This window comes from Trematomus bernacchii, unplaced genomic scaffold (genome assembly GCF_902827165.1).
Source record: "Trematomus bernacchii unplaced genomic scaffold, fTreBer1.1, whole genome shotgun sequence".
In the NCBI taxonomy this organism is placed as follows: Eukaryota; Metazoa; Chordata; class Actinopteri; order Perciformes; family Nototheniidae; genus Trematomus; species Trematomus bernacchii.
The window spans coordinates 1-257,657 of NW_022987699.1; the positions used below are offsets into that span (position 1 = coordinate 1).

Consider the following 257,657-nt stretch of genomic DNA (forward strand, 5'->3'; position numbering starts at 1 on the left):
ACACTGCTGCTTGTTGGCAGCCTGACTCACTTGACTTGTCTCACACACATCCCAGGGGGGGAGAAAGAGGACACATTGACCCAGGAAAGAGTCTTCAAAACACAGGTAAAACTGTGTTAAACAGTGGGGTAACAATGTTTGAAATGACAGCAACACTGCTGCTTGTTGGCAGCCTGACTCACTTGACTTGTCTCACACACACCCAGGGGGGGGAAGAGGACACATTGACCCATGAAAGAGTCTTCAAAAACACAGGTAAAACTGTGTTAAACAGTGGGGGTAACATGTTATGAAATGACAGCACACTGCTGCTGGTTGGCAGGCTGACTCACTTGACTGTCTCACACACACCCAGGGGGGGGAGAAAGAGACACATTGACCCAGGAAAGAGTCTTCAAAACACAGGTAAAACTGTGTTAAACAGTGGGGTAACATGTTTGAAATGACAGGCACACTGCTGCTTGTTGGCAGGTAAACATTGTTTAATTGTTTAAGTGTTTTAAATGTATGGAACAGTGTTTTGTCTCTTTCAAAAACTCTCCCGTCATTGGCCGGATACATGGGGACGATTTTATATTCACTATGACCGTTACTATTCCAGTGAGACGAAGTACGTCCGGTGACGGGAGTGATCCCATGTTAATTTTGTCCAAAAACCAGAGCATTCCCTTATCCATCATAATCTTTGAGTTTGTAAACAGATGGTTGACGAGGTATGCGTTCGGACGCCGTAAATAATTAGTCGGTATAACTCTGTTCATATTTTTTTATCAAAGACCCCTCTCGCCTTGGAAATTCTTACAAGTTCCCCCCTCCTCAAAGTTCATTTCCGTAGCACCTTTCCCCCACTGATGCTAGTGACCCCCCTTTGTATGCTAATTACCCCCTTTGTTCGAGGTGTTATCACATGTAGGTGTGTTCAGTTAAACACTGATATTTTCAACATACTACTCTACAAAATGATTTTTTCATATTCTTTTGACAAACTATACTTGACTTTTTTACGGAAAATCATGACAAACTTTAATGTGACTTATTCTTAATTTTACCATACTAAAGTAAGACTTGAAAATACTATATCGTTGTTTTTTTAATTATATTTCAACATATAAAACAGAACTTTTGTTTGTGTTAACATAACATTGACTGGCTTTTCCTTGATCATTTCAACATGAAATGAGTTTTATTTTATTTTTTAAATGATATTTTAATATAGCATATTGGCGGAGATAATATTTACGGGCCCTTTGAGTAGAATGTTAAAAAGTAAGCTAGTCCCAGACTGTAGGGCCCACTCCTTAGGTTGGCTCCACTTAGGTTAAATTACTTTAGTTAAAATGAGGACATTCTAAATATGGTTAAAGTGGAGTAATTTGAGTTGTCTGATGCACACAAGCCTGTTTTTTTGTTTGTTTGCACTGCTGTGTGCACTTAAATTGATGTTGATGGCTAAATTAGTTATTGGTTCAAATGTACTGAGTTCTGAACATGTCATCTAAATGTAGAAATGCCTTGGGCATATGGTTCTTGTTTCAAAAACAATGCAGCATGTTATTTATTTGTTTGTCCTGCTTTTACAATATACAGTATAAGCACTCCTATGTTGTTGTTGTAGTACTTTAGCGTATCTGTAGCTATTAACATGATTGCTCATATTTCAAGCCATATTATTCCTGACCCCTTATTTTGGATCAGTTTTCATCAACCAGCCACCATTCAAAACCGCATACATACATCTGTTTTTCCCCCTCACAACATGCCTTTTCAGAATTTTAAAAACCCTAAATCTAATTTAGAGAGGACAAATAAAAGTAGTAGGTGACTTTTTTATAGATCAAGGCTAATTAGATTGACAACAAAAGGGTCTGAGAGTCTCACAGTTTTGTCCTCCCAACAGTGTAAAATAAATTTGATGCAGCAGTGAGTCATTGCAGTTCATTATGTGTTTGAATATATCAAAATGTTCAAAGAAATGTTTTAAAGCACCCAGGACTCTCATTTTAGCCAAGACATGACTTAATACACGATGCAAGTTTTAAAGCTTTGCCTGGAAGTAGCAGATTAAGTGATTTAATGGTGGAGCAGGATTGTTAAGAAACCCAATTCCTTACAAAAGTACTTTATATTCTACCAAGAAAACTAATTCCTTACACAGTACTATTCTATCAGTTGTAAAGTGTTGCACACTTCAAAGTGTATCTAAAAGTATCCTAGTAACACAAACAAAAGCAAGGAAGAAAAAAGCAAAAATCAGTAAAGTCATCTAACAAAACATATATTTAAAAAAGTAATGTTAGTCAAGTCAAGTTATCAAAAACGGTATTGTTTCATCGAAACAGTGTTAAAATCACAAACTCTCCATTTAGAGTTTGATTCTTTAAGAATCTCAATTCATTACAAATTAATGAATATTTTACCAAGTTATAAAGTTTTGCATCCATTAAAGTGTAACTATAAGTATCTTTGTAGGAGAAAAAACGAAAATCATTTAAGTTATTTCCAGAAAACTGGATTGTTTTACTAAAATCCCAAAGTGCCTTTAAGAGTCACAGTCTTAAAGAAAATCTGTTCGTCTTAGTGGGGGTCCTTAGTTTTGGATGATTTGCTAATTGGGGTGGGACTTATTGCGTTGAATGTCTGTATATTCAAAAATATAATGGAAAAAAGGAGAGAAAAAACAAATATCACAGTATGTTGAAAAATATGAAAAAAGTAATGTGTTAAAATAACATGAAAGAAATCAAAAGTAAAGCATCTAAAAACATATATTTAAAAAAAGTAATGTTAGTCAAGTCAAGTTATCAAAACTGCATTGTTTCATCGAAACAGTGTTAAAATCACAAACTCTCCATTTAGAGTTTGATTCTTGAAGAAAACTCAATTCATTACAAATGAATGAATATTTTACCAAGTTATAAAGTTTTCCATACTTAAACTTGTATCTTACAGGTCCTTTGTGAGAGAATTACGCACAAATCTGTCATATCAAAACATTCTATTGCAGTATTTTATCTGTTTTATGTGCACTGTTGGAGGAGCCTGTGACCTATGTTTTCCATTGACATATCTACACTGTAGCTAATGGGCATATGCCATAAAGCCTTGAAACTTGAAAACTTAAATGATCAGAAACTGCATTGTCTCACTGAAAACAGCTCTAAAGAAAACCCAATTCCATACAAGGTACTTAACTTTCTACCAGTTGTAAAGTGTTGCTCACTTCAAAAGTGTATCTAAAAAGTATCTTAGTAACAAAAACAAAAGCATTAATGTTAACAACGCCTCAAAGGGCTGACTCCTGAGTTCCGTAATGCCCCCCTACCATGGCACTTGGACTATTTACATCATCCAGGGCTCAACACCAGTAAATACACCTCTCTTTATCCGCTCTCCAAGCCTCCAAGGGCAGACTCCTGAGTTCAGTAATGTCCCCCTAACATGACACTTAGATTATTTTCATCATCCAGGGCTCAACACCAGTAAATGTAGCCTCATGTAACTTCATATAGGGATTCATTAATAGTTGTGTGAAGTAATTAAACATTACAAAATACAATATCAGGGGGTCATTAACATATTTTAAATTATTATTTTCCTCTCAAAGAGACTTTGTTGTAGTTAGTAAAATAATTAAACACTAGTTCACAAGCCCTCCAATTTAAGAGAACATAGTCAATACAAATCATATTAAAACTAATCTAATTTAGAGAGGACATTAAAAGTTCTAGGTGACTTGGTGAGTGAAAATTAACGGCTGATAGCCAAATCAGGAGGTGACAGGCAGGGGGAGGGGAGGCATTCTCACACATCCAGACTCCATTTTTTCTTGACTGGCGCTCCCGACGGATGGCGGTAAGTTGTCACAGGCGTCTCTTTGCCATTTTCGTTTTTGAAAGTTTAGGTGACTTGGTGAGTGGCTTTTTATCTAGTTTGCACGGATTTATTTTTCATCTAACTCCACCCTCCACCTCTATCTTCTGACATCACAGCAAAAGGAAGGGGGGAAGAGGTGAGAGGAGGACGGGGTGGGAGACAGTCTCACACAACTTCAAAGAGACTACCTTGACAATAGTTACAAACACTGATCAAAGGACATACAGTCTAATTAGATTAGACAACAAAGGGTCAGACATCAAAGGCTAATTAGATTATACAACAAAGGATCTACTACTATGGGGAGTTCACACCTACATGTCACAAACACCTCACCCCTCACATCAAAGGATAGACAACAAAGGGTCAGACATCAAAGGCTAATTAGATTACACAACAAAGGATCTACTACAATGGGGAGTTCACACCTACATGTCACAAACACCTCACCCCTCACATCAAAGGATAGACAACAAAGGGTCAGACATCAAAGGCTAATTAGATTACACAACAAAGGATCTACTACAATGGGGAATATCACACCTACATGTGATAACACCTCGAACAAAGGGGCTTATTAGCATATCAAAGGGGCTCATTAGCATAATGTAGGGGGGCGGGACCTGTCACAGCACCTGTCACTTTGTATGCATACTAATGTGATTGAAACAGTATTTGTATAACTACTGTCACAATAGTCCGATATATAAGCATGAAGAACAAACAAACACGGCCGGGGTCAAGTTGTGTTCCCTGGTTGAACTGAGCAGGCAGAGTCCCTGTAGCTTCACGGAGACGGAGCAGCTAGCAGAGAGACAAGAAGCTAACAGCAGCAGTCACTTGACAGAGCTGTCACTCAATGTGACCACGCCCTAATTTATGCAAAAACTTTAAGACCTAATATAAATAAAAGGGTCATGTTAGAAAACAATTCACTCACAGATTCATAATCATGAAGGTGGAATCTAACTATATACATAATAATATTTATTGCATCCAGGGCTAGAAAAGTTTTTTTTCTGCTGTGAAATTGGGCATTTTAACATGGGGGTCTATGGAAATTGCTCCTTTCTGCAGTCATCGCCTATCGGCCAGTTTGCCGCTTGGTTTGTACCAAGCGGCAAACTCTGGGGAAGAGCCGGGACGCCAATACGGAAGTGCCACAAACTGCAGTTCATATATTGGCCGATCGGCGATGACTGCAGAAAGGAGCAATTTCCATAGAGCCCCATGTTAAAATGCCCAATTTCACAGCAGAAAAAAAACGTTTCTAGCCCTGGATGCAATAAATATTATTATGTATATAGTTAGATTCCACCTTCGTGATTATGAATCTGTGAGTGAATTGTTTTCTAACGCGACCCTTTTATTTATATTAGGTCTTAAAGTTTTTGCATAAATTAGGGCGTGGTCACTTTGATGGAGAGGTACGTGCCTCACTGTCAGCTAACAGCAATTTGTCCACTCTGCTAGGCTACAACGTTAGTTAGTTGTAGTTACTGTACTTGACCCTTTAGCCGTGTTCGTGGTGATTGTGCCTTTTAGGGAATATTGTTACAAATACCAGACAATTAAAATGTCGTGCTGTGCGCTTGAATGTACTAACAGAACTTCCAAGAAGTCTACTCTCAGCTTTTTTCGGTGAGTAAAATGATAATATTATACATGTTAATCCCGTTAGCAGGTGTTTGTGTGCTTGTTAGCTTAGCTTGTTATGTAGCTTATTATGTAGGTTATTAGCCAGCTAAGGACGTAACCCTTTATACATGTGTATATATATATATACAGTTTAGTTTATGATTCAGCCTTTTATAGTATATGGCTGTGACGCCCATAATGCTAAACGGGAGCAAATGTTAAAAGGGGACCCAATTATCCCAGTGGTGGCCGCCGGAGTCCACGCCGGCCGAAGCTAACGGAGCCGCAGGGGGCTAGCTCGCTAGCGCATCCCGGCGGCTCCGTTAGCTTCGGCCGGCGGCGGAGTCCGGCATTATAACTGGAGATCAAGGAATGCAGCGAAACGCAGACTTGGTTCGCCTGCAGCCCGCTGTAGTATTAGCTAAATAAATTATGTTGAACAAGGCTTATTAAGCTGAACATCGCCACAATTGTTCTGCTATGTATCGGTACTTATTTTATTTTTATTAACGTGTGAATGACAAGCATTAAAAATAACAACAAATAGCTCATTATCTTGCAGATTGTCTCGTTTGATTATGAATGTAACGTTTATATAGTGGAACTACACTGTTTTATCAAAACCAAAGTGCCACGCAGTAACTTGGTATGCATGTATTTCAGCAGGAAATGTGCAACCTAGATGATATTTACCAACACAGACTATATAGAAATATTTGTAAAAGTTGTTCATGCGTTATTAAGTGAATATGGCATTAACCCTCCTGTTGTCTTCGGGTCAAATCTGACCGATTTACTACTTTCATCAATCATAACTTTTTTTGTTCCGTCTTATATGTTCCCATTCCTGACCTGCACCTTGTCGTGGTGAGTGGGCTTTAAACTAAGACGGGTCATCCTGAATAGTTTGTGCACACATTTTTAACATGTGATCTTTCTTTCATGTAGGACGCTTGAGGGAAGTTGCAACGCCTCGGCCAATGTGATGTCTTCCCCACGTGAAAGAGATTGAAGGCATAATTTATAACTTGAGACAATTTTCCAAAAGTTATGACTTTTATTGGCTTAGGTAGTAATGGATTACATCCAACACGAATCAAGATCGTATAGAAAAAAAGGAAAGTGTAATCCTTAGTTACATAGGAAAAGATGTAATCGGATTAGTTTGACTTTTTTTAATAATAGGGAAACTCAGGATTACAATCTTATTCAAAACCTGAAAAGAGCATATAGTGTTTGTTGTAAAATGATCAGATGTTCTCTCTTCTCTGGAAGCGGTACTGTTCTGTAGGCTAATACTTTAATTGTGAATCTATACACCTACTGCCTGAATCAGCTTTATGTATATTATACATTTAAGTAAAAAAATCATATTAATATTTCTTCTCTCCTGTGTTTATTTGCATTGCATTTGATATTGAGGTAATCCAAAAGAAAAATAAAGTTATCAGGTTACAGTACATTACTTTTATATCTTGATACTCACATTAAGTTACTGGTTGCGTTTTTGGCAAGTAGCCCTCCCAACCCTGTACATAAGTTATATCATTTTAATTACTGATACAGTTGTTGCACATCTTTAATTTATTTTCTAGTGTACTTAAGTCGTACATTTTCAATGTGAAATAGATCGGATTAAATATAGAGTAAAAGCACAATCTTAAATTATACATTTATAATTTTCCTATGCTTATTGTTAATGTAGTGGTGTTATAAACAAAATGTTGTTGTAAAGGAAATGAAGATGTTTTTTATTTGTTGACAAAAGATTTAAAGTTGATGCTCACAACATGTGGGAACATTTATTGAGAAAAATGTTTCTATTGTAAAACAAATAATTATCTGCATACTGAACAATTTAGAAACTCTCTAAAAGGTATTATTTTCTGTGATGTTACGACCCTGTAGGGATTGTGGGTATTGCACTTCATAATTACATTCTATGGTATGCTTATGACATATTTGATGCCAAAATACATGGGATTAGGGGAGACCTTCTTGGTGTTTGCATTGTCACTGATAAATGACAAGGTAGTATTCATTGTCAAGATTTTGTGTTTTTAAACTTGGGACTCTTTTCAGACTGCTACGGCTTGGGAAAATATTTGAGCCTTAATGTGTAATGTTTTCTGTATTGTATGGTTAGCTTATCCTTTCATTTGATAGTCAGATTTGGATGTGATAGCTAACATTTTCAGTAAGCAGTAGACAAAAGAAGTGAAAATATGAATGTCATTTATTTTAAATATTTACAGAATTATTTTAACAAATAAAATAACAAAAAACATAATAACAAATAAAAAAAAAAAGTTTGACAGACAGCCATGCCCAGCATGGGCCTGGAGAGCTACAGAGTCCATTGGGGGGAAGAGGGGGGGGTGAGATGTGGGGAAGAGGAAGAGCAGCCATGTTAACAGTGTTATGGCTACAGATGTAATATCTAACTCAACATTAGCCATGACAGTCTGGGCTTAGCAAGGGCCTTAGAAAACATACTCTAAAGGCCAAATCCAAAAACAGTGATACTGACATTTTAGCAGTTCACAGTCTTTGGAGATGGTCTTTCAGGCAATTGGCTAGTGACTTTAAAAAAATATCATTTCCCCTAGGGGTGAAATGAACTCTATCTCGCAAAAAAGCCCAGGACTGTCATGTCTAATGTTGGAGTGGTCAACAATGGCACCATTTAGGCTATGAACAAAAGTAGCCATAACACTGTTAACAAACTTCCGGGCCTTGTCAATTTTGACAGGATTTGCACCAGCCCTCCATCGGCACCTCTGGTTGATCTGGGAGAGCATGATCTTCATGCCAGGGTGCCGATGGTGAAGCTGGTGCAGGTCCTCCTTCATCTGATTCACCAAGTGAACACTGGGCACATCCCCCAAGTCGTTGCCGCCACAGTGGATGAGGAGGACATCCGGGGCTGCTCTTCCTCGCAGGGAGTTGGAAAAGAAGGGGAGGAGACCTCTCCAGCGCAGTCCACCCCAACCGAACCAGCAGGCGCGAAGGTCGAGGCCAAGGTTGCTGCCGATGGTCTCTGTAGCTCTCTGGGCTCCACGCCGGACATAGCTGTCTCCGATTATCCATACAGTCACTATGGGAGGAAAATAAATGAGAGTAACAAATGCTTCAGATAATGAGGAATATCAAATTAAGTATAAAGGGTTGCTCATTTTGATCCTTTGACAATAACATACAACATAACATATGAAATCACACCTGACGTATATATATATATATATATATATATGTATATATATATAGTATGTTTGTGTGTAATGTCAACCATCTGAAGTCATGTAAAGTAAGCCAGGACCATCAACTTACAGGTTGTGGAGGAGGTTGCCATCTTTTTTTCTTAATGCTGAAAGAAATAAAAATGGTTTAATCAATATAAAAGCGCCTTTCTTTTTCTACAGTCATATTTAATTTATACTCTCACAGCGCTGTTGAAACAGTAACGTTGGATTAAATGTATATACAATTGATGGTCAAAAAGTATAAATATGCAAGTTTTGCATTTGTTAGCCCATGCATATTACACTGTTTATATTTGAATCATGGACAAGCGTTTTTAAACTTGTATAGTGTAATATCAAGAACAGTTAAATCTTAGGGAAAAGCTTTGTTTAATTCACAATACGCTAATTCCTTTACATACTGTATAGGCCACAGTTTATGGCTAATTCCATAGGCTAATTCACGCAACACTGGCCATATCTCTGCTAGTTTACAAAGTTGTTACAAATGACATTTATATTTGAAAAACGGTGAAGCACTTAAAAAACTATTGTATAGTGTAGGTTCAAGAACATTTAAATCAAAAGGACAAGTTTTGTAAAGTTACAGGGGATCTTACCTTCAGAACGCCGGGAACGAGGAGCAGTGACCGCAAGCTGGGTTGTTAGCTTAATACTGGGAGCATGTTAGCTTAGCTTCTTAGCCTGAGCTAGGTCTGGAACTTCACGGCCGTTGGCAGCAGGTCCCGCCCTGTCCCGCCTCGTCTCCGCCACGGCTCCGCCTCTTTGCCCTTATTTGGATCAGGATGTAGCAGGCGGGAGTTAGACTCTGACGTCACTGTCGAGCCGTTAGTGGCCGACTCCGCCTACTAAGGGCTTCTCGGCAACTCTGCAGAATCCTATGGGTGACGTAACGGACACTACGTCCATTTATATATACAGTCTATGGTACAAACACATCGGAGTGACATGAAACCAGCGTAGCCACAAACCTGGAATCTCAAGAAGCTCAGGCTGCTAGGGTGATGTTCTTTTTCCACTTCTTCAAACACGCTTTGGCTTGCAAACACAAACCTGTTAAGCCCGAGAGACCCCGGTACCGGGGCACTGCCGCAACATCTTGCAGGAAACAGTGTCTGAGGGCATGTTCATTTAATAAACTATGAATGTTTTATATCCATGTAACGGGAAGAAACTCATCTAACTGATCATTTTTATTTTTTTTTCAAAAGAAAACCCACAATGCTAACACTGAGCCTCTGAATTAGCAACGAGCGAAAAATGCTAACAGATTACTGCACCGAAAATCACTCACAAAACCTTATTATTTATCTTTTCTCCACATCCATGACATCGTTTCACATCGTGAGGTGACACAGAATCGAAGGGTACCCACATTATCACTGAATTATACAAATTTGCGACGTTATAAACAAAAACAGACATCAAAACAGGTGACGCTAGGTAGCTAAAAATGCTAACAAGGTTACCTTGGCTCTGTAGTCTCTCCAAAGTGGTCTTCAATGGCATTAAAACGATAAAAACGCTGCTGAAGTTAATCCATAGGTTAATCCAATGTGTCTGTGTCCCTTTGAAATGATTTCTGATAATCCATGATTAATAAAAGGGATAATCCATGCTATTCCGTTTCTAGATGTCAGAGCTAGAATGTAGCTTCACTCTAGTGATGTGTCGGTCGCGAACGAGCCGATTCTTTTGAACGGCTCTTTGGTACGAACGAGGGGAACCGAGTCCTACTTGGTGAGAGCCGTTCTTGTTATCGTTCAATCGTTGGTCCGCACTCACTGCCTGCCAAAATCCACTCGCCTTTTAAAAAGCTTGATTTTGTTCCCCAAACGTATTCTGTGAAGACCCGCCCCTACTTTGATTGGTAGGTTTCAGCACGAGGAGTGAGATGGGGTGGGTCTTAACGGAATACACGAGAGAGAGAAGTCATAACAAGTGGTACAGGACAGGTAGACGACGTGTTTTTCGGATGGAAAATGAGCCAAACGCGAAAACGCAGCAGCATTTGGATGCACTTCAACCAAAATCCAGGCAGTGATAAAGCGCACCTTTTGTAAAGGCAAAATATCCTTTAAAGCAGGATCAACAAATAATCTCCATCGCCCCTTCAAAACACACTATCTAATATTAAGAGTTGCATGAATTTCATTCAAGGCAAGGCAACTTTATTTACTTAACACATACAGAGGGTAAATTCAAAGAACATTCACTGACATGATGACATGGGTATGGCGCCACCTTGTGTCATGTTTACAATGCCGATTATTGACATTAGGTCTGGCAATACAGTCAATCATTATCCTGGTGATTATTTTGCAGATAAACCTAGTAACCTTAAAATAACGGCTCTTTTGAACGGCTCTTTGAAAGGAACGGAGCCATAAGATCCGGCTCCCTTCAAAGAGCCATAATTCCCATCACTACTTCACTCTAATGCAAAATTACATGCGCAAAGCCCCCACCTTTTTGTTTCACAATGAGTGTGTGTGGGGGACTCCCCCTTTGATTCTATTGGCTCTAACGGTCAGAAAGAGGTGTCAACCATCAAAATCGACAAATGGGTTCCAGAGATATGAAAAAAAAAACATTTCCACCCAAATCACCTCAGAGGTGGAGTGGTTTTGGCTAAACCTCTCTAAAAAGGTAAAATGTCACTTGTTTTGCATCAATCTTGATACAGGGTACTTATTATATGTTGTACTTTGGATTCCTAAAGCTTTTAGTCTACTAACCCATCATCCAAGGGTAGTTTTCACTATAAGTAAAAAAGAATTTTTGGACGGACACTATCATTTACAGTTTTTTACTATGTAAAATCTGAATTTCTTTAAAATAAAAAACATCTATATTTATTCTGACTTTTCTACATCCAACTCACAGGTTTATCATTACTTTGAGAAAAAATATTATTAATTTAACCCTTTTAGAAGGGAAGATATGGTCATTTGTTCTGGGAATGTCATTTTCGAGCCTGAGACCTGAAAAACAGGCTCAGGGCTTAACAGGTTAATGGCAAATGTACTCCTCTGCCCATGTAAAAACTTTGTATCTTGAAAAACTTGTATATCCATACATGTGTTATGTTTAGGCAACCATACTACTTGCATAGGTTAGGTAACTGCCTAGTTATATTCATCCTCAAATGTGTAATCCCAAACCTAAAAAAACCTGTAACAAATTACATTTTATTCTGTTACAGTACCACAATATTTTTGTATTTCACCCTCATATTATAAAATGGTTTTAGGGGATTTATGGTGGCAGAGATAAATTAACGTATGTGTTTTTAAATCCTTAAATTATGACTTGGTCATTTAAGTCGAACATTTTGAGCAATTTTGTTCTGTATTCAATCTACGTAAGGACATTCCTTTGTTTTGGGACTAATTGAGGAATGCCATTTCGTAACAGACAGCTGTATTTGAACCCTGCTCACTTAATGCCTGCACGTTATATTAGGTGTTGAAAAATAATAGTCCCTCAGTCACGTTGATCAGTTTTTTAAACCTGTTCTGACACTTCCTTCATTTTTCACAGATGACAGGAAATGAAGATTACAATCTAAGTGCTGCACATTCTACTGTTCTGACAACACTAGCTGATGACCTGGATCACCTGAAATCAAACAAAGAGCCAGGACAAGACAATTATTTAATGTTATTTTTGAATATGCAAATGAGGCTTTATGATATTCTAACTTTTGGTGACTTTAGGAACAATCTACAAACACAAAGATAGAAAAGTATAAATAAAAAAAAAAAAGTAAATGTCGGCTTTGGATGTTTTCTTTCCACTTGTCTGAAATAAGAGATCACAATTCGAAGTTATTTAGAACCATCTAGTGGACAGCTATTGGAACTGCATCACCACTAAAGGCCCCTACACACCAGGCCGATATCGGCCGTCTTGCGTTGTTGGGCGAAAACGGGTTCCTTGTCGCCCAAAGTCAATTTGGTGTGTCCCGAACCCTCGGCCGTGACACGCCTTATTTGGCCTTTCACGATCGACACAAGCTATTGGGCCAAGAAACCACTCTGATCAGCTGTTCAGCTTGCAAATGAGAAGCGAAACGGAAGTGAGGGACGTAAACAAACGATTTAAAGCACAGGACAGCAGCTAAACACCAGCAGGTGATACTTAAAGAAATCAAACATAGCCCTTAAATGTCCTCTCTTACCTCCCACACATAGCAGGGACATCTCTGATATCGGCGGGAGCGTCCCCGGCTGTCCTCTGCTGAGAGCTCCGTGATTTGTTTGGTCAAGTCCGGTTTTTCATCTCATCGTAAATTTAGCAAGAAGTGGCCATTATTACATTGCTGACTCAATAAACTACACACCCGCCAGAACACTGCGATCATCAGATGCAGGTCTATTAACTGTGATTTTATAGTATGTCTGCACTTTATGTGCTCATTTCATCATGCATGTATTTTTATATTCTAAAACATGTTTTCGATGGACGAGAGTGAAAATGGAACGGCACCCGCTATTTGTTTGTATATCAGTCTGTTCTTCTTCTCTGTCTTCCGGTTGTTGCCTATTTTGAATGACGAATACACACTACCGCCGCCTGCTGGTAAGGAGAGTTATTGCCACTCACGCATGCGCAGTTCGTACTTGCTCGGCTGTAGTAAAGCGGTGTATTTCAGTGCGACACACGGCCAATACGCAGGAGAACTCGTCGATGGATCTGTCGGTGTCGGATGTCGGCGAGTTCTCTGGTGACTGCCTGGTGTGTCAGGGCCTTAACACTGACTGGGTTTCTGACACCGGTTACACAGGTTTTCACGTCACTCTGTTTGTTTTGATATTCCCAAGTCATTGGTTGAGTACATGTACCCCAGTGATGTTAATTATGCCTGTGATGATAGGTCAAATTAAAGATCCAAATTTCAAACCCTCCAGAGAGAAAAGGGATGCACCGCTGACCTCTTTCGACGACAGAGATTACATGCATGCATAGGCGTTCCTAGGGGAGTGCCAGAGGAGGTTAAAGCTAGAAATCAGATATTGGCGGAGCTCTTATCACTCTTCTTTTGGGTAACTATTAATACAAATATTGATATGATACATTATATTTATTATGTCTGTCACTAAAGCTTCAGCTGAGCTTAGGTCACTCAGAGTTAGCTGAACACTCTGGGTAGAAACTTCACTTGCATGCTGGTTGATGGCTTGTTAAATGGAAAGCGGTGATTATAGCTATTCTCACCTCTCTAATCACTGTCATGGGACTTTTGGCTCTGAGTGGCTGTTGCATTATTCCCTGTGTTAGAGGACTTGTTATGAAAGCTATTGACAAGTCAGTATCAAACCTTTGTTAGCCTATCAACCTCTGTCAGTGGCGAACCGTGTCTATCACAACTGGACCTTCTGTAGACACACACACCCCCCACCATTATAATGTCCGTCTTTTCACTGAATGGTCATCTTGTAAAGGGAACTGACAACAATTCCTCAACAACATCATCTTCACCTGCTGCCATTTCAACGTTAAAAACAATAACATTTCAAATGAATTGCTACGTCGCATTTCTCTAGATCCTCTGTCTCTCTCCAGTGAACTAGCGGGTCTTCTAGAGCACCTGGAACCGAGGGAAACTCTGAGAGAACACGCCCATTGGCAACAAATCAATATATGATTGGTTGATCAACCTGTCAATCAAAGGCTCTCATTCAGTGTGAGGGCCAGGGCCTTCTATCAAGGATATAGAATACCTGGTTGAAGGATATTCTACCCAGAGACCCAGAAACATATCTGATTGGTTGCATTTCTTTTCTAACACAAAACCACTGAAATGCAAAGTGCATGGTCCGAGAAGGACAAACAAATCAACGTAACACTGTAATATTACAGATCAACAACACAGATACCATTCTCATTTATTCATTTTATTGACATTTTATAAAATGTTTATTTATATAATTAAATAAAAACATTTGTTTGTTTTATCTGAGTGTTTCAGGACATTTTCTGAATACCTTGAATGCCCTGACGGTTCACCACTGGTGTAGGCCAGGGACCAGCCACAATGAGCCATTCTGTGCAGTTTGGGATCGGCCTTAATAAGCTATTCCCTTTAAGCAGCGTGGCTTTGAGTGGAATATAGTATCTAGTGATAGTGCTATGTGTAGGCCTGGGACCAGCCACAATGAGACTTCTGTGCAGTTACGGCTTGTTTAGGTTGAGCTTCATGTGGTGTGCAGTCAGCCACTGAGAGATGACAGGAGAACACACACAGGTCTACAAGCAAATGCATCATTCTGAGAGATGATGTTCAGAGACACTTTTAATTGTGGGCCTTCTCAATTTACTGCTATCAAGTCAAGCTGGTTGGCAAACACTGGAAAAGATCTTTATACATCCATTTACCATGCAGTTCATTTACTCTAACTGCCCTGTATCTCAGTGAGCAATCAAGCACTTCTTACAGTTTCTACGTTAGGGAAGACCTTTGTAACAATTTACAACTACATACACTTTTGAAAAAAAGTTGGGTGCAAAAGAAACGTCTTGAGTCATGAGATCATTGACAGATTGTTTTGTCTTCAAACCTTTATTGAACTCAATAAACATTTTACATAGATTATTAGGAGCTATTAAATGCTGCTCTAAAGAAAGCTTTATTAAACTGCATATATGTCACAGCAGTTTGTACACAACAAGTTCAGCCCGAGGAGATCATTTCACCATTTTACAAAGAAGAGAAAGATTTCTGCCAGTAAAAGAAAGTTTATCTATACAGCACATATCAACAAGGCAATTCAAAAGGCTTTACAAAAACATCAAAATACTTACGACAAAGTGCAAAAGAAACATTTAAAAAACACATTTGAATACATTGAAAAACATTTATTAAAAAGTGTGAGACACTTGATTACTGGGAGTTTCTGCAGATATACGGAGCATTATAACTAAATGCTGCTCCTCCACGTAAAGGCACAACCAAAGTGTAGCCGCGTCACTACCAACATTTTAACCACACGACTAGACGATATCTCTTGCTACACTCATGTAATGTCCATGTCCCCCGAGACCAGGGACATTACAACAGGACTGGAAGTGGTCTCCTCCTACAGAGAACACAGAGACACTGAGGAGTTTAATGACCAGAGCCCAAACCCAGCATACAGAGGTTCAGTGAATGTGGTTCTGAAGGTGTGGAGGTGGGTCAGTGTGTCAGAGGAGACTCTGTAGAAGGAGAGAGAGCCAGCAGGATGATCCAGATACACTGCTACTCTACCAGAGGAGGAGGAGGAGGATAAGGAGGAGGAGGAGGAGGAGGAGGGGGAGGAGGGGGAGGAGGGGGAGGAGGGGGAGGAGGGGAGGAGGGGGAGGAGGAGGAGGGGGGGAGGGGGAGGAGGAGATGCGTGTTACTGTCTTATTATGCCAGACAGAGTAACCTTCATCAGAGCAGCTCAGACTCCAGGACTGATCATTCCATCCAAACTGAGAGTCCCCCCTGTTTCCTCTCCTCCTGATTCCTCTGTAAGTCACTGATATAAAAACCCCTCCTCTCCACTTGACCTCCCAGTAACAGCGACCAGTCAGAGCTTCTCTACACATCAGCTGTTCCCAGGAGTCAAACCTCTCTGGATGAGCAGGATATGGCTGATCCTCTCTCACATGTGTCACCGTCCTGTTGTTGACAGACAGTTGGAGTTTCCTGTGTGCTGTGTTTGTGTCCAGTGTGAGTTCACAGGAATCTGATAGAGAGTAAAAGATCCAGCATTAGTTTATCATCAGTTTCATACGAAAGCTTTATGTATTTTGTGTACTGATGTTGTTTACTTGTTTGTCATCATAAGTCAACATGAATCCACACTTACACTTCATCAGACCAGGTTTTAACCTCTGCTCTCCACCATGGTCCAGTCTGGAGAAAGAAACACAGTCAGGATGAGTTTCTAATGCATTATAAAATCTTATAGGTGTAAGAACAGGTGTTCTCGTGTGTTGCGCAAAAGTTCAGATATTTCCCCAAACAACAGAGGTTTGATCCGGTGTCTTCCCATTTCTACCCTTTTTTACTTTAGGCCACATAATAAATGATACTTGTTTTGCTTGGTCGTGTGTCTTAGGGTTAGGGTTAGAGTTTATAGATCTAATGATGCATCCAATGAAGCATTGCATGAAGTCTGTTGACGAATCAGAGGCTGTTGTTGGGGCTGCATGGGACAGGGGTCGAAATGGGAATAAACCGTTTGATCCTACTGGTGGTTCTAGAATGAAAATCAAATGATCACTATTAATGTCCGAGAACAGAATTTTCATTTCAATATATTTAGTAGTTGTTAAGATTTAATAGTCAGGACCAGAGTTGGGTGTAACGCGTTACACCCAACTCTGTAATAATAATGTAATAATATTACTTTTGTCGGTAACGGAGTAGTGTAACGCGTTACTTTTATAATTCAGTAATCACACTACAGTTACTAACATAGACAGGAATGTGACGGTGAGGTGCAAACTGTGTCCAGGCCAGAAGCTGTTATCCACTGCTGCAAACACCACGTCAAACCTCAACAAACACCTGCAAAGAACACATGCTAAGGTGAAGCTAATAGCTAAGGACCCCCGAACCCAGAGTGAGGATGTTGTGAGTGCGCCGCCGCCGACTCTGAAGCGGCACAAATTAGAATTTGGAGGACCGGTAACCAAAGCAGAGATGGACAGGCTTGTAGCATCCTTCATAGTAGAGGTAATGTTGCCCATTTGCACAGTGGAATCACCATCGCATCGTTCAGAGATATACTGCGCAAAATACAGATAGCAGGAGACAGAGGACAGCCATAGTCAGAGCTATCTGGATCAGTCTTATGCGACAATGGAAACTGAACTAAAGAGAACATTTGAAACTTTAGCAGTCTGTGTGATCTGCCTGTAGGGAGGGGCGGGCCGGCCCTGCGAGTAAAGTAACGAGTAAAGTAACGAGTAAAGTAACGAGTTACTTTATGTAGAGAGTAACGAAGTAGTGTAAGATATTACTTTTTTTTAAAGTAATATGTAATATGTAATATATTACTTTTTTTTAGTAACGACCCCATCTCTGGTCAGGACCTAAGTAGAGAACCAACACATCCCTTATAAATAATGAAAATTAGAAAGATTTTACTTCCTCAATTTTAATGGTGGTTTCCATTCAATAAGATTTTAAGGGATCAGTGTGTTTCCTTACTCAGGCTTTAAAACTTATCTGAACAGAATTAAGAGAAACAAGAAGTTATTCATGCTGACTGACTGACTTCATTCTCCATACCTGAGAGTGTACAGTCTGCAGAGTGGATCCTCCTGTAGAGCAGACAGCAGCTTCACTCCTGAGTCTCCTGGATGATTGTAGCTCAGGTCCAGCTCTCTCAGATGAGAGGGGTTGGAGACCAGAGCTGAGGCCAGAGAAACACAGCCTTTGTTTGTGACCAGACAACCTGACAGACTGAACACACACACACACACACACACACACATCACACACACACACACACACACACACTCACACACACACACACACACACACACACACACACACACACACACACACACACACACACACACACACACACACACAACATACACACACACACACACACACACACACACACACACCACACACACACACACACACACACACCACACACACACACACACACACACACACACCACACACACACACACACACACACACACACACACACACACACACACACACACACACACACACACACACACACACACACACACACACACACACACACACACACACACCACACACACACCACACACACACACACACACACACACACACACACACACACACACACACACAACACACACACACACACACACACACACACACACACACACACACACACACCCTATTTCAATATGCTTTTCAGAGTGATATGGAATAAATCGTGTGAAAACTTTATATAGCCCCATTGGTGCTGCATCATTTAAATAAATAGTTAAGAACAGCATTAATAATTACTGTGTAAAAAAGGAATAATCTTCTCATCTAACCTGAAAGTCTCGAGTAGTGAAAACACAAAAACCCTTGAATATTGGTGCCCCTTAGTCCCAAAGAGGCTCTTTGATAAGTCATTTGAATAATTAAATATATTAATCCAATGAAATCTTACGGGGTAAACTTTAAATAAACTGCAGAATACTGACCTGAGAGTTTCCAGCTCACAATGTGGACTCTTTAGTCCATCAGACAGGTTCTTCACTCCTGAATCCTGCAGGTTGTTGTTACTCAGGTCCAGCTCTCTCAGACTAGAGGACTGGGAGCTGAGGACTGAGGACAGAGCTTCACAGCTTCTCTCTGACAGGTTACAGCCACTCAGCCTGAAAGAGGATTTTCATCAGACCAAAAAACAGGTAATACATGAAAAAGAGAGCTCAGAGGACCCTTACTTTAAACTATTTTAGACCTACCTAATAGTTTCCAGAGAACAGGGTGGACTCCCCAGTCCAGCAGACAGGTTCTTCACTCCTGAATCCTTCAGGTCGTTGTTACTCAGGTCCAGCTCTCTCAGACTAGAGGACTGGGAGCTGAGGACTGAGGACAGAGCTTCACAGCTTCTCTCTGACAGCTTACAGCCGCTCAGCCTGAAGGATTTTTTTAAATAAATACAAAAAAGTAAGTATTATTTCTCATCTATGACATACCAACACGTTGGATAATGTTTGTATTCCTTTTATCCATCCACCTACACAGCTTTGTTGGATGCTTTGACCACTGGCAGCAGCCTCAGAAGAGCCTCCTCTGAAGCAGAGTATTTCTTCAGGTCAAACACGTCCAGATCTTCTCCTGATGACATTAAGATGAAGACCAGAGCTGACCACTGAGCAGGAGAGAGACTATCTGTGGAGAGACTTCCTAATCTCAGGTACCATTGGATCTGCTCCACTAGAGAACGATCATTCAGTTCATTCAGACAGTGGAACAGGTTGATGCTTCTCTCTGGAGACAGATCCTCATCCATCTTCTTCTTGATGTACTGGACTGTTTCCTTTTTTATCTCTGAGCTACTTCCTGTCTGTGTCAGCAGGCCTCGTAGGAGAGTCTGATTGGTCTGCAGTGAAAGACCCAGGAGGAAGCGGAGGAACAAGTCCAGGTGTCCGTTTGGACTCTGTAAGGCCTTGTCCACAGCACTCTGGTAGAAACGTATTAATTTGCCCTCATAATCTTTAGACCGTTGGTAGGAGGGTTGTTGTTTCTCTGACAGCAGGTTGACTCCAGAGTTGATGAAGGTCAGATGGACATGAAGAGCAGCCAGAAACTCCTGAACGCTCAGATGGACGAAGCAGAACACCTTGTCCTGGTACAGTCCTCTCTCCTCTCTAAAGACCTGTGTGAACACTCCTGAGTACACTGAGGCTGCTCTGATATTGATGCCACACTCTGTCAGGTCGGACTCATAGAAGATCAGGTTGCCTTTCTGCAGCTGCTCAAAAGCCAGTTTCCCCAGAGACTCCATCATCGTCGTGCTCTCTGGACTCCAGTGTGGATCTGTCTCAGCTCCACCACCATACTTGATGTTCTTCACTTTGGACTGAACCACCAGGAAGTGGATGTACATCTCAGTCAGGGTCTTGGGCAGCTCTCCTCCCTCTCTAGTTTTCAACACCTCCTCCAGAACTGTAGCAGAGATCCAGCAGAAGACTGGGATGTGGCACATGATGTGGAGGCTTCGTGAGGTCTTGATGTGGGAGATGATGGTGCCGGCCTGCTTCTGATCTCTGAATCTCTTCCTGAAGTACTCCTCCTTCTGTGGGTCAGTGAACCCTCGGACCTCTGTCACCATGTCCACACACTCAGGAGGGATCTGATTGGCTGCTGCAGGTCGTGTGGTTATCCAGAGGCGAGCAGAGGGAAGCAGCTTCCCCCTGATGAGGTTTGTCAGCAGCACATCCACTGAGGTGGACTCTGTGACGTCAGTCAGGATCTCAGTGTTGAGGAAGTCCAGAGGAAGTCGACACTCATCCAGACCGTCAAAGATGAACACAACCGAGAACTGATCAAACCTGCAGATTCCTGCGTCTCTGGTTTCAGTGAAGAAGTGATGAACAAGTTCCACCAAGCTGTACTTGTTCTCTCTCACCACATTCAGCTCTCTGAAGGTGAATGGAAATGTGAACTGGATGTCCTGGTTGGCTTTGCCTTCAGCCCAGTCCAGAGTGAACTTCTGTGTTAAGACTGTTTTCCCAATGCCAGCCACGCCCTTTGTCATCACTGCTCTGATTGGTGCATCTCTTCCAGGTGAGGCTTTAAAGAGGTCTTCTTGTCTGATGGTTGTTTCTGGTCTGTCTGGTTTCCTGGAAGCTGTTTCAATCTGTCTGACCTCATGTTCCTCATTGACCTCTGCAGACCCCCCCTCTGTGATGTAGAGCTCTGTGTAGATCTGGTTCAGAAGGGTTGGGTTTCCTGCTTTAGCAATGCCCTCAAACACACACTGGAACTTCTCCTTCAGGGTGGATTTGAGTTTACGTTTGCAGACTGCAGCAGCAGTTCCTGAGTGGACAAACAAGAAATGTGATTAAAAAGTAAATAAGATGTCAGTCAGCGTCTAAAAAATACATCAAATTTGGTAAAGTGATTCATTTGCGCAATTTTTTGTTACAGATTAATCGTGAACATTAACGTTCACGAGTTTCATATCAACATAGTTAACTGTTTAGCTCCATTTATTAGTAATATACCCGTACAAAAAATATTTACAGCACAACGTTTTGATCTCTTTATTGTTACTTCCTTCACTAATGTTTTAGTACCAGTAGTAACCAGTAAGCGTATTCACTGATTAAAGACAACGTTTTATAAAGTGAACCTCCTCCCATCTCTCCTCCATCTCCTCTCCATCGTGTTAAATGTGTTAAATCCTCTTACTGCTCTGCAGACGCTCAGCCAGCTCCTCCTGCTTCATGCTCCTCAGGAAGTGCAGTGAGATGCTCAGAAAGGCCTCTCTGCTCCTCTGCTCTTCATCCTCACCGTCCAACACCTCCTCATCCTCCCTCTGACTCTCTAAGCATTCTGGGTAATCTGAAGTCAGGACTGTCTGGATCTTCTTCAGCTCGTTCTTCACAAAAGTGACGATGTGGTCCTCCAGCAGCTGGAACAGAGTCAAATGTAGCGTGAATCAGACATGGAGACGGCTCTGACCCCTCAGAGTAACGGCTAACTTCACAGTGACACTCTAAATAGGAGATAAATGCCGAATACGTTGTAATGCGAGAAAGGAACTTTAACCATTTGGTATCCAGCACGAGGTGTGACTTGATGCTTCACTGTTTGTAACAAATGAATACAATTAAATGATAGAAAATGCCTTAATATGATTGTAAAATAGGGAGAACAAATTATGTTCAGTCATTTAACAGTTAGATATTGCAATTCTGATTCCATAGATGTGTCTCCCATCACCTAAAACCCCTCACTATTCTCTCAACTCAGTATTTACATTTTTTGATCAAAAGAAAATCAACAATATATTTAAAAACTATAACTCCCATTACATCAGCTTTGTACAGTGATGCAAAACTACACCATATTAGTAGTTTCTTTTTGGTATGCAAAGAGGTGGTGATAAGGGTTTTTAAAAGCCTATCTACCGATTTGATCAAATATAAAAGTCAGCCGAATTAGTATTGATACTGCAAGGAGACGTATTGTGTGAAGAGAACTTGAAGATGTTGTGTAATTGCTGCAGCCTGTCCTCCTACAAAAAACGACCATATAGGCCAATTGTTCATGCCCTTATTACGACCCAGAGACACGTTTTAAAGTGTATGTTGTTTCTTACACGACCACTAGAGGTGCTCTAGTGGTCGTGTAAGAAACAACATGCTCCCGGCCCGTTCATTGCAAACGCTCCGGAGGGACGTTTATTCACAAATAACCCTCACGGGTAAATCCTAAATTGTGGAATAGTTTGGCCATTAAAATGCTTTTTGATTCGATTTCTGGCGAGAAGTGTATATTGTACTCTTAGAATCCACGTCCAGTCGATGTGTAGGATCTATGTAAGGGATAATGAGGGATCTAGATCTGCATGAAGGTGTTCTTTTCCCCATAATGACCAAGTCGCTGCACATTATCCCGCTTATTACATGGCCACATTCTCAAAAAAGTAACGATATGACTCCCAATATTAATTGAAATGCTTTTATGGATTTAGAAAATGATTTTATTGATTTAAAAAATAGTTGTATTGATTTAAATTGACATGCATCCGCTAAGAAAAATAGTCCATTGTTACTGTTTGAACTAACGTAGCAACGGCAGGAACTGCTTCGATAGCGTTTTTGAGGAGCTTTTTGATTACAGATTTGAAAACATCGTTGCTTGCTTTAAAAGTAGCACAATTCATTATGTCAAAGCTTGGAAAGTATCTAGATATCCCTGCCCTAATGCCAAAGGAACTGGCAACTGAATATGTGTCGCCGTTTGATGTCTATGTCTGGACCGCTGCGTAAAAAGGAGGGTTTCTGCCCGTTACTTCTCCGCTGTTTTCTTGTCGCTCTTGTCTTGTCAGTTAGAAAAGCAAACTGCATGCAGTTTGCTTTTCGGCCAAACTGTATACAGTTCAATCGAACGGACTTGTTTGTGCAGATGTGAGCGTCCTTAACAACGGTCAATAAGTCCTTGACAGCGGTCTGTCTGTTCTGGATTAACAACGTGTCACGTGTTCCGAATTGACCAATCAGAATCGAGTATTCAACTAAACCATGTAATAAAGTTTGATAGATATTACGAAGATGATTTGAGGTTTCGCCAGGATAACGTGTATATGGGGCAACTTCCATGTAAAGCTAGCGTGGGTGAAAACAGTTTTTCCGGTCTCGAAGTTTTCATAATAAAACCGGATATATTCCCCTCACTGTCAAATGATTACACAGTGATATCTGCATTACTCATCCACTAAAAAACATCAGTTTATCTTTGTTAATTACACAATATTGATTGGTTTAAATTGTGTACAATGCTTTTGTGTTTTTAACCTTCGATTCAGAGAAACAAATAGTTTTTTCGGAGTGTAGACACTACAGTTTCCGAAGACACTACACTACCCAGAATCCCCAGCTATCGTTTGGGACTACAACATCCGCCTTGCTTTACAAACCCCGTGATTAGTCATCAAGCCCTGTGATTGGATGTTGGAGTGGCAGTGCGACAAGGTTACGCTGAGCGTCAAACAGCTCTATGAAATGGAATGGAACCACGGCAGACTTTCCAAAACTGGAATTGGACGGGTCCAGCCCCCGGGTTTTTTTCTTATTCAAAAGAAGACCTTAACTTAAAGTATTCTTTAATGTTTAAAGTGGACCTATCATGCTATATTTGAATAATATAGTGTAGGACCATACCTATATAAGGCATATTTATACTTTTTTTTTTTCAAAATACCAAACAGATCATGCATTTTAGCCATGCCTCATTTCGCTCAATTTGACAATTTATAGCTCTGTTTTTGCAAGGGTTGATTCTGTGAGCAACAGCACCATCTAGAGGCCTGGCATATGTACTACAGCGTCTCCAGCGCTTTCGAACGGCAATGGCCGTGGCTGTCTCCTCCTGATTGGTGGAGTTGGCCCAATAGCCGTAGCGCCACCGTCCTGACGTCAGGATAGTGTTCAAATCTGGATCAGTTTTTATCAGATCCGTTGCAGCCCCTTTTTTAGAGATTTGGGTATGGAGGAAAATAGAGAGGGTTGTGTTTTCTGACACTTGGTGAGTTCCCTGGAACACCGGGGACACATATTCATGTAGAAAAGACGTACAAAAGTGCATTTTGCATGATAGGTCCCCTTTAAATAAAGCCTTATTAGTTTGTCTGTTTTGAGAAAAGCAAGCACACTCGGAATAAAGTATTATTTTTGTTTTTTTAAATGTTTTCGGATTTCACATCGCATAACCACCATATCCCAACGTGCATTGCGGCTAAACAATCCAATCACCGAGCTGAGGATCTTTCCTACGTCTGTTTCCGGTATTGTTCCTGTAAAAACATTCCCAGTTAAACAGAAACAAATCGCTAAATCAAAAGATAAAACACTGGCATGTAATTTACGTTAGAATAAATAGAATGGTTTTGAATAATAGATGAGAGTAAAATCTACGTCACTTTACAGCCCCGCCCACTTTGGGGAAACCAACGCTGTCATTTGAACGGCGATCAAGCCTGAAGCCACAGAGCTCTTCTTTTACTGTCCTTTCTTCTTAGAGGAAGTACAGAAACACGTAACTCTGGATTTGTTTTAATGTTTGAGGTGCAATAAACGACACAGCAGCTTTTTGGCAGGATAAAACTATTATTTTCTGCCTCGCTCATGAGAGAAACAGCTGGAGAAATTACAGCCTCGCCTACTGATTTTAATTTAACCATATATCGAGCCAGATTCTCGATTTCAAATGTGTGCTCTCAAATGGTATTTATAAATGACTACTATCATTATTATATGGAAGACAATAAATGGCAAAGATATGTAGAAAATAACCGTATTTAAGATACGTTGATAACAAACGTAACGTAACGCTCCTGTGGGTCGCATTATGGGTCGGAACAATCGGCCTATTTGGTCGTATTAGTTGGAGGACTTGTTGAATTGCTGATATATTTATGATCCACGTCACAAATTCAGTTTTCGGCGGCAGTTCTTCCAGTTTGTCCAAAGGTCTTCTAATCAGGGCTCTATAAAAAAGGAACTACGGCAGAAGTAAAACAACATATCCCAACGTGCATTGAGGCTACAACATCCAATCGGGTGTATGCAGCGAGAGCTGCGTCCCTAGCAACCACGCTACTATAGAAACGCAGACACCGGAAATACTGTTTCCGGTGTCGGCGAAAAGTCGAAAGTCGTGATAGAGGCTTGCTTGTCAACATCCGGGTATTTCTCCAATGGTGGGCCATGTTAACAATACCGTGTAACTGTGACGTTTTGAGGGGGTAAGATCGTGAGCACACACTAACCATAAATATGGAGTCCAGGTCAGTTTGATGCTGCTGGGCAGACTGACCCCTGGGACCCTCTGATCTCTGCTGATGAACTCTGTGGAGCAAAGAGCAGGATTTTAAAACAAATACAGAAACTAAGAGTTACATGAACTGTGTTTGAAGATCCTCCTTCAAACTGGACATACAGCTTAAAAAAGATGTCCATGGTTAGGGATGCATATCGTTTACTTTTTTACGATACCGATACCGATACCACTGAACGATACCGATACTCAACCGATACATATCGTGATACTTTCATGTTGCATAAGGGAAACATTTTATCATCCCGCAATTACTCCCATGAAGCGCTTTATTATATAGTTAACATATCAAATGAATATTAAATTCAATTGTGGAACTTGGACCTTTTAGTACTGAACAAACAATGAAAAACACGTTATCTATGAAGAAAACTGATTCTGCAATATCATTTATAACAACCATCAGGCGGGAATAGTACATCTTGTCAAAGGAAAAATAAAATAGTACCAGGATAATCAATATTCAACCTGAGATTCCACTGACCAGAGAACACATAAAGGATCATGAGATCTCGGCATTGCACATAAAACAAATAGCATCCTTAAAATCAACATTTGCCTGATGAAAGAAAACAAATCCCATCACAGTTCAATTTTGTGCATTCATCTTCAAGAAGATGAGCGTATCTGCTCTCTCTGGATCCAAACGGGCCCTTTCACAGCGTAGGGTATCACCTGCTAAACTGAACACTCTCTCGCTTGGCACGCTGCTTCCCTGAACACAAAGGTACTTGGTTGCCATACGAGACAGCATTGGTTGGAGATTGGATGTGTTGCCACCTTTCCCAGAAATAAACTTCTTGCAGTGGTTACAGACCCCTCCATTCAGACTGGCAGTGGTTACAGACCCCACCATTCAGACTGGCAGTGGTTACAGACCCCTCCATTCAGACTGGCAGTGGTTACAGACCCCACCATTCAGACTGACAGTGGTTACAGACCCCACCATTCAGACTGACAGTGGTTACAGACCCCACCATTCAGACTGGCAGCGGTTACAGACCCCACCATTCAGACTGGCAGTGGTTACAGACTCCACCATTCAGACTGGTAGTGGTTACAGACCCCACCATTCAGACTGGCAGTGGTTACAGACTCCACCATTCAGACTGGCAGTGGTTACAGACTCCACCATTCAGACTGGCAGTGGTTACAGACCCCACCATTCAGACTGGCAGTGGTTACAGACCCCACCATTCAGACTGGCAGTCATATGCAGCCACACTTTAGATTTTCAAAAGTGACTTGGTTGCGGAGTTTCACTGCGAAATTGACATCGTAATTCTGACGGTTTGGGCACAAGTTTAAGGATATTATGCCTCACTTTTATAAAAAAATAAATAAAAAAAATAAATAAAAAAAAGGATCGAAAACCGGATCTTATTTTGGTACGGTATACCGTAGCCACCAGCAGTGGCGTCGCCTGGCCTGGGCATCCGGGGCTTTAGCCCCGAATGTTTTTTCTGTAGCCCCGGACAATTCTCCCTCAATAATATAATACATTAACCGTGCTTTACGTGAACCTCATGACACAAGAGAGGACGGCAGCACTGTAATTTCCCGTGTTCAGTGAATGCAACAGAGGCATGACACCAGACCAATCAGAGAGTTGCATGGAAATAAACGTGTGCTTGTGTCATTCAAGCTCGGCTCTGTGTGTGTGTGGCAATAGCGCATTTAGTGTGATATAGAGAGAGAGAGGGAGAGAGGGGGAGGGAGGGACCGGTGCCAGCATGGACCGTGTTGTTAGCATCTGGTTAGCTAGCTGCACTAACGGACATAAGGAGCTGTTTGTTCCACAAGAAGCTGGAGGAGAGTCATCTCCTGTCAGACTGAGAGACTCAGGTGAGCTAAAGGACTCTCTGAGTGTTTAGATAGTTAACTTTAGTCTAAGTTATCTCAGTGGGTCTCAAATGGTTTGGTCACAAATTATTCAAAAGATTATTTCCGCGGCACACCTTCATATGATCATTATAGTTATTAAAAAAATAAGAGAATAAAGGAAAAACAGTTATGAAATACTATATGGCAGTAAAACAAGAATAGAGTTTGAAAGGGTAAAATATCCATAAAGAAAAAGTACATCTGTTCACAGTTCTGCTTCATATGGGTGTTGAGAGAGGTATCCATAGATCTCTTCATTTTGCTCTCAAAGTGCACCAGATTGATGCATTTAACTTCAATATTTAAAAAAAAATCTTCCCGGGGGAGCATCCCCCCGGACCCCCCTAGAGGAGGTGAGGTCTGCCCCCCACTCATAAAAAAATACCACTTTACCCCTGCCTATATTCCGTGAGCTGATTATCGAGCCTTCATTGTAACAGTCGCGGGTGTACTGTGTGTGTGCGTGTGGGGAGTGTTGCAGTGAAAAATGCCACTGTAGTGCCGCCGCCACTGTGGGCTAAGCCCCGAATGTTTTCAGGTCCAGGCGACGCCCCTGGCCACCAGTAACCGGTATTTCGGTAATACCGGGAACCGGTATGCACCCCTATCCATGGTCATGTAAAATACCATTTCAGAATAATGTAGTGTGCAGTGGACTGCTCTCAGATGGTGGATCCTTATAGAAACACAATCACTGATAAAAGTGTAAAAGAGAATTAAACTTGATTGTCTGCACAGTCAGCAGTTATTAGGCCTTGGGGTTTGGGCGCCCTATTGTATGAAGATTTGCTGGCGACTGTTTCCTGAGGCTCTCTTCATCAGCTGGGTTAAGAGATGACCCCTTTCTTACTTCTTAATATGCATGAAGAAAGGTTGTAAACATTCTCTCCTTCAGATACTGATAGGACTCAATATATGCCATGAGTGAGAGAGTAAACATCTGACTAATAAATAATAATAACTGTAACTGTCTGCACTCTGTTGTTTATTTTGTTCCACGTTGTACTTTTGGTTCCTACCTTTTATGTGCAACATTAATTAGAGGCGGAACTAATCTGCTGTGTTTTTGTGTTACACCTGTTTAATCGACGCACTTGATGGTCGCAACTGCAGAGCAACGCAGGACGTTAAAGGAAATCTAAGGAAACCAAGGAAAAAATGCAGATAAAGTTATCAGCCCCTCTAGATGACTAGCAGCCTACGAGGTACGTTTACGTGCTGGTTGTTTGTGTAATTGTGTGCGGTTGAGCTGCAGGTTTGTGTGTGTATGTATGCTATGCGCTAGCTTGTGCTACATGCTATTGTTAGCTTGTGCTACTTGCTGTGTGGGATATGTGTGCCGTTTATTAATTGGCGGCATTAGTGATGACATATGCATATATTACATATTTATTTGTTGTTTACCTTTTATATATTTTTTGTCTTACAACCCAGTTCTCACGGGTTGGAATAGGTCCCACGAAATAAACCCCGTATTGTAAACAAGACCTCAGCCTCGTGTCATTTACTGGAGGGAGCTACATAACAATACATTTTTATATTTCGAGGTGCCTTTCAAGACACCCAAGAACACTTTACAATGCATAAAAGAAACACTCAATAAGGTAAAACACCCAAATATGAAATGCAGGCTGGGCAGACAGAAAAAGAGACATGAATGAAAAGCAGACGGGGACAGGAAGTAGCATTGATAAACAAACCGGAGGACTAAAGTGAGTAGGCTGATCCGAACAGGACAGTTTTGAATGTGGTGATTGTGTCAGACTGTCGGAAGTGCAATAAATCTTCAGTGTCTGACATCAGTTTGAAGCTCTGCTGTGTTCTCCTTGTGGTTCAGTTCTTTGCTTCAAGAACTCCTTTACAATGTGCAGCAAATAAAATGCAGCTGAGAATGATGTAGAAATAATAAAGTTTTAAAAGGGAACAACAAAAATAACTTGAATTCATACCCTGGTCCATCATCATGCTCTCCATCTTTAAACCCAATAGGTTTAGGCATAGACCAGTCACTCTTCATGGACACACAGCTGGGTCCAGGAGGGTCTGGTCTCTCATGGTGGATCCTGATAGAAACACAATCACTGATGAATGTTCAGAAGATAAAACTTTGTTGATAATTATGTTGAATTTCAAGCGTTTTAATAGAGAAAAAGAAAAATAACTTTTGCTTTAAATTCTTACTCTGGACTATCATCATGCTCTCCCTCTTTAAACGTAATAAATCGAGGCGTAGAGTTTCCACTCTTCATGGACACACAGCTGTGTCCAGGTCCAGGAGAGTCTGGTCCCTCATGGTGGATCCTGATAGAATCAAAAACATGATGAATGCAAAGGTGCACTGAAACTCTGCTGAACATGAAGCTGACTTTTGAATATGTTAATACTGATAAGATAAATAGTAACTTTGGATCAGTGGTTTCCATCTTGCAGGTTGGCAGGTTCAAACGTCCTCTGTAGATTCCTGGTGGATCTGTTGTGGTGTCGTACCTAAACACAAACACAACAACATGCTCATTACTGCTCCTTCCTCTCTGTCACACACTGGATCTGGGAATGAACAAGAAGGGAGTCTGTGTGAGCTTATACTAAATCAAACACAATGTATTTATCTATGGAGATTTACAATGAAGTGTGTTTATCAGCAATATCAAGAATGAGAGAAGTCAATGGACGAGCGGCATATCTGCTGTGGAGGTTAGGGTTAGGGTTAGGGTTAGGGTAAGGGTTAGGGTTAGGGTAAGGGTTAGGGTTAGGGTTAGGGTAAGGGTTAGGGTAAGGGTTAGGGTAAGGGTTAGGGTAAGGGTAAGGGTTAGGGTAAGGGTAAGGGTTAGGGTTAGGGTTAAGGGTTAGGGTAGGGTTAGGGTAAGGGTTAGGGTAAGGGTTAGGGTTAGGGTTAGGGTAAGGGTTAGGGTTAGGGTTAGGGTAAGGGTTAGGGTTAGGGTTAGGGTAAGGGTTAGGGTTAGGGTTAGGGTTAGGGTAAGGGTTAGGGTTAGGGTTAGGGTAAGGGTTAGGGTTAGGAAATGATATACTTTGTATTTTTCCTCTTCATAAGTTCTGCCACTGCAGTTACAAAGTTTGTTCTCTTTCATGCAATAGGCATTCAATTGGGACATACTACCTACTTGCTTCTTTATAGCATTGCACCTTCACCCTCTTTTTCATCCACTGCAAAGGATAGTGGGTCAGAATAGACAGGAAGAGAGATGCCTCGTTTATTTCCCCTGTGTTATCAGAAGTTACTGTAAACTGTTGAATCATGTAGTTCATCTACTTTTAGTAGTTTGTTTAAATGTTTTAATTATGATGTTTTTGTTTGTAGAAGTGCATCATTCCTTGATTTATTGTCAAATGAATCTGAACTTTTTGATCTGTTATGATGATAAACTGAAGCCATTTCTAAATTAACCCAATGAACTGAGTTTTAAATCGTCCTACTCAGTTTATAAGGACATTATGAAGAGGAACAAATGAAATGATTTGAAAATGATATCTCTGTAGGTGCTGACGCTGTTGGCGGTTCTAGTGTTAACAGACATTTAAATTAAATATGTGTAATGGCAAATGCCATATATGATTTTCTTACCTGGAATTCTGCCTTTTTGAACAGACTGATTGAGTCCTAGCTGTCTGCAGTTCTAGGGTTAATATTAATCTAATATGATTGTCGTCGGTCTAAATTAGATTTCAAATGATTAACTGTGTATGTAATGAAGATCATAGTGTGGGTTAAATCCATTTTCATAACCACTGTCTTTTAACTGATTTAAATGTGGAAACTGGGCTTATTCATCAGAATTTTGTATGACTTGACTTGACTTGCTTGACTCTCACCACAGTGACTTGGGACTTGCTTGATACTTGTAGGTCAAGACTTGAGACTTGCTCATGACTTGCACATGTAGGACTTACTCCCACCTCTGGTATTTAGCGACTCTATTGTGACATCTTTCCATGCCTTAATGGATTGATGTGACACTCAGACCCTACAGCTAGTGAACAGAATTAAGAGAAAAAGATCAATCTTTCATGATAAAATATCGTCGAAGAAGGACTTAACATGAGAGACACCTGCAGTGTGTGTGGTCGGTCCATACCTGAGAGTGTCCAGTCTCCAGTCTGAATCCTCCTGTAGAGCAGACAGCATATTTTCTCCTGACTCTCCTGGATGATTGTAGCTCAGGTCCAGCTCTCTCAGATGGGAGGGGATGGAGCTCAGAGCTGAACACAGAGACGCTGAGGAGTAATCTGACATGAGCCCAAACCCAGCATACAGAGGTTCAGTGAATGTGGTTCTGAAGGTGTGGAGGTGGATCAGTGTGTCAGAGGAGACTCTGTAGAAGGAGAGAGAGCCAGCAGGATGATCCAGATACACTGCTACTCTACCAGAGGAGGAGGAGGAGGAGAGAGGGAGGACTGTTCTTCTTTTGTCTTCAATGATAAAGTAACCTATATCAGAGCACTCGAGGCACCAGGAATGATTGTTCCATCCAAACACAGAGCCAAAACTGTCTCCTCTCCTGCTGATTCTTCTGTAAGCCACTCCTATATCAACCCCTCCTCTCCACTCAACCTCCCAGTAACAGGGACCAGTCAGAGCTTCTCTACACAGCTGAGGCCAGGATACTTCAAACCTCTCTGGATGATCAGGATATGGCTGCTCCTCTCCTCTCACCCATGTCACCTTCCTGTTGTTGTCAGACAGTTTGAGGCTTCTGTGTGCTACATTTGTGTCCAGTGTGAGTTCACAGGAATCTGATGGAGAGAAGACACAGCAGCAGTTTATCATCAGACAATGAAGGCTTTAATCTGTGTGTGCGTGTAGTGATGTTTTGTATTTCTATAAATTAAATAATACATGTAATGTTGTCAGTGATGTTTTGATGACAGCAAGTCTGACTTTTCATTAGGATTAACCCTTATTGATCACCATGGGGGATTTCAGTTTTCCACTCTGTATATATATTTGTATATACAGACATGCATTGGTGTACAAATATATACTGTAGGTGCAGACATAGAGGTGCCAAAGCAAAGAGGCTACCAGTCTGTCTGGCGTCAGGGAGAAGTTGGGGGTTCTGTGCCTCAAGGGCCCCTCAGCTGGGCCCAGGAGGTGAACTGGCACCTCCCAGACTACCAGTCCACACTCTTTATTTATTTGGTCCAATCGGGACGCGAACCGACAACTCTTCGGTTCCAAGGCCAAGTCCCTGACACTCAAATAATATTCAACTCAAGACAACACTTACATTTCCTCAGACCATGTTTCAACCTCTGCTCTCCACCATGGCCCACCCTGGAGGAAGAAACACAGTCGAATGATCTTCTATCAAACATGAGTCCTAACTGATGTTCACCAGGAAGTGTTGCTTAGTGGGAAGTAAGAGAAGGCCTTTTCCTTGTGTTTTTATTGTTTTTCTGTCTATTGTGTATTAAGTACAGAATTCCATTACAATGTGCAGGAAATAAAATGCAGCTGAGAATGATGTAGAAATTCAAAAGTTTTAAAAGCGAACAACAAAAATAACTTTAATTCATACCTTGGTCCATCGCTATGCTCTCCATCTTTAAACATTATAGGGTGAGGCATAGACCAGTCACTCTTCATGGACACACAGCTGGGTCCAGGTCCAGGAGAGTCTGGTCCCTCATGGTGGATCCTGATAGAATCAAAAACATGATGAATGCAAAGGTGCACTGAAACTCTGCTGAACATGAAGCTGACTTTTGAATATGTTAATACTGATAAGATAAATAATAACTTTGGATCAGTGGTTTCCATCTTGCAGGTTGGCAGGTTCAAACGTCCTCTGTAGATTCCTGGTGGATCTGTTGTGGTGTCGTACCTAAACACAAACACAACAACATGCTCATTACTGCTCCTTCCTCTCTGTCACACACTGGATCTGGGAATGAACAAGAAGGGAGTCTGTGTGAGCTTATACTAAATCAAACACAATGTATTTATCTATGGAGATTTACAATGAAGTGTGTTTATCAGCAATATCAAGAATGAGAGAAGTCAATGGTCGAGTGGCATATCTGCTGTGGCAACACAGTCTCACTCCCTGAACGTCCAGGAGCGACGCTTGGTCAGGGTCCCGTGGCGTCCAGTTGTGACGCGCCGAGGCTCCTTCAGCTTCATAAATGGACGCAAAGAGCTTTCAACTGATTGCAATGTATTCCCATCTGCGGTGGTATTTGACGCTTAGGGAAGCACCGCATCCGTCCATGTCGGTGGAATTTAAAGGCAATGTGAGCGTCCATTCCCATTGGATAACGGAGGATTTTACACCCGGAAGTAAGTATTCTCTTTACTGTCGATTGATTTGACAGTGATATATGCACTACTCATCAACTCAAAAACACCAGATTATCCTTGTTAATTACACAACATTGATTGGTTTAAATTGTGTGCAATGCTTTTGTAATTTTCCCCTTCGATTCGGAGAAACAAATATTTTTTCTGAGTTTAGGATGGCAGAAGACACTACACTACCCAGAATCCTCAGCTATCGTTTGGGACTACACCATGTGCTTTGTTTGACAAACCCCGTGATTAGTTCTCAAGCTCTGTGATTGGTTGACCTCCAACTGCATTCCATATGAAAAAAAACGTTTCGTAAAAGATAAAATCATACTTTATTCAGCAGTGCTTGCTTTACTCTTTGAAAGTCATCACATGAATGCATTGTAATAAATGGTTCGGCTGCATTAAACATTACACATCTGTCGTAGTTCTTTATTTATCTACAGAGATCGGGCCTCAGAATAGACCGGAAACTATTCTTTTACCGTTCTGTTTTAATTTCACAATAAAGTTAGTAGTAATATTTTGTTTTGAAATTATTGTTTTTTATTAACTACTAGACCGCTGGGTCATGTTAAGACCATCTTTTCTGTGTTGCTGTGGGTTTTTTACATCGCTTTTTACAAATATCAAAACAATAACTAAATATATCCGTCGTAATCTAAACCAGAAACAGCAGTATATTTTATTTTGTTAACACTGTAAACTTGACAGCTTTTTAACCCGCACCTCCTACTGGTTAAAGCACGTTATTACACGTTTAGAGTAATTGCAATGCAGGTAGATTGGGTTGCTTTTTAATGACTGTTTAAAATGCCTTTTTCTTAATGTATTTCATTTTTGTAAAGCACTTTTGAATGTGTTATATTTTATGAAAACATTTAAATATTAAGAGTATATACAAAATAGGAGGAAAGTAGAAGGTCAATGATAGAAATAGAGAATAGAAAATATCAAGAAGATACTGTAAATGATATCTAGAATAAAACAGTTTAGTGCCGGATGTACAAAGATATTAATAGGAGGATGTGCAAAACAGACAAACTAATTAGGCTTTATTTAAACATTAAATAATAATTTAGGTTAAGGTCTTCTTTTAAATACATGTAAGCAAAAAGCTTTGGGGGTATCTATATTAAGCCTGACAAAGTACTTAACGTTTAATATATTGCATGGTTTGTTTTGCGACTTGACAATCAACTTTCCTGCAATGTTAACTATGTTGAAGCACTTATTTTAACTGATATTATACATATTTATTATACTCTTATAAGATGTATGTAGATAGAATAAGAAATGTGCAGAATATGACAGTTTAATGGTGGTGGTACACACATATTGATAGATGTCTTGTTGAGGAACCTATGACCCAAGTTTGTCATCATTGCATAACTACACCGTAGTTGTGTATATGATATGTCAATAAACCTTTGAAAATCTTGAAATCTTGAAAGGGATGTGCAAAATAGGACACGTTCGATTCCTGTTTTGGATAGTGTGCCGTCAATGGGATTCATTCCATTTCAAAGACCGATGCGGTGCTTCCCTGAGACTGTGTTGCAGGTTAGGGTTAGGGTTAGGGTTAGGGTTAGGAAATGATATACTTTTATATATAGATAGATATACAACTTCTTCATAACATTGCACCTTTACCCTCTTTTTTATCCACTGCAAAGGATTGTGGGTCAGAATAGCCAGAAAAGCATGCTGGTTTATAAACTACAAAATGCAACCAGCTGCAGTTGAACATCCTGGTATTTTGGAGTCCTAGACAGGATGCAGGGACCCCAACACGTGCTGCACAGCCCCCAGATTCACCCAGAAATAGTATGTTGAACATGTCTGTGTTAGATTGTCACAATGTGTTGAAGTACACCCACAACGAACTGACTTGGATAGGAGAGGATTTCAGATACAAAGCTAACATGAGACTCCACTGGAGCGTCTCTGTATGCAGTATCATTAAACACATAAAGGCCCTCTACACTCAGTGACTGTGGAGAGACCACAAAGGATGTTTTATAACCTGCCTGGTGTGTGTACGCTTCAAAGATAAAGAAATAAAAACACCTCAGTCACGTTGATCCGAGCCGTCAGTCCGGTTCTTACATTTCCTCCCAGCACTAAGGATGCTTACTCAGATTACAATCAAACTGCCGCCAAAAACTGTCACCTTTACAAGGAAGTCTTTCTGGAAAAACATTCTCCACAATACTTTAGAATTGATATTTAGCAGCAAGAAACTTTAGTCCTGTTCAGTTAAACAGTGATACATTACGATGAACGATACAGGGGCGCGGCCAGGAGTTTGGGGCCCCATGAAAAGATATCACATTGGTTACTTAAACATTTTTTTCTTAATGTTCTAAAATTGTTTGGGCCCCTGTCAGTCACGGGCCCTTAGAATCGTCCTAACTTTTCACCCCCTTACGGCGCCCCTGGATCAGAACAAGTGATCCTGATGATCAAACCTCTACAGATTCCTCTATTAGGATTCTCTCCTGATGAACTGAGTTTCAGGAAACAAAGCTGCATGGTAAGGCACGGTAACATCTTCATTATATTTATCCCCAAATGTATAATCACAGATTTCCAAAAAGCATTTAAATCATATTCTTACAGTACCTGTTGAATTCCCTTCAGGTCAATTTAGACACCTGCATGTGTGCAAGAAACTCTGCTCATTTCTTCCTCATCAGTCCTGTGTCTGCCTGCATCTGATCTGAGGACGCCGTCACTCCCTCATAACTTCAGAGCATCAAAACACATGAGTCACAAGAAACCTGTCCAACAAGCACAAGAAACCTGTCAACTTGAGATATGGTGTAGTTCTACTAGCTGTCCACTACATGGTGGTAACTGATCATCCAATTGACAGTTGATGTGATCTCATTAGCATCCTAGTGTAGCTGTGATGAAGAGTTTCCACAGACATACAGTATTGACTGATCTCCGTCCTCTCTGTGGACGCCTGAAGACACAGATATGTTCTTTTATTAGGATTCTTTCCAGGTTAAAGTAAAGAAAATTGTAACTATGGATCCTACACCAATAACAACATTAATCAATGTTATTTATAATCGCACTTTTCATTTTAATAAACAAAACTCAAAGTGCTGCAGAGTAAAAACATTAACACATTAGGTAGACAGGGCAACAAGAGGATGGTTAAAGTTCTAGCAAATGGCTTTGTTAAAACAAAATGTTTTTAAGCCTTATATAAGCTTCAAATAAGATAAACCATTTTGAGTGATTCAAACAAAAATGCTTTTTTTTTTGTTATTTTGATTGGCCAAGTTGGACATTGCAAGTTTAAGTATTTATTTATGGACACATTTTTGGATGAAGTTTTAGTGAACATTTTTGATCAAACGCATTGTTCTACAACGATTTGTGACCTACATCTTCTGATATTCACGCTTAAACACTATCAGTTAAACTGTCAAAAACACAAGACATCAAATGATAATAAACAACAGGACTGATCACCGTGGAATTCCCCTGGAAACCAACGTCAGAAAGAACAACAGAGCCGACTGAGCCGCCTGCAGCGTCTTGGCCACATAGTTGTGTCGCACACACATTTCAGTGACAACAGCAAATGATCAATTACTTTCTGCTATACCGTCAGATGATATAACTGGCCTTTTAGAATGGCCACGTTAAATACTGGAGTCTGATTGGTGGGTCTCTTATTTCTGTTTAGTAGTTAGTTGCTAAGGATGCTCTGATCAAGGGACCCTGTGCTGTCATATCGATCCGGTCAGTTTAACTTAGTTTAAAGACATTTGAACTGTCAGAAAACACCATGGAATACTTTGAGAATAATATATTTTAAAGTAAATAAACAGAGAAGAAGAACACTAGTGTTTAAAGAGAATGGGCTCTGGCTGTATTTAGAGACTGGTTGATGGGAAATACAATTTAAACAGACTTGGACAGGTACTGAAAACCTGGATCAGTGCTGCCGTCATTTTAAGTTACGTTGCTGCAGTTCAGACGCTGATACTAGAACAGAAGACGGACCCCTCCACTAACATATCTCATGCTATCACAAACATCCCATCAGAAAACTCAATGCTCCATCAAACAGTTTCAGATACAAAGTCCAGCTGACATGAGACTCCACTGGAGCGTCTCTGACTGCAGTATCAGTAAAGACATGAAGGCCCTAAACACGCAGTGAATGTGAAGAGACCACAAAGAGGTTTTACATCATTCCTGGTGTGTTTACTCTTCAAAGATTAAAATAAACAAAAGCACCTCAGTCACGTGGATCCGGGTCTGACACTCCCTCACAGCACTGATGATCTCAGATTACAATCAACCTGCTGCCAAAAACTGGCACCATTACAAGGAAGTCTGTTTAAAATCATTCTTTAACTCCGAGGGACATTCTCTACAATACTTTATAGATATATAGAATCAGCATCAAGAAACATCAGTCCTGTCCAGCTAAACAGTGATACAGAACAATGTGATCAAAGTGATCCTGATGATCAAACATTTACAGATTCCTCTGGTAGGATTCTCATCAATGAACTGAGTTTTAGTCAACACAACTCTGTGGTTAGTTTAGGTAACTACTTGGTTGTTTTTATCCCCAAATGTATAATCCCACATTTTGAAAATCATATTCTCACCTGTTGAATGTCCTTCAGGTTAATGTAGACGCCTGCATGTGTGGAGGAAACTCTGCTCATGTCTTCCTCTTCAGTCCTGTGTCTGCGTGCATCTGATCTGAGGACGCAGACACACCCTCATAACTTCAGAGTGTAACAACACATCAGAGTCACGTGATACCTGTCCAACAAGAGCAAGAAACCAGTGAGAGGTGATGTAGTTCTACTAGCTGTCCACTAGATGGGACTAACTGACAATCTAATGAAACACAGTCAGCAGTGACATTGAGATGTGATGAAGCAGCCGTGTTGATCATGTGTGTATCTGTCTGATTAGAAACATATAGGATTCTTTTAAACACACCAGCTAGCAAAAACATTAGCAACAATAAATAGCTCTAACACCATTTACGACTCATTCAGGTTAGGACATGTTACTGCTACCTGTTGGGAGAAATAGCTTGTGAAAGAAGAACAGATGGTGAACTTGAAATGCTCACTCAGCATGATAACATGTTCCATTACACTCCACTCTTCTGATCATATCACATATTGATCACAAATATAGAAGTATAATACATGTTATCATTGGCATTCAAAATTCAAAAGGATTCAATTGAATACATCACAGTGTATGATAGAAGAAGAAAAAACATGTGCCATATTGCAGTCACTGGGATATATGAGCAAGCTAATCTGAAGGAAATAAAACAAAAGATATTTACGCATTTGTTTCATCACCAAATCAGAACTGGAGTCAGAGGATGAGGAGTAGACTTCAACATGTCAGGTTCAGTCTTCAGAGGTTGATAGGCTAACAAAGTGTTTGATACTGATTTGTCAATATCTTTCATAACAAGTCCTCTAACACAGGGAATAATGCAACAGCCACTCAGAGCCAAAAGTCCCATGACAGTGATTAGAGAGGTGATAATAGCTAAAATCACCGCTTTCCATTTACCAAGCCATCAAACCAGCCTGTGAGTGAAGTGTCTACCCAGAGTGTTCAGCTAACTCTGAGTGACTGAAGCCCTGCTAAAGCTTTAGTGACAGATCCATCTAACAGTGTTGTTAGGGATAAATGTACAGCAAGCATCACGAACACCTCCTTTCTCAGTCAGGAGCATGTCTGGTGCCATTCTGTTCTGCGGGAGGTAGCATCGAACTGATCAGCTGATCCTTTAATAGCATCATGAGTGTAATTAACGATTGTTGATTATAATAAATATAATTTATCATATCAACATTTGTATTAATAGTTACCCAAAAGAAGAGTGATTAGAGTCTCGCCAATATCTGATTTCTAGCTTTAAACTCCTCTGACACCCCCAGAGGAAAGCCTATGCATCCATGTAATCTCTGTCGTCGAAAGAGGCCAACGGTGCATCCCTTTTCTCTCTGGAGGGTTTGAAATTTGGATCTTTAATTTGACCTATCATCACAGGCATAATTAACATCACTGGGGTACATGTACTCAACCAATTACTTGGGAATATCAAAACAAAACAGAGTGACGTGAAAACCTGTGTAACCGGTGTCAGAAACCCAGTCAGTAGCCGCTTTCACACCAAGTACTTTGCCGTACTTAGTGCCAGCACGTAGTGCCAGCACTTAGTACCCCCATGGAACTAAGTACAGATCACGTTCACACCGGAATAAGTTCCCTGAGGGAAGATTACGCAAATGAAGCCGCTGACGTCACTTCTTCTTCTGCTGCTTTCGGTTTACTGACAGGCCGCAAACCACTTCACGGCGTATACTGCCGCCCGAAGTCCCCGGCCGGAAGTCCCCGGAGTTGGGGACCCAGCAGCTTCTACTGAAGCCTTCCGAGTAAATCGCCAGAACGCCGACACCTCCTCATCTCCACCGCTCCCATGTTTTATTTTGTGTTGCCATAAGTTAGTCTCTCTCCGTTGGTGCGCGGGGCTAATGCTAATGCTAATAATGCTAATGCCAGCAAATACAATGGCGGCTTCACAAAACCTTTCAGAGTTTTACGGGGCGTGGTTTGCAATTCGCCCAGCCAATCAAAATTGGTACTTTTTTCTCCCCAGGATAGTACCACCTCTCTAGCAGGCACTAAAAATGGGGGTAAAAGTTCTCGGAACTAAGTTCTCTTTTTGGTGTGAACGCAAAATTCCAGGCACTATCGGAACTAAACGGGAAAAGTACGGGTAAAAGTACTCCGGTCTGAACGCGCCTAGTGTTAGTGGTGATGTAGTTCCAATAGCTGTCCACTAGATGGTTCTAAAGGACTTACTACAGGAAAAAACATATTTTTCATGCATTGGTTGAATTGTGATCTCTTAGAGAAGAAGAAGAAAACATCCTAAGTCAATATTCACTTTTTATTTTAATTTATACTTTTCTATCTTTGTGTTTGTAGATTGTTCCTAAAGTCACCAAAAGTTAGAATATCATAAAGCCTCATTTGCATATTCAAAAATAACATTAAATAATTGTCTTGTCCTGGCTCTTGGTTTGATTTCAGGTGATCCAGGTCGTCAGCTAGTGTTGTCAGTGTTTCTCAAGTAGAATGTGCAGCACTTAGATTGTAATCTTCATTTCCTGTCATCTGTGAAAAATGAAGGAAGTGTCAGAACAGGTCTTAAAAACTGATCAATGTGACTGAGGGACTATTATTTGTCAACACCTAATGTAACATGCAGGCATTAAGTGAGCAGGGTTCGAATACATCTGTTACGAAATGGCATTCCTCAATTAGTCTCAAAATAAGGAATCTCCTTACGTAGATTGAAAACAGAACAAAATTGCTCAAAATGTTTGACTTAAATGACCAAGTCTCTCCTTTTAACTTCTGTCATAATTTAAGGATTTAAAAACACACAATTTATCTCTTCCAAAATAAATAACCTAAAACCATTTTTATAATATGTGGGTGAAATACAAAAAAATTGTGGTATTGTAACAGAATAAAATGTAATATTTGTTAACCTCTTAAGCTCTGAGCCTGTTTTTCAGGTCTCAGGCTCGAAAATGACATTCCCAGAACAAATGACCATATCTTCACTTCTAAAAGGGTTAAATTAATAATCTTTATTCTCAAAGTAATGATAAACCTGTGGGTTGGATGTAGAAAAGTCAGAATCAATATAGATGTTTTTTATTTTAAAGAAAATTTAGATTTGACATAGTAAAAAACAGTAAATTATAGTGTCCGTCCAAATATTATTTTTTACTTATAGTGCAAACTACCCTTGGATGATGGGTTAGTAGACTAAAAGCTTTAGGAATCCAAAGTACAACATATAATAAGTACCCTGTATCAAGATTGATGCAAAACAAGTGACATTTGACCTTTTTAGAGAGATTTAGCCAAAAAAACCCACTTCTGGGGTCATTTGGGTGGATTTGACCTATCTCTGGCCAACCCTTGCTCGATTTTGATGAATGAAATCTCTTTATAACCGCTAGAGCCAATGGAATCGAGGGGAAGTTATATACACACCAAAACGTTAACAAATAAGGAGTGAGAGTGACGCGTTACCAAAACCGGAAGCTGCATACACTCTGGTGGCTACCATTAGCAGCTAACTTTTTCCGCTCCGATTTTTACATAAAAAATGGAATTATGGATTATAAATAATTTTTTCAAAGGCACAGGTACATTATCAACCTATGGATCAACAGTTTTTTTTCGTTTTAATGCCATTGAACACGTCTTTTGACCTAATTGACAGCTACGGTGAGACGATCTGCCGTAAAAGCTCCGTAAAGGTACGTGTTGTGATGTCTGTGTTTGCTTCCCCTGTCGCAAGTTCGGATCGCTCAGTGATGATACTATACCTAAATAATCTGTGGAGTCTCAGCTTTAATCGGATATATTGTATGTGCAGCTACGATAAGTAATAAGGGTATCTTTATTTTGAATTGTGTGCCAAAGTCAGTTTGCATTTTTTCGCTCAGGGGTCATTTAGACGCTTCTTATGAGACTTGTGTTTTGTTTTGGTAAAAATGGTTCATATCTTCAGTTAGCTGAGATTCTTCCCGTTAATCTGGTGCTACACATGAATAGTTTCATAAATGTTAAGAAGCCCTGAGACATTGTCTCGAAAAAAAAACGGTGGGAGGGGTCCAATGGGGGCACCGCCGTGCTTAAGAGGTTAAAGGTTTTTTAAAGTTTGGGGTTGCACATTAAATCATTCTTCCTTTATTCTGAGATTCTAAATATTAAACAATATGTCTGCCCTTATGCTAACCTCCACCCTACAAAACCATCAACCACCCAACGCTCCGACCACACACCCCTACCTCAGTGACCTCATCCAACCCACACACCCCTACCTCAGTGACCTCATCCAACCACACACCCCTACCTCAGTGACCTCATCCAACCACACACCCCTACCTCTGTGACCTCATCCAACCACACACCCCTACCTCAGTGACCTCATCCAACCACACACCCCTACCTCAGTGACCTCATCCATCCACACACCCCTACCTCAGTGACCTCATCCACCCACACACCCCTACCCGCCGCCTCAGGTCAGCTGAAGTTAACCTACTATAGCCCATCAGGACAAAGCTACGGACCTGCAGCCCCCTCTCACTCTGGAACTCCCTCCCCAGTCACACCCGAAAGGTCAACACTCTTGAATCCTTCAAATCTCTCAAAACTCACTTATGCACCATGAAAAATGTATTTCCCAACTCATGAGACATAATTCATTCATGACACATTATTATTGTCTTCAAACCTTTATTGAACTTAATTACAATTACTACATAGATTATTAGCTTCTATTACATGCTGCTCCAAACTGAATGTTATTAGGTGCATATAAGTCAGAGGTTTGTACACAACACGTTCAGCCCCAAGGAGATCATATCACCCTTTGTAGGAAACAAGCATGTCTGCCAATTAATAAAGGCAAGTTTATCTATACATTTCAACAACAAGGCAAATCAAACTGCTTCACAAAAATATTAGAAACATTAAGACAATGTGCAAAAAAACCACATTATAAAATCACAATTGAATACATTTAAAAAGATTCATTTACTAGCCAAGTGTGAAACAGTTGATTACTGGGAGATTATTTCATAAAAGTCATGTAAAGTCACAATAAGCTAAACTGAAGTGAGGCCTTCTCTAGAACATTTAATCTTCAAGACAGGAACATGCATTTGTGGGATGAGCAGCAGAGCTGAACATGTGGGTTGCGCCCATGAAAAATGTGACAAATCTCTGTGCACCTCTCGTCTCTTAAAGATGTTCTTGAGGTCGAAGCTGAAGGAGATCAGTCCCCGTCCTCCTTTGGTTCCTGACGGTCTTTCAAGAATCCTGTTCGTGACGCCAAATTGAGGTGGAAATGTACCGAGACAAACTAACAAATAATAATAAAATGGTGAGGAAACCTTTCCGTTATACTGAAATGAAGATTCTTGGAATAAGACGGTCTTTAAGGGAGTTTATTTTTACAAGAAGGTAAATCGTGACAGAGTCAAGCAGACTGCAGCGAAGAACAACATTCAGGAGGTCTACAGAGGGTCTGATATTCACATTTTCACACCAAGAATATAAGAGGGGGGGCTAAAATGGATTAAAAAGATAAACATACTATATATAAGATTCTTTTAAACACACCTGCTAGCAAATAGAGAAACATCATGTCTACACAAAAGGACAAGAGCACTAACCTTTCAACGAACACATGGTGACCTTTGAACGCTCCCTCAGGGTGATAACACTTTCCATTACACTCCACTCTTCTGATCATATTACATATTGATCACAAACATTTTGCATTACATGTGTAATGTTTAACCGTGTTACATCCTAACAGATTCCTTATTGGGCATTACAAAGATAATCCACTTCTGTGTTTTAAAATATTGAAATGTTCTCCATTTATCGTTATATATCTAATGACACAACTTTACATTATCACACACGTTGAATGGAGTAACAACGGATAGTTTGATCTGATCATTCTCAGTGTAGAAGATGGCTGCATTGAGCCCTTCTCACTTCATGCACTTAACTTCAGAGTATTAAGAGTTTAAAATAAAAGCGCCTCAGTTGATTGGAGCTGTCAGACCAGTTCAGCCACTTCCTGCATTTCTCACTGATGATCTCAGATTACAGTCAAACTGATGCCAAAAACTGCCACCATTACAAGGAACTCTTCATAAATCCCTCTCCATTTATCAGACATGTTGTACTTTCTTCATTTCCTCTCACTGACCTGCAATAAGTCATTCCCAAAGTGATGTTGGTGTTCTGCACATGGTGATGCTGAACCCTGAGTTGCTCCTGATGGCCAAGAGTGTATGTGAGAGTGTGTGTGTGAGTGTGTGTGCGTGTGTGTGTGTGTGTGTGTGTGTGTGTGTGTGTGTGTGTGTGTGTGTGTGTGTGTGTGTGTGTGTGTGTGTGTGTGTGTGTGTATGTGAGAGTGTGTGAGAGTATGTACGTGTGTGAGTGTGAGGTGTGAATGGGTGAATGACTCGTAGTTTGTAAAAAGCTCTGAGGGATCGAGAAGACCTGATAAAGAGCTTTAGTACTTAACATGTGTCCTGCTTGATGTTCCAGGTGAACGAGAGGAGTTGGCAAAGACTGGAAAAGAGCTTTATATATTATTTTATCCTGCAGTTCATTGGCTGTAACTTCCCTGCATCTCAGTGAGCAATCAAGTATTTCTAACCGCTTTTACGTTAAGTTAGACCTTTGTAACAATTTAAAACTATATACATGTCTTGAAACATGTTGGATGGAAAAAGCACTACTTGGATTCATGAGATCATTGACACATTGTTTGTCTTCAAACCTTTATTGAACTTAATTACAATGAATACATTGATTATAAGCAGCTATTAGATGCTGCTCCAAACAAAGCGTTATTAAGGTGAATATAAGTCACATTGGTTTGTAAACAACTAGCTCAACGCCAAGGAGATCATTTCACCATGTTTAGGAAGAGATCTAACATTTCTGTCAGCAAAGGAAAGGCAAGTTTAACTTTACATCACATTTCAACAACAAAGCAATTCAAAGTACTTTATACACACATTAAAATATGCAATTACTGGGAGATTGTTTCAGACGGTTAGGATGACCTATGAGTGGACGACCAACAGTAAGGAGGCAGAGGCAGAACATCCAGCCAATTGTCAGCGTTGGCATTTATTTACACAATTCACTATATTTACAACTATTTACAAGAGAATGGCAAACAGCCAGGCCTGCTGAACCCTTCAATTCTGGACAATTCAACTCTGCAATACCACCAACTGTAACCAACCTACACCAACCCAACAATGGCACTAAGAGCGGCCTTTTATAGCCCCACTATTTAGGAGGTACCATTGATATGGGTGCTACAGTCAGACATGTGCTTACAATTAAGATGAAGACAAGTTAAACAATAACATACATTACTGCAAAATAACAAACAAACATTAAATAATCTATATATAATTCATGTATGAAAGGAAAACTAGCATCTCCTATCAAACAAAAATGTAACAGATATCCACCCCCCAGCAGATATAAATGTAGCAGTTATCCATCCTCCCCCTGCATCATCCTGCTCATTAAACCCCACCCGGAACGATCAAAGAGGTTGTTGTTCCCCGGGGACTCTTTTAGTGGCGGACAGGAGAGCAGACGTAAGTGTTGCTATATATATGTAATTAAATTATAACGTTAACAAACTGCATTTGTTACAAGAAACATATGTTTTTAATCTTACTTATTGTATAACTGCCTATATTTTCCTGTGACCCAGGAATGCATATCCAATGTTCAGATGTGATGCAAATCATGTGCTTCACCAATGAGGAAGCCATTTAAAGTGAAACGGAGTCTGAGATCATCTCCGTTACAAAGACACATGGAGCAGAATAACTAAATGCCTCTTCAATTACGCACAATCATTGAGCCAAATGTTAACCAAGGTGAAGCCTTCTCTATGTACAACATTCAAACCACTGGACAGGAAGTGGTCTCCTCCTCCAGAGAACACAGAGACACTGAGGAGTCATGTGACCAGAGCCAAAACCCAGCATCCAGAGGTTCAGTGAATGTGGTTCTGAAGGTGTGGAGGTGGGTCAGTGTGTCAGAGGAGACTCTGTAGAAGGAGAGAGAGCCAGCAGGATGATCCAGATACACTGCTACTCTACCAGAGGAGGAGGAGGGAGAGGAGGGGGAGGAGGGGGAGGAGGAGATGTGTGTTACTGTCTGTTTGTGCCAGACAGAGTGACCACCATCAGAGCAGTTCAGACTCCAGGACTGATCATTCCATCCAAACCCAGAGTCCCACCTGTTTCCTCTCCTCCTGATTCCTCTGTAAGTCACTGCTATACGAACCCCTCCTCTCCACTCGACCTCCCAGTAACAGCGACCAGTCAGAGCTTATCTACACATCAGCTGTTCCAAGGAGTCAAACCTCTCTGGATGATCAGGAAATGGCTGCTTCTCTCTCACACGTGTCACCGTCCTGTTGTTGACAGAGAGTTGGAGTTGTATGTGTGCTGTGTTTGTGTCCAGTGTGAGTTCACAGGAATCTGATAGAGAGTAAAAGAACCAGCATTAGTTTATCATCAGTTTCATACGAAGGCTTTATGTATTTTGTGTACTGATGTTGTTTACTTCTTTGTCATCATAAGTTAACATGAATCCACACTTACACTTCATCAGACCTGGTTTTAACCACTGCTCTCCACCATGGTCCAGTCTGGAGAAAGAAACACAGTCAGGATGATTTTCTAATGCATTATAAAATCTTATGTTGCACACAAGTTCAGATGTTTCCCCAAACAACAGAGGTTTGATCCGGTGTCTTCCCATCTCGCCCCTTTTTTACTTTAGGCCACATAATAAATGATACTTGTTTTGCTTGATCGTGGGTCTTAGGGTTAGGGTTAGAGTTTATAGATCTAATGATGCATCCCATGAAGCATTGCATGAAGTCTGTTGACGAATCAGAGGCTGTTGTTGGGGCTGCATGGGACAGGGGTCAGAATGAGAATAAACCGTTTGATCCTACTGGTGGTTCTAGAATGAAAATCAAATGATCACTATTAATGTCCGAGAATAGAATGTTCATTTCAATATATTTAGTAGTTGTTAAGATTTAATAGTCAGGACCTAAGTAGAGAACCAACACATCCCTTATAAATAATGAGAATGATTTTACTTCCTCGATTTTAATGCTACTTATAAATGTTTCCATTCAATACGATTTTAAGGGATCCGTGTGTTTCCTTACTCAGGCTTTAAAACGTCTCTGAACAGAATGAAGAGAAACAAGAAGTTCTTCATGCTGACGGTCTGTCCATACCTGAGAGTGTACAGTCTCCAGAGTGGAGACTCCTGTAGAACAGACAGCAGCTTCACTGCTGAGTCTCCTGGATGATTGTAGCTCAGGTCCAGCTCTCTCAGTTGGGAGGAGTTGGAGATCAGAGCTGAGGCCAGAGAAGCACAGCCTTTGTTTGTGACCAGACAACCTGAGAGCCTACAGACACACACACACACGCACACGCACACGCACACACACACACACACACACACACACACACACACACACACACACACACACACAGTGATATTTAAGTATTTTAAGTCAAAATAAGCTCTTTAGTGAGTCAATGAAATTAATGAAATTACATTAAGCCAATAAAAGCTTACGGTGTAAACTTTAAAGAAATTGCAGAATACTGACCTGAGAGTTTCCAGCTCACAGTGTGGACTCTGCAGTCCTGAAGACAACTTCTTCACTCCTGAATCCTGCAGGTCGTTGTTACTCAGGTCCAGCTCTCTCAGACTAGAGGACTGGGAGCTGAGGACTGAGGACAGAGCTTCACAGCTTCTCTCTGACAGGTTACAGCTACTCAGCCTGAAGGATTATTTAAAAAGATAAACAAATACAGTACTATTTCTCATCCATGATACATAAACACATTTGATGATGTTTGTATTCCATTCATCCTTCCACCTACATGGCTTTCCTGGAGGCTTTGACCACTGGCAGCAGCCTCAGAAGAGCCTCCTCTGAAGCAGAGTATTTCTTCAGGTCAAACACGTCCAGATCTTCTTCTGATGACAGTAAGATGAAGACCAGAGCTGACCACTGAGCAGGAGACAGATTATCTGTGGAGAGACTTCCTGATCTCAGGGACTGTTGGATCTGCTCCACTAGAGAACGATCATTCAGTTCATTCAGACAGTGGAACAGGTTGATGCTTCTCTCTGGAGACAGATCCTCTTCTATCTTCTTCTTGATGTACTGGACTGTAAGTTGATTGGTGTCTGGACAACCTTTTGTTTGTGTCAGCAGGCCTTGTAGGTATTTCTGATTGGTCTCCAGTGAAAGACCCAGGAGGAAGCGGAGGAACAAGTCCAGGTGTCCGTTTGAACTCTTTAAGGCCTTGTCCACAGCACTCTGGTAGAGATGTGTTAGTTCAGATTCATCTTCAGACTTCTGGGAGGTTGTTGGTTCTTCTGACAGCAGGTTGACTCCAGAGTTGATGAAGGTCAGGTGGACATGAAGAGCAGCCAGAAACTCCTGAACGCTCAGATGGACGAAGCAGAACACCTTGTCCTGGTACAGTCCTCTCTCCTCTCTAAAGACCTGTGTGAACACTCCTGAGTACACTGAGGCTGCTCTGATATCGATGCCACACTCTGTCAGGTCGGACTCATAGAAGATCAGGTTGCCTTTCTGCAGCTGCTCAAAAGCCAGCTTTCCCAGAGACTCCATCATCTTCCTGCTCTCTGGACTCCAGTGTGGATCTGTCTCAGCTCCTCCATCATACTTGATGTTCTTCATTTTGGACTGAACCACCAGGAAGTGGATGTACATCTCAGTCAGGGTCTTGGGCAGCTCTCCTCCCTCTGGTTTTCAACACCTCCTCCAGAACTGAAGCAGAGATCCAGCAGAAGATTGGGATGTGGCACATGATGTGGAGGCTTCGTGAGGTCTTGATGTGGGAGATGATGGTGCCGGCCTGCTCCTGATCTCTGAATCTCTTCCTGAAGTACTCCTCCTTCTGTGGGTCAGTGAACCCTCTGACCTCTGTCACCATGTCCACACACTCAGGAGGGATCTGATTGGCTGCTGCAGGTCGTGTGGTTATCCAGAGGTGAGCAGAGGGAAGCAGCTTCCCCCTGATGAGGTTTGTCAGCAGCACATCCACTGAGGTGGACTCTGTGACGTCAGTCAGGATCTCATTGTGGTGGAAGTCCAGAGGAAGTCGACACTCATCCAGACCGTCAAAGATGAACACAACCGGGAACTGATCAAACCTGCAGATTCCTGCGTCTCTGGTTTCAGAGAAGAAGTGATGAACAAGTTCCACCAAGCTGTACTTGTTCTCTCTCACCACATTCAGCTCTCTGAAGGTGAATGGAAATGTGAACTGGATGTCCTGGTGGGCTTTGCCTTCAGCCCAGTCCAGAGTGAACTTCTGTGTTAAGACTGTTTTCCCAATGCCAGCCACGCCCTTTGTCATCACTGCTCTGATTGGTGCATCTCTTCCAGGTGGGGCTTTAAAGAGGTCTTCTTGTCTGATGGTTGTTTCTGGTCTGTGTGGTTTCCTGGATGCTGTTTCAATCTGTCTGACCTCATGTTCCTCATTGACCTCTGCAGACCCCCCCTCTGTGATGTAGAGCTCTGTGTAGATCTGGTTCAGAAGGGTTGGGTTTCCTGCTTTAGCAATGCCCTCAAACACACACTGGAACTTCTTCTTCAGCGTGGATTTGAGTTTACGTCTGCAGACTGCAGCAGCAGTTCCTGAGTGGACAAACAAGAAATGTGATTAAAAAGTAAGTAAGATGTCAGTCAGCGTCAAAAAAATACATCAAATTTGGTAAAGTGATTCATTTGTGCTATTTTTGGCGCGTTAAGGTTTCCAGATTTATCACGAACATTAATTTTCACAACTTTCATATCAACATAGTTAACTGTTTAGCTCCATTTATTAGTAATATACCCAGAACAAAAATATTTACAGTGCAACGTTTTGATCTCCTTATTGTTACTTCCTTCACTAATGTTTTAGTACCAGTAGTAACCAGTAAGCGTATTCACTGATTAAAGACAACGTTTTATAAAGTGAACCTCCTCCCATCTTTCCTCCATCTCCTCTCCATCGTGTTAAATGTGTTAAATCCTCTTACTGCTCTGCAGACGCTCAGCCAGCTCCTCCTGCTTCATGCTCCTCAGGAAGTGCAGTGAGATGTTCAGAAATGCCTCTCTGCTGCTCCTCTGCTCTTCATCCTCACCATCCAACACCTCCTCATCCTCCCTCTGACTCTCTAAGCATTCTGGGTAATCTGAAGTCAGGACTGTCTGGATCTTCTTCAGCTCGTTCTTCACAAAAGTGACGATGTTCTCCTCCATCAGCTGGAACAGAGTCAAATGTAGCGTGAATCAGACATGGAGACGGCTCTGACCCCTCAGAGTAACGGCTAACTTCACAGTGACACTCTAAATAGGAGATAAATGCCGAATACGTTGTAATGCGAGAAAGGAACTTTAACCATTTGGTATCCAGCACCGAGGTGTGACTTGATGCTTCACTGTTCGTAACAAGTTAATACAATTAAATGATAGAAAATACCTTAAAGGTGGGGTAGGTAATTCACTTCAGAAACACTTTTTGTTATATTCCATGGAATGCTCTTAACATCCAGATAGCAATGAATATATTAAATGCTTTGACAATAAATATATAATAATAATGTCATCTGTGGAAGCCGTAGTACTGTAAAAAGCACGACCAATCATCTGAGCCGGCCCGGCTAAAATAACTGGATGGCCTACCTGCCTGTCAGCCTTCCATCTGTGCACAAACTTATCTTGTGCCCTCATTGGTCATGTGCGCGTTTGTGTGTGTTGGAGGAGGGGCTCTGGAAGGAAGTCTGAAGGAAGGGGCAGATTTTTTTCGGCTGCGTGCTTTCAAATTCTCGCGCACTTGAGCCGGTTTCTCCATTCTTACCTACCCTACCTTTAATATGATTGTAAAATAGGGAGAACAAATTGCAATTCTGATTCCATAGATGTGTCTCCCATCACCTAAAACCCCTGACTATTCTCTCAACTCAGTATTTACATTATTTGATCAAAAGAAAATCAATAATATCTTTAAAAACTATAACTCCCATTACATCAGCTTTGTACAGTGATGCAAAACGACACCATATTTGTAGTTTATTTTTGGTATGCAAAGAGGTGTGGTGATCAGGGTTTTTAAAAGCCTCTCTACGATTTGATCAAATATGAAAGTCAGCCGAATTAGTATTGATACTGCAAGGAGACGTATTGTGTGAAGAGAAATTGAAGATGTTGTTTAATTGCTGATAATGTGTAATATTTAATGCAGCCGAACCGTGTATTACAATGCCGTTATGTGATGACTTCCAAAGAGAAAAGCAACCACACTCGGAATAAAGTATTATTTGATTTATTTTTGCATAAACACCATATCCCAACGTGCATTGCGGCTAAAACATCCAATCACAGAGCTTCAATGATAGCTAAGGATTATGGGTAATTAAATGTTTTCGGCTGTCCAAAACGTTGAAAAAAGGAATGTGTCTCTCAGAATTGAAGGAGAAAAACACAAGAGCATTGTAACCAATTCAAACCAATGAATGTTGTGTAATGGACAAGGACACACTGGTATTTTTTAGTTGATAAGTAATGCAGATATCACTGTGAAATCAATCGACAGTGACGAGATCACTCCTTTCCGGGTGTTTGCAAAGAGAGCTGCGTCCCTAGCAACCACGTTACTATAGAAACGCAGACACCGGAAATACTGTTTTCACGCCGAGAAATGACGATAACTTCACATGGACACTGGCCAATCTAAAACCTCTTTAGTAACATACGTAGTATATATACATTTCCCTGGCGACACCTGTTGTGTCATAGTGAACACAAAGTCGTGACAGAGGCTTGCTCGTCAACATCCGGGTATTTCTCCAATGGTGGGCCATGTTAACAATACCGTGTAACTGTGTGACGTTTTGAGGGGGTGAAACCGTGTTATCCTGACGTTTCCCAGCGTGGACCAGCGTGACATTTTCACGTCTTGCCGTGATACCGGGTTGGGTTAAGCTGTGAAGGGTGTGTGTGTTCGTGTGTTAGCGTACTAATGGTATAAATGTGTCAGCTCTCTCTATTGAACAGCTTTTAGAGTTATAAATAGGTTATTGAAAAACATGCATTTCATTTATTGTTTATTTTTATTTCACTCCTTCTAACCCCAGCTCTCACGGGTTGGTGTGGTATGGATGAAACAGTTCTTTACTCAAGATATTGTTCCTTGTGTTTTTAACTGGAGGGAGCCACACACTCACCATAAATATGGAGTCCAGGTGAGTTTGATGCTGCTGGGCAGACTGACCACCAGGACCCTCTGATCTCTGCTGATGAGCTCTGTGGAGCAAAGAGGAGGATTTTAAAACAAATACAGAAACTAAGAGTTACATGTGCTGTGTTTGAAGATCCTCATTCAAACTGGACATACAGCTTAAAAAAAGATGTCCATGGTCATTTAATTTTACTAAGTAAAATACCATTTCAGAATAATGTAATGTGCAGTGGACTGCTCTCAGATGGTGGATCCTTATAGAAACAATCACTGATAAAAGTGTAATAAAGAATGATTTAACTTGATTGTCTGCACAGACTGTAGTTATTAGGCCTTGGGGTTTGGGCGCCCTATTGTATGAAGATTTGCCGGCGACTGTTTGCAAAAGCTCTCTTCATTCATTCAAACCTTTATTTAACCAGGTGGTCCCATTGAGATCATCGATCTCTTTTTCAAGGGAGACCTGCCCGGCATGGCAGCAAGTAGGTTACAACATGAAACATAAAACAACAGATAACACAAAAGGACATCATATATACAGGGCTACATTTACCTAGAGACATTGACAAGTACTAACAGTATCAAATTGCATTGCACCTATCCGAGCTTTAAAAACATGCAGTGGAACCAATTTGCTCATTTTCAAATATTTTTGAAGACTGTTCCAAGCAAGAGGAGCTGCGCATATAAAAGCTTTCGTACCTAAGTCAGTCCTTGCACTTGGCATATGTAACAAAACCCACATCATGTGATCTCATGATAGCTACTTGCAACTCTGTGTAATCAAAGAGCAGATGTAAGATGGTAGTTTACCCAACATGGCTTTGTAGACGAATATGTACCAATGACTGAGCCTCCATACAGTTAGTGAGGGCAAACCTGCCTTGGCATACAGGGTACAGTGATGAGTAAGTGCTTTACAATTTGTAACAAATCTCAGAGCACTGTGAAGGGGGGCGGCATCTAACTTGATCAGGTAATGGGCAGGTGCATTCATATAGATCAGATCACCATGGTCCAGCACAGGTAAAAAGGTCACAGAGACTAGCCTTTTTCTGGCTTCAAAAGAAAAACAGGACTTGTTTCTGAAAAAGAAACCTAGCTTCAGCCTCACTAAACACACTTCTTCTCCCTGGCCTTTTAGTCAGAGCGGAGCACGACTCCTGACTTTTCCCTGTGTTTTTTATATATCTGTTGTAATTTATTGTCTTTTATTGTGATTGTAGTATTTATTACATGTACAGCACTTTGGCCCGACCAAAAATCGCTTTTAAATGTGCTTTATAAATAAACTTTGATTTGATTTGATTTGAACCTCATAAAATTCATCAGCTGGGTTAAGAGATGACCCCTTTCTTACTTCTTAATATGCATAAAGAAAGGTTGTAAACATTCTCTCCTTCAGATACTGATAGGACTCAATATATGCCATGAGTCAGAGAGTAAACATCTGACTAATAAACAATAATAACTATACATTTTTATATTTCGAGGTGCCTTTCAAGACACCAAAGAACACTTTACACTGCATCAAAGAAACACTCAACATGTAAAAACAGCAACATATAAAATTCAGGCTGAGCAGACAGAAAAAGAGACATGAATGAAAAGCAGACGGGGACAGGAAGTAGCATTGATAAACAAACCGGACTAAAGTGAGTAGGCTGATCCGAACAGGACAGTTTTGAATGTGGTGATTGTGTCAGACTGTCAGAAGTGCAATAAATCTTCAGTGTCTGACATCAGTTTGAAGCTCTGCTGTGTTCTCCTTGTGGTTCAGTTCTTTGCTTCAAGAACTCCTTTACAATGTGAAGGAAATAAAATGCAGCCGAGAATGATGTAGAAATAATAAAGTTTTAAAAGCGAACAACAAAAATAACTTGAATTCATACCCTGGTCCATCACTATGCTCTCCATCTTTAAACCCAATAGGTCGAGGCATAGACCGGTCACTCTTCATGGACACACAGCTGGGTCCAGGAGAGTCTGGTCTCTCATGGTGGATCCTGATAGAAACACAATCACTGATGAATGTTCAGAAGATAAAACTTTGTTGATAATTATGTTGAATTTCAAGCGTTTTAATAGAGAAAAAAAAAAATGACTTTTGCTTTAAATTCTTACTCTGGACTATCATCATGCTCTCCAGCTTTAAACCCAATAGGTCGAGGCATAGCGTTACCACTCTTCATGGAAACACAGCTGGGTCCAGGTCCAGGAGAGTCTGGTCTCTCATGGTGGATCCTGATAGAATCAAAAACATGATGAATGCAAAGGTGCACTGAAACTCTGCTGAACATGAAGCTGACTTTTGAATATGTTAATACTGATAAGATAAATAATAACTTTGGATCAGTGGTTTCCATCTTGCAGGTTGGCAGGTTCAAACGTCCTCTGTAGATTCCTGGTGGATCTGTTGTGGTGTCGTTCCTAAACACAAACACAACAACATGCTCATTACTGCTCCTTCCTCTCTGTCACACACTGGATCTGGGAATGAACAAGAAGGGAGTCTGTGTGAGCTTATACTAAATCAAACACAATGTATTTATCTATGTAGATTTACAATGAAGTGTGTTTATCAGCAATATCAAGAATGAGAGAAGTTAATGGACGAGCGGCATATCTGCTGTGGAGGTAAGGGTTAGGGTTAGGGTTAGGGTTAGGGTTAGGGTTAGGGTTAGGGTTTTGGGGAGCGAGCGTGGTGCACGGGCTCTCGGGTAAGTATTTTTGTTTACAAACCTATTTAAAAACTCCTGTAATAAAACCAATACAAGTTTATAAAAGCCCTGTTTGGTCTGTGTTAATAAAATGAAATAAAGAAAATGCAATTAAAGGGATAGAAGAGAGCAGCTGAAGCACAGAGCTCCTGCCCCCCCGAGGAGGTCTCCCCCGGTGGGGTGTCCGAGGCTGTGTCCAACAACATCTGGTAAAAGACCTGGTAAGTAAGTAAAAACATCTGTCTAAAAGTACAGAGGTTGACGTTGTTAAAAATCGGCATGCAGGTAAAATGACTGTGAAAAAATAATTAATAAATAAAAATAATTGATAAATAAGTATATGAAAGCGCTTAGTAAAGTAAAGTGCTTTTAAAAATAAGTGCTGGTAATAAAAATCACATCAACACAAATGTTAAAATATGTAAAATATAAAACAAATATGTAACATATAAAATACACACGGGTTAGTAGGCACACGGGGAGGGGACATATTACATTATATTGCATTTAGCTGACGCTTTTATCCAAAGCGACTTACAATAAGTGCATTCGACCAGGAAGATACAAACTTGAAGAAAACAGAATCATATAAGTACATCAGGTTTCATAGAGCCAAAATATTTCAAGTGCTACTCAACTGGCTTTAGATAAGCCAGTCCTTTATTAGTATATAAGTGCTTTGTTAGTATGTAAGTGCGTTTTTCTTTTTTTATTGCTCGCAGTGGAGTCGAAAGAAATGAGTTTTCAGACTGCGCCGGAAGATGTGTAAGGCAAGGCAAGGCAAGTTTATTTATATAGCACCTTTCAACACAAGGCAATTCAAAGTGCTTTACAAAAATGGAAGACATTAATTAAGAAAATGGCATTTAAAATCAGTCATTAAAAATAAAAGATAATAAAAGAAACATTAAAAGAAAAAATACATGGATAAAAGTTACAGTGCAGTTTAAGATATGAATAGTTCAATTAAAAGCAGCGGCAAAAAGAAAAGTCTTCTTCGTGTAAGCAGGGTTCGAGTTATGTGGGAGCCAATGGGAGCTGAGCTCCCATAAGGAGGGGTCTGAGCTCCCACGGACGCAGTGAAATCATACATCTGTGGGGGTCGCTAATACATTACCAACACAACCATTAATCACAAATAATGCATGTGCCAATGTAATGAGTATTATTTACGTTAACGAGGTAAATAGGCTAAAAGAAAAACATGTTTTCCAAAATAACTACGCATTCTCTTGAATGACAATATGCCTGCACTGCACCTCCAAGCAAGGTGCGCAATGTGTGTGTGTGTGTTTGAGTGTGTGTGTGTGCGTACGTGTGTGTGCATGCGCGTTAGTTTTAAAGACCCCCATAGAGCTCAGTTTATAACTCGAACCCTATGTTTAGGCTTTCTGCTGTCCTGATGTCAATGGGGAGCTCATTCCACCATTTTGGAGCCAGGTTAGCAAAACGACGGGTTTTTTCTGATGGGAACTTGGTTCCCCCTCGCAGTGCGGGTGCAGCGAGCCGTTTTTTAAAGTAAAGTCAACCAAGTGTCCCTAAAAGTGTTTAAAACCCAGATCGAGGTCTAGAGGGGGGGTGCAGGCGAGACACAGGACACGCCTCGGATGATGTTTAGAAATACTTTATTAAGGGGTTATTTCAGGGTGTTTCCCTGAGGGAGGCTCCATTTAGAATACAATGGAAAGTAATAACTAAAATATAAATAAAATAATATAAACAATGTTTAAATAGGAAACGGGGATTAATAATATATAAAAAAGGATAAAGATATAACCTCCTCATTTAGAACCTAATGAAATAAGAAAACATGCAATACAGTGCAAACATAGAATAAACTGTGACATGTAAAATATAAATAATAATAGATAAAATATAAGAAAAATATATAAAATGGTAGTGATAATAATAATAATAATAATAATAATAAACAATAAAACCCATGCATTTAAAATTCATAAAAGAGTCCAGATGAGGAGGATTTATAAAATAATATATAGGAAATATGTATAAATAATAAATAATACACAGATAAATACTACAATATAAATAAATAATACATTAATAAATAAATAATTAAATATTTAGAGAGTTTCAAACATTTAATGGCGCACAACAAAAATGACATATGCTCTAAATTCTTACTGTAGATCAAATAGCTCTTCATCTCCAAACGTAACAGGGTGAGGCATAGACTGGTCACTCTTCATGGACACACAGCTGGATCCAGGAGAGTCTGGTCTCTCATGGTGGATCCTGATAGAATCAAAAACATGATAAATGCAAAGGTGCACTGAAACTCTGCTGAAAATGATGCTGATTTTTGAATATGTTAATACTGATAAGATAGATAAATCTGCTGTGGCAACACACTCTCACTCCCTAAACGTCCAGGAGCGACGCTTGGTCAGGGTCCATGGCGTCCAGTTGTGACGCGCTGAGGCTCCTTCAGCTTCATAAACGGACGCAAAGAGCTTTCAACTGATTGCAATGTATTCCCATCGGCGGCGGTATTTGACGCTAAGGGAAGCACCGCATCGGTCCATGTCGGTGGAATTTAAAGGCAATGTGAGCGTCCATTCCCATTGGATAACGGAGGATTTTACACCCGGAAGTAAGTATTCTTTTTGTGCTTGCTTTACTCTTTGAAAGTCATCACATGAATGCATTGTAATAAATGGTTTGGCTGCATTAAACATTACACATCTGTCGTAGTTCTTTATTTATCTACAGAGATCGGGCCTCAGAATAGACCGGAAACTATTCTTTTACCGTTCTGTTTTAATTTCACAATAAAGTTAGTAGTAATAATTTGTTTTGATATTATTGTTTTTTATTAACTACTAGACCGCTGGGTCATGTTAAGACCATCTTTTCTGTGTTGCTGTGGGTTTTTTACATCGCTTTTGTGTTACAAATATCAAAACAATAACAAAATATATCCGTCGTAAACTAAACCAGAAACAGCAGTATATTTTATTTTGTTAACACTGTAAACTTGACAGCTTTTTAACCCGCACCTCCTACTGGTTAAAGCACGTTATTACACGTTTAGAGTAATGCAACGCAGGTAGATTGTGTTGCTTTTTAATGACTGTTTTAAAATGCCTTTTTCTTAATGTCTTTCATTTTTGTAAAGCACTTTTGAATGTGTTATATTTGATGAAAACATTTAAATATTAAGAGTATATACAAAATAGGAGGAAAGTAGAAGGTCAATGATAGAAATATAGAATAGAAAATATCAAAAAGATACTGTAAATGGTATCTAGAATAAAACAGTTTAGTGCCGGATGTACAAAGATATTTATAGGAGGATGTGCAAAACAGACAAACTAATTAGGCTTTATTTAAACATTAAAAAATACTTTAGGTTAAGGTCTTCTTTTAAATACATGTAAGCAAAAAGCTTTGGGGGTATCTATATTAAGCCTGACAAAGTACTTAACGTTTAATATATTGCATGGTTTGTTTTGGGACTTGACAATCAACTTTCCTGCAATGTTAACTATGTTGAAACACTTATTTTAACTGATATTATACATGTCTATTATACTCTTATAAGATGTATGTAGATAGAATAAGAAATGTGCAGAATATGACAGTTTAATGGTGGAGGTACACACATATTGATAGATCTCTTGTTGAGGAACCTATGAGCCAAGTTTGTCATCATTGCATAACTACACCGTAGTTGTGTATATGATATGTCAATAAACCTTTGAAAATCTTGAAATCTTGAAAGGGATGTGCAAAATAGGACACGTTCGATTCCTGTTTTGAATAGTGTGCCGTCAATGGGATTCATTCCATTTCAAAGACCGATGCGGTGCTTCCCTGAGACTGTGTTGCAGGTTAGGGTTAGGGTTAGGGTTAGGGTTAGGAAATGATATACTTTTATATATAGATAGATATACAACTTCTTCATAACATTGCACCTTTACCCTCTTTTTTATCCACTGCAAAGGATTGTGGGTCAGAATAGCCAGAAAAGCATGCTGGTTTATAAACTACAAAATGCAACCAGCTGCAGTTGAACATCCTGGTATTTTGGAGTCCTAGACAGGATGCAGGGACCCCAACATGTGCTGCACAGCCCCCAGATTCACCCAGAAATAGTATGTTGAACATGTCTGTGTTAGATTGTCACAATGTGTTGAAGTACACCCACAACGAACTGACTTGGATAGGAGAGGATTTCAGATACAAAGCTAACATGAGACTCCACTGGAGCGTCTCTGTATGCAGTATCATTAAACACATAAAGGCCCTCTACCCACAGTGACTGTGGAGAGACCACAAAGGATGTTTTATAACCTGCCTGGTGTGTGTACGCTTCAGAGATAAAGAAATAAAAACACCTCAGTCCCGTTGATCCGAGCCGTCAGTCCGGTTCTTACATTTCCTCCCAGCACTAAGGATGCTTACTCAGATTACAATCAAACTGCCGCCAAAAACTGTCACCTTTACAAGGAAGTCTTTCTGGAAAAACATTCTCCACAATACTTTAGAATTGATATTTAGCAGCAAGAAACTTTAGTCCTGTTCAGTTAAACAGTGATACATCACGATGAACGATACAGGGGCGCGGCCAGGAGTTTGGGGCCCCATGAAAAGATATCACATTGGTTACTTAAACATTTTTTTCTTAATGTTCTAAAATTGTTTGGGCCCCTGTCAGTCACGGGCCCTTAGAATCGTCCTAACTTTTCACCCCCTTACGGCGCCCCTGGATCAGAACAAGTGATCCTGATGATCAAACCTCTACAGATTCCTCTATTAGGATTCTCTCCTGATGAACTGAGTTTCAGGAAACAAAGCTGCATGGTAAGGCACGGTAACATCTTCATTATATTTATCCCCAAATGTATAATCACAGATTTCCAAAAAGCATTTAAATCATATTCTTACAGTACCTGTTGAATTCCCTTCAGGTCAATTTAGACACCTGCATGTGTGCAAGAAACTCTGCTCATTTCTTCCTCATCAGTCCTGTGTCTGCCTGCATCTGATCTGAGGACGCCGTCACTCCCTCATAACTTCAGAGTATCAAAACACATGAGTCACAAGAAACCTGTCCAACAAGCACAAGAAAACAGTCAACTTGAGATATGGTGTAGTTCTACTAGCTGTCCACTACATGGTGGTAACTGATCATCCAATTGACAGTTGATGTGATCTCATTAGCATCCTAGTGTAGCTGTGATGAAGAGTTTCCACAGACATACAGTATTGACTGATCTCCGTCCTCTCTGTGGACGCCTGAAGACACAGATATGTTCTTTTATTAGGATTCTTTCCAGGTTAAAGTAAAGAAAATTGTAACTATGGATCCTACACCAATAACAACATTAATCAATGTTATTTATAATCGCACTTTTCATTTTAATAAACAAAACTCAAAGTGCTACAGAGTAAAAACATTAACACATTAGGTAGACAGGGCAACAAGAGGATGGTTAAAGTTCTAGCAAATGGCTTTGTTAAAACAAAAATGTTTTTAAGCCTTATATAAGCTTCAAATAAGATAAACCATTTTGAGTGATTCAAACAAAAATGCATTTTTTTTTGTTATTTTGATTGGCCAAGTTGGACATTGCAAGTTTAAGTATTTATTTATGGAAACATTTTTGGATGAAGTTTTAGTGAACCTTTTTGATCAAACGCATTGTTCTACAACGATTTGTGACCTACATCTTCTGATATTCACGCTGAAACATTATCAGTCAAACTGTCAAAAACACAAGACATCAAATGATAATAAACAACAGGACTGATCACCAAGGAATTCCCCTGGAAACCAACATCAGAAAGAACAACAGAGCCGACTGAGCCGCCTGCAGCGTCTTGGCCAAATAGTTGTGTCGCTCACACATTGCAGTGACAACAGCAAGTTATCAAGTACTTTCTGCTCACACCGTCAGATGATATAACTGGCCTTTTTTAACCAACGTCTCTTATTTCTGTTTAGTAGTTAGTTGCTCAGGATGCTCTGATCAAGGGACCCTGTGCTGTCATATCGATCCGGTCAGTTTAACTTAGTTTAAAGACATTTGAACTGTCAGAAAACACCATGGAATACTTTGAGAATATGATATTTTAAAGTAAATAAACAGAGAAGAAGAACACTAGTGTTTAAAGAGAATGGGCTCTGGCTGTATTTAGAGACTGGTTGATGGGAAATACAATTTAAACAGACCTGGACAGTTACTGAAAACCTGGATCAGTGCTGCCGTCATTTGAAGTCACGTTGCTGCAGTTCAGACGCTGATACTAGAACAGAAGACGGACCCCTCCACTAACATATCTCATGCTATCACAAACATCCCATCAGAAAACTCAATGCTCCATCAAACAGTTTCAGATACAAAGTCCAGCTGACATGAGACTCCACTGGAGCGTCTCTGACTGCAGTATCAGTAAAGACATGAAGACCCTAAACACGCAGTGAATGTGAAGAGACCACAAAGAGGTTTTACATCATTCCTGGTGTGTTTACTCTTCAAAGATTAAAATAAAAAAGCACCTCAGTCACGTGGATCCGGGTCTGACACTCCCTCACAGCACTGATGATCTCAGATTACAATCAACCTGCTGCCAAAAACTGGCACCATTACAAGGAAGTCTGTTTAAAATCATTCTTTAACTCCGAGGGAAATTCTCCTCAATACTTTATAGATATATAGAATCAGCATCAAGAAACATCAGTCCTGTCCAGCTAAACAGTGATACAGAACAATGTGATCAAAGTGATCCTGATGATCAAACATTTACAGATTCCTCTGGTAGGATTCTCATCAATGAACTGAGTTTTAGTCAACACAACTCTGTGGTTAGTTTAGGTAACTACTTGGCTGTATTTATCCCCAAATGTATAATCCCACATTTTGAAAATCATATTCTCACCTGTTGAATTCCCTTCAGGTTAATGTAGACGCCTGCATGTGTGGAGGAAACTCTGCTCATGTCATCCTCTGCAGTCCTGTGTCTGCGTGCATCTGATCTGAGGACGCAGACACACCCTCATAACTTCAGAGTGTAACAACACATCAGAGTCACGTGAGAACAGGTCCAACAAGAGCAAGAAACCAGTGAGAGGTGATGTAGTTCTACTAGCTGTCCGCTAGATGGGGCTAACTGACAATCTAATGAAACACAGTCAGCAGTGACATTGAGATGTGATGAAGCAGCCGTGTTGATCATGTGTGTATCTGTCTGATTAGAAACATATAGGATTCTTTTAAACACACCAGCTAGCAAAAACATCAGCAACAATAAATAGCTCTAACACCATTTACGACTCATTTAGGTTAGGACATGTTACTGCTACCTGTTGGGAGAAATAGCTTGTAAAAGAAGAACAGATGGTGAACTTTAAATGCTCACTCAGCATGATAACATGTTCCATTACACTCCACTCTTCTGATCATATTACATATTGATCACAAATATAGAAGTACTATACATGTTATCATTGACATTCAAAATTCACAAGGATTCAATTTACACAGTGTATGATGAAAACATGTGCCATATTGCAGTCACTGGGATATGTGAGCAAGCTAATCTGAAGGAAACAACACAAAAGATATTTACGCATTTGTTTCATCATCAGTCAGAACTGGAGTCAGAGGATGAGGAGTAGACTTCAACATGTCAGCTTCAGTCTTCAGAGGTTGATGGGCTAACATAGGTTTGATACTGATTTGTCAATATCTTTCATAACAAGTCCTCTAACACAGGGAATAATGCAACAGCCACTCAGAGCCAAAAGTCCTATGACAGTGATTAGAGAGGTGAGAATAGCTAAAGTCACCGCTTTCCCAAGCATGCCATCAAACCAGCCTGTAGGTGAAGTTTCTAGCCAGAGTGTTCAGCTAACTCTGAGTGACCTAAGCCCTGCTAACTCTTTAGTGACAGATCCATCTAACAGTGTTGTTGGGGATAAATGTACAGCAAGCATCACGGACAGATCACGAACACCTCCTTCCTCAGCCAGGAGCATGTCTGGTGCCATTCTGTTCTGTGGGAGGGAGCATCGAACTGATCAGCTGATCCTTTAATAGCATCATTAGTGGAATTAACGAAACGTTGCTGATTATAATAAATATAATTTATCATATCAACATTTGTATTAATAGTTACCCAAAAGAAAAGTGATTAGAGCTCCGCCAATATCTGATTTCTAGCTTTAAACTCCTCTGACACCCCCCGAGGAACGCCTATGCATGCATGTAATCTCTGTCGTTGAAAGAGGCCAACGGTGCATCCCTTTTCTCTCGGGAGGGTTTGAAATTCAGATCTTTAATTTGACCTATCATCACAGGCATAATTAACATCACTGGGGTTCATCTACTCAACCAATTACTTGGGAGTATCAAAACAAAACAGAGTGACGTGAAAACCTGTGTAACCGGTGTCAGAAACCCAGTCAGTGTTAGTGGTGATGCAGTTCCAATAGCTGTCCACTAGATGGTTCTAAATGACTTCGAATTGTGATCTCTTATTTCAGACAAGTGGAAAGAAAACATCCTAAATCGACATTTACTTGTTTATTTTATTTATACTTTTCTATCTTTGTGTTTGTAGATTGTTCCTAAAGTCACCAAAAGTTAGAATATCATAAAGCCTCATTTGCATATTCAATAATAACATTAAATAATTGTCTTGTCCTGTCTCTTTGTTTGATTTCAGGTGATCCAGGTCGTCAGCTAGTGTTGTCAGAACAGTAGAATGTGCAGCACTTAGATTGTAATCTTCATTTCCTGTCATCTGTGAAAAATGAAGGAAGTGTCAGAACAGGTCTTAAAAACTGATCAATGTGACTGAGGGACTATTATTTTTCATTACATTACATTACATGTTACTTGTTAGACGCTTTTATCCAAAGCGACTTACATACTCAATACTGTTATACTATTATTTTTCAACACCTAATGTAACGTGCAGGCATTGAGTGAGCAGGGTTCAAATACAGCTATCTGTTACCCAGATGGCATTCCTCAATTAGTCTCAAAACAAAGGAATGTCCTTACATAGAAAACAGAACAAAATTGCTCCAAATGTTCGACTTAAATGACCAAGTCTCTCCTTTTAACTTCAGTCATCATTTAAGGATTTAAAAACACAGATGTTGATTTATCTTTGCCACCATAAATCCCCTAAAACAATTTTTGGAATATGTGGGTGAAATACAAAAATATGGTTGTATTGTAACAGAATATAATGTAATATTTGTTTGGGATTGCACATTTGAGGATGAATATAACTAGGCAGTTACCTAACCTATGCTATATGGTTGCCTAAACATAACACATGTATGGATATTTCACATGAAAAGCTTTTAAAATGAAGATACAACGTTTTACAGGAAGGAGTACATTTGCCATTAAATCAAAATGTGTTTGCAAGCCAAAGCGTGTTTGAAGAAGTGGAGAAAGAACATCACCCTAGCAGCCTGAGCTTCTTGAGATTCCAGGTTTGTGGCTACGCTGGTTTCATGTCACTCCGATGTGTTTGTACCTGCTGATCTGAAAGGTTTTGTCAGTCAGTACCATCTAGTGGAGAGCTAGTAGAACTACATCACCTCCATTACCTCTCACCTTGACTGGTTCTTCTTCCCGTTGGACCTGTTCTCACGTCACTCTGATGTGTTTGTATACTCTGAAGTTATGAGGGAGTGACGGCGTCCTCAGATCAGATGCAGACAGACACAGGACTGAAGAGGAAGAGATGAGCAGAGTTTCCTCCACACACGCAGGCGTCTAAATTAACCTGAAGGGAATTCAGCAGGTGAGAATATCATTTAGATTGTAAATGTGTTAGGTACATTAATATAGATTTGGGGATAGATACAACCAATAAATTACTGGACCTAATTAAACTTAATCTGTAAATGTTTGATCATCAGGATCACTCTGATCACATCGTGCTGTATCACTGTTTAACTGATCAGAATAAATGTGTCTTGGTGCTGATTCTATAAATCTATTCCAAAGTAGTAGAGAATTTGCCTCAGAATGAAAGAAGAATGATTTTAGAAAGACTTCCTTGTAATGGCGACAGTTCTTGGCAGAAGTTTGATTGTAATCTGAGTTCACATCTTCAGTGAAAAAAGCAGGGAGTGTCTGATGCTGTCTAAAAACTCAGATCAACATGACTGACATGTTTTTTTTTTTTAATGTTTGAACATAGAAACATAGCAGACGTGATGTAATACCTGTGTGTAAAGGGTCTTTCTGTCTTTACTGATACTGCAGTCAGAGACGCTCCAGTGGAGTCTCATGTTTGCTGGACTTTGTATTTAAAACTGTTTGATGGAGCATTGACTTTGCTGATGGGATGTTTGTGATAGCATGAGATGTGTATATGTAGGGGTCCGTCGTTCTGTTCTATTATCAGCGTCTGAACTGCAACCGTGACTTAAAATCACGGCAGCACAGATCCAGGTTTTCTGTACCTGTCCAAGTCAGAAATAACAGACCAATCAGAATCCAGTACTTAGTATACAGCAAAGACAGTGTTTTTCCTCTCATGCAGGCACATCATGTAAAATATACCTGTTTGTTTCTGAAGTCACAGTCGGCTGAGTCAAAAGTAGATTTCTGATGTTGGTTTCCTTTGAAATTGAGTCCCATCGACATTAGTCCCAATCTGTATTGCTATTTGATGCGTTGCTCTTTGAGAATTTAACTGATCATTGTTATCAACAAAATTTACATTTATTAACAATGTGCACCTTGGCCAAAACATAAATAAACCTCTCATTCTGTATTTAGTACCTTAAAAAAGTTTGGGATGTTTGAAGTGAACGTACCTGCAGGAGTCTTGCTGTTCTTAGTTTGTATCTTTATAGCTTGTTTGATTTATTGTACATTTTTTAGTCACTTTAGATAAAAGCGTCGGCTAAATGTAATATAATGTGTCCGATCAGGCACACGTGCACGTGATCCACGCTGCTTCATCATGTGTTAGTGCTGAGCTTTATTTCATTAGAGGGTCCGTTAGCACCACCTAGTGGACAGCTGGTAGAACTACATCACCTCTCACACTGACTGGGTTTCTGACTGATGAGGAAGAGTTTCCTCCTCATATGAAGCTGTCTCAAGTGACCTGAAGGGAATTCAGCAGGTGATAATATGATAGAGATGCTTTTTTATTTGAAATTATAATTCCAACCAAGAAGTAACCTAACCTGACAAAGTATTTTTGTTTCTTAAAACTCAGTTCATCAGGTGAGAATCCTACCAGAGGAACCTGTAGGTGTTTTGATCATCAGGATCACTTTAATTAAATTGTTCTGTATCACCGTTTAAATGGACAGGACTAACGTTTCCTGATGCTGATTCTATAAATCTATCCTAAAGTATTGAGGAGAATGTCCCTCGGAGTGAAACAAGAATGATTTTAGAAAGACTTCCTTGTAATGGTGCCAGCAGCTTTTGGCAGCAGTTTGTTGTAATCTGAGATATCATCAGCAGTGAACAATGCAGGCAATGACTGATCCGGTCCAACAGCTCCGATCAACGTGACTGACATGTTTTTAAAGAAAAAGTTCAACATAGAAGAGTAAACATAGCAGATGTGATATAACACCTTTGTGGTCTCCTCACATTCATTGTGTTTAGGGTCTTTGTCTCTTTACTGATACTGCAGTCAGAGACGCTCCAGTGGAGTCTCATGTCAGCTGGATTTTGTATTTGAAACTGTTTGATGGAGCATTGAGTTTTCTGATGGGATGTTTGTGATAACATGAGATATGTTAGTGGAGGGGTCCGTTGTTCTGTTCTATTATCAGCGTCTGAACTGCAACCGTGACTTAAAATGACGGCAGCACAGATCCAGGTTTTCTGTACCTGTCCAAGTCAGAAAGAACAGACCAATCAGAATCCAGTACGTAACTTAGCAATGCAGCAAATACAGTGTTGTTCCTCTCATGCAGGCACATCATGTAAAATATACCTGCTTGTTTCTGAAGTCACAGTCGGCTGAGTCAAAAGTAGATTTTTGATGTTAGTTTCCTATGAAATTGAGTCCCATCGACATTAGTCCCAATCTGTATTGCCATTTGATGCGTTGCTCTTTGAGAATTTAACTGATCATTTTGATCAACAATATTTACATTTATTAACAATGTGCACCTCGGCCTAAATAAACTTCTCATTCTGTATTTAGTACTTTAAATAAGTTTGGGATGTTTGAAGTTAACGTACCTGCAGGAGTCTTGCTGTTCTTAGTTTGTATCTTTATAGCTTGTTTAATTTATTGTACATTTTTTAGTCACTTTAGATAAAAGCGTCGGCTAAATGTAATATAATGTGTCCGATCAGGCACACGTGCACGTGATCCACGCTGCTTCATCATGTGTTAGGGCTGAGCTTTATTTCATTAGAGGGTCCGTTAGCACCACCTAGTGGACAGCTGGTAGAACTACATCACCTCTCACTGACTGGGTTTCTGACTGACGAGGAAGAGTTTCCTCCTCATATGAAGCCGTCTCAATTGACCTGAAGGGAATTCAGCAGGTGATAATAAGATAGAGATGCTTTTTTATTTGAGATTATAATTCCAACCAAGAAGTAACCTAACCTGACAAAGTATTTTTGTTTCTTAAAACTCAGTTCATCAGGTGAGAATCCTACCAGAGGAACCTGTAGGTGTTTTGATCATCAGGATCACTTTGATTAAATTGTTCTGTATCACCGTTTAAATGGACAGGACTAATGTTTCCTGATGCTGATTCTATAAATCTATCCTAAAGTATTGTGGAGAATGTCCCTCGGAGTGAAAGAAGAATGATTTTAGAAAGACTTCCTTGTAATAGTGCCAGCAGCTTTTGCCAGCGGTTTGATTGTAATCTGAGATATCATCAGCAGTGAGACATGCAGGCAGTGACTGATCCGGTCCAACAGCTCCGATCAATGTGACTGACGTGTTTTTTTAAAAAAAAGTTCAGCATTGAAGAGTATAAATAGCAGATGTGATATAACACCTTTTTGGTCTCCTCACATTCACTGTGTGTTTAGGGTCTTCATGTCTTTACTGATACTGCAGTCAGAGACGCTCCAGTGGAGTCTCATGTCAGCTGGACTTTGTATCTGAAACTGTTTGATGGAGCGTTGACTTTTCTGATGGGATGTTTGTGATAGCATGAGATATGTTAGTGGAGGGGTCCGTCTTCTGTTCTAGTATCAGCGTCTGAACTTCAGCAACGTAACTTAAAATGACAGCAGCACTGATCCAGGTTTTCAGTAACTGTCCAAGTCTATTTGAATTGTATTTCCCATCAACCAGTCTCTAAATACAGCCAGAGCCCATTCCCTTTAAACACTAGTGTTCTTCTTCTCTGTTTATTTACATATCTGTAAAATATCATATTCTCAAAGTATTCCATGGTGTTTTCTGACAGTTAAAATGTCTTTAAACTAAGTTAAACTGACCGGATCGATATGACAGCACAGGGTTCCTTGATCAGAGCATCCTGAGCAACTAACTACTATACAGAAATAACAGACCCACCAATCAGTATCCAGGATTTAACGTGGCCATTCAAAAAGTCACAAATCGTTGTAGAACAATGCGTTTTATCAAAAATGTTCACTAAAACTTCATCCAAAAAAAATGTTTACATGAATAAATACTTAACTCGCAATGTCCAACTTGGCCAATCAAATAACAACAACAAAAAAATGCATTTTTATTTGTATCACTCAATATGGTTTATCTTATTTGAAGCTTAAAGGTAGGGTAGGTAAGTTTGAGAAACCAGCTCGAGTGCTCTAGAATTTGAAAATACACAGCCGGAAAAAATCTGCCACTTCCTCACAGAGCCCCTCCTCCAACACACACGAACGCGCACATGACCAATGAGGGCACGAGATAAGTTTGTGCACAGATGGAAGGCTGACAGGCAGGTAGGCCATCCAGTTATTTTAGCCGGGCTATGATTGGTCGTGCTTTTTACAGTATTACGGCTTCCATTTTTTTATGGATTTTTTGTCAAAGCACTTCAGATATTCATTGCTATCGGGATGTTAAGAGCATTCCATGGAATATAACAAAAAGTATATCTCGAGCCGGTTTCTCAAACTTACCTACTGTACCCCACCTTTAAGTACTTGTAAGGCCAAAAACCCTAACCCTAATGTTTTTCTAACAAAGCCTTTTGCTTGAACTTCAACCATCCTCTTGTTGCCCTGTCTACTTAATGTGTAAATGTTTTTATTCAGATTTTTACTCTGCAGCACTTTGAGTTTTGTTTATTAAAATGAAAAGTGCGATTATAAATAACATTGATTTATTGTATTATTGGTGTAGGATCCATAGTTACAATTTTCTTGACTTTAACCTGGAAGAAATCCTAATAAAAGAACATATCTGTGTCTCCAGGCGTCCGCAGAGAGGACGGAGATCAGTCAATACTGTACGTCTGTGGAAACTCTTCATCACAGCTACACTAGGATGCTAATGAGATCACGTCAACTGTCAGAGTTAACATTTGTAAATTAGTGCTGAGCTTTATTTCATTGGATGATCAGTTACCACCATCTAGTGGACAGCTAGTAGAACTACACCATATCTCAAGTTGACTGGTTTCTTGTGCTTGTTGGACAGGTTGCTTGTGACTCATGTGTTTTGATGCTCTGAAGTTATGAGGGAGTGACGGCGTCCTCAGATCAGATGCAGGCAGACACAGGACTGATGAGGATGAGATGAGCAGTGATACATGAAGCATGAAGGTGTTTCAATTGACCTGAAGGACATTCAGAAGGTAAGAATATGATTTAAATGCTTTTTGGAAATTGGATAATTGGATAATTCCATCAAAGAAGTAACCTAACCTGAAAACATGTTTGTGTTTCCTAAAACTCATCAGGTGAGAATCCTACCAGAGGAACCTGTAAATGTTTGATCATCAGTATCACTTGTTCTGTATCACCGTTTAAATGTTTCTCGCTGCTAAATATCTATTCTAAAGTTTTGTGGAGAATGTTTTTCCAGAAAGACTTCCTTGTAAAGGTGACAATTTTTGGCAGCAGTTTGATTGTAATCTGAGTAAGTATCCTTAGTGCTGGGAGGAAATGTAAGAACCGGACTGACGGCTCGGATCAACGTGACTGAGATGTTTTTATTTCTTTATCTCTGAAGCGTACACATACCAGGCAGGTTATAAAACATCCTTTGTGGTCTCTTCACAGTCACTGTGGGTAGAGGGTCTTCATGTCTTTAATTATACTGCATACAGAGATGCTCCTGAAATCCTCTCCTATCCAAGTCAGCTCGTTGTGGGTGTACTTGAACACATTGAGACAACCTAACACCTATATGTTCAACATACAGTTGTTCTGGGTGAATACGGGGGCTGCGCAGCACGTGTTGGGGTCCCCGCATCCTGTCCAGGACTCCAGAATACCAGGATGTTCAACTGCAGCTGGTTGCATTTTGTAGTTTGTAAACCAGCATGCGTTTCTGGCTATTCTGACCCACAATCCTTTGCGGTGGATAAACAAGTGGGTAGTATGTCCCAATTGAATGCCTATTGCATGCAAGAGAACAAACTTTGTAACTGCAGTGGCAGAACTTATGAAGAGGAAAAATAAAAAGTATATCATCTCTTAACCCTACCCCTAACCCTAACCCTAACCCCTAACCCTAACCCTAACCCTAACCCTAACCTCCACAGCAGATATGCCGCTCGTCCATTAACTTCTCTCATTCTTGATATTGCTGATAAACACACTTCATTGTAAATCTCCATAGATAAATACATTGTGTTTGATTTAGTATAAGCTCACACAGACTCCCTTCTTGTTCATTCCCAGATCCAGTGTGTGACAGAGAGGAAGGAGCAGTAATGAGCATGTTGTTGTGTTTGTGTTTAGGTACGACACCACAACAGATCCACCAGGAATCTACAGAGGACGTTTGAACCTGCCAACCTGCAAGATGGAAACCACTGATCCAAAGTTATTATTTATCTTATCAGTATTAATATATTCAAAAGTCAGCTTCATGTTCAGCAGAGTTTCAGTGCACCTTTGCATTCATCATGTTTTTGATTCTATCAGGATCCACCATGAGAGACCAGACTCTCCTGGACCTGGACCCAGCTGTTTGTCCATGAAGAGTGATCGGTCTATGCCTCAACCTATTACGTTTAAAGATAGAGAGCATAGTGATGGACCAAGGTTTGAATTCAAGTTATTTTTGTTGTTCGCTTTTAAAACTTTATTATTTCTCCATCATTCTCAGCTGCATTTTATTTGCTGCACATTGTAAAGGAGTTCTTGAAGCAAAGAACTGAACCACAAGCAGAACACAGCAGAGCTTCAAACTGATGTCAGACACTGAAGATTTATTGCAATGCTTTTAATTCATGTCATATCATTTTTCTTTAGCTAAATAATGAAAACGGGTCCCACAGACCCGAACACCATACAAGGGTTAATGATACTGCATATAGAGACGCTCCAGTGGAGTCTCATGTCAGCTGGACTTTGTATCTGAAATCCTCTCCTATCCAAGTCAGTTCATTGTGGGTGCACTTTAACACATTGTGACAACCTAACACCTATATGTTCAACATAGAGTTTTTCTGGGTGATTACGGGGGCTGTGCAGCACGTGTTGGGGTCCCTGCATCCTGTCCAGGACTCCAGAATACCAGGATGTTCAACTGCAGCTGGTTGCATTGTGTAGTTTGTAAACCAGCATGCTTTTCTGGCTATTCTGACCCACAATCCTTTGCTGTGGATCAACAAGTGGGTAGTATGTCCCAATTGAATGCCTATTGCATGCAAGAGAACACTTTGTAACTGCAGTGGCAGAACTTATGAAAAAATAAAATAAAAAGTATATCATTTCCTAACCCTAATTTATATTGTAGTATTTATCTTTGTATTATTTATTATTTATACATATTTCCTATCTATTATTTTATAAATCCTCCTCATCTGGACTCTTTTATGAATTTTAAATGCATGGGTTTTATTGTTTATTATTATCACTACCTTTTTATATATTTTTCTTATATTTTATCTAATATTATTTATATTTAAATGTCACAGTTTATTCTATGTTTGCACTGTATTGCATGTTTTCTTATTTCATTAGGATCTAAATGAGGAGGTTATATCTTTATCCTTTTTTATATATTATTAATCCCCGTTTCCTATTTAAACATTGTTTATATTATTTTATTTATATTTTAGTTATTACTTTCCATTGTATTGTAAATGGATGCTGGAGCCTCCCTCAGGGAAACACCCTGAAATAACCCCTTAATAAAGTATTTCTAAACAAACTTTTACCAGATGTTGTGGGACACAGCCTCGGACACCCCACCAGGGGAGACCCCCTCAGGGGGGTAGGAGTACAGGTTCTAACCCCGCCACACACGCTCTGTGCTGCAGCCGCTGCTCTCTTTCATCCCTTTTATTGCATTTTCTTTATTTCATTAAAACATTTTTAACACAGATCAAACAGGGCTTTTATAAACTTGTGTTGGTTTTATTACATACATTTTTTTATAGGTTTTTTAAACAAAAAATATTTACCCGAGAGCCCGTGCACCACGCTGCGCTGCCCAAAACCCTAACCCTAACCCTAACCCTAACCCTAACCCTAACCCTAACCCTTACCTTCACAGCAGATATGCCGCTCGTCCATTGACTTCTCTCATTCTTGATATTGCTGATGAACACTCTTCATTGTAAATCTCCAGAGATAAATACATTGTGTTTGATTTAGTATAAGCTCACACAGACTCCCTTCTTGTTCATTCCCAGATCCAGTGTGTGACAGAGAGGAAGGAGCAGTAATGAGCATGTTGTTGTGTTTGTGTTTAGGTTCGACACCACAACAGATCCACCAGGAATCTACAGAGGACGTTTGAACCTGCCAACCTGCAAGATGGAAACCACTGATCCAAAGTTATTATTTATCTTATCAGTATTAACATATTCAAAAGTCAGCTTCATGTTCAGCAGAGTTTCAGTGCACCTTTGCATTCATCATGTTTTTGATTCTATCAGGATCCACCATGAGGGACCAGACTCTCCTGGACCTGGACCCAGCAGTGATTCCATGGAGAGTGAGTCGTCTATTACGTCTGAAGATGAAGAGCAATTTGATCTACAGTAAGAATTTAGAGCATAAGTCATTTTTGTTGAGCGCCATTAAATGTTTTAAACTCTACATAATTCTCAGACGCATTTCAGTCTCTTTCTCTGTCTGCCCAGCCTGCATTTTATATTTTGTTGTTTTACCTTATTGAGTGTTTCTTTGATGCAGTGTAAAGTGTTCTTTGGTGTCTTGAAAGGCACCTCCAAATATAAAAATGTATTGTTATTATTATTTATTAGTCAGATGTTTACTCTCTGACTCATGGCATATATTGAGTCCTATCAGTGTCTGAAGGAGAGAATGTTTACAACCTTTCTTTATGCATATTAAGAAGTAAGAAAGGGGTCATCTCTTAACCCAGCTGATGAAGACAGCCTCAGGAAACAGCCGCCAGCAAATCTTCATACAATAGGGCGCCCAAACCCCAAGGCCTAATAACTGCTGTCTGTACAGACAATTACATTACATGTCACTTGTTAGACGCTTTGAGTGTGTAAGTTGCTTTTATCCAAAGCGACTTACATACTCAACACTGTGGACAATCCCCACAGGAGCAATTTGGGGTGAAGTGTCTCAGGGACACAACGACATGCTGACTGCAGTGGGGTTTGAACCTGTGACCCCCTGATCCAAACACCAAGTCTCTATCCACTGCACCACACGCCTCCACAATCAAGTGTAATCATTCTCTATTACACTTTTATCAGTGATTGTGTTTCTATAAGGATCCACCATCTGAGAGCAGTCCACTGCACATTACATTATTCTGAATATTTTACTTAGAAAAATTAAATGACCATGGAAATAGTTTTTTAAGCTGTATGTCCGGTTTGAAGGAGGATCTTCTAACACAGTTCATGTAACTCTTAGTTTCTGTCTTTGTTTTAAAATCCTCCTCTTTGCTCCACAGAGTTCATCAGCAGAGATCAGAGGGTCCTGGTGGTCCGTCTGCCCAGCAGCATCAAACTCACCTGGACTCCATACTTATGGTGAGTGTGTGGCTCCCTCCAGTTAAAGACTGGATATTATTAAAAATAAACAATGAATGAAATCCATGTTTTTCAATAACCTATTTATAACTCTAAAAGCTGTTCAATAGAGAGAGCTGACACATTTATACCATTAGTACGCTAACACACGAACACACACACTATGACACAACTTTTTGTGGAGAATAGGAAGATTTGTTCAGGGCTCACCGGGGAAATGTATATATACTACGTACTGTATGTTACTAAAGAGGTTTTAGATTGGCAAGTGTCCATGTGAAGTTATCGCCATCTCTCGGTGTGAAAACAGTACTTCCGGTGTCGGCGTTTCTATAGTAACGTGGTTGCTAGGGACGCAGCTCTCGCTGCATACACCCGGAAATGAGTGATCTCGTCACTGTAGATTGATTTCACAGTGATATCTGCTGTACTCATCAACTAAAAAACATCAGTGTGTCCTTGTTCATTACACAACATTCATTGGTTTGAATTGGTTACAATGCTCTTGTGTTTTTCTCCTTCGATTCTGAGAGACACATTTATTTTTTCAGCGTTTTGGACAGCCGGAAACATCTAATTACCCATAATCCTCAGCTATCATTGAAGCTCGGTGATTGGATGTTTTAGCCGCAATGCACATTGGGATATGGTGTTTATGCAATATGAAACTGGACACTGCCACCGAAACTGAATACGTGACGTGGATCATAAATATATCAGCAATTAAACAACATCTTCAATTTCTCTTCACACAATACGTCTCCTTGCAGTATCAATACTAATTCGGCTGACTTTCATATTTGATCAAATCGTAGATAGGCTTTTAAAAAGCCTTATCAGCAAACCTCTTTGCATACCAAAAAGAAACTACAAATATGGTGTAGTTTTGTATCACTGTACGAAGCTGATCTAATGGGAGTTATAGTTTTTAAAGAATGTAAATACTGAGTTGAGAGAATGGTCAGGGGTCTTAGGTGATGGGAGACACATCTATGGAATCAAAATTGCAATATCTAAACGTTAAAAGACCAAAAATAATAACTTTTCGCCCTATTTTACAATCATATTAAGGCATTTTCTATCATTTAATTGTATTAACTTGTTACGAACAGTGAAGCATCAAGTCACAGCTTGGAGCTGGATACCAAATGGTCAAAGTTCCTTTCTCGCATTACAACGTATTCGGCATTTATCTCCTATTTAGAGTGTCACTGTGAAGTTAGCCGTTACTCTGAGGGGTCAGAGCCGTCTCCATGTCTGATTCACGCTACATTTTACTCTGTTCCAGCTGATGGAGGAGAACATCGTCACTTTTGTGAAGAACGAGCTGAAGAAGATCCAGACAGTCCTGACTTCAGATTACCCAGAATGCTTAGAGAGTCAGAGGGAGGATGAGGAGGTGTTGGACGGTGAGGATGAAGAGCAGAGGAGCAGCAGAGAGGCCTTTCTGAGCATCTCACTGCACTTCCTGAGGAGCATGAAGCAGGAGGAGCTGGCTGAGCGTCTGCAGAGCAGTAAGAGGATTTAACACATTTAACATGATGGAGAGGAGATGGAGGAAAGATGGGAGGAGGTTCACTTTATAAAACATAGTCTTTAATCAGTGAATACGCTTATTGGTTACTACTGGTACTAAAACATTAGTGAAGGAAGTAACAATAAAGAGATCAAAACGTTGCGCTGTAAATATTTTTGTTACGGGTACATTACTAATAAACGGAGCAGAACAGTTAACTATGTTGATATAAAACTTGTGAACGTTAACTTTCACCATTAACCTGTTAAGCCCGAGAGCCCCCGGTACCGACGGCCTCGCAGTATTTTTTCTGAGCACCGATGTCTCAGGAATTTTAAGAATTAAAAAAATGTATGAAACTATTAATGTTGCATACTCAAATAACCGGAAGAAACTCAGCTATATAAACCATTTATTTCCGAAATAAAACACAAGTCTCACAAAAATCCCAAATGAGCCTAAATGAGCCCTGAGAGAAAAAATGCTAACACACTTAGCACAACACTCACACGGTAAAATAGCCTTTTTACTTATAATTTCTGCACAAACAAGACATCGATTCGCATCGTGAGAAGACACAGAATCGTTTGGTACATACATTATCACTCTATGATAAGAACTCGAGATAATAACAAGAACAGACATCAAAACATGTGGCGCTAGGTAGCTAAAACCGGCAACATGGCCTACCTTGGTCGTTGTCTGGTCAAAACTGGTCTTCAATGGCATTAAAACGATAAAAACGCTGCTGAAGTTAATCCATAGGTTAATCCAATGTGTATGTGTCACTTTGAAATTATTTCTGATAATCCATAAACAATAAACTGTGGTGCCGAGAGATAGGAGTCGGAGGCGGTGCATCGAAGATGCAAATGGGAACTTTAATGAGCAGCAGAAACGGACATGTTGTCGGGTCGCAGCCCGGGAAGAGAAGAAAGAAGCCAGGAGGGCACACAATAAATACAATCGGCAACACATATGTCCGTGCGGAAACAATACCCCCCCACCTGTATTTCCATGAGTGAATTATGTACATGAGTAAATTAGTGATCACTACACAAGCCCCCCCAGAATTCAACCATGGACACAATCCTCGCGTCCGGGAGGAAGCACCACAGGGGCCGAGGAGGGCGGGGCCGCAGGCGAGGGCCGGGGCATGGAACGGGTCATCGGAAGGGGGCCACAGGAGAGGGTAGGGGCCCTAACGAGGGCATCCCCACGGGGGGTGGGGGGCGGGCCGGAACGGGCTGTCGTCAGGGGGCCGCAGAAAGCAGGGTCGCTGTGTGGCAACGTGGGGACGGGCGTGAATATCCCGGTGGTCCCCAGCAGGGAGGAGCGCTGCCCGGCCGCAGGCAAAGGCACAGCGGCGGCGGGCATGAAGTCCCCGGAAAGATGGAGCAGTATCCCCGGGAGGAAGGAACCGTGGACAGGGGAGAGGCCAGACGGGGCGACGTCCGAAGCCGCCGTCGAGGCAAACCGTGAGCCGCGGTTAGAGGAGAGGCCAGGCAGGGTCCGCGATGAAGGCGCGGGCGACGCCCGAAGCTGCTGCCGAGGGGAAGGAAGAGGCCAGACAGGGTTCCGAAGCGCGCCACCCACGGGCCGATGAAGGCATGGGCGACGTCCAAAACTGTTGAGGCGAGACGGGATCCAGAAGCGCGCCACCCAGGCGCCTAAGAAAGCGTGGGCGACGTCCGAAGCTGCCGTCGAGGTGGTGAAAAAGCGAGAGGGTCCAAACGAGGACGACCAGACATGGACGAACCTCCTCTCAGGCACCAGAAAAAAAACTCAAAAATGGTCGTCCTGTCCACGATTAAAAACAGGTGGGCAAAATTGTGAGAGGATCCACACGAGGCCAACCAGACTTGATCAAACCTCCTCTCCGGCACCACAAAAAAAAAAAGGGGTAACAGTTGGATGCCGACATGGAAGCAGTCAGCCGGTAGCTGCTGGCCGGTAACTGTTAGTCGTCAGCTGTCCGTTAGCTGTTAGCTGTCCGTTAGCCGTGTTAGCGAGCGCAGCAGGACATGCAGCCGCATGTCCCGAATAAACCAGGCATGGTCGTGTATCGTCTCCATGGAAGGCTTGCTGTCCCCCAGTGCCGAAACGCTGTGGAAATGGCGAGTGTCGACCGCGGCCATTCCCGAGGGCGCACTGAGCCTCAGTCCGTGTACACGATGCAGCCACGGACGTCCCCAAAAATCTCCGGCATTTCGAGAAAAACAGTGTTTGTTTTTGCCGTGTTCGGTTCAGTCTCGGATCCTTCGCGAGACTTATGTCGGGGTCACCAATGTAGTGCCGAGAGATAGGAGTCGGAGGCGGTGCATCGAAGGTGCAAATGGGAACTTTAATGAGCAGCAGAAATGGACATGTTGTCGGGTCGCAGCCCGGGAAGAGAAGAAAGAAGCCAGGAGGGCACACAATAAATACAATCGGCAACACATATGTCCGTGCGGAAACAATACCCCCCCCACCTGTAGTTCCATGAGTGAATTATGTACATGAGTAAATTAGTGATCACTACAAAACCCTGCTTTTCCGTTTCCAGATGTCAGAGCGAGAGATAGCTTCACTCTCATGCAAAACTACATGCGCAAAGCCCCCACCTTTTTGTGTTAACGTTGGTGTCTATGTGAAAACTCCCCTTCGATTCTATTGGCTCTAACGGTCAGAAAGAGATGTTAATCACCAAAATGGGTTCCAGAGAAACGGTAACAAAGGCCATATCCACCCAAATCACCTCAGAGGTGGAGTGTGGTCAAATGTCACTTGTTTTGCATCAATCTTGATACAGGGTACTTATCATATGTTGTACTTTGTACTAAAGCTTTTAGTCTACTAACCCATCATCCAAGGGTAGTTTTCACTATAAGTAAAAAAGAATTTTTGGACGGACACAATAATTTAAATTTCTTTACTATGTTCAATCTGCATTTACTTTAAAATAAAAAACATCTATATTGATTCTGACTTTTCTACATCCAACTCACAGGTTTATCATTACTTTGAGAACAAAGATTATTAATTTAACCCTTTTAGAAGGGAAGATATGGTCATTTGTTCTGGGAATGTCCTTTTCGAGCCTGAGACCTGAAAAACAGGCTCAGGGCTTAACAGGTTAATCGGGAAACCTTAACACGCTAAAAATAGCGCAAATGAATCACTTTACCAAATTTGATGTATTTTGTTGACGCTGACTGACATCTTACTTTTTCAACCTGGTCTCACCAGAATGCGTGACTCCACCACGACTCCTTAACACCGCAGTGCGTGGTGGAGTCACGAACTTTGCTACATTTACGTGTCTGCACCACGCAAACAACCCCAATGTAAAGTGAATGAGGCTCCTTTGTCGTGGTGCACACACGCATTTCTACAACGTCCAGCAGTGAGCTTTTATTCTATAAAACGTTTTTAAAATCTACTTTATAGCTTGTAGTAACTCACAGGAGGCTTCTTTTATTTTATTTGTATTCATAATCATTTTTATTTTTCGTCAGAATGTATTATGGTGCATTATTTACCAATGTTTGTTCTCAAAAAACAATGTATTGTAAGTAATACAACTGTGATTTTTATTAAATTAGTTCGTTTTTAAGGAAGGCGAGAGCTTCAGCTGTGTCAAAGAGATTGTTCCCTTTAGTTAACGTTATTTAAAAGATAATTATATTCCTATTTGATCATGTCCCCTTTATTGTATTACGGACCCAAAGAGCTGAGCGTCCATTCCCATTGGATAACAGAGCATTTTACACCCGGAAGTAAGTATTCTCCTTAATGTCGATTGATTTTGGGCATGTCATTTTCGAGCCTGAAACATGAAAAACAGGCTTGGTGCTTAACAGGTTAAATAACGTTAACTAAAGGGAACAATCTATTTGACACAGCTGAAGCTCTGGCCTTCCTTAAAAATTAACTCATTTAATAAAAATCACAGTTGTATTACACACAATGCACTGTTTTTTGAGAACAAACATTGGTGAATAATGCACCATAATACATTCTGACGAAAAATAAAAATGATTATGAATACAAATAAAATAAAAGAAGCCTCCCGTGAGTTACTACAAGCTATAAAGTAGATTTTAAAAACGTTTTATAGAATAAAAGCTCACTGCTGGACGTTGTAGAAATGCGTGTGTGCACCACGACAAAGGAGCCTCATTCACTTTACATTGGGGTTGTTTGCGTGGTGCAGACACGTAAATGTAACAAAGTTCGTGACTCCACCACGCAATGCGGTGTTAAGGAGTCGTGGTGGAGTCACGCATTCTGGTGAGATCAGGTTGTACTTTTTAATTACATTTCTTGTTTGTCCACTCAGGAACTGCTCCTGCAGTCTGCAGACGTAAACTCAAATCCACGCTGAAGGAGAGGTTCCAGTGTGTGTTTGAGGGCATTGCTAAAGCAGGAAACCCAACCCTTCTGAACCAGATCTACACAGAGCTCTACATCACAGAGGGGGGGGTCTGCAGAGGTCAATGAGGAACATGAGGTCAGACAGATTGAAATAGCATCCAGGAAACCACACAGACCAGAAACAACCATCAGACAAGAAGACCTCTTTAAAGCCTCACCTGGAAGAGATGCACCAATCAGAGCAGTGATGACAAAGGGCGTGGCTGGCATTGGGAAAACAGTCTTAACACAGAAGTTCACTCTGGACTGGGCTGAAGGCAAAGCCAACCAGGACATCCAGTTCACATTTCCATTCACCTTCAGAGAGCTGAATGTGGTGAGAGAGAACAAGTACAGCTTGGTGGAACTTGTTCATCACTTCTTCTCTGAAACCAGAGACGCAGGAATCTGCAGGTTTGATCAGTTCCCGGTTGTGTTCATCTTGGACGGTCTGGATGAGTGTCGACTTCCTCTGGACTTCCACAACAATGAGATCCTGACTGACGTCACAGAGTCCACCTCAGTGGATGTGCTGCTGACAAACCTCATTAGGGGGAAGCTGCTTCCCTCTGCTCGCCTCTGGATAACCACACGACCTGCAGCAGCCAATCAGATCCCTCCTGAGTGTGTGGACATGGTGACAGAGGTCCGAGGGTTCACTGACCCACAGAAGGAGGAGTACTTCAGGAAGAGATTCAGAGATCAGGAGCAGGCCGGCACCATCATCTCCCACATCAAGACCTCACGAAGCCTCCACATCATGTGCCACATCCCAGTCTTCTGCTGGATCTCTGCTTCAGTTCTGGAGGGGGTGTTGAAAACCAGAGAGGGAGGAGAGCTGCCCAAGACCCTGACTGAGATGTACATCCACTTCCTGGTGGTTCAGTCCAAAGTGAAGAACATCAAGTATGATGGAGGAGCTGAGACAGATCCACACTGGAGTCCAGAGAGCAAGAAGATGATGGAGTCTCTGGGAAAACTAGCTTTTGAGCAGCTGCTGAAAGGCAACCTGATCTTCTATGAGTCCGACCTGACAGAGTGTGGCCTCGATATCACAGCAGCCTCAGTGTACTCAGGAGTGTTCACACAGGTCTTTAGAGAGGAGAGAGGACTGTACCAGGACAAGGTGTTCTGCTTCGTCCATCTGAGCGTTCAGGAGTTTCTGGCTGCTCTTCATGTCCATCTGACCTTCATCAACTCTGGAGTCAACCTGCTGAAAGAAGAACTAACAACCTCCTGGTGGCCTAAATTCAAACCTACACTAACAAATCTCTACCAGAGTGCTGTGGACAAGGCCTTACAGAGTCCCAACGGACACCTGGACTTGTTCCTCCGCTTCTTGCTGGGTCTTTCTCTGCAGACCAATCAGACTCTCCTACGAGGCCTGCTGACACAGACAGGAAGTGGCTCAGAGATCAAAAAGGAAACAGTCCAGTACATCAAGAAGAAGATGGATGAGGATCTGTCTCCAGAGAGAAGCATCAACCTGTTCCACTGTCTGAATGAACTCAATGATCGTTCTCTAGTGGAGCAGATCCAACAGTCCCTGAGATCAGGAAGTCTCTCCACAGATAATCTGTCTCCTGCTCAGTGGTCAGCTCTGGTCTTCATCTTACTGTCATCAGGAGAAGATCTTGACGTGTTTGACCTGAAGAAATACTCTGCTTCAGAGGAGGCTCTTCTGAGGCTGCTGCCAGTGGTCAAAGCCTCCAACAAAGCTCTGTGAGTGGATGGATGAATAAAAGGATTACGAACATTATCCAACTTATTTATATGTCATAGATGAGAAATAATACATTTTTTTTTGTATTTATTTTAAAAAATCCTTCAGGCTGAGTGGCTGTAACCTGTCAGAGAGAAGCTGTGAAGCTCTGTCCTCAGTCCTCAGCTCCCAGTCCTCTAGTCTGAGAGATCTGGACCTGAGTAACAACGACCTGAAGGATTCAGGAGTGAAGAACCTGTGTGCTGGACTAGAGAGTCTACCCTGTTCTCTGGAAACTATTAGGTAGGTGTAAAATAGTTTAAAGTAAGGGTCCTCTGAGCTCTCTTTTTCATGCATTACTTGTTTTTTGGTCTGATGAAAATCCTCTTTCAGGCTGAGCGTCTGTAACCTGTCAGAGAAAAGCTGTGAAGCTCTGTCCTCAGTCCTCAGCTCCCAGTCCTCTAGTCTGAGAGAGCTGGACCTGAGTAACAACGACCTGAAGGATTCAGGAGTGAAGAACCTGTGTGCTGGACTAGAGAGTCCACACTGTGAACTGGAAACTCTCAGGTCAGTATTCTGCAGTTTATTTTGAGTTTACCCCTTACGATTGCATTGGATTAATATATTTAATTATTCAAATGACTTATTAAAAAGCCTCTTTGGACTAAGGGGCACCAATATTCAAGGGTTTTTGTGTTTTCACTACTCGAGACTTTCAGGTTGGATGAGAAGATTATTCATTTTTACACAGTAATTATTAATGCTGTTCTTAACTATTTATTTAAATGATGCAGCCCCAATGGGACTACATGTGTTGTTTTTTATTTCACACGATTTATCCCATATCACTCTGAAAAGCATATTGAAATAGGGTGTGTTGGACTGGATTGGAAACTCCAAAGTAGGCCATCAGTAAAAGGCAGTGACGAGCCGTGACTTTTATACCTAGGCCCTCTGATCTATCGATTAGATTTATGATTAGAAAATTATAAAAGTAGGGTAGACATGTGGATATTATCCGGCCGAACAAAACGTGCATTTATCTAACAGGTTCGTTCCACAGACCTTATTTCGAGCTATTTTCCAAAATCCTATGGAGAAATCCCATTGCTTTTGTGTCGAGGGAACCAGCAGCTTACTTCCGGGTTTTAGGAGGCGTCACTGCACCACTTGCATAAACTTCACAGCGGGAGGAACTTGTCATAAAGTCCGCGAAAATAAAGCCCACCCATTTAGAGGGAAGATATGATTGGTCAATTGTACTGTCATTTGACATTACTCTCTCATTGAGTTACTATAGCGGGCCCTCTGTGAATTGTACAACAAGCTCTCCCGTCTAACTCGCAGAGACGGCATTTAACCCTTCACATTCCAACAGAAACTGAACAGGCAGATTCGAAGGATTTATTTATTTGGAAATGTTATTTTAAATACAATGAAATCAAGTTATTTTGGTAAAACTAATACAAAATATTAAAAAAAAAATATTAAAAGAAAAATGTTTTTTTTTTAATGTTTTCAAATATTATTTTTTAGAAGATCTTAGGCCGAGGGCCCTGACGGCCCACCACTGGTAAAAGGTGACCATTAGTAAAGTGTGTGTGTGTGTGTGTGTGTGTGTGTGTGTGTGTGTGTGTGTGTGTGTGTGTGTGTGTGTGTGTGTGTGTGTGTGTGTGTGTGTGTGTGTGTGTGTGTGTGTAGGCTCTCAGGTTGTCTGGTCACAAACAAAGGCTTTGCTTCTCTCGCCTCGGCTCTGAGCTCCAACCTCTCCCATCTGAGAGAGCTTGACCTGCGCTACAATCATCAAGGAGACTCAGGAGAGAAGATGCTGTCTGCTCTACAGGAGGATCCAGACTGCAGACTGGAGACTCTCAGGTATGGACAAACCTCACTCTCTGTCTCGGTTTCTTCTTAGGTCCTGATTTGTTAAATCTCAACAATTCCTGAATATTTTGAGATAAATTTAAGCTCAGACATGAATGATTATTAGATTCATCCAGATCTTTTGACTTTAATTATAGCACTACCAGAAGGTTTAAACCTGTGTAGTTTAGGGAAGAACAATGTTTGATAAAATGTGTAACACACATGAGAACACCTGTTCATAAACATAAGATACAATCATGCATATTCAAACTAGAGACCATCTCGCTGGATCCCTCAATTAGAACGTAACAATGGGGGCCAATGGCCCTTTCGACCTCCTTGCTCCGATTCAACCCATCTTCAAATGAATTTAGACTTTTTATTAATAACATTAAACATCTTTTCACCTTTTAGCTTATTGTATTCTCTGATAACTTAAAAATGATGCCTTAATATGACATTTGAAATGTTGACAGTCCTTTAACTGATGTGTGAAATGTCCTTGATCATTCAGACTGTTTCTTCCTCCAGGTTTGACCATTGTGGAGAGGACAGGTTAAAACCTGATGTGAGGAAATGTAAGTGTGGATTTAGGTTGATTATGATGACAAAACAGTCAGTTGTCATATGTATTCATTATCACATTACTGACAAGATTATATATATTATCACATTTATACAAATACATATAATAAACAGCACCTCTACAAAAACAAAGGGAAAAAGCCTTCATATGTGTTTTATGATAAACAGATGCTGTGATTTTCTCTTAACATCAGATTCCTGTGAACTCACACTGGACACAAACACAGCACGCAGAAGACTCAAACTGTCTGACAGCAACAGGGAGGTGACACGTGTGAAAAAGAAGCGGCGATATCCTGATCATCCAGAGAGATTTGTCTCCTGGCCTCAGCTGATGTGTAGAGAAGCTCTGACTGGTCTGTGTTACTGGGAGGTTGAGTGGAAAGGGAAGGTTTATATAGCAGTGACTTACAGAGGAATCAGCAGGAGAGGAGACAGTGAAGACTCTAAGTTTGGAGAGAATGATCAGTCCTGGAGTCTGGAGTGCTCTAATGGAGAGTTTTCTGTCAGACACAATAAAAGTAAAACAGTCCTGCCTCTCCCCTCCTCCCCCTCCTCCTCCTCCTCCTCCCCCTCCTCCCCGTCCTCCTCCTCCCTCCTCCCCCTCCTCCCCCTCCTCCCCCTCCTCTCCCTCCTCCTCCTCTGGTAGAGTAGCAGTGTATCTGGATCATCCTGCTGGCTCTCTCTCCTTCTACAGAGTCTCCTCTGACACACTGATCCACCTCCACACCTTCAGAACCACATTCACTGAACCTCTGTATGCTGGGTTTGGGCTCTGGTCACATGACTCCTCAGTGTCTCTGTGTTCTCTGTAGGAGGAGACCACTTCCTGTCCAGCTGTAATGTCCCTGGTCTCGGGGGACATGGACATAACATGAGTGTAGCAAGAGATATCGTCTAGTCGTGTGGTTAAAATGTTGGTAGTGACGCGGCTACACTTTGGTTGTGCCTTTACGTGGAGGAGCAGCATGTAGTTATAATGCTCCGTATATCTGCAGAAACTCCCAGTAATCAAGTGTCTCACACTTTTTGATAAATGTTTTTCAATGTATTCAAATGTGTTTTTTAAATGTTTCTTTTGCACTTTGTCGTAAGTATTTTAATGTTTTTGTAAAGCCTTTTGAATTGCCTTGTTGATATGTGCTGTATAGATACACTTTCTTTTATTGGCAGAAATCTTTATTTTCTTTGTAAAATGGTGAAATGATCTCCTCGGGGCTGAACTTGTTGTGTACAAACTGCTGTGACATATATGCAGTTTAATAAAGCTTTATTTAGAGCAGCATCTAATAGCTCCTAATACTCTATGTAAAATGTTTATTGAGTTCAATAAAGGTTTGAAGACAAAACAATCTGTCAATGATCTCATGACTGAAGACATTTCTTTTGCACCCAACTTCTTTTCAAAAGTGTATATAGTTATAAATTGTTACAAAGGTCTTCCCTAACGTAGAAACTGTAAGAAGTGCTTGATTGCTCACTGAGATGCAGGGCAGTTAGAGTAAATGAACTGCATGGTAAATGGATATATAAAGATCTTTTCCAGTCTTTGCCAACCAGCTTGACTTGATAGCAGTACATTGAGAAGGCCCACAATGAAAAGTGTCTCTGAACATCATCTCTCAGAATGATGCATTTGCTTGTAGACCTGTGTGTGTTCTCCTGTCATCTCTCAGTGGCTGACTGCACACCACATGAAGCTCAACCTAAACAAGCCTTAACTGCACAGAAGTCTCATTGTGGCTGCTCCCAGGCCTACACATAGCACTATCACTAGATATTATATTCCACTCAAAGCCACGCTGCTTAAAGGGAATGGTTTATTAAGCCCGATCCCAAACTGCACAGAATGGCTCATTGGTGCTGGTCCCTGCCCTACACCAGTGGTGAACAGTCAGGGCATTCAAGGTATTCAGAAAATGTCCTGAAACACTCAGATAAAACAAACAAATGTTTGTATTTAATTATATAAATAAACATTTTATAAAATGTCAATAAAATGAATAAATGAGAATGGTATCTGTGTTGTTGATCTGTAATATTACAGTGTTACGTTGATTTGTTTCTCCTTCTCGGATCATGCACTTTGCATTTCAGTGGTTTTGTGTTAGAAAAGAAATGCAACCAATCAGATATGTTTCTGGGTCTCTGGGTAGAATATCCTTCAACCAGGTATTCTATATCCTTGATAGAAGGCCCTGGCCCTCACACTGAATGAGAGCCTTTGGATTGACAGGTTGATCAACCAATCATATATTGATTTGTAGCCAATGGGCGTGTTCTTTCAGAGTTTCCCTCAGTTCCAGGTGCTCTAGAAGACCCGTTAACTGGAGAGAGACAGAGGATCTAGAGAAATGCGACGTAGCAATTAATTTGAAGTTGTATTGTTTTTAACGTTGAAATGGCAGCAGGTGAAGATGATGTTGTTGCGGAATTGTTGTCAGTACCCTTTACAAGACGACCATTCAGTGAAAAGACGGACATTATAACGGTGGGGGGTGTGTGTGTCTACAGAAGGTCCAGTTGTGATAGACACGGTTCGCCACTGTCAGAGGTTGATAGGCTAACATAGGTTTGATACTGACTTGTCAATAGCTTTCATAACAAGTCCTCTAACACAGGGAATAATTCAACAGCCACACAGAGCCAAAAGTCCTATCACAGTGATTAGAGAGGTGAGAATAGCTAAAATCACCGCTTTCCATTTAACAAGCCATCAAACCAGCCTGTAGGTGAAGTTTCTACCCAGAGTGTTCAGCTAACTCTGAGTGACCTAAGCTCAGCTGAAGCTTTAGTGACAGACATAATAAATATAATTTATCATATCAACATTTGTATTAATAGTTACCCAAAAGAAGAGTGATAAGAGCTCCGCCAATATCTGATTTCTAGCTCTAAACTCCTCTGGCACTCCCCTAGGAACGCCTATGCATGCATGTAATCTCTGTCGTCGAAAGAGGCCAACGGTGCATCCCTTTTCTCTCGGGAGGGTTTGAAATTCAGATCTTTAATTTGACCTATCATCACAGGCATAATTAACATCACTGGGGTTCATCTACTCAACCAATTACTTGGGAGTATCAAAACAAAACAGAGTGACGTGAAAACCTGTGTAACCGGTGTCAGAAACCCAGTCAGTGTTAGTGGTGATGCAGTTCCAATAGCTGTCCACTAGATGGTTCTAAATGACTTCGAATTGTGATCTCTTATTTCAGACAAGTGGAAAGAAAACATCCAAAGTCGACATTTACTTTTTTATTTTTATTTATACTTTTCTATCTTTGTGTTTGTAGATTGTTCCTAAAGTCACCAAAAGTTAGAATATCATAAAGCCTCATTTGCATATTCAAAAATAACATTAAATAATTGTCTTGTCCTGTCTCTTTGTTTGATTTCAGGTGATCCAGGTCGTCAGCTAGTGTTGTCAGAACAGTAGAATGTGCAGCACTTAGATTGTAATCTTCATTTCCTGTCATCTGTGAAAAATGAAGGAAGTGTCAGAACAGGTCTTAAAAACTGATCAATGTGACTGAGGGACTATTATTTTTCAACACCTAATGTAACGTGCAGGCATTGGGTGAGCAGGGTTCAAATACTGCTATCTGTTACGAAATGGCATTCCTCAATTAGTCCCAAAACAAAGGAATGTCCTTACGTAGATTGAAAACAGAACAAAATTGCTCAAAATGTTCGATTTAAATGACCAAGTCTCTCCTTTTAACTTCTGTCATAATTTAAGGATTTAAAAACACAGACATTAATTTATCTCTGCCACCATAAATCCCCTAAAACCATTTTATAATATGAGGGTGAAATACAAAAATATTGTGGTACTGTAACAGAATACAATGTAATTTGTTACAGGTTTTTTTAGGTTTGGGATTACACATTTGAGGATGAATATAACTAGGCAGTTACCTAACCTATGCAAGTAGTATGGTTGCCTAAACATAACACATGTATGGATATTTCACATGAAAAGCTTTTAAAATGAAGATACAAAGTTTTTACAGGGGCAGAGGAGTACATTTGCCATTAACCTGTTAAGCCCTGAGCCTGTCTTTTAGGTCTCAGGCTCGAAAATGACATTCCCAGAACAAATGACCATATCTTCCCTTCTAAAAGGGTTAAAGTAATAATATTTGTTCTCAAAGTAATGATAAACCTGTGAGTTGGATGTAGAAAAGTCAGAATCAATATAGATGTTTTTTATTTTAAAGAAAATTCAGATTTTACATAGTAAAAAACTGTAAATTATAGTGTCCGTCCAAAAATTCTTTTTTACTTATAGTGAAAACACCCTTGGATGATGGAAAGGTAGACTAAAAGCTTTAGGAATCCAAAGTACAACATATAATAAGTACCCTGTGTTAAGGAATAATTCTTCTAGATATCTAACCTTTTACTCTGACATATGTTATCTCCTTTAAGGAAAGGCCTTGGTGCCATATGTGTTGTTGTCACCAGTGTGTGACCGGTCAACTTGACTGGCACGAAGGGTAATTGTTGTGGGAACGCTGAGGCACTTCTTTATCGGTGTTTGTGGACTCTAAGATGTGAAATCCTTGAGGCCATGAGTGTCGGACGCAGATGATTCAGTGTTTAGTCTACTCCTTCAGAGATGTTGATTTCTCTCTGTGAACCTGTTAAAAGGTCTAGCATAGAGAGAGGTTCTTCAAAATTGACGTGGCAACTCTACCGTGTGGTCAGAACCTCTGACTCTTTGATTTGTGATGTGAATCCTCCGGCCGAATACTCTGAATAAACCCATCAGTGTTTGACATCAAAGCTCCAACTCTCACCGTGTCTCCTTCCTGAGTCGGTGACTCCATGCATTACTACACAGAAGTTTCCTCCACAAATTGGCGTTGTCGGCAGGATACCAACAGATCTTCAGAGACTGGTAAGTGTGATTTCAAATCTACATTTGGACATTGCCTTACCAGAATCTGTGATTGACGGTATCCTAAAATTATCTGTGAAGCTGAGCGGCTGTGTTTCATTTTGGTTAATGAACATTTGGGGCTATTAACCCCAGGGGATCATCCAGGGACGCTGACCTGGCTGATTTCCTCTGTGTGTGCTGCTCGGGACGTATGTGCCGTACAGGCAGTAGCAGAGATGTTTTGCTGCCTGGGGCATGTGTGCCGTACAGGCAGTCGCAGAGATGTTTAAAAATACCTTAATGGGGGCATCTGTAAAGTGGAACTTCTGTGTGAAAGCAAAATAGAGATTTGTAGTGAACAAATCGCCGAAATTCTGGGGGTTTCAGCGGCCAATACTAGCAGTTAACATAAGCAGCCAGAGATATTACCCCTATCGCCTCTAAAAAAACACGGCTCCAGCTGCGGCTCCGGGTGTGTGTGTCCTCTGTGTGTGCTGCTCGGGACATGTGTGCCGTACAGGCAGTAGCAGAGATGTTTTGCTGCTCGGGGCATGTGTGCCGCATAGGCAGTAGCAGAGATGTTTTGCTGCTCGGGGCATGTGTGCCGCATAGGCAGTAGCAGGGATGCAAAATACCTCCCCGTATCTGCATGAGCTGGTGAAGTGAACTAAGAGGGAGAAAATCACAGCTTTTGTCTATAGCTTTAACTCACACCTCCGCCGTCTCTATTAAAAAAGAGACGGTTTAAAAGCACTCTCGTGGCTTGTGGCCGTTTACGACGAGCTGGCAGGTGCGAGGTGCGTGCATTACCTGATGCGCCACAGTTCCCTACATTGCTGGAGGAACTGGTGCCGGTCCGGGGTGCATACATAAAATCATAGGCTAATTGATCACGGGTGGGCAGTGGCATGCAAGTGTAGAACAAAACTGTGTTTCATCGTTGGGATGAACACGATAGCCTGTGTATAGGCTGGTCGAGTAGGACTACAGTTAACTGTGTAGTTTTTGGATAGAAAGGGTAGCGAAAAAAAAAGTCTATGTGCTCCAGATCGGGGGGGCATAGCACCACTAGAGCAGTAGTAGTGGGGTCGCAAGAGGATAAGCTAGTTATTGCTCTTGGACAGCTGCCAGGCACCGATCTAAGACTTGTATACAAGGGTGGGAGTGCGAGTCAAGGTACACCACTGAGAGATAATTCCCTACCCCCTCTGAAACCTCTTGAATTCGGACTAAATTGAGCTGGATGAGCTGTTGCTGACGCACTGGTGTTTATTATGAGTTCATGTTTGTTCATCTAATTGCAGTGTGGTTTTTCTTGTACTAACCGCCGTCTTGTGCATGTTTTGTAACAACTAATAATGAATCAGTCCATAGCCAGGGTAAAATAAACTAAGCTTTAGTTAACTCACCAAAAGTAATGACTTGAGAAAGATAAATAATATATAGTGTTTTGCAAAATTCTGGTAGTATAAATGTGCTGCAAAATGAAAATAAATAGTAAAAGAGTGTTTTTATGTCCTGCATCTGAGTGTGCAGAGGAACATGTAAACAAGGAGCACACTGTTCAGGGTGTGCGCTGTAGGTGTAAGAAGAAAATAAGATTATATTACGTTTAAGAATACATTCTTAAATTGTATTGCTGGTATGTTAAGATATGTTTGTGACCTTTTATAAACCCTATGCCCCGTCCTGCACCCTGAGACCCTCAGAGGCATCACTGCTGGTCGTAAAGACCTGCCTGAGGAGGTCAGGGTTGCAAAATCTGTCTGCTGTTTTAGGTCAATATTGTATTATTTGTTTCATTTATTCTTAAATCTATGTATTGTATGGTAACAATGAAAAAAACGTAATGTATTGAACACATTCCGAAACAAAGCTGATAAGACAGAACTAGACTCAGACATAATACAAATTATTGTTGAAACATTTTGCGCTGTTGCTGCAAAATGGAAACTTTGTTGATTATCTGTTCCAACTGGCCACTGGAATCAGATAATTAATATAAGTTGAAGTTTAATTACAGTTTTAAATATAGTTTAACATTCTTTATTAAACTGCTTCAAATGATTTCTCGTATCAACCAATTGGTCTCCATAGACATTACTACAATTATAATAGTTGTTAAACTACTGACAAGTTTTCTGAAACCGAGCTTATGAACAAAAGAGTAAAGGTCGCTGGTTAAACCAGGATCAATATATTTGTTGACGTTTTCATTACAGTGTGCATAATAAATGTGTTAAATGAATTGAGCAATTATTTAAAAAGTATAATGTTGCAATCTCTTTACAATAAGTCATTACAGTTAAAAATAGATGTTGTTTTCCAAGGGCCTCTCCTTCACAGCCCTACACTTTAAATCATGAGACTTTCAAATCATAACAGACAGAGATCGGTATCACTTTGTGTTGCAAGCCAAATCCATGTAAAGGTTCTACTTGAGCCCAATTTAAATACCATAAAGAAAGTATTGAACCCAGCTCAAGCTAAATGTCAAATGTATTTAATTAAGGTGCAAGTGTTTTGATTTATTTCAAATGTTCTAATCTCAGCTTCTTTTGAGTTCAGTCTAAGCAACAAATTGTTTCTCATAACATTCTCACTGCTGTCCCAAATGTTTTAACCTTGGGCAGACAAGCTGTTCACACACCCACACACACACACACCCACACACTTTGGATAAGTAGTCACCTTATCCACATTGTAAATTGTTGCCTTCTTTAAAGTTATTAGTAATTTAAGATTAATTATTAAATTAAATGTGGTACATAAGATAAAATAAATAAAATAACTTGACTTGATCATTTTGTTCACAACATTAGACCTGTCCTCTAATCTCTACTAGAATAAGATAAGTGTGCATGTTTGGATGTTTTAACACTCCTGTAATGTACCTAATCTTTATATCCTTTTCATTACAGAGCTGGGAAAATGGTGTATTGATTAGATTCTGATCCGTGCAAGTCCAATTTTGACTGACTTTAGTTCTAATGTTAATGTTAATTTGACTTCAACCCATAAGTAATTATTTAAATTAACTCTAAATGTCACATGATGATGGATTAGTGTTCCACATTTCTTCCACTAATTTGTTTTACAATTAGGCCAAAGGTAAAGAGAGACATTGATGACCTTGTGTCCCTTTTGTTAGTACGTGGTTCCATTTTGTCTATGGCCATGGACGGCTTCACTAAAAGTCACCCAGTTCTGCCCTGCTGCAGTCCGGCTGAGTGCAGTCACAGAGATGCTATGGCTGCTCTACATGACATTAATGGTCTGGTCTGAATGGACACCATTTCCTGCTCCCAGAGAGAATGACACTCCTCAAACTGAACATTACAGCCGTTGATACTGTCTCACATGGGTCTGCTCCCCCCCACTGAGCCATGAACTGAAAGCATGACATCTGCTATGAACACTTGGAAGCCTCCCTGTCACACCAGCACCAACCCTTGGGTCAGTCAGATGAGACTAACGGCTTCACTTAGGGCATTTGGTTCAGATACATGACTCTCGTTACCGCAGAGTGGGTTGTTTTTAAGGCTATTCATACTGCTATGCAGAGGATGCCTGTAAGTTGGCGTGCTGGTAAAAGCCCCTACTATTGTTTCAAATAGGCCTAATGTCAGGGGTCTCTTAATGTCTAGTTCTACATGTATTCACATTATATAGACAATGTTTCCACCTGGTAAAACTAAAGGCTGCACAAAACTCAGGCTACAATACAACCATTCTGTTCTGCTCTAACGATTCAATATATAGATTCTACATCAAAACAATTAGCTTTTATTGTTTCCAATGATAACGTCACCTTCAGTGGAGGAATGCAAACCTGTTTTCAAATATAAGGTTTTGATTTTGTTTGACATTTCTCAGTAATGACACCCTCAGACACCCAATATCATTCATGCTATGCCTTCAGTAATAACTCAGATGTTAAAGGGATGAAACCTTTCCTCCCAAATCAGATATGCTATGTTTTTCAACAAATGTATCAATTTCCTGCATAATATATGTTTCTCACAATGGTTTTTGTAAGCTGCACACAGGTGATACTGAGTCTTCTCGATTAATAGATTATAAACTATACCATGTTTAAATAGACTCCTAAGTTATTATTTCATATGTACCATATGTAAGAAAAGGAGGGAAGAGTCAATTATATTGAGTAATTTATTTTATATTGGGTAATTTATTTCTCAAACCTATGTTTTATGGAAGAGACTAAATATTTCTGATAAACTAATATTTTATCAAAAGGTAAATGGTGAATTAATATACATTTAGAATCATTGAGAAGGGGTTATATCCACAGGGACAAGCTCACCTTTAACTTACAATAACATTTCTCTGCTATGGACTGATGAGTATATGATTCTTGCATGTTCAATGACTAACACAAACCTTCAAAATGATAATGTGCATGTGTCAGGAAGGCTCCCAAATCATTCTGAGGGGCCTATCCTGTTTTTGTAATTAAATGATAATGTGCTAATCCATTACTTTGAGTTGTCTTCACTCAGAAAAACATCCCTATCAAGTGTTAACCCAATAACTAGGACAGCTCTCAAGGCCAAGGGTCAGAGAGAGAGGGTCACACTCTCCGGGTGCAGAGAGCACCCCCAGCCATGTGCAAAGAAGCACGAGGTCGTTCGAGATGGGATGCTTCTCTTCACCTTTCTGCTGAGAGGGGGTTCTTCTCTTCATCTTTCTGCTCGGTGGGCTCTAGCAGACAACCCTGCAGGACGAGTGAGGGCTTCAGAGGCTTCTATAATACAAGGTTCCATGTTTCTTGGAGGAGTTTGATGTCTTCCTAACCTCTCCCATCACGGGGGGGACACCTGGATGCATCAGGAATACACAGTTGCACTCAAGCAGATAGCAGAAGGAATACAGGCAGATGAGCCTCCGTCTCACTGGGGGGTCAGCTACAGTGCTCACTGAATGAGCCACACAAAAGCAGAGCAATTGGGGGGTTGAAATATGGCGCTCTGATGAAGAAGAGTTTGAGCCAATCAGCACCTCAGTGCTAATCTACAGTATCAGGATGCCTTTACACACCAGACACTCGGTGTCATAAAGGGAGGAAGAGAACGAGTCAGGAAGCCTGACGGACATGTTCTTCCAGCTCTCGTACAAAGATGAACTTTGAATTGAATGACCAGATGTTTAAAGATGTACAATTAATGATTGTTTTTTATATTTCCAATGACCAGACATGTGTTAAATAGTGGTGATAAATATATTTTGTCAGATCAGATTACATTTTCACACTAAACAAAATTAATAAATAAATATTCTCAGATTATAAGGTATTGAATAATAAGGTATTTCTAATATTATAACAGATAATGTTAATATCCTTCATCATCCAGCACTCAGGCTTAACAACACTACTCTGCAATGTATTACCCATGCACAGACAGACCTAACATGATGTTTCAAGTACACTGGATTAATTTCAGTTTTGGCCCAAAACAAATATTTATAATAATTCATATAACAATTATGCAGCATATTTGATCCTCAAATTAGAGAATTATAATTTAAAGAAATTGATATTCTATATTCAACATTAGATAAACACAGAAGAACCCTTTCCAAGTACCATAAGTAGATTTTCAGGTAAGTATGGCTAATAAGGATAAGTGATAGACTTAATTTGGTACAGATCAGTTGTAGCATTTACAAATGTATGAATTAAAGTTTTAAGAATGTTTAATCTTTCCTTTCCAGGTTTTTACAAAAGTCTTTGAATATTTGCCTAACTTTTCCTTTTCAGATTTTGAACAATGTACTTGACTAAAATGAATGTATTGATTTTACTAAGACTAAGTGCCTTACTCTTGGCTAAAGCGTAATGAAGTAAACGTAAAGTAATCCTAAAATTGAGGACACTGCAACTTTGTGGATTACAGATTGATCAAATCACCACTGTGAATTTTATGCCTTAGCTGGATCTCTTATGATCCTAAGTTTTAAATGCTTTTGACTAGTGATTGCCTTAAAGCAAATCTTTAAGCTGTTTCTGGTTTTGATTTTATAGTTTGAGAAATGACATTAACTAATGGTTTAAATGATAAAAGATATTAGTTTAAAACAAATATTTTGCTATTATGTATCTGTGTTTTATGTGTGTTCATTATTATGCTTTTGACAAAAGATGCTCCAAACACTGATGAGAGATAATTGTTCCTATTATGATTGCCTGTATCAATCATTGTGATTGAATGTTTCAATCTTATTCTACTTTGTGATGTAATTGAATGTAAGGTGAGACCACACTCGAATCTGAAGACGCCTATTGATTTAAGTATTGACCAGAATTATTAGACTAATGTTTTAAGGTTATCAAAAATGATAAAAAGAGAGGAACTGTTAAGGAATAATTCTTCTAGATATCTAACCTTTTACTCTGACATGTGTTATCTCCTTTAAGGAAAGGCCTTGGTGCCATATGTGTTGTTGTCACCAGTGTGAGACCGGTCAACTTGACTGGCACGAAGGGTAATTGTTGTGAGAACACTGAAGCACTTCTTTATCGGTGTTTGTGGGCTCTCGGATGTGAAATCCTTGAGGCCATGAGCGTTGGACGCAGATGATTCAGTGTTTAGTCTACTCCTTCAGAGATGTTGATTTCTCTCTGAGAACCTGTTAAAAGGGCTAGCATAGAGAGAGGTTCTTCAGAATTGACGTGGCAACTCTACCGTGTGGTCAGAACCTCTGACTCTTTGATTTGTGATGTGAATCCTCCGGCCGAATACTCTGAATAAACCCATCAGTGTTTGACATCAAAGCTCCAACTCTCACCGTGTCTCCTTCCTGAGTCGGTGACTCCATGCATTACTACACAGAAGTTTCCTCCACAATCGTCACCAGTCAGAAAATGTCCGTTAGCCGTGGGGCTAGTTTTCGCTATGTTAAACTCCATTGACTTATGCTAAAATGTTAGCGATCTAAAGGTCCGCTATTTTTGGCTGTTTTGGGTCGACTTCAGTTGACTGTAACATCAAAAAAATCTTCGAAATTGAATGTTCACAAAGCTGCGGACCGGTTATACACTCATACACGAGGGAACTAACATAGCTAATTTAACTAACGTTAGCTAATGTAGCTGGTGTAGTGCAGAGAGACGGGACATACGGATTAAGCAACTAGACTACTTATAGTGTACATGCAGAATTATTTCAATTTAAAATAGTTTTAAATGCTCACACACATACCTGACTCTGGTGCTGTATTTTCCTCTCGTTTCTTTTTAATTTCCCGTTTCGAAGCACCTGATGAATGCTTTCTCTTTGACACTCAGCGACAGAATCAACAGACAGAGGCGGCAACGCAGATTTGAATCTGCCAATCAGATCAATCTATTGCTGGAGAGGGGGGGGGGGCTCCCCGAAATCAGCCGGAAGTGGCGCATTCGAATACTGTTTGGGCTGTCTGCCGTGGATGGGCTGCGTTCCACTCCAAATAGCCGGTCGGCCGTAATATATGCATAGATATATATGCGTGCATATATTCATATATATATGCGTGCATATATGCATATATATATATTTATATATATATATATATATGAATATATATATGCGTGCATATATGCACGCATATATGAATATATATATGCGTGCATATATGCGTGCATATATGTGTGTGTCTATATATATTTATAAACTGTATATTATTTTTCCATCATTCAATGGACAATTTGTACTTTTTTTATATGTAGGCTACCATCAAACATATGTTCATATATAAAGTGGGTAACTATACAAAACGAAGTGAGATAACTGTTTATGAATATCTGTTCAATTTTATGTAAACTCATGAAAGATAAATGAGTGTTTCAATAAAACTATTACATATAAATGTATAGTGCAGTTTTTGTTTTCATTGCAATATATTTTTTTTATATGTATCAATATATAGCCATACATGGTCCATGCATATATTGCAATATATTTAAAAATATAAGGACTACTTTCCCATATATGGAAATGTATGATCCAATATATTGTATTATATTTACCAATATATTACAATATATTTTTGTTTCATAAGGGAGGTACCAACAGCTTCCGATTCAGTAGCATCTAACCGAGCTTTAAAAACATTTAGTGGCACCAGATTGCTCAGTTTCCATTTTAATTGCAGACTATTCCAGGACAGTGGAGCTGCGCATCTAAATGCTATCTTCCCTAAGACAGTCCTAGCAGTTGGCACATTTAATAAAACCACAGCATGCGATCTCAGGCAGTAGCCACTTACAATTCGCCGTGAGATCAGGGAGCAGATGTAGGATGGAAGTTTCCCTAACATGGCTTTATATATAAAAATGTACCAGTGACTGAGCCTCCGTACAGTTAGTGAAGGCAGACCAGCCCTTGCATACAGGGTACAGTGATGAGTTAATGCTTTACAGTTTGTCACAAATTACCTTAGCCCCCTCTCACTCTGGAACTCCCTCCCCAGTCACACCCGAAAGGTCAACACTCTTGAATCCTTCAAATCTCTCAAAACTCACTTATGCACCATGAAAAATGTATTTCCCAACTCATGAGACATAATTCATTCATGACACATTATTATTGTCTTCAAACCTTTATTGAACTTAATTACAATTACTACATAGATTATTAGCATCTATTACATGCTGCTCCAAACTGAATGTTATTAGGTGCATATAAGTCAGAGGTTTGTACACAACACGTTCAGCCCCAAGGAGATCATATCACCCTTTGTAGGAAACAAGCATGTCTGCCAATTCATAAAGGCAAGTTTATCTATACATTTCAACACCAAGGCAAATCAAACTGCTTCACAAAAATATTAGAAACATTAAGACAATGTGCAAAAAAACCACATTATAAAATCACAATTGAATACATTTAAAAAGATTCATTTACTAGCCAAGTGTGAAACAGTTGATTACTGGGAGATTATTTCATAAAAGTCATGTAAAGTCACAATAAGCTAAACTGAAGTGAAGCCTTCTCTAGAACATTTAATCTTCAAGACAGGAACATGCATTTGTGGGATGAGCAGCAGAGCTGAATATGTGGGTTGCGCCCATGAAAAATGTGACAAATCTCTTTGCACCACATCTCTTCAAGATGTTCTTGAGGTCGAAGCTGAAGGAGATCAGTCCCCGTCCTCTTTTGGTTTCTGACGGTCTTTCAATGATCCTGTTCATGACGCCAAATTGAGGTGGAAATGTACCGAGACAAACTAACAAATAACAATAAAATGGTGAGGAAACCTTTCTGTTATACTGAAATGAAGATTATTGGAATAAGACGGTCTTTTAGGGAGTTTATTCTTAAAGAAGGTGAATGGTCACAGAGTGAAGCAGTCTGCAGTGAAGTACAACATTCAGGAGGTCTGCAGAGGGTCTTTGATTCACATTTTCACACCAAGAATAGAAGAGGAGGGGCTGAGATAGATAAAGAAGATGAACATACCATATATAAGATTCTTTGAAACACACCTGCTAGCAAATAGAGAAACATCATGTCTACACTCCACAAAAGGACAAGAGCACCAACCTTTCAACGAACACATGGTGACCTTTGAACGCTCCCTCAGGGTGATAACACTTTCCATTACACTCCACTCTTCTGATCATATTACATATTGATCACAAACATTTTGCATTACATGTGTAATGTTTAACCGTGTTACATCCTAACAGATTCCTTATTGGGCATTACAAAGATAATCCACTTCTGTGTTTTAAAATATTGAAATGTTCTCCATTTATCTTTATATATCTAATGACACAACTTTACATTATGACACACGTTGAATGGAGTAACAACGGATAGTTTAATCTGATCATTCTCAGTGTAGAAGAGGGTTGCATTGAGCCCTTCTCACTTTATGCACTTAACTTCAGAGTATTAAGAGTTTAAAATAAAAGCGCCTCAGTTGATTGGAGCTGTCAGACCAGTTCAGCCACTTCCTGCATGTGTCACTGATGATCTCAGATTACAATCAAACTGATGCCAAAAACTGCCACCATTACAAGGAACTCTTCATAAATCCCTCTCCATTTATCAGACATGTTGTACTTTCTTCATTTCCTCTCACTGACCTGCAATAAGTCATTCCCAAAGTGATGTTGGTGTTCTGCACATGTTGATGCTGAACCCTGAGTTGCTCCTGATGGCCAACGGTGTGTGAGTGAGCGTGTGTGTGTGTGTGTGTGTGTGTGTGTGTGTGTGTGTGTGTGTGTGTGCGTGTGTGTGTGTGTGTGTGTGTGTGTGTGTGTGTGTGTGTGTGTGTGTGTGTGTGTGTGTGTGTGAGTGTGAGTGTGAGTGTGAGTGTGAGTGTGAGTGTGAGTGTGAGTGTGTGTGTGTGTGTGTGTGTGTGTGTGTGTGTGTGTGTGTGTGAGTGTGTGTGTGTGTGTTAGCTTCCCTAGAGCAAGTGGTGCTGCTCTGCATGAATGAGGTGTGAATGTGTGAATGACTGGTAGTTTGTAAAGAGCTTTGAGGGGTCGAGGAGACCTGATGACAAGCTTTATTACTTAACATGTGTCCTGCTTGATGTTCCAGGTGAACAAGAGGAGTTGGCAAAGACTGGAAAATAGCTTTATATATTATTTTATCAAGCAGTGCATTGGCTGTAACTTCCCTGCATCTCAGTGAGCATCAAGTACTTCTAACAGCTTTTACGTTAGGTTAGACCTTTGTAACAATTTAAAACTATATACATGTTTTGAAACATGTTGGATGGAAAAACCACTACTTGGATTCATGAGATCATTGACACATTTTTTGTCTTCAAACCTTTATTGAACTTAATTAAAATGAATACATCGATTCTAAGCAGCTATTAGATGCTGCTCCAAACAAAGCGTTATTAAGGTGAATATATGTCACATTGGTTTGTACACAACTAGCTCAACACCAAGGAGATCATTGCACCATGTTTAGGAAGAGATCTAACATTTATGCCAGCAAAGGAAAGGCAAGTTTAACTTTACATCACATTTCAACAACAAAGCAATTCAAAGTACTTTATACACACATTAAAATATGCAATTACTGGGAGATTGTTTCAGACGGTTAGGTTGACCTATGAGCGGTCGACCAACAGTAAGGAGGCAGAGGCAGAACATCCAGCCAATCGTCAGCGTTGGCATTTATTTATACTATTCACTATATTTACAACTATTTACAAGAGAACGGCAAACAGCCAGGCCTGCTGAACTCTTCAATTCTGGATAATTCAACTCTGCAATACCACCAACTGTAACCAACCTACACCAACCCAACAATGGCACTAAGAGCGGCCTTTTATAGCCCCACTATTTAGGAGGTACCATTGATAGGGGTGCTACAGTCAGACATGTGCTTACAATTAAGATGAAGACAAGTTAAACAATAACAAACATTACTGCAAATTAACAAACAAACATTAAATAATCTATATATAATTAATGTATGAAAGAAAAACTAGCATCTCCTATCAGATATAAATGTAACAGATATCCACCCCCCAGCAGATATAAATGTAGCAGTTATCCACCCCCCCCCTGCATCATCCTGCTCATTAAACCCCACCCGGAACGATCAAAGAGGTTGTTGTTCCCCGGGGACTCTTTTAGTGCCGGACAGGAGAGCAGACGTAAGTGTTGCTATATATGTGCACTCTATACAAACTGCATTTGTTACAAGAAACTTATGTTTTTAATCTTACTTATTGTATAACTGCCTATATTTTGACCCAGGAATGCTCATCCAATGTTCAGATGTGATGCAAATAATGTGCTTCACCAATGAGGAAGCATATGAAGCGAAACGGAGTCTGAGATATATGTCACCTGAGATCATCTCCGTCACACAGACACATGGAGCAGAATAACTAAATGCCGCTCCTCAATGACGCACAATCATTGAGCCAAATGTTAACCAAAGTGAAGCCTTCTCTATCTTCAACATTCAGACCACTGGAGAGGAAGTTATCTCCTCCTACAGAGAACACAGAGACACTGAGGAGTTTAATGACCAGAGCCGAAACCCAGCATACAGAGGTTCAGTGAATGTGGTTCTGAAGGTGTGGAGGTGGATCAGTGTGTCAGAGGAGACTCTGTAGAAGGAGAGAGAGCCACCAGGACGATCCAGATACACTGCTACTCTACAAGAGGAGGAGGAGGGAGAGGAGGGGGAGGAGGAGGAGGAGGAGGAGGAGGAGGAGGAGGAGGAGGAGGAGGAGGAGGAGGAGGAGGAGGAGGAGGAGGTGTGTGTTACTGTCTTATTGTGCCAGACAGAGTAACCACCATCAGAGCAGCTCAGACTCCAGGACTGATCATTCCATCCAAACCAACAGTCCCCCCTCTCTCCTCTCCTCCTGATTCCTCTGTAAGTCACTGCTATAAAAACCCTTCCTCTCCACTCGACCTCCCAGTAACAGCGACCAGTCAGAGCTTCTCTACACATCAGCTGATTACAGGACTCAAACCTCTCTGGATGATCAGGATATTTCTGCTCCTCTCTCACACGTGTCACCGTCCTGTTGTTGTCAGACAGTTTGAGGTTTCTGTGTGCTGTGTTTGTGTCCAGTGTGAGTTCACAGGAATCTGATAGAGAGTAAAAGAACCAGCATTAGTTTATCATCAGATTCATACAAAGGCTTATGTATTTTGTGTACTGATGTTGTTTATTTCTTTGTCATCATAAGTCAACATGAATCCACACTTACACTTCCTCAGACCTGGTTTTAACCTCTGCTCTCCACCATGGTTCACTCTGGAGAAAGAAACACAGTCAGTCGTATAGGTGTAACAACAGGTGTTCTCGTGTGTTGCACAAAAGTTCAGATGTTTCCCCAAACAACAGAGGTTTGATCCGGTGTCTTCCCATTTCGCCCTTTTTTTACTTTAGGCCACATAAGAAATTATACTTGTTTTGCTTGGTCATGTGTCTTAGGGTTAGGGTTAGAGTTTATAGTTCTAATGATGCATCCCATGAAGCATTGCATGAAGTCTGTTGACGAATCAGAGGCTGTTGTTGGGGTTGCATGGGACAGGGGTCAAAATGGGAATAAACCGTTTGATCCTACTGGTGGTTCTAGAATGAAAATCAAATGATCACTATTAATGTCCGAGAACAGAATTTTCATTTCGATATATTTAGTAGTTGTTAAGATTTAATAGTCAGGACCTAAGTAGAGAACCAACACATCCCTGATAAATAATGAGAATGAGAATGATTTTACTTCCTCGATTTTAATGGTGGTTTCCATTCAATACGATTTTAAGGGATCCGTGTGTTTCCTTACTCAGGCTTTAAAACTTCTCTGAACAGAATTAAGAGAAACAAGAAGTTATTCATGCTGACGGTCTGTCCATACCTGAGAGTGTGCAGTCTCCAGTCTGAATCCTCCACTAGAACAGACAGCAGCTTCACTCCTGAGTCTCCTGGATGGTTGTAGCTCAGGTCCAGCTCTCTCAGATGAGAGGGGTGGGAGCTCAGAGCTGAGGCCAGAGAAACACAGCCTTTGTTGGAGACCATACAACCTGAGAGACTGAACACACACACACACACACACACACACACACACACACACACACACACACACACACACACACACACACACACACACACACAGTGATATTTAAGTCTTTTAAGTCAAAATAAGCTCTTTAGTGAGTCAATTAAACTAATTCAATTACATGAAGCTAATAAAAGCTTACGGTGTCAACTTTAAAACAAAAGTTGAATCCTGACCTGAGAGTTTCCAGCTCACAGTGTGAACTCTGCAGTCCAGAAGACAGCTGCTTCACTCCTGAATCCTGCAGGTCATTGTTACTCAGGTCCAGCTCTCTCAGACTAGAGGACTGGGAGCTGAGGACTGAGGACAGAGCTTCACAGCTTTTCTCTGACAGCTTACAGCCGCTCAGCCTGAAGGATTATTTAAAAAGATAAACAAATAAAGTAATATTTCTCATCCATGACACATAAACACATTTGATGATGTTTGTATTCCATTCATCCTTCCACCTACAGAGCTTTCCTGGAGGCTTTGACCACTGGCAGCAGCCTCAGGAGAGCCTCCTCTGAAGCAGAGTATTTCTTCAGGTCAAACACGTCCAGATCTTCTTCTGATGACAGTAAGATGAAGACCAGAGCTGACCACTGAGCAGGAGACAGATTATCTGTGGAGAGACTTCCTGATCTCAGGGACTGTTGGATCTGCTCCACTAGAGAACGATCATTCAGTTCATTCAGACAGTGGAACAGGTTGATGCTTCTCTCTGGAGACAGATCCTCATCCATCTTCTTCTTGATGTACTGGACTGTTTCCTTTTTGATCTCTGAGCCACTTCCTGTCTGTGTCAGCAGACCTCGTAGGAGTTTCTGATTAGTCTGCAGTGAAAGACCCAGGAGGAACCGGAGGAACAAGTCCAGGTGTCCGTTTGGACTCTGTAAGGCCTGGTCCACAGCACTCTGGTAGAGATGTGTTAGTTCAGATTCATCTTCACACTTCTGGGAGGTTGTTGGTTCTTCTGCCAGCAGGTTGACTCCAGAGTTGATGAAGGTCAGATGGACATGAAGAGCAGCCAGAAACTCCTGAACGCTCAGATGGACGAAGCAGAACACCTTGTCCTGGTACAGTCCTCTCTCCTCTCTAAAGACCTGTGTGAACACTCCTGAGTACACTGAGGCTGCTGTGATATCGATGCCACACTCTGTCAGGTCGGACTCATAGAAGATCAGGTTGCCTTTCTGCAGCTGCTCAAAAGCCAGCTTTCCCAGAGACTCCATCATCTTCCTGCTCTCTGGACTCCAGTGTGGATCTGTCTCAGCTCCTCCATCATACTTGATGTTCTTCACTTTGGACTGAACCACCAGGAAGTGGATGTACATCTCAGTCAGGGTCTTGGGCAGCTCTCCTCCCTCTCTGGTTTTCAACACCTCCTCCAGAACTGTAGCAGAGATCCAGCAGAAGACTGGGATGTGGCACATGATGTGGAGGCTTCGTGAGGTCTTGATGTGGGAGATGATGGTGCCGGCCTGCTCCTGATCTCTGAATCTCTTCCTGAAGTACTCCTCCTTCTGTGGGTCAGTGAACCCTTGGACCTCTGTCACCATGTCCACACACTCAGGAGGGATCTGATTGGCTGCTGCAGGTCGTGTGGTTATCCAGAGGCGAGCAGAGGGAAGCAGCTTCCCCCTGATGAGGTTTGTCAGCAGCACATCCACTGAGGTGGACTCTGTGACGTCAGTCAGGATCTCATTGTTGTGGAAGTCCAGAGGAACTCGACACTCATCCAGACCGTCAAAGATGAACACGACCGGGAACTGATCAAACCTGCAGATTCCTGCGTCTCTGGTTTCAGAGAAGAAGTGATGAACAAGTTCCACCAAGCTGTACTTGTTCTCTCTCACCACATTCAGCTCTCTGAAGGTGAATGGAAATATGAACTGGATGTCCTGGTTGGCTTTGCCTTCAGCCCAGTCCAGAGTGAACTTCTGTGTTAAGACTGTTTTCCCAATGCCAGCCACGCCCTTTGTCATCACTGCTCTGATTGGTGCATCTCTTCCAGGAGAGGATTTAAAGAGGTCTTCTTGTCTGATGGTTGTTTCTGGTCTGTGTGGTTTCCTGGATGCTGTTTCAATCTGTCTGACCTCATGTTCATCATTGACCTCTGCAGACCCCCCCTCTGTGATGTAGAGCTCTGTGTAGATCTGGTTCAGAAGGGTTGGGTTTCCTGCTTTAGCAATGCCCTCAAACACACACTGGAACCTCTCCTTCAGGGTGGATTTGAGTTTACGTCTGCAGACTGCAGCAGCAGTTCCTGAGTGGACAAACAAGAAATGTAATTAAAAAGTAAGTAAGATGCTACAGTAAGTAACTTTCTTCAGCACATAAAGTGACTGCCTACGGAGTATTTTAAAGATCTCCTATCATGCTGTGTCTCAGTGGATAGTGTGCTGGACTTGGAATCAGGGGGTAGCAAGTTCGAGTCCCACTGCAGTCAGCATGTCGTTGTGTCCCTGGGCAAGACACTTCACCCCAAATTGCTCCTGTGGGGATTGTCCACAGTACTGAATGTATGTAAGTCGCTTTGGGTAAAATCGTCTAACAAATGACATGTAATGTAATGCTATTTTTAGGCATATATTATGGGTCTCAGATATATACAAATATATAAAAAAACATGTCTATGATGTGTTTTGCTCAAAATACCAAACAGATCCTGCATTTTAGACATCGCTCATATCCCTCTATTTCAGCCCTGTTAGAGAATGGCTGATCCTCTGACTGTAGCTGCTGGCCCCGCCCCCTTTGGAGCAGAGCTGCAGAGATAAAGGCTGACAACTCAGCAGATTCTCAGCTAAATGCTGCCGTGATTGAATGCCATATCATGTTCCAAACCACATCAAGGATTATAACTGAGTGGTGCAGGGATGACGTATTTTTGTAGGCCAACCTTGAAGTAAGCTGCGCATGGGTTCCCTCGACAAAAAGCAACGGAAATAGCTTGAAATAAGGTCTGTGGAAAACGAACCTGTTTGATAAATGCACGTTTTGTTCAGCCGGATAATCTCCACATGTCTACCCTACTTTTATAATTTTCTAATCATAAATCTAATCCCCACAAGCAAAATGCTAACGTTATGCTATAAAGCAGGGGTCTCCAACCTTTCTTCATCTAAGAGCTACTTTGAAAAAATGAAAGTGGCCAAGAGCTACTTCCATCACATCGCTTACATTTATTCACATATCACTCATCAGTTGAATTAAGCTACTTTTGTACACGTGTGAACTTGCAATAGCTAAAGCTTATCACAAATCTTAACTTCACATCAAGGTCCAAGAAAATGACAATGTCTCACAAATTATTATGGCCCACATAGTAAGTACATCACTGAAAATGCACATAAATGTCCTTAATCACCACCTTACAAGCATCTTATGGCACATGTGTAAAATAAGTGCAGTCACTCTTTTTTACAGTCAGTGAGATGACTGGCACTGCATGGAGTCCACCATAGAGGTGTATGCTGGAGTGTACTCACTTAGGTTCACTCTAATAGAGTCATTTAAATGTTCATCAGTCAGTCTTGTTCAGTATTTAGATTTCATGACATTCATGTCAGAAAAAGCTGCTTCACAAAGGTATGTAGAACAGAACCAAATAAAGCAGACATTTTCAGTGCTGCTTGGTGAATGTTCTTATAGTTTTCTGGGTCTACAAGGCTCCAGAAATGTTCTGAGTTTTGCATTTGATACTATCGACCATGATATCCTATTGCAAAGACTAGAGCACTTAGTTGGCATAAAGGGAACTGCTTTAGGCTGGTTTAGGTCCTATCTATCTGAACGCTCTCAGTTTGTGTGTGTCAACGATGAATCTTCCATGCAAACCAAAGTTAGCCATGGAGTGCCACAGGGCTCAGTGCTTGGACCTATTTTGTTCACATTATATATGCTTCCGTTAGGCAATATTATAAGGAATCATTCTGTAAATTTCCACTGTTATGCGGATGATACTCAACTATATTTATCAATCAAGCCTGATGAAATTAATCATATAAATAAAATGTAAGACTGCCTCAAGGATTTAAAAACGTGGATGACCTTAAACTTTTTGATGTTAAACACGGCCAAAACTGAAGTTATTGTACTCGGCCCAAAGAATCTACGAAACAAATTATCTAAAGATATACTAACTATGGATGGCATTAATTTGGCCTCCAGTGAGACTGTAAGGAATCTTGGTGTTATATTTGATCAGGATTTATCCCTTAACGCCCACATAAAATCAATTTCAAGGACCGCCTACTTCCATCTACGTAACATTGCAAAAATCAGGCATATCTTGCCTCAAAACGATGCAGAGAAACTAGTCCATGCATTTGTTACTTCAAAGCTGGATTATTGTAACTCTTTATTATCAGGGTGTACCAAGAAGTCAGTTAAGTCGCTTCAGCTGATTCAAAATGCTGCAGCACGTGTACTAACCAGAGTTCGGAAAAGGGACCACATTACTCCTGTTCTGGCTGCCTTACACTGGCTCCCTATAGAACACAGGATAGAATTTAAAATTCTTCTTCTCGCCTACAAAGCCCTTAATGGGCAGGCGCCATCTTACCTTAAATAACTCATTATACCCTACTGTCCTACTAGGGCATTGCGTTCCAAGAATGCAGGGTTGTTGGTTGTTCCTAGAGTCTCTAAAAGTACAATGGGAGCCAGAGCCTTTTCTTATCAAGCTCCACTTTTGTGGAATCAGCTTCCAGTTTGTGTTCGGGCGGCAGACACCCTATCCGTTTTTAAGAGTGCGCTTAAGACCTTCCTTTTTGATAAAGCTTATAGTTAGGGCTGATTAGATTCAGCCCCTAGTTTAGCTGCTATAGGCTTAGTTTGTCGGGGGACACCTTACTTCTTCCTTCTCTCTGTCTGTACCTGTGTACTCTCATGTTCCCAATAACCCAGCTTCCCCAAATTTCTTTTTGGTGTCTATATACGCCGGGATCCTGAGTCATGGCTGATCCTGTTGCTGTGGTCCTGAGTCCTGGATCGCGAGCCCTGGATCTTGAGTCGTGGCTGTGCCTGTTGCTGTGGTCCTGGATGGATATCCTCGTGGATTCATCTTCTTATTATAGACACATGCATTTCCAAACAATTGGACTACCTATGTTGCAAATGTATTATCTTTTCAATTTACACACGGCATCTATTGCACGTCTGTCCGTCCTGGGAGAGGGATCCCTCCTCTGTTGCTCCCTCTTAGGTGCCTTACAAACAATGGACGTCCGCTCTCGGGAGCGTCGGAGTGGTGCGGTCACCCTAAGTGACAGACCTAAAGTATCCGGGATTCAGGCATCTTCCCTGGCTTGTACATTTTTGGTGATGCGCCCTGGAGGTATCAGACTATTTTAAACAACTTTTCCCCGCCTTTCAAACACTTATTCCGGGGTTTTAGCCAGTCATTTTGCACGAAATCATTTAACATTGACGGTCTCCTGAAAAAGCACATATTCTGTGCATTTTCAGGAGAGCGTCTATGTTAAATGAGTTCGTGCAAAATGACTGTCTAAAACTCTCTTCCAGACATTTAAAAATACTTTCCCTGACCATTTAAACATTATTTCTGGCTTGTAAAGTGCAGTTATGCGCCCTGGAGATATTGCACTATTTACAAAATGTAGCACTCTGTTTATTTCACACCTCCAGGAGAGACCAGGGGGAAATCACCTCTCTCTGCTCGCTCACAGAGCCCCCAAGGACGGACTAGAGACCTCCAGCACCCCGGAGAGCTCCATTGTGAAATCTTGCTACTAATCCATAACTTTTGATAACAAGCTCTGTTCGGTTCAGGCTTTTTTGTACCCCCCCATTTCCACGTACCCCGCATCCAACGGTACTATCGCCGAGTCTCTAGGACCTCGGGGAGCGGAGTTACGGCAGAGGGTCAGATTCTGAAAATACGATTTGAGAAAACAGGGCTCTGATCAGGGCAAAAGTCTTGTTAGAAACTGCTGAATCTGTTTGAATCAATGAGGAGAGGAGAGGAGAGGAGCATTCCCCCGAAAAAGTGCAGAGAGAAGGCTGGAAATGACTCTCCAGGACCCCGGAGAGCGCCCAGGTGCTGAAGCGGGGGAGAAAGGCTCACAGCACGGCCTGGGACCTTCAGCAGGCCCCCCCCAGCTGCTGGGCATCGACATAGAGGTGGGCAGTCCGCCTTTCAGCACCCAAACTGGGCCCGGGGACCTACAACCCCTCTCTGACACCCAGCTATAGGAAGCCAATGTCCCTCCAAACTCTTTGCTTACGGCCATACCACCCTGTGCACGCCCGGTGGCGCATTTGTGTCAGAGGCAGCGAGATTGTTTGGTGGAGAACCGGGGAAAAAAGTGGAATTACGGAGGAATCTTTGGAGGATTTTGTGCTGAGAACCCCCCTGAACAGCACAGCTGTCGGGGGGGACTATTCCTGAGAGAATATGAGGTCTGGGACCGAAGATATTACGAAGAGGAGCAACGTGATTTCTGGAATGCGGATATCACGCGTCAGGAATGAGGAAGTGAAAGTGACGGACAAAGAAGTGTTGGGAAACATTGAATCAGCGGTCAAAAATGAAAAGCGAGGCAGTGTTTCGCAAGAGAAAATGAAGGGGAAGACGGCTGTGGTGGAAAAAGTGGAAGAAAATGTAAAGGGAAAGGCTCCGAAGTCAAAAGAGGCTGCGGGTCCCGCGAATCAGGGAACAGCTGTGACTGTGCGGCGGAAGAAGGGGCAATACAGAAGGAACAATGTTACACATGGAAAAAGTGGAGTTAGACGGAGGCAAAAGAAGTGTCGGTAATGGAAAAAATGACGACGAAGACGCCTATGGAGGCAGAACTGGAACAAAGCCACTTTCTTACCCATAAAACAGGGCTCTGATCAGGGCTAAAGTAATGTTAGAAACTGGTGAATCTGTTTAAATGCACTGCTTTTAGCAGGGTCTCAGAGAGACATAGACCCAGGGTACAGCACATCGCTTTCTTACCCATAAAACAGGGCTCTGATCAGGGCTAAAGTAATGTTAGAAACTGGTGAATCTGTTTAAATGCACTGCTTTTAGCAGGGTCTCAGAGAGACATAGACCCAGGGTACAGCACATCGCTTTCTTACCCATAAAACAGGGCTCTGATCAGGGCTAAAGTAATGTTAGAAACTGGTGAATCTGTTTAAATGCACTGCTTTTAGCAGGGTCTCAGAGAGACATAGACCCAGGGTACAGCACATCGCTTTCTTACCCATAAAACAGGGCTCTGATCAGGGCTAAAGTAATGTTAGAAACTGGTGAATCTGTTTAAATGCACTGCTTTAGCAGGGTCTCAGAGAGACATAGACCCAGGGTACAGCACATCGCTTTCTTACCCATAAAACAGGGCTCTGATCAGGGCTAAAGTAATGTTAGAAACTGGTGAATCTGTTTAAATGCAGGCACCTGCATTCACACCTCCAGGGCGGAGACCGGGAAACCAACTCTCTTTGCCCGCTCACAGAGCCCCGAAGGACGGACTAGAGACCTCCAGCACCAGTCCCTAACAGTGGGACTCTGTTTATTTCACACCTCCAGGGCGGAGACCGGGAAAATCACCTCTCATTGCCCGCTCACAGAGCCCCGAAGGACGGACTAATTACCTCCAGCATGGGCCCCTAACAGTGGGACTCTGCACCTCCAGCAGAGACCAGGGGGAAATCACCTCTCTCTGCCCGCTCACAGAGCCCCAAGGACGGACTAATTACCTCCAGCATGGGCCCCTAACAGTGGGACTCTGCACCTCCAGCAGAGACCAGGGGGAAATCACCTCTCTCTGCCCCCTCACAGAGCCCCAAGGACGGACTAATTACCTCCAGCATGTCCCCATAACAGTGGGACTCTGTTTCTTTCACAGCTCCAGCAGAGACCAGGGGAAAATCACCTCTCTCTGCCCGCTCACAGAGCACCGAAGGACGGACTCGAGACCTCCAGCATGTCCCCATAACAGTGGGACTCTGTTTCTTTCACAGCTCCAGCAGAGACCAGGGGAAAATCACCTCTCTCTGCCCGCTCACAGAGCACCGAAGGACGGACTAGAGACCTCCAGCATGTCCCCATAACAGTGGGACTCTGTTTCTTTCACAGCTCCAGCAGAGACCAGGGGAAAATCACCTCTCTCTGCCCGCTCACAGAGCACCGAAGGACGGACTCGAGACCTCCAGCATGTCCCCATAACAGTGGGACTCTGTTTCTTTCACAGCTCCAGCAGAGACCAGGGGAAAATCACCTCTCTCTGCCCGCTCACAGAGCACCGAAGGACGGACTAGAGACCTCCAGCATGTCCCCATAACAGTGGGACTCTGTTTCTTTCACAGCTCCAGCAGAGACCAGGGGGAAATCACCTCTCTCTGCCCGCTCACAGAGCCCCAAGGACGGACTAATTACCTCCAGCATGGGCCCCTAACAGTGGGACTCTGCACCTCCAGCAGAGACCAGGGGGAAATCACCTCTCTCTGCCCGCTCACAGAGCCCCAAGGACGGACTAATTACCTCCAGCATGGGCCCCTAACAGTGGGACTCTGCACCTCCAGCAGAGACCAGGGGGAAATCACCTCTCTCTGCCCCCTCACAGAGCCCCAAGGACGGACTAGAGACCTCCAGCATGTTCCCCTAACAGTGGGACTCTGCACCTCCAGCAGAGACCAGGGGGAAATCACCTCTCTCTGCCCGCTCACAGAGCCCCAAGGACGGACTAATTACCTCCAGCATGGGCCCCTAACAGTGGGACTCTGCACCTCCAGCAGAGACCAGGGGGAAATCAACTCTTTTTGCCCGCTCACAGAGCCCCAAGGACGGACTAATTACCTCCAGCATGGGCCCCTAACAGTGGGACCTCCATAACCTTGCACACCCTGAGTCCCCGGGCCCCCACAGTTAAGCACTCCCCCACGGACTAAACACAGGTATTCACACCCACCAGAACCTCGTGCCCCTGGTGACCTTACAAGGGGGTGGTTTTATGGTGCTTCTGTGTCCGCCCATCAGCATCCATATTCGGCCTTCTTCACGGCATCACCCCCCCTTCTGTGGAGGGTATTCTCGTGCCCCTGGTGACCTTACAAGGGGGTGGTTTTATGGTGCTTCTGTGTCCGCCCATCAGCATCCATATTCAGCCTTCTTCACGGCATCACCCCCCCTTCTGTGGAGGGTATTCTCGTGCCCCTGGTGACCTTACAAGGGGGTGGTTTTATGGTGCTTCTGTGTCCGCCCATCAGCATCCATATTCGGCCTTCTTCACGGCATCACCCCCCCTTCTGTGGAGGGTATTCTCGTGCCCCTGGTGACCTTACAAGGGGGTGGTTTTATGGTGCTTCTGTGTCCGCCCATCAGCATCCATATTCGGCCTTCTTCACGGCATCACCCCCCCTTCTGTGGAGGGTATTCTCGTGCCCCTGGTGGTCTTACAAGGGGGTGGTTTTATGGTGCTTCTGTGTCCGCCCATCAGCATCCATATTCGGCCTTCTTCACGGCATCACCCCCCCTTCTGTGGAGGGTATTCTCGTGCCCCTGGTGGTCTTACAAGGGGGTGGTTTTATGGTGCTTCTGTGTCCGCCCATCAGCATCCATATTCGGCCTTCTTCACGGCATCACCCCCCCTTCTGTGGAGGGTATTCTCGTGCCCCTGGTGACCTTACAAGGGGGTGGTTTTATGGTGCTTCTGTGTCCGCTCATCAGCATCCATATTCGGCCTTCTTCACGGCATCACCCCCCCTTCTGTGGAGGGTATTCTCGTGCCCCTGGTGACCTTACAAGGGGGTGGTTTTATGGTGCTTCTGTGTCCGCCCATCAGCATCCATATTCGGCCTTCTTCACGGCATCACCCCCCCTTCTGTGGAGGGTATTCTCGTGCCCCTGGTGGTCTTACAAGGGGGTGGTTTTATGGTGCTTCTGTGTCCGCCCATCAGCATCCATATTCGGCCTTCTTCACGGCATCACCCCCCCCTTCTGTGGAGGGTATTCTCGTGCCCCTGGTGGTCTTACAAGGGGGTGGTTTTATGGTGCTTCTGTGTCCGCCCATCAGCATCCATATTCGGCCTTCTTCACGGCATCACCCCCCCTTCTGGGCTGGAGGTTCAAACACTTTAACTTTTGTTCACCCTCCTCTGGCTTACACCTCCTCCGCCAACACTTGAGCGCTCATCACAGGGTTCAGCACCAAGGAGAGTGCCTCCCCGGTGCTGATGGAAAGTGGCACTTTTTCTGCCCCTGGTAACCATCAAGGTTATTGTTTTTTTTTTTTTTTTTATTTTATTTTAACAAAAACCACAGTACACAGAGCCTAAAACATAAACTATTTACACGTACTACTGCTGCTATAACAGTACTACTAAATTTCTTAACCTACGTTTTAAAGTGCAGTTATGCGCCCTGGAGGTGTTGCACTATTAACAAAATGTATGCCCAGGATTCTGGCACCTTTCCTGGCTTGTAAAGTGCAGTTATGCGCCCTGGAGATATTGTACTATTTACAAAATGTATACACAGGATTATAATAATAATTATATACACGGTATACATATTCACAATGTTTAGCGGGATTCAGGGGACCAAATTAGGCGTCTAATTCTTACGGTGCACCAGGGCAAACAGGTTGAGTCCACGGCCCCTGCCCCATCATCAGGAGTGTCAACCAGCCCCGGTCCCGACTTCATTGGCCTCTTTCCCTCCCGCTTCCGCTTCCGCTGCTGCTGCCGCTCCAATGACCCATCAGGTGAAGATGATGGAGCAGTACTGTTATAGCAGCCCTCTTCGGAGGTCTCCCCATCTGACAGAGGTAGACATCCTTCTGATGATGATGCAGCTGCTGCCGCATCTGATGACGCCCTGAACATGGAGCGGATTCTCAATGCCTCCTTTATTCCTGGCGCATTCGCGTAGAACCGGTCCGCCGTGGTTACGTCGTGACACATAAACCTGGCGAGAATCGACCGGCTTTCTGGATCTTGGTGATGCTTGATATTGTCAGCCAGGGCAGTGCGCAGGATTGTGAAGGTGACGGCTGTTTCTAGCCCAGCATCAGCCCATGCCCTCTTCAAGTGAGCGTTCAGGTTCTTGGAGGCCCGATTCCCCCTTGTGAAAAGGAAGAATTCATTCTGAGGACCCAGCAATGCCTCTTTAATCCCCATCCACCGCATGACCCAGCTAAACTCCTCTACTGTAAGCGCCAGCTGTGCTTCGCCATATGTCTTGGCCGTCTTGTGATCCTGCACATGGATGATGTAGCCCTCAGCAGTTCCCCTTATGGCTGCCTCTAAGACCTCACTGTTTTTCATGTTTGCGTACACGCCCGTACGGTGGCCATACAGGAGGCTCCAATGGAGGGTGAGATAGCCATAGAGAAGCTTCTGGGTGGTTGAGGTCGGCGTGCCGGCCATCAGGTCGAGGAGCTCCGGGATGCGCTTCTCAGCGGCCGCCATGGCGGCGAGAAGCTCCGCCTGGCTCGGCAGACGATCCAGTTTGTTCCTCTTCACCTTAAACTGATGTAGAGTGACTGCCTTATTCAAGTGTTTCATGTTGGCTTTCACCTCTCTCATTATGTGGGTCATATCAGACTGGGTGAGCTTGCACCCCCGGGGCTTTGACTCAGACATGTACCCCATGAACTGGTGCACATTCTTCAGGAAGAACTCTGATGTTGTGACTGCCCGGCCCGGCTTTACAATATACTCGCTCCAGCCACGGTTCATCTTCATGTTTCTTAGGAACAGCCAGTCTGACAGGCGGTTAACACCATGGGCCATGTATACTATGAAGTTCTTTATCCGGCTGATCTTCGACACTGTCTTTCTGTTTTACTGTCGGAGCGACACCCAAACAGTGATCCAAGTATGTCTGAAGGTACGCCTCCATGCTTCTAGGCAACGTGATTTCACGCATGGTATTCCCCCGTCCACACCCAGTGGACCAGTAATTTGAGGGAGAGGGCAAGTCATTAGCCAGCTTAGAGGCACGGGTCTTCCGGCATACAGGGGTCTCGCTACCGGAGGCTACTGCAAACATGACAGTTTCCACCGGGGTCTTCACAGGGGTCTCGCTACCGGAGGCTACTGCAAACATGACAGTTTCCACCGGGGTCTTCACAGGGGTCTCGCTACCGGAGGCTACTGCAAACATGACAGTTTCCACCGGGGTCTTCACAGGGGTCTCGCTACCGGAGGCTACTGCAAACATGACAGTCTTCACCGGGGTCTTCACAGGGGTCTCGCTACCGGAGGCTACTGCAAACATGACAGTTTCCACCGGGGTCTTCACAGGGGTCTCGCTACCGGAGGCTACTGCAAACATGACAGTCTTCACCGGGCTTTTCACAGGGGTCTCGCTACCGGAGGCTACTGCAAACATGACAGTCTTCACCGGGCTCTTCCCAGGGGTCTCGCTACCGGAGGAAACTGGTAATATGACAGTCTTCACTAGGCTCTTCACAGGGTTCTTGACCGGTCTCTTTCCACCGGAGGCTACTGCAAGCATGACAGTCTTCACTGGGCTCTTCACAGGGTTCTTGACCGGTCTCTTCCCACCGGAGGCTACTGCAAGCATGACAGTCTTCACCGGGCTCCTCACAGGGGTCTCGCTACCGGAGGTTACTGGGGACTGCATGACAGTCTTCACCGGGCTCTTCACAGGGGTATTGCTGCCTGAGGCTACTGTGTTTATGCCGGAGGTACTTGGGATTGCCAGGCCCTTAAATCGTATACATTCGTCCTCTTCCTCAAGAACAGCAGCACTCTGCTTCCTGGGTTTTAGCTCCTTTTTCAGCCTGGAGCGCAGGGTCTTCACCTCATCATTGAGGGCATCCTTCTGAGCCCTCAATGCCACATTTTCCAGCATCACCTGCTTGCAGTCCTCGTTGTCACACTCGGTATGTGGGGAGAAGGGTGGAGGGTGCCCGGGGTATTCCTCCTCATTGTCTATATCCAATGATGTAGCCATTCCAATGATGGGGTTAGTCTCACGGAGGTCATGGAGCAACTGCAGTGCCACACTATGCTTCAGCCTTGCCATGACCTGATGTGCCTCATGTCGGGACAACTCAGGGTGGTCATGTTTTACATGACGGTCCAGTCTCTTCCCAGCGTACGAACACCCAGCGATGGGACAGGGTTTGGTCCGAACATTTATCCTTCCACTGGCTATTTTCAGGAGGATTCCCCTCTCCTCCAAGTTCCGCACTGCATGCTTGTGCTTAAGGTGTTTGTTCAATGCCAGATAGAAGAGTCTGCACACCGGGCATTCAGATGACATCCTTACTGAAACACACATAATGAATTTGATCAAAATTATGTTATAGTTCTCCGTTTATATGCGTTAGCGTGAGCGGTGGTTGCGACACTGGGTCCGATGCATCAATTCATGGTGCATGGACGAAGGGAAGTATTGGGTTACCACCGGGTCAGATGGTCCCACTTCCGCACCAACGCGGGGCTGGTGATGGCAACATTGGGTCCGATGCATCAATACATGGTGCCCCGACCATGAGAGGGTTTGGGGTACCCCGGAACCAGGCACCACCCCAGCAGGAAACGGGTTGTATGGTCAAAGGAGGAAAGAGTGATAGAACCGGGGTAAAGCAAAGAAAGTGTCCGACAATAGTGACTTGTGAGGCGGCCAGAGAGTCTGTCATATCTCGGTCCTATCCTCCAGGCAACGCTGTGGCCAAAACTGGGCTAAAAACTAAAAAAAATAAAAAATATTTCATCCAGGGAAATTTGGGTGAAAATGAAAAAAAAAGTACCCGGAAATAGTGCTTCATTAGCCAGCAGCAGTCCCCTGTCGACTCATGTGACATTCCTCCAGGGTTACATAGAACCAGGGTGTGGGCTCCGAGCCATCTCCGAGACATCTCTAGTCCGTGTTGATAATGGGGGAAATGTACCCCAAAATAGTCCTTCATTAGCCAGCAGCAGTCCCCTGTCGACTCATGTGACATTCCTCCAGGGTTACATAGAACCAGGGTGTGGGCTCCGAGCCATCTCCGAGACATCTCTAGTCCGTGTTGATAATGGGGGAAATGTACCCCAAAATAGTCCTTCATTAGCCAGCAGCAGTCCCCTGTCGACTCATGTGACATTCCTCCAGGGTTACATAGAACCAGGGTGTGGGCTCCGAGCCATCTCCGAGACATCTCTAGTCCGTGTTGATAATGGGGGAAATGTACCCCAAAATAGTCCTTCATTAGCCAGCAGCAGTCCCCTGTCGACTCATGTGACATTCCTCCAGGGTTACATAGAACCAGGGTGTGGGCTCCGAGCCATCTCCGAGACATCTCTAGTCCGTGTTGATAATGGGGGAAATGTACCCCAAAATAGTCCTTCATTAGCCAGCAGCAGTCCCCTGTCGACTCATGTGACATTCCTCCAGGGTTACATAGAACCAGGGTGTGGGCTCCGAGCCATCTCCGAGACATCTCTAGTCCGTGTTGATAATGGGGGAAATGTACCCCAAAATAGTCCTTCATTAGCCAGCAGCAGTCCCCTGTCGACTCATGTGACATTCCTCCAGGGTTACATAGAACCAGGGTGTGGGCTCCGAGCCATCTCCGAGACATCTCTAGTCCGTGTTGATAATGGGAGAAATGTACCCCAAAATAGTCCTTCATTAGCCAGCAGCAGTCCCCTGTCGACTCATGTGACATTCCTCCAGGGTTACATAGAACCAGGGTGTGGGCTCCGAGCCATCTCCGAGACATCTCTAGTCCGTGTTGATAATGGGGGAAATGTACCCCAAAATAGTCCTTCATTAGCCAGCAGCAGTCCCCTGTCGACTCATGTGACATTCCTCCAGGGTTACATAGAACCAGGGTGTGGGCTCCGAGCCATCTCCGAGACATCTCTAGTCCGTGTTGATAATGGGGGAAATGTACCCCAAAATAGTCCTTCATTAGCCAGCAGCAGTCCCCTGTCGACTCATGTGACATTCCTCCAGGGTTACATAGAACCAGGGTGTGGGCTCCGAGCCATCTCCGAGACATCTCTAGTCCGTGTTGATAATGGGGGAAATGTACCCCAAAATAGTCCTTCATTAGCCAGCAGCAGTCCCCTGTCGACTCATGTGACATTCCTCCAGGGTTACATAGAACCAGGGTGTGGGCTCCGAGCCATCTCCGAGACATCTCTAGTCCGTGTTGATAATGGGGGAAATGTACCCCAAAATAGTGCATCATGACTCAGCAATCATCACACTCAACTTTGGTGAGAACCGGGCAAAGGGGTCAAAATCCGTCAATGTGGGGGGTGAAACGGCTGTACGCGAGCCCTGGGGGGGCACCCGGGACCGGGCAGTGCCCCCGGCAGAAGGAACCGGGTCAAACGGGCCAAAACAGGAAAAAAAATAAAAATAAAAAGAACCAGGCAAAAGGGGGGAAAATTGGAAAAAAGTGTCCGAAAATAGTGCCTCATGACCCCGCAGGAGTCCCCCGCGGACTCCCCTGACATTCCTCCATGGTCAAAATCAACAAACTCAACTTTTGTGAGAGCCGGCCAAAAATGGTCAAAATCCGTCAATGTGGAGGGTGAAACGGCTTTACGCGAGCCCTTGGGGGGCACCCGGGACCGGGCAGTGCCCCCGGCAGAAGGAACCGGGTCAAACGGGCCAAAACAGGAAAAAAAATAAAAATAAAAAGAACCAGGCAAAAGGGGGGAAAATGGGAAAAAAGTGTCCGAAAATAGTGCCTCATGACCCCGCAGGAGTCCCCCGCGGACTCCCCTGACATTCCTCCATGGTCGAAATCATCCAACTCAACTTTGGTGAGAACCGGGAAAAGGGGTCAAAATGTAAAAATTGTACCCCAAAATAGTGCCTCATGACCCCGCAGGAGTCCCCCGCGGACTCCCCTGACATTCCTCCATGGTCGAAATCATCCAACTCAACTTTGGTGATAACCGGGCAAAGGGGTCAAAATGTAAAAATTATACCCCAAAATAGTGCCTCATAATCGGGTAGAGTCACCTGGAAAGTGCCCTCGCATTCCTCCATGGCTCAAAATGTTGAACTTAAACTATTTGAGAACCAGGAAAATGTAAAAAATACGCCCCAAAATAGTGTCTCATAATCGGGTAGAGTCACCTGCAAAGTGCCCTCGCATTCCTCCATGTCAAACTTAAAGTATTGAGAGAACCAGGCTGGGGGGTCCTCGCGCCACAAAATTAGGCCCACTCAGAGTGCTTGGTGAGCGGATACATTCTTCCATGATTTGCAACAGCCGTTTTTTTTCTGAGTGCACCCAAAAACTGGGTTTCCGATTTCGTGCAGACGGTAGTTTGAAAAGTATGGATGAATCTTTTTGACAGAGAAGTGGAAATGAAGCCCAGGGACTTTTTCCCCTTCTCCGTTGTACCAACCATCGGAGAAGGGGAAAAATCGGCCCGAAGCGCCAATAGTCTGGCCCCTTCTCCCGTTGGCACTCTGTCATTTTTTTGACAATTTTTCAAAACTTCATTTTTGATTATTTTAAGATATAATTAAGCGTTTTCTTCACTTTTTTTTGCTTTCCACGGGTGGGGGCGCCTGGCAGGCCGCCTATGAGCACCCAAATTTGGCCTGGATCATCCAGGATTTGTGGGCTAAGCTCCATAAACTGACTAAATCACCCAGAGAGGTCACCTTTCTAGCCCAAATATATATAATACAAATACATTTAAATAGTAAAAGATGCACTTGTGCTCTGCATTACCCGGAATTTTATTTTCATAGCCCCATGATAGTGATTAAAAATCATTTTCATGGGAAAAAGTGTTAAAACGCCTGATTAAATTATATGCAGGACCCCAGTGAGCTCCAGACTATGTGCATCGTTTTGGGGAACCATATAAATGATAGAATAAATGCATTTAAATGCAAAAATAATGATTTTAAATCATTTAAGGGGGACAATTGTGGAGAGGAGCCTGAAAATGACTGCAGCAGGCCGCCTATGAGCACCCAAATTCGGCCTTCTTGACGCACCACCACCCCTTCTGTGGAGGGTATTCTCGTGCCCCTGGTGACTCTACAAGGGGGGTGGTTTTTATGGTGCTTCGATGTCCGCCCATCAGCACCCAAATTCGGCCTTCTTGACGCACCACCACCCCTTCTGTGGAGGGTATTCTCGTGCCCCTGGTGACTCTACAAGGGGGGTGGTTTTTATGGTGCTTCGATGTCCGCCCATCAGCATCCATATTCGGCCTTCTTCACGGCATCACCCCCCCTTCTGTGGAGGGTATTCTCGTGCCCCTGGTGGTCTTACAAGGGGGTGGTTTTATGGTGCTTCTGTGTCCGCCCATCAGCATCCATATTCGGCCTTCTTCACGGCATCACCCCCCCTTCTGTGGAGGGTATTCTCGTGCCCCTGGTGGTCTTACAAGGGGGTGGTTTTATGGTGCTTCTGTGTCCGCCCATCAGCATCCATATTCGGCCTTCTTCACGCACCACCACCCCTTCTGTGGAGGGTATTCTCGTGCCCCTGGTGACTCTACAAGGGGGGTGGTTTTTATGGTGCTTCGATGTCCGCCCATCAGCATCCATATTCGGCCTTCTTCACGGCATCACCCCCCCTTCTGTGGAGGGTATTCTCGTGCCCCTGGTGGTCTTACAAGGGGGTGGTTTTATGGTGCTTCTGTGTCCGCCCATCAGCATCCATATTCGGCCTTCTTCACGGCATCACCCCCCCTTCTGTGGAGGGTATTCTCGTGCCCCTGGTGGTCTTACAAGGGGGTGGTTTTATGGTGCTTCTGTGTCCGCCCATCAGCATCCATATTCGGCCTTCTTCACGCACCACCACCCCTTCTGTGGAGGGTATTCTCGTGCCCCTGGTGACTCTACAAGGGGGGTGGTTTTTATGGTGCTTCGATGTCCGCCCATCAGCATCCATATTCGGCCTTCTTCACGCACCACCCCCCCTTCTGTGGAGGGTATTCTCGTGCCCCTGGTGGTCTTACAAGGGGGGTGGTTTTTATGGTGCTTCGATGTCCGCCTATGAGCACCCAAATTCGGCCTGGATCATCCAGGATTTGTGGGCTAAGCTCCATAAACTGACTAAATCACCCAGAGAGGTCACCTTTCTAGCCCGCTCACAGAGCCCCCAAGGACGGACTATAGACCTCCAGCAGCAGTCCCCAACAGTGGGACTTCCATAACCTTGCACTCACTTCACTTGTCTCACACACACCCAGGGGGGTGAAAGAGAACACATTGGAGCACACATTGACCCAGCAGTAAGTGCTTGAAACGTGGCTAAAGGTGTGTCAAACAGTGGGGTAACATGTTTCAAATGACAGCACACTGCTGCTTGTTGGCAGGCTGACTCAGTTCACTTGTCTCACACACACCCAGGGGGGGAAAGATAACACTTGTACCCAGGAATAAGTGTTTGAAAGGTGGGGAAAAGTTGTTTGAAATAGTATAATATCTCCAGGGCGCATAACTGCACTTTACAAGCCAGAAATAATGTTTAAATGGTCTGGGAAAGTATTTTTAAATGTCTGGAAGAGAGTTTTAGACAGTCATTTTGCACGAAATCATTTAACATAGACGCTCTCCTGAAAATGCACAGAATATGTGCTTTTTCAGGAGACTGTCAATGTTAAATGATATCTCGCAAAATGACTGACTAAAACCCCGGAATAAGTGTTTGAAAGGCGGGGAAAAGTTGTTTCAAATAGGCTGATACCTCCAGGACGCATAACATGGGTAAAAAGTGTGTTAAAAGGTCGGGGAACATGTTTGAAATGACAGCACACTGCTGCTTGTTGGCAGGCTGACTCACTTCACTTGTCTCACACACACCCAGGGGGGGAGAAAGAGCACACATTGACCCAGGAAAGAGTCCTCAAAACACAGGTAAAAGTGTGTTAAACAGTGGGGTAACATGTTTGAAATGACAGCACACTGCTGCTTGTTGGCAGGCTGACTCACTTCACTTGTCTCACACACACCCAGGGGGGGAGAAAGAGCACACATTGACCCAGGAAAGAGTCCTCAAAACACAGGTAAAAGTGTGTTAAACAGTGGGGTAACATGTTTGAAATGACAGCACACTGCTGCTTGTTGGCAGGCTGACTCACTTCACTTGTCTCACACACACCCAGGGGGGTGAAAGAGCACACATTGACCCAGGAAAGAGTCTTCAAAACACAGGTAAAAGTGTGTTAAACAGTGGGGTAACATGTTTGAAATGACAGCACACTGCTGCTTGTTGGCAGGCTGACTCACTTCACTTGTCTCACACACACCCAGGGGGAAGAAATATAACACTTGTACCCAGGAATAAGTGTTTGAAAGGAGGGGAAAAGTTGTTTGAAATAGTATAATATCTCCAGGGCGCATAACTGCACTTTACAAGCCAGGGAAGGGGCCAGAATCCTGGGTATACATTTTGTAAATAGTGCAATACCTCCAAGGCGCATAACTGCACTTTACAAGCCAGGGAAGAGGCCTGAATCCTGGGGTAAACATTGTTTAATTGTTTAAGTGTTTTTAAATGTATGGAACAGTGTTTTGTCTCTTTCAAAACTCTCCCGTCATTGGCCGGATACATGGGGACGATTTTATATTCACTATGACCGTTACTATTCCAGTGAGACGAAGTACGTCCGGTGACGGGAGTGATCCCATGTTAATTTTGTCCAAAAACCAGAGCATTCCCTTATCTCCCTGAGGTTTCTCCCATGTTCCCCTTTAAACTGTGGGTTTTCTCTGGAAGTTTTTCCTTGTACAATGTGAGGGTCTAAGGACAGAGGGTGTCGTATTGTCATACTGATATTCTGTACAAACTGTGAAGTCCACTGAGACAAATGTAACATTTGTGATATTGGGCTATATAAATAAACATTGACTGATTGATTGATTGATTGATTTCTGAGACTTAAGCTGAACATGATTTTGGAGATGTATAACCTCCATCTCCATCTCCACAGGATTGACACTGAACAGTTCAGCCATCTTTTTCTTATTTTTCTTCGTCATGACATGAAATTATAAACCCTAATAAATCAATAGTATAGGCCTAGCCTCCCTATATCTGTGTGTGAAATTGTTCCATCCTCAAAAACTAAAAACTAATACTTCTGCAGTCTAGCTCCAGCTTCTAGCAACGGGCTTCTGTTAAACAAAAGACACTGAAGGTCCTGAATGTGGCATCACAAACATGACTTGAGTCTGAACACAGCAGACAACAGGAGTATTTACAACAGCATATACAAACAAAAATAGTGCATGTGGGTGCACACTTACATTCTCTGTCTTACTGTTACATAAATCCCATAAATGTATGAGATTAAGTTAGCTTCATCATATCTCAATCAGTGATTAAGTGAATAATAAAGTTTCTATCAGGTTACTATCAGCCTGTCACTCATTATTTTCAGGGGGGGGCGGGGTTTGGAGGAACGGAGAGGAGACGGTGATCGCGGAAGCTTTTTCCTCCTGCCTTCACAAACTTTACACACGTATTTATCAACTGAAAATAGCAAGAGGACATTCATACTCTGCAATCCAAGACTTGATTAAATCCACCCAAAACCTGACATGACGATATGTCGACATGAAATCCCTGTGTCTCTGTGCCGCTGTCACGTCTGTTCCTTGATCTCTGCGTCACAGACCAATTTGATATTCGTGTTACAGAAAACATTCAAAAACAAAAAAACGTTATCGTCCAGCTGCGGCCGAAAAATCGTTACTACGCTATAATCGATAATCGAGCGGCGAGCTACTGAAAACCTGTTCGACGTGTTGGAGACCCCTGCTAAAGGAACTACAGCCGAGTACAGCAGCACGACTTCACCGTCACGCCAATTTAAGATCCATATTCAAACATACAGATTCTAAACGGTACAAGTTGAAGCGTTTGTTTTAACAGTTTGCAGGAGGCAGGTACTTGCTTTCAAGCAGAACAGGGGCAAACAAACTTAGAGGAGTGTTTACGTGACTCTTCAGAAATCACCAGTGGGGTCTCTGCTGATGTATTTAACCTGTTAAGCACCTAGCCTGTTTTTCATGTTTCAGGCTCGAAAATGACATGCCCAAAACAAATGACTACAACTTAACTTCTAAAAGGGTTATATGAATAATTTTATCAAAGCAAGGTTACATCTGTGAGTTGGATGTAGACGTGTCAGAATCAATATAGATGTTTTTTATTTTAAAGAAAATTCAGATTTTACATAGTAAAAAACTGTAAATTATAGTGTCCGTCCAAAAATTATTTTTTACTTATAGTGAAAACTACCCTTGGATGATGGGTTAGTAGACTAAAAGCGTTAGGAATCCAAAGTACAACATATAATAAGTACCCTGTATCAAGATTGATGCAAAACAAGTGACATTTGACCTTTTTAGAGAGGTTTAGCCAAAACCACTCCACCTTTGAGGTGATTTGGGTGAAAATGGTTTGTTTTCCATATCTCTGGCCCCCCTTGGTCGATTTGGATGGTTGACACCTCTTTCTGACTGTTAGAGCCAATAGAATCGAAGGGGGGGGGGGGGGGGGCCCCACACACACACGTTGTGAAGAGAAGAGGTGGGGGCTTCGCGCATGTAATTTAGCATCAGAGTGGACCTATCTCTAGCTCTGACATTTGGAAACGAAAAAGCAGTTTTATTGCTTATGGATTATCAGAAATCATTTCAAAGAGGACACAGACACATTGGATTAACCTATGGATTAACTGCAGCATCGTTTTTTTATCGTTTTAATGCCATTGAAGACCAGTTTTGACCAAGGTAAGCCATGTTAGCGTTTCTAGCTACCTAGCTCCACATGTTCTGATGTACGCTTTCATTTATAGCGTCGCAAATGTTTATCACTGAGTGTTGAAGTTTTTTACACAGATTCTGTTTCTCCAGGAGATGCTAATCGATGGGTTGGCTGTGCATCTAGGATAAGTAATAAGGGAGTTATGAGTGAGTTTAGGTGCCGTTTTAGGTTACATTTTTTAGCTCGTGGATAATTCAGAGGCTGAGTGTTAGCATTGTGGGGTTCTTTTGGAAAAAAAATTAAAAAAGATCAGTTAGCTGAGTTTCTTCCCGTTACATGGATATAAAACATTCATAGTTTATTAAATATTAAGATTCCATAGACGTTGTTTCCTGCAAATGACGCGTTTATCCGCCCGGTACCGGGTGGGCGGTGCGTAACAGGTTAATGTCGTAGAACAAAACGTGATCCGTCTCTTCAATTTGTGTCAACCACACAGTGGCGACTCGTCATTAGGGGCAGGCACAGCCTCACCTAGTGTCAGCAGAAAGTAATGCAAATAATAATTCCAAAAATCAACAAGTCTTCCAACTAATACGACCAAATAGGCCGATTGTTCCGACCCATAATACGACCCATAGGAGCGTTACGTTACGTTTGTTATGAATGTATCTCAAATACGTTTATTTTCTACATATCTTCTAGAAACATATTTTCTCCCACGTTACGTTTGTTATCAACGTATCTTAAATACGGTTATTTTCTACATATCTTTGCCATTTATTGTCTTGCTTATAATAATGATAATAGTCATTTATAAATATCATTTTAGAGCACACATTTGAAATCGACCATCGGGCTCGATATATGGTTAAATTAAAATCAGTAGGCGAGGCTGTAATTTCGCCAGCTGTTACTCTCATGAGCGAGGCAGAAAATAATAGTTGTATCATGCCACAAATCTGCTGTGTCGTTTATTGCACCTCAAACATTAAAACAAATCCAGAGTTACGTTTTTCTGTACTTCCTCTAAGAAGAAAGGACAGTAAAAGAAGAGCTCTGAGGCTTCAGGCTTGATCGCCGTTCAAATGACAGCGTTGGTTTACCCAAAAGTGGGCGGGGCTGTAAAGTGACGTAGATTTTACTCTCATCTATTATTCAAAACCATTCTATTTATTCTAACGTAAATTACATGCCAGTGTTTTATCTTTTTATTTAGCGATTTGTTTATGTTTAACTGGGAATGTTTTTACAGGAACAATACCAAAAACAGATGTACAGATGGAGCAGCTTATTTCAGACTCCAGCTTACTGCTTCCTGCCTGCTACCTGCCAGCTACCTGCCTAAGACCTGCCAAAGACCAGTATCTGGGAATGTTAAGCCCTCCCACTATTTTCGCTTCATTCACAAAAACAGGAAGACAATTTCATGGACTTTCAGTTTTGTTTAGAAGAGCATTTGAACACATCAATAATATATAGTCTTTATATATTAAATAACTATGGCCAAACTAAGACTTAGTTTTTCAAAAGAGAAAATGCAGATATTATATAAAAAACTAAAGTTAAAATCTTGTTTTTAATGCCCCAAGAGCAATAAAAACACTTGGTAAAAAAATACAAGCTGTAAAACTACTTATATGTATTTAATACTAATAACATAATGATTAATTTCAGATGATAATACTTTTCAGTGTCTGTCTCATGCAGCAGCTGACCCGGCCGACAGTCAAAATAAACATTTATAACTAGTTTAGGTTGTTTGAGAGGTAATTAAAATCGCTAAGGGTGATGATCTGACTTGAAGTGTGTGTTTTTGCTCCTAATTAAATGTGTACAAGATGTGAAGTCAACAGGTATTCACTCAGAGGGGGGTACTGTAGCTACTATTTATTTTCAAATGCATATTTCCCTGGTGGTCTAGTGGTTAGGATTCCGCGCTCTCACCGCCGCGGCCCGGGTTCGATTCCCGGTCAGGGAACTACGTTTGTGGGCGGTGGTGGCGAAGTCGATAGGGACTTGGCTTGGCAACTGGAAGGTCACCAGTTCGAGTCCCGGCAAGACCAAGTGCTACTGAGGTGTCCCTGAGCAAGGCACCGTTCCCTACACTGCTTCCCGGGCACCGTCCATGGCAGCACACTGCTCCTAACACTAGGATGGGACAAATGCAGAGGAACAATTTCGTTACATAGTACCTGTACTGTGAAATGACAATAAGGGAAGAAAAAAAATAAAAAATAAATATAGGTCAAGAATTTGAATGGGATGGGGAGACGTGTGTGATTAAAAATGAGTGTCCGAACTATGGCCAAACTAAGACTTAGTTTTTCAAAAGAGAAAATGCAGATATTATATAAAAAACTAAAGTTAAAATCTTGTTTTTAATGCCCCAAAAAATCCTGAGTGAGGCTTTCATGAATTGCATTTAGCTGATGCTTTTATCCAAAGCGACTTACCATTTAATAAATGATAAATGATTATTCATAACAAATATGAGTGATGTGTGATTATTATTCATGCTATATACTGATATAGGGCTAAGTAAGCAATCAATCCTGCAAATGAACCCTTAGTTGTTCAATATATTTATTCAGACAATGTGAGTAGAAATACAGAAATTCTGCTCCCACCTAAGGCCAACTTTGCAATATTACAACATTTCCCTAAAAACTTACCAAAACGTAAACATTTTTAAAACTCTTTCATTTCTGCTCCAGAGGCCAGGGGTTAAATTGGGATTTTATATGTGGGGGGGCTCTGTTAGAAGGTGCGACGGGGGAGGGGGGAGAGAGTTAGACACTCGTGAATTGTCAACGGGGGGGGGGGGGGGGCCTCTCTGCACGGAGGAGCCGCGGAGGAAGAGACACACGTTCACTAAGCCGAATCACAGTGATCTGCTATTTTAACACTAGAACCGCCAGAGATTTTTTATACCTAAAACCGCCACCTGGGTCAAATTGACCCGCTATTAGAATGCATTGATTTTCAAGGTAAAATGTTCTTTTATTGAACAGAGAGTTTTGATCGCACAGGGATGAAACGTATACCAATATAATCTGTGGACTCTCAGGGCTCGACATTATAAATGGCCCGCTGGGCCGTAAGCATTATTTAGACACCGCGGCCAGCATAACGTACTTTCAACTCGCCCCACAGCTGTTTGCTGCGGAGCGCAGTGCGAGCAGTCTCCCGTGAGCGGGAGCACACTCCTTCACTACAGACTGTCTCTATCTCTCTCTCTCTCTCTCTCTCTCTCTCTATCTATAACTATCTATCAATATATCTATCCATCTATCTCTCTCTCTCTCAATCTATCTCTCAATCTATAAGGAGGAACCGCAGTAGACAAAAGGCGTTGCTATAGCAACACGTCATGTTTATATGAAAAGGGGTGGGGTCAATATGACCCGCTTGGCGGAAATAGGTATAAATGGCAATTTTTTGGGCGATTTCTTCAATCTGACTTCATATTGACAATTTTTAACAACATAGGGTGCTACATAACACAATTTCAGGAAAAGTCACGGACTGGAAGACTTTAATATTTTATTGAAAAAAAGTTACACACAATAAAAAACAGCTCTGGGTCAAATTGACCCGATTGGCGGTTCTAGTGTTAAAGTAAATTCAACACATATCGACCCTAAATATAGCATATATTAAGAACGAGAAAGTGTTAACATCGTTTTATGTAAACATATGACAAATGTGCGAGGGTGATGACATCAGAGCATCGTCCTATGGGCTTAGCCCCTGACAGGTACAACAGGTATTCACTCAGAGGGGGGTAGGTACCCATTTACATGTCAAAAATCAACATACAGTAGGTGGGTGGGGGATGGTGAACGGTATGGTCAATGTAATTCATTCATGTAATAAAAACATCTCAGGTCAGTAACACTGAAAGCTAAATGTGCGTACGTAGCGCTGTAACTTCCTCCACAAAAGCAGCCTTCTGTTTATTCAACGTGGTGGAGGCCGAAGGAACCGGGCAGAGTTTTTCGCCGGTCAACGTGTGTGAAAGTTTAAATCTTCCTTATTGAGCTTTAAAACAAATGAAGAACGACTATATATAATAATAAAATAAACACCGGCTGTTGTTATGCCTGCTGTAACGTTAAATTACTCCGTTCTCCGCTTGTAATTATGCCGTTACAAGCTTCATAGTTGTATTTATCATCTAAATTTGCAGAAACAAGTTTAATATTCTGAAAGCCAAGACTTTGTTTATTTGAAATCAGATGAAAACAAACTGTAACGGACCCTGCCGTGTTATCTATGATTACTATATGCCTTACTGTACATTCATAATTTCAGCCGGAGGGAGGGGGGCGGCGCTGCGGAAGAGCAGATTGCGAGTGAGAGGTGCCTGTCATCTTCCCTTTACAAGCTTCACAAATGTATTTATCGTGTGATTTTGGAAATAAAAGTTTCATATTCTGAAAGCCAAGACTTTGTTTATTTAAAATCAAACAAAACACCCGAACCCCGAAAAAATAGTTTACATCGTTTCAGATGTTATGTTTCAGTTGTGCTCTTGATAAACCATTTGAAACAGTAAAAACACATTCAGTTTCCTTTTGCTTTTTGTGTCTCCTGTTCACCAAAACATACCCATCTGTGATGGATAAAGAAAGTAATCCAAAAGTAATCTAAAAGTAATCTGATTACCTTTTTTAAGACACGTAACTGTAACTGTATTCGGATTACTTTCAGAGCCATGTATTCAGTAATCAGTAACTGATTACATTTACAAAGTAACCCTCCCAACCCTGTTCATATCGCAATATATTCCAGAAGTCTGAAATGCAAAATGTTAGAAATTAAAATCACTGTTTAATAGCATTATTTAGTCTAAAACATACCGTCAGTTTAAAAGCTGTTTTATTGTGAAAAACCCGGAAGTTCTCATTTAAATCTCAATGCCAAGCTTTTATTCTGAAAATCCTTCATATCCGGTTAGTATTTAGCATGTGGCTAATATTACGTTTTCTGAATGTGAAGTGAAAATGACACGGAATGTTGCACACCAAAACCTACTGACTTTAACATTACATCTATAGACGTCGAGATATTATTACTGATGAATATTAAATGAAGGTACAGTTGATCGTAAAGTGTTTTCACATACGTGGGTAGCTATGACGTCAGAAGGAGTTACCGTAAATGAGAACTGACGTAAAAGTGTTTCTAGGATTTCTAAACGAACTATTACAGCTGTTATAAAGCATTAAATAAAAAGTCATGAAAGAGAAGGTTTAAGGAAGTAAGCAATGAATACAAAATGTCGAAATCTTCGCGATGTCGAACATTGAAGACAGAGGACGGCGGTCCCCCAATCTACACAGCGGGAGAGAACGAGGGACAACACCGGCTTTTGTCTCTTCCTTACCTATGCTTGTTCTATAACGACGTTACTTAATTAAAGTATCCATTTAAACCTTTTCAGAGACTCCATTAGTCTCATCATTTTAAGTTTCTTTCCTGGGAGCGAGAAGATCACAGTTCATCAATAAAAACATTTCCCACATTAGGGCAATTCACCTATACTTAACCCCAACAGTTGTTAAATAATAGTGAAGTCACGTTGTAATAACAATAACTCATCTCTCGGTTTGAGTGTTCTTTTTCTGCTTTGCCAAAAGCCACTGTGTCAAGTGTCTAGTGACTATTTCTCTTAGCGGATGCATGTCAATTTAAATCAATACAACTATTTTTTAAATCAATAAAAACATTTTCTAAATCCATAAAAGCATTTCAATTAAGATTGGGAGTCATGTCGTTACTTTGTTGAGAATGTGGCCATGTAATAAGCGGGATAATTTGCAGCGAAAAATAACACCCAGGGATCAAGATCCCTCCGCGACGCGTCGGGATCCTGATCGTTTCAATGAAGTTGAATACAGAATATTCATATTTGTCAGTGATTTCATGTCAATTCGGCGAACATAAACATAAATGATCTTGGTGAAGATGATGATTAAATTAGGATTAAAAATCGAGAGCCGGCTGCATTTCCTCTCGTTCGTTTTTTTCGACTAAACAACATTATTTTGTTAAATAACAACATGGTGATGTTTTGTAAATTATTACATGTCTTATTTAGCACAGACTATGATCCTATCCGTGACATATGGATCTTAACAAAGATCCGCTATACAGTAGTACCAGACATACTGTACATCCAGCTTACTGTATCGAAGTTGATTTCACATGAGCTCCAGTGTGGAACCCCACTGCACCCCCTGGTGGATCAATGATCCATTGCAGCTGGCTTCACAATAATTACATTTATTTATCACGGGGGCGGTCTCATGTCAGACTGGGGGCAGGCTCTTCATCACTGGCCGTGCACGGCCCGACCACGACCCTCGCGTTTCAAACTAAATAAGCTGCTACATCTGTAGGAAAGATCGTCAGCTCGGTGATTGGATTGTTTAGCCATGCAATGCACGTTGGGATATGCTGTTTATGCAATGCGAAATCCGAAAACATTTAAAAAAAAAAAATTATACTTTATTCCGAGTGTTCTTGCTTTTCTCTTTGGAAGTCATCACATAACGGCATTGTAATACACGGTTCGGCTGCATTAAATATTACATATCTGCCGTAGGTATTTATTTATAGAGCCCTGATGAGAAGACTTCTAGACAAACAGGAAGAACTCCTGCCGAAACTGAATACGTGACGTGGATCATAAATATATTAGCAATTAAACAACATCTTCCATTTCTTTTCACACAATACGTCTCCTTGCAGTATCAAGACTAATTCGGCTGACTTTTATATTTGATCCAATTGGTAGATAGGTTATATTATATAACGGTGCACAGATGATAGAAAGGGATTTTAACTACCTTTCCAACTCCTCATGCAGTTGACTGTTACAGGTCTATACAGGTTCACGGTACAATGCCTAAGCTTCAAATCGAGAGACTGAAACTGTATTTTCCTTTACCGTTCTGTTTTAATTTCACAATAAAGTTAATAGTCATATTATGTTTGATATTATTATGTTTTATTAACTAGACCACTGGTTTTTTAACCCGCACCGCCTAGTGGTTAAAGCACGTTATTGAATTTTGTTGTTGAATACGTTTTATTTGATGAAAACATTTCAATATTAACCTGTTACGCACCGCCCCCCCCGGTACCGGGCGGATAAACGCGTCATTTGCAGGAAACAACGTCTAAGGAATCTTAATATTTAATAAAACTATGAATGTTTTATATCCATGTAACGGGAAGAAACTCAGCTAACTGATCTTTTTAAAAAAAATTCTCCAAAAAAACCCGACAATGCTAACACTCAGCCTCTGAATTAGCCACGAGCGAAAAAATGTAACCTAAAACGGCACTTAAACTCACTCATAACTCCCTTATTACTTATCCTAGATGCACAGCCAACCACTCGTTTTTGGTGTCCTGGAGACACAGAATCTGTGTAAAAAACCTCAACACTCAGTGATAAATATTTGCGGCGCTATAAACGAAAGCGTACATCATAACATGTGGAGCTAAGTAGCTAGAAACGCTAACATGGCTTACCTTGGTCAAAACTGGTCTTCAATGGCATTAAAACGATAAAAAAACGATGCTGCAGTTAATCCATAGGTTCATCCAATGTATCTGTGTCCTCTTTGAAATTATTTCTGATAATCCATAAGCAATAAAACTGCTTTTTCGTTTCCAAATGCCAGAGCTAGAGATCGCTTCACTCTGCTGCACATTTACATGCGCGCCACCTTTTCTCTTCACAACGTGTGTGTGTGGGAGCCTCCCCCTTCGATTCTATTGGCTCTAACGGTCAGAAAGAGGTGTCAACCATCCAAATCGACCAAGGGGGGCCAGAGATATGGAAAAAAAAACATTTTCACCCAAATCACCTCAGAGGTGGAGTGGTTTTGGCTAAACTTCTCTAAAAAGGTCAAATGTCACTTGTTTTGCATCAATATTGATACAGGGTACTTATTATATGTTGTACTTTGGATTCCTAAAGCTTTTAGTCTACTAACCCATCATCCAAGGGTAGTTTTCACTATCTGTAAAAAAGAATTTTTGGACGGACACTATAATTTACAGTTTTTTACTATGTAAAATCTGAATTTTCTTTAAAATAAAAAACATTTATATTGATTCTGATACTTCTACATCCAACTCACAGATGTAACCTTGCTTTGATAAAAGAAATTATTCATATAACCCTTTTAGAAGTTAAGTTGTAGTCATTTGTTTTGGGCATGTCATTTTCGAGCCTGAAACATGAAAAACAGGCTTGGTGCTTAACAGGTTAAGAGTAGCCTACATACAAAATTGGGGGAAAGTAGAAGGCATGATAGAAATATAGAATAGAAAATATCAAGAAGATACTGTAGTGATCTCTACAATAAAACAGTTTAGTGCAGGACGTCCAAAGATATTAACAGGAGGATGTGCAAAACAGACAAACTAATAAGGCTTTATTTAAACATTAAAGAATAACCTTTAAGTTAAGGTCTTCTTTTGAATAAGAAAAAAACCTTGGGGTTATCCACAGATAAATATGAAGTCTGACAAAGTACTTAACGTCCAATATATTGCATAGTATATTTTGTCACTTGACAATCACCTTCCCTGAATTTGACTCAGGTGTAACTAAAGTCTGATTTAACCCTTAGATGCACGAGTGACTGGACCCTACACTCTTCCATAAGTGGGTCTAAAAGGACCCGTGTTAGAATAATATGGGTTTTTATGCAATTTTTGTCCTTTTGGTTAAGAAAAATCTCTTGTATAATATTTAGTATTATATGTTGGTTCACACTAGAAATATTTTATATTTAATTTTCCACTATTTATAATTTTAGAAATTTCTTTTACATTTTGAAAAAAAACGTTTTACCATAGGATTCCATAGAAAATGCATGCGGGTCAGTTTTGACCCACTTATGGAAGCTTGGGGTACTAATACAAGAACTACAATTTCTTTAAATGTAAATTAAAAATGTGAATGGCATGAAATCCAAAACATGTTTTTTGAGGAATAGCTGGAATATGAAATGATAAATTTTTTTAATTACAAAGATACTTCAAGAAAACCACCTCACCGGGTCCAAAAAGACCCACTTATGCATCTAAGGGTTAAGGGTTGTTTATATTTCACATCATTAATCAGAATCTTCAAAGTAACTAAAATAAATGTAGTGGAGTAAAAATACCAGGTTAACCTCTGAATTGTAGTGGAGTAGAACAAAGTAGTATGCTGCTGTAACAAAAACATTTCCCAACTTGGGATCAACAAAGTATATCTTATCTTATCTTATCTTAAGAGGATCGATGGCTACTGCCATATTTGCAAAATTTGCCTCTGAACCTTGACAAGTGCATGTTTCAGGCTTATCAATGAATAACAGGAGGGGTCACAGACATAAGACCAGCTGTTAAATAAAGCTCTTCTGACCTTAGGTGTCATATTAATTCACCCATTTATTAATTATAAGTTGTCTGAAGTCCTCACCACCAGCTGCTCTTGCAGTAACAGGTAGTGTACTTTTCTTACTGTCCTAATGTGCACAATGTAGTGACTGCTTTTTCGTCTTTTGTTTTCTTAGTTATGTTCTCTGTATTTTATATGTTTGTGTTATGTGTAACGTTGCTGCCTTCTTGGCCAGGTCAGCATTGAAAATGAGATTTTATCTCAATGTTTTTATCTGGTTAAATAAAGGTTAAATAAAAAAATATGTTTTACATTTGATAACACCACTGTGTTTCGTATCCCCTAAACCTCCAGGGTGTACACAGTTTAATACTGGCAACTTCTAATTGTGGGAAATACAAAAACTTCTTATAAAGAGATGGACCCGGGGGCTGGACCCGTTCAATTCCAGTTTTGGAAAGTCTGCCGTGGTTCCATTCCATTTCATAGAGTTGTTTGACGCTCAGCGTAACCTTGTCGCACTGCCACTCCAACATCCAATCACAGGGCTTGAGGACTAATCACGGGGTTTGTAAAGCAAGGCGGATGTTGTAGTCCCAAACGATAGCTGGGGATTCTGGGTAGTGTAGTGTCTTCGGAAACTGTAGTGTCTAAACTCCGAAAAAACTATTTGTTTCTCTGAATCGAAGGTTAAAAACACAAAAGCATTGTACACAATTTAAACCAATCAATATTGTGTAATTAACAAGGATAAACTGATGTTTTTTAGTGGATGAGTAATGCAGATATCACTGTTTAATCATTTGACAGTGAGGGGAATATATCCGGTTTTATTATGAAAACTTCGAGACCGGAAAAACTGTTTTCACCCACGCTAACTTTACATAGAAGCTGCCCCATATACACGTTATCCTGGCGAGACCTCAATTCATCTTCGTAATATCTATCAAACTATAGATCCTACACATTGACTGGACGTGGATTCTAAGAGTACAATATACACTTCTCGCCAGAAATCGAATCAAAAAGCATTTTAATGGCCAAACTATTCCACAATTTAGGATTTTCCAGAGAGGGTTATTTGTGAATAAACGTCCCTCCGGAGCGTTTGCAATGAACGGGCCGAGAGCATATTGTTTCTTACACGACCACTAGAGCACCTCTAGTGGTCGTGTAAGAAACAACATACACTTTAAAACGTGTCTCTGGGTCGTAATAAGGGCATGAACAATCGGCCTATATGGTCGTTTTTTGTAGGAGGACAGGCTGCCAAAAATATGCAAAAACAATATATGTTCAAATATATTTTAAGATCATGTTTAGTCATCTGATTCGTCTGTACATTGCTGTTTTAGTCTGCGTTCTTCCAATTAGTGTCCACAGTGTGCCTTTTGAGCCGTGTTGAGCGATGTGGGGCAAGCCCCTCTCTCTGCTGTCAAAATGAAAGTGTGCTGTAAAAACTACACTGCGCATGCTCAGAGTATTTTTCTATTCAATGTGTGCAGCAAAATAATTATCACCAGCTGGGCAAAGTGCTGGCATACCCACCAAACGTCATCTCATAATTCAGAGCTGATTGGCGCGAGTACGTGTGGCGCGAAAAGTGTAGTTGTGAAGAGAAGACGAGAGACAGCAGCGTATAGCGATTACAATCAGTAAAACGGAATGAAGTTGACCATCTACTTCAGCTTCATTTCAGTGAAGTTCATTCATGTCATATATTTTGTTGATCTTCTGTGTTTTGCCTATAGGCTACTGCTCTGCTGGATCGATTGATATTGTGACCTCGGTGATGAGTGTCTGTATTTTCCTTATACCCCCCCCCCCCCCCCCCCCCTCTCTCTATCGGAACCATGGATAGCCTACAGCTATTTGTTTACGTGTTTAAAAAAGCACCAGAAGCTTATATATACACATCTAAGTTGTTCATGCCCCACCACTTTTGTACATATAAAAACGCCACTGCAACCACAGACCTTATTTCAAGCTATTTTCCAAAACATGTTCAAAAAGCCGTTGACTCTGAGACGAGGGAACAGGAAGTGGTAAAATGCTACTGTAACTAATTTCCGGGTTTTAGGACTCGTTCCTGCACCACTCTATAAGGTCTGTGCTTAACACAAGCTCACCATGCCCACTTCCTCAAAGTAAAACTATGACAGCTCCACCCGCACATGTACCGAATCAGACATTACGAAGGCATTGTGCTTTGGAGCTGGCAGGGTGAAGTCTTTCTGATGTCTGGTCCGTATGATTGGAACATTTGCTTTCTCAACATACGTATACAGCTCTGTCCGCTATCTCAAACTCCTGTGGAACTTCAGGAAACCGGCGCAGGATTTGGCAAAATGCCTTTCCTCTGTTTACACCACAAAAGATTGGGTGCAGAATTTACTCATGGATTAGGTGTGCAGTTGTAGCGAGGTTGTGACGGTTCTTACTGATGTCCAGTAGTCTCCAGTAGCTTGTGCAGATTTCAGTTTTTCTGTGCTTTTTAACTGCCATGCAATCATGGTACAATCAGTGTCAACAAAATACATAAAGTTTAGTGAAGTGATTCATTTGTGCTACTTTTTTAGCGTGTTAAGGTTTCCAGATTAATCAGGAACATTAACGTCCACAAGTTTCATATCATCATAGTTAAAGGTGGGGTAGGTAAGTTTGAGAAACAACAGGGCAGGAATAGAGCAAATAGAGCGAAATGAGGCATGGCTAAAATGCAGGATCTGTTTGGTATTTTGAAAAAAAACTTCACAGACATGTTTTATATAGGTATGGCCCTACAATATATTATTCAAATATAGCATGATAGGTCCACTTTAATTAATGTTTTAGTACCAGTAGTAACCAGTATGCGTATGCACTGATTAACAAGACTATGCATTTTAAAGTGAAAACATTTGTTAAATCCTCTTACTGCTGTGCAGACGCTCAGCCAGCTCCTCCTGCTTCATGCTCCTCAGGAAGTGCAGTGAGATGTTCAGAAAGGCCTCTCTGCTGCTGCTCCTCTGCTCTTCATCCTCACCGTCCAACACCTCTTCATCTTCACTCTGACTCTCTAAGCATTCTGGGTAATATGAACTCAGGACTGTCTGGATCTTCTTCAGCTCGTTCTTCACAAAAGTAATGATGTCGTCCTCCAGCAGCTGGAACAGAGTAAAATGTAAACTTTAACTGGAAGTCAACATCAGATCGTGAACCTGCCTCACATTTGCAGTTCATGTCTTACAGCTACACTGACGTTTATTCCTACCCGTAGAAAATACCTTCTCTCGAGTGTTCAGCAATTTAATGTTTGCATTGTCTTCACAGGAACAACAAATACAATGCCTGGTAATGTAATAATATAATCCAGCATGAACACACACATACTCACATGCTGATGTGTGTGGCTCATTCTCGCGAAGCAATCAAGTGTGGTTACAAAGTTCATAATAAAGACGTGATCCTTAATGATTGTTGAATGAACTGTTATTTTTCAACATGGCACTACTGTATTTGCACAATTGTATTCAATTTAACAAAAGAGGTGTAACTAATCTGCAGTGAATGTTCCACATGACATAATTCATTGGTGAGATAGATATTTGAGATGCCGGAGAAATGTGTTAAACTAAAGGCAGTATTGAGGATTTAGCGCCTCTCTGAGGTGAGCAACCTATACGGTATTTTTATATAATTTCCTCTTAATATGGCTTATATGGTTAAGCTGTGAATGGTGTGTGTGTGCGTTTGATAGCATACTACTGTTATAAATGTGCCAGTTCCTTGTGTCTTTAACTGGAGAGAGCCACAGATCATGTGTGCAGACTGCAGCATGGAGATGGCCCTGTCTCTCAAATCGGATACTTCCTTAAGCTATCGTATTGTACACTGAGACAGCGCGCGGGCAGTGAGACTGTTAAAAAATTGAACTGTTGAAACAACTTCAAACATTCATCTGCTACTCAGTAGTATGTATCTAATACCTAATATATATATATCATTCCAATAACTTGTATATAGACTCGTACTGCACTATTCCACATCATCACTTTTTTTATTTTATAACTATTATTCTTTTTGTATTGCTCTTGTTCTTATTGTTATTATGTTATTATGTTGCATTGTTGGAGAAGCCTGTGACATAAGATTTTCAACTACATAATTACTCTGTAGCTATGTCAGATTGACAATAAAGAACCTTGAACCTTGAAAATCCCTCTCCCACTCCAACCTCCCTCTACCTGCTCCCTCCTCCTGCTACCCTGGAGGGGCGGAGCTAGCTAATCTATAAAGGCAGCCAGCTCACCTGTGGCAAACCCTCTCCCCCATGAACAAAGAAGCTGGCCTCATGCAACTCTTGAGAACCGTTTACACTGCATTTGGTTACTTTATTTCTACATGTAATTATGTAAAAAGAAAACTGCTTTGCTGGAATATAATTTGAAGTATCAATATTATGTTTGAAGTAACTAAGATGTGTTGTACTTTCCTACCAGATCAACCAGACAACAATTAAGACAAGAATCAACAAATTGCAATAAAAACAATGATCTGGAACTCCTGCCTCCATGTGCTCATCTTTAAAAAAAATGTGTAGTGTATATAATGTGTGCACACTTATCTAGTATCCTATCCATGTAAACCTGTTTTATTTGTGATTACCTGACATCCTCTAGGGGGGTCCGGGGGCATGCACCCCGGGAAGATTTGTTTCTTTAAATTGAAGTTGAATGCATCAATCTGGTGCACTTTGAGGGCAACATTAAGAGATTTATGGATACAGTTCTCAACACTCATATGAAACAGAACTGTATATATTTCAATAATCAAAGCCATTAGAATATGCTCACAACCAATAACAAATCATTGATAAACTCCTCTCTCCTATCTTTATCTTACCTAGTCTGCATTTTTTCTTTTTATTTATGCATATTTGACTAATCACTCCCCTTTCAAACTGTGTTTTTTATTTTTGTACTGACCTATAGTACACATTGGAAGGATTTCTTAACTTATTTTATATACAACTATATATTACATAGATGGAAATATTTGTTTACATAGATGACCAAACCGTTTGAGACCCACTGAGATAACTAGACTAAAGTTTACAACCTAATCCCTCTTAGGTGCCTTACAAACAATGGACGTCCACTCTCGGGAGCGTCGGAGTGGTGCGGTCACCCTAAGTGACAGACCTAAAGTATCCGGGATTCAGGCATCTTCCCTGGCTTGTACATTTTTGGTGATGCGCCCTGGAGGTATCAGACTATTTTAAACAACTTTTCCCCGCTTTTCAAACACTTATTCCGAGGTTTTAGCCAGTCATTTTGCACGAAATCATTTAACATTGACGGTCTCCTGAAAAAGCACATATTCTGTGCATTTTCAGGAGAGCGTCTATGTTAAATGATTTCGTGCAAAATGACTGTCTAAAACTCTCTTCCAGACATTTAAAAATACTTTCCCCGACCATTTAAACATTATTTCTGGCTTGTAAAGTGCAGTTATGCGCCCTGGAGATATTGCACTATTTACAAAATGTAGCACTCTGTTTATTTCACACCTCCAGGAGAGACCAGGGGGAAATCACCTCTCTCTGCCCCCTCACAGAGCCCCAAGGACGGACTAATTACCTCCAGCATGTCCCCATAACAGTGGGACTCTGTTTCTTTCACAGCTCCAGCAGAGACCAGGGGAAAATCACCTCTCTCTGCCCCCTCACAGAGCCCCAAGGACGGACTAATTACCTCCAGCATGGGCCCCTAACAGTGGGACTCTGCACCTCCAGCAGAGACCAGGGGGAAATCACCTCTTTTTGCCCGCTCACAGAGCACCGAAGGACGGACTAGAGACCTCCAGCACCAGTCCCTAACAGGGGGACTCTGTTTATTTCACACCTCCAGGGCGGAGACCGGGAAAATCACCTCTCTCTGCCCGCTCACAGAGCCCCAAGGACGGACTAATTACCTCCAGCATGGGCCCCTAACAGTGGGACTCTGCACCTCCAGCAGAGACCAGGGGGAAATCACCTCTCTCTGCCCCCTCACAGAGCCCCAAGGACGGACTAATTACCTCCAGCATGTCCCCATAACAGTGGGACTCTGTTTCTTTCACAGCTCCAGCAGAGACCAGGGGAAAATCACCTCTCTCTGCCCCCTCACAGAGCCCCAAGGACGGACTAATTACCTCCAGCATGTCCCCATAACAGTGGGACTCTGTTTCTTTCACAGCTCCAGCAGAGACCAGGGGAAAATCACCTCTCTCTGCCCCCTCACAGAGCCCCAAGGACGGACTAATTACCTCCAGCATGGGCCCCTAACAGTGGGACTCTGCACCTCCAGCAGAGACCAGGGGGAAATCACCTCTTTTTGCCCGCTCACAGAGCACCGAAGGACGGACTAGAGACCTCCAGCACCAGTCCCTAACAGGGGGACTCTGTTTATTTCACACCTCCAGGGCGGAGACCGGGAAAATCACCTCTCTCTGCCCGCTCACAGAGCCCCAAGGACGGACTAATTACCTCCAGCATGGGCCCCTAACAGTGGGACTCTGCACCTCCAGCAGAGACCAGGGGGAAATCACCTCTCTCTGCCCCCTCACAGAGCCCCAAGGACGGACTAATTACCTCCAGCATGTCCCCATAACAGTGGGACTCTGTTTCTTTCACAGCTCCAGCAGAGACCAGGGGAAAATCACCTCTCTCTGCCCCCTCACAGAGCCCCAAGGACGGACTAATTACCTCCAGCATGTCCCCATAACAGTGGGACTCTGTTTCTTTCACAGCTCCAGCAGAGACCAGGGGGAAATCACCTCTCTCTGCCCGCTCACAGAGCCCCAAGGACGGACTAATTACCTCCAGCATGGGCCCCTAACAGTGGGACTCTGCACCTCCAGCAGAGACCAGGGGGAAATCACCTCTCTCTGCCCCCTCACAGAGCCCCAAGGACGGACTAATTACCTCCAGCATGTCCCCATAACAGTGGGACTCTGTTTCTTTCACAGCTCCAGCAGAGACCAGGGGAAAATCACCTCTCTCTGCCCCCTCACAGAGCCCCAAGGACGGACTAATTACCTCCAGCATGTCCCCATAACAGTGGGACTCTGTTTCTTTCACAGCTCCAGCAGAGACCAGGGGGAAATCACCTCTCTCTGCCCGCTCACAGAGCCCCAAGGACGGACTAATTACCTCCAGCATGGGCCCCTAACAGTGGGACTCTGCACCTCCAGCAGAGACCAGGGGGAAATCACCTCTTTTTGCCCGCTCACAGAGCACCGAAGGACGGACTAGAGACCTCCAGCACCAGTCCCTAACAGGGGGACTCTGTTTATTTCACACCTCCAGGGCGGAGACCGGGAAAATCACCTCTCATTGCCCGCTCACAGAGCCCCGAAGGACGGACTAATTACCTCCAGCATGGGCCCCTAACAGTGGGACTCTGCACCTCCAGCAGAGACCAGGGGGAAATCACCTCTTTTTGCCCGCTCACAGAGCCCCAAGGACGGACTAATTACCTCCAGCATGGGCCCCTAACAGTGGGACCTCCATAACCTTGCACACCCTGAGTCCCCGGGCCCCCACAGTTAAGCACTCCCCCACGGACTAAACACAGGTATTCACACCCACCAGAACCTCGTGCCCCTGGTGACCTTACAAGGGGGTGGTTTTATGGTGCTTCTGTGTCCGCCCATCAGCATCCATATTGGGCCTTCTTCACGGCATCACCCCCCCTTCTGTGGAGGGTATTCTCGTGCCCCTGGTGACCTTACAAGGGGGTGGTTTTATGGTGCTTCTGTGTCCGCCCATCAGCATCCATATTGGGCCTTCTTCACGGCATCACCCCCCCTTCTGTGGAGGGTATTCTCGTGCCCCTGGTGACCTTACAAGGGGGTGGTTTTATGGTGCTTCTGTGTCCGCCCATCAGCATCCATATTGGGCCTTCTTCACGGCATCACCCCCCCTTCTGTGGAGGGTATTCTCGTGCCCCTGGTGACCTTACAAGGGGGTGGTTTTATGGTGCTTCTGTGTCCGCCCATCAGCATCCATATTCGGCTTTCTTCACGGCATCACCCCCCCTTCTGGGCTGGAGGTTCAAACACTTTAACTTTTGTTCACCCTCCTCTGGCTTACACCTCCTCCGCCAACACTTGAGCGCTCATCACAGGGTTCAGCACCAAGGAGAGTGCCTCCCCGGTGCTGATGGAAAGTGGCACTTTTTCTGCCCCTGGTAATCATCAAGGTTATTGTTTTTTTTTTTTTTTTTATTTTATTTGAACAAAAAACACAGTTGACAGTACAGAGAGGCTAAAACATAAACTATTTACACGTACTACTGCTACTATAACAGTACTACTAAATTTCTTAACCTACGTTTTAAAGTGCAGTTATGCGCCCTGGAGGTGTTGCACTATTAACAAAATGTATGCCCAGGATTCTGGCACCTTTCCTGGCTTGTAAAGTGCAGTTATGCGCCCTGGAGATATTGTACTATTTACAAAATGTATACACAGGATTATAATAATAATTATATACACGGTATACATATTCACAATGTTTAGCGGGATTCAGGGGACCAAATTAGGCGTCTAATTCTCACGGTGCACCAGGGCAAACAGGTTGAGTCCACGGCCCCTGCCCCATCATCAGGAGTGTCAACCAGCCCCGGTCCCGACTTCATTGGCCTCTTTCCCTCCCGCTTCCGCTTCCGCTGCTGCTGCCGCTCCAATGACCCATCAGGTGAAGATGATAGAGTTGTACTGTTATAGCAGCCCTCTTCGGAGGTCTCCCCATCTGACAGCGGTAGACATCCTTCTGATGATGATGCAGCTGCTGCCGCATCTGATGACGCCCTGAACATGGAGCGGATTCTCAATGCCTCCTTTATACCTGGCGCATTCGCGTAGAACCGGTCCGCCGTGGTTACGTCGTGACACATAAACCTGGCGAGAATCGACCGGCTTTCTGGATCTTGGTGATGCTTGATATTGTCAGCCAGGGCAGTGCGCAGGATTGTGAAGGTGACGGCTGTTTCTAGCCCAGCATCAGCCCATGCCCTCTTCAAGTGAGCGTTCAGGTTCTTGGAGGCCCGATTCCCCCTTGTGAAAAGGAAGAATTCATTCTGAGGACCCAGCAATGCCTCTTTAATCCCCATCCACCGCATGACCCAGCTAAACTCCTCTACTGTAAGCGCCAGCTGTGCTTCGCCATATGTCTTGGCCGTCTTGTGATCCTGCACATGGATGATGTAGCCCTCAGCAGTTCCCCTTATGGCTGCCTCTAAGACCTCACTGTTTTTCATGTTTGCGTACACGCCCGTACGGTGGCCATACAGGAGGCTCCAATGGAGGGTGAGATAGCCATAGAGAAGCTTCTGGGTGGTTGAGGTCGGCGTGCCGGCCATCAGGTCGAGGAGCTCCGGGATGCGCTTCTCAGCGGCCGCCATGGCGGCGAGAAGCTCCGCCTGGCTCGGCAGACGATCCAGTTTGTTCCTCTTCACCTTAAACTGATGTAGAGTGACTGCCTTATTCAAGTGTTTCATGTTGGCTTTCACCTCTCTCATTATGTGGGTCATATCAGACTGGGTGAGCTTGCACCCCCGGGGCTTTGACTCAGACATGTACCCCATGAACTGGTGCACATTCTTCAGGAAGAACTCTGATGTTGTGACTGCCCGGCCCGGCTTTACAATATACTCGCTCCAGCCACGGATCATCTTCATGTTTCTTAGGAACAGCCAGTCTGACAGGCGGTTAACACCATGGGCCATGTATACTATGAAGTTCTTTATCCGGCTGATCTTCGACACAACATTGTCTTTCTGTTTTACTGTCGGAGCGACACCCAAACAGTGATCCAAGTATGTCTGAAGGTACGCCTCCATGCTTCTAGGCAACGTGATTTCACGCATGGTATTCCCCCGTCCACACCCAGTGGACCAGTAATTTGAGGGAGAGGGCAAGTCATTAGCCAGCTTAGAGGCACGGGTCTTCCGGCATACAGGGGTCTCGCTACCGGAGGCTACTGCAAACATGACAGTTTCCACCGGGGTCTTCACAGGGGTCTCGCTACCGGAGGCTACTGCAAACATGACAGTTTCCACCGGGGTCTTCACAGGGGTCTCGCTACCGGAGGCTACTGCAAACATGACAGTTTCCACCGGGGTCTTCACAGGGGTCTCGCTACCGGAGGCTACTGCAAACATGACAGTTTCCACCGGGGTCTTCACAGGGGTCTCGCTACCGGAGGCTACTGCAAACATGACAGTCTTCACCGGGGTCTTCACAGGGGTCTCGCTACTGGAGGCTACTGCAAACATGACAGTCTTCACCGGGCTCTTCTCAGGGGTCTCGCTACCGGAGGAAACTGGTAATATGACAGTCTTCACTGGGCTCTTCACAGGGTTCTTGACCGGTCTCTTTCCACCGGAGGCTACTGCAAGCATGACAGTCTTCATTGGGCTCTTCACAGGGTTCTTGACCGGTCTCTTCCCACCGGAGGCTACTGCAAGCATGACAGTCTTCACCGGGCTCCTCACAGGGGTCTCGCTACCGGAGGTTACTGGGGACTGCATGACAGTCTTCACCGGGCTCTTCACAGGGGTATTGCTGCCTGAGGCTACTGTGTTTATGCCGGAGGTATTTGGGATTGCCAGGCCCTTAAATCGTATACATTCGTCCTCTTCCTCAAGAACAGCAGCACTCTGCTTCCTGGGTTTTAGCTCCTTTTTCAGCCTGGAGCGCAGGGTCTTCACCTCATCATTGAGGGCATCCTTCTGAGCCCTCAATGCCACATTTTCCAGCATCACCTGCCTGCAGTCCTCGTTGTCACACTCGGTATGTGGGGAGAAGGGTGGAGGGTGCCCGGGGTATTCCTCCTCATTGTCTATATCCAATGATGTAGCCATTCCAATGATGGGGTTAGTCTCACGGAGGTCATGGAGCAACTGCAGTGCCACACTATGCTTCAGCCTTGCCATGACCTGATGTGCCTTATGTCGGGACAACTCAGGGTGGTCATGTTTTACATGACGGTCCAGTCTCTTCCCAGCGTACGAACACCCAGCGATGGGACAGGGTTTGGTCCGAACATTTATCCTTCCACTGGCTATTTTCAGGAGGATTCCCCTCTCCTCCAAGTTCCGCACTGCATGCTTGTGCTTAAGGTGTTTGTTCAATGCCAGATAGAAGAGTCTGCACACCGGGCATTCAGATGACATCCTTCCTGAAACACACATAATGATTTTGATCAAAATTATGTTATAGTTCTCCGTTTATATGCGTTAGCGTGAGCGGTGGTTGCGACACTGGGTCCGATGCATCAATTCATGGTGCATGGACGAAGGGAAGTATTGGGTTACCACCGGGTCAGATGGTCCCACTTCCGCACCAACGCGGGGCTGGTGATGGCAACATTGGGTCCGATGCATCAATACATGGTGCCCCGACCATGAGAGGGTTTGGGGTACCCCGGAACCAGGCACCACCCCAGCAGGAAACGGGTTGTATGGTCAAAGGAGGAAAGAGTGATAGAACCGGGGTAAAGCAAAGAAAGTGTCCGACAATAGTGACTTGTGAGGCGGCCAGAGAGTCTGTCATATCTCGGTCCTATCCTCCAGGCAACGCTGTGGCCAAAACTGGGCTAAAAACTAAAAAAACTAAAAAATATTTCATCCAGGGAAATTTGGGTGAAAATGAAAAAAAAGTACCCCAAAATAGTCCTTCATTAGCCAGCAGCAGTCCCCTGTCGACTCATGTGACATTCCTCCAGGGTTACATAGAACCAGGGTGTGGGCTCCGAGCCATCTCCGAGACATCTCTAGTCCGTGTTGATAATGGGGGAAATGTACCCCAAAATAGTCCTTCATTAGCCAGCAGCAGTCCCCTGTCGACTCATGTGACATTCCTCCAGGGTTACATAGAACCAGGGTGTGGGCTCCAAGCCATCTCCGAGACATCTCTAGTCCGTGTTGATAATGGGGGAAATGTACCCCAAAATAGTCCTTCATTAGCCAGCAGCAGTCCCCTGTCGACTCATGTGACATTCCTCCAGGGTTACATAGAACCAGGGTGTGGGCTCCGAGCCATCTCCGAGACATCTCTAGTCCGTGTTGATAATGGGGGAAATGTACCCCAAAATAGTCCTTCATTAGCCAGCAGCAGTCCCCTGTCGACTCATGTGACATTCCTCCAGGGTTACATAGAACCAGGGTGTGGGCTCCAAGCCATCTCCGAGACATCTCTAGTCCGTGTTGATAATGGGGGAAATGTACCCCAAAATAGTCCTTCATTAGCCAGCAGCAGTCCCCTGTCGACTCATGTGACATTCCTCCAGGGTTACATAGAACCAGGGTGTGGGCTCCGAGCCATCTCCGAGACATCTCTAGTCCGTGTTGATAATGGGGGAAATGTACCCCAAAATAGTGCATCATGACTCAGCAATCATCACACTCAACTTTGGTGAGAACCGGGCAAAGGGGTCAAAATCCGTCAATGTGGGGGGTGAAACGGCTGTACGCGAGCCCTGGGGGGGGCACCCGGGACCGGGCAGTGCCCCCGGCAGAAGGAACCGGGTCAAACGGGCCAAAACAGGAAAAAAAATAAAAATAAAAAGAACCAGGCAAAAGGGGGGAAAATGGGAAAAAAGTGTCCGAAAATAGTGCCTCATGACCCCGCAGGAGTCCCCCGCGGACTCCCCTGACATTCCTCCATGGTCGAAATCATCCAACTCAACTTTGGTGAGAACCGGGAAAAGGGGTCAAAATGTAAAAATTGTACCCCAAAATAGTGCCTCATGACCCCGCAGGAGTCCCCCGCGGACTCCCCTGACATTCCTCCATGGTCGAAATCATCCAACTCAACTTTGGTGATAACCGGGCAAAGGGGTCAAAATGTAAAAATTATACCCCAAAATAGTGCCTCAAAATCGGGTAGAGTCACCTGCAAAGTGCCCTCGCATTCCTCCATGGCTCAAAATGTCGAACTTAAACTATTTGGAGAACCAGAGAAATGTAAAAAATACGCCCCAAAATAGTGCCTCAAAATCGGGTAGAGTCACCTGCAAAGTGCCCTCGCATTCCTCCATGGCTCAAAATGTCGAACTTAAACTATTTGGAGAACCAGAGAAATGTAAAAAATACGCCCCAAAATAGTGTCTCATAATCGGGTAGAGTCACCTGCAAAGTGCCCTCGCATTCCTCCATGTCAAACTTTAAGTATTGAGAGAACCAGGCTGGGGGGTCCTTGAGGCACAAAATTAGGCCCACTCAAAGTGCTTGGTGAGCGGATACATTCTTCCATGATTTGCAACAGCCGTTATTTTTCTGAGTGCACCCAAAAACTGGGTTTCCGATTTCGTGCAGACGGTAGTTTGAAAAGTATGGATGAATCTTTTTAACAGAGAAGTGGAAATGAAGCCCAGGGACTTTTTCCCCTTCTCCGTTGTACCAACCATCGGAGAAGGGGAAAAATCGGCCTGAAGCGCCAATAGTCTGGCCCCTTCTCCCGTTGGCACTCTGTCATTTTTTTGACAATTTTTCAAAACTTCATTTTTGATTATTTTAAGTTATAATTAAGCGTTTTCTTCAATTTTTTTTGCTTTCCACGGGTGGGGGCGCCTGGCAGGCCGCCTATGAGCACCCAAATTCGGCCTGGATCATCCAGGATTTGTGGGCTAAGCTCCATAAACTGACTAAATCACCCAGAGAGGTCACCTTTCTAGCCCAAATATATATAATACAAATACATTTAAATAGTAAAAGGTGCACTTGTGCTCTGCATTACCCGGAATTTTATTTTCATAGCCCCATGATAGTGATTAAAAATCATTTTCATGGGAAAAAGTGTTAAAACGCCTGATTAAATTATATGCAGGACCCCAGTGAGCTCCAGACTATGTGCATTGTGTTGGGGAACCATATAAATGATAGAATAAATGCATTTAAATGCAAAAATAATGATTTTAAATCATTTTAGGGGGACAATTGTGGAGAGGAGCCTGAAAATGACTCTGCAGCAGGCTGCCTATGAGCACCCAAATTCGGCCTTCTTCACGGAACCACGACCCCTTCTGTGGAGGGTATTCTCGTGCCCCTGGTGAGCACACAATGACCCAGGAAAGAGTCTTCAAAACACAGGTAAAACTGTGTTAAACAGTGGGGTAACATGTTTGAAATGACAGCACACTGCTGCTGGTTGGCAGGCTGACTCACTTGACTTGTCTCACACACACCCAGGGGGGGAGAAAGAGGACACATTGACCCAGGAAAGAGTCTTGAAAACACAGGTAAAACTGTGTTAAACAGTGGGGTAACATGTTTGAAATGACAGCACACTGCTGCTGGTTGGCAGGCCTGACTCACTTGACTTGTCTCACACACACCCAGGGGGGGAGAAAGAGGACACATTGACCCAGGAAAGAGTCTTCAAAACACAGGTAAAACTGTGTTAAACAGTGGGGTAACATGTTTGAAATGACAGCACACTGCTGCTTGTTGGCAGCCTGACTCACTTGACTTGTCTCACACACACCCAGGGGGGGAGAAAGAGGACACATTGACCCAGGAAAGAGTCTTCAAAACACAGGTAAAACTGTGTTAAACAGTGGGGTAACATGTTTGAAATGACAGCACACTGCTGCTTGTTGGCAGCCTGACTCACTTGACTTGTCTCACACACACCCAGGGGGGGAGAAAGAGGACACATTGACCCAGGAAAGAGTCTTCAAAACACAGGTAAAACTGTGTTAAACAGTGGGGTAACATGTTTGAAATGACAGCACACTGCTGCTTGTTGGCAGCCTGACTCACTTGACTTGTCTCACACACACCCAGGGGGGGAGAAAGAGGACACATTGACCCAGGAAAGAGTCTTCAAAACACAGGTAAAACTGTGTTAAACAGTGGGGTAACATGTTTGAAATGACAGCACACTGCTGCTTGTTGGCAGCCTGACTCACTTGACTTGTCTCACACACACCCAGGGGGGGAGAAAGAGGACACATTGACCCAGGAAAGAGTCTTCAAAACACAGGTAAAACTGTGTTAAACAGTGGGGTAACATGTTTGAAATGACAGCACACTGCTGCTTGTTGGCAGCCTGACTCACTTGACTTGTCTCACACACACCCAGGGGGGGAGAAAGAGGACACATTGACCCAGGAAAGAGTCTTCAAAACACAGGTAAAACTGTGTTAAACAGTGAGGTAACATGTTTGAAATGACAGCACACTGCTGCTGGTTGGCAGGCTGACTCACTTGACTTGTCTCACACACACCCAGGGGGGGAGAAAGAGGACACATTGACCCAGGAAAGAGTCTTCAAAACACAGGTAAAACTGTGTTAAACAGTGGGGTAACATGTTTGAAATGACAGCACACTGCTGCTTGTTGGCAGGTAAACATTGTTTAATTGTTTAAGTGTTTTTAAATGTATGGAACAGTGTTTTGTCTCTTTCAAAACTCTCCCGTCATTGGCCGGATACATGGGGACGATTTTATATTCACTATGACCGTTACTATTCCAGTGAGACGAAGTACGTCCGGTGACAGGAGTGATCCCATGTTAATTTTGTCCAAAAACCAGAGCATTCCCTTATCCCTCAGAGAGTCCCTTACCTCCCTGAGCTGACGTTATCTCTCTCAGTCCGACAGGAGAGGACTCTCCCTCTCCTTATTGTTGAAACAGCTTCTAATCTCCGTTAGCTCCGAGCTAGCACCAGATGCTAACAACAACCCACGTAACTCTCTGTCTCTCTCTCTGTGTCTCTCTCTCTGTCTCTCTCTCTCTATTTCTCTCTCTCTCTCTCTCAGTCTCTCAAAGTCCGACAGGAAAGAGCTCTCCCTCTCCTTATTGTTGAAACAGCTACTAATCTCCATTAGCTCCGAGCTACCACCAAATGCTAACAACAACCCCCGTAACTCTCTATGTCTCTCTCTCTCTCTTTCTATCTCTCTCTCACAAGATGCGCTCGTGCCACACACACACACACAGACGCTCCTCCGTGACGATGACCGCTTGCGTAAAAAAAAAAAAATTAAATTAAATTAAAAGTGGGGGGGACACAAATGGGATTTTGAAAAGTGGGGGGGACATGTCCCCCCTGTCCCCAGTGGAAATTACGCCCATGACCCCAACACACTCTCACTCCCTAAGCGTCCAGGAGCGACGCTTGGTCAGGGTCCCGTGGCGTCCAGTTGTGACGCGCCGAGGCTCCTTCAGCTTCATAAACGGACGCAAAGAGCTTTCAACAGATTGCAATGTATTCCCATCGGCGGCAGGATTTGGCGCTCATGGAAGCACGGCATTCGTTTGTGTTGGAGGCTGTTAAAGGCAATGTGAGCGTCCATTCCCATTGGATAACGGAGAATTGTACACCCGGAAGTAAGTATTCCCCTTACTGTCGATTGATTTGACAGTGATATGTCCACTACTCATCAACTCAGAAACACCAGATTATCCTTGTTAATTAAACGACATTGATAGGTTTTAGTGTGTGTACAATGCTTTTGTCACGTTTTCCCCTTCAATTCTGAGAAACAAGTCGTTTTCTATGGGTTTTGGATGGCCGAAGACATTACATTACCCACAATCCTCTGTAGCAACCATAGACTGTATACAAAAATTAAATAATACATTATTCCGAGTGTGCTTGCTTTTCTTTTTGAAAGTCATCACATAACGGCATTGTAATACACGTTTCGGCTGCATTAAATATGACATATCTGCCGTAGTTAACTCTATGTATAGAGCCCTGATGACAAGACTTCTAGACAAACAGGAACTGCCGCCAAAACTGAAAACTTGACGTGGATCTTAAATATATAAGCAATTAAACAACATCTTACATTTCTTTTCACACAATACGTCTCCTTGCAGTATCAACACTAATTCGGCTGACTTTTATATTTGATCCAATTGGTAGATAGGCTGTATTTACGCCATAACGGTGCACAGCTGATAGAAAGGGACACCTACTGGTTAAAGCACGTTATTGCATTTTATAATTTTATTATACACAAAAGCGATGTAAAAAACCCACAGCAACACAGAAAAGATGGTCTTAACATGACCCAGCGGTCTAGTAGTTAATAAAAAACAACAATATCAAAACAAAATATTACTACTAACTTTATTGTGAAATTAAAACAGAACGGTAAAAGAATAGTTTCCGATCTATTCTGAGCCCGATCTCTGGAGATAAATAAAGAACTACGACAGATGTGTAATATTTAATGCAGCCAAACCATTCATTACAATGCATTCATGTGATGACTTTCAAAGAGTAAAGCAAGCACTGCTGAATAAAGTATGATTTTATCTTTTACGAAACGTTTTTTTTCATATGGAATGCAGTTGGAGGTCAACCAATCACAGAGCTTGAGAACTAATCACGGGGTTTGTCAAACGCTCTGTTTGACAAACCCCGTGATTAGTTCTCAAGCTCTGTGGTGTAGTCCTAAACGATAGCTGAGGATTCTGGGTAGTGTAGTGTCTTCTGCCATCCTAAACTCCGAAAAAATATTTGTTTCTCCGAATCGAAGGGGAAAAATACAAAAGCATTGCACACAATTTAAACCAATCAATGTCGTTTAATTAACAAGGATAATCTGGTGTTTTTGAGTTGATGAGTAGTGCAGATATCACTGTAAAATCAATCGACAGTAAGGGGAATACTTACTTCCGGGTGTACAATTCTCCGTTATCCAATGGGAATAGACGCTCACATTGCCTTTATCAGCCTCCGACACAAACAAATGCCGTGCTTCCCTGAGCGCCAAATCCTGCCGCAGATGGGAATACATTGCAATCAGTTGAAAGCTCTTTGCGTCCGTTTATGAAGCTGAAGGAGCCTCGGAGCGTCACAACTGGACGCCACGGGACCCTGACCAAGCGTCGCTCCTGGATGTTTATGGTGTGAGAGTGTGTTGCATTAAAGACATAAAGACCCTAAACACGCAGTGAATGTGAAGAGACCACAAAGGTGTTATATCACATCTGCTATGTTTACTCTTCTATGTTCTTTTTTTAAAACACGTCAGTCACGTTGATTGGAGCTGTTGGACCGGATCAGTCACTGCCTGCATTTTTCACTGCTGATGATATGTCAGATTAGAAAAAACTGCTGCCAAAAGCTGCTGGCACCATTACAAGGAAGTCTTTCTAAAATCATTCTTCTTTAACTCCGAGGGACATTCTCCAAAATACTTTAGAATAGATTTATAGAATCAGCATCAGGAAACATTAGTCCTGTCCATTTAAACGGTGATACAGAACAAGTGATCCTGATGATCAAACATCTACAGATTCAGATACAGATCACTTCATGTGAGGAGGAAACTCTGCTCATTTCTTCCTCATCAGTCAGAAACCCAGTCAGTGAGAGGTGATGTAGTTCTACCAGCTGTCCACTAGGTGGTGATAACAGATCCTCTAATGAAGTTTAGATCAGTGTGGGATCCATTTCCCACGAAACCAACATCAAATGTACATTTGACTGAGGCAACGGTTGTGTCAGCCCGCATTTCCAGCATTTTGGCTAAAATAGTTGTACTTGAACAAAGCGCAGAGACTTCAGACAACAAACAGGTATCAAGTACATACTGCGTGAGAGGAAATCATTCTCTTTGTTACAGAGCCAAGCTAAATGTTGGATTCTGATTGGTTGGTCTGTTATTTCTGACTTGGACAGCAAACAGACTTGGACAGGTACAGAAAACCTGGATCAGTGCTGCTGTCATTTTAAGTTACGATGCTGCAGTTCAGACGCTGATACTAGAACAGAAGACGGACCCCTCCACTAACATATCTCATGCTATCACAAACATCCCATCAGAAAACTCAATGCTCCATCAAACAGTTTCAGATACAAAGTCCAGCTAACATGAGACTCCACTGGAGCGTCTCTGACTGCAGTATCAGTAAAGACATGAAGACCCTAAACACGCAGTGAATGTGGAGAGACCACAAAGAGGTTTTACATCATTCCTGGTGTGTTTACTCTTCAAAGATTACAAATGAATAAAGCACCTCAGTCACGTTGATCCGGGTCTGACACTCCCTCACAGCACTGATGATCTCAGATTACAATCAAACTGCTGCCAAAAACTGGCACCATTACAAGGAAGTATTTTTAAAATCATTCTTTAACTCCGAGCGAAATTCTCCACAATACTTAATAGATATATAGAATCAGCATCAAGAAACATCAGTCCTGTCCAGCTAAACAGTGATACAGAACAATGTGATCAAAGTGATCCTGATGATCAAACATTTACAGATTTCTCTGATAGGATTCTCATCAATGAACTGAGTGTTAGTCAACACAACTCTGTGGTTAGCTTAGGTAACTACTCGGTTGTTTTTATCCCCAAATGTATAATCCCACATTTTGAAAATCATATTCTCACCTGTTGAATTTCCTTCAGGTTAATGTAGACGCCTGCATGTGTGGAGGAAACTCTGCTCATGTCATCCTCTTCAGTCCTGTGTCTGTCTGCATCTGATCTGAGGACGCAGACACACCCTCATAACTTCAGAGTGTAACAACACATCAGAGTCACGTGATACCTGTCCAACAAGAGCAAGAAACCAGTGAGAGGTGATGTAGTTCTACTAGCTGTCCACTAGATGGGGCTAACTGACAATCTAATGAAACACAGTCAGCAGTGACATTGAGCTGTGATGAAGCAGCCGTGTTGATCATGTGTGTATCTGTCTGATTAGAAACATATAGGATTCTTTTAAACACACCAGCTAGCAAAAACATTAGCAACAATAAATAGCTCTAACACCATTTACGACTCATTTAGGTTAGGACATGTTACTGCTACCTGTTGGGAGAAATAGCTTGTAAAAGAAGAACAGATGGTGAACTTGAAATGCTCACTCAGCATGATAACATGTTCCATTACACTCCACTCTTCTGATCATATTACATATTGATCACAAATATAGAAGTATTATACATGTTATCATTGGCATTCAAAATTCACAAGGATTCAATTTACACAGTGTATGATGAAAACATGTGCCATATTGCAGTCACTGGGATATGTGAGCAAGCTAATCTGAAGGAAATAAAACAAAAGATATTTACGCATTTGTTTCATCACCAAATCAGAACTGGAGTCAGAGGATGAGGAGTAGACTTCAACATGTCAGGTTCAGTCTTCAGAGGTTGATAGGCTAACAAAGTGTTTGATACTGATTTGTTAAAAGCTTTCATAACAAGTCCTCTAACACAGGGAATAATGCAACAGCCACACAGAGCCAAAAGTCCTATGACAGTGATTAGAGAGGTGATAATAGCTAAAGTCACCGCTTTCCATTTAGCATGCCATCAATCCAGCCTGTAGGTGAAGTTTCTAGCCAGAGTGCTAACTCTTCTCTGAGTGACCGAAGCCCTGCTGAAGCTTTAGTGACGGATCCATCTAACAGTGTTGTGAGGGATAAATGTACAGCAAGCATCACCGAACAGATCACAAACACCTCCTTCCTCAGCCAGGAGCATGTCTGGTGCCATTCTGTTCTGTGGGAGGGAGCATCGAACAGTTCAGCTAATCCTTTAATAGCATCATGAGTGTAATTAACGAAACGTTGCTGATTATAATAAATATAATTGATCATATCAACATTTGTATTAATAGTTACCCAAAAGAAGAGTGATAAGAGCCCCGCCAATATCTGATGTCTAGCTTTAAACTCCTCTGGCACTCCCCTAGGAACGCCTATGCATGCATGTAATCTCTGTCGTCGAAAGAGGCCAACGGTGCATCCCTTTTCTCTCTGGAGGGATTGAAATTTGGATCTTTAATTTGACCTCTCATCACAGGCATAATTAACATCACTGGGGTACATGTACTCAACCAATTACTTGGGAATATCAAAACAAAACAGAGTGGTGATGCAGTTCCAATAGCTGTCCACTAGATGGTTCTAAATGACTGACTACAGGAAACAACATATTTGTCATGCATTGGTCGAATTGTGATCTCTTATTTCAGACAAGTGGAAAGAAAACATCCAAAGTCGACATTTACTTTTTTTTTTAAATTTATACTTTTCTATCTTTGTTTGTTTTCTTTTTTGTTTTGTTTTTCTTTGTTCCTAAAGTCACCAAAAGTTAGAATATCATAAAGCCTAATTTGCATATTAAAAAATAACATTAAATAATTGTCTTGTCCTGGCTCTTTGTTTGATTCCAGGTGATCCAGGTCGTCAGCTAGTGTTGTCAGAACAGTAGAATGTGCAGCACTTAGATTGTAATCTTCATTTCCTGTCATCTGTGAAAAATGAAGGAAGTGTCAGAACAGGTCTTAAAAACTGATCAATGTGACTGAGGGACTATTATTTTACAACACCTAATGTAACGTGCAGGCATTAAGTGTTCAGGGTTCAAATACATCTGTTACGAAATAGCATTCCTCAATTAGTCTCAAAATAAGGAATCTCCTTACGTAGATTGAATACAGAACAAAATTACTCAAAATGTTCGATTTAAATTACCAAGTCTCTCCTTTTAAAGGTGGGGTAGGTAAGTTTGAGAAACCGGCTCGAGATACACTTTTTGTTATATTCCATGGAATGCTCTTAACATCCCGATAGCAATGAATATCTTAAATGCTTTGACAAAAAATCCATTAAAAAATATCATCTGTGGAAGCCGTGGTACTGTAAAAAGCACGACCAATCATTTTAGCCGGTCCGGCTAAAATAACTGGATGGCCTACCTGCCTGTCAGCCTTCCATCTCGGCACAAACTTATCTCGTGCCCTCATTGGTCATGTGCGCGTTCGTGTGTGTTGGATGCTGTAAAGCGGCACGTGACCTCATAATAAACGTATTATATTCTTTGCAAGCTCTTGTCGGCCACATCAAATGAAGTGGCGGGCCGGGTTTTGGCCCCCGGGCCTTGAGTTTGACACCCCTGATTTAATTTAAATATAATACGTTTATTATAAGGTCACGTGCCACTTTACAGGAGCACCATAAACTACATGTCCCACAATGCATCTCATTTTGTGAGATGCGCACTGAAGAGACTTGCAATTACTTACTAGACTTATGCTTTCAGTTGTAGTTAATTATGAAGTTATCCGATAATAATCCAATGCAGAGGAAATATTATAAAATAATACATTATTTTATATATATATATTATGTATATTTATCTATGGATATTTATATAGTCTTAAAGTTACCACCGGCCCTTTGAGTGCAACCATAATTCTAATGTGGCCCACGATGAAATTTAGTTTGACACCCCTGGTTTAAATGACAGGACTAATGTTTCCTAATGCTGATTCTGTATGTCTATTCTAAGTATTGTGGAGAAATGCCCTTAAGTTTAAAGCAGACTGATTATAAAAAGACTTCCTTGTAATGGTGACAGTTTTTGGCAGCAGTTTGATTGAGTTCTTATCATCTCTGAAAAATGAAGGGAGTGTCAAAACCAGATAATCAGCTCCGTTCAACGTGACTGAGGCTCTTCAATTTTTTTTATCTTAGAAAAGTTCCAGGAATGTTATAAAACCTTCTTGTGGTGTCTTCATATTCTCTCTGTGTATAGGGCCTTTATGTCATGTCTTCATTGCTGCATCAACAGCACCGTAACTTAACAATCTAACACATACCATTTGTGTTCAACAAGCTGTTTGTCTGGGTGAATCTGGGGTCTGTGTGACACATTTGTGACCTGCTCCATCGAAATCAGTCGCATTGACCCGTAGACACATTTTGAATTGTATACACTGTTGGAAAGAGGAGATTCCTAGCTTTCTAATGATATCAGGATTGTTTTTGTACTCCAAATATTAAGCAAAATATGTCACATTATATAATGACTGTTACCGAGTCATCATTTTGAGAAAAAGGCCTTCAAAGTTTCCTCTTCTCTGGAATCCATCGATCTGATTGATTATTAGCAAATGATCAAAATAGATATTTTCGTTTGGATTACTGGCGAGTGTGTGTGTGTATACGTGTGTGTGTGTGTTTGTGTAATTTTGCGTTTCTGTGTATCGTTTGTTTCCCGGGGAAAACACTCACGAGAAACACCGGCTGTTGTTATGCCTGCTGTGACGTCAAGTTACTGCGTTCTCCGCTTGTAATTATGTCTACAAGCTTCAAAGTTGTATTTATCATCTGAATTTGCCGAAACAAGTTTAATATTCTGAAAGCCAAGACTTTGTTTATTTGAAATCAGATGAAAACAAACTGTAACGGACCCTGCCGTGTTATCTATGATTACTATACGCCTTACATTCATAATGTCAGCCGGAGGGAGGGGGGGCGGCGCTGCGGAACAGCAGAGTGCGAGTGAGAGCTGTCATCTTCCCTTTACAAGCTTCAAAAATGTATTTATCGTGTGATTTTGGAAAAAAAGTTTCATATTTTGAAAGACAAGACTTTGTTTGTTTAAAATCAAACTAAACACCCGAACCCCGAAACACTATTTTTTTACGCAAATCCACGTTTATTTATACACGACTGATTTCAATAGAGCGGGTCACATATAAGGATCACTTGATCCTGTCCAGGACTCCAAAATACTAGGCTATTCGACTACATCTGGTTGCAGTTTGTAGTATGTAAACCAGCATGCTACAACTGTCAAGTGCAAAGTCAAGACAAAGTAGTATGTCCCAGTTAACTTATTTTATTGTTGATATTGCTGATAAACACACTTCATTGTTAATCTAAGTTTTAGTTAAATACATTGTGTTTGTTTAAACAATAAGCTTGCATCGACACTCTCCTTGTGTTGAACCTGAGTCAGTTTGCAACAGGCAGAAAGGAGCACAGTTGAGCACGTTGTTGTGTTTGTGTGCAGGTACGACTCTGCTATGAATCAGTGTGAGGACAAAAACCAGACCTGGACCTAGACACCACAACAGATCCACTAAGAATCTCCAGAGGATGTTTGAACCTGCCGACGTCAAAGATGGATCCCACTCTGATCAGAAGTAATGTGTAACTCACAGTTTGTTATCAGTTTTAACATGTTTTTTTTAAAAGCAACATTTTTGCAGAGTTTCAGTGCAAATTTTCATTTATAATGTTTGTGATTTTATTAGAATCCACCATCAGAGACCAGACTCCCCTGTACCAAGCTGTTTGTCTATGAAGAGTGAACGGTCTATGCACCCACCAATTAAGTTTGAAGATGGAAAGCATTCTGATAGTTCACGGTAAAAATTAAGAGCTTACATTATTTTAGTTTTTTTCTATTAAAATGCTTGAAATTCATCGTAGTTATCAACAACGTTTTATCTTCTGAACATTCATCAGTGATTGTGTTTCTATCAGGGGTCAACATGAGAGACCAGACTCTCCTGGAATCAGCTGTGAGTCCATAGAGAGTGACTCGTCTATGCACCCACCAATGAAGTTTAAAAAAAATGGAGAGCATGATGTTGGTCCAAGGTAAGAATTTAAAGCAAAAGCTATCTTTGTTTTAATCTGTTACATCGCTTGCAATTCAACGTAGTTATCAACAACATTTATCTTCTGAACACTCATCAGTGATTGTGTTTCTATCAGGATCCACCATGATCCAATTGTGTTCCACATGAGAGAACAGTCCATCTCACCCTCAACTGTGTTTAAACAAATTGTTAATGTTAATGTTAATACTATTTTAAATGGTGTTTTAAACAGAGAAATGTAATGGCGTGTACATAATTTGTCAACTGTATGTCGTGTTTGTAGAAGGATCCTCGAACACAGCCCATGCTTTTATTTTCTGTATTTGTTCAAATCCTCCTCTTTGCTCCACAGAGTTCATCAGCAGAGATCAGAGGGTCCTGGTGGTCAGTCTGCCCAGCAGCATCAAACTGATCTGGATGCCATATTTATGGTGAGTGAATGTACAGCTACTCCTGCTGACTACAACAGCCCTAACTGTCTCCCTAACCGTTTCCCAATTTGCATACTTCTGAAGTTACAACCACTGTTTTGAGTGTAAAAAGTAAAAAGTTGAGTAGAGTGTGGACCGCTAGAAACTTCTCCCCATCAACAATTGCCATTTTGGCTTCCCAACGGAAGTTGCGAGGCCTGTCGGATTGTTAATGAACGGTGAACACTGCATTATAAAGTTATAGGTTTCTATATTTCACTTTTTAATGAAAGTATCACTGGTAACACGTCTATTTAATCGTTTATTTGAACCGGGACAATGCACATTAATGAACATTTTAAACAAAATAATGCTTTGAAATGGAAATGTGCCGGATTTTAGCTTTGAGCTAATTTCCATCATACTGATAACGATGCTTATGATGATACTGCCTCTTGGTTTTTGCTACGGTAAATTCAATCAAATACTAAGCTTTTTCTGCGTTTTTAGTTTGCACATGCTGAATTTAATTATTTCACTACCGGGCATTGTGTTTTTTGTCCTGAGATGACAATACAAGCCTTCAGATGCTCAGCACTCCAGAGAGGTTTTTTTCTAGTTCAGCCGACCTGACATTAGCTGCTGCAGTTTTGGATCTACAGGGCTGCTATAGCTGAGTAGCAGGCATTGCATTTTAAATCTCTCACTTTAAAACTGCCTGATGAAGAAACCCACAAGAAAATATTTTCCCAATTGTGCCTCTGTTAATGCTACACCTTTACAGGTAGGAAGCGTAGTTATACAGTGTAGCTGTAAGAAATAAACTGCAAATGTAAGGCAGGTACACGATCTGATGTTGACTACCAGCTAAAGTTGAAATTGTATTCTGTTCCAGCTGCTGGAGGACGACATCGTTACTTTTGTAAAGAACGAGCTGAAGAAGATCAAGAAAGTCCTGACTTCAGGTTACCCAGAATGCTTAGAGAGTCAGAGGGAAGATGAGGAGGTGTTGGACTGTGAGGATGAAGAGCAGAGGAGGAGCAGCAGAGGAGCATTTCTGAACATCTCACTGCACTTCCTGAGGAGCATGAAGCAGGAGGAGCTGGCTGACCTTCTGCAGAGCAGTAAGAGGGTTTAACAGTAGCATTAATCTAATACTCTCATGTCTATAGCTAGACAAATAAACTCCCCCTGAAATAACATAAAACATAAACCTAATTAAAGCTGCGAGCAGGTCTTCGACGATCCGCACAGGTTTGCTGTTGTCCGCACAATGTACATGAGAGTTACACCAACATCATGTTTCATGGCGGTTATATGTCGCCACGGCAACGGCATATGATTACACCCCATAATAGGCTTAGAAGTCTTGAGGGCTGCATCGTTAACATGTTAAGTTTTGGAGCTTTTGGAGCATGTAAACTGGAGTTATGAGAAAACCGTGTTTCATGGCGAGCATTGTGTTGCCATGGCAACAGCATATGACGAAATCTCAAAACTGACATGTAGATGTCTTCAGGCCTCGACTGTTGGCACACATGTAAAGTTTGAGCACTTTATGACCTTTTTCATAGGAGTTATAGCAGTATCGTGTTTAACGGCGAGGGATGCGTTCAACAGCTCTTGAGGAAAACTCACAAGTGGCACATAGACATGTTGAATCGTGTTTTATGGCGAGGGATGCGTTCCAATGGAAACAGCATATGATGACAGCCAATAATTGACATAGAGCTGTTCAGGGCCAGAGTGTTAATGATAATCTGAAGTCTGGTGCCAATTGGACGATTTTCCTTTGTGTTACGACAACATCGTGTTTTATGGCGAGGGATGTGTTTCCATGGAAACGGCATCGGATGAGACTTCAGATTTGACGTATCGCTGTTGAGGCATGGACCGATGATATACATGTAAAGTTCGATGGCGATCGAACCGTGTCCATTGAAGTTACAGCGACATCGTGTTTTATGGCGAGGGATGCGTTGCCATGGTAACGCCACATTTTAAAACCTCTTATTTTACGTAGAGCTGTTCACGGCAGCAGTGTTAACCATCAAGTGACGTTTGGCGGCGTTCGGAGCATGTCAGTTGGAGTTATGTCATCCTCGTGTTTGATGGCGAGGGATCGCCTAGCATCGAGCGAACGTGAAATTGGGCGCCTTATCATAGCTACGCCTTGCGGTAAAAAGTTTAGATTTTCATAACTTTTCATCCCCTAGGTATCAAGACGTTTTTTTGGCTCCTCACTTCAGATATACACAGCAAATGTTGTCCATTTACGTGAAAGTGAAATTAGTAGGAGTTTATGTTAAAAACTGAAGTGGGCGTGGCCTGCGCATTTTTTACGCAAAGTTGCGGAACCAATTTCACACGTCTATTTCCACCATTTCTGACATGCGTGCGGAATTTGGTGAGTTTTCATATATGTTGCGGGCGTCAACTATGTGTTAAAAGACGAAAGATAATAATATTTAAAGCTGCAAGCAGCGATGAGTAGGGGCGCCACCAGGGATTTTGGGCCCCATGAAAAGATATCACATTGGGCCCCACCACCAGGCCCAGGCCACGCCAACCAAGCACAATTGCTGTAACCACACCTCCAGAACCCAACCTACTCATCTATGCTTTAAATAACTCTACCTGTACAGGCTTGCATCTATCTTGTAGTCCAATACTAACCGCAAAATATTTACTGACACTCAGCTGTGAAAATATAACACTGTGCAGACGTGCAACATTCTGCTGCAGTAGAATTCACTATTTGATATAAAACTAACATTCCTGGCAATAGATCTCAATAGTCATCTTTTATGGTGTAAATGCCTTTTTAATAATAACATTTTTGAATGGAACATTCTCAACATGAATGCATAAATCCAAATAAATATAACTTAAATATGTGGAAAAATACTGTGTTTGAAATGTGTAATTGAAATGAGATGTTAGCTTTTTGTTTTGATATATATATATATATTTGTTGTATTCCAGTCTCCCTTCAGATATGTTAAGTGGCATGGCATTCAACACAATGCTGCTCACCTCCTTCAGTTGGGAGAAAAGCTGGTTCAGGTTCAGCATTATGGGGGGACAGGGCTGCTGAGCCTTAAGATGGATTTGTTGGTCCTGGCACCAGGGGGAGGGACAACTGATTTAGTATGAATAGCTGCTAAAAATCTACTTTCATTTATTAAATGTCAGCTAAAAGAGCAGTGAAATGAAAAACCTCTGAATTTTCTGTGAAGATATTAACAGTACTTAATGTCAGCTTAGTAAATTATTATTTACAATGGACTACACTTAGCTAACAGACTAATTTCCACCACTCATGGAAAAAACACCCACCTTTTATTTTGAAAAACTGGGTGACATGCTGTCGCCCTTTAGTCCCTCTCTCTTTTCTTTCTCTCCTTTCTTTTCTCTTTTGAAAGCCTGACTTTGTTAGTCGTTGAGACATGGTACACACATAAGTACTAGCATCCCTCCTCACATGCTCTCACTCTCTGCTAGAAAGTGCCGGTGCCTCACCGCGGTTGGAGGCAGGACCAAATCATTACATGTAAATAGAGGGGGGTGTACAGAGGCTTTGGATAATTAACTTTTGGAAGAAAATAAGTTAAATGAATCATACGTTGAGTGAGTGCATTATCAATATAACGTTCTATTAATGTTAATTATTGATGAATGATGAAAGGTTACTTAAACATTTTTTTCTTAATGTTCTAAAATAGTTTGGGCCCCTGTCAGTCACAGGCCCTTAGAATCGTCCTAACTTTTCACCCCCTTACGGCGCCCCTGGCGATGAGCAGCGATGAGCAGCGATGAGTAGCGATGAGCAGCGATGAGCAGCGATGAGCAGGTCTTCGGCGATCCACGCAGGTTCGCTGTTGTCCGCACGTCGACGTCACGCAGATGTTTCCCGGCAGAGCCGGCCCGACCCATTAAGCGACATAAGCGGCCGCTTAGGGCCCCGCAGCCACTAAGGGCCCCCTAGCAAAAATTGAAAAAATAATAATATAAAAAATCACAGTCGCCGTGATAAGTATGTTTAACTAATTTTGTTAATATGCCTAGATTGCCTACTCTCAAAGTCATGTATTATATTATTGAGTCAATCATATAATACATTAACCGTGCTTTACCTGAACCTCATCATGACACTAGAGGACGGCAGGATTGTAATTTCCCGTGTTCAGTGAATGCAACAGAGGCAAGACACCAGACCAACCAGAGAATTGAATGGAAATAAACATCTGTCTTATTGGCTGACAGGTACCTATCCTGTGAGCTGTGACAATGTTTAAAATAAACTCTCAGTCTCAGACTCAGAGTTTTTGAAGATGGACATAAGAACATTTGTTCTTAAAAGAGATGACAATTCTCAAGTGGTGGTTCACACAATAACCCCAGAGCCAGCACTTGAGCCAGGAGAAATTACAGCTACGTTGACGTTACTTTGAATCGCGGGGGTAAGCTAAACCGTTAGCAAGTAGCTATAGCTAGCCAGATATATTAAATAAACACTTTGTCATACAATCTAAATGTAATGTTTTTTAGCGTTACCTGGTGATTTCAAAGAAAGCTCTCTGGGAAATGTTGACTTACTGTTCGACATGAAGCTAGAAGCTACCTTACAGTACACAGTTGATCCTGAGTCCTGTCAGTTAAAGTGTTTCATAGTTAGCATAGCTAAGCATCAACCTAGCACTGAAATATATGGATGTTATGTGACAGTATTTCTGAGAAAAAGTCAGCTGAAATGGTGGCATAGTTGCCACTGCTTTACGTGTCGACAGCATGATTGAACGTATTTGCAGCAGTAAATGTGGCTGTTTGGCCACTGACGTTGCCATAACAACACCTGAATGTAAATGTGCAACCTCTTTTTGTGACAGATTTTTGCATGAAATTATAATTCTTCTGAATGATATTCCTATTGACAGCTAGTTTTTATGTGAACATTATGAGATGGACAGCCAGAGAGAATAAATGAAAAACAGTTATGAAATACTATATGACAAAACAAGAATACAGTTTAAAAGGGGAGTGATTTGTAAAATATCCATAAAGAAAAATCTGTTTAGAGTTCTGTTTCATATGGGTGTTGAGAGATGTATCCATAGATCTCTTAATGTTGCTCTCAAAGTGCACCAGATTGATGCTTTTAACTTCAATATTTAAAAAAAAATCTTCCCGGGGGAGCATGCCCCCGGACCCCCCTAGAGGAGGTTAGGTCCACGGTGTTTACATGCTTATTTATACAATATGTGTGCTTATGCTAACATCATAAGACAGGAGCACTAGAGTGAGGGGGGCCCCCAAGCCAAAGCTCGCTTAGGGCCCCCAAAAGTCTAGGGCCGGCCCTGTTTCCCGGACTCGGCCGTTGACAAACTTTCGGGCATATCGGACAATGTCTGTTACAGCAATAACATAAACGTCATGTTTGATGGTGAGGGATTTGTCGCCATGGCAACGGCATATGATGACACCAAATAATACTCTTAAATGTCTTGAGGGCTGCATCATTACGCACAACGCAATGAGTCAAAATGTTCCACTATGTCCACTGCAAACAGCGCTCTGCATGTTCGACTGTTCCACTGTCTGTGTGTGTCTGTCAACGCTTTGGTCCAATCACATTCAGCATCCCGTCAGCGTTTTTTCCCCCCACCAACAGTCTGCGAATCAGAGGCACAGTAGGGCGGGTCTTCGCGGAATGCGGGTGGGAAAAATGCGTGTGTCGTCTCTTTCAACCTGTCTGAGTCAGAGCGAGAGTTTTTTTTTTTAAAAAGTCAGAGCGAGAGTTGACAGCGCATCTAGTTGCATCTGTACTGTAGCTAATAGCCTAGTTTCACCAGCAGGCAGCTATTAGAAACATATTCAAAGATGACCAGTAAAAGAAAAGTCGACAGTGAAAATCGGAAATTCAAAGATGAATGGACTGAAAAATATGCGTTCATCCTCCCTCCAGCGAGCACCAAACCAATGTGCCTAATATGCCAAGAAACAGTAGCTCTTGTGAAGAGTGACAATTTGAAACGGCACTATGAAACAAAACACAACTATTTTGAAGCGACCTTTCCTCAAAATTCAGCGGTAAGAACCACAAAAATAAATGGGATGAACTCATCATATCAAGCTGCAAGCAGGATCCTTGTTACATCTATGTCACAACGAGAAAAGGCAACTGAGTCCTCACTCAGAGTGGCATGGGTGTTGGCTAAACACAAGAAGCCATTATCTGATGCAGAAATAATAAAAGAATGCATGCAGTGGCGTTTTTATATGTACAAAAGTGGTGGGGCACGAACAACTTTGATGTGTATATAAGCTTCTGGTGCTTTTTTAAACACGTAAACAAATAGCTGTAGGCTATCCATGGTCCCGATAGAGAGAGGGGAGGGGGGGGGTAAGGAAAACACAGACACTCATCACCGAGGTCACAATATCAATCGATCCAGCAGAGCCTATATAGCCTAATAGTCTATAGGAGAAAGGAGAAATCGGCAGAGCTGCAGCTGAGAAAAGATTGAGTGTGTGTGTGTGAGGAAGTCCGCGGATTGGTCCATTTGGACCAATCCACGGACTTAACATAACGGCTCCGCGGACGTAACGGCTCCACGGATTGGTCCATTTGGACCTAGAGCCGCTTTCACACCAAGTACTTTGCCGTACTTAGTGCCGGCACTTAGTGCCCCGGCACTTATTACCCCAGGGCACTTAGTACAGATCGCGTTCACACCGGAATAAGTTCCCTGAGGGAAGATTACGCAAATGAGCCGCTGACGTCACTTCTTCTTCTGCTTTGGGTTTACTGGCAGGCCGCAAACCACTTCACGGCGTATACTGCCACCCGAAGTCCCCCGACCGGAAGTCCCCGGAGTTGGGGACTGGCTTCAGTAGAAGCTGCTGGGACTCCCAGCAGCTTCTACTGAAGCCTTCCGAGTAAATCGCCAGAACGCCGACACCTCCTCATCTCCACCGCTCCCATGTTTTTTTTTGTATTGCCATAAGTTATTCTCTCTCCATTGGTGCGCGGGGCTAATGCTAATGCTAATAATGCTAATGCCACAAATACAATGGCGGCTTCACAAAACTTTTCAGAGTTTTACGGGGCGTGGTTTGCAATTCGCCCAGCCAATAGAAATTGGTACTTTTTTGGTACTTTTTTGCTACCACCTCTCTAGCAGGCACTAAAAATGGGGGTAAAAGTTCCCGGCACTAAGTACTCTTTTTGGTGTGAACGCGACATAAGGGGTACTAACGGAATTAAACGGGAAAAGTACGGGTGAAAAGTACTCCGGTGTGAACGCGCCTAATGGGTCCATTTGGGTATGGGCACGTCACTGTACCCAGGAAGAACATAATGGAAAAAGAGAAATCTCCAACGAGGCGTTCTGGGGCAGCATAGACAGGTATTTTCTGTGTTAGAGTTTTACTCGCTACAGGGTGTACTTTGAGGGTTTGTGACTCTGCAGACCGTTCACATGCAGAACAAGCTTCATAACACACAAGGGGACGGGTAATAACCGGAAAAGCATGACGAGGGACCTTTAAACCAAACAAACTAAACCACTGGAGGCCACAAGCACTGACCAATCAATGATAAAGTAGGGGTGTCTTACCTCGCTAAAGTAGCTGAGTATCATTTATCAGGGAGTATTATGGGTGTCAGAGCAAAAATACTTACAGTATAAGTCGTTTTATATTTTCTTTAAAAGGCTCTGTAGGTACAGAGTACTTTCTAAAACAATATCAGTATAGCTTAGCTTATGCTGATGAATATATTTGTATCAGATACCTGAATTGGCTGGAAACATTCAAATGATGTTCTCATTGATGTGTTTAGGAGGTTTACTTACTGTTGCATACACATTTTAATTAGTTTTGTGCTGGTACATTCAGGAACTGCTGCTGCAGTCTGCAAACGTAAACTCAAATCCACCCTGAAGGAGAGGTTCCAGTGTGTGTTTGAGGGCATTGCTAAAGCAGGAAACCCAACCCTTCTGAACCAGATCTACACAGAGCTCTACATCACAGAGGGGGGGGCTGCAGAGGTCAATGAGGAACATGAGGTCAGACAGATTGAAACAGCCTCCAGGAAACCACACAGACCAGAAACAACCATCAGACAAGAAGACCTCTTTAAAGCCTCACCTGGAAGAGATGCACCAATCAGAGCAGTGATGACAAAGGGCGTGGCTGGCATTGGGAAAACAGTCTTAACACAGAAGTTCACTCTGGACTGGGCTGAAGGCAAAGCCAACCAGGACATCCAGTTCACATTTCCATTCACCTTCAGAGAGCTGAATGTGGTGAGAGAGAACAAGTACAGCTTGGTGGAACTTGTTCATCACTTCTTCTCTGAAACCAGAGACGCAGGAATCTGCAGGTTTGATCAGTTCCCGGTCGTGTTCATCTTTGACGGTCTGGATGAGTGTCGACTTCCTCTGGACTTCCTAAACACTGAGATCCTGACTGACGTCACAGAGTCCACCTCAGTGGATGTGCTGCTGACAAACCTCATCAGGGGGAAGCTGCTTCCCTCTGCTCGCCTCTGGATAACCACACGACCTGCAGCAGCCAATCAGATCCCTCCTGAGTGTGTGGACATGGTGACAGAGGTCCGAGGGTTCACTGACCCACAGAAGGAGGAGTACTTCAGGAGGAGATTCAGAGATCAGGAGCAGGCCGGCACCATCATCTCCCACATCAAGACCTCACGAAGCCTCCACATCATGTGCCACATCCCAGTCTTCTGCTGGATCTCTGCTACAGTTCTGGAGGAGGTGTTGAAAACCAGAGAGGGAGGAGAGCTGCCCAAGACCCTGACTGAGATGTACATCCACTTCCTGGTGGTTGAGGCCAAAGTGAAGAACGTCAAGTATGATGAAGGAGCTGAGACAGATCCACACTGGAGTCCAGAGAGCAGGAAGATGATGGAGGCTCTGGGAAAACTGGCTTTTGAGCATCTGCAGAAAGGCAACCTGATCTTCTATGAGTCCGACCTGACAGAGTGTGGCATCGATATCAGAGCAGCCTCAGTGTACTCAGGAGTGTTCACACAGGTCTTTAGAGAGGAGAGAGGACTGTACCAGGACAAGGTGTTCTGCTTCGTCCATCTGAGCGTTCAGGAGTTTCTGGCTGCTCTTCATGTCCATCTGACCTTCATCAACTCTGGAGTCAACCTAATGTCAGAAGAACCATTAATGTCTCGTCAGCCTAAAGGTTTCAAGGCCAAATCAACACTTTTCTACCAGAGTGCTGTGAACAAGGCCTTACAGAGTCCAAACGGACACCTGGACTTGTTCCTCCGCTTCCTCCTGGGTCTTTCAATGCAGACCAATCAGAAACACCTCCAAGGCCTGCTGACACAGACAGGAAGTGGCTCAGAGACCAATCACAAAACAGTCCAGTACATCAATGACATGATCAGTCAGAATCTGTCTCCAGAGAGAAGCATCAACCTGTTCCACTGTCTGAATGAACTGAATGATCGTTCTCTAGTGGAGCAGATCCAACAGTCCCTGAGATCAGGAAGTCTCTCCACAGATAGTCTCTCTCCTGCTCAGTGGTCAGCTCTGGTCTTCATCTTACTGTCATCAGGAGAAGATCTGGACGTGTTTGACCTGAAGAAATACTCTGCTTCAGAGGAGGCTCTTCTGAGGCTGCTGCCAGTGGTCAAAGCCTCCAGGAAAGCTGTGTGAGTGGATGAATAAAAGGAATACGAACATTATCCAACTTGTTTATATGTCATAGAGGAGAAATAATATATATATTTTTTTTATTTATTAAAAATAATCCTTCAGGCTGAGTAGCTGTAACCTGTCAGAGAAAAGCTGTGAAGCTTTGTCCTCAGTCCTCAGCTCCAAGCCCTCTAGTCTGAGAGAGCTGGACCTGAGTAACAACGACCTGCAGGATTCAGGAGTGAAGAACCTGTGTGCTGGACTAGAGAGTCTGCCCTGTTCTCTGGAAACTATCAGGTAAGTGTAAAATAGTTTAAAGTAAGGGTCCTCTGAGCTCTCTTTTTCATGTATTACTTGTTTTTTGGTCTGATGAAAATCCTCCTCCAGGCTGAGCAGCTGTAAGCTGTCAGAGAGAAGCTGTGAAGCTCTGTCCTCAGTCCTCAGCTCCCAGTCCTCTAGTCTGAGAGAGCTGGACCTGAGTAACAACGACCTGCAGGATTCAGGAGTGAAGAAACTGTCTGCTGGACTTGAGAGTCCACACTGTGAGCTGGAAACTCTCAGGTCAGTATTCTGCAGGTTTTTTTTTAAGTTTACTCCGTAAGATTTCCTTAATATATTTAGTTATTATAATTACTTATTGAAGAGCCTCTTTGGACCAAGATGACTTAAATGATACTGAGTTGCCCCAGAAGTGGCACCAATATTCAAGGGTTTTTGTGTTTCCACTACTCAAGACTTTCAGGTTACATGAGAAGATTATTCCTTTATTACACAGTAATTATTAATGATGTTCTTAACTATTTGTTTAAATTATGCAGCCCCCATGGGACCTAATGTCTTGGTTTTTATTTCACATGATTTATCCCATATCACTCTGACAAGCATATTGAAATAGGGTGTGTTGGACTGAATTGGTAACTCCAATTTAGGCCATCAGCAAAGGTGACCATGAGTAGAGTCAACATTATGAGTGTGTGTGTGTGTGTGTGTGTGTGTGTGTGTGTGTGTGTGTGTGTGTGTGTGTGTGTGTGTGTGTGTGTGTGTGTGTGTGTGTGTGTGTGTGTGTGTGTGTGTGTGTGTGTGTGTGTGTGTGTGTGTGTGTGTGTGTAGACTCTCAGGTTGTCTGGTCACATACAAAGGCTTTGCGGCTGAGGCTGAGGCTGAGGCTGAGCTGGACCTGAGCTACAATCATCCAGGAGTCTCAGGAGTGAAGCTGCTGTCTGCTCTACAGGAGGATCCACACTGGAGACTGGAGACTCTCAGGTATGGACAGACCTCACTCTCTATCAATTCCTAAATATTTTGATAAATTTAAGCTCAGACATGAATGATTATTAGATTCATCCATAGATATCTTTTGACTTTAATTCTAGCACCACCAGAAGGTTTAAACCTGTGTAGTTTAGGGAAAAACAACGTTTGATAAAATGTGATAAAATGTGTAACACACTTGAGAACACCTGTTCCTCAACCTATAAGATACAATAATTCAGATTCAAATTAGCTAGAACCCTCAATAAGAACGTAACAATGGAGGCCAATGGCCCTTTTGACCCAACTTCACTTAATTTAGACTTTTTAATAATAACATTAAACATCCTTTTCTGCTAAGAGAAACACTGTTTAGCTTATTGTATTCTCTGATAACTTCAAAATGATGCCTTAATATGACATTTGAAATGTTGACAGTCCTTTAACTCAGTGGTTCTCAACTGGTGGGTCGCGACCCAAAAGTGGGTCGCGGACCCGTTTCGAGTGGGTCGCGAATGTGTGAGTGAAAAAAAAAATAGTTTTTTGTTTGTTTTTTGGGGAAAAGGTCAAACTTTTATTTTGAAAGCCCGATTTTCTAACGCTGTGCATGCAGTAGGCGTGCGTTGGACTGCAAGTACCAACCCAGTCTCACATCTAAACATGTAATAACTACGTTGGTCCACAACTTGGGACGTAGTATTTCTACAAAAAACGCCTCTGAAATTGTTATTCCCTACAATTTTTTTCACCATTCATTTCCAATGGCTGGCATCTATGTCACGTGATCTTCAACTTTCTCTCCGCAGAAATAAAAACACATGGCCGACCTTCGTTTTATTCTCGGTAGAAAATGCCTATTTTAAGGTTAGTTTGGCCATTAAAATGCGTTTTGATGTAATTTGATGCGAGAAATATGAGTTGTTATTTCAGATTATCGACTGACAGCCCTATAAATAATACATTATTCCGAGTGTGCTTGCTTTTCTCTTTGAAAGTCATCACATAACGGCATTGTAATACACGGTTCGGCTGCATTAAATATGACATATCTGCCGTAGTTAACTCTATGTATAGAGCCCTGATGACAAGACTTCTAGACAAACAGGAACTGCCGCCAAAACTGAAAACTTGACGTGGATCTTAAATATATAAGCAATTAAACAACATCTTACATTTCTTTTCACACAATACGTCTCCTTGCAGTATCAACACTAATTCGGCTGACTTTTATATTTGATCCAATTGGTAGATAGGCTGTATTTACGCCATAACGGTGCACAGCTGATAGAAAGGGACACCGACTGGTTAAAGCACGTTATTGCATTTTATAATTTTATTATTAGATATTAATGTTTGTTTAAACATATTTAACACATATAATTAGATATTAATGATATTAATATATTAATATATTAATATTAATATATAAATGTTTGTTTAAATCCCGTTTAACGGGATTTAAACAAAAGAAAAGGGTTTCGCACTCCTGGGCAAATTAAAGCGTGTCTTTCAAGACAGGTTAAATTAGTTTAGCTTTCCAAGATACAAAAATGTACAAAAGGACCGGTAATCGGTAGATTTAAACACACAGCACAACAGATCAGATTTTCAACAACAATCGCGGAGTTGGGAGTTGGGAGTAGGAGAGGTTGATGGGAGAGAGGCAGAGGAACTGCATGGCTGCAGCTTAAATGCTCCTGTTTCCTCAGGTGGACCAATCAGCCTGTCGAAGGCAGCCAATCAGCAAACGGGCACCACCTGCTCACTCACACACACACAGCCACACAGAGGGTGTTTCTCAATGTCGAGTACGCTTGCTTGGTAGCACATGTATTTTGTTATGACCTGGCTCAAAAGGCCACAACAAAGAGGAGACACACCATATCCACATTTAACAAAAGATGTTTATTTAAGCAAACCATTCAAATGAACCAAATTAATAAAGTGCAAAACAAGTAAAGTATGAGGTGTGGATGTCAGTGGTATCAGTAGTGTAAATGCAGGGTGAGGACATGTGGACATGTATGAGTGTGAGAGTGTTGAAGTGCACAAAGTGAAGCAACTGAAGAAACTCAGCATACTCAACAAAACCGGGGTGCCTGCAGGGAGAAGCAGAGGGAAGACAGAGAGGAGCAGAGGCTGGGTCTGGTGCAGGGCACCAGACCCAGGTGCCCTGCAGTTACTGCAATCAAGGCAATCAAGGAGGCTGGATGCAGCACAGCCACACCCTCCCAAGATGAACCCACAGGGCATAACAGTGGGTCTGTCACTTGCTTCAGAAGCGAGTCAAGAATACTTCCTGGCATTCGGAAAACAAAGAGTGGAACAGGCTAGCAAGTGTGCAGGTGTGTGTCATATGAGAGGCCCCGCCTTACATCTTCCGCCACAGATTTGGGGAAATTGGTCCGTGCGCAAAGCATTGTGGGGATTTTAAGACCGCGGAGTCTACACATGTGCAGCCTCGATATTTCTCCGGGCGTACGCCGGGCTCGGTAGATTTCCAAGTATGCTGGAGATTGGAACAGTACTTCGGCGGCACTCGATGACGTAGTATGCTTGAAATAGTGGCTCTGAAGCAGCTTTACTCGACATTGAGAAACACCCAGTCTCTCACAGGAGGAGGGAAAAATATCCGCACACACATGACATAACGACCCAGGGTCGTAACATGTATGAAATGTCCTTGATCATTCAGACTGTTTCTTCCTCCAGGGCTGACCATTGTGGAGAGCAGTGGTTAAAACCTGATGTGAAGAAATGTAAGTATGGATTTAGGTTGATTATGATGACAAAACAGTCAGTTGAGATATGTATTCATTATCACATTACTGACAAGATTATCACATTTATACAAATACATTATAATAAACAGCACCTGTTCAAAAACAAAGAAAAAAGCCTTCATATGTGTTTTATGATAAACAGATGCTGTGTCTTTCTCTCATCAGATTCCTGTGAACTCACACTGGACACAAACACAGCAAACAGAAACCTCAAACTGTCTGACAGCAACAGGGAGGTGACACGTGTGAGAGAGGAGCAGCCATATCCTGATCATCCAGAGAGGTTTAACATCTGGCCTCAGCTGATGTGTAGAGAAGCTCTGACTGGTCGGTGTTACTGGGAGGTCGAGTGGAGAGGAGAGGTCTATATATCAGTGACTTACAGAGGAATCAGCAGCAGAGGAGACAGTGATGACTGTCTCTTTGGATGGAATGATCAGTCCTGGTCTCTAAAGTGCTCTAATGGAGAGGGTTACTCTGTCAGACACAATAAAAGTAAAACAGTCCTGCCTCTCTCCTCCTCCTCCTCCTCCCCCTCCTCCCCCTCCTCCCCCTCCTCCTCCTCCTCCTCCTCCTCCTCCTCCTCCTCTGGTAGAGTAGCAGTGTATCTGGATCATCCTGCTGGCTCTCTCTCCTTCTACAGGGTCTCCTCTGACACACTGACCCACCTCCACACCTTCAGAACCACATTCACTGAACCTCTGTATGCTGGGTTTGGGTTCTGGTCAGATGACTCCTCAGTGTCTCTGAGTTCTCTGTAGGAGGAGACCACTTCCAGTCCTGCTGTAATGTCCCTGGTCTCGGGGGACATGGACATAACATGAGTGTAGCAAGAGATATCTTCCAGTCGTGTGTTTAAAATGTTGGTAGTGATCCGGCTACACTTTGGTTAACATTTGGATCTATGATTGTGCCTTTACGTGGAGGAGCAGCATGTAGTTATAATGCTCCGTACATCTGAAAAAACTCCCAGTAATCAAGTGTCTCACACTTTTTGTCTGTACTTAAAGGACAGAAAAAACGTTGTTTCTATAGGTAAATACACATCTGAGTTGACAAATATGACATGTGGGGTACCTCAAGGCTCCATCTTGGGGCCTCCTCTCTTTAACATCTACATGCTACCACTGGCTCAGATAATGAAAAACAACTAAATAAGTTACCATAGCTATGCGGATGACACACAAATGTACGTAACAATTTCACCAGGAGATTATGCTCCAATTCAAACACTGAGTAAGTGCATTGAACAAATCAATGACTGGATGTGTCAGAACTTTCTCCAATTAAACAAAGATAAAACTGAGGTAATGGTTTTTGGAGCCAAGGCAGAACGTATAAAAGTTAGCGCTGAGCTTCAGTCTGCAATGTTCAAAACAACAGATAAAGCCAGAAATCTAGGTGTAATCATGGACTCTGACCTGAGTTTCAACAGTCACATTAAAACAGTTACTAAATCAGCCTACTATCACCTAAAGAACATATCTAGGATTAAAAGACTAATGTCACAGCAGGATTTGGAAAAACTTGTCCATGCTTTTATCTTCAGTAGACTGGACTACTGCAATGGTGTCTTTACAGGTCTCACTAAAAAATCTATTAGAAAGCTGCAGCTAATTCAGAACGCCGCTGCTCGAGTCCTCACTAACACTAAGAAAGTGGATCACATCACTCCTGTTCTGAAGTCCTTACACTGGCTTCCTGTGTGTCAAAGAATAGATTTCAAAATATTGTTGCTGGTTTATAAAGCTTTGAATGGTTTAGGCCCAAAATACATGTCTGACCTCCTGCTAAATTATGAACCATCCAGAACTCTCAGGTCTTCAGGGACTGGTCAGCTTTCTGTCCCCAGAGTCAGAACTAAACATGGTAAAGCAGCATTCAGTTATTATGCTCCAAATATCTGGAACAAACTCCCAGAAACCTGTAGGTCCGCTGCAACTCTTACTACTTTTAAATCCAGGCTGAAGACTTTTCTTTTTGCCGCTGCTTTTAATTGAACTATTCACATCTTAAACTGCACTGTAACTTTTATCCATGTATTTTTTCTTTTAATGTTTATTTTATTATCTTTTCTTTTTAATGACTGATTTTAAATGCCATTTTCTTAATGTCTTCCATTTTTGTAAAGCACTTTGAATTGCCTTGTGTTGAAAGGTGCAATATAAATAAACTTGCCTTGCCTTGCCTTGCCTTGCCTTGCCTTGCCTTTTAATAAATGTTTTTTCAATGTATTCAAATGTGTTTTTTAAACGTTTCGTTTGCACTTTGTCGTAAGTATTTTAATGTTTTTGTAAAGCACTTTGAATTGCCTTGTTGATATGTGCTGTATAGATACACTTTCTTTTACTGGAATAAATCTTTATTTTCTTTGTAAAATGGTGAAATGATCTCCTCTGGGCTGAACTCTTTGTGTACAAACTGCTGTGACATATATGCAGTTTAATAAAGCTTTATTTAGAGCAGCATATAATAGCTCCTAATAATCTATGTAACAATCGTTATTAAATTCAATAGAGGTTTGAAGACAAACAAATCTGTCAATGATCTCATGACTCAAGAAATGTTTTGGCATCCAAATTATTTTCAAAAGTGTATATAATTGTAAATTGTTACAAAGGTCTTACCTAACTTAGGAACTGTAAGAAGTGCTTGATTGCTCACTGAGATGCAGGGCAGTTAGAGTAAATGAACTGCATGGTAAATGGATATATAAAGATATTTTCCAGTCTTTGCCAACCAGCTTGACTAGATAGCAGTACATTGAGAAGGCCCACAATGAAAAGTGTCTCTGAACATCATCTCTCAGAATGATGCATTTGCTTGTAGACCTGTGTGTGTTCTCCTGTCATCTCTCAGTGGCTGACTGCACACCACATGAAGCTCAACCTAAACAAGCCTTAACTGCACAGAATGGCTCATTGGTGCTGGTCCCAGGCCTACACATAGCACTATCACTAGATACTATATTCCCCTCAAATGCATAGTACTTGAATCCCAGTCATTGTGTCACATTTCTGACAATTAGTGATGTTACGTTCACGAACGATCCGATTCTTTTGAACGGCTCTTTGGTACGAACGAAGGGAACCGAATCGTACTTGGTGAGAGCCTTTCTTTTTATCGTTGGTTCACTGCCTGCCATAAATCCATTGGCCTTTACGGGAACTTGCTTTCCTGAATGCACTTAGCCGTAGATGATGGCATAACGCATTCTGCTTGAGTAGTAGTTTGGCTGAGAGATGTAGCAAGTTATACATTTTCTGTAAGTAAAAGTAGATTTCTGGCAATACAGTCAATCATTATCCTGGTGATTATTTCGCAGATAAACCTAGTAACCCCGCCCCCTTAAAAAAAAAAGGTCCCTTTTGAACGGCTCTCGGAAAGGAACGGAGCCATGAGATCCGGCTCCCTTCAAATAGCCGTAATTCCCATACTGACAACTATGTTATGATATTTGGTCAAAGTGCCGATATAAAACGGAGGAGAAGTTTGATGAGCCTCTTAGACTTTGCGCTCCCCTCCATTCTGCATTATTTATATTTTTAACCAAATCGAATATAGTGGAATATCGCAGATGTATAAAGTAGTGTCAAAAATCGAAATGTAAATGTTTGGTAAAAACTTGTATTTTTATTTTTCTCTGTGTCTCTGCTGACCTGCTGTATGGTGGTCGTCAAAAAATGAAAAACACAATCTGGTGAAAGGATTTTATTTAAAAACTGAAGCTGCTCAGAGAGATGGAGGTGATCTGTTTAACAGAGAAGTAAAAACAAAAAAGCTCTTATGGGCAGAGTTAAAACAAAATCTACAGTCAGCTGATGTTTTAAGACCCAGCGGCCTTCTGGGAAATGGAGTCCACTCAGAGCTCAGTCGTCTCCTCCGCACAGACTCAGCAGAACCTTCTGGTAGTCTCCTTTAGTGTGCTCCTGAAACACACAACAATTATATTAATACTTTGGGACTTAAGCCTCTGCAGACCATTTACATGCACAGAAACCTTTATAACACACTGCAGGAAAGGGAAATCCCAGAATAGGTCCCTTTTAAAAATGTTTTGATGTTTGATGAATAACTTTCCCCAACATACTTTTGGACAATATCACATCCAGTCTGTGTTTTGTGTCATGACAATAAACACAGCATGCACAGTATCTTTTGATTCAATGGTTCTTGTCTATGTTTTTTTTATTAATTACAGAACACAGAGACCCCCACACGCACGCACGCACGCACGCACGCACGCACACGCACGCACGCACGCACGCACGCACGCACGCACGCACGCACGCACGCACGCACGCACGCACGCACGCACGCACACACACACACACACACACACACACACACACACACACACACACACACACACACACACACACACACACGGGAGGTCGGAGTGAAAGGAGGGGTTTGGCTTCGGGGGATGGTAGATGATGGCTGTGACCAGGGGAGTGAGACCAGAGAGTCTGAAGACCAGGTGTTCAAATGAAGAAACATCGGGGATGGAGATTATGGTAGTTTTTATGTCCTTTCTGATTTTTTTTTTAAAAATGTTATAGCAGCTATACCACCTCATCCAACCACACACCCCTACCTCAGTGACCTCATCCAACCACACACCCCTACCTCAGTGACCTCATCCAACCACACACCACTACCTCAGTGACCTCATCCAACCACACGCCCCTACCTCAGTGACCTCATCCAACCACACACCCATACATCAGTGACCTCATCCAACCACACACCCCTACCTCAGTGACCTCATCCAACCACACACCCCTACCTCAGTGACCTCATCCAACCACACACCCCTACCTCAGTGACCTCATCCAACCACACACCCCTACCCCAGTGACCTCATCCAACCACACACCCCTACCTCAGTGACCTCATCCAACCACACACCCCTACCTCAGTGACCTCATCCAACCACAACACCCCTACCTCAGTGACCTCATCCAACCACACACCCCTACCTCAGTGACCTCATCCAACCACACACCCCTACCTCAGTGACCTCATCCAACCACACACCCCTACCTCAGTGACCTCATCCAACCACACACCCCTACCTCAGTGACCTCATCCAACCACACACCCCTACCTCAGTGACCTCATCCAACCACACACCCATACATCAGTGACCTCATCCAACCACACACCCCTACCTCAGTGACCTCATCCAACCACACACCCCTACCTCAGTGACCTCATCCAACCACACACCCCTACCTCAGTGACCTCATCCAACCACACACCCCTACCTCAGTGACCTCATCCAACCACACACCCCTACCTCAGTGAACTCATCCAACCACACACCCCTACCTCAGTGACCTCATCCAACCACACACCCCTACCTCAGTTACCTCATCCAGCCACACACCCCTTCCTCAGTGACCTCATCCAACCACACACCCCTACCTCAGTGACCTCATCCAACCACACACCCCTACCTCAGTGACCTCATCCAGCCACACACCCCTTCCTCAGTGACCTCATCCAACCACACACCCCTACCTCAGTTACCTCATCCAGCCACACACCCCTTCCTCAGTGACCTCATCCAACCACATACCCCTACCTCAGTGACCTCATCCAACCACACACCCCTACCTCAGTGACCTCATCCAACCACACACCCCTACCTCAGTGACCTCATCCAGCCACACACCCCTTCCTCAGTGACCTCATCCAACCACACACCCCTACCTCAGTTACCTCATCCAGCCACACACCCCTTCCTCAGTGACCTCATCCAACCACACACCCCTACCTCAGTGACCTCATCCAACCACACACCCCTACCTCAGTGACCTCATCCAACCAAACACCCCTACCTCAGTGACCTCATCCAGCCACACACCCCTTCCTCAGTGACCTCATCCAACCACACACCCCTACCTCAGTTACCTGATCCAGCCACACACCCCTTCCTCAGTGACCTCATCCAACCACACACCCCTACCTCAGTGACCTCATCCAACCACACACCCCTACCTCAGTTACCTCATCCAACAACACACCCATACATCAGTGACCTCATCCAACCACACACCCCTACCTCAGTGACCTCATCCAACCACACACCCCTACCTCAGTGACCTCATCCAACCACACACCCCTACCTCAGTGACCTCATCCAACCACACACCCCTACCTCAGTGACCTCATCCAACCACACACCCATACATCAGTGACCTCATCCAACCACACACCCCTACCTCAGTGACCTCATCCAACCACACACCCCTACCTCAGTGACCTTATCCAACCACACACCCCTACCTCAGTGACCTCACCCAACCACACACCCCTACCTCAGTGACCTCATCCAACCACACACCCCTACCTCAGTGACCTCATCCAACCACACACCCCTACCTCAGTGACCTCACCCAACCACACACCCCTACCTCAGTGACCTCATCCAACCACACACCCCTACCTCAGTGACCTCATCAAACCACACACCCCTACCTCAGTGACCTCATCCAACCACACACCCATACATCAGTGACCTCATCCAACCACACACCCCTACCTCAGTGACCTCATCCAACCACACACCCCTACCTCAGTGACCTCATCCAACCACACACCCATACATCAGTGACCTCATCCAACCACACACCCCTACCTCAGTGACCTCATCCAACCACACACCCCTACCTCAGTGACCTCATCCAACCACACACCCCTACCTCAGTGACCTCACCCAACCACACACCCCTACCTCAGTGACCTCATCCAACCACACACCCCTACCTCAGTGACCTCATCAAACCACACACCCCTACCTCTGTGACCTCATTCAACAACACACCCCTACCTCAGTGACCTCATCCAACCACACACCCCTACCTCAGTGACCTCATCCAACCACACACCCCTACCTCAGTGACCTCATCAAACCACACACCCCTACCTCTGTGACCTCATTCAACAACACACCCCTGCCTCAGTGACCTCATCCAACCACACACCCCTACCTCAGTGACCTCATCCAACCACACACCCCTACCTCAGTGACCTCATCCAACAACACACCCCTACCTCAGTGACCTCATCAAACCACACACCCCTACCTCTGTGACCTCATTCAACAACACACCCCTGCCTCAGTGACCTCATCCAACCACACACCCCTACCTCAGTGACCTCATCCAACAACACACCCCTACCTCAGTGACCTCATCCAACCACACACCCCTACCTCAGTGACCTCATCAAACCACACACCCCTACCTCTGTGACCTCATTCAACAACACACCCCTACCTCAGTGACCTCATCCAACCACACACCCCTACCTCAGTCACCTCATCCAACCACACACCCCTACCTCAGTGACCTCATCCAACAACACACCCCTACCTCAGTGACCTCATCCAACCACACACCCCTACCTCAGTGACCTCATCAAACCACACACCCCTACCTCAGTGACCTCATCCAACCACACACCCCTACCTCAGTGACCTCATCCAACCACACACCCCTACCTCAGTGACCTCATCAAACCACACACCCCTACCTCTGTGACCTCATTCAACAACACACCCCTACCTCAGTGACCTCATCCAACCACACACCCCTGCCTCAGTGACCTCATCCAACCACACACCCCTACCTCAGTGACCTCATCAAACCACACACCCCTACCTCTGTGACCTCATTCAACAACACACCCCTACCTCAGTGACCTCATCCAACCACACACCCCTACCTCTGTGACCTCATCCAACCACACACCCCTGCCTCAGTGACCTCATCCAACCACACACCCCTACCTCAGTGACCTCATCCAACCACACACCCCTACCTCAGTGACCTCATCCAACAACACACCCCTACCTCAGTGACCTCATCAAACCACACACCCCTACCTCTGTGACCTCATTCAACAACACAACCCTACCTCAGTGACCTCATCCAACCACACACCCCTACCTCAGTGACCTCATCCAACCACACACCCCTACCTCAGTGACCTCATCCAACCACACACCCCTACCTCAGTGACCTCATCCACCCACACACCCCTACCTCAGTGACCTCATCCACCCACACACCCCTACCTCAGTGACCTCATCCAACCACACACCCCTACCTCAGTGACCTCATCCACCCACACACCCCTACCCGCCGCCTCAGGTCAGCTGAAGTTAACCTACTATAGCCCATCAGGACAAAGCTACGGACCTGCAGCCCCCTCTCACTCTGGAACTCCCTCCCCAGTCACACCCGAAAGGTCAACACTCTTGAATCCTTCAAATCTCTCAAAACTCACTTATGCACCATGAAAAATGTATTTCCCAACTCATGAGACATAATTCATTCATGACACATTATTATTGTCTTCAAACCTTTATTGAACTTAATTACAATTACTAAATAGATTATTAGCTTCTATTACATGCTGCTCCAAACTGAATGTTATTAGGTGCATATAAGTCAGAGGTTTGTACACAACACGTTCAGCCCCAAGGAGATCATATCACCCTTTGTAGGAAACAAGCATGTCTGCCAATTAATAAAGGCAAGTTTATCTATACATTTCAACACCAAGGCAACTCAATCTGCTTCACAAAAATATTAGAAACATTAAGACAATGTGCAAAAAAACCACATTATAAAATCACAATTGAATACATTTAAAAAGATTCATTTACTAGCCAAGTGTGAAACAGTTGATTACTGGGAGATTATTTCATAAAAGTCATGTAAAGTCACAATAAGCTAAACTGAAGTGAAGCCTTCTCTAGAACATTTAATCTTCAAGACAGGAACATGCATTTGTGGGATGAGCAGCAGAGCTGAACATGTGGGTTGCGCCCATGAAAAATGTGACAAATGTCTGTGCACCTCTCGACTCTTAAAGATGTTCTTGAGGTCGAGGCTGAAGGAGATCAGTCCCCGTCCTCCTTTGGTTCCTGACGTTCTTTCAATGATCCTGTTCATGATGCCAAATTGAGGTGGAAATGTACCGAGACTAACTAACAAATAACAATAAAATGGTGAGGAAACCTTTCCGTTATACTGAAATGAAGATTCTTGGAATAAGACAGTCTTTTAGGGAGTTTATTCTTAAAGAAGGTGAATGGTCACAGAGTGAAGCAGTCTGCAGCGAAGAACAACATTCAGGAGGTCTGCAGAGGGTCTGATATTCACATTTTCACACCAAGAATAGAAGAGGAGGGGCTGAGATAGATAAAGAAGATGAACATACCATATATAGGATTCTTTGAAACACACCTGCTAGCAAATAGAGAAACATCATGTCTACACTCCACAAAAGATAAGACCACTAACCTTTCAACGAACACATGGTGACCTTTGAACGCTCCCTCAGGATGATAACACTTTCCATTACACTCCACTCTTCTGATCATATTACATATTGATCACAAACATTTTGCATTACATGTGTGATGTTTAACCGTGTTGCATCCTAACAGATTCCTTATTGGGCATTACAAAGATAATCAACTTGTGTGTTTTAAAATATTGAAATGTTCTCCATATATCTTTATATATCTAATGACACAACTTTACATTTTGACACACGTTGAATGGAGTAACAACGGATGGTTTCATCTGATCACTCTCAGTGTTGGAAGATGGTTGCATTGAGCCCTTCTGACTTTATGCACTTAACTTCAGAGTACTAAGAGTATAAAATAAAAGCGCCTCAGTTGATTAGAGCTGTCAGACCAGTTCAGCCACTCCCTGCATTTCTCACTGATGATCTCAGATTACAATCAAACTGATGCCAAAAACTGCCACCATTACAAGGAACTCTTCATAAATCCCTCTCCATTTATCAGACATGTTGTAATTTCTTCATTTCCTCTCACTGACCTGCAATAAGTCATTCCCAAAGTGATGTTGGTGTTCTGCACATGTTGATGCTGAACCCTGATTTGCTCCCGATGGCCAACGGTGTGTGAGTGTGTGTGTGTGTGTGTGTGTGTGTGTGTGTGTGTATGTGTGTGTGTGTGTGTGTGTGTGGGTGTGTGTGTGTGTGTGTGTGTGTGTGTGTGTGAGTGTGTGTGTGTGTGTGTGTGTGTGTGTGTGTGTGTGTGTGTGTGTGAGTGTGAGTGTGTGTGTGTGTTAGCTTCCCTAGAGCATGTGGTGCTGCTCTGCATGAATGAGATGTGAATGTGTGAATGACTGGTAGTTTGTAAAGAGCTTTGAGGGGTCGAGGAGACCTGATAAAGAGCTTTAGTACTTAACATTTGTCCTGCTTGATGTTCCAGGTGAACGAGAGGAGTTGGCAAAGACTGGAAAATAGCTTTATTTATTTTGTTTTGAAACATGTTGGATGGAAAAACCAATACTTGGATTCATGAGATCATTGACTCATTGTTTGTCTTCAAACCTTTATTGATCTTAATTACAATGAATACATCGATTATTAGCAGCTATTAGATGCTGCTCAAAACAAAGCGTTATTAAGGTGAATATAAGTCACATTGGTTTGTACACAACTAGCTCAACCCCAGGGAGATCATTGCACCATGTTTAGGAAGAGATCTAACATTTCTTCCCGCAAAGGCAAGGCAAGTTTAACTTTACATGACTGTTCAACAATAAGGCAATTCAAAGTACTTTTTAATTTGGGCTAATTTGCAATTACTTGGAGATTGTTTCAGACGGTTAGGTTGACCTATGAGCGGTCGACCAACAGTAAGGAGGCAGAGGCAGAACATCCAGACAATTGTCAGCGTTGGCATTTATTTACACTATTCACTAGTGATGTTACGTATTGCACCGAGGCTTCGAAGCGTGTATCGAGTAATCCCCGAAGCTTTTAGTGAAGCATGTATCGAGGCTTGTATCGTTTTGGGCCAGTGACGTCACCGATGACAAACGAAGCCTCGCTGCCTGTCGATACCACGTGACTGCTTCAGGAAGTGCTTTAGATCGGTTGAACGGTTGAACCACAACGCTCATATTACCCATGGATGTATAATAAGAACCATATTACCCCTCCTGTACCCGGGCCCGGTGACACGATGGAATTAAAAGAGCTCAGACCCTCACTCATATAGAGGTCGGAACATGTCATAAGTATAAATAAATAAAAGTAGGAATAAAAACATGAATAAATAAATAAATGAATAAATACAGGAATAAATAGGGTGCAGTGTTTTCAGGGAGATTCAGTGTGTGTGCTGTGGCTCAGCTGGAAAGCAGTTGACTCATAACCGCAGGGTCCCTGGTTCAACGCCTGGTCAATAAGTCTTTTAGTTTGTTTATAAAAGCTACAGCTAAATGAGATAATGTAGTTAATAAATGTATTCTTTGATACGGTTTAGCCTTTCTCAGGCTACAACATGGTTAAGTTTACGAATATTATTAAGGAATACAAATCCCTCTTTGTTTGTTTACCAGCCTCCTTAGGCTTTTCAATCACAATCATTCAACTGGAATAAATACAATATTGTTAACATGAAAATATGATTTAATGTTCATTGTTTAGAGTTATTCTAAGGCTTTACTCATTGGGAACTCGGTATGAGATACAGCACACTGTTGAGATGTCCAATCTGCCTGTTTTACACACTTTGACCAGCAGGGGGGTTTGTGTTCAGATGAAGCCCATGATGAACCCTTTTGCGAACCAATTGGCTGGAAAGCTTCAAAGCTTTATAAGGCTTCATCTCGCCATCACTACCATTCACTATATTTACAACTATTCACAAGGGAATGGCAAATAGCCAGGCCTGCTGAACTCTTCAATTCTGGACAATTCAACTCTGCAATACCACCGACTGTAACCAGCCTACACTAACCCAACAATGGCACAAAGAGCAGCCTTTTATGGCGCATTTCCACCATGGCGCGGAGCACGGTTTAAGCGTGCCGTGTCGTGCCGGGCCCGTTTTTGGTTGCGCTTCCACTATGCCTAGTTCCGGCCCGGGGCTACTTTTTCACCTCTTTTCTGGCCCGACAAAATCGTGGTTCTATCGGGGCCAACAAACAGGGCTGAGTCGGGCTGAGTATGCTAAACTAGAGAGAGGAGCGCTGGCAAGGGGGCTACAACTACAACAAGATGAACATATTTGACCGTGATTTAATTGTAATACACGTTTCAAAATGATGCCGAAGTAACAACATACTGATACCGGTTAGTAAAAACCATGAATTAATGCTTTGACAAGTCTGCAGACAGACGGCAGGCGAAAAACCTATTAAAATGCGTGTTTTCTAAATGGAGATTGGCTAAGCTAACGTTGTATATGCTCCGACCGTCCACACTCACAACAACGGCCTATACAGACATAAATAAAGCAGCGACTGTATTCACCATGACACAGGCAGTCTGTGGTTTGTACTTGTTTAACTTCTGTCTAGTGTCTGAACAGATATGAGGAGCTGTGAGCTCTGAGGGCTAACAGCTAACGGCTGATGTTGGTTTTGTGGTTCTCATTGAAGATGACGTCACGGCTCCGCCTACACTGCGTTACTATAGATACTACCCCAGTTCCTAAACTGTAATGGAAACGCAGCATTAAAGTGAGCTGGGCCTAACAAGGCCTAACAAAACCGTACTAAGTCGAGCGAGGCCTGCGGTGGAAATGCGCCAATAGACCCCCACTATTTAGGAGGTACCATTGATTGGGGTGCTACAGTCAGACACGTGCTTACAATTAAGATGAAGACAAGTTAAACAATAACAAACATTACTGCAAAATAACAAACATTAAATAATCCATATATAATTCATGTATGAAAGAAAAACTAGCATCCCCCAGAAGATATACATCTAACTGTTATCCAATTACTTATTGTATAACTGCATATATTTTCCTGCGACCCAGGAATGCATATCCAATGTTCAGATGTGTTGCAAACAATGTGCTTCACCAATGAGGAGGCCATATAAAGGGTAATGGAGTCTGAGATCTATGTCACCTGGGATCATCTCCGTTACAGAGATATATGGAGCAGAATAACTAAATGCCTCTTCAATTACGCACAATCATTGAGCCAAATGTTAACCAAAGTGAAGCCTTCTCTATCTTCAACATTCAGACCACAGGACAGGAAGTGGTCTCCTCCTACAGAGAACACAGAGACACTGAGGAGTCATGTGACCAGAGCCGAAACCCAGCGTAGAGAGGTTCAGTGAATGTGGTTCTGAAGGTGTGGAGGTGGGTCAGTGTGTCAGAGGAGACTCTGTAGAAGGAGAGAGAGCCAGCAGGACGATCCAGATACACTGCTACTCTACCAGAGGAGGAGGTGGAGGAGGAGAGGAGGGTTCTTCTCTTATTGTGCCAGACAGAGTTACCAACACCAGAACAGATCAGACTCCAGGACTGATCATTCCATCCAAACAGTGACTCTTCACTGCGTCCTCTCCTCCTGATTCCTCTGTAAGTCACTGATATATCAACCCCTCCGCTCCACTCGACCTCCCAGTAACAGAGACCAGTCAGAGCTTCTCTGCACATCAGCTGAGGATAGAAGTCAAACCTCTCTGGTTGATCAGGATATCGCTGCTTCTCTCTCACACGTGTCACTTTCCTGTTGCTGTCAGACAGTTTGAGTTGTCTTTGTGCTGTGTTTGTGTCCAGTGTGAGTTCACAGGAATCTGATGGAGAGAAAGACACGTCAGCAGTTTATCATCAGACAATATGAACTGTACTGATGTTGTTTATTTCTTTGTCATCATAAGACAACATAAATCCACTTACACTTCCTCTGACCAGGTTTTAACCACTTCTCTCCACCATGGTCCAGTCTGGAGAAAGAAACACAGTCAGGATGAGTTTCTAATGCATTATAACATCTTATAGGTGTAAGAACAGGTGTTCTCGTGTGTTGCACACAAGTTCAGATATTTCCCAAAACAACAGAGATTTGATCCTACTGGTGGTTCGAGATAGAATACAAATCAAGTGATCACTATTAATGTCCGAAACAGAAGGACCTAAGTAGAGAACCAACACATGCATGATAAATAATGAAAATGATTTTACCTCCCCAATTTTAATGTTACTTATAAATGTTTCAATTCAATATGATTTTAAGGGATCAGTGTGTTTCCTTACTCAGGCTTTAAAACTTCTCTGAACAGAATTAAGAGAAACAAGAAGTTCTTCATGCTGACGGTCTGTCCATACCTGAGAGTCTCCAGTCTGCAGTGAGGGTCCTCCTGTAGGGCAGACAGCAGCTTCTCTCCTGAGTCTCCTGGATGATTGTAGCTCAGGTCCAGCTCTCTCAGATGAGAGGGGTTGGAGCTCAGAGCTGAAGTCAGAGAAACACAGCCTTTGTTGGAGACCAGACAGCCTGAGAGCCTACACACACACACACACACACACACACACACACACACACACACACACACACACACACACACACACACACACACACACACACACACACACACACACACACACACACACACACACACACACACACACACACACACACACACACACACACACACACACACACACACACACTTTATTAATTAATTAATTAAATTAAGCAAATAAAAGCTTACGGGGTAAACTTTAAATACTGACTTAAGAGTCTCCAGTTCACAGAGTGGACTCTTCAGTCCAGCAGAAAGCAGATCCACTCCTGAATCCTGCAGGTCGTTGTTACTCAGGTCCAGCTCTCTCAGACTAGAGGACTGGGAGCTGAGGACTGAGGACAGAGCTTCACAGCTTCTCTCTGACAGCTTACAGCCACTCAGCCTGAAGAATCATTTGTAAAAAAAGAAAAAGAAAATAAATTGTTATTTGTCATCCATGACATATAAACAATCTGTTTCATACTGTTTGTATTCGATTCATCACCTACATGGCTTTCCTGGAGGCTTTGACCACTGGCAGCAGCCTCAGAAGAGCCTCCTCTGAAGCAGAGTATTTCTTCAGGTCAAACACGTCCAGATCTTCTCCTGATGACAGTAAGAAGAAGACCAGAGCTGACCACTGAGCAGGAGAGAGATTATCTGTGGAGAGACTTCCTGATCTCAGGGACTGTTGGATCTGCTCCACTAGAGAACGATCATTCAGTTCATTCAGACAGTGGAACAGGTTGATGCTTCTCTCTGCAGACAGATCCTCTTCTATCTTCTTCTTGATGTACTGGACTGTTTGCTTTATGATCTCTGAGCTGCTTCCTGTCTTTGACAGCAGGCCTCGTAGGAGAGTCTGATTGGTCTGCAGTGAAAGACCCAGGAGGAAGCGGAGGAACAAGTCCAGGTGTCCGTTTGGACTCTGTAAGGCCTTGTCCACAGCACTCTGGTAGAGATGTGTTAGTTTAGGTTTGTCCATAAAGACTTTAGGCAGCCAGGAGGTTGTTGGTTCTTCTGCCAGCAGGTTGACTCCAGAGTTGATGAAGGTCAGGTGGACATGAAGAGCAGCCAGAAACTCCTGAACGCTCAGATGGACGAAGCAGAACACCTTGTCCTGGTACAGTCCTCTCTCCTCTCTAAAGACCTGTGTGAACACTCCTGAGTACACTGAGGCTGCTGTGATATCGATGCCACACTCTGTCAGGTCGGACTCATAGAAGATCAGGTTGCCTTTCTGCAGCTGCTCAAAAGCCAGTTTTCCCAGAGACTCCATCATCTTCCTGCTCTCTGGACTCCAGTGTGGATCTGTCTCAGCTCCTCCATCATACTTGATGTTCTTCACTTTGGACTGAACCACCAGGAAGTGGATGTACATCTCAGTCAGGGTCTTGGGCAGCTCTCCTCCCTCTCTGGTTTTCAACACCTCCTCCAGAACTGTAGCAGAGATCCAGCAGAAGACTGGGATGTGGCACATGATGTGGAGGCTTCGTGAGGTCTTGATGTGGGAGATGATGGTGCCGGCCTGCTCCTGATCTCTGAATCTCTTCCTGAAGTACTCCTCCTTCTGTGGGTCAGTGAACCCTCGGACCTCTGTCACCATGTCCACACACTCAGGAGGGATCTGATTGGCTGCTGCAGGTCGTGTGGTTATCCAGAGGCGAGCAGAGGGAAGCAGCTTCCCCCTGATGAGGTTTGTCAGCAGCACATCCACTGAGGTGGACTCTGTGACGTCAGTCAGGATCTCAGTGTTGTGGAAGTCCAGAGGAAGTCGACACTCATCCAGACCGTCAAAGATGAACACGACCAGCAACTGATCAAACCTGCAGATTCCTGCGTCTCTGGTTTCAGAGAAGAAGTGATGAACAAGTTCCACCAAGCTGTACTTGTTCTCTCTCACCACATTCAGCTCTCTGAAGGTGAATGGAATGTGAACTGGATGTCCTGGTTGGCTTTGCCTTCAGCCCAGTCCAGAGTGAACTTCTGTGTTAAGACTGTTTTCCCAATGCCAGCCACGCCCTTTGTCATCACTGCTCTGATTGGTGCATCTCTTCCAGGTGAGGCTTTAAAGAGGTCTTCTTGTCTGATGGTTGTTTCTGGTCTGTGTGGTTTCCTGGATGCTGTTTCAATCTGTCTGACCTCATGTTCCTCATTGACCTCTGCAGACCCCCCCTCTGTGATGTAGAGCTCTGTGTAGATCTGGTTCAGAAGGGTTGGGTTTCCTGCTTTAGCGATGCCCTCAAACACACACTGGAACCTCTCCTTCAGGGTGGATTTGAGTTTACGTCTGCAGACTGCAGCAGCAGTTCCTGAGTGGACAAACAAGAAATGTGATTAAAAAGTAAGTAAGATGTCAGTCAGCGTCAACAAAATACATCAAATTTGGTAAAGTGATTCATTTGCGCTATTTTTGGCGCGTTAAGGTTACCCGATTTATCGCGAACATTAACTTTCACAAGTTTCATATCATCATAATTAACTGTTTAGCTTGTTTATTAGTAATATACCCATACAAATATTTACAGTGCAACGTTTTGTTACTTCCTTAATTAATGTTTTAATAACCAATAAGCATATTCACTGATTAAAGACAACGTTTTATAAAGTGAACCTCCTCCCATCTTTCCTCCATCTCCTCTCCATCATGTTAAATGTGTTAAATCCTCTTACTGCTCTGCAGACGCTCAGCCAGCTCCTCCTGCTTCATGCTCCTCAGGAAGTGCAGTGAGATGTTCAGAAATGCCTCTCTGCTGCTCCTCCTCTGCTCTTCATCCTCATCGTCCAACTCCTCCTCATCCTCACTCTGACTCTCTAAGCATTCTGGGTAATCTGAAGTCAGGACTGTCTGGATCTTCTTCAGCTCGTTCTTCACAAAAGTGACAATGTTCTCCTCCAGCAGCTGGAACAGAATAAAATGTAAACTTGAACTGTTAGTCAACATCAGATCGTGTTCCTGCCTTACATTTGCATTTTATGTCTTACAGCTACACTGACGTTTGTTCCTACCCGTAGAAAATACCTTCTCTCGAGTGTTCAGCAATTGAATGTTTGCATTGTCTTCACAGGAACAACAAATACAATGCCTGGTAATGTAATAATATAATCCAGCATGAACACACACATACTCACATGCTGATGTGTGTGGCTCTTACACAATTCATAATAAAGACGTGATCCTTAATGATTGTTGAATGAACTTTTATTTTTCAACGTGGCACTTCTGTATTTGCATAATTGTATTCAATTTAACAATAGAGGTGTAACTAATCTGCAATGAGCGTTCTACATGACATAATTCATTGGTGAAATAGATATTTGGGATGCCGGAGAAATGTGTTTAAGTAAAAGCTCTCAAGGCAGTATTGAGTGGTGGTCATGCCACAACCGTGCATGCATGCGCGAGTCATGGTAAAATATCTGGATTAAGAGGTTGCTTTTTCTTTGCACAGCATGAAAGTAAGGATGATGAATGGGTTGTGACTTTAGTTTTTTTAAGCAGACGTTGAGTTCAATCATTTGTACGGCCCTCGGAGGATGTTGTAAAAATTGAAATGGCCCTTGAGAGGAAAAAGGTTGCCCACCCCTGCGTATATGGTTAAGCTGTGAATGGTGTGTGTGTGTGTGTGTGTGTGTGTGTGTGTGTGGTGTGTGTGTGTGTGTGTGTGTGTGTGTGGTGTGTGTGTGTGTGTGTGTGTGTGTGTGTGTGTGTGTGTGTGTTATAACTGTGCCAGCTGTTCCTTGTGTCTCTAACTGGAGGGAGCCACAGATCATGTGTTCAGACTGCAGCATGGAGATGGCCCTGTCTCTCAAATCAGACAATCCCTTAATTACCCTACCGTCTTGTACACTGAGAACACGCCCATTGGGGAACATCCCTCTCCCACTCCTACCTCCCTCTACCTGCTCCCTCCTCCTGCTGATCTATAAAGGCAGCCAGCTCACCTGTGGCAAACCCTCTCCCCCGTGAACAAAGAAGCTGCCTCATGCAACTCTTGAGAACCAATTGTTTGTCTGAGTAAATAATCAATAAGTTTTCCTCTCCTTTGTATTGTATGTTCATAGCAGCTTGAGTAGTTTACCTCCCTATTTTCTGTACCGTTTACACTGCATTTGGTTACTTTATTTCTACATTACATATAATTATGTAAAAAGATAACTGCTTTGCTGGAATATAATTTGAAGGATGAATATTATGTTTGAACTAAGATGTGTTGTACTTTCCTACCAGATCAACCAGACAACAATTAAGACAAGAATCAACGAATTACAATAAAAACAATGATCTGGAACTCCTGCCTCCATGTGCTCATCTGTAAATCCACTGCGTTGACCGTTTAGTCCTTGAACCAACCCCCCTCACCCCCCTCCATATTCTTCACACATCGCACACGGCTGCTGTGCCCTCACAGGACTGCAAGCTGCTGCTAGCTAGCAACGCTCTCGGGTGATTTATCAAATCATTACAGGCTGCTCTATTAACCCAATACGTTGAGTGATATGTTCTAAAAGTAAAAGCAAACAAACATGCAACTTCCATTATGTATTGAGTGGCATTGGGAGGCACTTATACACTTAAAACGACAATTGTAAATACAAAATAATGCATATTAAGACCGTATTGATCACAATTCAGTAGTGAGTTTGTGGCTGTTGTAGTCAGCAGGAGTAGCTATACGTCTACTCACCATAAATATGGAGTCCAGGTGAGTTTGATGCTGCTGGGCAGACGGACCACCAGGACCCTCTGATCTCTGCTGATGAACTCTGTGGAGCGAAGAGGAGGATTGTAAAACAAATACAGAAACTAAGAGTTAATGTGTGTGTTTGAGGATCCTCCTTCAAACTGGACATACGGTTTGAAAAAAGATGTCCATGGTTATTTCATTTTTCTAAATATAATACCATTTAAGAATAATGTGCGTTGGACTGGTCTCAGATGGTGGATCCTTATAGGCAAGGCAAGTTTATTTATATAGTACCTTTCAAAGTGCTTTACAAAAATGAAAGACATTAAGAAAATGGCATTTAAAAACATTCATTAAAAAGCAAAGATAATACAATAAACATTAATAGAAAAAAAGAAAAAACAATAAAAGTTACAGTGCAGTTTAAGCTCAGAACAGCTCAATTAAAAGCAGTGGCAAAAAGAAAAGTCTTCAGCCTGGATTTAAAAGTAGTCAGAACTTCTAGAGGTTTAGTTCTGACTCTGGGGACAGAAAACTGACCAGTCCCTGAAGACCTGAGGGTTCTGGATGGTTCATAATTTAGCAGTAGGTCAGACATGTATTTTGGGCCTAAACCATTCAAAGCTTTATAAACCAGCAACAATATTTTGAAATCTATTCTTTGACACACAGGAAGCCAGTGTAAAGACTTCAGAACAGGAGTGATGTGATCCACTTTCTTAGTGTTAGTGAGGACTCGAGCAGCGGCGTTCTGAATTAGCTGCAGCTTTCTAATAGATTTTTTAGTGAGACCTGTAAAGACACCATTACAGTAGTCCAGTCTACTGAAGATAAAAGCATGGACAAGTTTTTCCAAATCCTGCTGTGACATTAGTCCTTTAATCCTAGATATGTTCTTTAGGTGATAGTAGGCTGATTTAGTAACTGTTTTAATGTGACTGTTGAAACTCAGGTCAGAGTCCATGACTACACCTAGATTTCTGGCTTCATCTGTTGTTTTGAACATTGCAGACTGAAGCTCAGCGCTAACTTTTATACGTTCTGCCTTGGCTCCAAAAACCATTACCTCAGTTTTATCTTTGTTTCATTGGAGAAAGTTCTGACACATCCAGTCATTGATTTGTTCAATGCACTTACTCAGTGTTTGAATTGGAGCATAATCTCCTGGTGAAATTGTTATGTAAATGTGTGTGTCATCCGCATAGCTATGGTAACTTATTTTGTTGTTTTTCATTATCTGAGCCAGTGGTAGCATGTAGATGTAGAAACACAATCACTGATGAAAGTGTAATAAAGAATGATTAAACTTGTTTGTCTGTACAGACAGCAGTTATTAGGCCTTGGGGTTTGGACGCCCTATTGTATGAAGACTTGCTGGCGGCTGTTTCCTGAGGCTCTCTTCATCAGCTGGGTTAAGAGATGACCCCTTTCTTACTTCTTAATATGCATAAAGAAAGGTTGTAAACATTCTCTCCTTCAGATACTGATAGGACTCAATATATGCCATGAGTCAGAGAGAACACCTTACACTGCATCAAAGAAACACTCAAGTAAAAACAGCAACATATAAAATTCAGGCTGGGCAGACAGAAAAAGAGACATCAATGGAAAGCAGACTGGGGACAGGAAGTAGCATTGATAAACAAACCGGAGGACTAAAGTGAGTAGGCTGATCCGAACAGGACAGTTTTGAATGTGGTGATTGTGTCAGACTGTAAGAAGTGCAATAAATCTTCAGTGTCTGACATCAGTTTGAAGCTCTGCTGTGTTCTCCTTGTGGTTCAGTTCTTTGCTTCAAGAACTCCTTTACAATGTGCAGGAAATAAAATGCAGCTGAGAATGATGTAGAAATAATAAAGTTTTTAAAGCGAACAACAAAATAACTTGAATTCATACCTTGGTCCATCACTATGCTCTCCATCTTTAAACGTAAGAGGGTGAGGCATAGACCGGTCACTCCTCATAGAATCACAGCTGGATTCAGGAGAGTCTGGTCTCTGATGGTGGATCCTGATAGAAACACAATCACTGATGAATGTTCAGAAGATGCAACTTTGTTGATAATTATGTTGAATTTCAAGCGTTTGAATAGAGAAAAAGAAAAATGACTTTTGCTTTAAATTCTTACTCTGGACTATCATCATGCTCTCCATCTTCAAACGTAATAGGTCGAGGCATAGACCGGTCACTCCTCATGGACACACAGCTGGGTCCAGGTCCAGGAGAGTCTGCATCATGGTGGATCCTGATAGGATCAAAAACATGATGAATGCAAAGGTGCACTGAAACTCTGCTGAAAATGAAGCTGACTTTTGAATATGTTAATACTGATAAGATAAATAGTAACTTTGGATCAGTGGTTTCCATCTTGCAGGTTGGCAGGTTCAAAGGTCCTCTGTAGATTCCTGGTGGATCTGTTGTGGTGTCCTTCCTAAACACAAACACAACAACATGCTCATTACTGCTCCTTCCTCTCTGTCGCACACTGGATCTGGGAATGAACAAGAAGGGAGTCTGTGTAAGCTTATACTAAATCAAACACACTGTATTTATCTACGTAGATTTACAATGAAGTGTGTTTATCAGCAATATCAAGAATGAGAGAAGTCAATGGACGAGCGGCATACCTGCTGTGGAGGTTAGGGTTAGGGTTAGGGTTAGGGTTAGGGTTAGGTTTTGAGTTATGGTTGGGGTTTGTGATTCATGGTTATGATTTGTGTGCACTGGCCTATTGGTCTGTGGATGGGTGTTGTAATGTGTGGTTTGTGTGGTATGAGAATGTTTGGGTGTCAGCTGTCATTTAGCCCCCTCGGGATGGTGGTGCCCAGTTTTTGAATCCACAATTTCTCCGCCCTCTTCCTCTGCCCAATAGTCCAGCGGTCATTGGACTCCAGACCTGAGATGGTTATGCTGACAGCGGGATGGGACTGAAAGTGATGGACCAGTGGTGTTGTGAGATGACCCTCTCTGATGTTATACAGATGTTGTTTGAGTCGGATGAGGATGGAATGACCGGTTTCTCCAACATAGGTGGTGCAGGTAATGATGTATACAACGTTGGTTGTTTCCAGGGAAAAGGAGCCGAGGGTGGGGAAGCCAGTTTGACTGTAATGGTTGTGTATGAATTTTCTGGGGGCGTAGTGTTGGCTGTGAGGTGCGTGTGGTGCGACTATGTGTGTGGAAAACTTCGAGCGTATCAGTATGTTTTGGAGGCTATTGTTTTTTCTGTGTGCTAGGATAATCCTATGGTGGGTGAAGTGTGGGTGTTGTGATTGTAATGTCCGGAAGTTGCGTTTGAGGGTGTGATGTAGCCTGGAGGTAGTGTGTGAAAAGGTAGAAACCAGGGGGATGAGTCTGGGGGGGTCCGTCAAGTGGGGGTCTGGGTCAGAAGGGCGTGTGTGAGGGCGGATGTGGGGTTCCGGGAGGTCCACGGTCCCAGTCGGGGAATGGGAAGGGTCAGGGCAGGGGGGTTGGGGATGCAAACCCTGGTTAGGATTAGGGTTAGGGTTAGGGTTAGGGTTAGGGGTTAGGGTTAGGGTTAGGGTTAGGGTAGGGTTAGGGTTAGGGTTAGGGGTTAGGGTTAGGGTTAGGGGTTAGGGTTAGGGTAGGGTTAGGGTTAGGGTTAGGGGGGTTAGGGTTAGGGTTAGGGGTTAGGGCTGGGGGGTTAGGGTTAGGATGTCTAGGGGGGACTGGGGGTATGGACTCTCCCGGATGTTGGACCTGGGATGGAGACTGGCTGGTGGTGGAGGAGCGAGTGAGAGCAAGGGAGGCCAAGGTGGAGGTTTTTAGCCGGCGGAGGAACCGTTGGGAATACCCTCTGGTGCGGAGGCTGTGAAATAGAGTGTGTGTGGCATGTTCAAAGTCAGAAAATGTGGATGAGATGCGGTGGAATCGAATTATTTGGGATTTTATTATTCCTGCAAATGTATGTTTGGGGTGATGACTGGATTTATGAAGGAGTGAGTGTGTGTCTGTGGCTTTGAAGTATACTTTAGTGTATATCTTCTTATGTGTGTGGTTGAGCGGTTGGAAAAAGAGTGTTGTGTCCAGAAAGTTAATCTCATCTGCATGTATGGTGTGTTTGAGTTTTATGGAGGGATGGTGGTTATTGAGGGTGTTGAGAAATTGGGGAAAGGAGGTAATGGGATGGGGCCAGATGCCGATGATGTCATCCAGGTAACGGAGGTAGAGGGATGGCAGGAGGGTGCATTTGGCCAAGGCCCCTCGCTCCCACTCGCTCATATAGATATTTGCATATGAGGGTGCAAAGCGTTGGCCCATGGCCGTCCCGTGAATTTGCAGGAAGTGTTGGTTGTTAAAAGTAAAATCATTGTTGTTGAGGCAGATGGAGAGTAATTGGAGGATGTGGGAGTCTGGTCTGAGGTGATCCGGGTTGTGGGTGAAGGTGGAGGACACTGCTTGCAGGCCTAGGATGGTGTTGATGTTGGTATACAGGCTGTCAATGTCGATGGTGAATAGATAGGCTTGATTAGGGACGACCATGGGTCTGATCAGTTGCAGGAAATGGTATGTGTCTCGGATGTAACTGGGGTGTTTTATAGAAAGGGGGCCTAGGTGGTGTTCCACGTACTGGGAGATGTTGTAGGATGTACTGTTGCAGTCCGAGACGATGGGTCGACCGGGGGGAACCTCATAGGGAATAGTCCAGGTGGAGGGATCCTTGTGAATTTTGGGAAGAAGGTAAAATAGGCGGGTGCGTGGATTGTCGGGGCCGAAGAGGTAGTCTTTTTGTTTTGAGGAGATGAATTTGTTGGTGTAAAGGGAGGTGATGATGGGCCGAAGTAGTTGCTGTGTCTGTAGTTATATGGATGTTGGTATAAGTTTGTAATGTATCTCATTGTGTAGTTGTCTGTGTGCTTCAGTAATGTGTGAGTGTCTGTCCATGATTATTATTTTGGAGCCCTTATCGGCCGGTTTGATGATGATGTTTGTGTTGTTTGCGAGTTGTGTGAGGGCCCTGTGCTCGGCCCCTGTCAGATTGTCTGGGACGTCCGATGGGGGCCGATGTGTGCGCAGGGCCTGTAGGTCTGTGTGTATGAGTGTCTGTGTGCTGGTGTGTAGTTGTGAGGTAAGGGGTTCCCAGTTGGAGGGGTGCATAAAGAGTCTGGGTTGGAGGGGTGTGTTGGGGTCAAAGTAATCGATTAGTTTAATGCGTCTGTGGTACTGGTGTAGGTCCCTATGAAGTTCCTCCCAGTCGAATGCGGGGGGACGGGGGATGAATGTGAGGCCCCTCTGCAGTAACTGTTGTTGAGCTGCAGAGGGGGTGAACAGTTTGGACAGGTTAAGAAGGGTTGATGGTGAGTTCCACCCCAGGTCCGGGTGTGGTGGGTGTTGTGTGAATGGGTCTGTGGTGTGTCCCGGGTTGGTTTTGGGAGTAATCAGAAATCCAGTTGTAGTTGTTGTAGCCAGCCGCAAAAAATGAGTGAAGCTGATTCCGGGGACCAGTGTATGATGTCTTGTCTGGTGGTGAAGATGTCGTCTGAAATGCCTGCAAGGTGTTTGGCGTCAGTGAAGCGGGTGTTATTGATGATGTCCAGGTTGTGCTGATGCATGGCGGGTAAGGAGGTTGAGTATTGGATGTGTGGGAAGTAGAGGGTCGCTCCGGGGAAGACTGTTTTGGCCAGTCGGAATATGGATCGGAGTTGTTTGAGGGTGGTGCGGTGGGCATCCTGCTCCCTGTTGTTGAGTCCAAAAGAGAGGATGACCATTTTGACTGTGGGGATGGGAGCTGTCTTTGTCAGTAATTTCATAATATTGAACGCTGCTGCACCGGGGTAACTGTCCACTTGGATGTTGGAGTGTGAGTGTTTGGGGATTCTGGCCAGGTTTGAATCCCCTATGAAGAGTATTGGTTTGTTTACTTGAATGGACCAATCAGATTTTTTCTTTTGTAGGTGGTATCTGCATGCATACATGGCTGAGGAAGTGGGGAGTTGAGAGGTGTTGGGGGGAGAATTAAAGGGGGTGGAGGGGATCGGATTAGGCATGACAGAAGCGCTGGTCCCCACAGGGGGGTGAGCAGGTGGTTGGGCCCCATCAGGTAGTGTACAGGAGGGATCAGAGTGAGTCATATTGTTGGTTTGACCTTTTGTGACTCTGTTAGGGTTAGGGTTAGGGTTAGGGTTAGGAAATGATATTTGATTTTATATAAACAAAGTCTTGGCTTTCAGAATATGAAACTTTTATTTCCAAAATCACACGATAAATACATTTGTGAAGCTTGTAAAGAGAAGATGACAGGCACCTCTCACTCGCAATCTGCTCTTTCGCAGCGCTGCCCCCCCTCCCTCCGGCTGAAATTATGAATGTAAGGCGTATAGTAATCATAGATAACACAGCAGGGTCCGTTACAGTTTGTTTTCATCTGATTTCAATTAAACAAAGTCTTGGCTTTCAGAATATTAAACTTGTTTCGGCAAATTTAGATGATAAATACAACTTTGAAGCTTGTAACGGCATAATTACAAGCGGAGAACGGAGCAACTTGACGTCACAGCAGGCATAACAACAGCCGGTGTTTCTCGTGAGTGTTTTCCCAGGGAAACAAACACAATATACACAAACGCAAAAATACACAAACACACACACACACATACACACACACACTCGCGAGCTTCCCCCAGATCAGTAATCCAAACGGAAATATTTTCCCTCCGGACTATTTTGATAATTTGCTAATAATCAATCAGATCGATGGATTCCAGAGAAGAGGAAACTTTGAAGGCCTTTTTCTCAAAATGATGACTCGGTGACAGTCATTATATAATGTGACATATTTTGCTTAATATTTGGAGTACAAAAACAATCATGATATCATTAGAAAGCTGGGAATCTCCTCTTTCCAATAGTGTATACAAGTCAAAATGTGTCTTCGGGTCAATGCGACTGATTTCGATAGAGCAGGTCACATATGTGTGGATAACAAAATACAGGGTCAGTAAACCGGAAACAGCAGTATCATTTATTGTGTTAACACTGTAAACTTGACAGTTTTTTAACCCGCCTAGTGGTTAAAGCACCTTATTGCATTTTTTTGTTGAATATGTTATATTTGATGAAAACATAAAAATATTAGGAGTACATACAAATTAGCGGGAAAGTAGAAGGTCAATGATAGAAATATAGATGAAAAAATCAAGAAGATACTGTAAGTGATCTCTACAATAAAACAGTTTAGTGCCGGATGTCCAAAGATATTACCTTACCTATTATTATTATAGGAGGATGCGCACAACAGACAAAATAATTATTTGTATTACTTTATTTAAACATTGAAGAATACTTTAGGTTAAGATCTTCTTTTAAATAAGAAAAAAGCATTGGGGGTATCAACAGATAAATATTAAGCCTGACAAAGTACTTAACGTTTAATATATTGCATGGTTCGTTTTGGGACTTGACAATCAACTTTCATGCAATGTTGAATGCTATGTTGAAGCACTTATTTTAACTGATATTATACATATTAATTATACTCTTATAAGATGTATGTAGATAGAATAAGAAATGTGCAGATTATGTTTAATGGTGGAGGTACACACATATTGATAGATGTCTTGTAATGCACTGTTGAGGAACCTGCGACCCAAGTTTTTCATCTCCGACCTTGTCAGGTATTGAACATTCAATAAATGAAGGGGGTGGACTAATTCAAATCCTATTTTGGATAGTCTTCCGTGGTTTCATTCCATTTCAAAGAGCTGTTTGAAGCTCGGCGTAATCTTAGCACACTGCCACTCCAACATCCAATCACAGAGCTTGAGGACTAATCATGGGGTTTGTCAAGCAAAGTGGAGAGAATACTTACTTCCGGGTGTAAAATTCTCTAAAGCAACTACTATGAGCTGCTCAGACCCTCGGTCCTGACGGACTCCAAAAGTCAGACATTATACAATCAAGCAAATAAATAAACACAAGGATAATTGTGTCTTATTGTTGAGTAAATAACAGTGTGTGGTTTAGAAAATAATACAACATTTGAAGGAAAAAATTATGAAACAATACAGATTTCAGTTTTCTGAGCCCCTACTCTCCCCCTAACTGACAGCAAGAAAAGTCATTATTGACATTATACAATTAAAATAAAGAAGTAAAAACAATAAGTGTGGCTTGATATACAGTTATTACACTTCGCGTTTTGAAATATGTGTAACTCTGTTAATATAAAACCCACACTCCTCAAACTTCGTTACTTTTCCTAAAATGTGTATATTTATTTATTTTGGGGCGTGGGAAAAAAGATATGAGCATTTTATGAGCATGGGATTTTGACCCCTCATATAAACATATGCATAATGCTGCGCTATACTTTGCGGCCACACGCCGTTGCCAAGCAACGCTTATTGTTTAGGTCATTTGATAAGTAGGCATTCATATAATTAACTAGAACTAGCCAGATCTGATATATTTGGACATAAACGCGAGTGGATCACAGCTCCACCGCTGTGACGGACCGTTGAGCTGAGCAAAATACACAAATGGCGCATTTCCACCACACGGTCGGCCTCGGCCTCGCTCGGTACTGCTTGGCCGCGTTGGGCCTTAACAGGGCCGGCTCACTTCATGCTGCGCTTCCATTACAGTTTAGGAACTGGGGTAGTTACTATAGTAACGCAGTGTAGGCGGAGCCGTGACGTCATCTTCAATGAGAACCCCAGAAAAACAACATCAGCCGTTAGCTGTTAGCACTCAGAGCTCACAGCTCCTCATATATGTTCAGAAACTAGACAGAAGTTAAACAAGTACAAACCACAGACTGCCTGTGTCATGGTGAATACAGTCGCTGCTTTATTTATGTCTGTATAGGCCGTTGTTGTGAGTGTGGACGGTCGGAGCATATACTGCGTTAGCTTAGCCAATCTCCATCTAGAAAACAGGCATTTTAAAAGGTTTTTCGCCTGCCGTCTGTCTGCAAACTTGCCAAAGCATTAATTCATGGTTTTTACTAACCGGTATCAGTATGTTGTTACTTCGGCATCATTTTTGAAACGTGTATTACAATTAAATCACGGTCAAATATGTTCATCTTGTTGTAGTTGTAGCCTCCTTGCCAGCGATTCTCTCTCTAGTTTAGCATACTCAGCCCGACTCAGCCCGACTCAGCCCTGTTTGCTGGCCCCGATAGAACCACAATTTTGTCGGGCCAGAAAAGAGGTGAAAAAGTGGCCCCGGGCCGGGCCGGGCCGTAACTAGGCCTAGTGGAAGCGCAACCAAAAACGGGCACGGCACGACACGGCACGCTTAAACCGCGCTGCGCGCCATGGTGGAAATGCGCCATAAGAGTTAGACCTAATGCTGCGTTCACACCGGACGCGATGCGATGTTTGGGGGTAGCGCGATTACATGTAAAGTCAATGCAGGGACGCGGACAGACACGAATTCGCTCCGACGGCGAGCATGAAGCGGTGGATGCGAATTCCGCAGCGCGATTGAGGCGATTGAAGGGGACCGCGACAAACGCTCAAGTTCAATCTTTTCAACTCGAGCGTCATATTCGCGTGACGCGATCTCACGGTAGCCAATCAGCGGTAGCCAATCAGCGGTGAGGATCTCAGCCTGCCGTCACTGACGTTCAAATCAAATCAAATCAGGTTTTATTTATATAGCACATTTAAAAGCGATTTTTGGTCGAGCCAAAGTGCTGTACATGTAATAAAAACACATTACTACAAATCACAATAAACGACAATAAATTACAACAGATATATCTTAAAAAACAAAATATAAATAAGACACACGGAAAAGTCAGGAGTCGTGCTCCGCTCTAACTAGAAAACCAGAGAGAAGAAGTGTGTTTTTAGTTTTGATTTAAAAACCCCTAGGGTCTGGGCCGACCTCACATGGAGGGGCAGAGTGTTCCAGAGCCTAGGGCCAGCTGCTGAGAAGGCTCGGTGCCCTCGGGTTTTAAGCCTGGTCTTGGGCACTACCAGCAGCAGCTGGTCAGCAGACCTTAAAGCTCTGGCTGGGGTGTATCGCTGGAGCAGTTCAGCTATATAGGCCGGAGCCAGCCCATTTAGTGCTTTAAAAACAAATAAAAGGATTTTAAAATCAATTCTGAACCGAACTGGAAGCCAGTGTAGTGAGGCCAGAATAGGGGTGATGTGGTCGCGCTTTTTGTGGCCAGTCAGCAAATGTGCAGCAGCGTTTTGGACTAGCTGTAAGCGTTTGATTGAGGCCTGGTCCATACCCACATACAGAGCGTTACAATAGTCCAGTCTCGAGGTTACAAAGGCGTTAATAACCCTATCTAAGTCTTTAAAAGATAAATACGACTTGGTTTTGGCCAATAGTCTTATTTTAAAAAAGCAGGATTTTACTACGGTGCTGACCTGCTTGTCGAATTTAAAAGTGCTGGTGAAGGTCACTCCAAGGTTCATGACCGAGGGGAGGATGTTTTTTTTTGATAGAGCCCAGAATATCAACCGGAGAGGCTGGAGGTTGCGGTCCAAAAAAGATGACCTCGGTCTTGCTCTCGTTGAGGTTGAGGAAGTTTTTGCTCAGCCAGGATTTTATCTCTGCTAAGCAGTCCATCAGCTGCTGTAGTGAGTGTGTGACATTTGCTTTGAGAGGCAGATAGATCTGTACATCGTCGGCGTAGCAGTGGAAGGGAATGTTATGTTTTGTGAGTATTGAACCTAGGGGCAGTATGTACAGTAGAAAAAGGATGGGGCCCAGAATCGAGCCTTGGGGAACCCCACAGGTAAGAGGGGCTTTGGCAGAGGAGAAGGCACCTAGCTGTACCGAGAAGCTACGGTCTGTCAGGTAGGACCTGAACCATGCAAGGGCAGAGCCTGTGATGCCAGCGGACTGTTCAAGCCGTGACAGCAGGATGCTATGGTCCACAGTGTCAAAGGCAGCTGTCAGGTCTAACAGCACCAGGACAGCTGGGCTACCTGAGTCGGCGGCTAGGAGCAGATCATTAAAAACTCTTAAAAGGGCTGTTTCAGTGCTGTGCATGGGTTTGAAGCCAGACTGAAACTTTTCATGGATTCCATGCGTGGTTAAAAAAGACTGCAGCTGGGCGTAGACTACTCGCTCCAGGGCTTTTGATAAAAAAGGTAGCTGGGAGATGGGCCTAAAATTTGCGAGAATGGAGGGGTCGAGATTTTTCTTTTTAAGGAGTGGCTTAACCACGGCATGTTTGAAGGCAGCTGGGACACATCCTGAGCTAAGAGAGGTGTTTATAAGTAATAAAATACTTGCTCCAACTGACTCAAAAACATCTCTGAGAAGGCGAGAGGGAATGCTGTCAGAGGTGCAGTTTGTCGGCCGCAGGTGCTTGACTACATCCGAGAGAGAAGAGAGGGATACAGGCTCAAAGTGGTCGAGGACAGCAGGGCACAGAAAAGGAGCAGGATCTGGGGTAGCACTAGTGTGGGCTAGCCTAAGAGCAGATACCTTTTCAATAAAAAATGTAAGAAACTTATCACAGAGAGTAGTCGATGGGACAATAGAAGAAACATCACAGGGATTAATGATCGAGTTGAGGACATTAAAAAGAACCTGAGGTTTATGGCTGTTTTTGGAGATTAACAGAGAAATGTGCTCTGTTTTGGCTGCTTTGACTGCCGTCTGGTAGTCAGAAAGGCAAGCACGAAGGATTTCTACGGAGACATGGAGTTTATCCTTTTTCCATTTTCTCTCAGCACGCCTGCAAGCGCGTCTGAGAGCACGAGTACAGTCATTGAGCCACGGCTCTGAGAGAACTTTGGTGCGTCTAAGCGTAAAAGGAGCAACTGTTAGGATGCGTGGAAGGGTAGGACCCAAATGCAGACTATCAAAAAAGGTAAAAGGTCTCGAAACAAAAAGCGAGCTTTATTTTAAAAGCTGAACAAAAACATGGCATGAAACAAATAGGTTGTACAAAAACTGACCGTGACCAACATGGAGGGAGACAGGAGAGACAACCGTGACTGACATGGAGGAAGACAGGAAAAATCAACAATGAACCGACAGGGGAACACAGGAAGAGACAAGACTAAATACAGGGAGGGGTAATCACAAGACAAGACACAGCTGGGGTAAGAGAGGCAGAAACACAAGGGCAACAGGTGAACACAATCAGACAATCAGACACACCAGGGAAACTAACGACAGGAAGGAAAACACAGGAAGAAGGAACAGAGAAGACACAAGGAGGAAACATTTCAAAACAAAGGTGGAAAAAAGAAAACATAAATACAAAACCCTAACATAAACCCCCTTCAAGGGACGGATTCCAGACGTCCCAAAAAACCCCCCCCCCAAAAGTCCAAAACCTCTAGAAGGGTGGACGGAGGGGGCCCGGAGGAGGGACGCACAACCAGGACCAACAGGGCGGGTGGAGGGGGTCCGGAGGACGGGCCCGGAAGGGGTCCCGGGCGGACGGCCCAGGGGCAAGGCAGAGTCCAAAAAGGGGCGAAGGCCACAGCGGGCGAACTCAGGGGACCGGGCTCGAGGGCGAAGACCGCGGCACTCAGGGGCCCGGGCTCGAAGGTCAAGACGGGACAACTCCGGAGGACGGGCAGGAAGGTCATGACGGGACAGCTCCGGAGGCCGGGCAGGAAAGCGCCGACGGGACAGCTCCGGAGGCCGGGCAGGAAGGCGTCGACAGGACAACACTGGAGGACGGGCAGGACCCAGTATCGACCGGACAGGAACCGGAGCCGACCGGACAGGCGCAGACGGGACCCCGAACAAGACATGGGCTGGTGTCAATGGGACCACGGATGTAGCAAGGGCTGGTGTCGACTGGACCCCCAACGGAACAGGACACAGAGTTGGCAGGACCCCCGGCGGGACAGGTGTCGGCGGGACCCCCAACAGAACAGGACACAGAGCTGGCAGAATCCCCGGCGGGACAGGTGTCGGCGGAACCCCCAACAGAACAGGATCTGGTGTTGGCAGGACCCCCGGCGGGACAGGTGTCGGCGGGACCCCCAACAGGACAGGATCTGGTGTTGGCAGGAAACCCGGTGGAGCAGTTGTCGGCGGGACCCCCAACAGGACAGGACAAGGGGTTGGCAGGACCCACAGCGGAACAGGTGTCGGCAGGACCTCCAACGATACTGGACGTGGAGTTGGCAGGACCCTCGGCAGGAGAGTTGTCGGCGGGACCCCCAACGGGACAGGACATAGGATTGGCAAGACCCCCGGCAGAAGAGTAGTCGGCGGGACCCCCAATGGGACAGGACACGGAGTTGGCAAGACCCCCGGCAGGAGAGCAGTCGGCGGGACCTCCAACGGCACTGGACATAGGGTTGGCAGGACCCCCGGCAGAAGAGTAGTCGGCGGGACCCCCAACGGGACAGGACATAGGACTGGCAAGACCCCCGGCAGAAGAGTAGTCGGCGGGACCTCCAACGGCACAGGACATAGGATTGGCAAGACCCCCAGCAGAAGAGTAGTCGGCGGGACCCCCAACGGGACAGGACATGGAGTTGGCAAGACCCCCGGCAGGAGAGTAGTCGGCGGGACCTCCAACGGCACAGGACATAGGGTTGGAGTGGAATCCACAGGTGGATTGGAGGAGACAGGAAATGCAGCAGAAGACGTCAAAGTTGAGACCTGAGCAGCGAGGTTTGAGAAGTATAGAGCCAAGGACTGCTGGCTTTCCTCAAAGTCTCGCCACGCCTGCTCATGTTCATGAGAATTGGCGTGCTGGAACGGAACAGAGGCCGGAACCATGGCTGCTGGGGCCAGAACTGGGGCTGGAACCATGGCTGTATGGGCCGGTTCTGGAGCCGGAACCATGGCTGTTGGGGCCAGAACTGGGGCTGGAAACACGGCTGCTGGGGCCAGAACTGGGGCTGGAATCATGGCTGTATGGGCCGGTTCTGGAGCCAGAACCATGGCTGTTGGGACCAGAACTGGGGCTGAAACCATGGCTGCTGGGGCCAGAACTGGGGCTGGAACCATGGCTGCTGGGGCCACGGCTGGAATCCTGGCCTTGCGTCTCCTAGAGACCCTTTGGAGGCTCCGTGGACCTCCTAAGGCAAGGCGGGATCCCGAGAAGGGGTTTGAGGCTTGAAGCTGGCACTCAGGGCTGCTAGTAAAAACTCTGAGAAATTCAGGCAAAGAGCTCCACAGCCATGGCACGTTATCCACCTCCATTTGTGCTCTTTTGAGGACAGCCTCTTTCTCCCTGCTAGTCGAGGTTCCACTCCACACAGCATAAAGACATCGAAGGGAGTAATCCAGAGAAAGCAATTCAGCATCAAAATCAAAAACATAATCCGCTGGGTCCATAATTGGTCGGTTCATTATGTTAGGATGCGTGGAAGGGTAGGACCCAAATGCAGACTATCAAAAAAGGTAAAAGGTCTCGAAACAAAAAGCGAGCTTTATTTTAAAAGCTGAACAAAAACATGGCATGAAACAAATTGGTTGTACAAAAACTGACCGTGACCAACATGGAGGGAGACAGGAGAGACAACCGTGACTGACATGGAGGAAGACAGGAAAAATCAACAATGAACCGACAGGGGAACACAGGAAGAGACAAGACTAAATACAGGGAGGGGTAATCACAAGACAAGACAGAAAGGCAGAGAGGCAGAAACACAAGGGCAACAGGTGAACACAATCAGACAATCAGACACACCAGGGAAACTAACGACAGGAAGGCAAACACAGGAAGAAGGAACAGAGAAGACACAAGGAGGAAACATTTCAAAACAAAGGTGGAAAAAAGAAAACATAAATACAAAACCCTAACAGCAACAGAATCCAGTATTAGTGTGCATGTCGAGTCAAACATGGAGATAAGCTCATCAGCATTAAAAGCACAGTTCACATCTAATTTACAGATCGGAGAAGCATTAAAAACATCAGAAAACTGTGAGGCAGTCAAGGGGTTAATCGAACGCAGATGACGCGCCGGGGCACGTGATTCGACTCCTGCGGAAGGGATGTAGGTTGTAAACAGAACCGGTAAATGGTCTGAGATACGCGTTGCTGCACATATTTCATCCACAGATACAGACAGTCCAAACGATAATACTAAGTCCAAAGTGTGTCCTTTTTCGTGTGTTGGGCCAGCCACGGACTGAACGAGACCAAAGGAATCAAGGAGATTTAAAAAGTCCCTAACCAGAGGTTTGGACTCGCAACACACATGGACATTGAAGTCTCCGGAGAAAGTCAGAAAAGTCATTTATGAAATCCTTATTACACTTTGGCGGACGATACATGACTGCGCAGAGTATAGGCGAGGCCGGGTTCAGTTCAAAAAGCTGCAACTCAAAGCTGGCATAGCTAGATACAGGGTGAAGCAATCGGCATTGGTGGTTAGCTCTGAACACTGATGCTATGCCCCCACCATGGCCAGTGGCACGGGGGGAGCTGAAGAATGTACAGTCAGGAGGAAGAAGTTCAGAGAACGGTGTATACTCGCCAGCGTGGGCCCAGGTCTCCGTCAGGAACATAAAATCCAGTTCACGAGAGGTGAAGAAGTCGTTTAGCAGGAACGTTTTGTTTGCTACAGATGGGGCATCTTATTTTGGACGCCAGCATACAGCTTCCTGCCTACTGCCAGCCAGTTACCTGCCTAAGACCTGCCAAAGACCAGTATCCAGGAATGTTAGGCCCTCCCACTATTCTCCAATTTCAGGGTTTAACCAGGAGATGGCGCTATATATTAAATAACTATGGCCAAACTAAGACTTAGTTTTTCACAATAGAAAATGCAGATATTATATAAAAAACTAAAGTTAAAATCTTGTTTTTAATGCCCCAAGAGCAATAACATCTTGTCACAAGCTTTTTGGAAGAAAAAGACTGACCCAAGAGACCTGTAGTTGACTAATTACAGGCCTCAATAAAGTTCTGCCATTGGTTGTGAAAAACAACGGTGGACATAGTGGAAAGTGAAATTGACATTGTCGAATTTAATAAAAATACAAAATAATGTATCTGTGTACGTGTTTTACTATGTGATCTGCATGCACTTATCAAACATCTAATTAAAGAATGGTAGCTGTACCTCTCAAACAACCTAAACTAGTTATAAATGTTTATTTTAAATAAAGTCTTTATGACTCGGAATATGAATAAAATGGGTCCGTTACAGTTTGTTTTCATCTGATTTCAAATAAACAAAGTCTTGGCTTTCAGAATATTAAACTTGTTTCGGCAAATTTAGATGATAAATACAACTATGAAGCTTGTAACGGCATAATTACTTAAGCGGAGAACGGAGTAAGTAAAGCAGGCATAACAACAGCCGGTGTTTATTTTATTATAATATATAGTCGTTTTATTATATAACTATATATGTAGTTTTATAATAATATATAGTTTTATTATAATATATAGTCGTTATTCATTTCCTATAATATATAGTCGTTATTCATTCGTTATTCATTTGTTTTAAAGCTCAATATATAGTTTTATTATAATATATAGTCGTTATTCATTTGTTATAAAGCTCAATAAGGAAGATTGAACTTTAAACTTTCACACACGTTGACCGGCGAAAAACTCTGCCCGGTTCACCGACCCCCCTCTGAGTGAATACCCAAGATATCTTGGTTTGATTTGGAGAAGGCTTTTAAAGTATACTAACTCTAACTCTATTGTATACTAACTCTTCCCGTCAAGAATATGAAAAGAACTTAGATAGATCACTTTACATTTCTGCGAATGAATAGCTTAGCTACTTGGCACTAAGAGTACAGATATGTCTACCCTTTCTTTTCAGAGTGTAATATCTGCATTTTCTCTTTTGGTTTGAATAGGAGAAGGGCAATGGTTATCGATGGTGCTTTTAATGCCTATTGTATACGAACTGTGTGATTTATATTGCTTTTCAAATGCATATAAGCCCCCCATTTACACTGCACTTCCCCGTCAAGAAAATGAATAGCACTTAGTTAGATCACTTTACAGATCAGGTTGGACCAGCCCTGTCACTACTCTCTGCATTTCCTACTGCAGATAAAAAAAAAGCTACAAATATGTATTTCTTAATAAACTAAATAGGCCACCATTGGTAGCAGTTCTCATTATATACTTCTCAGTAACTGCTCCCCTTAAATTAAATGTATTCTGTAGAGAAATGTAAACGTTCACCATCCCCCACCCGCCTACTGTATGTTGCTTTTTGACATGTAAATGGGTAACTACCCCCCTCTGAGTGAATACCTGTTGTACCTGTCCGGGGCTAAGCCCATAGGACGATGCTCTGATGTCATCACCCTCGCACATTGGTCATATGTTTACAAAAAACGATGTTAACACTTTCTCGTTCTTAATATATGCTATATTTAGGGTCGATATGTGTTGAATTTACTTTAAAATAGCAGATCACTGTGATTCACTTCTCCGCGGCTCCTCCGTGCAGAGAGGCCCCCCCCCCGTTGACAATTCACGAGCGTCTAACTCTCTCCCCCCTCCCCCGTCGCACCTTCTAACAGAACCCCCCCCCCATATCAAATCCCAATTTATTCATATTCTGAGTCATAAAGACACACACACACACACACACACACACACACATACACACACACACACCCCGAGTTTGGTTAGGAGGGACAGCACAGCAAAAGCACAAAGATAACATTAGACAGAATGGCAAGGGGCTGCTTTTGAACTTTTCGTGAAGATGGCCTTATTCATTTTAATACAACTGAGATGTTGGGAATCTATTTATAGACAATTTATTGTGGCTCAGGTTAAGATTCCTCAAGTGAGAATCCAAACATAAATAGTCTTGCAATGGTCTTTGACAGAAGAGATTGACAGCTTCAAAGACTGGCGCATGGCTCCCTCTTTTCTGTCTTTTGAGGCGACTGCAACAAAGGCTCCCCACTGTTGTGTTCGCAACAAAGCATGACTCAGTACACATATTCCAGGAATGTAGCTCCTCAATTTCTATTTCATGTCCACAGTATTAGAAAAGATTATTATTCCACAAATGTATTCTCTCTAGTGATTACCTTGATGCCAAGGAAGTGCTCAGTGTATGTCTTATGACCATTTAAATAGTTAATGTGTTGTCTTGTGTTGACCTGCAACCGCATCTTTACACCTCCATGTTCACATTTCCATTACCTAGAGCAGGGGGTGTCAAACTCAATTTCATCGCGGGCCACATCAGCATTAAGGTTGCACTCAAAGGGCCGGTTGTAACTTTAAGACTATATATATAAATAATGTTTTATATAACATTATTGCCTCTGCATTGGATTATTTCAGTTAAAAACTAACGTTCATATTTCATATTACTGTTTTGCCTGGCTGGACCTGTAATTTACAGGAAAGGAGTGCACGCTACTAAAGAGACACGCTACCATGGAAACCAAACAATGGTGTTGCTGTATTGAAGTCCGAGTGGAAACAGTCATATTTGGAGCGTTATGTTAGAATGAAACAGCGAGGTCGTGACTCACAAAAAAAAGTGTTACTTCACTAACTGTAAGTTAGCTACAGTTAACTTAACTGTTGGAAAAGAAAGATCAGGGGGGGGAGAGAGCTGTGATGGGCCATTAGGAGTGTAAACACACAGCTGAGAGCTGCCGTTTCATTCTGACTGTTTAAAAAACGGTAACAACGGACTATTTTTCTTAGCGGAAGCATGTAAATTTAAATCAATACATACAACTATTTTTTAAATCAATAAAAATATTTTCTAAATCCATAAAAGCATTTTAATTAATATTGGGAGTCATGTCGTTACTTTGTTGAGAATGTGGCCATGTAATAAGCGGGATAATTTGATTTAAAAGATTTATTAGCCATGAATTAATAAATTGGTAAATTAAAATAGTAATAAAGAGGAAACTGTTAAAGTAAAATGAGGAAATAATCCTAAAACACACTGAGGATACTGTGAGATAAAGGGGTAGACATGATGGAAATATTCACCACACTACACTATAAGCAGTGAGTGTTTTGGGACTTAGGAGTACAGAGTAGAACATCTTTTTCAATCTTTCCATCATGGAAACAAATTATTCCCTAAGAGATTTTATTCATGGGTGAATTTGGTAGAGATCTAATGTGTTACAATATTGATCTACAGCTAAAGGGATAGTTTTAGTGACCACTCTATAAGAGCAGACAAATCTGTGTTAGTTGGACAATGTTAAAGGGAGAGCTAATACCAAGCCAAATCTAGTATCCCAATCTAAAGTATTGTTTTCGCCATTGTGGCATAGTTATTACCATAGGAGAACTGTTAAGGTGGAAATAACATTTGTTTGTCCAAGATGTAGAGTTTTAAAGGACACTGGGCAAAGAGCGATTGCAAATTTAATTTTGGAAAAAGCAATATAATTGGGAGTAATACATGCGGGGCCTTGGATCACTCATTGCAATGATGCATATTTTTGACAACCCATATCGTTTAGAGAGAAGGGGTCACTCAACCCACCCAGCAGTTGTTTTAAATCTTACTTGTAGCTTCACAGAGAGCGCACGGCACCAAATTATGAGTTTAAAAGACAAGCGCCACCACCTCCTGATGGTCATCCATTTAATCAGGGATGACCTGAAATTTAGAGATGTTATTTAAAGTAGAAACATATCCGCCATAAGTGAAAATTCCTAAATTGAACTACAAACCATTGATGAAATAACTACTGTTTTTAAAAATCCTTGCTAAAGGAGGGAGTAACTGTTACATGCTCGGACGCCCAAGGTTCCACACACTGTTAAAGGGGTTAGCATAGTTCTTTAAGTAGACTAGAATTGAAGATAAATTAGTATAATGAGTTATTGATATTCCACCGGTTTTCACACCATTTAAGGAACTTTATCACTGCATTAGAACAGACCACCCAAAGGTAATGAAGTAGGAACCATAAGTGATGAAATTCTCCAATTGTTGTAACTGACCAAAATCTTCTCCCAGAAATGACTGTCTGAAATGCCGTATCCCATAGTAGATGTTTGATGGTATCATGGAACTAAAACCTTGTATGCAGTCTTGCTACAGGATTAGACTGGGACCTGTGCACTTGATGTTTTATATATGCAGTACCAATGACAGTGGGGCAGTTAATCAACATGGCGAAACAAAAAAAACAAAAAAAAACAGTAGGGCTAAGAGACCAGTCAAAGGAGGGAGTTTAGGCTCCACAGTGTACAAGGATAGCATAGGGGTGCCCAGGGGAGTGCTAGATGTTGGAGTTGCATTCCATGTACCCGCACCCTAACATACCGATTGATCACCACGGCCTTTTCTAGAGAACATATTACTTTCATACTTTAAAAAGTATGAAAGGGGGGAGGGTACATTTCTCATAAGGGAACAGTTTCAATTGCTAGCAGAACAAGACGACTCAACCCATATACAGATATTGATGAAAATGAAGACAGTGTGTAAATGATGTTAAATGATATGGATGATAAATGATGAGATTGTTCAAAGAATGTCCAAATCATGTGATATTTCAAATGATGAAATCATTAGAATGAAGAACCAGCTACAAAGTGGTATTACTTTGCACTATTCCAAAAAGGTTTCTAACTTTTATGTTTTATACTGTTATTAGTGATGCGATTTTTAAATAGTATGTTTTTATACTTTGTAAAACAAGTGCCTTAACACTGAATGTGGTATGGGAACGGTTTCTGTGAAAGGAGGGAGTAAGAAATGTTCTAATACCACAAGTTGCTGCTATTTTAAAAAGTGATATTGAATGTTAAAACTAAAAGTTATGCACAAGGGAAAACTTTTACACCAGAAGACCAACCAATGTATTGTTTGTATTTTTGATGACGGTTATTTGAACCATTCCATTTTGATAGTATGTTTTTGATATGAGTTATGTACTATGCAAAGTTCAGATGAAGAACTCATTGATTTCAGTATTGTGTTCACACCTTAAAAGGTGTGAAAGGAGGGATTGTTAGAAATTAAAATCAATGTTTTATGGCATGATTTAGTCTAAAACATACCGTCAGTTTAAAAGCAGTCAGATGAAGAACTCATTACTTTTAGTATTGTGTTCACACCTTAAAAGGTGTGAAAGGAGGGATTGTTAGAAATTAAAATCAATGTTAAACAGCATAATTCAGTCTAAAATATATCGTCAGTTTAAAGCTGTTTTATTGTGGAAAAAACCCGGAAGTTCTCAGGAAATCAATGCCAAGCTTTTATTCTGAAAATCCTTTATCCGGTTAGCATGTGACTAAATATTACGTTTTCTGAATGTAAAATGAAAATGACTTGGAGTGTTACACACCAAATCGTACGGACTTTAACACTACATCGATAGACGTTAAGATATTATTACTGCTGAATATTAAATGAAGGAACAGTTGATCATGGAGTGTTTACACATTACGTGAGTAGCTATGACGTCAGAGGGAGCTACCGTAAATGAGAACTGTGTCGTAAAAGTGTTTCTAGGACTTCTAAACTAACGATTACAGCTGTTTATAAGGTATTAAATAGAAAGTCATGACAGAGATAAGGAGGAGAGAATGCTTAAGGAAATAGGCAGAGAATACCAATGTCGAAATCATCTGTGCTCTCGCGATATCGAACCCACAAGATGAGAAGGGCGGTCCCACTATCTTCACAGCGGGGGACAACGAGACGTGGATAAAAAGACAGGACGGAAGATAACTCAGCCCCTTTCCTTCGGTGCAGCCCACCCTGAAGACATCACCGGCTTTGTCTCTCCATTACCCATGCTTGTTCTTCAACCACGTTACTTAATTAAACTACCCATTTGAACCTTTTCAGAGACTCCATTAGTCTCTTCATTTAAAGCTCCTCTCCTGGGCGCGAGAACATCGAATACTCTAATATAAGCAAGGAATACAGAATGTTTCGTTACGTTACTTTGTTGAGAATGTGGCCATGTAATACACGGGATCATTTGCAGCGACTTGGTCATTGTGAGGAAAAATAACACCCATCCTGATCGTTTCAATGAAGTTGAATACAGAATATTCATATTTGTCAGTGATTTCATGTCAATTCGGCGAACATAAACATCAATGATGATGATTAAATTAGGATTAAAAATCGGGAGAGCCGGCTCGTTCGTTTATTTCGACTAAACAACATTATGTTGTTAAATAACAACATGGTGATGTTTTGTAAATGATTACATGTCTTATTTAGCACAGACTATGATCCTATCCGTGACATATGGATCTTAACAACAAATAAGTTGATTTCACATGACTCCAGTGTGGAACCCCACTGCACCCCCTGGTGGATCATTGATCCATTGCAGCTGGCTTCACAATAATTAAATGTATTTATCACGGGGGCGGTATCAAGTCAGACTGGGGGCCGGCCGGCCATCACGGAACGTGCACGAACCGATCACGACCCTCGCATTTTAAACTGTCCAAAATAAGACGCTCCATCTGTATAAACCTAGCATTTAGCAAAGCCATGCAAAGTTTTCGCTCCGGGCTTGCCGAAGGTGTAGTGCGTCTCAGCTGACGAAGATGTGCGTGTTGAACGCCGCGCGGGCCGGGAGCAGTCAGTCGGGCAGGAGGAGCTGCCAGCGGGCCCCTCAGAGTCCGGAGCTCCGGAAAAACGGGGCGAATCCACCGATCCCTCACTTGGCGTGCAGCGGGAGGGCCATGACATCCGAGGCGTGGATAATTCACAGAAGAAGCCGTCAGGTATGCCTTAAGATGGACCAGTGGACGGCGAGGCAGGATGCAGTGTGACCCGCGTAGGTAAGTGGGGATATCCGACAGTAGAGGGGGGGGGGGACGATTTATGGTTGCCAGATGTAGGTTTGGGCAGCAATATCAACTCCAGTGAGGGTCTGAGGTGGAGGAGAGCTTGGCGATCATAAACGAGCAGAGCAGAGACATTCTGACAAACATAAAACAAAAACAGGACAGCTAAAGGTAGAGAGCTAAGCGAGCGGCGAGCCGACACAGGCGCCATCTTGACTGCAGTGACCTTGCCCAGTAAAATTCAACCAGAAAACATCAGCCGTTAGCTGTTAGCAGTTAGCAGTTAGCACACAGAGCTCACAGCTCCTCATATCTGTTCAGAAACTATACAGAAGTTAAAGAAGAACAAACCACAGACTTTCTGTGTCATGGCGAATACAGTCGCTGGTTTATTTATGTCTGTAGGCCGTTGTTGTGAGTGTGGACGGACGTTAGCTTAGCTTGATCGATCCGATCTCCATTCAGAAAACACGCATTTTAAAAGGTTTTTCGCCTGCCCTCTTGTCTGCAGACTTGTCAAAGCATTAAAGGACCCATGTCATGCTTTTCCGGTTATTACCCGTCCCCTTGTGTGTTATGAAGGTTTTTCTGCATGTGAACGGTCTGCAGAGTCACAAACCCTGTAGCGAGTAACACTCTAACACAGAAAATACCTGTCTATGCTGCCCCACAACGCCTCGTTGGACATTTCTCTTTTTCCATTTGTTTCTTCCGGGAACCGCATGACGTCATGCGGTTCCCGGAACCAAAATGGACCAATCCGTGGAGCTCCTCACACACCAGGACCTTTAGCGTACATTTTCAACTAACAGGGAGTCCCATTGACTTGCATAGAGCTACCTGGTTGGTAATAGACGAGTTGGGATGGTGGAGAAATGCTCTCCGCAGACCCATTCTCACAGCGTTTATAAACCTTTTTCTTACTCAATATCAAGCCACACTTATTGTTTTTACTTCGGCTGTGAGTGTTTGTGTGTGCTCAGGATGAGTTTCGCGCTGTCCCGCTGTATCGCCGACCCGGAAATCTGTCCGCTCCTCGCAGCAGCTCGAGCTCGCAACGTCCCGACCAATCAGAGCACACTGGGCTCGCAGGGAGGGGGTGGGGGGCCGGAGATCCATCAAGCCGTTTAGGACAGAGAGTGAATACACATACTTTACAGAGAGGCTGTATAAGAAACCAATGTGAGTTTGGAAAATTGCACAGTATAAATCTATTCTAGTATACCTCAACAATGGAATTATGATCAGTAGAAATGGCCATGACATGGGACCTTTCATTTATGGTTTTTGCTAACCGGTATGAGTATGTTGTTACTTCGGCATCATTTTGAAATGTGTATTACAATTACATCACGGTAAAATATGTTCATTTTGTTGTAGTTGTAGCCCCCTAGACAGCGCGTCTTGTTTGAATGATGCGAGTAAACACAGCTGACAGCCGCGGTGAAACTCAAGTGTTTAGAGCGATGCGATAGGAGCGATTAGAGCGAAGCAAATATTTGCATCGCGTCCGGTGTGAACGCAGCATAACACACTTAGCTAGTTTATCTGGAACTAGCTAAACTAAGAAATATATTTATTCTTTACTGTCAGGTCACTTATTACAGGTTCAGCGAGCTGCACGAGACTGACGGGCTGTCAGGAGAGGGAGAGGAAAAGAAAGCACCCTGTTTCTTTTTCCCATTTTATCATACAGAATTACTGTAAACCTTTGAATAAAGTAGTTAATCTACTATTAGTAGTTTGTTTAAATGCATTACTTATGTTGTATTTTTTCATTTATAAAAAAAATCACACGTACCCCCTGCAGTACTCCAACGTACCCCTAGGGGTCCGCGTACCCCCATTTGAGAACTATAATGTTTTTAATACACCCCGCAGTCTCGCATCGTATGCTTCAGCAGAGAACGGGCCGCGGTCGTTGAATTTCAACGCAGCGGGGAGCATTCACTCGTGATCTCAAGTCGTCTACTGCATAAGTTTAGGCAGCTCTATAGACACATAGTGCACATAACTGGTACGCAGGTACGCATGCGCGGCAACAATCTGAAATGCGTACCGTCACTTGTGTCACAAAGCGCATTTGCGTACCGACGTACTTGTGAAGCTCTTCCAGAAGGCGGCTAGATCACCGGACGACAGAGTCGGTCTCCGTGTGCACAGACAGGGCTGCTGTTAACGTCGGTCTGTACAGCAGCCCTGCGCTAAAACAGCTGTTCACAACGTCCACACGCTCTGCGGTCACGAAGCTCTGTACTCCACTAACAACCCCCCCCCCCCCCCCCCGTTGACAATTGCGAAGCGCTTAACTCCACTACCCCCCCCCGTTGACAATCGCGAAGCGCTGTACTCCACTACCACCACCACCCCCCCGTTGACAATCGCGATATAGAGGGCTTCATGGGAACTTTGAGGGGAGCCAGAAGTTGGAGTACCAAACTTCTCATTTCATCAAATCCCCCTCCTCGACTCCTCGACTCCTCGGTCCTCCGGTAGTGACCCGGAAATGAATTTTAGCGCGCCATGTTGAAGGACATCTCATTTCTCTAAATGCACATCGAGGACCGAGCATCGAGCGTCGAGGAGGCTCTCTGGAGGAGCTATAACCGAGGATACACTGATGGGTCCTCCACGGCTCCTTCGTGGATGCATTTCCGGGAACAGAGATGTTTCAAAGAGTCGAGACGCACGGCCGGACTTATCTCAGCCAATGACAGCTCTGCATGCATCCCCTGGATATTATTTTAGTAACTGCTTTCATCGCAACACGATGTTTACAGAGAGAACAGCTGTGAGGTCCGTGCAGAAAGCAGAGCAGTGTGTAAAATATAAATCACTCAGTATAACAGGCCTACTCTCTTTATTTGCTTTAGTTTAGTAGATATCTACAAACAAAGAGTCGATATTTTTCTAAAACCATTTAGTGCTTCACATAATAAAATACACAACGGCTGTAGCCTGATTATGCTTTAGGAGCTGTAGGTGCGTGTGTGTGGTGTAGGTGTGTGTGGTACAGTGTGTGCGTAGATGCAGCGGACAGACAGGTCTCAGTTGGTTTGGTGTCCTCTGCTTACTTGTAATACTTGTAAATAAAACTTTTGGCCCGGCATTTATTTCCCTCATTGTAGCGACCAGAGAGGGGAGGGGGGGGGGGGGGGGGGGATATATCCAGTCTCTGATAGTGCTACGTTATTATGAGAGTGCTCTGTTTGATTCTGAAATTGTATATATTTATATAAATATATATATATATGTGTGTGTGTGTGTGTGTGTGTGTGTGTGTGTGTGTGTGTGTGTGTGTGTGTGTGTGTGTGTGTGTGTGTGTGTGTGTGTGTGTGTGTGTGTGTGTGTGTGTGTGTGTTGTGTGTGTTCTGTAGCCTGTTATTGTCTCATTATACCGCACTGTGAATGAATTAAAAGTAAATATATAAGTCGTCATGAACACATCTGTCCATCAGACAGAGGGCTGCTGTGCCTCCTGTCATCATTAATGGACGTCTCTTTAAAATGACCGCTCAGAGGAGAGGAGTTCTCATTTCTCTAACCGCCTGCTGCTTCCCCTCCTCTCTCCTCGGTTCCCCTCCTCGGCTCCTCCGCTCGCATCTCCTGTGGGCGGGACTAAGTCTCGAGGATAGGAGTCGAGGAGGGGAATTTGATGAAATGAGAACGGCCCCAGGTACTCATCTGAGTACCTCACTGAGAAAGTTGTGTGCACCCCTGTCTATAGAAGTCTATGGACATCCCTGATAATGTTGAATCTTGACGCTAAAGGGCCTCCCCGTGCGAGCATTCGCTCGCGATCCCAAGTCGTCTGCTACATACGTTTAGGGAGCTCTATAGAAGTCTATGGACATTCCCGAAAGTTGAAACTCGATGCTAAGTGACGACAGAGACCCTGACATAACGCCAACATAGGCCGAGTTGGGAGTGAGAATGTGTTGGCTGATTATGATGAATATCCTCATTTTAATTCCAATCAACAATTACTAACAATAACATTACTTTTGTTCAGAGTGGTGTCCATCAGTGACGCCAGCAGGTTCAAACTTCTTGATGAGAGTCTTTACATTTGTTCCAGGTTCATTTCCAGGTCTCTTCACGGAGGGAGGGACTCCCTCCTCTTGGTCCACACACTGACTCATATCAGTCGTACCTGCAACAAACACAACAACATGCTCATTACTGCTCCTTCCTCTCTATCACACACTGGATCTGGGAATGAACAAGAAGGGACAAGAAGGGAGTCTGAAGTGTGTTTATCAGCACTATCATGAATGAAAGAAGTTAATGGACGAGTGGCATATTTACTGTGAAGGTTAGGGTTAGGGTTAGGAAATGATATACTTTTTTTTTTCCTCTTCATAAGTTCTGCCACTGCAGTTACAAAGTGTGTTCTCTTGCATACAATAGGCATTCAATTGGGACATACTACTTCTTCATAACATTGCACCTTTACCCTCTTTTTTATCCACTGCAAAGGATTGTGGGTCAGAATAGCCAGAAAAGCATGCTGGTTTACAAACTACAAATGCAACCAGCTGCAGTTGAACATCCTGGTATTCTGGAGTCTTGGACAGGATGCAGGGACCCCAACCAACACACTCTCACTCCATAAACGTCCAGGAGCGACGCTTGGTCAGGGTCCCGAGGCGTGCAGTTGTGACGCTCCTAGGCTCCTTCAGCTTCATAAACAGACGCAAATAGCTTTCAACTGATTGCAATGTATTCCCATCTGCGGCGGGATTTGACGCTCATGGAAGCACGGCATTCGTTTGTGTCGGAGGCTGTTAAAGGCAATGTGAGTGTCCATTCCCATTGGATAACGGAGAATTGTACACCCGGAAGTAAGTATTCCCCTTACTGTCGATTGATTTGACAGTGATATCTCCACTACTCATCAACTCAAAAACACCAGATTATCCTTGTTAATTAAACGACATTGATAGGTTTTAGTGTGTGTTCAATGCTTTTGTCACGTTTTCCCCTTCAATTCTGAGAAACAAGTCGTTTTGTATGAGTTTCGGATGGCCGAAGACATTACATTACCCACAATCCTCTGTAGCAACCATAGACTGTATAAAACAATTAAATAATACATTATTCCGAGTGTGCTTGCTTTTCTCTTTGAAAGTCATCACATAACGGCATTGTAATACACGTTTCATCTGCATTAAATATGACATATCTGCCGTAGTTAACTCTATGTATAGAGCCCTGAAGAGAACACTTCTAGACAAACAGGAACTGCCGCCAAAACTGCAAACTTGACGTGGATCTTAAATATATAAGCAATTAAACAACATCTTACATTTCTTTTCACACAATACGTCTCCTTGCAGTGTCAACACTAATTCGGCTGACTTTTATATTTGATCCAATTGGTAGATAGGCTGTATTTACGCCATAACGGTGCACAGCTGATAGAAAAGGACACCTACTGGTTAAAGCACGTTATTGCATTTTATAATTGCATTATTGGATATTAATAGGATCCCTATAAAGTATATTCTTTAGTCGTCGTTATTCTCTACTAATAGTTAATTAAAGACTGTACAGTATATAATGACTATTTTGCACATCCCTTTCAAGATTTCAAGATTTTCTAAGGTTTATTGACATATCATATTATACACAACTACGGGTTGCAGGTTCCTCAACTGTGCATTACAAGACATCTATCAATATGTGTGTACCTCCACCATTACATTGTCATATTCTGCACATTTCTTATACTATCTACATACATCTTATAAGAGTATAATACATATGTATAATATCAGTTAAAATAAGTGCTTAAACATAGTTAACATTGCAGGAAAGCAATATATTAGACGTTAAGTACTTTGTCAGGCTTAATATTTATCTGTAGATACAAATGTCACTGTGTGTGCTGTGTGCTCTGCATGTGTGACCATCAAAGAGGGTTTCATCCCTCCATATTCATCTTCTATACCCCCAAAGCTTTTTTCTTATTCAAAAGAAGACCTTAACCTAAAGTATTCTTTAATGTTTAAATAAAGCCTTATTAGTTTGTCTGTTTTGCACATCCTCCTATTAATATCTAATAATACAATTATAAAATGCAATAACGTGCTTTAACCAGTAGGTGTCCCTTTCTATCAGCTGTTCAGTCAGTTTAACTTAGTTTAAAGACATTAGAACTGTCAGAAAACACCATGGAATACTTTGTGAATATGATATTTTAAAGTAAATAAACAGAGAAGAAGAACACTAGTGTTTAAAGGGAATGGGCTCTGGCTGTATTTAGAGACTGGTTGATGGGAAATACAATTTAAACAGACCTGGACAGTTACTGAAAACCTGGATCAGTGCTGCTGTCATTTGAAGTTACGATGCTGCAGTTCAGACGCTGATACTAGAACAGAAGACGGAGCCCTCCACTAACATATCTCATGCTATCACAAACATCCCATCAGAAAACTCAACGCTCCATCAAACCGTTTCAGATACAAAGTCCAGCTAACATGAGACTCCACTGGAGCGTCTCTGACTGCAGTATCAGTAAAGACATGAAGACCCTAAACACACAGTGAATGTGAGGAGACCACAAAGGTGTTGTATCACATCTGCTGTTTACTCTGCTATGTTGAACTTTTTTTTGTTTAAAACACGTCAGTCACGTTGATCGGAGCTGTTGGACCGGATCAGTCACTGCCTGCATGTCTCACTGCTGATGATATCTCAGATTACAACAAACTGCTGCCAAAAGCTGCTGGCACCATTACAAGGAAGTCTTTCTAAAATCATTCTTCTTTAAGTCCGAGGGACGTTGTCCAAAATACTTCAGAATAGATTTATAGAATCAGCATCAGGAAACATTAGTCCTGTCCATTTAAACGGTGATACAGAACAATTTGATCAAATTTACCCTGATGATCAAAACACCTACAGGTTCATCTGGTAGGATTCTCACCTGAGGAACTGAGTTTTAAGAAACAAAAATACTTTGTCAGGTTAGGTTACTTCTTGGTTGGAATTATAATCTCAAATAAAAAAGCATTTCGATCATATAATCACCTGCTGAATTCCCTTCAGGTCAATTGAGACAGCTTCACATGAGGAGTAAACTCTTCCTCGTCAGTCAGAAAGCCAGTCAGTGAGAGAGGTGATGTAGTTCTACCAGCTGTCCACTAGGTGGTGCTAACGGACCCTCTAATGAAATAAAGCTCAGCACTAACACATGATGAAGCAGCGTGGATCACGTGCACGTGTGCCTGATCGGACACATTATATTACATTTAGCCGACGCTTTTTATCTAAAGTGACTAAAAAATGTACAATAAATCAAACAAACTATAAAGAGACAAACTAAGAACAGCAAGACTCCTGCAGGTACGTTCACTTCAAACATCCCAAACTTTTTTAAAGTACTAAATACAGAATGAGAAGTTTATTTATTTTTAGGCCGAGATGCACATTGTTAATAAATGTAAATATTGTTGATAAAAAATGATCAGTTAAATTCTCAAAGAGCAACGCATCAAATGGCAATACAGATTGGGACTAATGTCGATGGGACTCAATTTCAAAGGAAACCAATGTTGATAAATCGTGATCTTCTCGCTCCCAGGAAAGAAACTTAAAATAACGAGACTAATGGAGTCTCTGAAAAGGTTCAAATGGGTAGTTTAATTAAGTAACGTGGTTGAATAACAAGCATGGGTAATGGAGAGACAAAGCCGGCGTTGTCTTCAGGGAGGCTGCAGCGAAGAAAAGGGGCGAGCGGTCCTCTGTCCGCTGTTTTTATCCATGTCTCGTCGTCTCCCGCTGTGCAAATAGTGGGTGGCCCCCTACTCATTTGCCGGTTCGATATCGCGAGAGCACAGATGATTTCGACATTGATATTCTCTGCCTACTTCCTTAAGCATTTTCTCCTCATTATCTCTGTCATGACTTTCTATTTAATACCTTATAAACAGCTGTAATACTTAGTTTAGAAGTCCTAGTGGTTCCGCTCCGGCAGTTCTTATTTTACGGAAATTCCCTCTGACGTCATAGCTTCTCACGTATCTGTAAACACTACGATCAACTAGACCATTTAATATTCAGCAGTAATAATATCTTAACGTCTATCGATGTAGTGTTAAAGTCCGTACGATTTGGTGTGTAACACTCCAAGTCATTTTCACTTTACATTCAGAAAACGCAACATTAGTCACAAGCTAACCGGATAAAGGATTTTTCAGAATAAAAGCTTGGCATTGATTTCCTGAGAACTTCCGGGCTTTTCCACAATAAAACAGCTTTAAACTGACGATATGTTTTAGACTGAATTATGCTGTTTAACATTGATTTTAATTTCTAACAAAACCAACATCAAAAATCTACTTTTGACTCAGCCGACTGTGACTTCAGAAACAAGCAGGTATATTTTACATGATGTGCCTGCATGAGAGGAACAACACTGTATTTGCTGCATTGCTAAGTTACGTACTGGATTCTGATTGGTCTGTTCTTTCTGACTTGGACAGGTACAGAAAACCTGGATCTGTGCTGCCGTCATTTTAAGTCACGGCTGCAGTTCAGACGCTGATAATAGAACAGAACGACGGACCCCTCCACTAACATATCTCATGTTATCACAAACATCCCATCAGCAAAGTCAAACAGTTTTAAATACAAAGACATAAATAATAAGACATAAAGGCCCTTTACACACAGGTATTATATCACGTCTGCTATGTTTCAATGTTAAAACATTAAAAATCAAACAAACATGTCAGTCATGTTGATCTGAGTTTTTAGACCGCATCAGACACTCCCTGCTTTTTTCACTGAAAATATGAACTCAGATTCAAATCAAACTGCTGCCAAGAACTGTCGCCTTTACAAGGAAGTCTTTCTAAAATCATTCGTCTTTAATTCTGAGAATAATTCTCTACTTTGGAATAGATTTATAGAATCAGCACCAAGAAACATTTGTTCTGACCAGTTAGCACGATGTGATCAGAGTGATCCTGATGATCAAACATTTACAGATTAAGTTTAATTAGGTCAAGTAACTTATTGGTTGTATCTATCCCCAAATGCATAATAATGGACCTAACAAACTTACAAACTTACAAAAGTATCTAAATGATATTCTCACCTGCTGAATTCCCTTCAGGTCAATGTAAACGCCTGCGTGTGTGGAGGAGACTCTGCTCATCTCTTCCTCTTCAGTCCTGTGTCTGTCTGCATCTGATCTGAGGACGCCGTCACTCCCTCATAACTTCAGAGTATAAAAACACATCAGAGTGACGTGAGAACAGGTCCAACGGGAAGAAGAACCAGTCAAGGTGAGAGGTGATGGAGGTGATGAAGTTCTACTAGGTCTCCACTAGATGGTGCTGACTGACAAAACCTTTCAGATCAGCAGGTACAAACACATCGGAGTGACATGAAACCAGCGTAGCCACAAACCTGGAATCTCATGAAGCTCAGGCTGCTAGGGTGATGTTCTTTTTCCACTTCTTCAAACACGCTTTGGCTTGCAAACACATTTTGATATAATGGAAAATGTACTCCTCTGCCCTGTAAAAACTTTGTATCTTCATTTTAAAAGCTTTTCATGTGAAATATCCATATATGTGTTATGTTTAGGCAACCATACTACTTGCATAGGTTAGGTAACTACCTAGTTATATTCATCCTCAAATGTTTAATCCCAAACCTAAAAAAACCTGTAACAAATATTACATTATATTCTGTTACAATACAACCATATTTTTGTATTTCACCCACATATTCTAAAATGGTTTTAGGGGATTTATGGTGGCAAAGATAAATTAAAATCTGTGTTTTTAAATCCTTAAATTATGACAGAAGTTAAAAGGAGAGACTTGGTCATTTAAAAGGAACATTTTGAGCAATTTAGTTCTGTTTTCAATCTACGTAAGGACACTCCTTTGTTTTGGGACTAATTGAGGAATGCCATTTCGTAACAGATAGCAGTATTTGAACCCTGAACACTTAATGCCTGCACGTTACATTAGGTGTTGAAAAATAATAGTCCCTCAGTCACATTGATCAGTTTTTAAGACCTGTTCTGACACTTCCTTCATTTTTCACAGATGACAGGAAACTAAGATTACAATCTAAGTGCTGCACATTCTACTGTTCTGACAACACTAGCTGAAGACCTGGATCACCTGAAATCAAACAAAGAGACAGGACAAGACAATTATTTTAATGTTATGATTGAATATGCAAATGAGGCTTTATGATATTCTAACTTTTGGTGACTTTAGGAAAAATTTACAAACACAAAGATAGAAAATTATAAATAAAATAAAAAGTAAATGTCAACTTTGGATGTTTTCTTTCCACTTGTCTGAAATAAGAGATCACAATTCGAAGTCATTTAGAACCATCTAGTGGGCAGCTATTGGAACTGCATCACCACTAACACTGACTGGGTTTCTGACACCGGTTACACAGGTTTTCACGTCACTCTGTTTGTTTTGATACTCCCCAGTAATTGGTTGAGTACATGTACCCCAGTGATGTTAATTATGCCTGTGATGAGAGGTAAGTAAGTAAGTAAAACTTTATTTATATAGCACCCTGCTCAACACGATGTACAAAGTGCTTTACAGTACTGTACACAGGACACAATTCAAAGTACAACTATAAAATGTAGAATAAAAGGCATAAAACAGCAGCAGGTAATACATAGGATAACACATACGATAAAACACCAGTGAAAGAGAGCTACTAACTCACCTCCTCCGATGCCCCAAAGGCCTGACGGAAGAGGTGGGTCCCCTTAAAAATCTCTATTGAGGCAGAGGCTTTTATTTTCTGGGGGAGTTTGTTCCAAAGCCTTGGGGCCACCACCTCAAAGGCACGGTCCCCCTTAGTCTTTAGCCTGGTTCGGGGCACCCTTAGAAGGCCTTGCTCAGAGGACCTCAGGTCAAATTAAAGATCCGAATTTCAAACCCTCCCGAGAGAAAAGGGATGCACCGTTAGCCTCTTTCGACGACAGAGATTACATGCATGCATAGGCCTAGGGGAGTGCCAGAGGAGTTTAAAGACATCAGATATTGGCGAGACTCTAATCACTCTTCTTTTGGCTAAATATTAATACAAATGTTGATATGATAAATGATATTTATAACAATCAGCAATCGTTAATTACACTCATGATGCTATTAAAGGATCAGCTGATCAGTTCGATGCTACCTCCCGCAGAACAGAATGGCACCAGACATGCTCCTGGCTGAGGAAGGAGGTGTTTGTGATCTGTCCGTGATGCTTGCTGTACATTTATCCCCAACAACACTGTTAGATGGATCCGTCACTAAAGCTTCAGCAGGGCTTCGGTCACTCAGAGAAGAGTTAGCACTCTGGCTAGAAACTTCACCTACAGGCTGGTTTGATGGCATGCTAAATGGAAAGCAGTGACTTTAGCTATTCTCACCTCACTAATCACTGTCACAGGACTGTTGGCTCTGTGTGGCTGTTGCATTATTCCCTGTGTTAGAGGACTTGTTATGAAAACTATCGACAAATCAGTATCAAACACTTTGTTAGCCTATCAACCTCTGAAGACTGAAGCTGACATTTTCTACTCCTCATCCTCTTACAGTTCTGACTTTGATGATGAAACATCTGCGTAAATATATTTTGTTTTGTTTTATTTCCTTCACATAGCTTGCTCATATTATATACCCAAGTGACTGCAATATAGCATAATGTGTTTTCTCTTCTCTCATACACTGAGATGTATTAAATTGAATCCTTGTGAATTTTGATGCCAACGATAAAATGTAGTACTTCTATATTTGTGATCAATATGTAATATGATCAGAAGAGTGGAGTGTAATGGAACATGTTATCATGCTGAGTGAGCATTTAAGGTTCACCATCTGTTCTTCTTTTACAAGCTATTTCTCCCAACAGGTAGCAGTAACATGTCCTAACCTAAATGAGTCGTAAATGGTGTTAGAGCTATTTGTTGCTGATGTTTTTGCTAGCTGGTGTGTTTAAAAGAATCCTATATGTTTCTAATCAGACAGATACACACATGATCAACACGGCTGCTTCATCACATCTCAATGTCACTGCTGACTGTGTTTCATTAGATTGTCAGTTAGCCCCATCTAGTGGACAGCTAGTAGAACTACATCACCTCTCACTGGTTTCTTGCTCTTGTTGGACCTGTTCTCACGTGACTCTGATGTGTTGTTACACTCTGAAGTTATGAGGGTGTGACTGCGTCCTCAGATCAGATGCACGCAGACACAGGACTGAAGAGGAAGACATGAGCAGAGTTTCTTCCACACATGCAGGCGTCTACATTGACCTGAAGGACATTCAACAGGTGAGAATATGATTTTAAAAATGTGGGATTATACATTTGGGGATGAAAACAACCAAGTAGTTACCTAAGCTAACCACAGAGTTGTGTTGACTAAAACTCAGTTCATTGATGAGAATCCTACCAGAGGAATCTGTAAATGTTTGATCATCAGGATCACTTTGATCACATTGTTCTGTATCACTGTTTAGCTGGACAGGACTGATGTTTCTTGATGCTGATTCTATATATCTATTAAGTATTGTGGAGAATGTCCCTCGGAGTTAAAGAATGATTTTAGAAAGACTTCCTTGTAATGGTGCCAGTTTTTGGCAGCAGTTTGATTGTAATCTGAGCTCATCAGTGCTGTGAGGGAGTGTCTAACCCGGATCCACGTGACTGAGGTGCTTTTGTTTATTTTAATCTTTGAAGAGTAAACATACCAGGAATGATGTAAAACCTCTTTGAGGTCTCTCCACATTCACTGCGTGTTTAGGGCCTTCATGTCTTTACTGATACTGCAGTCAGAGACACTCCAGTGGAGTCTCATGTTAGCTGGACTTTGTATCTGAAACTGTTTGATGGAGCGTTGAGTTTTCTGATGGGATGTTTGTGATAGCATGAGATATGTTAGTGGAGGGCTCCGTCTTCTGTTCTAGTATCAGCGTCTGAACTGCAGCAATTTTTTTCGAGAAATGACCCCTTAAATGATGACTTCTGGTGATGTTAGAGGGGGGGGGAAAGGAGAAATCGAGGCTTAAAAATATGAGAAGACTGATCAATACCTCCATAATCTTCAGTGTGGAAAATATTATTTATCAACCTGAACATCTACTACTTTACCAGGAATTTGTGTTCTCAGAACTGGTCTGTTTTTTTCTTTCTTAAAACTGTTCATGTTTTATGAACCAACACCTTCACCAAGTAGCTTTACAGTGAACTGCATGTGAGATATAAAATTAATAGCATCTTTTCAGTAGCATTAATTATAAATATTTAAGTGGTTCAATACAAGTCACTACAGCATTTCAAACTGAACTGTGAATAAATGCAATTTAAAAAAAATAACCACAGCACAAAATGTCATAAATTGTGTTTTTTCTTTGTTTCTCTGAGGATTATTTACAAACAGGCTTATTTACATATAGCAATAACTCAGAAATGAAAAAGCTACATCGTCTAACACGAACAACCAGTTAGCATAATGATAATATATGTGTTATGTACAATGTAACTGGCAAGGCTAGAGCAAGAAAGAACATAAAGTTTGCAAAAGGTTTAAATAACTTCAAGTATCTGTCTTCAGATTACGTGGAGGTTTTAGTCCGATGGGAAGCAGATTTTAAGCGACACCGAAGATAAACCAAAAATGTGGTGGAGCTGCAAACCGTGTAGTGTTGCTGGGACAGAACAGGAGCTATAACCGTTGGAAAATACATCACAGACAATGCAACAAACGTGGAGACAGAACAATCACTTCTGTGATAAATGCCCACTTATTAATAAACTTCTAACAACCATGGGAAACCTCCTCTCTACATATAAAGTGATATCCAAGCATGGGAAACAAAAGACAGCATTTACCTGTTTGCATCCAGCTAGCCAAGCCTTTCTTGTGTACCAGCTACTTGTGAAGCCTCGTGTATAAATTTTGTCTTTTTCACGAGATTGCTGCGATATATTCAAATCGGGTTGGTCCGGTGCAAGGTCTTTAAGCAACAATTTATCTGCCAAACTTCTCCTTTCGAAAGGATTGGAGATTAGCTCATGAACAGAATTAGGCGCGGACCGAGGTCCGGAGACTCCACCTGCACACGAAGCCATCCTCATCAACTACTGCGTCAATCGGATACGAGTCACTGTCCAAACTACTCACAGACTGCACTGGGCGCTGACATTGGCGCCCGGTGACCGTCATCTTTGACGACGCTGATTGGCTGAAATTATATTTTCGCGGCATAGTTTACACGTTACAGATAGCAACAGTCAGCTGCTAGTGGCTGCTGCTGCACTGGTTGAAGGCTCCTCTCTTAGCGCCCAGACGAGAGAAGGTGCATGGGCAAGGCCAGGCAGGAAACATGTGACTTATCAGTAACTTTAGACATCGTAACACAATTTTAAACGAGATTTTATTGTAGATTATACATTTTACTGATACCAATTATATAATATTTACCTAGTTCATTAAAAATAAAAATAAAAACATATATTTTTTTTTAAACATATATATTTTTTTTAATTTTAATTTTAATTATTATTTATTTTTATTTTTTTCAATATGGGAAGAGGTGGGGCGGCGCCCCTAGCGCCCCTATGGACCGGCCGCCACTGCATGGTGTTTTCTGACAGTTCAAATGTCTTTAAACTAAGTTAAACTGACCGGATCGATATGACAGCACAGGGTCCCTTGATCAGAGCATCCTTAGCAACTAACTACTATACAGAGATAACAGACCCACCAATCAGAATCCAGTATTTAACGTGGCCATTCTAAAAGGCCAGTTATATCATCTGACGGTATGAGCAGAAAGTACTTGATAACTTGCTGTTGTCACTGCAATGTGTGTGCGACACAACTATTTGGCCAAGACGCTGCAGGCGGCTCAGTCGGCTCTGTTGTTGTTTCTGATGTTGGTTTCCAGGGGAATTCCACGGTGATCAGTCCTGTTGTTTATTATCATTTGATGTCTTGTGTTTTTGACGCCTTTTTAATCATAGCATTTGCATAGACCTGTGCACATCCTTCAGTTAGAGACTCCACCTTTTAGGGAAACAAGAACAGTAGAAAAGTCCAACATACTACACTTAAAAATAGGTATAACAGAGTGTAGAGCACATGTGTCAAACTAAAACTTAATCCAAATATAATTTGTTCATAAATAAATACTTAGAAGGAAGTCCCCGGTGCCTAAACACCATGCCCCCATGAGAACTTCACATGCAGTTAGACCTTTCCAGCGTGTGGCGGCTGACATACTGGAGTTGCCGGTCACATCAAAAGGCAACCGGTATGTGTTGGTTGTTGAGGACTATTTCACAAAATTTGTAAATCTGTCATCATCCCCGATCAAAAAGCCCCGACGGTCGCGGAGTGTCTCTTCCAGAACTACATCTTGGAGCATGGGGTAATGGAAACTCTGCACACTGATATGGGCAGACAGTTCGAATCAGATGTTGTGAGGCATTTGTGCGGCGTGTTAGGTGTGAAGAAGACGCACACCACGCCTTACAATCCGAAGTCTGATGGCATGGTAGAGAGGTTTAATAGGACACTTATCGATCAGTTGGCGAAATCTCTTCTATCATGTGAGGGGGAGTGGGACTCTTTTCTGTCACAGGTCGCATTTGCGTACAATACCAGTGTACATTCCAGCACAGGCTTCACGCCGTATTTTCTCACGCATGGCAGGGAGGCCAGGACTCCGGTGGATGTTTTACTGGGTCCAAAGCGGGATGATCTGGTGCAGGGTCCCCGGGAAGACTTTGCTGGTTCCCTTCTCAGACGCTTGGACACGGCGTTTGATCAGACAAGGGATAACAATTTTGCTGCAAGCAGCAAACAGAAGTCGTACTATGACGCCAGAGTGAGGCACGACCCGTATGAAGTCGGGGATTTGGTGTGGTTAAATGATCCCACTGAGAGCCGCCGTAAGCTGGCTCCCCACTGGAAGGGGCCTTATCTGGTGCAGAGGCGAATGGATAGGGGTGATGAAGTGGGGGTCACGTACCAACTAAGTAGCCCGTTTGGGGATGAAGCCTCTCTCCAAACTGTCCATTACGACAGACTACGGCGATACAACCTGCCGGTAGCCTTTCCCTTGGAGGGACCATCAAGGTCTCTCTTAAACCTTTCTCAGCCTCTTCCGTTGCAAGATGCAGTCTCCCCACAGAGCTCTGGACGCTTGAGGTTTTCCGATGGGGAAAGTGGCTGTGATCTTGGGCCGGGTTCTGGGGCTGGTGATTCCCCTGAGCTCGAACAAGCCGTTTGATGTTTTATTTGGGCTGTGGATGTGTTTTGTTTGTCATTGTTTTCATTCAAAGATTTTTTTTCTTCAAATGTACGTCATGCCTGCATGTATTATTCTGCGGAGTGGTGTGTAGTTTGTTATGTTTTTGGGGTTTTTCGTGGTTGTATTGTTTTTTTGTTTTTTTATGTTTGTTGTGTTCTCACCATGTGTGTGGAAATGGGGACATTTCTTTCAGTAAGGGGGGACGCATGTAAGCATTGGGTTGAGAGGTCATGTGTTGTGAGCATGCGCAGTCTGTCCTGGAGGGGTGAGAGGAAGAGTGGGGTGTGACTCGACGATAAATAAACGGAGGCATCTGTGACGCTCCAAAAAGTACTAAGTTCCTGAGTTTTTGTTACACAGAAGTATTCTTGAAGCCTTAACACCTCGGACGTTACACTAACACTGACTGGGTTTCTGACACCGGTTACACAGGTTTTCACGTCACTCTGTTTGTTTTTGATATTCCCAAGTAGTTGGTTGGGTACATGTACCCCAGTGATGTTAATTATGCCTGTGATGAGAGGTAAGTAAGTAAGTAAGTACAACTTTATTTATATAGCACCCTGCTCAACACGATGTACAAAGTGCTTTACAGTACAGTACACAGGACACAATTCAAAGTACAACTATAAAATGTAGAATAAAAGGCATAAAACAGCAGCAGGTAATACATAGGATAACACATATCTCAGGTACAATTAAAGATCCGAATTTCAAACCCTCCAGAGAGAAAAGGGATGCACCGTTGACCTCTTTCGACGACAGAGATTACATGCATGCATAGGCCTAGGGGAGTGCCAGAGGAGTTTAAAGACATCAGATATTGGCGAGACTCTAATCACTCTTCTTTTGGGTAACTATTAATACAAATGTTGATATGATAAATGATATTTATAACAATCAGCAATCGTTAATTACACTCATGATGCTATTAAAGGATCAGCTGATCAGTTCGATGCTCCCTCCCACAGAACAGAATGGCACCAGACATGCTCCTGCTGAGGAAGGAGGTGTTTGTGATCTGTCCGTGATGCTTGCTGTACATTTATCCCCAACAACACTGTTAGATGGATCTGTCACTAAAGCTTCAGCAGGGCTTCGGTCACTCAGAGTTAGCTGAACACTCTGGCTAGAAACTTCACTCACAGGCTGGTTTGATGGCATAAATGGAAAGAGGTGATTTTAGCTATTATCACCTCTCTAATCACTGTCATGGGACTGTTGGCTCTGTGTGGCTGTTGCATTATTCCCTGTGTTAGAGGACTTGTTATGAAAACTATCGACAAATCAGTATCAAACACTTTGTTAGCCGATCAACCCCTGAAGATTGAACCTGACATTTTCTACTCCTCATCCTTTTACTCCAGTTCTGACTTTGATGATGATTCATCTGCGTAAATATATTTTGTTTTGTTTTATTTCCTTCACATAGCTTGCTCATATTATATACCCAAGTGACTGCAATATAGCATAATGTGTTTTGTCTTCTCTCATACACTGAGATGTATTAAATTGAATCCTTGTGAATTTTGATGCCAACGATAAAATGTAGTACTTCTATATTTGTGATCAATATGTGATATGATCAGAAGAGTGGAGTGTCATGGAACATGTTATCATGCTGAGTGAGCATTTCAAGTTCACCATCTGTTCTTCTTTCACAAGCTATTTCTCCCAACAGGTAGCAGTAACATGTCCTAACCTGAATGAGTCGTAAATGGTGTTAGAGCTATTTATTGTTGCTAATGTTTTTGCTAGCTGGTGTGTTTAAAAGAATCCTATATGTTTCTAATCAGACAGATACACACATGATCAACATGATCAACCCTGATGTAAACAAGACGAAAGTCTTTCTCTGGTCTGCATCCCCTTAACAATTGTATGTTTTGAGCTGTACTGTACTGTACCCAATATACAAGCTGTTAATAAACTTTTCAATCAATCAATCAAAACACGGCTGCTTCATCACAGCTCAATGTCACTGCTGACTGTGTTTCATTAGATTGTCAGTTAGTCCCATCTAGTGGACAGCTAGTAGAACTACATCACCTCTCACTGGTTTCTTGCTCTTGTTGGACCTGTTCTCACGTGACTCTGATGTGTTGTTACACTCTGAAGTTATGAGGGTGTGTCTGCGTCCTCAGATCAGATGCACGCAGACACAGGACTGATGAGGAAGAAATGAGCAGAACTTCTTCCACATATGCAGGCGTCTAAATTGACCTGAAGAGAATTCAACAGGTGAGAAAAATGTGGGATTATACATTTGGGGATAAAAACAACCAAGTAGTTACCTAAACTAACCACAGAGTTGTGTTGACTAAAACTCAGTTCATTGATGAGAATCCTATCAGAGAAATCTGTAAATGTTTGATCATCAGGATCACTTTGATCACATTGTTCTGTATCACTGTTTAACTGGACAGGACTGATTCTATATATCTATAAAGTATTGTGGAGAATGTCCCTCGCAGTTAAAGAATGATTTTAGAAAGACTTCCTTGTAATGGTGCCAGCAGCTTTTGGCAGCAGGTTGATTGTAATCTGAGATATCATCAGCAGTGAGAAATGCAGGCAGTGACTGATCCGGTCCAACAGCTCCGATCAACGTGAACAACATGTTTTAAAAAAATAAAAAGTTCAACATAGCAGAGTAAACATAGCAGATGTGATATAACACCTTTGAGGTCTCCTCACATTCACTGCGTGTTTAGGGTCTTCATGTCTTTACTGATACTGCAGTCAGAGACGCTCCAGTGGAGTCTCATGTTAGCTGGACTTTGTATCTGAAACTGTTTGATGGAGCATTGAGTTTTCTGATGGGATGTTTGTGATAGCATGAGATATGTTAGTGGAGGGCTCCGTCTTCTGTTCTAGTATCAGCGTCTGAACTGCAGCAACGTAACTTAAAATTACAGCAGCACTGATCCAGGTTTCCAGTAACTGTCCAAGTCTGTTTAAATTGTATTTCCCATCAACCAGTCTCTAAATACAGCCAGAGCCCATTCCCTTTAAACACTAGTGTTCTTCTTCTCTGTTTATTTACTTTAAAATATCAAATTCACAAAGTATATGGTGTTTTCTGATAGTTCAAATGTCTTTAAACTAAGTTAAACTGACCGGATCGATATGACAGCACAGGGTCCCTTGATCAGAGCATCCTGAGCAACTAACTACTAAACAGAGATAACAGACCCACCAATCAGAATCCAGTATTTAACGTGGCCATTCTAAAAGGCCAGTTATATCATCTGACGGTATGAGCAGAAAGTACTTGATAACTTGCTGTTGTCACTGCAATGTGTGTGCGACACAACTATTTGGCCAAGACGCTGCAGGCGGCTCAGTCGGCTCTGTTGTTGTTTCTGATGTTGGTTTCCAGGGGAATTCCACGGTGATCAGTCCTGTTGTTTATTATCATTTGATGTCTTGTGTTTTTGACGCCTTTTTAATCATAGCATTTGCATAGACCTGTGCACATCCTTCAGTTAGAGACTCCACCTTTTAGGGAAACAAGAACAGTAGAAAAGTCCAACATACTACACTTAAAAATAGGTATAACAGAGTGTAGAGCACATGTGTCAAACTAAAACTTAATCCAAATATAATTTGTTCATAAATAAATACTAAAACTCGCAATGTCCAACTTGGCCAATCAAAATAACAATAAAAAAAAAACATTTTTGTCTGTATCACTCAAAATGGTTTATCTTATTTGAAGCTTATGTACTTGAAAGGCCTAAAATAGTTTTTTTCTAACAAAGCCTTTTGCTAGAACTTTAACCATCCTCTTGTTGCCCTCTCTACCTAATGTGTTAATGTTTTTATTCAGATTGTTTTACTCTGCAGCACTTTGAGTTTTGTTTATTAAAATGAAAAGTGTGATTAAAAATAACATTGATTAATTGTGTTATTGGTGTAGGATCCATAGTTACAATTTTCTTGACTTTAACCTGGAATCCTAATAAAACAACATATCTGTGTCTCCAGGCGTCCGCAGAGAGGAAGGAGATCAGTCAATACTGTACGTCTGTGTAAAACTCTTCATCACAGCTACACTAGGATGCTAATGAGATCACGTCAACTGTCAGAGATAACATTTGTAAATTAGTGCTGAGCTTTATTTAATTGGATGATCAGTTACCACCATCTAGTGGACAGCTAGTAGAACTACACCATATCTCAAGTTGACTGGTTTCTTGTGCTTGTTGGACAGGTTTCTTGTGACTGATGTGTTTTGATGCTCTGAAGTTATGAGGGTGTGACGGCGTCCTCAGATCAGATGCAGGCAGACACAGGACTGATGAGGATGAGATGAGCAGAGATACATGAAGCATGAAGGTGTTTCAATTGACCTGAAGGACATTCAGAAGGTAAGAATATGATTTAAATGCTTTTTGGAAATGTGGGATTATACATTTGAGGATAATTCTAAGCAAGATGTAACACCTAACCTGACAAAGTATTTTTCATTCCTAAAACTCATCAGGTGAGAATCCTACCAGAGGAACCTGTAAATGTTTGATCATCAGGATCACTTGTTCTGTATCACCGTTTAAATATTTCTTGCTGCTAAATATCTATTCTAAAGTTTTGTGGAGAATGTTTTTTAAGAAAGACTTCCTTGTAAAGGTGACAGTTTTTGGCAGCAGTTTGATTGTAATCTGAGTAAGCATCCTTAGTGCTGGGAGGAAATGTAAGAACCAGACTGACGGCTCGGATCAACGGGACTGAGGTGTTTTCATTTCTTTATCTTTGAAGCGTACACATACCAGGCAGGTTATAAAATATCCTTTGTGGTCTCTTCACAGTCACTGTGGGTATAGGGTCTTCATGTCTTTGATGATACTGCATACAGAGACGCTCCAGTGGAGTCTCATGTCAGCTGGACTTTGTATCTGAAATCCTCTCCTCTCCAAGTCAGTTCATTGTGGGTGCACTTTAACACATTGAGACAACCTAACACCTATATGTTCAACATAGAGTTTTTCTGGGTGAATCTGGGGGCTGTGCAGCACGTGTTGGGGTCCCTGCATCCGTTCCAGGACTCCAGAATACCAGGATGTTCAACTGCAGCTGGTTGCATTTTGTAGTTTGTAAACCAGCATGCTTTTCTGGCTATTCTGACCCACAATCCTTTGCATTGGATAAACAAGTGGGTAGTATGTCCCAATTGAATGCCTATTGCATGCAAGAGAACAGACTTTGTAACTGCAGTGGCAGAACTTATGAAGAGGAAAAATAAAAAGTATATCATTTCCTAACCCTAACCCTAACCCTAACCCTAACCCTAACCCTTACCCTAACCCTAACCCTAACCCTAACCTCCACAGCAGATATGCCGCTCGTCCATTAACTTCTCTCATTCTTGATATTGCTGATAAACACAGTTCATTGTAAATCTCCATAGATAAATACATTGTGTTTGATTTAGTATAAGCTCACACAGACTCCCTTCTTGTTCATTCCCAGATCCAGTGTGTGACAGAGAGGAAGGAGCAGTAATGAGCATGTTGTTGTGTTTGTGTTTAGGTACGACACCACAACAGATCCACCAGGAATCTACAGAGGACGTTTGAACCTGCCAACCTGCAAGATGGAAACCACTGATCCAAAGTTACTATTTATCTTATCAGTATTAACATATTCAAAAGTCAGCTTCATGTTCAGCAGAGTTTCAGTGCACCTTTGCATTCATCATGTTTTTGATCCTATCAGGATCCACCATGAGGGACCAGACTCTCCTGGACCTGGACCCAGCTGTGTGTCCATGAAGAGTGGAAACTCTACGCCTCGATTTATTACGTTTAAAGAGGGAGAGCATGATGATAGTCCAGAGTAAGAATTTAAAGCAAGAGTCATTTTTCTTTTTCTCTATTAAAACGCTTGAAATTCAACATAATTATCAACAAAGTTTTATCTTCTGAACATTCATCAGTGATTGTGTTTCTATCAGGATCCACCATGAGAGACCAGACCCTCCTGGACCCAGCTGTGTGTCCATGAAGAGTGACTGGTCTATGCCTCGACCTATTGGGTTTAAAGATGGAGAGCATAGTGATGGACCAAGGTATGAATTAAAGTTATTTTTGTTGTTCGCTTTTAAAACTTTATTATTTCTACATCATTCTCGGCTGCATTTTATTTCCTGCACATTGTAAAGGAGTTCTTGAAGCAAAGAACTGAACCACAAGGAGAACACAGCAGAGCTTCAAACTGATGTCAGACACTGAAGATTTATTGCACTTCCGACAGTCTGACACAATCACCACATTCAAAACTGTCCTGTTCGGATCAGCCTACTCACTTTAGTCTGGTTTGTTTATCAATGCTACTTCCTGTCCCCGTCTGCTTTTCATTCATGTCTCTTTTTCTGTCTGCCCAGCCTGAATTTGATATGTTGCTGTTTTTACTTGTTGAGTGTTTCTTTGATGCAGTGTAAAGTGTTCTTTGGTGTCTTGAAAGGCACCTCCAAATAAAATGCATTGTTATTATTATCATTATTATTATTATTATTATTTGTCAGTCAGATGTTTTCTCTCTGACTCATGGCATATATTGAGTCCTATCAGTATCTGAAGGAGAGAATGTTTACAACCTTTCTTTATGCATATTAAGAAGTAAGAAAGGGGTCATCTCTTAACCCAGCTGATGAAGAGAGCCTCAGGAAACAGCCGCCAGCAAGTCTTCATACAATAGGGCGCCCAAACCCCAAGGCCCAATAACTGCTGTCTGTAGAGACAAACAAGTTTAATCATTCTTTATTACACTTTCATCAGTGATTGTGTTTCTATAAGGATCCACCATCTGAGACCAGTCCACTGCACACTACATTATTCTGAAATGGTATTTTACTTTAATCAAATGACCATGGACATCTTTGTTTAAGCTGTATGTCCGGTTTGAAGGAGGATCTTCTAACACAGCACATGTAACTCTTAGTTTCTGTATTTGCTTTACAATCCTCCTCTTTGCTCCACAGAGTTCATCAGCAGAGATCAGAGGGTCCTGGTGGTCCGTCTGCCCAGCAGCATCAAACTCACCTGGACTCCATATTGATGGTGAGTGGGTGTACAGCTACTCCTACTGACCACAACAGCCCATACGGTCTCCCTAATCCTTAAATAATTTGCATACTTCTGAAGTTACAATTGCTGTTTTGAGTGCATAAGTATGCAAAGTATACTCAGTAAAAAGTTGAGTAGAGTGTGGACCGCTCGAAACTTCTCACTATCAACAATTGCCATTTTGGCTTCCCAACGGAAGTTGCGAGGCCAGTCAGATGTTAATGAACGGTGAACATGTAACGGACTAGAATAGCCTGTTAACATCAAATGTATCTAAAAGGTTCATATTCCCGGCCACACCAACACAGCGAGAATGACACCAAATGAATGTATACAATGATTTGTCTTTATGACAAAAAACTTTAAAACACCTTGTTAACCTCTTAAGCACGGCGGTCCCCCCATTGGACCCCTCCCACCGTTTCTTTTTGAGATAATGTCTCAGGGCTTCTTAACATTTATGAAACTTTTAATGTGTAGCACCAGATTAACGGGAAGAATCTCAGCTAACTGAAGATATGAACCATTTTTACCAAAACAAAACACAAGTCTCATAAGAAGCGTCTAAATGACCCCTGAGCGAAAAAATTCTAACGCACTGCGGCACACAATTCAAGATAAAAATACCCTTATTACTTATCGTAGCTGCACATACAATATAGCCGATTAAAGCTGAGACTCCACTGATTATTTAGGTATAGTATCATCACTGAGCGATCCGAACTTGCGTCAGGGGAAGCAAACACAGACATCACAACACGTACCTTTACGGAGCTTTTACGGCAGATCGTCTCACCGTAGCTGTCAATTAGGTCAAAAGACGTGTTCAATGGCATTAAAATGAAAAAAAAAAATGCTACAACTGTTGATCCATAGGTTGATAATGTACCTGTGCCTTTTAAAAAATTATTTATAATCCATAATTCCATTTTTTATGTAAAAATCGGAGCGGAAAAGTTAGCTGCTAATGGTAGCCACCAGAGTGTATGCAGCTTCCGGTTTTGGTCATGTGTCACTCTCACTCCTTATTTGTTAACGTTTTGGTGTACGTAACGTAACTTCCCCTCGATTCCATTGGCTCTAGCGGTTATAAAGAGATTTCATTCATCAAAATCGAGCAAGGGGGGCCAGAGATAGGTCAAATCCACCCAAATGACCCCAGAAGTGGGGTTTTTTGGCTAAATCTCTCTAAAAAGGTCAAATGTCACTTGTTTTGCATCAATCTTGATACAGGGTACTTATTATATGTTGTACTTTGGATTCCTAAAGCTTTTAGTCTACTAACCCATCATCCAAGGGTAGTTTTCACTATAAGTAAAAAAAAATTTTTGGACGGACACTATAATTTACAGTTTTTTACTATGTAAAATCTGACTTTTCTTTAAAATAAAAAACATCTATATTGATTCTGACTTTTCTACATCCAACTCACAGGTTTATCATTACTTTGAAAATAAAGATTATTAATTTAACCCTTTTAGAAGGGAAGATATGGTCATTTGTTCTGGGAATGTCATTTTCGAGCCTGAGACCTGAAAAACAGGCTCAGGGCTTAAGAGGTAAATAAATATTTAAATAAGACACAGTTATAATGTTCAATGCGTCAAGCAATAGTTCAGGTGAATGGTTTCAAATACTAAAAGTCCAGTGCAGTTTATATGGAAAAACCCGCTCCGCGTTTTCCCTTGCGCAAGGGAAAGGGCGTGCTTCAGCGGGGCTGTCGATAGAGTGTGGCCACTGTTTCGGTCCAGTCCGGGAAATCCAGTGCCAGATATTCCACGTAGCCAGCCAGCCAAAATATTATCGCCACTGCCACTCTACCGTCGCCCTCTCGCCACGGAACCCTCGGTACACAGAAAGGGGACTCAGGATACTTACTTCAGTGACAAAACACAAGCTCAATAAGGAGGAAATTACCACTTCCCTTAGTTTGGAGATTTAGAGAGCGTTGAAACAACAACGATGGTCGGAGGCAGCTTCACCAGGGCGAGAGGAGGAAGGTCTGGTTCGCATCTGTGTGTCTTTGTTATGACAGTTCGTGGAGAAGGTAAAGGAAGCATGCAAATATTTATACACAACAAGAGTTCATCGTCATGATAGCGGACAACAACATTAAAATCACAACAATATATAACATGCATCAGTCATAAAAAGGTTTAACCATACATCGCACTGTCTTACAAGATGGCTCTATGCACTTTATGACAAACACTGCACTATAAAGTTATAGATTGGTATATTTCACTGATAACACGTCTAATAATGATGATACTGCCTCCTGGTTTTTGCTACGGTAAATTGTATCCAATACTAAGCCTTTTCTACACTTTTACTTTGCACATGCTGAATTATATTATTACACTATCGGGAATTGTGTTTCTTGTCCTGAGATGACAATATAGGCCTGCAGATGCTCAGCATTCCAGAGAGTTTCTATCCGATGTTGACAACCAGTTAAAGTTTACATTTCATTCTGTTCCAGCTGCTCGAGGAGAACATTGTTACTTTTGTGAAGAACGAGCTGAAGAAGATCCAGAAGGCTCTGAGTTCAGATTACCCAGAATGCTTAGAGAGTCAGAGTGAGGATGAGGAGGTGTTGGACGGTGAGGATGAAGAGCAGAGGTGGAGCAGCAGAGAGGCATTTCTGAACATCACACTGCACTTCCTGAGGAGCATGAAGCAGGAGGAGCTGGCTGAGCGTCTGCAGAGCAGTAAGAGGGTTTAACGTGTAATTTTTTACTTCTAAATAAAATAAAATATGAATCAATCATCAATATAATTTGTATCACATCCGTGATATATTCTGGGCTGGAAATATTGGCAGACTGTTTCAATTAATATGCTGAATGGGTTTGTGTTTGTCCATTCAGGAACTGCTGCTGCAGTCTGCAGACGTAAACTCAAATCCACCCTGAAGGAGAGGTTCCAGTGTGTGTTTGAGGGCATTGCTAAAGCAGGAAACCCAACCCTTCTGAACCAGATCTACACAGAGCTCTACATCACAGAGGGGGGGGCTGCAGAGGTCAATGATGAACATGAGGTCAGACAGATTGAAACAGCATCCAGGAAACCAGACAGACCAGAAACAACCATCAGACAAGAAGACCTCTTTAAAGCCTCACCTGGAAGAGATGCACCAATCAGAGCAGTGATGACAAAGGGCGTGGCTGGCATTGGGAAAACAGTCTTAACACAGAAGTTCACTCTGGACTGGGCTGAAGGCAAAGCCAACCAGGACATCCAGTTCACATTTCCATTCACCTTCAGAGAGCTGAATGTGGTGAGAGAGAACAAGTACAGCTTGGTGGAACTTGTTCATCACTTCTTCTCTGAAACCAGAGACGCAGGAATCTGCAGGTTTGATCAGTTCCCGGTTGTGTTCATCTTTGACGGTCTGGATGAGTGTCGACTTCCTCTGGACTTCCACAACACTGAGATCCTGACTGATATCACAGAGTCCACCTCAGTGGATGTGCTGCTGACAAACCTCATCAGGGGGAAGCTGCTTCCCTCTGCTCGCCTCTGGATAACCACACGACCTGCAGCAGCCAATCAGATCCCTCTTGAGTGTGTGGACATGGTGACAGAGGTCCGAGGGTTCACTGACCCACAGAAGGAGGAGTACTTCAGGAAGAGATTCAGAGATCAGGAGCAGGCCGGCACCATCATCTCCCACATCAAGACCTCACGAAGCCTCCACATCATGTGCCACATCCCAGTCTTCTGCTGGATCTCTGCTACAGTTCTGGAGGAGGTGTTGAAAACCAGAGAGGGAGGAGAGCTGCCCAAGACCCTGACTGAGATGTACATCCACTTCCTGGTGGTTCAGTCCAAAGTGAAGAACATCAAGTATGATGGAGGAGCTGAGACAGATCCACCCTGGAGTCCAGAGAGCAGGAAGATGATGGAGTCTCTGGGAAAGCTGGCTTTTGAGCAGCTGCAGAAAGGCAACCTGATCTTCTATGAGTCCGACCTGACAGAGTGTGGCATCGATATCACAGCAGCCTCAGTGTACTCAGGAGTGTTCACACAGGTCTTTAGAGAGGAGAGAGGACTGTACCAGGACAAGGTGTTCTGCTTCGTCCATCTGAGCGTTCAGGAGTTTCTGGCTGCTCTTCATGTCCATCTGAGCTTCATCAACTCTGGAGTCAACCTGCTGTCAGAAGAACCAGCAACCTCCTGGCTGTTTAAAGTCTTTAGAGACAAACCTACACTAACACATCTCTACCAGAGTGCTGTGGACCAGGCCTTACAGAGTCCAAACGGACACCTGGACTTGTTCCTCCGCTTCCTCCTGGGTCTTTCACTGGAGACCAATCAGAAACTCCTACAAGGCCTTTTGACACAGACAAAAGGTCGTCCAGACACCAATCACCAAACAGTCCAGTACATCAAGAAGAAGATGGATGAAGATCTGTCTCCAGAGAGAAGCATCAACCTGTTCCACTGTCTGAATGAACTGAATGATTATTCTCTAGTGGAGCAGATCCAACAGTCCTTGAGTTCAGGAAGTCTCTCCACAGATAGTCTCTCTCCTGCTCAGTGGTCAGCTCTGGTTTTCATCTTACTGTCATCAGGAGAAGATCTGGACGTGTTTGACCTGAATAAATACTCTGCTTCAGAGGAGGCTCTTCTGAGGCTGCTGCCAGTGGTCAAAGCCTCCAGGAAAGCTGTGTGAGTGGATGGATGAATGGAATACAAACATTATCCAACTTGTTTATATGTCATAGATGAGAAATAATACTTAATATTTTGTATTTATTTAAAATAATCCTTCAGGCTGAGTGGCTGTAAGCTGTCAGAGAGAAGCTGTGAAGCTCTGTCCTCAGTCCTCAGCTCCCAGTCCTCTAGTCTGAGAGAGCTGGACCTGAGTAACAACGACCTGCAGGATTCAGGAGTGAAGAACCTGTGTGCTGGACTGAAGAGTCCACCCTGTTCTCTGGAAACTATTAGGTAGGTCTAAAATAGTTTAAAGTCAGGGTCCTCTGAGCTCTCTTTTTCATGTATTACTTGTTTTTTTGGTCTGATGAAAATCCTCTTTCAGGCTGAGCGTCTGTAACCTGTCAGAGAGAAGCTGTGAAGCTCTGTCCTCAGTCCTCAGCTCCCAGTCCTCTAGACTGAGAGATCTGGACCTGAGTAACAACGACCTGAAGGATTCAGGAGTGAAGAACCTGTGTGCTGGACTAGAGAGTCTACCCTGTGAGCTGGAAACTCTCAGGTCAGGATTCAAGATTTATTTTAAGTTTACCCCGTAAGATTTAAATGACTTATTAAAGAGCCTCTTTGGACTAAGGGGCACCAGTATTCAAGGTTTTTTGTGTTTTCACTACTCTAGACTTTCAGGTTAGATGAGAAGATTATTCCTTTTTTACACAGTAATTATTAATGCTGTTCTTAACTATTTATTTAAATGATGCAGCCCCAATGGGAATAAATATGTAGTTTTTTATTTCACACGATTTATTCCATATCACTCTGAAAAGCAAATTGAAATAGGGTGTGTTGGAATGGATTGGCAACTCCAATTTAGGCCATCAGTAAAAGGTGACCATGAGCAGAGTCAACATTATGTGTGTTGTGCTACTACTCTAATTAAAGTAACCAATTGTGTGTGTGTGTGTGTGTGTGTGTGTGTGTGTGTGTGTGTGTGTGTGTGTGTGTGTGTGTGTGTGTGTGTGTGTGTGTGTGTGTGTGTGTGTGTGTGTGTGTGTGTGTGTGTGTGTGTGTGTGTGTGTGTGTGTGTGTGTGTGTGTGTGTGTGTGTGTGTGTGTGTGGTGTGTGTGTGTGTGTGTGTGTGTGTGTGTGTGTGTGTGTGTGTGTGTGTGTGTGTGTGTGTGTGTGTGTGTGTGGTGTGTGTGTGTGTGTGTGTGTGTGTGTGTGTGTGTGTGTGTGTGTGTGTGTGTGTGTGTGTGTGTGTGTGTGTGTGTGTGTGTGTGTGTGTGTGTGTTCAGTCTGTCAGGTTGTCTGGTCACAAACAAAGGCTGTGCTTCTCTGGCCTCAGCTCGGAGCTCCAACCCCTCTCATCTGAGAGAGCTGGACCTGAGCTACAATCATCCAGGAGACTCAGGAATGATGCTGCTGTCTGTTCTACAGAAGGATCCACTCTGCAGACTGCACACTCTCAGGTATGGACAGACCGTCAGCATGAAGAACTTCTTGTTTCTCTTAATTCTGTCCAGAGAAGCTACAGAGCCTGAGTTAGGAAACAAACTGATCCCTTAAAAAAAAGTTTATGAAAAAATATATTGGAAACATCAAAAACTTAATTCTCATTTAACCAATAAACGCAATGAGAGTGTAGGGATGTTTATCTCTATGTCCTGACTGTTAAATCTCAACAGTTACTAAATATGTTGATATTTTAATTTAAGCTCAGACATGAATGGCTTCCAGAAGATTCATCCGTAGTGATCCTTTGACCTTCATTCTAGCATCACCAGAAGGTTTACACCTGTGTAGTTTAGGGACAAATCTCAACAACTTTTGCTAAATTAAAGTTAAAATGTGTAACACACATGAGAACACCTGTTCATAAACATAAGATACAATCATGCAGATTCAAACTAGAAACCATCTCGCTGGATCCCTCAATTAGAAAGTAACAATGGCCCTTTTGACCTCCTTGCTCCGATTCAACCCATCTTCAAATTAATTTAGACTTTTCAATAATAACATTAAACATCTTTTCACCTTTTAGCGTATTGTATTCTCTGATAACTTAAAAATTATGCCTTAATATGACATTTGAAATGTTGACAGTCCTTTAACTGATTTGTGAAATGTCCTTGATCATTCAGACTGTTTCTTCCTCCAGGTTTGACCATTGTGGAGAGCAGAGGTTAAAACCTGATGTGAGGAAATGTAAGTGTGGATTTAGGTTGACTATGATGACAAAACATTCAGTTGAGATATGTATTCATTATCACATTACTGACAAGATTATATATATTATCACATGTATACAAATAAATATAAATAATATATAATAAACAGCACCAGAACAAAACAAAGGGAAAAAGCCTTCTCATGTGTTTTCTGATAAACAGATGCTGTGTTTTTCTCTTAACATCAGATTCCTGTGAACTCACACTGGACACAAACACAGTGCAAAGATACCTCAAACTGTCTGACAGCAACAGGGAGGTGACATGTGTGGAGGAGGAGCAGGAATATCCTGATCATCCAGAGAGATTTGACTTCTGGGAACAGCTGATGTGTAGAGAAGCTCTGACTGATCGCTGTTCCTGGGAGGTCGAGTGGAAAGGAAGGGTTTCTATATCAGTGACTTACAGAGGAATCAGCAGGAGAGGAGACAGTGAAGAGTCACTGTTAGGATGGAATGATCAGTCCTGGAGTCTGATCTGCTCTGATAAAGGTTACTCTGTCTGGCACAATAGCAAAGACGCAGGAGCACACAACCCCTCCTCCTCCTCCTCCTCCTCCTCCTCCTCCTCCTCCTCCTTTTCCTTTTCCTTCTTCTCCTCCTTCTTCTCCTCCGCCTCCGCCGCCTCCTCCGCCTCCTCCTCCTCCTCCTCCTCCTCCTCCTCCGCCACCTCCTCCCCCTCCTCCTCCCCCTCCTCCTCCTCCTCCTCCTCCTCCTCCTCCTCTGGTAGAGTAGCAGTGTATCTGGATCATCCTGCTGGCTCTCTCTCCTTCTACAGAGTCTCCTCTGACACACTGATCCACCTCCACACCTTCAGAACCACATTCACTGAACCTCTGTATGCTGGGTTTGGGTTGTGTTCATATCACTCCTCAGTGTCTCTGTGTTCTCTGTAGGAGGAGACCACTTCCAGTCCTGTTGTAATGTCCCTGGTCTCGGGGGACATGGACATAACATGAGTGTAGCAAGAGATATCGTCTAGTCGTGTGGTTAAAATGTTGGTAGTGACGCGGCTACACTTTGGTTGTGCCTTTACGTGGAGGAGCAGCATGTAGTTATAATGCTCCGTATATCTGCAGAAACTCCCAGTAATCAAGTGTCTCACACTTTTTGATAAATGTTTTTCAATGTATTCAAATGTGTTTTTTAAATGTTTCTTTTGCACATTGTCGTAAGTATTTTAATGTTTTTGTAAAGCCTTTTGAATTGCCTTGTTGATATGTGCTGTATAGATACACTTTATTTTATTGGCAGAAATCTTTATTTTCTTTGTAAAATGGTGAAATGATCTCCTCGGGGCTGAACTTGTTGTGTACAAACTGCTGTGACATATATGCAGTTTAATAAAGCTTTATTTAGAGCAGCATTTAATAGCTCCTAATACTCTATGTAAACATTTTTTATTGAGTTCAATAAAGGTTTGAAGACAAAACAATCTGTCAATGATCTCATGACTGAAGACATTTCTTTTGCACCCAACTTCTTTTCAAAAGTGTATATAGTTGTAAATTGTTACAAAGGTCTTCCCTAACGTAGAAACTGTAAGAAGTGCTTGATTGCTCACTGAGATGCAGGGCAGTTAGAGTAAATGAACTGCATGGTAAATGGATATATAAAGATCTTTTCCAGTCTTTGCCAACCAGCTTGACTTGATAGCAGTACATTGAGAAGGCCCTCAATTAAAAGTGTCTCTGAACATCATCTCTCAGAATGATGCATTTGCTTGTAGACCTGTGTGTGTTCTCCTGTCATCTCTCAGTGGCTGACTGCACACCACATGAAGCTCAACCTAAACAAGCCTTAACTGCACAGAAGTCTCATTGTGGCTGGTCCCAGGCCTACACATAGCACTATCACTAGATATTATATTCCACTCAAAGCCACGCTGCTTAAAGGGAATGGTTTATTAAGCCCGATCCCAAACTGCACAGAATGGCTCATTGGTGCTGGTCCCTGCCCTACACCAGTGGTGAACAGTCAGGGCATTCAAGGTATTCAGAGAATGTCCTGAAACACTCAGATAACACAAACAAATGTTTTTATTTAATTATATAAATAAACATTTTATAAAATGTCAATAAAATAAATAAATGAGAATGGTATCTGTGTTGTTGATCTGTAATATTACAGTGTTACGTTGATTTGTTTCTCCTTCTCGGACCATGCACTTTACATTTCAGTGGTTTTGTGTTAGAAAATAAATGCAACCAATCAGATATGTTTCTGGGTCTCTGGGTAGAATATCCTTCAACCAGGTATTCTATATCCTTGATAGAAGGCCCTGGCCCTCACACTGAATGAGAGCCTTTGATTGACAGGTTGATCAACCAATAATATATTGATTTGTAGCCAATGGGCGTGTTCTTTCAGAGTTTCCCTCGGTTCCAGGTGCTCTAGATTAAGACCTGTTAGTTCACTGGAGAGAGACAGAGGATCTAGAGAAATGCGACGTAGCAATTCATTTGAAATGTTATTGTTTTTAACGTTGAAATGGAAACAGGTGAAGATGATGTTGTTGCGGAATTGTTGTCAGTACCCTTTACAAGACGACCATTCAGTGAAAAGACGGACATTATAACGGTGGGGGGTGTGTGTGTCTACAGAAGGTCCAGTTGTGATAGACACGGTTCACCACTGTCAGAGGTTGATAGGCTAACATAGGTTTGATACTGACTTGTCAATAGTTTTCATAACAAGTCCTCTAACACAGGGAATAATGCAACAGCCACTCAGAGCCAAAAGTCCTATGACAGTGATTAGAGAGGTGAGAATAGCTATAATCACCGCTTTCCATTTAACATGCCATCAAACCAGCCTGTAGGTGAAGTTTCTACCCAGAGTGTTCAGCTAACTCTGAGTGACCTAAGCTCAGCTGAAGCTTTAGTGACAGACATAATAAATATAATTTATCATATCAATATTTGTATTAATAGTTACCCAAAAGAAGAGTGATAAGAGTCCCGCCAATATCTGATTTCTAGCTTTAAACTCGTCTGGCACTCCCCTAGGAACGCCTATGCATGCATGTAATCTCTGTCGTCGAAAGAGGCCAACGGTGCATCCCTTTTCTCTCTGGAGGGTTTGAAATTTGGATCTTTAATTTGACCTATCATCACAGGCATAATTAACATCACTGGGGTTCATCTACTCAACCAATTACTTGGGAATATCAAAACAAACAGAGTGACGTGAAAACCTGTGTAACCGGTGTCAGAAACCCAGTCAGTGTTAGTGGTGATGCAGTTCCAATAGCTGTCCACTAGATGGTTCTAAATGACTTTGAATTGTGATCTCTTATTTCAGACAAGTGGAAAGAAAACATCCAAAGTCGACATTTACTTTTTTTTTTTTATTTATACTTTTCTATCTTTGTGTTTGTAGATTTTTCCTAAAGTCACCAAAAGTTAGAATATCATAAAGCCTCATTTGCATATTCAAAAATAACATTAAATAATTGTCTTGTCCTGTCTCTTTGTTTGAATTCAGGTGATCCAGGTCGTCAGCTAACAACCTGGTCTCACACTTTGCTACAACAACCCCAATGTAAAGTGAATGAGGCTCCTTTGTCGTGGTGCACACACGCATTTCTACAACGTCCAGCAGTGAGCTTTTATTCTATAAAATGTTTTTAAAATCTACTGTATAGCTTGTAGTAACTCACGAGAGGCTTCTTTTATTTTATTTGTATTCATAATCATTTTTATTTTTCGTCAGAATGTATTATGGTGCATTAGTTACGAATTTTTGTTCTCAAAAAACAGTGCATTGTGTGTAATACAACTGTGATTTTTATTAAATGAGTTCGTTTTTAAGGAAGGCCAGAGCTTCAGCTGTGTCAAATAGATTGTTCCCTTTAGTTAACGTTATTTAAAAGATAATTATATTCCTATTTGATCATGTCCCCTTTATTGTATTACGGACGCAGAGAGCAATGTGAGCGTCCATTCCCATTGGATAACGGAGGATTTTACACCCGGAAGTAACTATTCTCCTTACTGTCGATTGATTTTACAGTGATATCTGCACTACTCATCAACTCAAAAACACCAGATTATCCTTGTTAATTACACAACATTGATTGGTTTAAATTGTGTGCAATGCTTTTGTATTTTCCCCTTTCGATTCGGAGAAACAAATATTTTTTCGGAGTTTTTGGATGGCCGAAGACACTACACTACCCAGAATCCTCAGCTATTGTTCCGCTTTGCCTCAAGCTCTGTGATTGGTTGACCTCCAACTGCATTCCATATGAAAAAAAAAACGTTTCGTAAAAGATAAAATCATACTTTATTCAGCAGTGCTTGCTTTACTCTTTGAAAGTCATCACATGAATGCATTGTAATGAATGGTTTGGCTGCATTAAATATTACACATCTGTCGTAGTTCTTTATTTATCTACAGAGATCGGGCCTCAGAATAGACCGGAAACTATTCTTTTACCGTTCCGTTTTAATTTCACAATAAAGTTAGTAGTAATAATTTGTTTTGATATTATTGTTTTTTATTAACTACTGCTGGGTCATGTTAAGACCATCTTTTCTGTGTTGCTGTGGGTTTTTTACATCGCTTTTGTGTTACAAATATCAAAACAATAACAGAATATATCCGTCGTAAACTAAACCAGAAACAGCAGTATATTTTATTTTCGAAAGGGGAAAATACAAAAGCATTGCACACAATTTAAACCAATCAATGTTGTGTAATTAACAAGTATAATCTGGTGTTTTTGAGTTGATGAGTAGTGCAGATATCACTGTAAAATCAATCGACAGTAAGGAGAATACGGGTGTAAAATCCTCCGTTATCCAATGGGAATGGACGCTCAGCTCTCTGCGTCCGTAATACAATAAAGGGGACATGATCAAATAGGAATATAATTATCTTTTAAATAACGTTAACTAAAGGGAGCAATCTATTTGACACAGCTGAAGCTCTCGCCTTCCTTAAAAACTAACTCATTTAATAAAAATCACAGTTGTATTACACACAATGCACTGTTTTTTGAGAACAAACATTGGTGAATAATGCACCATAATACATTCTGACGAAAAATAAAAATTATTATGAATACAAATAAAATAAAAGAAGCCTCCCGTGAGTTACTACAAGCTGTAAAGTAGATTTTAAAAAAGTTTTATAGAATAAAAACTCACTGCGGGACGTTGTAGAAATGCGTGTGTGCACCACGACAAAGGAGCCTCATTCACTTTACATAGCCGCGTTCACACCGGAGTACTTTCACCGTACTTTTCGCGTTTTAGTTCCGTGAGTACCCCTTATGTCGCGTTCACACCAAAAATCGTACTTAATCTCGGGTACTTTTACCCCCATTTTTAGAGCCAGCTCAGAGAGCGTACTTTTCTGTGGGTGAAAAGTGCTCCAAAAGTGCCCCAGTGCTGATTGGCTGGGCGAATTGCAAACCACGCCCGTACAACTCTGAAAATGTTGTGTGGAGACGCCATTGTTTTTCCTCGCTACAAAAACACAACGTTCCGTGCGTTGTGTTTGTTTTTGAAAGCAGTTATGGCAAGCATCAAGAAATGATGAGGAGGTGTCGGCGCTTCTGGAGATCTACGCAGAGGACGCGACCCAGGGAATGCACTGAAGCCAGTTCAGTAGCTTTCACTCGACCTGGGAATGTGCACAGCCCCACGGCACACACCGGCTAAAAATAAAGAAACTCGGGCAGGACTACAAACGGCGGATTCAGTGGCCAACGATGACGACCACGACGAAGGTAAAATCAACTACATGCACTGGGGTTTTAATCTGCACAATAATGGTCTCAGATGTACTTTTATTTGCTCAGTAGATCAAGCTAGCCATGCTAGCCATAATAGGCTAACACCGGCCCCGAGCACACAGTACACACACACTGTAACTTTGTCTTGAAAGAACGTTACGCATCGAACTGATGTTCACAATCATGTTTATTTCATAATATTCATCATATTTTATGTTTAACTTGCCTCAACAACATTAAACAAAGTTCAAGCATACATGAAGCACTCTTCAAAAAGGAACAATCCTCCGTGTTTGAACCTCTTAAATCGCTGCATAGCCGATTTATTTGGACTGGATTATCCCAGAGAGGCCAAACATTCTTTATAACACAGTTTCAGATTTGTGAAACCTTAATTCTATTTGTGAAAATACAAAAAAAGGGAGATTTCAGTGCTTTTTTTTACATGTAGACCACATTAGACCAGGTCCTGATCTAAAACCACTATACCTAGACTCATCAAATCTGGACTGGATTATCCCAGAGAGTCAAAAGATTCTTTATAACACAGTTTCAGATTTGTGAAACCTTAATTCTATTTGTGAAAATACAAAAAACACATTCCTAGTATGTTGTAAAACTACATGGCGACTAAACTTGTATATTGTATATTGCTTATTTTCCCCTCTTAGGAAAGCGGACACGGGATGCGAATTTCTTTGACACCGCCCAGGCGTTGGAGGACCGGCGTGCCGTGGTGAATGAGTCGCTGCGTGGAGATCAGATGGTGCTGTTCACCAAGGCCCAGGAAACGGAGGACAAGATGCTCACCTCGATGGAGCGCCAGGCAGAAGTGTTCAAGCAGCAGATGGAGCGCCAGCAGCACCAGGATGAAGTGTGGGCGCTGCGCCATGAGGAAGCGTCGGCGCAGCGGCAGGATGAGCGACAAACTGCATTTATTAACAGTTTATTTGGTATAGTTTTTGTAAATACTGACACACGACACACAACGTTGCACTAAGGTGTGCATGCTGCTGAGAATATCCCTACACCTGGGACAGTTTATTTTATATTGTTATTACTGTTATCACTTTATTTTATATATAATGTTTACTGACATGTACAACTGACACTTTATTTACATTTAAAATTGTTCTATTTAATGTTATGTCTTGAGAGTGCAATAAAGAAAACCGACATGGCGATTAAGCTTATTTCTCCTGACACTTTATCTTTTGTGACCTGTGTAGCATCCTATACATCACATGTAAGTGATTATTCTGATACCATCATGTTTCATCGGTTATAAACTGGCAAAGCTTTATTTGTCATTTATTTATCATCAATGTTGCAACCTTGTGGGGGAATGGCAGGGGCACATACACAAATATGACAATTTATATCATTTTAAATATTATTTGACCTAAACTTTTAATTCCCCCCCATTTCACACAACACAACATGGAGTCCACTATGGGGCAAAACTAACATGTATGTTTGCATAGTGTTTATGGCAGACGGATGCAGTGGGTCTCAGGAAGATATATAATAAAGGTGGGTTTGCTGCTGAGACTCCCTACACCTGGGAGTTTATTTTATATTGTTATTACTGTTATTATATAGTACAACTGACACTTTATTTTATATTGACAATGTTTACTGACATGTACAACTGACACTTTAGTTACATTTAAAATATTTCTATTTAATGTTATGTCTTGAGAGTGCAATAAAGAAAACCGACATGGCGATTAAACAGATCCTGTATCAGTTTTTCTTCTTCTTCTCTTGTTTTGTAGCGGGTTGCAAACAACTTTAAGGTGCTTACCGCCACCTACTGTACTTGTAATCTTCCCTCAGGGAAAAGTACTCCGGTGTGAACGCGATCTGTACTAAGTACCCTGGGGTTAAAAGCGCCAGGGCTCTTAGTGCCGGAACTAAGTACAGGAAAGTACTTGGTGTGAACGCGGCTATTGGGGTTGTTGGTGGAGTCACGCATTATGGTGAGACCAGGTTGGAATCAAATGTGGTATTTGTTATAGGTTTTTTTAAGTTTGGGATTGCACATTTGAGGATGAATATAACTAGGCAGTTACCTAACCTATGCTATATGGTTGCCTAAACATAACACATGTATGGATATTTCACATGAAAAGCTTTTAAAATGAAGATACAACGTTTTTACAGGAAGTAGTACATTTGCCATTAATTACAAATGTGTTTGCAAGCCAAAGCGTGTTTGAAGAAGTGGAAAAAGAACATCACCCTAGCAGCCTGAGCTTCTTGAGATTCCAGGTTTGTGGCTACGCTGGTTTCATGTCACTCCGATGTGTTTGTACCTGCTGATCTGAAAGGTTTTGTCAGTCAGCACCATCTAGTGGAGAGCTAGTAGAACTTCATCACCTCCATCACCTCTCACCTTGACTGGTTCTTCTTCCCGTTGGACCTGTTCTCACGTCACTCTGATGTGTTTTTATACTCTGAAGTTATGAGGGAGTGACGGCGTCCTCAGATCAGATGCAGACAGACACAGGACTGAAGAGGAAGAGATGAGCACAGTTTCCTCCACACACGCAGGCGTCTAAATTAACCTGAAGGGAATTCAGCAGGTGAGAATATGATTTAGACACTTTTTTTGGTTTGTAAGTTTGTTAGGTCCATTATTATACATTTGGGGATAGATACAACCAATAAGTTACTTGACCTAATTAAACTTAATCTGTAAATGTCTGATCATCAGGATCACTCTGATCACATCGTGCTGTATCACTGTTTAACTGGTCAGAACAAATGTGTCTTGGTGCTGATTCTATAAATCTATTCTAAAGTATCGTAGAGAATTAGTCTCAGAATTAAAGAAGAATGATTTCAGAAAGACTTCCTTGTAATGGCGACAGTTCTTGGCAGCAGTTTGATTGTAATCTGAGTTCATATCTTCAGTGAAAATAGCAGGGAGTGTCTGATGCGGACTAAAAACTCAGATCAACATGACTGACATGTTTTTTTGTTTTTAATGTTTTAACATTGAAACATAGCAGACGTGATATAATACCTGTGTGTAAAGGGCCTTTGTGTCTTTACTGATACTGCAGTCAGAGACGCTCCAGTGGAGTCTCATGTTTGCTGGACTTTGTGTTTGAAACTGTTTGATGGAGCATTGACTTTGCTGATGGGATGTTTGTGATAGCATGAGATGTGTATATGTAGGGCTCCGTCTTCTGTTCTATTATCAGCGTCTGAACTGCAACCGTGACTTAAAATGACGGCAGCACTGATCCAGGTTTTCTGTACCTGTCCAAGTCAGAAATAACAGACCAATCAGAATCTAGTACTTAAAGGTGGGGTAGGTAAGTTTGAGAAACCGGCTCGAGATACACTTTTTGTTATATTCCATGGAATGCTCTTAACATCCCGATAGCAATGAATATCTGAAGTGCTTTGACAAAAAATCCATAAAAAAATATCATCTGTGGAAGCTGTGGTACTGTAAAAAGCACGACCAATCATTTTAGCCGGCCCGGCTAAAATAACTGGATGGCCTACCTGCCTGTCAGCCTTCCATCTGTGCACAAACTTATCTCGTGCCCTCATTGGTCATGTGCGCGTTCGTGTGTGTTGGAGGAGGGGCTCTGTAAGGAAGTGGCAGATTTTTTCCGGCTATGTATTTTCAAATTCTACGCACTCGAGCTGGTTTCTCCAAAATTACCTACCCTACCTTTAACTTAGCAATGCAGCAAATACAGTGTTGTTCCTCTCATGCAGGCACATGATGTAAAATATACCTGTTTGTTTCTGAAGTCACAGTCGGCTGAGTCAAAAGTAGATTTTTGATGTTGGTTTCCTTTGAAATTGAGTCCCATCGACATTAGTCCCAATCTGTATTGCTTTTTGATGCGTTGCTCTTTGAGAATTTAACTGATCATTTTTATCAACAATATTTACATTTATTAACAATGTGCACCTCGGCCAAACATAAATAAACTCTTCATTCTGTATTTAGTACCTTAAAAAAGTTTGGGATGTTTGAAGTGAACGTACCTGCAGGAGTCTTGCTGTTCTTAGTTTGTATCTTTATAGTTTGTTTGATTTATTTTACATTTTTTAGTCACTTTAGATAAAAAGCGTCGGCTAAATGTAATATAATGTGTCCGATCAGGCACACGTGCACGTGATCCACGCTGCTTCATCATGTGTTAGGGCTGAGCTTTATTTCATTAGAGGGTCCGTTAGCACCACCTAGTGGACAGCTGGTAGAACTACACCACCTCTCACTGACTGGGTTTCTGACTGACGAGGAAGAGTTTCCTCCTCATGTGAAGCTGTCTCAAGTGACCTGAAGGGAATTCAGCAGGTGATAATAAGATCGAAATGCTTTTTTATTTTAGATTATACATTTGGTTATAATTCCAACCAAGAAGTAACCTAACCTGACAAAGTATTTTTGTTTCCTAAAACTCAGTTCCTCAGGGGAGAATCCTACCAGAGGAATCTGTAGGTGTTTTGATCATCAGGATCACTTTAATTAAATTGTTCTGTATCACCGTTTAAATGGACAGGACTAACGTTTCCTGATGCTGATTCTATAAATCTATCCTAAAGTATTGAGGAGAATGTCCCTCGGAGTTAAAGAAGAATGATTTTAGAAAGACTTCCTTGTAATGGTGCCAGCAGCTTTTGGCAGCAGTTTGATTGTAATCTGAGATATCATCAGCAGTGAAAATGTAGGCAGTTTCTGATCCGGTCCAAAAGCTCCGATCAACGTGACTGACATGTTTTTTAAAGAAAAAGTTCAACATAGCAGATGTGATATAACCTCTTTGTGGTCTCCTCACATTCATTGTGTTTAGGGTCTTCATGCCTTTACTGATACTGCAGTCAGAGACCCTCCAGTGGAGTCTCATGTTAGCTGGACTTTGTATTTGAAACTGTTTGATGGAGCATTGAGTTTTCTGATGGGATGTTTGTGATAGCATGAGATATGTTAGTGGAGGGCTCCGTCTTCTGTTCTAGTATCAGCGTCTGAACTGCAGCAACGTAACTTAAAGGGGACCTATCATGCAAAATGCACTTTTGTACGTCTTTTATACATGAATATGTGTCCCCGGTGTTCCAGGGAACTCACCAAGTGTCAGAAAACACAACCCTCTCTATTTTCCTCCATACCCAAATCTCTAAAAAAGGGGCTGCAACGGATCTGATAAAAACTGATCCAGATTTGAACACTGTCCTGACGTCAGGACGGTGGCGCTACGGCTATTGGGCTAACTCCACCAATCAGGAGCAGACAGCCACGGCCATTGCCGTTCAAAAGCGCTGGAGACGCTGTAGTACATATGCCAGACCAGTAGATGGTGCTGTTCTCACAGAATCAGCCCTTGCAAAAACAGGGCTAAAAAAGTGCAAATTGAGCGAAATGAGGCATGGCTAAAATGCATGATCTGTTTGGTATTTTGAAAAAAAAAAAGTATAAATATGCCTTATATAGGTATGGTCCTACACTACATTATTCAAATATAGCATGATAGGTCCACTTTAAAATGACAGCAGCACTGATCCAGGTTTTCAGTAACTGTCCAGGTCTGTTTAAATTGTATTTCCCATCAACCAGTCTCTAAATACAGCCAGAGCCCATTCCCTTTAAACACTAGTGTTCTTCTTCTCTGTTTATTTACTTTAAAATATATTATTCACAAAGTATTCCATGGTGTTTTCTGACAGTTAAAATGTCTTTAAACTAAGTTAAACTGACCGGATCGATATGACAGCACAGGGTCCCTTGATCAGAGCATCCTGAGCAACTAACTACTATACAGAGATAACAGACACACCAATCAGAATCCAGTATTTAACTTGGCCATTCAAAAAGTCACAAATCGTTGTAGAACAATGCGTTTGATCAAAAATGTTCACTAAAACTTCATCCAAAAAAAATGTTGCCATAAATAAATACTTAACTCGCAATGTCCAACTTGGCCAATCAACAACAAAATTCATTTTTGTTTATATCACTCAAAATGGTTTATCTTATTTGAAGCTTATGTACTTGTAAGGCCTAAAATACTTTTTTTTAACAAAGCCTTTTGCTAGAACTTTAACCATCCTCTTGTTGCCCTGTCTACTTAATGTTTAAATGTTTGTATTCAGATTTTTACTCTGCAGCACTTTGAGTTTTGTTTATTAAAATGAAAAGTGTGATTATAAATAACATTGATTTATTGTGTTATTGGTGTAGGATCCATAGTTACAATTTTCTTGACTTTAACCTGGAAAAAATCACAGTAAAAGAACAGATCTGTGTCTCCAGGCGTCCGCAGAGGAAGGAGATCAGTCAATACTGTACGTCTGTGGAAACTCTTCATCACAGCTACACTCTGATGCTAATGAGATCACATCAACTGTCAGAGTGAACATTTGTAGATTAGTGCTGAGCTTTATTTAATTGGATGATCAGTTACCACCATCTAGTGGACAGCTAGTAGAACTACACCATATCTCAAATTGACAGGTTTCTTGTGCTTGTTGGACAGGTTTCTTGTGACTCATGTGTTTTGATGCTCTGAAGTTATGAGGGTGTGACGGCGTCCTCAGATCAGATGCAGGCAGACACAGGACTGATGAGGATGAGATGAGCAGAGATACATGAAGCATGAAGGTGTTTCAATTGACCTGAAGGACATTCAGAAGGTAAGAATATGATTTAAATGCTTATTGGAAATTGGATAATTGGATAATTCCATCAAAGAAGTAACCTAACCTGAAAACATGTTTTTGTTTCCTAAAACTCATCAGGTGAGAATCCTTCCAGAGGAAACTGTAAATGTTTGATCATCAGTATCACTTGTTCTGTATCACCGTTTAAATGTTTCTTGCTGCTAAATATCTATTCTAAAGTATTGTGGAGAATGTTTTTGTCAGAAAGACTTCCTTTAAAGGTGACAGTTTTCTGGCAGCAGTTTGATTGTAATCTGAGTAAGCATCCTTAGTGCTGGGAGGAAATGTAAGAACCGGACTGACGGCTCGGATCAACGTGACTGAGGTGTTTTTATTTCTTTATCTTTGAAGCGTACACACACCAGGCAGGTTATAAAACATCCC

General features: G+C 42.3%; 5 protein-coding genes, 1 long non-coding RNA gene, 1 other non-coding gene and 2 pseudogenes across 7 annotated transcripts; 4 read left to right on the forward strand and 5 right to left on the reverse strand.

The window, feature by feature from the left end:
- Window positions 1–15,793: 15,793 nt before the first annotated feature.
- LOC117490062 lies at window positions 15,794–62,772 on the reverse strand (annotated as a pseudogene).
- LOC117490059 lies at window positions 45,408–48,550 on the reverse strand (annotated as a pseudogene).
- A 2,636-nt stretch (window positions 62,773–65,408) lies between the features above and the next one.
- Window positions 65,409–173,916, forward strand: LOC117490060 (NLR family CARD domain-containing protein 3-like). Its single transcript, XM_034139651.1, has 11 exons — window positions 65,409–65,492; window positions 158,201–158,333; window positions 158,445–158,558; window positions 158,677–158,793; window positions 159,148–159,226; window positions 160,101–160,329; window positions 167,105–168,902; window positions 169,273–169,446; window positions 169,996–170,148; window positions 172,849–172,895; window positions 173,085–173,916. Exons 2-11 carry the CDS (start codon window positions 158,287–158,289, stop codon window positions 173,678–173,680), a joined length of 3,354 nt encoding a protein of 1,117 aa, XP_033995542.1. The 5' UTR covers window positions 65,409–65,492; window positions 158,201–158,286; the 3' UTR covers window positions 173,681–173,916.
- On the forward strand, window positions 70,355–85,909 carry LOC117490056 (NLR family CARD domain-containing protein 3-like). The gene is given in 15 exon segments (XM_034139647.1): window positions 70,355–70,470; window positions 71,582–71,665; window positions 71,768–71,887; window positions 73,546–73,629; window positions 73,732–73,836; window positions 74,733–74,811; window positions 76,100–76,325; window positions 80,649–80,785; window positions 80,787–82,444; window positions 82,554–82,727; window positions 82,818–82,991; window positions 84,126–84,299; window positions 84,822–84,868; window positions 85,070–85,470; window positions 85,472–85,909. Coding segments are annotated over 14 exon segments (3,618 nt in total). The 5' UTR covers window positions 70,355–70,470; window positions 71,582–71,645; the 3' UTR covers window positions 85,691–85,909.
- On the reverse strand, window positions 101,261–153,879 carry LOC117490058 (NLR family CARD domain-containing protein 3-like). Its single transcript, XM_034139650.1, has 7 exons — window positions 153,777–153,879; window positions 137,306–137,534; window positions 103,768–105,562; window positions 103,491–103,664; window positions 103,114–103,287; window positions 102,463–102,509; window positions 101,261–102,340 (listed from the first exon to the last, which is right to left on the reverse strand). Exons 1-7 carry the CDS (start codon window positions 153,834–153,836, stop codon window positions 101,733–101,735), a joined length of 3,087 nt encoding a protein of 1,028 aa, XP_033995541.1. The 5' UTR covers window positions 153,837–153,879; the 3' UTR covers window positions 101,261–101,732.
- On the forward strand, window positions 126,883–126,954 carry trnae-cuc. The gene has a single exon. It is a non-coding gene; the product is annotated as a tRNA-Glu (tRNA).
- Window positions 170,160–172,878, reverse strand: LOC117490061. The gene is made up of 3 exons (XR_004556640.1): window positions 172,805–172,878; window positions 171,895–171,897; window positions 170,160–170,582 (listed from the first exon to the last, which is right to left on the reverse strand). It is a non-coding gene; the product is annotated as an uncharacterized LOC117490061 (long non-coding RNA).
- An 11,528-nt stretch (window positions 173,917–185,444) lies between the features above and the next one.
- On the reverse strand, window positions 185,445–223,788 carry LOC117490057 (NACHT, LRR and PYD domains-containing protein 9-like). The gene is given in 13 exon segments (XM_034139648.1): window positions 185,445–186,527; window positions 186,631–186,677; window positions 187,060–187,233; window positions 187,465–187,638; window positions 187,745–189,170; window positions 189,173–189,547; window positions 189,909–190,137; window positions 191,924–192,002; window positions 193,820–193,933; window positions 194,052–194,168; window positions 194,271–194,354; window positions 218,582–218,732; window positions 223,689–223,788. Coding segments are annotated over 12 exon segments (3,492 nt in total). The 5' UTR covers window positions 218,722–218,732; window positions 223,689–223,788; the 3' UTR covers window positions 185,445–185,994.
- Window positions 223,789–226,811: 3,023 nt separating this feature from the next.
- Window positions 226,812–245,799, forward strand: LOC117490055 (NACHT, LRR and PYD domains-containing protein 3-like). Its single transcript, XM_034139646.1, has 15 exons — window positions 226,812–226,904; window positions 233,035–233,131; window positions 235,107–235,263; window positions 236,423–236,506; window positions 236,609–236,728; window positions 236,847–236,960; window positions 237,873–237,951; window positions 240,440–240,668; window positions 240,828–242,631; window positions 242,737–242,910; window positions 243,002–243,175; window positions 243,909–244,082; window positions 244,772–244,818; window positions 245,030–245,472; window positions 245,737–245,799. The coding sequence occupies exons 4-15, from the start codon at window positions 236,487–236,489 to the stop codon at window positions 245,797–245,799; spliced, it is 3,441 nt and encodes a 1,146-aa protein (XP_033995537.1). The 5' UTR covers window positions 226,812–226,904; window positions 233,035–233,131; window positions 235,107–235,263; window positions 236,423–236,486.
- Window positions 245,800–257,657: the final 11,858 nt, after the last annotated feature.

Coding starts and splice junctions, on each gene's coding strand:
- LOC117490058 (XM_034139650.1), bottom strand. CDS start 153,836: ATGAGCAGAGTTTCCTCCACACATGCAGGCGTCTACATTAACCTGAAG. Junction 103,665..103,767: donor AAAGCCTCCAGGAAAGCTCT/GTAGGTGGAAGG, acceptor ATAATCCTTCAG/GCTGAGCGGCTGTAAGCTGT. Junction 102,510..103,113: donor TGGAGACTGCACACTCTCAG/GTATGGACAGAC, acceptor TTCTTTCTCCAG/AGTGAACCATGGTGGAGAGC.
- LOC117490060 (XM_034139651.1), top strand. CDS start 158,287: ATGTTTGAACCTGCCGACGTCAAAGATGGATCCCACTCTGATCAGAA. Junction 158,794..159,147: donor GAGCATGATGTTGGTCCAAG/GTAAGAATTTAA, acceptor TTTGCTCCACAG/AGTTCATCAGCAGAGATCAG. Junction 170,149..172,848: donor TGGAGACTGGAGACTCTCAG/GTATGGACAGAC, acceptor TTCTTCCTCCAG/GGCTGACCATTGTGGAGAGC.
- LOC117490055 (XM_034139646.1), top strand. CDS start 236,487: ATGGAAACCACTGATCCAAA. Junction 236,961..237,872: donor GAGCATAGTGATGGACCAAG/GTATGAATTAAA, acceptor TTTGCTCCACAG/AGTTCATCAGCAGAGATCAG. Junction 237,952..240,439: donor ACCTGGACTCCATATTGATG/GTGAGTGGGTGT, acceptor ATTCTGTTCCAG/CTGCTCGAGGAGAACATTGT.